The sequence below is a fragment of the Strix aluco genome, chromosome 3 (genome assembly GCF_031877795.1).
Source record: "Strix aluco isolate bStrAlu1 chromosome 3, bStrAlu1.hap1, whole genome shotgun sequence".
In the NCBI taxonomy this organism is placed as follows: domain Eukaryota; kingdom Metazoa; phylum Chordata; class Aves; order Strigiformes; family Strigidae; genus Strix; species Strix aluco.
The window spans coordinates 105,997,868-106,211,535 of NC_133933.1; the positions used below are offsets into that span (position 1 = coordinate 105,997,868).

The following is a 213,668-nucleotide window of genomic DNA, read 5'->3' on the forward strand; positions in this document are numbered from 1 at the left end:
GAAGCCACAGAAGACCTTGTTGTGCAACAGTATGATACTAACATTTTAATAATAGCTCTTTCAGTATGATGCAACACAAATTGTGACCCAAGTTTAGTTTAAGAGACATAATCTCAGTGGCAAGGGCATCTGTTGTATAGCACCGCCATGAAAAGTTCTTGAAGGAAAAGCTATTACTCCTTTGCTGATGATGTTAGAAGTCAAGTTTTTAATTTTTTAGAAAGAATGAAGCATAGTCTATTAAAGACACTGAAGGTGTCATTTGAAATTTTTTGTTCACTGGAATTTCATGACAGCTTTTCCCCCCCACTTATTTAACATGCCAGGGTTGTTTCTTTCATAGATAATTTTATGACTGATGATTCCTGGATGCATGCCAGTAGGTTTTTTCTTCAGACAGAAGCAGCTACTGGAGCGTTAGGAGTGAAAGGGGCTCTGGGTGCCTTGTCTTCACTAATGATCCTGCTGGCCAACACTGGGAACTGTACCTGGACTACAGATATGTCAGTGGAGACAAACAACAGAATGTCTTTCCCATCTTTATGCATTGGAAACACACTTTTGGGAATGGTGGCACATGGCTGTTCCCAGTTTAAACAGTGAGTGGAAGGCAAGCAGTTCAGGAATTAGGCTAGTCTAGACTTAACTGAGGAGAAATTACATTTTCTTCTTTATTTTTCTTTAATTAAACAAACTATTAAAATTGTACATTTTCAGTTGTGATTGTGGGAACAGGAATATGCTGTTTCACTGCAAGTAATTTTTTTATTACTCTAAATGCATTGACTTTGTGGGATCTACTAGTAAAAATAAATTTCCTGGAAGAGATAATGATACATAGATTCAAATTATCTAAGTTAAGATAGAAAATAATTATTCTGCAACAGCATCAGAACTCTATTTACATATCTTTGGCATTTTTTATCCAGTATGACCATGAGCTGTCTGAGCCAATTCTCTGTGGAAAAGCACACAATATTTCTAAAGTGGTTTGTGACCAGAGTACATATTGTAAAGACATTAATACTAACAACGTCACTCCATTTATTTCAGGCACTGTTGAATTAACCATTAGTAATATAACAAAATAGTGGTGAGATGTAGTAACAGAGAAGAGAACTTCCTGCTCTGTGAGACACCAAGGTTTACAGTAGTCATAGATACAACCTATTATTAATATAAAGGAGTGTTTGTACCAGGTGAGATCTGAGACTGTGTGATGGCTGCAGTGTGTTCAAGTCAGGAAGCCCTAATGAGCCATAATAGAAAGAAAAGTAACTTACAGAGAAGAAATTTTTATTTCTCTGGAAAGACTCAATATGCAAGAATAGAAAGAATAGATACCTAAAGCAGAGTATGGTACAATACAATTAGGGTAGAAGACTATGGCTATCCCAAAGTAGCTAAAATCAGCTTCTCAATATCACACTCATTTTGTCCACGTAGAATCCTAAAATAACCATTTTCTCCCCAAGATTTTCCCCAGGAATTTGCAGCAATCTAAAAGAAAAAGAGGAAAAAAATATCTATTTCAGTTTTAAAGTATCATTTAGAAATAATGCACTTCAGCCACAACAACCCCCAGCAGCGCTACAGGCTTGGGGAGGAGTGGCTGGAGAGCTGCCAGTCAGAGAGGGACCTGGGGGTGTTGATTGACAGCTGGCTGAACATGAGCCAGCAGTGTGTCCAGGTGGCCAAGAAGGCCAATGGCATCCTGGCTTGTATCAGAAATAGCGTGGCCAGCAGGGACAGGGAAGTGATGTTACTCCTGTACTCGGCACTGGTGAGGCCGCACCTCGATTACTGTGTTCAGTTTTGGGCCCCTCACTACAAAAAGGACATTGAATTACTCGAGTGTGTCCAGAGAAGGGCAACGAAACTGGTGAAGGGCGAAGGGCCTGGAGCACATGTCGTACGAGGAGCGGCTGAGGGAACTGGGGTTGTTTAGTCTGGAGAAGAGGAGGCTGAGGGGAGACCTCATCGCCCTCTACAACTACCTGAAAGGAGGTTGCAGAGAGCTGGGGATGAGTCTCTTTAACCAAGTAATAAGTGATAGGACAAGAGGGAATGGCCTCAAGTTGCGCCAGGGAAGGTTTAGACTAGATGTCAGGAAGTATTTCTTTACAGAATGGGTTATTAGGCAGTGGAATGGATTGCCCAGGGAGGTGGTGGAGTCCCCATCCCTGGAGGTGTTTAAGAGTAGGGTCGATATAGCGCTGAGAGATATGGTGTAGATGGGAACTGGCAGTGCTAGGTTAATGGTTGGACTAGATGATCTTCAAGGTCTTTTCCAACCTAGATTATTCTGTGATTCTGTGAAATGTAAGGTGTAAAATACAAAATGAATCTTTTGTGTTAGTTTCCTTTTTAAGAAACGGTTTCTCAACTTTGGTGCCTGAGAATCAGAATGAATCTTTTGTGATTTGTAATAATCTGTTCTTCTTTTTTTGATCAAAATTTCAGTTTCAAAACCAGAGTTAAGAAAAATGGTATACTATTTCTACAAGTCAGTTTGATAAATTGAAGCCGAAATCATTAGATAATTCAACTATTGGCTGGAGAAAGTGGTCAATGAAACAACAATGGTCAAAATTCCAATTACAAATAATCTGTTAAAGAGAAACACAAAATACAAAAAAGCTGACTTTTAATAAATTAGGTATAATAATATTGATTGTCTTTACTGAATTTCATTTCCAGGCATCAAAAATAACTGAGTCTTCATGGGAAATTTGAATAACATTTGAGAATTTGAATAAGATTTGAGACAGAAAAGACAGTGTAGGAAAAAACCCAGATATAGGTGGGAGATCAGAAGAAACAGGCTTTGAAATTGAGGTAGATGATGCTATAGTTCAAGGGTCAGCATGACCATGACAAAAGTTGCCAGAAAGGGAATAGAATTATGCAGGAGACTTTAAGGTGAATTTAAAAAATAGATGCAGAGAGAGTGAATTAAATAAAAGAAGTTGGTTTTAGATATTTGTGTTGTAGATAATTTTTCTTCTGCCTCAAAACAGAGTGCTAAGAATTCACTTACCCAGAACTTCTGTTTCTGTCCATTTTTGTCAGCTAATGCTCCCCACCTGTTACAAGAGATTGTAGTAGTGAGACCTTTGATGCATATGTTCACATTTTGCAGCTTTAAACAAGCAACCAGAAAAGAAAAGCTTGTCTTAGTTGTCCTAATACCAGTATCAGAACAAAGAATGACTGATAGATGTTTCCACATTTAAATAACAGACTGCTGCTGCTGAAAATTAAGATAAGCATTCTGCTAACCACAAGCCAAATTGCCATCAGGGACTACAAAAATTTAACGCAAGCGTAGTTTTAGTTTGTCATTGCAAAAACCTATTTTCATTGACAGAATCTTTCCTCTGGAGAGCTTGCCAGCTGAACTGAATTGAACTGTGTAGGAGTATTGAAATTAATGTAAACATATTTCTTCAATTCAGCTGAAGATCCCTAGGAACATTTTTGTTAAAGATCTCATCCAACACCTTTACAAAAATAGCTGGTGATTTGGGAGTGAAAATGTTCTCAGCTTTTCTCAGGTCAAATTAAATTGATGACAACCTAATCAACACTTACTGCACAGTGTGTGGGATGACCTGTAAACTTACTTGATGTTTCTTTGACATGTTTGAGGACATGCTAAATGTTATTGCAATATCTGTGAAACCACACAAGAGGTTGTCCCCACGTGCCAGGTGATAGGACTTTCATAATAGTGTAGTTGTAGATGAACTGTACAGTGCTCTGAGTTGTTAAGCCTCACTTTGTATATATACAGGGCAGAAGAAGTTCCAAGACTGTTGTCTGGATGTAGTTCAATGAGCAAAAGCTGCACTGCACACCTTAGGTAGCTATATATATGGTATGTCTACTGATTGCTTAAAGAGCTCTGTCTTGTTTTACATTTATGCAATGAATGGTTGTCTAGTTACTGTTCGCAGGTCATGATGCTTGGGTGCCTATAAAAGGGCACAAATAGAGAACCAAAGATGTGAACTTTTATAGGTTTTTCCTCAGCATAAAGTTAATCCTAGAACACACAGAATGCCATTGACAGGGTGTTTATGGGTATATTTCCCACCAATGCCACGTGTTTGAGCTATATTTGCAGTGCTCCATTCTCTTTGAAAGGCAAGCAGCAAAAATATGATGAGAAATCTCTCACTGTGAATGGGGAAATGAGGATTTTTCTGTCATCTTTCTAAAAAATTTGAACACGGTGGCATCAGCTGTCCTTGGTTTACAGTGAACACTAATGTATATGGAATACTTGCACTTCCAGCCAATGGGAAAAAAGAAACCAGACAAATTGGTGACTAGCAGAGAGGTGAAGTCTGGATTACAGTTGCAAGCACAAATTGTAGCTATTAACCATTAAATGAAGGGAATCATAAAAACAATGCTGGTCATAATGACCACTGAATGGAAGTGGTTTTTTAAAAAGACCTTATGATGCTTTTTATTTGAATTACCACATGAAAATCCTGTAGCGATTATTAATAATCTTTGCCATTTCTTTGCCAAATGTATTTCAGATACAGTCTGTCATAATCATAAATTTAAAAAAAAAAGATATAATAAGCTACCTGACTTCATTTTAGATTCAGATTTACTTCTTTTCTCATGACCATTTTACTAAAAAAAAATATTTTATCAGCTGCAGTGTAAAAGTCCAATATTTACATCAGTCTTAAAGGCAGAGGAAAATTGCCTCAAATATCTATTTATGTATTCCTGCATTCGGTACTACACATTATCTCTCCCACTTTTTTGAGCAGGATGATGACCAGTTCCTACAGACTCACATTACTGCAATTAAATATTTTTCTAACATTTGTTATTTTTCTAACAAAAAAAAGTCAACTTCTAATTTAATACACTGATAGGAATTTATTGATTCTCAGAAATGTTCTAAATGGAAGAAGACTTAGAAACAAAATGGAAAAGGATCCTTTTTTATCCTTGACTATAACATATCCATGAATTTAATTTCCTATGTTTTGTTCCATCACAGATACAAACAGAGGTACTTGACATATGCATTTTATCTTACTGTTTAGAAAGAAGAGCTCCTTACTCAGTAATCCATGCCCATGGGCATTCATTAAAATACTTTAAATTAAAATACATTAAATTAAAGTATACAAGAATGCAGTCAGGGGGTCAAAAAAAAGTGACTAATCCTCTTTATTCAGGAATTTCTATTCTGTGTCTGGAGCACTGTGCCCAGTTTTGGGCTTCCCTACACAGCAAAGACATTAACAGGCTGGAACCAGCAGAAATCCACTGAGATATTTGGGATCTGAAGCACATGATGTACAAGGAGAGGCTGAGGGTGCTGGCTTTGTTCAGCCCTCAGGAGAGGTGGTTCAGGGGAAATCTGTTGTCTTCTGTTTTACAAAGGGTGATTATAGAGAAGATAGAGCAGACTCCCGTGATATATGCACAGCCAATGGTCAGAAGATGACAGTCACAGTTTCAGCAAGGGAAATTGCAATTGCATGTAAGGAAAAGAAATATTTTACAACAAGAGTGTTTAGGCACTACTGAAGTGCTAGGTTGTGGAATATCTGTCCTCAGAGACATACAAAACTCAGACCTGAGAAGTCTCATGACCCTTAACTATGAAGGTGGCTCTGCTTTGAGCTGTGGGGTAGATGACCTTCAGAGATCCCTTCTAATCTATTCAGTGATCTAAGCACCTTGATCTAAGATGGCCCTGCCAGTTTAGGGTGCAGAGAGTTGGACCAAACAACTTCCAGCCTCAGTCTACAGTTCTGTGAATTATTAAATTCTGTATTCAATGTATAGTTTTTGTGTAATAGTTAAATAACTATGTATATTAATAGATTGTGATGGGACAAGTGATTTTGCCTTTTTTTTTTAATGACTGCAGTCTAAAGAGCAGATAATAAGGTTTACTGATCAAAACCAGTCTTGGGGTTAGTGCATGACTCTGGAGCAGGACTTAGCAGGAAAGGTGGAAGGGAGTGTCACCTCCACAGGTGCTGACCTCTACTGACAGCAACTGTGGCATGAGGTCCTAGGCCTGTTTACCAAGCCTTTCTTAAAATTTGGCACAGTTTGTTCAGACTTGTTCCAAAGACTGGCTGAGATTCGCTGATTTTCCTTTCTCCCAGGCTAACGTCCTTCTCACAGTCTGAAAAATCACTCAGCTGTGATGGAAACAGCTGTTGTTGTGAAGCATGCTCTATATGTATTGTTCAATGATGATGCAGTGTTTGTAGCCACATGCCAGTTTGATTTGCCATCTTGCCCCTGGGAATGAATGCCAGGCCCATCAAGAGCATTTCTGGGGATTTCTTGGCTGTCATACTAATATACCTTCTAAACAGGAAACAATTATTTAAAAAAACTTGTAAGTGGAAAGGGTTTCTGCAGTAGTAGCTTTAGTAAAGGAAGACATATTTTCTAAAATAGATTTCTTGGTTTTCTAAAATAGATTTCTCAGTACAAGTATTGCATTTGATGTTTGCAATTTCTGGTTTTCCCTTTTCCTGCCTATAAAGTTATACTTCAGTAGTTTGCATGATTTCAGTCTTACTGATGACAAAAATTCATTCTGCATTGTATCCCTCAGTTGTACCTATCAAACATGTTATGGCATCCAAGCACAGCTTCCACTTTAGGTTTAATTTAAGTTTAGATTCCTCAGAGAAAATAGATCTCCAAATGTCCTTTCTGTTGCTAAGCCAGGCATCTGACAGTGATTTTTTTTTTTGAGTTGTAAAGAAAGATATGATATAAATGAATAATATTAAACTCAGTTTGAATTTTAACTGCTGTTTTACTTGCTGCTGTAAGTATTAGTCCTCGAAATATGAACAAAGACTGACTGAGAGGAATTTGTTAAAATGATCAGGTAGTATTTAGTAATCTGAAAATAAATTCAGAAGAATGTTAACCTTCTAAAACTCTTAGCCATCCATTAGGCTGAATGGAAACTGGATGTCATCTTATTTCAACAATTCAGAAAATGGTCTTGTTTCAATAAAGTTCATGTCCTGTATGTCTTCCTACAAAGATGAGACTCTGTACAAATATCTTTTCCTGAATCTGAGTAATCTTTGAGATTTGACTTCTTAATTTATTTCATATTTTAAAATAGACATTTGTTGCAAAAGTTTATTCATTAATAAATTAAAAAGGAGCCCTCATGGAAGACACTATGGGAGTAAAAAGTAGCCTGCTATATTACTGATAGCAACTGTGGAAAGTGATAGCATTCCAGATCATTTTCCCTGGAGCATAGCATCTCAGAGAAAGTGTTGATTGGTCTGTCAAAACCTTCAAAACCAAAATTAAAAAAATTTAGTAACTAGAAGTATAATCCTGAAGGAACAAAATAAGCCATTGGGGTTTAAAAGCAAACCCCATACCACCCACTTCTGTCCCAGAAAAGTGAAAGATCTGTACAGATTATGAAAGTCACCAGTAGTGCAAGGATATTATTAATCAATGCAAATTTTTGTTTTGGGTATACTGTGGAAAAATAGAATACATAATAGTTCTGTTGTAATATTTTCCAAAATGTAGTTAATAGTGTACTAATGTTTTACTGGTCTCTTCTGAGATTAACTAGTACATTGGCATTATTATCCTTAATGTAGATGTTAACATCAGAACTGAAATCAGAATTTGTCTTTTTCCTGACAGTAAAAGACTGTGGTATTTAGTTCAAGATTAAGATATCTAAATGTGTCCCACAGTAGAAAACAGAGCATATTGGGATCCATTCACGTGCTTAATTGCAGGTGTCAAGGGCTATTTGAGATGCCTTAGAGTACCTGAGACATCCACACGTTTCTGGCAGGCATGACAGAGGACCTATGAGACATCCCCATCCTTTTGGAGACACAGCCAGCTGGGAAGCTCTTCCCACTTCTGATAGCACCAAATATTTGTGTGAGGGCAACTAATGAGCACTTGTAGCTGAGTTGCCCTCCAGTCTCCACTGACATTGTTGACTATATCATCATCTCTGTGATGAGAGTTTGGATATCTAGCACATCATACCTGCCTGAATCTCAGATTGAATCCTGACATAATTAATTGTCTACTGAAGCATGAGATCAGCAAAGGAGAAGAATGGAAATTATTAGGAAATATACAGTGAATAAAGTGTTGGAATGGGAATCAGCAGACAGTAGAATGTATCAACTTCCAGAACTACACAACTGTAACACAGGATTTCAGAATAAATAATGATGAAAATTAAGACATTGCAGACTGAAGGACTTGGATTCTGTCCATCTTAAATTATCAGGCATAAAATCAAAGAATTGAAAGAAGAGGGTAAAGTATCACAATAAACAACATGGAAATTGCAGTTCTGATATATATCAGTTTTTCACAATATAGCACAAAATCATAGATGCTACAGTTCGGTTGAAAAAAATTAAAGCAGGAATCTATTGTCTTAAAAAGGTTGTTAAACTGATCTGGGATGCATTTTATCTTCCTCTGTGGCTTGGAGCAAGAGCTGGTTTAGGGACCAACAGATTGGAAGGGAAAATGACACCCCGGTTAATTTTTCCTGTAAACCAGCTGTGCTTGGAGTCTTAATTGTGGAACAGAACCCCTTTGTGCTGGGCATTGTAAGTGAAAATTATTTAGTAGAAGACCAAATCCTGCTGCCATTATTGGCTTTCAGAAAGTAATCTTTAAAGAAAAGAAATGGGAATCTATTCATGAATCTGAGAAGTATCAATATTTTGACTGTAACTTAAAATCAATGGAAATTAATAAATGATTGTCACTACATAAAAAAATATGACACTTTCAGAGTTGTTAGCTGATATAATTTCTTTAATACAGTCATTACTGTATCTCCTCCTACAGTTCTTTTTCTTTCTCTGACGGTTCTTGTTCCTGAGATCCTGTAGTTCATGTAGCCAATGTTGTCATTAACCAGTTTTCCTAAAGTAGATCTATCAAAACTACATGTTCCTAACTAATGACATCCTGACCTTGTTGAAGGTAATCAGAGATTTTCCGTGTCTCCAGGGAAGTCAAGGCCTTGGAAGCTAATACATGTGATATAAACATAGAGTCTGCTTTAGGTATGTTAACAATATTGGAAAGAAAACCTAAGAAGCTGGGATTAAAAGTAGGCAAGATCATGCATGTTTTGAGTAAAGAATTATACAGTGTATGACTGGAGTGCTACACTAAATCTGATAAGTCACTGCTGGGAATAAAAAGAGCAACAGTAACAGGTATTTGTGTGAAAAATTTAGAAAATAGTAAGTAAAAATATATAGACATTACCAACCTGGATGTGTGTAGGGCTCAAATGTCAAGCAGAAAGATAAAATTAAGTGTCATATATTAGTCTATAGATAGAATAGGGATAAGAAGTCCAAGAAAGAAAACATCAAGAAAAAATATCCCAGCAATGAAGTAATTTAACTCCCAGTGGAATTAGTTCCTATGTGGAAATGACAGGGACTTAAAAGTGAGTTGACACATACTTGGACAACATCTGTTAGAGAACAATATAACATTTTCTGGAAGATGACCAAAATAATCTAATAACACTTTCCTGTCTCTCGCTTTTGTGATTATTCCAGCTTGATATTTACTTCAAATGAATGACATTTCAAAAGCAAACAGATGCTGGACCTCATTACTCATAGAAACAAGGAATCTATTAAGGTTATTTTTACAAAGCTTTAGACCACTAATGTCGCCACCTTTGGTATTTTTTAGGAAAAGCTTTCAACCTTACCCCCTCCAAAATTTCCATTTTTATTACAAAGAAGAAGAAGATATTTTAAGGAACCATTAAGGAGAAGGTCTGCCTATCAGTTACCAAAAATTACTTTAAAAAGGGAGTTTCCTTCTGTTTGACAGAAATATTCTGTAAGAAACACACCACTTAGCTTTTCCAGAAGCAGCCACCATGATCTTCAATCAAAAATAACCTTGAATAAAAAGATGCAATTTCACCAAACTGCATTCAGTCTCCTCCAGGAGAAAAAGTAAACAAGGTATTTCAAGGGAAACCAGTTCCAACTGACTCTGTAAAGAGATCTCTGGTGCTCTTCAGATAAAAGAAGGAGTATTTGTGTGCTTCCATAAAGGATTTTCATAAATTTGTGTCTAATTTTATATAGTAGAGGCACCTTAGTTGTTCTTTTCAGTAATAACCTTCCCTTGATGTTAACTCTGTAGGAGTAGGCCCTTGAATGCACAACACTGCCTGGCAGTTAAAAAACTAGAATATGGAGGCTGTTTCAGTATTCTTTCACAGAATGGAAATTTATTTTGTTTGAACATTTCCTAGTTTCTTTTTCAAGAAACTGTATCACTACAATGAAGGTGGACTTCACAAAAGAAGTATAAAGAAAATTTTCAGAAAAAAATATAGTAGTTGATAATTAAATATCATTGAATAAAACAGTAAAAAAAGCTAGAAATACAACCTAACACAACAAAAAGGGTTATTAGCAGTGGCTTCAAAACGGAGACATTTTGTAGGAGAAGAGAAACTGGATTGTAGCGTGTTTACATTCAGCTTTGTAGGTAAAAGTAGGTTAACAACAAATACAGCAAAGACATCTGAACAGTTCGTTAAATAATATTATACAAACTGACTTTTTAAGACTGAAGATGTCAACTAAAAAGAAATAAGGCGTTAAGAGTAAAGAAAGACACGTCTCAGATCTCAAGATATTAATCCCTGCAGATCTGTTGATGTTAGTGAAAGTCAGTGCTTTGTGTTAACCGAGGAGTTAAACTGTTTACTGAACACCAGTGCTCTAGGAATCAGCATTCCAGATCATCTTTCTAACTACTGCCATTCAAAAATTTATATGTAGAACAGACTATTCTCACATGCTGACAGTCCCCATCTATCAATCAAAAATACACAAACAGCAAAATACAATTTTAAATAATTTGTGCAGTTCTTTTTTTTCAACCACTTCAACTCACAGTTGCAGTTTTCAAGTTATACAGTTTGTAGGTTGAATGTTGGATTCACTGACATCCCTGGCAAAACTCTCAGATTTACAGTAATAAAGCTAGCATTTGTCTCTGGTTTGTTTGTTTGTTTGCTTGCAATGGCACCTCCCTGCCTTTCTATAGTGGGGATGCATTGAAGATAGGATGTGTCACATCCTGTCTTCACAGACAGAAGCAATGAATTTGTTAAAAACCAGCATACATTGAGGATGTCTAAAGGAAACCTGTATTCTGTTTTTAAAGTTATGGTCTTTACTCTTCATCAGTTTTTTCCTAATTTTCTTGTTTTTTGAATTTTCATTTCTGTTAATTTCTGCATTCACAATGACCTTTGGGTCAAATAAAACAACTAGAAAATCTTATATAATGCAGTTTATATGACTCAGCTTTGAACCATTCCCACACATCCTATCACTGGATAACAGGCAGAAGAGCACTGCACCTCCTCAGGAAGCTGTAGAGCAAGGAGGTTGCCCCTCAGGCTCCTTTTCTCCAAACCAGACAAGCCCAAAGTTCCTAGCTGCTCCTCACAGGACATGCCTTCCAGCACTTTCACCAGCTTTGTTGCCCCCCTGTGGATGCATTTAAGGACCTTCTCATCCTTCTTAAATTGTGGGGCCCAGCACTGCACACAGCAGTCAGGGTGAAGCTGCACCCGTGTTGAATACAGTGGGATAATCACCTCTTTTGACCATCTGGTTATACCGTGATGCACCCCAGGTTTGCCCTCTTACCTGCCAGGGCACATAAACCATGGCGTTTCCACGGTTATATATTTAATGAGATATTTGTGACCCTTTCCATCTCTGAAAAAAAAAAATGCTTGTGATCAAAAAAGACTTGGTAAAGTCCAGATCAACCAATTCAACTTTCGGAAGCTGTAACATTTGGATTAGGAAAAGAACAACTCTCTAGTATCAAGAGAGAGGGATACCTCCTGAAGATAATACATCCCACCTGAGTGCTGACCACAGTCAGTGCTAACAAACAGAACTCATTTGTCTCTCTAATACTGTGTTTTCTACGTAGGCATCGCGAATTTACTATCACCACACTGGCTAAACAAACAATTAAATCTCTTGGGCAAAAATACTGTCTTTCCATATATACACACAGCAACAGGATACCAAGATTACTCGGTTTCTCTCACCTTGACCTGGTTTATTTTAATACCAAATTCTGCTTTTGTAAAAGGCTCACAGTACCTCTTCTCCAGACAAAAAGGAAGTGGGACAGAAATATATGTGGTCTGAAACTTTTCATCTCACTTTCTTCCCTGCACTTGGTCGTATAACTGTCATAATGCTACCAGACAAAAAAGGTGTAATTGTTGCAGGTTATGTCCTATTCTTAGTGCTGTAACACAAAATCCTAGTACCTTTCAAAGTCTAGGAGTTTCATCTACTCAATTAGGCAAAAGTTTAGTTCTTAATTTTTTATTAATAATAAAGCTTAAGGTCACTGACTAGTGTTCTCCAAGATACAAAACATCTTAGAAAAGGGTTGCTGGAATTTGAAACTATGGTTTTGTCTGGTCTTTCCAACATGAGAGATGAGTCAAATTATCAGTGAGTCAATAGTTAAATCATTCCCACAAATCTACCATAATGAATTATATGGGAGAAAATCTTATGGATTTAACAGCATGAGTCATCAGACACTGTGTAACTTTTCACCATGATCTTCTAATGTATTTCTTTTTGCTGTAAAATATTTTGGGGCACTGCTGTTTGATTTTAAACTATAATATCTGATGTTGATTGTCTGACAATAAAGAAATAGATTTTTTTTCCCCATGAAAGAAAAAGGGAACTCAACCCAAGATTTCTTCAGTCAGGAAGAAAATAGCTTGGGTCATGACTTTTGGTGGTTTAAGATGTTACTTGTTTATTGTTATTCTGAGTCTAAGCTCACGTGAGGACAAGTGAAGAGGAAAATTAAAAGAAAACAGTGTCTTCAAAGCCAAAACCTGAGATATCACTAACAGTAGTCACTGGTATCATTATTAAGCCTTTGGACTTTGCACAAGTGAGTCATTTAATTGTGTATTAAATCTTAGAGTGCTGTTGCTCTGTCTGGTTATCCCCTCAACACTAAAACACAAGTTTTTGCCTCCCATCTCAATTTTACCTGCATTAGTATGGCTTTTTGTGTTAAGAAGCATTCAACCAAAGTTTTTCAGAACATAGATATTTCAATGTCATTTAATTGCACTATTGAATTTAAAGCTGCCAGTGAGTCATTGATAAAAATAGAAGGGAAATGTGTTTCCAGTTAATGTACATGTCTCAACATTCTCTTATGAATGCCCTTTGTCATTCTGAGCACCTTCCAAAACTCTGAAAATCCATCTTGTTCATTAATTTAATAAAATTATTCTTGTCCCTTTCAAGACTTAACGTGACAGTCCACAGATTTGATTGTAGAGAAAGACCTGGGCTTTTGGAGCCTTTCTGAATTTTTCAGTGTCAGTGGATCAGCAGATACAGCTTTTTGAGTGAAGGTACAGATCAGATATTGTAGCTTGTCACTGATACTGAAGTGATGCAGAGGAAAGAGTCTGAGAGATTTGTCTGAACAGGTTGCAAACATTAATGAGGGATACTTTACTTCACTATGCCTAACTTTGAAAGGGATATATTTGAACTAGAACCATAGATATTTAAGCCAATGTACTTCCTCTGTGATGAAGAGACTTTGGCATCTTTATACCATCAACAAATCTGCCTCATATTTTCTTTCCCTATGGACACTATATTTCTCTTCTGTCATATTTTCCTAGGTGGAACTAAGAAAGCCAGAGTAGAAGAAAAGATGAACTGATTTTACAGAGAATCTGCTATAGAATATAGTTGACAGGTTTGTTCAGCATCTCTAGCTTAAATGTATAGATCTGAGAGATAAATCTGCTACCAAGTTCATCTTTGATGTGAATTCAGTCTACTTTCATTATTAAGAGATTTTAAGATAAATATGACAGTTTCACGTGTCATTTTACAGTCATTGGTCTTCTTAACAGAGTGCAGCTGAAAAAGTGACAAAGTGAAAATTACCAAACTTTGACCAAACCTTAGTCTCACTTACCATTTGCAGTTTCATTGTGCCTCTTATCTTGTTTTTATTCTGATGTCATTATGAGTTTTAACTGTATGTGTACATACACATAGATCCATGTGTGTGTGTGCATACATATACACAAACATATATATAGAATCATAGAAACATTTAGGTTGGAAAAGACCTTTAAGATCATCAAGTCCAGCCATTAGCCTAGCACTGCCACGTCCACCACTTGTAACCATGTCCCTAAGCACCACATCTACACATCTTTTAAATACCTCCAGGGATGGTGACTCAACCACTTCCCTGGGCAGCCTGTTTCAATGTTTGACAACCGTTTTGGTGAAGAGATTTTTCCTAATATCCAATCTAAACTTCTCCTGGAGCCATTACCTCTTGTCCTAGCACTTGTTACTTGGGAGAAGAGACCAACACTCACCTCGCTACAATCTCCTTTCAGGTGGTTGTAGAGAGCAATAAAGTCTCCCTTCAGGCTCTTTTTCTCCAGGCTAAACAACCCAGACACTCCTCATAAGACTTGTGCTCTAGACCCTTCATCAGCTTCGTTGTCCTTCTCTGGACATGCTCTAGCACCTCAATATCTTTCTTGTAGTGAGGGGCCCAAAACTGAACACAGTATTCGACGTGTGGCCTCACTAGTGCTGAGAACAGGGTGACAATCACTTCCCTAGTCCTGCTGGCCACAATATTTCTGATACAAGCCAGGATGCTATTGGTCTTGGCCACCTGGGCACACTGATGGCTTGTATTCAGGTGGCTATCAACCAACACCCCCAGGTCTTTTTCCACTGCACAGCTTTCCAGCCACTCTTCCCCAAGCCTGCAGCGTTGAATAGGGTTGTTGTAACCCAAGTGCAGGACCCAGCATTGAGCCTAGTTGAACCTCATAAAATTGTCCTTGGGCCAATGATCCAGCCTGTCCAGATCCCTCTGTAGAGCCTTCCTACCCTCAAGCAGATCAACACTCCCACCCAACTTGGTGTCATCTGCAAACTTACTGAGGGTGGACTCAATCCCCTCGTACAGATCATTGATAAAGATATTAAACAGAACTGACCCCAATACTGAGCCCTGGGGAACACCACTTCTCACTGGCTGCGAACTGGATTTAACTCCATTCACCATAACACTTTGGGCTCTGCCATCCAGCCAGTTTTTAACCCAGTGAAGAGTACACCTGTCTAAGCTGTGAGCAGCCAGTTCCTCCAGAAGGATTCTGTGGGTAACAGTGTCAAAGGCTTTACTAAAGTTGAGGTAGACAACATTCACAGCCTTTCCTTCATCCACTAAACAGGTCACCTTGTCATAGAAGGAGATCAGGTTTGTCAAGCAGGATCGGCCTTTCATAAACCCATGATGACTGGGCCTGATCACCTGGTTGTCCTGTACATGCCATGTGATGGCACTCAAGATGATCTGCTCCATAACCTTCCCTGGCACCAAGGTCAGACTGACAGTCCTGTAGTTCCCTGGATCCTCCTTCCAGTCCTTCCTGTAGATGGGCATCACATTTGCTAACTTCCAATCAACTGGGATCTCCCCAGTTAGCCAGAACTGCTGATAAATGAATAAAATTGTCTTGGTGAGCACTTTTGCCAGCTCCCTTGGTACCCTTGGGTGGACCCCATCCGACCCATAGACATGTGTGGGTCTAATTTTTGTAGCAGGTCATTAACCATTTCCCCTTGGATTACGGGGGCTTCATTCTGCTCCCCATCCCTGTTTTCCAGATCAGGGGGCTGGGTACCCAGAGAACAACTGATCTTACTATTAAAGACTGAGGCAAAGAGGCATTAAGTACCTCAACATTTTCCTCAGCCTTTGTCGCTATGTTTCCCCCTGCATCCAATAAAGGATGGAGATTCTCCTTAGCCCTCTTTTTGTGGTTAATGTATTTATGAAAACATTTTTACAGCAGTAGCCAGATTAAGTTCTAGTTGGGCTTTGACTCTTCTAATTATCTCCCTGCATAAACTCACAACATTCTTGTAGTCCACCTGAGTTGCCTTCCCCTTCTTCCAAAGGTCAGAAACTTTCATTTTTTTCCCTGAGTTCCAGCCAAAGCTCTCTGTTCAGCCAGGCTGGTCTTCCCCACTGGTTTGTCCATCAGCACAAGGCGATGGTCTACTCCTGTGCCTTTAAGATTTCCTTCTTGAAAAATGTCCAGCCTTCCTGGACTCCTTTGCCCTTCAGAACTGCCTCCCAAGTGACTCTGTCGGCCAGTCTCCTAAATGATCGAAAGTCTGCCCTCCGGAAGACCAAGGTAACAGTTCTGCTAAACCCCCTCCTTACTTCTCTGAGAATCAAAAACTCTATCTATGCCCAAGATGGCCTCCAAGCATCACATCACCCACAAGTACTTCTCTGTTCACAACAAACAGGTCCAGCAGGGCGCCTTCCCTAGTTGGCTCACTCACCAGCTGTGCTAGGAAGTTATCTTCTACATACTCCAGGAACCTCATAGACTGTTTCTTCTCTGGTGTATTTTATTTCCAGCAGACATCTGGTAAGTTGAAGTCCCCCATGAGACAAGGGGTAGCTATTGTGAGACTTCTCCCAGATGATTATAGAATATTTCATCTGCCTCTTCATCCTTGTTGGGCAGTCTGTAACAGACTCCCACCATGATATCTGCCATGATATCTGCCTTGTTGGCCTTCCCCCTGATTCTTACTCATTCAACCCTATCATCACCATCATTAAGCTCTAGACAACTAAAACACTCCCTAACATACAGGACCACCCCACCACCTCTCCTTTGTTGCCTATCTCTTCTGAAGAGTTTATAGCCATCCACTGCAGCACTCCAGTTGCACAAGTCATCCCACCATATTTCCACGATGGCAACTACATCATAGTTTTCCTGTTGCACAATGGCTTCCAGCTCCTTCTGTTTGTTGCCCATGCTGTGTGCACTGGTGTAGAGGCACTTCAGTCAGGCTACCGATCCTGCCACCTTTCTGGGGGGAGAAGCACTAATTACTATGTGACCATTCCCAGGTGTTTCTGTGTTTTCTAATGCATCAATGACCCCTATGTCTTTGCTGCTGCATGGATCCCCATCCCCTACCTCCACTGAGACAGCAGACCAAAGGACCTTGCTAGCACACCATCCCTCAAACACTGGTGTGCTGCCACTAGGCTTTTCTCTGATTTTATCCCTTTCCCCCTTCAAATCTAGTTTAAAGCTCTTTCAGTGAGCCCTGCTAACTCCTGCTCAAACATCCTTTTTCCTCTTTGAGTCAGGTGTACCTCATCTTTTGCCAGCAGGCCTGGTGTTGTGTAAACCGACCCATGATCTAAAAACCCAAAATTCTGCCAGTGACACCAGGCTCAGAGCCAGGTATTGATCTGATCGGTCTTCCTGTTTCTTCTCTCATCATTACCTGCAACTGGAAGGATAGAGGAGAATACTATTTGTGCTCCTGATCCCTCAACCAGTTATCCCAAGACCCTGAAGTGTCTCTTGATTGCCCTTGGACTTGTTGCAACTTCATTGCTGCTTACTTGAAAAATCAGTAAAGGGTAATAATCTGAGGGCAGTACCAGGGTAGAAAGCTTTCTCTTCATATCTTTAACCTGGGCCCCAGGGAGGCAGCAGACTTCCCTAAGAAGTGGGTCTGGTCTGCATATTGGGCCTTTTATTCCCTTCAGAAAGGCGACTCCTATGACAATGACCTGTCTTTTTTTCTTTATGGAAGCAGTTTTGATGCAGGATGTAAGCCGACTTAACCTCGGTGACACCTCCAAGCTAGAGGAATCATCATTCCCATTATTGTTTGGTTCCACTTGCAGAGCCTCACACCTATTATGCAAGGGCACCTGGGAAGGTGGGGTACTCACAGAGGAGATGCGCTTGCTGTGCTGGGCAGGAACTTGTCACCATTGCCCCCTGTCCCTTAACGCACTGTGTTCAGCCAGATGGGGAGAGGATAGGGAATGCATTGTATCATGTGTCCCATCTGCCTGTTGGGCCTTTCCCAGGGAATAAGGTAGGGTGTGATTCCAGCAGTCTCCCTATCTCTTGCACTCCCTGATAATCCTCAACCTACACCTCCACCCGGAGCTCTGCCACCAAGTGGAGGAGTTCCTCTACATGGGTGCAGCTCCCACAGCTGTGCTCACTGCTGCCATCCTGTACTGGCATAAGAATAGGGCCCACGCCATAGCATGTTCCCACCGGACCTGCGTCCACTGTAGTGGGTACAGAGCTTAGAGAGGCCATGGCTGTCTGCCAGGTGGATACCATTGCTCCCTGGTCAAGCTGGCAGGGCTTCAGCGCCCTTCCAGCACACCCTTCCTGTGTGAACTGACAAGCAAACCACTGCACCATGCCCCTGCTGACGTGCCACGCCCTGTTTGCCTGCCATGCTGGCAGTGCTCCTGGTCACTGGCGGTCCCTAAAGACTTCTGTTATACATGGAGGGGGCTTGGCCGCTGTTGTTCCTGGCCCTGTTCAGGTCCCGTCAGCCACTGTGGCTGAGCTGCAGGCTCTTGGCAGCTCTCTTGGCTCCCCCTGGGGCTCCCCCATTCAGGAAACTCCCCTGTGCACTGCGCTGGAGTGCTCCACTGTGGGCTGTGCTGGCACCAGAGCTGCACACCTCAGCGACTGAGTCAAAACATTCTGAAGATACTACCTTACTATAAAGACCAGTCAGACAGTCATTTTGTGTTTAAGCTACTTCATGATGCCATTACAAGTGGATTCCTCTAGTCTAACCTAGACCTTTTAATGTTAGCTATGTAAGTCTGATGTTACTCCACAGGTTCTTTTATAGTCCACGAAGAGAAATAACATCCAACAAAGCAATTCAACTCACCTTAAGATAGATACCTAGGATAGAGCAGATGGAAGATAAAGGGAACCATGGCTGCCTAACAGAGACATAGGAATCTAACTTTTACATATCAAAACTCAGCTGTTATCAATCCCAGTCTTTTTCTGCTTACCTCCCCATCTCTGGAATACAGACACAGAAGCTGCTTGAGAGATCCTATTCTCTCTAAATGTCAGTGGGGTCAGTCCATCCTGCCTTCAGATTGATGAAAGCCCTATTTTACTGTCCATTGTGATCAAACCCAAATGGTCTGCTACCCACAACACCCTCTGCCTGACTGTTCCACATTTTCCTCTCCTGCTTCCATGCAGTTCTGTGTTTTCCCATTCTCTCCCTGAGCCTGAGGTCACACAGTACCTCACTGGAGATAGACTTATAGTCCTATCAGAGCTGATTTTATAAATAATAAGACTTCATATGATAGAAAATAACTAGTAATTTCAAGGGAAGCCAGTCAATACACTTACAATCCTTATGATCCAATGATCAATTAGGCAGTTTATATGTGCATTTCTGGTTTTGTACAAATAGCTCTTGCAAGCTTCACAAAAATTTATTTCCATTTTATGACGCCACCACCTTATATGCTGTACAATTCATGGGCAGTTTAAGACTTTCTCAAAAATGTTTCTGAGAGATTACAAATATCAATTCAATATGGTCATTCATTATTATGGCTGTCTTTTACAAATATTGAATCTCTTTTACAGAAGGGGTTATAAATAAAAAATCAGATTACAATAAACATCAACCCACACAAAACTACATTTTTTTACCCTGTGTGTCAGCATATGTCTGCTCCTTTTTCTCTCTCCAGTAACCATCTCAGCTAAGCAGAATGCAAATAATCATCAATATTTTTATTTCAAATTTAATGAGATCCTCATGAGTTTTTTATTTAGGTCAAGAAGTTTGCGTTATCCTTTGCTCAGAAAAAACCCACCCAAGCTATATGGGCCACATATTTTTAATTCAAATTAATTCAAGCTAATGAATGATATGAAAAAAGTGATAGCTTAATCCTGAAGACATTAAAATACAAAAGAGTGTTTTAGACTTTATGGTGCAGAATCCCATTTTATGACTGCATTTATCATTGCTAGAAACTCAAGTACACCTAGCCTTGGGCTCAAACAGCCTCCAAGTTGTCAAACTTGAATTCTATTTTTACAGTTAAATACCTCTGAAAATATTTTTTTTTTGCATAATCTCGGAGGTCAGAACACTTATGCATTAGACAATGAAAGGATGAGTAATTCTTATATTATTGGATCCATTGATATTTCAGCAATGTTCAATGAAAGTAAGTTAGAAAATGCATTTCCCACATATTAAACACTGAATCAGGCTGAGGTTTCTTAAATACCATTGCCTTCAGTTTTCTTTTTTGTCCTTCACTTCTCATGTCCTTCTTCAGTATATCAGACCACTTAGCATTCCTCCTACTCAGTGTTTAGCTCTGATCATTCAACGCAATCCTCTGCAGAGACCTGCCGTCTCAGTCAAGACGCTCAGTTTTTTGTTCACAAGTGGCCTAAGGGCTACTATCTTTTCCTTGAACAGCCTATCAGTTCCCATTTAAATCAGCATCCACTTCAGCACATTAATAGCCCTCCTTCACACTCTCTCCTCAGCCATCACTTTGTCCCCCTGTGCCATTCTGGTTTAATCACTCACCTTAGTAGGTTATTCAGCATATATCTGGGGCAGCATGTCTGAGGGAATATCTGTCATCACCCTACACTTGCACCAAGCATGTTTCATAGTCCTCCCAACCCCTGCACTCACAGCCTCACAGCATCTCATCCCTAAACTGAGGTATTCAAATTGCATTGCAAATTTTGCTGTCTAATTTTATTGGTTTCTCATGGCCCTTCAGATATATACCTTAAATACATATACATAAACCAATACATACCACCTGTCCTTCATAAACATCTTTTCCTAATTCAGTCCCCCATTTTCCATGACAAATTCCAGTTTTTCTCTTTCATTGCTTCACAACGTTCACTGTAAGCATACCTCAGGAGCTTTCCCGCTACTAGTCTGAGACAATACTTTTTGCAGCAGTACAGGGTCAAGGATGATCTTGCATAAGCCTGCTGCTTCTCTTTGCTGCTGTGTCACTATCAGGCACACTCTTGTAATTCATAGCCAGCAGTTTCCACAACCATAGGCATTTTCATGTTCTTTACAAGAATATCTTCACTAAGATCATAAACACAAAATGTACTTTATTTCATGACTTTATTTTCTTGTACTACATGTTAAAGATACTCTCAGTAATCTTCCTAGCACAGGCTTGAATCATTATTTATTTGATATTCTAGATCATCTATAAAATATCTGTTTGAGAGTCTCCAGTCATTTCTCTGTGTAACTACTCACTTGGGTGATTTAATAAATTCATCTTTGCATATTCCCTCCATGTCAAAGAGTAAAGCCCCATGGTGTGTTCTGTAATTTGACTGTATGCAGTATTAGATACTTGTTATCTTAATATAGTGGCACTGGTTTATATCTGAGGGGAAATCCACTAATGTATCATACACATTCTTCTGCAGTAGTTTCAGTACTGACTGTCTGTTCCTTGTGCATCCCAAATAAAATCAGATGCATCCCAGCAACAGCTGATTTCTGTTTGGGGTGTAGAGAGCCCAGACTGCTGTGCCAGTAAGCTGTGCTTGTTAATTAGGAGGTCACTGGCAATTTTTATGTTTCCATTTGCATTCTGCTTAATGGCATGTTTGGAGGAAATTGTGTCAGTTTTGTTCACAACTTGATGTGTTAGAGCAAATGTTAGAGTAGATTAAAAGACAATAGGTCTATACCTCTTTCCAATGTTCTTTAAAATTCTCAGATACATGAAAATGAAACAGCAACAATCTTATGTTGGGAGCTAACAGTGCTCCACCTCTGACAGTGAAATCTTTGGGTTCCAAGCCAGTCATTGACATTTTACTACATTCATGACTGGCAGAGGAAAAGGGTAAAAGAATACACTTTACTCACCCAAGGAGTTTGACTGAATGTGTTTTCCATTTAGATCCTGCTTTCTGAGAGTGTCTGTAGATTCCCTCTTTGTAAAGGAAAAAATCTTCATACACTTTCATTATAGCTAAAAAACAATAGGAAAAATCAACACAGTCAGCAAATGTTGCTTCTATTCTTGTTTGCTTCTTGCATTTTACCTGTGAGATTTTTGTTGTGTGTTGGACTGCATAAGTGTACTTTGTAATTACACTAAATTCACTAATCGCTCAAAAGTTCTTTGCTGTGAGTGAACCGAGAGGAATATTTCAACAGAGTTCTCTCAAAGGTCTCTTGTTGAGTTAATTGGGTTTCCCTGTCATGGAAACTCTCTGGACTTCTTCCTATCATGGACTTCTTCCAATACATTAATAGGAAATATTGCCTCGTGTAGGCTTACGTAAGTTTTCTCAGTTCTGGTGAAATCCAATTCAATAAAACAAATCTCCTCAGGGTTCATGTACCCTCAGGTCTGACAAGCATCTGCATATTCAAGAAAAGTATTTAACAGACGATATAGATCCTGTGAAATAGGGTGGAGTGATAGGTATTCTTTTTTCTGAAACACAGATAGATTTCATTAAGTACACAACAATCTCCTTATGGAAAAGTAGATTGTCTGTATATATGTTAATCCTGACTTTCAGTTAAAAGTGTAGAAAAAAACTCAACCTTTGTGTACATAAAAATGTAAGGCCAAAGAGCTGATGAACTGGAAATTTTGTGCAACAGAATGAAGATTACGATTTGCATTTTATTTCTATTCATTATTTCCTAGGAATAAAGTTTTTGGCTTCTTTTCCTCATTTGTTCTGCCACCTTAGTACCATTTGCTTTTCTATATAGTGGACTACTAGATCCAGAGAAATGCCAATATTTTCCAGGTCTACATTACCTTTACGTTCCAGTGAATCAAAAGCATTAAATACAAGCTTAACTTCAAATTATTTTTAGCTTAAGATTTTAACATTCTTAGACTGCCACACAGCTTGGAACATGAGAATTAGTGAAAACCCGTTTCCTAAAGTCTTGCACCTTGGGAGTCCAATAAAGTACAAGCTTCGCTGACCATTTTTATGTAGTTGGAGCATTTATAACATATGTGCCTGGTATAGTTCTGCAGTATCCAGTAAGGTGAGCTCATGCTTCAGTTTCTTCTGTCTGGCACAATTTCAGATTTCTTTTTACTACCCGAATATTTTCATAAACTTGAAAGAAATTAATTATCTTTACAACCTCTTGACCTCTGCATACTTGGCTGAAAACAGAAAACTTTCACAAATTTTAGGGGATGAAAGAGAACATCTCAAAACATGGTCAAATGAGCTCATTTGCCCAGGAAACCTGGCTAAAAATATACTTGGCTAATGAGCTCACTCACATAAAAAATGTATGCTGATAGCAACACACAGGGAATAAGCAGCCATGATGCTACCTAGGTGGCAAGTCTGGGGGACAGCTATGTCAGTCAAATCAGAAAAAAAGTTAAATGCTTTTAATGAATAATGTTAAAGCTTCTGCTGAGCTGCCTGTAGAACACATATTGACAGCAACAGGTCAAGTGGAAAATAGCACAAACTTTATTCTTGGTTTCTAGCTGCAGGCTCAGGACTCCATCAGAGCTCTCTGCAAAGGTTTCCCCCTTCCCTCTGTCCCCAGGCTCACTAGTGCATAGAGCTAGGAGTTTAACTCCTTCGGATGTCCCTGTACCACTATGTAAAATACCAACTGCTGAGGTTTCTGAGCTGCAGAGGAAGCTGTGGAGGGAGAGCTTTAAAGCTGTACAAAGGAACAGAAAGGGGGAAGAAGACTCCCACTGGCCTTAGTCCAGGTGAAGGTGTCAGAGGGGAAGTGAAAGGGATGAGTCATTCAAAAAATTACTGTAGAGGCTTCCCTGGATCTTGTTTTGATACCTTGGCCAAAGGGAGGAAAAGAAACAGGGTTGAGTGCAAGGACTGCAAAATTCACTTTTCCCACAGGAGGTCTGAGGTTAGAAGATCTCATCTATCACCAGGCTGAGACAGGAGAAGGTAGTTTCATTTCTAAATCACATTGTTCTTTGAAATCAAGGTCCATATGTTCAGTTTCAGAAAACAATTTATTCTTTATCAGCAACTCTAAATCAAACACATGTTCTTGTCTCTGTGAAGAAACATCATACCTAAATGATTTCCACTGAAATGAAATAGAAAATTTTGAAGTGTGGTTCCACAATAATTTTAGCCTATATGACAGGATTTTATTCATGATTACATATTATATCTACATTTAGTATGTGTATGTATATATGTATGTATATATTTGTGTATATATGTAAATATATATACTTATGTATATGCATATCTATATGTATGTACCCTGCAATCAGGAACTAAATAATGGTACAGACTTTGGAGTTAAGTGGGCTGGGTACACGAAGTGTTGGGTGGACAGAGATGATAATTCAAAATCAAACGCTGAGATATTTTTATTTATTCAGTGATTTTTGTCCTGATACAGACTGTGACTTGGACAGGATGAGATGATCACTGTCTACCGGCCAACTCTGTTCCCTCCCACATAGAAGAAAGAGACTTTGCATTTTCCAAAATGAATGAATTAATTATTAATGAATCAGAAGACGTAGCAATTCTCATAAGGTTGCCTGTAGCTCATGCATGAGCTACCTCAGTCATGCTGAGCTGTCAGATCTATGCATATAAATGCAGCTGATTATAAGATTCATTCCACTGTGGACTCTTCTGCATAAAGTTCTTAAATAAGAATTTGTATCTCTAAGACATACAAAGATGCAAAAACCTAAAAGCAGTTCCTACAAAAGGAACTAAAGTACATTAATGTAACCTAGTGCTTTCTCCAGATCTTTTTCTTGTCAGAAAATCAAATACTACCTTTTTTCCCAAGATCATGATAGCTGAAATTACAAGTTTTGTAGGGTCAAAATTTTAATGTATTACCAGCATATTAGCTTTTCTTTTGATTGAGACTGGCTAATGTGACAGAAAGGATTATTTTCCTACATTAGCACTATAACTATTAGATTATTTCCTAAAGTCCATTAAAAAAAGATGAATGAGCAGGATTAGATTGTCCATTTGAGTGTTTTCAAAGCATTAATGAAACTTCACTATGTTTATTTGAAAATGGATTGTTCTGGTTTCAGTTGGGATAGAGCTATTTTTTTCTTCCTAGTAGCTAAAAACTAGTGTTTTATTATTTGCATCTGAAAGTACTAATTGCTTAGTTCCTGTACCATATAAAACAATGACGCAAGTCAGAGAGAAATTGTCATTCAAACTTAAAAGCTGTATAACAGAAAGTTTTCAATTACATTCCTACACCTACTGTTTCACCATTGTTAAAAAATATATATTTTTCTTAACTTTGAATATGGCCAGAAATCCAAGTACATTCATCATCAAACAAGATAACTTTCTACATCATGATCTTGAAAGGATCTTGAGTGTTTTCCAGCTATTAAGCATTACTTAGTACATTAGATAAGACTGTCCATGAGCACTTTGTAAGTTCTTGAGGAATGACAAGTGAATGAATAATGGAAAAATCTCTTTCATTAGCTGAAGATCATTTGCAGGACATTTTGGAAAAAAAATTATGATATGGTTTTATAATTAGAATTATGTATTTGTAGTACAGGAAGACAGAGGAGAGAATCAGTGACAAATTATTGGGTCATAACTGTGACTCATTTAAAAATCTCAATATAACAAAAAGAAAAAATGGGAAGTGTTTTCACTCAGTGATATACATTATTGGTTATATACTCTTCTTTAGATCTTGATTTTTCCACATACAGCATTACCTTAACCTGATAGACATTTTCTCTGAAAAAGCATGGACATTTCAAAAAATTGTATGAATTATTGAGTGGTTAAAACCTAACAAATGGCTGAATATAGATTATTTTATATGGAAGTTTTAGTAATGACAGATTAATCCAGCAAACTGTGTATACATGGACCACAACTCCAACATTAGAGAGAGGTCTGAAATTTTATGTTGAAGATCCTAATTTTTTCATTTTCTTAAAACCAGTGGAATTACTGAGTTCACTTCTAGATCAAATGCAGGGAAAGAGTATTTTCCCTTGAGCAAACAAACTTGAGCAGAACAAAGAAGACTGATAATGTTGATCTTATTAAGTCTGAGCTTCAGAATAATTTCAGCTGCCCACATAAAGAGCTTTAAGAAGTAATTTCAACTCCATGATGCACTGACATGAATTAAATCTAATAAACAAGACCATTCCAATAATAAATTGGAGTTTATGATAGTTCATTATATAATTGAGGGTAGTAGAAATCAGAAGTCCCCTGAAGTAGAATATTTTGGTTTTGTCTCAGCCATCCATCCAGAGGGTGGACATCCCACACTATAATCTTTCTCCATCACCCCAAACTCCACATGCCTCAACCTCTCCAGTTACACTGGCTTGGAGTGTGAGCAGGAACCTGCATTTTCAGGTGTTGCCAGCACCATTCATGACTGCAAACAGACAGTATTCAGGCTAAACAACTCTTCTGCAGTCCCTCACTTCCTGGTGAAGTCTCTTTATTACTCTAAGAGGTCAGGGATCTTCGTTGCAGAGTTCAGCAGAAAAATTAAAAACTGATAGCCCTCTGCAAGAGCAGCAAGAGCATTTGGACTCTGAAAGGGGAAATTCTGGGAGTATTCCAGCACTGAATGATTTGCTGGGGGGCCCATATGCTGCAGCACTGCCCCCAGAGGATAGCAGGCTTGGGGGGTTGGCTTCATCTGGTGGGGGAATCAATCCTAACCCTAGAGAGTGGAACTTTGCTAATATTTAACTCTTCCTGCACAGCCCCAAATTGCTATTTCATTAATGAGCAAAGAACTGTCATGGGGAAAAGACACATTTCCAGCACACAAATTTTACACATATTTTCAACAAATCTAGCTCAAAGTCATTTTACTCATTACGGACTCTGATGCAGTATAGTAGCCTTTAGGAGCACTACTTGCTCACTAAACATTCCTGGATGAACTACAGTCCATTTATCTGTTTTATTCACTGTGGAATGTCATTTATGTTTTCTAATATTTTTATACAAGGACATTACACACGTTAATTATTTTAATAGTAATATTATCATCTTCTAAATTTACCATACCTTGCACTGGTCCTTTGTCCATGATTTCTTTCATTATATCAGTTTCCTGAGGGAGAGTGAGAGCAGCAGCAGAGAAGGCAAGAGGAGATAATACATTATATTAAATAAAATTAAAACGCATACTAATTTGTCATTGTGTACATACATATAAATGTACCATTATACATGTATTTCTGCTAGAGAATATTTGGTTTACCAAGTGAACAAAACCTTCAGAAACATTTTTAAGAAGCACTAATGCACAGTTATGACTGCATACTTTCTTTTCTATCCCTGATTTCTGATAGTACCACAAAGGAACAGCTTTAAAGAGATGATATAAAACTGAGAAACCGTAAATAATTTAAGCTCTTCTGAAAATACAAGGGCAATATAAAGGAAAATTCACAGCTTTAGTCTTCAAGCAAAGTGAACATATTTCCATCTACCAAGTAATTTTCAAGCCCCAAAGGAGAAAAATGGGTGAGACAATGGGTCAACAGCATGAACTTACTTTTGAGGAGACCCTGTAGTGAGAGGCACACCGGTATAACCGATTGGATTCTTCTAAAGCATTGGGACATGGCCCATTTGTATAGTTTTTTCCATAGTCACTTGACACATAACAGTGATTTTCACCTGATGGCTTCAGGTGATCATTCCAAAATGATGGATAACAAGCATAGGATACAACCCTGTTCAGATATTAGAAAAAAAAAAAGCTGATAAGAAGCTTGCTTAAACATTTTTACAGTTTATTTCAAGCTTTTATCTATTGTACAACTGTCATATTTCAAGTAAATTAACTGAGTCCCTCATTCTTCAAAAGTGTGAATGTCTCATCTTCAACTGTTTGCTTCAATTCATATGCATGATGTTTATGATTAAGTTTCAGTTGCAGTAGTCATCTCCCCACCCTTCTCCAAAGAGAGATAGGGTAGAAAATGTGTTGCAGCACTTGTCACCTAGTACATTCATCTCTTTAATGATGCATGAAAGTTCACATTGAATAAGATCAATAAATTACCAATGCTGTGAACAGGATCCATTTAACAAAAATGGCTTGTGAAATGGGCATATTTGCAGCAGAAAATTTTTAAGGGAAATGAAGCATTTTCTAGTTTTATCTACATTTTCTACAGGAATTCTGGTGAAAAGCTACAGGTCTTTTTATTTCTTTTAGCTAAAAAGTCCACCTAAGGTTGTTAGGTTGTTAAGCTGTTATTGCTTAGGTCTTCAAATGACTCACTGGCAACCCCTTTTAATCCCTTCTGAATGTCTGAAGGTATTCTGGACTCTGGGGAATGGTAAGTATTTAGGCCAAATATACACGGGTTGTCGTTATTATTCATTTTTAAAAATATAGTGCTTTGTTTCTATTGCTGGGTAGAAGGAAACCCTTGGTTTATATGTGTATACATATATATGTTTATAAAATTTATCTATCTCTATATGCATAATCATTCTAGTCACCACTGATCACAGATTTCCAAAAGAAACAAGGGATTGCTGTGGACTGCAATCGGGCATGCAAGGCAGGTAAGGTGAGCAAATACAGTCCTTGGAACACAATCTAGCATAAGCAGGGCAGGAGCAGGTGGTTGCAACACAGTGTAAGGAATGGTATGACACCTATTCCTCAGGTGTACTTAGAAACACCTCAGAGGGAGACAACAGAGGAGAAATTAATTCCTGGGATAGGGATTTTTTTTCCCCCTCCTTTCAGGTTCTGCACAGACGAGTCTTGCTTCTGTGGCAAAAGAAGTGAAGCACCAAATGACACACTGGCACAGTGGAGTTTTGTGGTAATCCAGACATGATGACTCATTCTGAACTAACAGTCACTTTTGAATCTTTTCACTAACCACAGTTTCTGCAGTCATGATTAACATAATTTAACACCTCTTTTCTGAAACGTGAGTTTGTACATGCTGAAGCATCAGCACAACAGTAAATATTAAAAACATTTCAAGGAGAAGGCCTTGCCAGAAGGGTCATAGAAGAAAAACAGAAATTAAATGTGAATGTGTTTATGTGCACATGTATATACACATATACAAAATTACCACTAGGAGCGAGCAGCATCTGGGGAGAAGCAGCAAACTCCACGGTGTGTTCATACATTCTTGACAGAATTCATCTGAAGTCATGTTTATGTGTTCAATCTAATGAAAATATTTGTGGTTTTATTGTATTTATATGTTTGAATTGTGAGATGAGAACATAATCTAAAACTTATGTTATTAGCAAGTTGGCCAAAACTAATAACAATAGTATCCTTATCATATCCTGCAAAAGCTAAGAGCCCAAGGTACAAATCAGATCAAGTCCTAATTAGAAGCAGTATTTGCATTCAAATGTGTAACCTTTTTACTACCTGAAAAAGACATATTTCTTCCTCAGTCTTAAAGGCTATAAGCTTTTACTTTCCCTTAGCAGATAAAATAGATGTTTTGAAAGCACAGTAATTCCTCCCAAATTATAGCTTGTAACTGAAATGCCCAAATTTAATAATATTTAGAAATGGAATACAGATTTATTATTTAATTAATGGAGGAAGACAGAGAGAGAGAGTTAAACAGCTTTTCAGCAGATTTCACTGTTAATTGGGTGCTCAGTGATTCTGAAAAGTCAGGTCTCAGCACTGACCTAACCTCATTGAGCTTTATGGAAGTCTTCCTTTGACTTCACTGGGGATGGTTTAGGCCAGAACTCAATTTTCCTGAAAATCTATCAAAAATGTGAGATAAGCACACTTCAGAAATCAGAAAACCAGAAGGTTTAAAACAGCATTGAACACCTGCTGTGAAAATTTACAACCCCCCGCAGAAAATCAATGTGCTTTCTCCCTATCATAGTGCATTGGAACTAACAAAAAAAAAATGATAGCAATATACTGGCTCATAAAACAAGAGTCATCTGAAAGTATGAGAACACAAGCACTGTTTAACAGGGCTCATTCAAAAGACACTTCAGACTTTTATGTTATAAATTTTCATTTTTTTCCATTGTCAAAGGTAAAGAGCTGAGGATTATAGGGTTTCAGCCGCAAATATTATTCAGTTATCAGTCCAGTGAATCAAAAAGGTTTGGGGTTTTTTTTGATACTCTTTGCTCTTGGTCATTGTCAGAAAAAAAATATTGGGCTAGATGGACTCTTGCTCAGATCCAGCATAGCTGTTCTGGTGTGCTTCCAGTATCTGTCCTCACAGATATCGGGATATTTTCCTTAAGGTGTTTATTTGTGTCTGGAACAGTTGGAAGAGGATTTGAAATATCATTTGAACTTCAGGAAAGAAAATCAGGATTTAGAAATGTTGTTTAGAAAAATAGGTAAGTAGAGATATTTTTGTGTGTGTGGTACTTTGATGGTGAACTAATGGGTAACAGACAAAGGTCGGTAAGAGCACAGTGCTGTTGTACATATTGGAGCTGGCTCCATGGGGACAAGAAGCTAAATGAATGACTGAGAAAATGGGCTGCAGAGATTTATTGATGATCTAGATAGTCTCCAAAAATTTGTGATGATTCTCACAACTGCCCTGAAGATTCTTTATTCAGACCATCAGCTGCAAGAGGCTGGTGAATACCATGAGGCATCTCAGGTGACTGAGCAATAATAATAGAATGGTTTGTGTTGGAAGGGACCTTAAACATCATTTAGTTCCAACCCCCCTGCCATGAAGAGACTTAGGATGCAAAAAGACAGTTCACAGGTGTGCTCTGGTAAGCTGAGGTGCGCTCTCTGTATGCTTGCAGGCTTATATCAGTCAGAAAGCCTGCTCTGCATACCGCTTTCACACTGGTACTCACTCTGTGGTCAGTCAGGGAGCAGTCTTCTCACTACCGCATTTACACCAGCATGAGCTCCTGTCTGGGTACAGCTAAGTTGATAATGAAATGCCTCATACAGCTTCAGCATGCTTTGCTTTCCTTACAGAAATAAGCTAACTGTTGTATACTTAAACTACCTCTGCAGAACAGACTGCATCACTAACCACACTGCTTCAGGTAAAAAGAAATGCAGCTTTCTGGTATAGGAAGAATCTTATTATTATGGGCTCACGGTGCTTATGTCCATACAGGGATAACAGTCAGAGGGAACAAAAGACTAGGAGGTTGTCCTATTGCTGCATGCTTTAGGGATTTTCCACTAAAAATATCTTGCTCCAACAGTTCTGGAGATAATACTCATTAAAATGGATCTCTTATCTACACTGGCAATTCTTGTGTTCCTGTCCTTAACATGGTAGGCAAGAAAACAGTCCAGTGAGAAAGAGTTGTATTTACTCACTTAAGAGCATGAACTACTGATCAAAAGAGCCTGTTCTTTTAGTTACAGAAAAGTATTGCTTAAAATGCTAAGCTATAACTTTAATTTCTTCATGAAAGAAGCCTTTTTCTTTCCCCCATGAGGTGCTGAGGGGCCTTTGTTAGATGGAATCCATTACTGCCCACTGCAATCACTCACCTAAAGGGTCTTGCACTCAAAACCTAGGTCAAAACTAGTTTAGTGTTTAAACCCTGAGACAGAAAGACAGAGGAACACTTGATGTAATTTCTCCCCATACAATACAAAATCCTTGTCAGATCAGAAATAGTTTGGTACACTTGAAGAAAGCAGAATGGTCACTTTGTATTCTGTGCCCATGTGAATGACAGCTCTTTGGTTTTCACCTGGATCCCCAGGCTGCCATGTCAACTATGATATCTGATGCACCGCGTCTGACATGTTTTTGCTCTTTCTATGGTTTGGTTGGTTGGTTGGTTGGTTTTTAACTGAAATTAAAAGTTGGTAGCACACCTAAGAACTCTCTGTCTGCCAGTATCAGGTATATCAAAGACAGAGTAAAGGATGAAAGTGTATGAAAATGAGAGAGGAAATAGATTTTGTTACGGAACAGGAAGTACAAAACATTTTCTGATAATGTGAGAAACAGCAGAATGTAATTATACAGTATATAAAATCTGGTTATTGCAAATTCTCCTGGAAGCCATTTCCAGGCACATGAAGTTCAGGAAGTTCACTGGAAATGGGCAACAGAGATTTACCATGGCACATTATGCCTCACCATGATGAGATAAGATGAGATGATCTGTCCATGATGAAGTGACTGGCTCCATTGAGAATTAGAAAAGCAGTGGATATCATTTACCTTGACTATAGCAACGTTTTCAGCATGGTCTCCTGTGGTGTTCTCCTAATTGATTAGACTAGATAAGTTGCTTACAAGGTCAGTAACTGAACTGGACTGGCATGACCAAAGGTTGACAAATCAAAGTGACTGGTGTATGTTTACTAGCAGCATTCCTCAGGAGTCAACACAGTGGCAACACAGTTTTGCATCTCTATTAACAATCTGGACAGTGGCATCCTCAGTAATTTTGTGGAGGATGCCAAATTGGTGGGGAGTGGTTAAGTATGCAGGGCTGCCATTCAGAGCAAGATTAACAGGCTAGAAAAATGAGCTGACAGAAACCTCAAGAAGTTCAATCAAAGGCAGAAGCCAAATGCTGTCTCAGAGCCAGAACTGCCCATGCAGCAGTACTGGCAGGGCACTGCCTGTGTGGAAGGAAGTTTCACAAGGAAGGACCTGGCATCCTGATGAGCAGAAAGTTGAACATGGATCAGCAGTGAATAAATCCACTCTTAGCAAATGTGCACAATCAATTCTGGTTTGTGTTAGTGAGAACATAGCCAAGACATTGTGAAAAGTGATTATTCCCTCAAATTGCCACTTAGGTTATGTCTGGAGTACTGTGTTCAGTTGTGGGATCCTCAGTAAAGACACTGATAAACTGAGCAAGTCCAGTGGAAGGCACTTAGGGGGCTGAAGCATATGATATGCAAGGAGGGGCTGAGGCAGCTGAATTTATTCAACCCAGAGAAGAGAAGGCTAAAAGGGGATCTAATTGTTGCCTTCAACTACATAAGGAGAGGTCATAGAGGAGAAGGAACAAGACTCTTCTTGGAGATGAACAGTGAAAAGCTGAAAGGTACCAGTCACAAGATGTACCAAGGAAAATGCTGATTAGATGTAAGAAAAAAATGTTTGACCACAAGAGTGGTCAAAGTGACCTGTTGCAAGAAAGGTTGTGGAACCTCCATCCTTGGAGATACCCAAAATGTGACCGGGGACAAGGCCTGAGCAGCTTGATCTAAATTCAGATTTAATCAATGCTTTGAGCAGAACACTGGACTAGATGACCTCCAGAAGTTCATTCCAACCTAAATCATTCTGTGATTCTATAAATTATTATGTATCATTTTAAAAAGCTTCTAGCTCTTCATATGGAGTTTGAGAACTGTTAACTTTGGTTAGTCTGACCTGAAGGAAGAAGGGTCTAGGTATAATCCTTGCTACAGTGTTGCATTCTGACACAAGCTTGGGATGGGATGATTACAGTTTGCTTTATAGAAAATGTTTTATCCTTTTGAATATTCAAAATGTTGCCTCATGAACCTGGCTGCTTATTCAAGGTTGTTTGACATGAAAAGCCTGTATCCCAAGAACCACAGAAGTTTTGTGTCCACTTACAGTATTGTCTTTGACATAAAAAACCCTGTTTTGTTTGTCTTTCTGTTAGAGAGGTTATTATTTTTCCCAGTTGTATTACAGCTAATGACAACATCTAGTTGTAATGAGGCTTAAATGGGAGTTAGGTAGTTGCAGAGTTTTCTCACTGAGAGCCCTTGTACAAAATAGTCTTCACTTATTTCTTTGGGAATGCTTCATATTTCCTGGGCTTCATGAAGGTGATTTAAAGAAGGAGTAAATGAGAGAGTGGTAGTCTTGATGAAGTAATACACTTAATCTGTCCTAGGGCAGAACTAAATGCTTCTTTTTTGAAAGGTCAGAAAGCATCATTGTAACAAAAGCAACACTGTAACTTAAGCAACTGGTTTGAGTTAAAATAATTTAAGCAGATAGATAAAATATTTACCCATCTGTTTTCAGATATCTCCAAGCACCATCAATACTTCCACCATTACACCCATGTTGATTCCTGGTATCACAAGAGATCAAATTCTGAGCAGAAAGATTGTCTGTGATCTGACCCTCGGAATGAATTGCTATTCTATCTGCCGCAACACCTGTTTTGAAATAAATTTTCTGTTATCAAAACCAAATAATTAGTCACAACTTCACACTGGTTATTGTGAAAGAGGGAATGAAATACAACTTCAGTATTTTCTGTCTGTGGAGGTACCTTTACATAACAATACAGATATAATCTGTACAGAATTTCGAGAGAGAGGATTGTGAAACCGCAAAGCATTATAAGCAACTTTGCTTTCATATTATAAATCCATTGATTTATGAGTTATCATAAATTCTCACATATCTAAGTATCAGAATAGGAATTTATATAATTGTTTCTGATAGACTCTACCATGTTTGTAAATGCATATTTATCTCTGGTTGACTTCAGCAGAAGATGCAAATTGCTCTTTTCATTCTTTTCTACCTTTCCTTCCTTTATTTGAGAAAAAAGAAAAACAAAAATTAACAGTTCTATGAAGAAAAAAGTTCAAGACTGAAAGTTTTACTGGAAAGAATATTTGGAAACGGTTATATTAATGTGTAAATGTGGGATTCATTAGACCTTCTTCCTTTATCACACAAAATTTTTCTTCTGAGATAGACACCTTAGATGTCTGAACTCAAGCAGATAGTCATAATTCTAAGTACTAATATATTTACGGACTGATTTAAAGGCAGACTAGGTTAACCAAATTGTAGGTAAAATTAAGCCACTTCTTTCTTTAACAAGTGACAATGAAACAATTATTAAGCCCTGTGCTTAAATTGTATTTTTATCATTGTTAGCCCTTCATTTTTGAACATGAAAATAATTTTTTTAAATCCCTTAAAATCTAAAGCCCCATCAAAATCAACACTAACTTCAGTGAACTTTGGATGAGACTTCAGAAGAGTGGATCTGCCGATGGCAGCTGACAAGGACTGTCTTTCATGCTTTTGTGAGGTGACACATGATAATGAATTTATTTTCATAGATGTAAAAACTTTACTGAAGAGTTTTAGAATACTTATAGGAATTACTCATGAGAAAAAATGATACAGCAGTGCTTGTTTATTCATTGAGCAATGAATAATCTTACAAAAAAGGATTGAAAATTCAGACTGAAAATGTTAGATGGAACTAAACAACATGGGTAGGCATCTCATAATATTTAACATTGAAAATAATTACGTGAATTAAAATCAAAAGATTCATTTATGAAAGGAAAACTTTAGATTGAATATGTGGAAAGCTTTCCCTCAGTGAGCTCTGTTCATCTCTGTAGTAGTCTGTCAGGAGAGCTGTCAGAAACTCTCTTGGTTTTCTCTTTTAAAACTACACTAGACAAGACATATTAGTAATAGAGAGTGTTCAGTCTGGCTTTGGCAGGGAGCTGGGATTAACTGACCTAAATGCTGCTTTCCTGCTCTTACTGCTGTGATTTAAAGAAGCAGTTGCAGAAAACTGCACCTGTGAAAACCCACTGGCCGGATCAAATCATAAAGATTGATTGCATATTTTTTTCTCTATCTTTATATATCCCAATATGAACTGAGATTTATTACATCATAAGAAAAATGAACATAACTGATCACTGTAGCTTCTCTGGAGAAAGTGACATGAACAGTTCTGTCCATTTTTCATAAAACCAGAGATTGTAGCACATGAGGTTGAATTGCATTACTGGTATTTCTTTGCTTAGAGAATTTGAAAATAGTTTATTCCACAAATATCTGACCAGTTTCTGGGTTTTCTTCTCAGAAAATTATTGAAAAGATTATACTTGATTTACTTGAATAACAAGGGTTGGACAATAGCAAATGCATAAATATATAAATACATATAAAAAGAATAAAACCACTTGTTTTAAGCTTTCAAGTATATAGTTGTACAAGCAGAGGATGCAGGTTTTTTAAAAGTTACTCTACAAGTTATGATAAAGTGAATTAGTCAACTCATTTTCTACTTTCTGTCACCAAAAACCTCCCTATGCTTCACAAACTTATGAAAAGCAAACAAAGCTCTACAGCTTAGATTGACTTTTTAAGACTTTGGGAGAAATTAGAGGGAAAGTTGTAGCCATTTTACATGTTCCTATTTGTTGATAAAAAGTGAAAAGCAAGCTGAAATTACTTCATTACTAATCACTACAGATTTTCATCACACATTAACATCAATAATATTTTTAAAATGAAGAAAAAATAATAATAATAATATTACTTGCAGTTGAAAAAGCCCAGGACGCTCCACAGTTTCGTTGATCCAGAGGATCATGAATCCACTCAGGCCATGCATAAGTGGCTGCAAAAAATGCAGGAAATTTTTCTTCTGGAAGTGAGTTTCCCTAAAACAAAATGTAGGAGATCTGTATATGCTTCAGTTCCTAATTTTGTCTTAAATTTTACCCTAATTTAGTTTTTAAAATTCTTTGTCTTTAAATTGAGGAAACCTAAAACATTGGCACCTGTGTCTTCTCAAGATCCCTGTGATGGTTACCCTGTGGCTGGGTGCTGTGGACCCCCTGAGAGCAGGGGGGTTCTGGCACTCCACTAGCTGAGCTGGAAAGCTGAGCTCGGCAACTGCCAACTGGAATAACCTGTCCAGTTTCTCTCTGCTTATTATCTCAAACAACAATTCCCTATGAAACATGTTAATTATGACCCAGCTGGCATTTTTTGAAAGAAAAGCCTTCTGCTACAAATAGCAGTGAAGTTAGATATCTGTTACCCTATTCTCTTTGACACGTGGCTGTAGGTAGGAAATTTTAGATACCATGGGGGACGCATCAGTAGAGTGTATCATTGATTTGTTTTTTACACAGAGGTTTTTCCATCTCCAGCACTTACTCTCATTCCAGAACAAAAATCAGTGATTTTCATTCTGCTTTACAATCTGATGTTGAGTTGATGAAAATTCATGGTCTGCTTGCTAAAGCCATTTGGACAGCCTTTTTTGGCACCTTTATGTCTCAGCCTTAATTTATGTCCTCCAAGCTTTGCACAAATATCCGCATATGCAAGAACCATCTGGTCCAATTGCTAATAATCTGTTCTGTGTTCAACATATCAAAATCATCGACCCTTTTTTTTTTTTTTACTGTTGAACTTTATGGAATGATTGCTTATGTTGAACAGGGAAATATGAATGGCCATACAGAATTGCAGTATTAGTCCATCCAGGCTATCAGTTTGTCTCAAATAACTGTTGATAACATCTATTCCAGAGGAAAATACAGTGTACAAAATATGATAATCTGTTCCTAACGTTCCCTGATGCTTCTTTCTTATAAGCAAGCTCATACCCTCAAGCCCAATGGCTTCTATGCTGTCCAAAGTCCTTTATTTTACTTTGATTTACTTAGTCTTCTAATTCTGGGTGTCTTTGCTGTACCATTTTTCTAAATTGCTTATGTGACATGAGACTACATACCTCTTCCTAAGATGATTTAAATATTTGAGGCCAGTTCTTTCAAACTATTTCAGGACTCTTGGGGAACCAAACTTTACCACTTTGGCTGTATCCAGATCACTTTGTTGCATACACTGGGAAACAGCAGTGCCTCCATCCAGCTTGTACTCCTGGATTTCCCACAGAAAACCCATGGTTGAGAGGAAGTGGGTAAGGAAAAAAGAAGCTTGTACCTCAGGTCTGTATCTGACATTGGATTAGGATACAGCCCCAACAGACAGATTGTTGCAGTCTGTGCATATGCCCAGACTCAGTAACTCTCAAGTGATTCTAGGTTCATTATGTTAGATGCAGGCTGTGAGTCCTAACTGACATTAAAGTATACTGCAAGCTGTTAAGTCACTTAAGTGCTTTTGAAAGTCTTACCTCCACCCATAGCAAGCCAGTAATCTTTTAAATCTTGCTAAAATATTAATCTCAGTATTTTTATTAATCACTTTCAAAAGTCTGCTTTTTCAAAAGCTTGTTACAACCTTGTTAGGACTTGCAACCTCAAATGACACACAGAGAGCAACAGCTAAATTAAAGAATATCTTGTGAAATTATCATGATGTTCATTATTAATGAGCAAGAACATGTGCAAGATTTACTTTGAAGATGAATCATATAGGCAAAATCCCAGACAAATAGTGTTTCTTTTACATGATAAGACTGCTCATTATCAACAATGAAACAAGCAAACTTTGGCAAAGGTTATTTACCACACTTATGAGGGTAATGACCATTTACAATGCTACAAATGAGGCAGTTGAGAAAAGCAAAATTCTAAAGACATCTTTGGTCTGAGACAATGTGTTACTTTACGTATTCCTAAATTACTGCCAATGTATTTAATAGCCTCATACTGTAAATCCCAGAGCAAATACCTCATTAACACTCAGCCTTGTCATTTAGAAATGCAGGATTGACTTGCAGCCAGAAACATTAGCTTTTTGTCTCAGAAATTGCTACCCTGATATTAAGAAACACTGCTGTTCTGTGTCAAATAGTAAGTCTAGAAAATTGTTTCTCAACATATGTCCCATGGACCAGCATCAGACAGCACAATGTAATCAGCAAAATGACTGGCAAATTATTTTTAAACCTTCATATGTATTCTCTGCAGTGAAGCTAGCAGTCTGGCCAAAGCAGGAAGGTAAGTGGATACAAACACTTGTATTTCAGCTATGACTTCTTCAGAAAAACTAGATGGCCCATCAGAGAAAAAAGGCTGAAGATTACTGAATTTGCAAATGTGGAAATAGTTTTTCTGAGGGAAAGCAATATTTTTTTTAATGTAGGGAAAAGGTTCTGGACACCACTTGCTTCGTGAAGACAAAATGGACATGCATGACCTTCAGTCTGCGAAAGGGAGATCTAAAACTCCTGAGCATTTTTACTATGAAAAATCATACATCAGTGGAACACCTGGTGTATTTTGTATACCTTCACATTGTCTTTATGAGTTCTTTGATACTTAATACAAAATGATGCCTTGTTAGTATCCCCGTTTAATTTGAAGCAATGTTATGAAGCTATATTTGTAGTTGGATATGTCAGTCAAAGAAACAACTAAAAAGCCTCTCCTCCACAACCAAACTTTTCAGCACTGCTGAGAACTAAGAATCTGCCACAGAAGTAAAGTGGTTAACAGAAGGGCTTTACATTCTTGAATTTTTTTTTCCATGCAATTAAGTAAGGACCCCCTTCTACACTAAAACGTTTTGTCAAGCATCCCCAAAAGACAGTAGAAAATAATCAGAACAGTAGGCTCTTAGGTACCAGAAACTGTCATTTATTCCCTAAACAGTAGACCAGTAGCATGCCGAATAAGTATTTGTTTAAAGTAAACAAGAAGTTGTATTTAATGAATGAGTAGCTATGGTTTTCTTTCTACATTAACAAAGATACCAAGTTTTGATCAGGTAAGCACAAGATACAGCCAAAAACTCCTGAACACTTGTTGTAGCATTTTTATCAACTAAATATATGACTTTGGGAAAATGACTTGCAGTTTTCTTACTTGCAAAATGGGAAAGGCAGTAATAATCTGAGAGAATGCATGAATATTTAATTAGTGACAATTTATCCACAGTAAGTAACTGCAGGTGAATTGGTACTCAACAAGGCCACATAAAGGTCAAGCCATTAAGGTTTGGAGAATGCCTCTGAAAAATACTAAACAGTCATTATTTCTGAATTTTATCATTCATATCCTTTTACTGTCTTGTGAACTGTCACCTAGTTACAGGTAAAGCTTAATGGAAACACTGTCATGAAAACTCACTTGTTTTTATCACTTAGGACTTTGTAAATGTGTTAGTATGCTTCACAAAATATCAGCGACAGAAAATTATTCATGGAAGGCAAAGCAGGGGCAAATGTCTCGGAAAATCTGGGAAAATACTTATCTTTAAAAGTGCCTGGAATTTAACTCCATGGCTACTATTTGCTTGCCAAATAGAAGAATATGTCTATGTACCCCTGGTGAGCTCAATCCATGCTATGAAATTGCTGGATCATGCAGGGTTGGTAGATATGGAACTGGCTATGAGTGAAGAAGACCATTTTTTTTGTATGTTTTTGTGAAGTATTAAAATGTGCAAGATAGGAAATTTCCCAAGGCAGAACAAGGACAATAAAGACATGATATTCTTGTAGAAAACTATAGAAGGGGACAGAATCAGGGAGATTTTCAGCTTCACAGGAAGCTTCAGAGAAAAATATTTTTACATCAAGACTAGCTAAGACAGAAACCACTGGGGTAAGAGCAAGAAAGGTCTAATAATTCTGAAGAGAAGCCATAGGTAGGAAACACGCTTATGTACAATTCAGAGCAATTTTCTGCAAGTTCAAAGAATTCTCCAGAAGCTAAGTCATACAGACATTATTATTTTATATTTTTAGCTTTTTTAAGTAGAGAGAAAGGTTTCTTAAAATCCTGTGCAAAGCTTGTGCTTCCAGCAACATGTAGGACTTCCTGAGGGCTAAATGCATGAATGTGCAAAGCTGGATTTCTGAAGAAGAAAGAATTGAAGATCCTTGGGTGTCTGTCAGGGCCAAAGGTAGTTGGGTTTCAGCTCAGATTTCATAAAAACATAGCAGATAGGGAACATATGCCTGAGAAATGCATTGGTGGAAAAAAGGCTGTAAGTAGTGCAGCAGTAAAAGCAGCTACAGGAAGCTTAATAACAGTGATTCAATAGGCTGGACCAGCTACCCCAAACTGAATGGAAAAAAAGGAAATATCGTAAAGAATTTCTTGTAAACTTCCCTTTCTCGTTTTCCTAGGTGGGATTTGTCTCACCTAGTGAGATATCTGGTAATATAGATGTCAGTCTCTGAGCTAGGTACATAATTACTTTTTGCTTCTGCTATATAAGCATCACAATGTATTCCTCAAGGAAAAAGCCAACGACAACTCTCTTCAGCCTCAATGCAGTTCACTGGTGATTTGTGGCAAATACGTACTAACTATTGCACTAAACGCTTTTATGTCATTGTCTTATTTTGACTTGCCATCTTCAACTGAAATGGATCCTTCTTTGGCTCTGAAGAGTACTCTAGCAAACCATATGCAGCAAAACTCCAAAGCTTAATTTCTGTCAACTTCTTGCTCTGACAACATTCCACAGTGTAATTTTGAGCAAGCTGGCCAATCTGGGCCACAACTCAATATCTCACCACACTGGTGCAGGAAGCTGACTTTGTGTGGGACGAAGAACCAGTCTGCATCAAGGAAGAGGGTTAGGATTATTAAAATTCTTGCAGAGGCACATGGCCCTCCCCCTCTTTCCAAAATCCGCTGTTAAGTGGTAGCTCTGCACAGCTGTCCCCACAAGGCCTTCTGTGATGTGGAAACCCTTCTGCCATACACATTTACAAGAAACATCAACAATTGACTTCAGATCGATAATAGTGTCATTTGCCTGAACTATATAGAAGATTAAAACCTGCTATATTTAATGTCATTTGCAAACCTTGGATATATCTACTTATTTTCGCAATTTTTCTAATTTCACTGTGGTGAGGAAGGTAGTGTTTTCAGTCTATGATTTCCATAATCCTGGATCTTCTAAGAAAGAAACTAAGTAACTGATCCAATGCATTGGAAAATCTACTTTGGATTCAATAACTACGTATTTCCTCTTTAATTCCTTAACCTACCTACATAATTTAAAGTATATTTGCTTTGCTGCAGAACTAATTTGAGCATAAATATATGACAGGAAATTTAATTTAGCTATCATGAAAATGGCCATGGCCAAGAGGTTTAAAAAGCTGTTAGTAGAGAATCATCTCATTTTGCCATGTTCCCCATCATTTTTCTTTCCATTTGGTCAGAACTCCTACTGCATCTTTACATTATTTTATCCTATAGGATTTCAGAGCTTCTTTCAAAGACTGCTGTTTAGTCTCAATTGTTAGCCTTAATGCACTATGCTCAGATTTATTTTTTTATGCTTACGGCTATGTGTGCAATGACTAACAAATGGAGAGGATAGTATGTAACCATCCTAAAGAAGCAAAGATCTACTGTGATAAGTTAATATTGGTGCACAGCTTCCCAATGGTTAGCATTTGCTTTTGCTCCTCCTTGTTTGATTTCCATCAATAGGACCATATACTCTATGGTTTGGAGAACTATGTGAGAGCTTCATCTTCAACATGGAAGCGCTTAGTGTTAAATCCCTGAATCATCATCTTATAATTGTCCACATTCATTTTTTCATTTGGTAAAGTTATTTAAAAAATTAACGACTGTACATGACACTTACTGGAGCTTCTTTCATATTCAGCAAGGTATGAGATGGAGGGAAGGTGCCCAGACGATTTTTGAAACCTTCTTCCACTGTCATTCCCCAGAACTGACTATAGTTGTCAGCTTTCCATCTTCCTCACAGACAGAAAACAAACAAAACCTGGGTTAGAGATGCTACTCACATTAACACCTTGTTCCTTTGTAAGAGCACCACTAACAGCAATATCCAGAAATAAATCTTTCAAATTACATTTCAAAACCTATATTTAATATGCATGAGAAAATATTCAGTATGGGCTCTTCCACTGCAAATAAATGTAGGATGGAGCAACACAACAGTATATGAAAAGTAGTGATTTGAGGCCAGCATCGTGTCAGCCTAGAGGACATGAGCAAAAACAAGATGTTCAGTCATAACAATTACTGTTGTCTTGCAGTTATGCTCAAATTATGCTTTAGACCAGATGCCCACAGAGAACTAATAGCTTCATGTAGTGAGTTATAATGCTTCCAGGCTTTGGTGCACCAGCAGTGAAACACTGTTGAACCCAGCAGAGATTCCAGCTGACACCTTCTGCCTGAGTTTTACACCAATAGCCAAGTTGAGAGAAAGGACTCCCTATGGCTCTTTAATTATTCCTTCCCTACTCTCAGGTAGACTAGACTCAGATTGTACCATTAACCCTGCAAACTGTATGCACAACAGAAAAAAAAATACCTTGCAGCCATACACATTTGGAACACATGGAAATTTATTACTACTGTAAAAGAGCTGAACCACAGGGAAGAGCATTCATTCTCTCTACCTGATTCTTTCTTACTTGTGTATGAAGAACAAGGAGGTGAGATTCATGCTGCCCAAATGAGAAGCCTCATTGCTCTTGGTCTGCCTGTAGTCAGTGAAGAGTACAAATACCTGCAGAAGTTGAGTCATATCTCAGGTGGGCTTAATCACCATGTGGGAAACCTTACCACTTACCACTGACAAGAGAGAGGTGAAGGGCTCCAGGTGCCTAACTTAATTGTCTATCCTAACTCCATTGGTTTGAATGTCTCTCATGAAGTATAAAATGTTTCAGCACTCAGTCACAGCTTGAAATCTGAGCAGGCTTCATTAGTGGATTTAGCACCTCATCTTCTAGAGAGGCAACACTTGTATCTCTGCCTGTAAATGGCCAGCAGGTTCCCAAAGCACAGCTCTGGAACTGGGGTGTCCCTAATCCCTCTGCACTACCTAGGAGGAATGAGAACTAGTAGCAAAAAATATACCAAGCCTCACAAAGTTCTGATATCTTTGTCTCCATTTGGTCCAGTGTCTCCTTTTCCAATGCTATATAGAGGCCTGTTATGTGGAACAATGCTCTTGAGGGAGCAGAAAAAATTACTTTAAATATCTATCTAAAGAAATAAAGTGAAGAATAAGGGAAGATGATCTAAATAGCGTTTTGTGAGGGAAAAAAAAATGTACTACATTTGGAGAATGTTTTAGATAGATGTTTACAATGTCAACTCTTACCAGCATGAGACTTTCAGTATCTTTTAATTTAAAACTCTATAATCTTCTAGAGATTTAGGGAAGTTTCACAGATGTATGTTTACTGTCAAACTGATGTAATGTAATTGGGAAGGAAGGGGTGGGGAGGACTGCATAACTTGTAATTTGCACATACATACAATGAGCAATAAAGTGGTCTGCAACGAAACCTTAAAATAAAAGTGTTCTCACCCATAATCTCCAGAATTGATGTGCTGAATTAAGTCTTGGCGAACAAGGCATGCTTCTTTTGAACACTTCCAGAGACTTTGGATGCATTTGCTAAAAGGGCAAGAATACCACTAAGCAGAAAATGAATTGTCAAAGGAAAAATATGCACTTTAACAGCAGAAGGAAGATGAAGAAAAAAAGTGCAAACAATATAAATGTCGCATAGTATTTATGAAAACATAATGCTACTTCTTGCCACTTCACCACCTAATGAATCTTAATTGGAACAAGGTGCGAAGGTTTACAGCCTGTAGGAAAGGTCATACTTGGAAAATTTTGCTTCTATCTTTGTGAGATGAAACCATGGAAAAAGACAATATCCTGTAAATGAGATGTTGTGAAAAACTTTCACTCTGGAAACCCAGAAAGGAGCCATGTGGCCATAGACACCTTGCTTCAAGGGCCCTGGGCTAAAGTCAAGGCTGTGGGGGCCCCAGCCCTGTTTGGGTGCTGCTGGAGCCCCCTGGGCTGCCCTGGGGTTGGAGGGGAAGGGATGGTTTTTGGAGAGGCAAAGCAGGGAGGTGGCTCAGGCAGCTGACTGTCAGGGCCGGCAGCAGAAGTCCCCTGCCTGCACTGTCTGCTCTTGTCCCAGGGCAGAGAAAAAGGTGCTCAAACAGTTCATTCCTTTTCTACATAAATATACATATATATATATATTCTTCCCTTATGAAGTAATGTAAAGTCTCATCACTCATGCCAATGAAACAGAGGAAAACGTTCTAAAATAATTCCCTAAACTTTAATGATATTTGATTTGTCTGTGTTCTGGTCAATGCCCACATCTAGGCTGAAACCATTTTGACTTGGGTCAGAGCCAGCAGACTGACTGAGCAGGAACAGAGTTAGGCCAGTGAGGAGGAGATTTTAATACCATAATTTTCATATCTCAATTAGAAAGCCCATTGACCTCCTACCATTCTTCTAAATTGACTGTAATCTAGTTCTAGAATACCTTAATACAGTACTACTCTTCCAGTCCTTTTGATTTGATTACATGTTTAATATGAATTTAAGGATGCTCACTACCTTAATTCCTGCTTCATGACATATGCTAAATAAAATTCAATTTGATGTTCTCTGAAACGTTACCAGGAATTGCAGTTGTCTTTAATTATTGTTCCTTCTCCATAATATTGGCCATCTTTATAACAACCTGCCAACATAACATAGAGATGTGTGAAAAAAATAATCATTTTTGAAATGTATTAAGTCAAAACTCTTGTTATTATTGAATTAATTGGTTGTATGCAGTATGCAGAAATTATTTAGTTGACAGTTGGCAAAATCTATTTCCAGTTTCTTCCAAGAAATGAAGGCAGTTTGATGTATTTTATTTTTTTACCATGTACATTATCATTCATAATAAACAAAATCAGCAACAGATTCAAAACACCCGCTGAAAAATTATTCTTACATGTAAATAATTCTTCAGATAAAGATATTTTCCAGTAATAAACTTAAAAAGAATACATTTCTAATAAAAGTCATTTTCTAATTGGCAATCAAAATAGAAATGTTTTTCCAGTTATAGAATTTAAAAAACTAATAACTACTCCAAACCTATTGTAATATGTTCTTTTTTCTCACCAGTCTAATTCCTCTTTGAAAAACAGACAGATCAATTACATTTCAAGGCAAATGTATGTTTCATATACTCCCCAAAACCCAGTATAAAACCTAAATTGAGTGATGATCTTTCCAAACTAATACACCCCTCCTAATTTATTTTTTTATAACACTTCACTGAGAAAAGACTTTATGTGTGCTTTAAGTTCTTCCACATAAACTGTTTCTTTGGTGCGCTCGATCGTCAAAGCTTCAATAAAAGAAAGATGCAGAATGCCTGCGCAGGCCTTTGGATCAAGTCTATAATTAACATTGTACATTTATCACATGGGTCTTTTTTTTCCAGCCTGTTCTCACAGTTCCTCCACTGGTGAGCCTACAGGTAGAGTTCATATTCCTTCCCCCACTCAAAGGGTTTGGAGCCAGAACCCCCAAGCTCTCCTTTCTCCTCCACTTTCAAGAAGCTTAAACCATATTTCATATTAATATATTGTTGACTTGCATTTGTATTATATCATGCTTTTTTTCCAACCACAAGTGTGAGGAAGATCATCCCCCTCTCATGGGAAGGACTGAAGTTTGGGTCCCCAGTCGTACAAATGTATGCCTTAGCTGCCTAGATCTCCTGTATTGGCAGAAGAGCAATATGCACTTCTAAGTCATAGCTAATTTCATAACAAAATACAGAAGTAGACTAGAGCTGATGAATTAATTATAAGTGCCTATCCTTCCCTGTTAGTTAAACAGCAGGCTGTGTTAGCTAGCATAGGTGTAGGTGAGTTATATCCTACCTAAACAGTCTAAAGCCCAAGGTGTCTGCTCTAATTCTGCCTCTGCTAAGATCTAAGACATTTTTCAGAGAATACCCAAAGCAAATTTTTTAAGTGTCACAGTTTCTCACAGTCTGCCACAAAGTCAGCATCAGACAGTAGCTGGAAGGAGGCATCAAGCAAGATATTTCAAATATATCAGGGGAAGGAAGTATTGATGCAGCATCTGAGTGACAGGTCTCACTGCCCATGCCCAAGATAAAATGCAAACCTGGACAAGTACAGAAGAAGCTTTCTATTAATGTATGCTTAGGGAATTGAAGATTAAGACTACACAGTTTCTTTAGTCTAGCCAAACTAAGATTTAGGAGGCCTGGAGTGTTGCCTGAGGCGTCAGTGGCAGAGATCAGAGATAGCTAAAAGACACTGTTTGCATGAGAATACAGTGAGATTGTCTGGCTGTAAATATATTAGCTTGGAATATTAATATATTAAGTGGGAAATTACTTAATTTGAACATGCAGCCTGATGACTTTATGAATGGGATTATATGATGTGAAAATCATGATGGCAAGGAAGAGTATTTGATAAATGAGGACTTCCCTCCCAGTCCAGCAACCCTATACCTTTACAGCTCTTACTCCTTTTGCCTCCAGTACTGATGTAAGTACTTCTGTCAGCAAAATGTCTTCAGGTTTACTCACTTGTAGGCCAGATCTTGGCTGTGTAGTATAAAAGCAATTAGCAAACTCTCTGTCTGTCACTTTTATACCACCACCAGGGTGAGATCCAGTGTGTTGACTGAGGGCTTTTTGTACCATCAGAGTAATTGAAACAAAAAGATAAAATAAATAATAAATATAGTCAATAAATAAAATTCTAACAGTTCTTCTAATCACAAAAATTAAAATAATAATAAAAATCCAGAACTTCTATTAGGTATCTAAGGCAGGAATGTGCACAGTTTCTTCTGAAACTACACAGAAAAGCCACCAAAATGTATTGAATGCCGGGCTCATAAAGACAAAATCGAAGCAGTTCCACATAGTTAAATCAAGACTGGCCCTCAGCATGGTGCACACCCATCAAAGAAGTCACAGCGTAGCTTATTGCTGCTGTGCACCAAGTCAGTGAATAGACAGGGATCCAAAAATAAAGCGCTGAGCAGTTTTATTGCTGCTCATTCTGGTCTATGTAAAGCACTTCAGTTTATTGGTTTATTTAAAGAAATATGACTCAGGAAGCACTGACAGCAAAACCACAGGCAACCAAAGGATCAAAATCTTCCAGGTGAAAAGTACTTGGGTGTATGTGATCTTCTAGTCTTTAAATAATTCTTAGCCAAAGGCAGGAGTGTAGTCTAAGTTACTAAAAGTCAGCTAATATACTTATGTAATTTCTAAAAATGATTCATAATTTGCTTAATCTTCAGGCATTCAGTCCTTTTTGTTTCTCCATTTTTTCCTTCCAATTATATTTTGTCTTCCCTGTTCCTCAGACATTCTAGTTCTAGAAAGTTCTTTTAGAGGTTTCTTTTTTTTTCCCCTGCTGTATTTTGGCTGCTTTATTATTCTCCTTTTACTCTCTAAATTACTTGCATAACAAATACGCAATACAGATTTTAAAAAGCTGCAGACTTTCCATCAGGGAAGCACTTTAAGAATCAGAAAAGCAGGATCTTGCTTTGAGATGAGATATTAAAAAAAATATAAGCTCACCTATAGGACAAATAAAGGTGCTTGAATAGGATAAATATGATTGCTACCTCTGGCAGGTATGTACAGTCCAGAAGGTACAAAACAGTGAACACGCATGCAAAAAATTTGATTAAGACAGTAAAAATATTACCCCTCACCTATTCCCTTATATAAACCTTCTGTTACACTTTTACCTTTTAGAGGTAGACCTACAGCAGGGCCCACATGACAAACTGCTACAGGTTTTGTAGTGATTTGTTTCCATGAAGGAGTTTGTCAAACTAGACCCACAGGCTGACAGCTCTGGAGCAGAGATGCTGCTAAACGTTTATTTAGAGCTTACAACAACACTGCCCTGATCTGTTAGAAATAATATACACCACTGCACCAAATAAATATGAAACAAATGTCTTTATTTGCATAAATCATAGAACATCCTTTTCGATTATTAGAAACACTTTGGAAAACTAAATTTGTTTCACAGAATTTCTGTCACTCCCACTTATCAGATTTTGGCTGCGTGCCTAGCTTAAGAGCACAGCATCCTGAAGAGCTTGAATGTAAGCATCAGGGTTATTGCAAAGAAATGGGTAATTTTAAAAGGTCACAGTAGTATTTTTGTTGATTTTAGGCTTTTCAAAGTTTGGAACAGTCTCCACATTTTCAGCCGTATTTAGTCTACCAATAGCAAGAAGCAACATAGTGATAAAATCCACAATTTAAACTTTTCTCACAGCAGAGATTTGGCCTATGCAGAAGCCAAGAGATGACCAGCTGTTTGTAGATCATTATTTTGCAATCTCTAGTTCTAAAAAAAATAGACTGAGTTTAGAGTAGTCCTGGAGGAAATTCCACTACAAACTAATAAGTAAAAAATAACATATGTCAGAAATCCTTGTTCTAACCACACCCCTTCACCTATTCCTGCACCTGAGCTGTTGCAGGAAAAATAGTGTCCCAGGGGAAAGCTATGCTGGATCAAAACCATTGCAGAGTAACTCAGAGCAATATAATTCAGGATAACCCTTGGTTTTCTTGACGATTTATTTCTGCTGATGGATACAAAAATTTAGAGCTTGCTGTTCATCTCATGTTAATATGTGAGGTTTTATTGAAACTGTTGAGATTACACTAATTTTGATGCAATGAAGCTATCTCTGAGAAGTTTCAGGTTGGACAGAGGTTCTGTCTAACAGAATATGATCTAACCTATGCTAAAAATATGTCCCTAGAGACAAAGAAATAACAGCCAACATAATTCTTACTCCATTTTCATAATCAGTGTCTTTGTCTATTATCTCTTTAGTCACATTTTTAGGATGTATAAACTCCACAGAGTAATCAGTAATTTTACTTCCAAGTATATTTTTATCGTGATGCACTAATGCCAACTGAGCATTTTCTCTGTACTTACCTGATGTTGGAGGTGGCCAAGGCTCATCGGACCTGGTGGGCTCAACGGGGTGGTCACAGACATCCCAGTAGTCAGCACAACAGTCTACAGGGCCAGGAGAACCTGAGGCACAGAACTGGTCACAATAACATATAGCTGCTTTGGAGACAATGTTAAAGCTGCAGTCATCATCTCTTCCTGTGCAACAGCCTCGTACCCTGCAGGACCTTCCCTGATACAGACTCCTTTTCAGCCTGTTCCACTTTGCAGAACCATCATCTTCAACAGAGTAAAGTCCTCGGGAGAAATTTCTTCTAGAGTCAAGCTGCTTTGCCATCCAAACTTCACTTGCAATGCAATATAAGATCAATATCTGACTTTTCAGCCACATTCTTCTGCCTCTAGCAGCCTTGACGGTTGCTGTGCTTCACTTTATCATTAAATGTTCATTTACTGTAGATGTAATACCGTCAGTTAGTATTCAGAAAGAAATCTGAACAGAAAGCTGCAGACTATGGTTTTCTAGGAAGACTTTGTATGTGTTAATTATTAGTCAGACATGTTGTAAACTCATTTATTTGCCCAAGATACAAAGATACTGGAAACAGAGCCGCAACTATGTATTCAACATTATGAAATGCTGAGTGCATTCTTTTGCAAGTGAGAAAATTTAGAGTAAAGTTTTCAGAATATATAGAATATACATGGTCCAATGTATTAGTTCTATACTTTTCTAAAATCAAAACAATGTGAGGAATGAGTACGTGGTGTCAAAGAAAGTTCTCTTTTGAGCTTCAGTTACCTGTGACTAATAAGTTCTTCATATGATTGGAAACTATGCAACACTTGGATTGCATTTCATCTACTTTTTCCTTTCTGATATGCAGGGCTATATCACTGCACTAAATTTATCCTGCTCCCCCATTTCAATCTTGTTTCCAGTGATCTAGCTTAACTTTATATGTTTTCTTTTGCACTGTATTACTGTGGGCAAATTCAGAAAAAATCAGGTGTGATTCAGTATAAACTATTACCCAAAGATATTCTTTAAGATTTGCATTTCTTTAGTCAAAATGAACCTGGCAATCATTGTAAATAGCAAAATAAATACCCACTGATGAATACTCATTCCTATCTAAAAAGGAAATGGCTGCATTAATAAAACCACAAAGAAAACCAAAGCAGATCTCAAAAGGTAAGTCTAAAAGCCTTCACTACTTGATCTATGATCTCCAAGTTTTTGAACTGCAGACCTAAAGAAATATGAACAGTACTGTTGCCAAAACTAAAAAGATTCAGAAAAAAGCAGCAAAGAACTTTGAAGTTTCTAACAGAGGTAGCACATAAGGCTAAATTGCAAAAAATATTATAGTTTCAAATCTGAACAGTTACAAGAAAATTTAAGTCTCCAAAGCTGAACAAGCAGAGGTAAAAAACGGTCATCCTTCTGTCTCCATTTTGTAGTAAATGAGAGAAACCTGGAGAAGTTGATGGCAGACTGTTTTCTAGGGAATGAAGGGAATCTTTCCCTTTGTGACTTCAGCTGGGCTGTTCAGTGCTGCAGGAAGTCATAGCATCAAAGGCCAGCTACTTTTGAAAGCACAGCTGGGAGCACAGCTGGTTTAAATGCATTGCCATGAATAGCAGAGACTTTAAGAATGTGTGTGTATGTTTATATATATGTGGGCTTGTAATCCAAATGTTCAAGTCCTTACTACAGTTTCTTGCCAGCAGTGCTTTTATTGGACCTGCCTCCCACTCTGTCCCCACCACAGCTAAAGAACTGCAGATGAGGGGAAATTGCATCAGACCACACAATTTTTATTTTGCTCTGTTGCAAGCGGTCTTCTGTGAGGAAGTTAATAGAAAGGCCAAGGTCAGCAACATGCAATCACTGTACATCACATAATAGGACATAAATCTTAGTCTTCAAATTTGCTCTGTGTGTTTTTTATTAAATGTTGTTTATGAGACAAAAGTCTGGACAACATTAAGTCTGTCGCTGACTGCTATAATGCATCAAATATAAAGTGAGGAAAATGAGAAAAGACATGTTCATGGAAGCTCAAGTGAAGTGCTCAATAGAAATGATAACCCATTTCTTTTCCTTACGTCTATGCAGCTCCATCAGTTCTAAGAGAATGACTCCTAATTTGCACTGACATTAGCAAAACATAAATTTATTTGTTATTACAGACCTGTGGACATATTTTTACAACATTATCCCCTTGCTTTGGAAGCATAAGAAAGAAAAAAAGCTACCATATGTGATAAATGTTATCAGCCAGTCAGATAAAGTGAACAGGCACATCTGTGTTTTAAGTTACAGACCTCTGGTTTCATTTGGCTTTGTTTGGGGTTTTTTTTGAATTTTCAACTTTAAAGACTTGCTGATGATAAACCCAGAGGCAAGGAATTTGCTTGGAAATGACGTGAGCTAGGTTACACAAAAATGAGATTTCTTTCAAAGGAAAGTGAAAATGTAACTCGTGCTTCTAAACAGCTTTGTTTTGTGACACAAGAAACTGTGCTGAAAGTTGACAAAATCTATTTTTCCCAACTGTTGTCATGTGTTCAAACCTTAAAAAAACCCACGAATATATTCTATTGTGGTTCAGCAAATATTTTTATTTCACTAGTTTCCTTTGTAAGCGAAAATAGCTCTCTGTTCACTGTATGAAAGCACGCATTGACTTACCTGTAACTATTTAGAAACAGTTAAACATGATCCTTTTTCTCTATTGAAGATTAACCTATTCCAAGCATAAGAGCTCTGCTAAGCTTCTGAGTTAGGGTCCTAGTCCTAGTTCTAGTCTGCACAGTTAAGTACAAAAATATTCAACTTGTACCTGTTTCAGCACTACCTGATATCTACACATTTGGCAGGAATTCAAATACTAATGTCACGGAACACTTGGTGGAATAACAATTAACAAACAGTTTAAAATGTCCAAGAATCTCTTGAAAGCTGGAGCAAGATTATTCCACAGCCTTTCTATCAAAAGTCTCCCTGATTTGTCTGAATGAGCCTATTGGGCACCATAAAAATCACATTTCTAATCACCTTCAGAATACAGGCAATAGCAGTGGCCAGCAAGGCTCTGAGCACTGAAGGTCACTCCCAGGACGGATGGCAGAGCTCACCCCATCAGAAGACTGTGGCACCTTCCCTTCCTCTGGCTGCTGCAAGCGGACCAGGGTCAAGCCTTGCGCACAGACCGAGGGACAATTGCTGTACTGCTACCTTGTGCCAGGAAAATGAAGTGAAGCTCTGTTAGTTTAGGAAGAAACCAGTATGCCAGACACCAGCTCAGTCATTTGCCAGTAGACACAAGTCAGTGCATCAGAGAACCCGTGTAATTGTTTATCTCCAGTTTAAACTCTGGAGTGGTATGGGCAATCCCTTTCTTTGAACTCAAACAGAAATTTAACTGGTGACTCCTTGCACAAAATGCATCATTGATTTGTAATGGCTGCAATAGCTTATACTTACTACTCTTTATTATTAATGGCTGCAATGCAGTAAAAGTTTTTAAAGCAAAACTGCTTCACCAAAAGTGTTGTCCCACAATATCTTCTCTTTCCCATGTACTAATGGCAGAATAGGATTCATCCTCCCAAACTGTGAGTGACTCGCTCCTAGATGTGTTTACACAGAGAAAAGCTGTGTGTTAAAGTTATTTTCTCACTGTCACTTTCATCTCCATATGTTTGGAGCAGGTGCAGGAATGGGAGCGCTTTCGCCCTGGCAGATCACTGCTGTGGGTTTTTGGCATGGTATGGAGCAGAGCCACTTTTAATTCGCACCTCGATTACTGTGTTCAGTTTTGGCCCCCTCACTACAAAAAAGACATTGAATTACTCGAGCGTGTCCAGAGAAGGGCAACGAAGCTGGTGAAGGGTCTGGAGCACATGTCGTACGAGGAGCGGCTGAGGGAACTGGGGTTGTTTAGTCTGGAGAAGAGGAGGCTGAGGGGAGACCTCATCGCCCTCTACAGCTACCTGAAAGGAGGTTGCAGAGAGCTGGGGATGAGTCTCTTTAACCAAGTAACAAGTGATAGGACAAGAGGGAATGGCCTCAAGTTGTGCCAGGGAAGGTTTAGACTAGATGTCAGGAAGTATTTCTTTACAGAACAGGTTATTAGGCAGTGGAATGGATTGCCCAGGGAGGTGGTGGAGTCCCCATCCCTGGAGGTGTTTAAGGGTAGGGTCGATATAGCGCTGAGAGATATGGTGTAGATGGGAACTGGCAGTGCTGGGTTAATGGTTGGACTAGATGATCTTCAAGGTCCTTTCCAACCTAGATGATTCTGTGATTCTGTGATTCTGTAATTCAAACATTTCACGGCTGCCTATCTCAATTCTTATGGTGCTAATCCAGGTTACGTGTAACTGGGAATAATGACAAATTTCATCGCATGTCTATGTAGATCCTGCCACAGTGTGACTTGCTATCCACAGCCTCTGGGACCAATGAGCCCAGTTCCTCAGATATTTAAATCAATAGATTTAGAGGTAGAGGTAGAGAAACTGACCGCAACTGCCCATGCCAAAGAAATCCCATTCCTCACACACAGAAATTCACACACACACAAGTGCTCAAGCACTCAGAGTCAACAACCACAGGTAAAAGAAGATGACTTCATAGGTATTACATTGTACTAAGTGGTTACTATAGCCTCATACCTTTTCACTCTTCCCACCACAGTAATCCACCATATACACTTCCCACCCCAGCTGCATCACTTGGTCAAGCTCAAGGCAGCAGGTGCCATCTCATTCTTTTTTTTCTTGTCAGCCATACTCCAGCACTTCCCTGAGGTCAGCCCACTCTGGGCTCAGTCAAGTAAATACATGTAAAGAATGGCAGAACCTGTGCATAGTATGCATGCAGCCACACAGCTGCAAGTGCTCTCCTAAACAGTGTTTCACCAGGGCTTGCAGAACAGGTAACAGCAGTCATTGTGGCTTGTATCTGGATAGGAACCTCTCAGGAGACACAGCCAGGCATGGAAATCTTGGCAGTGGTCCCAACATATCATGGACAACATGCCACCTCCGTCATGCTGTCAATGCAGGTTATTGGGGAGAGATTAGCTTGTGCATGGCTGCACATATCTTCAGAGCGGTGATGCATGCAGTGAGTTTGCCAATCCCAAACCTCACCAACCAGTTAGAGGTGAAGGAGAAGGGGAACATACTGTATTTCACTGTCAGTATGAGCTCTCAGAAGGTGGTGTGCTGGTGTTGCATGGCAGATTTGTACCTACTGGTGTTCATCTCAAATGTGTGGCCCTATCTGATCCTACCAGTGAATGTTGGCACTCCAAGTTTAAACTATTCTCTTGACCATGAGTAGACTGACAAGGGCAGAGGCAGAAGTAGTGTCCCAAACTAATACTAGAAATCTGAACAGGTTGTCCATGTGCCTACCATTAGTCTTACCACCAAGCAGGCTTAGAGGCGCTTTGGATTCATATCAAGTTTAGCGTTATTGTTATGTGAATGTCACCAGTCCACTTCCAGAGAAGTCAGCTTGTAGAAGGCTCTTCCCTTAACTTCTAAGTTGCTCCATGCCATTTGCTTTGCAGTGTGTGACTTGGCTAGTGTAAAAATAGCCTAGGATTGCCCTGCATATGGCTAGATACTACTCCTTGCATAAGTGAGAGCAGTCTTACATAGAAATCATCAGTTCATTTCTGTTTAGACATCTTTTTCAATGCACAAAAAGACACTGCAGGAATGATATATACAACTTATTCATATGAAAAATAATTATGCCTTGGCTGATGCACATACTAGATAGCCACTATCAACGTGCTCAGTTAGGCAACCCCAGTAAGACAGCCAGTGAGCCTGTGCAGGGTAGGCAAGCATCAGTCAGGTAGGGAAGGACTGGGCTTCTTAATCCTCATAACAGGCTGATCCTCAGTGTTGCTGAGTTGCCACTTTCTGATTCTCTGCTTCTAAGGATTTTTTATACCTTAAGGTACAGATTTTTTTCGTTTGTATCCTTGAGCTGCTACTGTTACACTTTCAACAAAATGCTTCGCTCTGTGCTTTCACTTTTCTCATTTGGCATAGCTTTAGCTTGTGAGCCTCCTGATATTTAAGCAATTTTCTCATTAAAACTGAGTCAAGAGAGCCGTGCCACACCAAACCAGGCTTTGGATACCAGGCAGCTGAACCCTTGGGCCAAGGGCTGCCCTCAAACTGATGCAGCAACCAAATTTTCTCAAGTAATGAATTCTGACCCTCCTTCCCATGGCCCATTCTATGTCACTACCCAGATACATGTCTTGTGCTAGGCAAATGTCACTTTTGACCATTTGGGCCAATTTTAATAAGTCTTTTTTTTTTTCCCAGCTTGAGTTGTAGCATATAGCAACAAGAGAAACACCACAATCATTCACAGGATGAGTGAACACTGTGTATCAGACTGTGAGAGAGGATGAGGGAAAAATGGAACCATAAGCCCTCACTAAAAATAGGCAGTTATTGTGGTCCTGATGGGAACGTGTATTTCACCAGAAAAATAATGAATAAAACCTGGATAAAGGCATCAGAACTTGGCTTAATAAATTACACTATTGAATAAGCAGCATCCACAAATTTTATAATACGACTGAAAAAGCAATCAATTTTTGAGCTAGATTTACAGGAGTAAAAATAAGAATCACAACGAATGTTCTGCAACAAAAATACAGCTTTATTTAATTTCACTGTTTATATTATTTCTAAAGAAAATATGCTGTGTTATATTGGGAATCTTAAATCAGCAAGCACTTCAAGAAATGATATTTCAATATGGCATTTTCATGTGTGTATCTCGGGTTAATTATGCTAGTACATAAGATTATGCCTTGAAAGAATATTTGATTGTTATTACTGCTTTGCAATTAGCATACTGGAAGCGATTTCTTTTTTTTTCTTTAAATGGTGCTTTAAATAACATTTGTGCCTTGGATTCCTTCTTGGTATAGAAACACATCTCAAAATACTCTATGGTTTTAGCTCTTGATCTTCATTCAGGGCTGCAAAAGAAGAGTTTTTGCATGAACTCAAGTTAGCAAAAATACAGATTAGTAAACTATATAACATGCACTGAGGTCACTTAATTTTTCTCATTTATATAACCTGATGATCTGACTAACAAATGTAACTCAGTTTCACAGAAAAAAAAAGCCATAAAGATATATTCAGACACCTTGTGTGTGCTATAGCTGTAGGAGATGACAGCCAGAAGACCAAACCTACCTTGTGAGATGCTTGCCTATTTTTGCAGCAGCCTGAGGTAAACTGGTTTAGCACTTAAATTTCCACATAGCTACAACTGTCCAAATTCCAAACTAAATCACTCTCCCTGAAATTTAGGCCCATTTCTTTTTCTCCTGCTCTCAGGAAGTGTGAAGAAGTGACTAATATCCCTCTTTAACAGTCCATTATGAAGAGATATAAACCACTGTGGCTCTACTCTGTCCTTATTTCTTTTCTTCTATGTGAAGACACCAAAATCTTTATATCTTTCTAAATCTCACATTTGTTTCTCACATAGAATCATAGAATGGTTTGGATTGGAATAAACCTTAAAGATCATCTAGTTCCAACCCCCCTGCCATGGGCAGGGACACCTTCCACTAGACCAGGTTGCTCAAAGCCCCGTCCAACCTGGCTTTGAACACTTCCAGGGAGGGGGCACCCACAGCTTCTCTGGGCAACCTGTTCCGGTGTCTCACCAACCTTCACAGTAAACAATTTCTTCCTTATATCTAATCTCAATCTACCCTCTTTCAGTTCAAAATCATTACTCCTCATCCTATCACTACACTCCCTGATAAAGAGTCCCTCCCCAACTTTCCTGTAGGTCCCCTTTAAGTAATGGAAGGCTTCTATAAGGTCTCCCTGAAGCCTTCTCTTCTCCAGGCTGAACAACCTCAACTCTCTCAACCTGTCCTCATAGGGGAGGTGCTGCAGCCCCCTGATCATCTTTGTAGCCTCCTCTGGACCCACTCAAGCAGATCCATGTCCTTCTTATGTTGGGAACCCCAGAACTGGACACAGTACTCCAGGTGGGGTCTCACAAGAGTGGAGTAGAGGGGGAGAATCACCTCCCTCGACCTGCTGGCCACACTTCTCTTGATGCAGCCCAGGATACGTTTGGCTTTCTGGGCTGAGTGCACATTGCTGGCTCATAGTCAGTTTTACCATCCACCAATAGCCCCACAGCGCTGCTCTCAAACCACTTTTCGCCCAGCCTGTCTTTGTGTGTGTACATCCCATATAACTGATTCTTCACTAATACTGAAGAGAGATGAGTAATTACCTCCATCATATTACAAGCACTCCCTTCAACATCTCCCTGGAATGCCATTTTTCATAAGTGCATCACCTCTTCAACTCAGATTCAGTTTGTGGTCTCCTGTAATCCTCAGGTTCTCTCCTGCAGTATTATTATCATTCCTTTTCTGTCTGTGCTCTTCATATTTCTTTGTATTTGTCTTCAATTATTTTTATCATATTGATTTCAAGGCATTCCTCTAACATAAGTAAGTGACCTTTTTTGAATTCTAATCCTGCCTTCCAATCTGCTTGCAAGTCCTCCCAAATGGGCATTATCTGTAAATTGGGTAAGCTTACTGTCCATGTGCTGGAGCTAGAAGACAGCATTGTAGAAACCTGTGTGAGATGTTCTCCCACTTCAGCAGCAAATGATTGTTCTCAGACTCCAGCTTTCCAATCAGTAGCACATCTACCTTATGTGAATTTAATTTAGTCCATATCTGCTTTGCTTGCTTATGAATGTCATGTGGAATGGTGTTGAAGATATGCTGTATCAAACACATCCCCTATATCTGGTTTACTGTCAAAGAAGGAAATGAGATCAACTTGATAGAATTTGTTTCTGATGTGTCCCTGTGCAAGTCCTCTTATCTCCTTACTATTCTCTAGATGCCTACAAATGGGTTGTTTAATACTTTGTTCCAGTGTCTTGGAAATGCTATTAGGGCTGACTTTTCTGTAATTCTTTAGATTTTCCTTTCCTCCTTTGTTAGCTATGACATTGAGTTTGCCTTTCTCCAGTTTTCTGGGAACTTACTCATCCTGCTAATCAATAGTGTTTGAGAAATTGCTTTGGTTAAGTACTTTAACGGTAAGTTTCATTAGGCTGTACCATTCTGACGACTCCAGTTTACCTCAGTATTCCTTCAGGTGTTCTTTTTCATTTCTCTCCATGATCCTAGTCTCAAATTCTTAATAATAACTGAAATAAACTTTTAGTCATAATTAACTTTTTTTTGTGAAGACTGAAACAAAAGAAAAAAACTGAACACTTCAGCCTTTTCTATATCGCCTATTTGCTGACCTCCCTTGTTAAGTATTACATTATATCTGCTCTCAAGCATAGCTCATTATTTGCAATATAGCATTGTTTAACTCTAACAAATCATTCATTTTAATGGTACTTTGCAGTTATGCACTCAAATATAAAATAATATTCATCTGATTTCAATTACATTACTTCACAATCTAATTTCAGACCATACCTCAATTTCTTCCAAATGTTTGATTGCATCCTGCTTAAAATAATTCAGTTGTGACTTTATTCTGTGATGTTGAGATTCTGTGGTACTAAGATGGTAATTATTAATAGAAAATCATTCACCAAACATAGCCAGCTTATCCAAACACTCAATTTTATAGCTAAAGCATCCTATCATCTTTTTAAACAAAACCATAAAAATTTGTTAAAGTGACACTAAAGAAGTAGTTACATATTAAAACTGTGACTCTAATCAAGTCAGTAAAATAGTAATACTCACCATCATAGTTAAACAGAACCTCTTTCATTGGCAACCTGGAGAAATAAGGGAAATAAAATGTGAAAACAAAGTGGAAAGGAGAATAAAAACTACAGTATGATAAGCAGGCACAGTTCTACAAACTGGTGGACAACTTCATATAGCACCCTGTCTTTTAAAAACATTTGTTTCCTGCACTCTTAATTTATAACTATAGTTACTGAACTGGAGATGATTTTTCATGCATTGACATGTTTGAGGAAGTATAGTGCACATAGCAAATTTCAACAGACAAGCATCACCTTGGCTAAATGCATGTTAGAGGACATTTTAGACTCATGTTGAGTTTCCACTTCTTTTTTGGACCACATCCTGGGAGGACAGAGCATGTGGCCAACCTTGCATTCACATGGCATGGATGTTGTTTTCCTCCTTAGCAAGACTTTTGACAGACTCCTACACTGACCTGGTACCCAAATTGAGGAGTAGGGTGGACCACAAAGTGGATGAATAGCTGACTGGACCACTGGTCTAAAAAGACAGTAGTCAACAGTTCAAAGTCTCTGTTCCAGGTGGAATTTCAGAGGATGCTAGCGTGACATTTCCGCTGGGGACCTAGGTGGTAGGAAATCCTACATGTCCAGGGAAGTCTGTGGATGTTACTAACTTGGAGGGGAGGGAGAGACTGATATGCTAAGAGTACAGCTCCCATTCTGGAGGACTTTGCCAGACTGGCAGAATGGGCTAGGAGGCGCTTTGTGAGCAAAGGCAAATACAAAATCCTTCATCTGGTGTGGGACAAGGGGGGTGGAGGAAGTCAACAACCCCATGCAACGGTACAGGCCAGTGACTGACTGGCTGGGTAGCTGCTCTGCAGAGAAGGACCTGAGGTCTGGTTGACACCAAACTGAACATGAGTCTGTCCACCCTTGTTGTGATGAAAGATAACCTCATATACAGTTTCATTAATTTGAGTATAGCCAGCAGGTTGAGGGAAGTTATTATTTCCCTCTGCTGGGCACTAGTGAGGCTGCATCTGGAACACAGTTTCCATTTTTGAGCCCTCCCAATAGAAAAGAGTTGTCAAGCAAACAGAAGAAACCCAATGGAGGACCATCAGGATGGTTGTGAGCATTCCTTGATTTCTGGGAAAGGCATATGACATATGAGGGGAGGTTGCAGCGTTTGTTTAACCTGAAGAGTAGGCTAAGGGGTATCTATTTTCCCTCTTCAGCTATTTAAGCAGGGTTTATAGACAGCTCAGGTTTGCATGGTGAAAGGAAAGGAGGCAATGAGTGGGGAAATTTTAACTAGCCATAAGGAAAATCATTGTTTATCATAAGAGTGGACAAACACTATAACTAATTTTTGTCTGATTCTATGATTCTAATTACTTAAAAACAGCCTTCTTCAAACTATAACTGTGTTCTGATTATCTATTCAGGGCAACCTCTTTTCCTCTAAAAATATTACACAGTACTCCTGCTATTATTTAAAGGGAACCAAATACAACAGCTGTTTCTTAAAGCAAAATAGAATTAGATTAAAATGGCAGTATAAATGACATACTGACATTTCATACTTTCTCTGTATCACATTTATATTACTACCCTTTTAGACTCTTTAATGTAAATTTATCGTATAAGTAATTCATTTACAGTAATTCTTTTTATAGTGATCACATTAGAAATAAAATCCTATAAATGCATAAAATGCTTTTTCCTTGCTAATATATGGTGCTCTAATATGCCCTTTCATGTCAGTAGGCTATAACTGAAACTTTTTACTTAAAACAAGATCTCATTGAAGCTGGTCAAAAGTATTGCTCAAATACCTGTTGCAAGTATAAATTTCTTGTTGTATATATAAAGTATTAAAAATTAAAAAGCTTAAAGCATGGTAAAGTATGAAGTAAGTAGAAAGTATGTCTGCTGATATTTAAAGTTTTATTTGAGAATTTACAAACGTACGTTGTTTGGATGTACTTTTCTATTTATAAATATTGGAAGACTGCAGTTTACTGTTCCCTTTTAGTGGTTCATCCATTTAGGAGGTTGAAGAATTTGTCACAGCTAACACGTGAAATTTTTATTCCTTTAGTAAAAGCAGTAGTTACTCCTATTTTTAATGCTTATTTGCAGGGTCATTAAATTTTCAGTTAAATGAACAGTTATGATGATATGGAGAGAGCCTAGGGCTGCAGTCCTTGGGTTGGTCTAAATAAACTAAGGGTGGTGAGTCTGTTGTTCATTTTGTTCCAAAATATTTTGTTCCAAAAATCACAGGTCGAGTCAGAACAGAACACTTGGAGGCAAGTGACATCAAAGGATTTTCTAATTTGCATCATCCGAGACCTTTTTTTATATGTATTGCTGTTCCTCTTTGCCTTATTATTTGCTGCCTTAATCTCTATGCTTAGTATCAGTCTGTGCAACATTCTTTAAGAATTGCCTAATGTCCTCTAGTTCATTAGATAATTCATAAACTCTGTAAATTAGCAATGCTGCAAACACCACTCTGACCCTGCATCCCAGATGTGGAACAGAAGAGATGCTGACTGTGTCACAGTGTAACACACGCGTGCTCTGTGGCCTGGCTAGCCACAGAGCTGGCAGCAATGCTCTGCCACACTCGTGTATACTAGCTCTCCACTGTCTGGAGGATGGAGCCATAATTTTATGCAAGACTGAAAATAAAAACTGAATAGAATATCCATGATGTGACAGGTGGAGAGCCCACATTTGTGTCTCCAAAGAAAACACAAGGAGCAACGTAGTATTTTGCCCCAATATGTCTGCGTGCAGGGAAGGACTTGTCCCAGCACCAAATGGAAGAAGGTGCTTGAACAAAGGAGTTGACATTTGAGTAGGAGCAGCTTTCGTTCCCTCTAGTTTCACTAGTTATCTACCATATCCCTGTTCTTGCTTTGACAGGGATCTTCCTCACATGTTGAAAAGGTATTGAACAGTATGTGAGTGCTGGATCATTACAGAATACCCAACCACCACCAGCAGCGTCCCCCAGGCTGTTGGAATAACCTGGAAGAGAAGGCAGACTGTACCCTGCCCTCGTACCTTCCCACCAGAGATGGGGAAGGGCAGGCCGCTGCTATGGGCACAGCCCATGCTCATCCATCCCTGCTTCATAGTGATCATGATGTCAAGCAACTGTAGGGGGATTTTGTAAACTCTGGGATTTTCTTTGTAAATCCAGGGTACAATTAAAGTTTTTTAACTGGAAGAACATCACTCTGCCCTGGTAAAGCCATTTTGGTTGGAGCTTTGGTTTAATGTGAAATCCCTTACATAAATTCTTTAGTACAAGGACTCTTTCATAAAATGGGTGTATTCTCTTCTTATATGTAGAATCTATCAATGATTAATACTAATGTTGTCCTCTGACCAGAAACACTCCTTAAGTAAATAAAGATTAAGAGCAATGTATAACAGAACTTTGGACCTTATTGACATTTTCATAGAACTTCAGATTTCAAGAACTTTTGCTATTAAAGTTGTTTAAAGTGGAGCAGGGCAGATTAATTGTTTCCCCTTGTTAAAAAAAAAAAAAAAAAAAAAAAAAAAAAAAAAAAAAAAAAAAAAAGGAGCTTCTTGTACTAAAACTCTCACAAATTCACACAAAAGACAGTCAGTGAAATCCTGTCACCACTGGAGTCAATGGAATGAGCTTTTTCTCATGGAGTCTTTTTATGAATGTTGACCTTACGGATGCTATTATTATCTCAAATAATTATTGCAGATCTTTCAGGAATAACAGATAAGACAGAATAACAGCTACAGCAAAAGATTATATGAACCTAAAGTAACTGTATAATAGACTTGGGATTTTGCAAGTCATATATTAATAAGGGTAACGAGTATATACTTTTAGCACCTGCATGCAATGTCTTTTTGTGACTATACAGGAAAACATACCCCATGTTCTCTCTAAAGATTCTGACTCAATACAATTCTGAGAATGATTATAACATCTTTTACACATTATAACCTGGGAAAACACGAGGTTTACTTGAAAGAAAGACAGTAGGTATTGGAAATTAATTGTGTATCTCTTGGTTCTCTTCAGATCTCCTCCAACTAAAAAGCACTGGTTGTAGAGAAGGATTTCACAAGGAAGAGAATGTCCCTTATTTGTTCTCCTGCTTTCACAGGCAAGTGACAGATCTGATTTGCTTCATGCTGCTACAGAATGAAGTTAAAGTTCCATGAAGAATAGAATGTTCTTCTGAACACAAAGGTAACTCCTTTCCTTTTTTTTTTTTTTTTCCCCAGTGAATACTTTGCTTTGGGGAAAACAATACAAATTACTACATAGTAACTAGCAGCACCCCTTCCCTTCCCCTCTCTCATTCCTTCCTAAAAGTCAGGGAGGTGTTTACATTTCACGGAGCATCTGCCCATCCACTCTTTTTCGGAATTGCATAAATCACACTGACTGTCTCTCTCTGTATTTTTAGCTCTTATGGAGGAACATTGTGGGAGAAGAAGTTGAGTATGAGCTTATACATAATTTTAGATAAAGAAGAGCATTTAGTGAGGGCAGAGACTATAGGACAGAGATCTAAGGTTCTTATTACAGCAGCAAGAGTAATGTTGGGCTTATAACTTGACAGAACTTTTCCTAATCAGTTCAGCATCCAAACAGGACTTCACTGATAAAAAGGACATTTTAAATTAGGTGGAGACTTGTGGGTTATGTAAACTCATACAGGATAAATTCAGTATAAACAGTTCCTAGACTCAAGAGAGGTTCCTAAATAAGAAGGAACAATACAGGTGCCTGAAAGATGTTGTGATTTTAAAAATCAGCAACCAAGGCCTACCTTGTTTTTTCAAACTGCACTGAAAAGGGAAAGCAGCATAATTTTGAAGAACCAACCACATAAAAGAGAAAATGGTGAAAATTTGGTGGTTCTTCAGAGGCAGCTCAACAACATGTCTCAAAGAAGCCACCACCTTCAGGGCAGCTAAGAAGAGTGCCTCACATGTTTTTGCTGATCCTGGTTCTGTGTTGCTCTCCTGTCTGTCTTCAAGATAGAAGAAATGTTGATCTCCTTTTGCGTATCAGTGCTGTACATTTCCATCTCCAGCAATAGATCTCAAGGGAAATGGGTGCCTTTGTTTAGTCCTTCTTGACTGAGAATGAGCAAAGGGAGTCATCTCTAGATATATTTGTGTCTTCTCTGACACCCCCTAAACATGGAAAGACATTGCTCAGTCTCAACATGGCCAGCATGGTGTTCCCTGGTCACCTCCTTCTACCAAAAATGAGATTAAAAATTGGGGAAAAAAATTAGATAAAATGGCCTGTACAAATACGTTGAAAAGTTCATTGGAGAAGACCTTCTTTGATTTGTAACAGAGAAAACAGAAAATGTGTCATCTCTTGATGTTATTTCCTGAGCAGCTTGTGGTGAGCCTGACACAATTATTTCTGCTGTATCTACGCGTGGACTGGAGTCCACTTGTATAGTCATAGTCAGTTACAAAATACACATTAGTGACAGGCCCCAGGGAAGCAGCACAAACATTCAGCTTGCTCAGCTGTACCATATGGTATCTGACACTTTTTTGAACTTTAAAGCTAACTATTTGACTCCAGCTAACACTATTTTAAGTGGTGAATAACCATCACCCAATAAGGTGTTAATCAAGAGAAATACAAAGAGCACTGATAACAGCCCAGATAAATCCTCTTCCTTCCAACTGATTGTCTTCAGTCTTTATACATGCAACCACAATTTCATCAGAGATCTTTATTCTACAGGTCATGGTACAAATGTTCCAACTGCTGGAGTACATTTAAGATTTTTAATAAATTGGTTGATAGAAATTATGTTCAAAGTGTTTGTTTAAAATACAAGGAAACTTTTAGAAGACAGTGTTATATATTTTATCTGCCTTGGAACAGACCAAGTTGGCCTCCAACCAAAGGAATTTTGCACTTCTGTTGTCATTGTCAATTCGGAAAATGCTACAACTTCATGTTTTCAAGAATATCTCAGTCACAGCAGTCTAACTTTACTATATCAGTACGAGATGCTTCACTTTCTGAACTGATCTTAATAATGCATCGGTTAAATTATGTGTCTTGTTTCTTAAAAGAGTTCTCTTTGAGAAGAGCTGTCTTTCCATTAGATCTGCAAAGGTCTCCCTCAATGTGTAAATTGTAAAGAAAGATGATAGATGGGGATCTAGCTGTTTGCTTTCCTCTATTTTATTTTCAAATACAGGAAAATCAGCTGCATCGTCAGAGGCTGCATATATATACACATATTCATACATATATATACACACACTTATACAAATACACATATGAACATATATGTGTGTATATACACATACATAGTTTAGAGTGCCTGATGTAGTGAAAATCTGTTTCATCTCAACACCAAATTAATCCTCAGAACTGTTCTCTCCACCCTCTAATGAAATATTTCCACTTCAGTAATATTTCAGAAACTTTACAAGTGAGATGGAAAAACAACCTATCTGAGAAAGTCAGCAAGGTATTTGTTGTCTAACTTCATTCTGTGAAGGCATCTTGGGGCTTCCTTTGGATAGATCCACAGCAGAAACCATAACAACTGTTTTTGAGAGAACCAAGAAGTAGCTCCTGGGAGGCAGAGAAAAGGGGATTGATGGTGTAGAAACAAGCAGAAAGGTCAAAGGCAAGGAAAAAGGGAGGAGGCTGGAAGACTGTGATGAAGATTGAAACAAAAAGAGATATGAAGTAGCTCTAAGTCCCTGGCCCCCTTCACAGAGAGGCCAGGGATGCACATAAGAGTCTACATTCATGTCTCATATATTCCTGGTGTAGAACAGCAGTCCGTTGATCCACCCAAGAAGTGAGATATCTACCTTTTATTGTTTTTCTTTCTTTTACTTTTTTTAACCTTTTTTTTTCCACTAGAAACTGAGATAAACTTTGAGGATATATTGACAGGCTGTCAAGAAATTCAGAATTCAGGCAAACTGCTTCAAACATGTGAAGGCCTTGACCTCAAAACTTCTTCAATATTTTTCAAAGCAACGTTACTCATTTAGTAACAATTATTGGCAAACATCCATTTCATCTATTTAAATGCTCATTTTGCTGATTTTAGCAAGACTAGAATCTAATTTTAAAATAATAAATTAAAAACAAACTGTATTATGAAAATGTAATTATCGTTCTTATCTATACTGTTAAACATCAAAAAACTTGTGAAATAATTATGAGCATGCGCCTGGTAACCAAAAGAGGTCTCGGTAGTAAAAAAATCACTCCTGTGTCATAAATGTACTCATACTGTTATTATTGGTAATAAATTAGACCTTCTTGTGTGAATTTCTAAAATAATATTGAAAATGTCCTTTAAGTAAAGATGTTCTACTACATTCCAAAGTCTACAGTAAAGAATATATAGCTAATTAAATTGCATATGTTTATTTCAACAGTGAGGGTATAATTCAGCTTCATGTTCATGACCTTGCTGGAAAATGGCTTGCCTATGCCAGCAGAACCTTTTTAATTTTTATACGCTCTGTCTCAAGAGAAAATTGATAGTGTGTAGCAGATTGCTTCAGCTCTTACTGAATAAATTATCCAGGGTGGTAACTATTAAGGTCCTAGAGTTTAGATATGTAAAAGTAGTGGTGAATTGGTCACTGAATTTAGACTTCAAGTTGATTTGTGTCCTTCTTCAAAGTCAAATAAAACTGACACTGAATTTTGATACTGGGCAAACTTGCACTATATGTTGTTTTATGTTTTCTTGGCAGTCCTTTATGAAATTCTCAATAACTAATTATCCTAAGTGCTTCTGGTGGTTGTTGTGTCTGTATTTAAAACAGAAACAATAGCAGTGAGTGCAAATTGTGGGGTGTGTGATTTAAATGGGGCTAACTGCATAATTTAACAAATCCTGCTTTTTAACATCCCAACAACACATATCAGGAACCTGAAGTGTAGATGTTAGTGTTACTCCAAATTCACATAAGCAACACAGTCTGCAAAACAGCTCTGGTTTTTTAATTCATTAATCATTAAGAATAATTAATGCTTACCTAGTCCGTGCACTGGACAAAAGCAGATTTGAGAGGTCAGCACATTTTTGCTCATCAACTCTACACAAGCTACATAAATAAAAGATAAAGCTAGCATGCAAATGCTTAAACCCATTAAATGTCAACTGATTACCTCCTTAGAGCTGAGTGTTTCATTTTCTGGAATAGGCACTATAGGATGACTGGGCTGCCAAGCCAGGATGTCACAGGTTGGAGAGAGCATGAGATTAAAAATAGGAAAAAGATATACATTATCAGTTCAATTTCTATATAAAATATCACTAAAGTTTAATAATGAGAGCCAGTACCCTCAGTGATACAAAGGACAGCAAGACAATGAGATCTCATTTGTGTTCAACAGACTCCCTGTTGAACAGGCTCTCTCTTACCATTCCTTGTCTGTATGAAAATCTATTTCAAGGTATGGCCTGTTTCCTGTAATATCATATTCCCATAATTAAAAGGGTGGGGAAGGGGTAAATGACTTTCCAATTTGAAAGAGGCATCTCAAGTGAAAATCACAGCAAGGGCACCTGCCTTATAATAAATACATTTAGTATGAGATAATGCACATAAAGTTATTTAAAACTGCAACCGTATTTCTGTCACTTTAAATATCTGTCTTCTTAAATCTCATCCAAAAGAGTTCTCCTTAATCTTAAATTTCATAGACATAAATCATGCAAACATTTAACTAAAAAAGCTGTATAACAGTAATTAGTATGTGCAGAAAGGAGTTTTAGATCCAGTAATTTTCCATTGGTTCGAGTATTATATGACTTGCTTCTGAGTAATGAAGTTTGATGGATGTGACTCAAGTGAAGAACCATACAAATTTCAATAAGATTTTAATTAGAATACAGGTAAGTAGATGAGCTGGAGCTTATAAAGGCAATGTTAAGATCATAAGCTTGTGAGGTTTTCCTATACAGTGACACAGAGACATATTCTTTAAGGCAAAGGTTGTTGAAAGTGTTGAGGTTTGGGTATTTTAGAATTGTACAAAAACAAAGTTGGAAGGAACCCACTATATTCAATGTATCAAAGGCATTACTCTGTTTTGCTATTTAGATCAAATAGTAAATAAACAAATGATGTGTTGTTTAGAAAATATTTCTCTTGCCCTGAGAAAATTAGTTTTGAAACTGCTTTTTGAGAAGCAAAACTGATCTGCTAAACTGGCCCTATATGCAAAGAAGGATACTGAAGTGGAATATACACTAATTTTCTGCACTTACATTATGGATCTGCTATGTATTGCTCTCTGCCTTTGTAAATTTGCCTTGATTCATTGTCAGGAAAGCAGGAATCAACTCTAGCAACAACAGCAGCAATGACAAAACAACAGCAGCAGTTACAGAAACTTTGAACCATTTATCTTTTTTTCTTGAAATGAAAAGGCAAGTGAATAACTTTAGTCATAAGATTATTTACTTATTCAATAAATCTAGATAAGGGAATAATTTTAGGCAAAGGAAGGGTAAGGAAGGGGCAAGGAGCCTAGATCGTCTCAGCAACAACATCCCTCCCACCCTCTGCTGCACACCTGGCTCCTCGTTTCAGCTGGCAGAGCCACTGAGGTGGCCCCCAGATCTTACGCTACCACACTGGTACAACCTGCTCTTCACAACAGACGCAGGCAGCGTTTACAGCCTACATGGGAGCTAGAAGTCCCATTTCCAAACCCAGCATCCTGCAGCTACCTAGGGCGGGCAATCCTTGGTGATACACAGGTGCAAAGTTCTAGCAACACCTGTGGTATTTTGGCAAGCTTATTTCATTGAAATAAACCCTAGAGTTGAGTTACCTACTGCCTCATCAGAATATGGCATCTCTGTAATCCAGGCAAAGTAAGAAGGGTCAACCACAAAGAGAAGAGGGAAAGTATCGATCATTTTCTGTTTACTTTCTGATGTGCAGCGAAGCTCTTGAGAAGAATTGTCCACTGCTTGCAAGAAAGAAAAGCTCCCTAGTCAGATAGTGAGGTAGTGATCTGAGAATGCAGCAGCTCTTTTTCTCAAATTGTCCAGAGAGCCAATCAATGAAAAATGCACTTTCATTGTGTTATCTTCTCCTGGCCTTTCTTGCTGGTATCCATTGCCTACCGTGTTAACCTGAAATGCCTCTCTGAGTCATGATTCTGCTTTATCTTGTTCTTGAGTATGAGGTCTCAAGTCCCTCCTTAGACCTGACAAACGTAATGTTCTTTTTTTGTCCAAGAAATATATTTGCCTCCTTTATTTTGATAGCATCCTCTTTTCAAACTAAAGAGCCAACATGTATAACAGTCTCCATAGAGAGGGAAAATTATCTTTATTTTCTGAAGAGACACTGTTAACATTGATTATGTAGGAGAGGCTTAACTGAAAGAAGTGAGAGGCAAACAAGGACTTCACTGATTAATAATGGGGCAAAAGTTAATGCAAGCTTAAGACTTGGAGAAAAACTAAAAAATGTACAGCTCTCTCTCTTTTCACTTAGCTTCTGTGGCATAAAACCTCTGAAGTTATTGTAGAAGATTCTATGCATTCTACTAGTCAGGCATCTGGAGACCTGATTTTGCCATGACACAAGGTCTAGTCTTAAGGAAGTTATGTATGGCTACATTTACAAAGAACTTTAAGTAGTCCTTCAGTGACTATAGAGCACATAAGCCAAGTGCTGCATCCTTTCTGCTGAAACAATATTTAGTCTTGCAGGTCCCTGAAAGAAGGGTGTTGAGATCTTCCCTGGAATCATGGATCTGCTTCTGCCAGCTGCAAAGGAGCTGAGTGCCTTGGCCTCAGTGACTTCATCCTAACAAGCTAGAGGCCTGTTCTCTGTGTTACTTCCATCAAGTGTGAATGTAATCTGAAATGTGTCAGTCTTGCTATGGAAAATGTCCTGTGACTGTCCTCCCAGAGTTTAACCAGGAGACTAGAGGGTCTTATTCTGCCCTCTTTTATTTTTCCATATGATTTTGGTGTTCTTTAATGCACATCACGACAGTGCCACAAGCAGGATGGAACTTGCTGTCCCAGTACACTTGCTTTCTGCAGCTACGTGAGTAATGGCCAGACTCTTTTGGAAAAGAGAGAAGTTTGAATCTCTGCAGGGTGAGATAAGCACTGTAATCAGGTCTCTCTGGGCAAGTACTAAAGGAGGGCATTAGCATCTTCATGTTGTCTTCTCTGCATGGTGGTCAGCCCATGGTGTTTAGAGGACACTTACAGGACAGATAGCCTACCTGATTAAACTCAGCCTCATACCTGAATCATTGTACAACTTAAGGCCCTAAGCACAGGGCAAAGATCCTCACAGAATATGGTCATCTCTCTGCAAAGATGAGATGTCAACATTAGAGTACCAGGCAGTCCACTTACTTAAAAGTACCAGAGTGCAAAGTAGACAGAATGAGGTGTGATTAACCCTTCCTTACTAGACATTGTGTGGCTATCATCCCTCAGAGCCATATAGGAATGTGCTCATGTCCACAAGATCTGAAGTGTGAATGTAACTTGGACTATGTAACTTTTATGGGTGTGTTGTCTTAGTGAGACCTCATCAAGCTCTGTCACTGGCAGACTTTCATCTCCAGGTCAAAGCAGCTGGCAAGAAGCCCTATTTTCTTCTACAAATGTAAAAGGATTGTGTCTGTTGATGGTGGAACATGACAATATTGCTTTTGTAATTTCTATTCTTGTTTCCTTTGCCGGTTACAAAATTCTTACAAGGTTAATTAATAATTCTTAACTTTTCCAGACGTCACTCAGTTTTCTGGTAAAGTGACATTTTCTTTATTACTTCTAAGAACAGTGAAAAAGCAAACTAGACAAACCTGCATTTGTGGTTGCAAAAATTGTACTGGGGACAGCGCAATATCCTGACACTATATGAGTATTTGCAGCATGTAAATTCAAAGGGAAATTACATACCTGGCCAAAATAACCTCTTACAGACTCAGTCAAGGCTTAGAAAAGAGGTGGTTATATAACATCTCAGACCTTTGTTCATTTAGCTCTGTAGAGTAATCAGCAAGATATATTTGCTTTTAAAAGGTCAGTTTATCTTTGTTGTGCTATGAATCACAGCTGCTTCTGCACTAATTTAAAGCTTTGTGAGGTGTTCTCAATGTAAGACCTTTTTCATAAATCTAAGTCACTCTCTAGAAGTTGTGCCTTTTGCTAATTGAGACACAGGTTTAAAACTCTTTGGAACCAGCAAGATAATGTACATAAGAATGTTTCAACTATAGTTACCAGAGAACATTCACGTATGCACTATTCTTTCAAACTACTCCGTTGAGTCTTTAATCCACTTTGAAAAAAAATTAGGTACTCTAGACTCTTATGAAACAGAGAGTCATTCCTTCACAACAGGAAAAATTACTAGTTTCTCAAAGACTAAAAAAATGTATTTATAAATGCATAACAAGCAAACTTTTTTTATAAAACAATTTCATAGATAACCACTTTTTCCAAGTACAAGAACATGAAATCTAGGGTACCAGTAAATGGTAAAAAATCCACAGCAGCAGAGCAAGGGCTACCTTCAGCTAATGGGAGAGAAACTACGTAATGTAAAGGGACAACTTAAAATTATGATGTCTGTAGTGTCTCTGAAATTACACAGTATAAAATCTATATCAAAGATTCAGACAGTTAAGCACCCAAATCTTTTGCACCTTTCACCTCTCTATAAAGGGAATTGTAAAGTAGAAATGGTGATCACAACACTTATAATGTGCCTTCAGCCATGTATGCAATAGAACATCATGACCGACTTGCAAATTATTACACACTACTGTACCTGTGCATTTTTAACTTGATTTCAAAACTCTCTCCAGATGTGGATAAGTACCTGCACAAGAGGGACAGCTCATACTCAGACATGGTTCCCTCAACAGGTTCTCAAAGGACACAGTCTTGGAGGGCACCAGAGTGGGGTGAGACTGAAAGATCTGTATCTGAATACCAGAGCCTGGAGGAGTTACAGGGCTTTGCAGTAGGGATTCCTTATCTCTAAGTGGAGTGGGAGGAAGGGACATGCACACAAGCCCAGAAGTGCATTGATTTTTCTTGGGCTGCCTTTTGCCCAGGCCAAGCTCAACTTCTCATGCTGGGCTAGTCTACAATGTAATTGGCTGGGGATTTTCTAGCAAAATGATTTTTCAATGAGAAATACTAGCAACAGAAAAATGAAGCTTTCTGCAAAACATTTTGAATCCTCTTGCAAACTCTCACTAGTCATTTTGAAAATTAAAAAAAAGTGTTTAATCATAAGAAATCCCATCTGTAAGTGGAATATTGTGTTTTCTGACCTGGATGTTTCATTTTGGATCACTTCCATAAAACATTAAAATATATTTCACTCTCAGTGCACTTCATGGGAATCATAAGAGCCTCTATTTTCTGCTGTGGGCTAATCAAGTTCTGCAGTTCCTCACAGGGTGAATTTCACTATAGGTGATTGTGGAAGCTGGTGGCCAGCAAGAGTACCAGGCCCGTAATGAAGACTTGAGGCCTGAGAACAACAACCTACATACCCATAGAGTAAGGCAGCAGAGGAGACAAACATCTTCTAATCACACGGATTAGAACTATATCCTTTGAGTTAGTTCATATAACCCAAATGATGCATATTGATTTCTGGAGTATTAAAATGTTTTCAAATTTTCATCTGTATTGGAAAGGAAATTTCAGAATTTCCAACAACACAAGTGTTTGAAATTTCCTCCAGCATATTTACTGCAAACTATTTATGGACTCACTGAAATCGAGTTATTGCTTAGAAGAGACATTGCTTCCCTGCTCCAGGAAGGGTCTCATAGCTCATTGACTGATAACAGCCAAAGAACTTTAACTGCTTTCCAGGTGAGTGTGAAATGAAATGGATTTAATTTTCAGAGCTGACCTTCTCCCCACATACTTTCTTCCCAGATTAGCTGCAAAACTGAATAACCTCTGTTTTCTGAGTAAGCTTCTCATGCAACAGAGATCTCTGACCTCAGCTACTTTAAATCCAAACCACAAACTTGGACTGAATTTCCAAGAGTATACATGTGTGACTGTCACTTACTATATTAAAATTTGCATTAAGATCATATTCTGCCTATCATATAACTACTGAAATGATAGCCACTGTTTAATTAAGAAAAAGAGAAAGCTAGTACTATAATTTACAGTTTATCATATATGACCTCTCCATCAAAGTTCAGAACATTTTGCCAAAAAGAAAAAAACCTACTAATGCCTTGAAGTTCATAACATAGGTAAACACTGACTTCTTTAATTCAAGCTCTAAGTACATACTTGGAATTTCACCAGAACTAATTATATTTTTTACATTTTTCTAACATAACTGGAAGTGGAGTTAATTAAGGCCATATTTCAGAGTACACATTATATCAATACCTGCAATAAAAGTTAAGTGAATCTAATTGTGCCAATTTGTCCTTTAAAATGTAGAGTTTCCAAAGGTTCATCATCTCACTGTTTACTTTTCTTTGATATCTCGGAAGAGTTTTTTACAATCTAAAAAAGCAGCAGGAAATTGTCTAGAAACCTTTGTGTTCAGTGATGTCTACAGATACAAATTTCTCTATAGCTCTGGGTGTTTTGGGATAGTTTCCATTAATTATGAATTATTTTCCTTCAGACTTTGTTTTCTCACTGTCTTCCATAAAAGGCATACAAGTATCATTTTTATTTCTCATACAAGTTACATGTCCACCAAATCTTGTTTGATATTTTTCACCCAATAGTATATTTCTGCTTTTGCTATTAATAACAACCTTTACCTCTGAGCGGCTTCTGTTCTTTGTAATGTTGTCTTTTGTTTTTATTACTATATTGCAAGCAAAGACATGTCTGTAGGTTGCAGTTACTATTTGCCAAACCATTAATAAAGATTATTTTTTAACATTCCCATTTTCTATGGTTTCAAATTCCCCTAGAAGTGGAGTTGTACCCAGTCCCAATTCAGTTATAGATCAGAATCCTAGCATCAGAAGCAGCCTCCAAGCTATGGCAAACTTGCCCCCATCACCATGGGGTATGTCATAGAATCCCCTTCACAAACCAAAAGAGACATTAGAAGCAGATATTAGGAATGTTACTGTAATTGGTCTGTTGTGTTTCCTTTGGTTGTTCTCCTAAAATGTGTGTTCACATATTAATCTGAAGATACAGCAGGCTAAGATAAAGACATCTCAGAAATTAGTGGTTAGCTAGGGCCAGAATTTCTATTATATTTGGTATTGGTTTATGTATTAAAAATGTATGCCTGATATCCACTATGCAGAAGACTGGGAGACTAGATTTTAAACAGCCAGGCATAAGACTGAACTCAAGTTTTATATTATATAGTAACTTCTAAGAATGAAGACAAAGGATTTTAAAGTTCTTTTTGGTGCTTGAGACTGGTTTAAGTTACCCCAGCAGACACAGCCTGTATAAATGAGAAAGCAGAAAGCAACAGAAGTGGTTGTAAGTATGTTCCAAGAAGAAACCTGGACACTTCTGGGCACAGCATTCACTGGGAAGCACATTTCAATTTCTAAGTATGGAAAGTGCCTGCTGGGGGTTGATCCTACCACGTTCAAGAAAACAACTTTCTGTGTGCATGTTTTCTAAATGAACAGAAGCACACCAAAGAAATACCAGGGTCCTACCATCAGCAGCTTCTCCTAGAGGAAAAAAGACAGCAAGGCTCTCAAAATTGCATAACTACCCAGGCCAAAAGGAGCGACACAGTAATCAATTCCTTTTTTTCATTTGGAAGAGCTGTCTCTGCAGGAGTGAGTGGCAGAGTTCTTTCCAGGCAGTGCCAGACTTAAGCCATCTCCACATTAAGTGCATGCTGCCATTTCTCCTGTTGAGCCTAAACTACCTTCGTATTCTGTTGCTAATTTGATGGCTTTGAAGAAAGCAATTGACTACCAAGTTATGATTCTTCTAAAGTGTTTTAAGAGAGATGCCTTTCTTTAAATATGAGCTGAGCAAGAACTGTAGAGGTATTTTCTGTAGGCATTATCAAACCAAGTCCAAAGTGATAAAAACGTCATCTAAATAAGATATGAATAAAATAGCTCACTAAGCCCAAGCAATGTCATAAAAGAATATACAAAGGAGACACAACAATATTATGCATTAATATTTTCCCAACAAGGAGGCCCAATTTGTAGCACAGCACTAATGAACCGGCTTGTTTGCCGCCAATTTCTTTTTCTACTCTAAAACAATTGTTCTGGATCACAGATAGTAGAAGGTTGATCAACCACAATACACCTACACAAGTACAGCATTTAAATATCAAAGTTCAAAACAGAGAAAGAAACTCTCTTCTAGAAATAAAAGCAGCTGGGATGATGTCTGGGAGAAAAGTGCTTTTCCATGGCAACCTCGAAAGGCTGCCGCATTCACAGAATGTCAATTCCCACTATACTACTATTAATCAAATAAAACATCCAATGAGTTGGAGATGGGATGGTGAGGTAAACACCACTGATTTAATTTAAAAAAAAAAATAAAGATTCCCTTTAAATATTCTGCTTACCTCTGAGCCTGCAGACCTGCAAGTGATTATGAAAGGCTGACACTTCCAACACAACAACATTTAGTGATTTCAAGAAAACTCCATTTAGGTCCAGGAAAAAAATTAAATTGGCTTGAACCCAAAGTTGGATATTAAAGAAAACTTGTCCTGTGCAAGCTTAGACCTTTACTCTTGTAAGTAATGTCTGATCAGGTACAGAAATGGTAATTTTTTAACATTTCTCATACCTCTTGCAAAAAGCCAGTTCCATCCAATAGATTTTCAAGGGTGTGTTGCTAAATATTTAACCGACAGGGAGATTTTCACAGGGATATAATGAATCGTGTGCTCAGCCCTTGCTGACAGAAAGAAAAGGCAGTTTGAAAGTCAGTAGGAACTGAGACGTGGTCCTCGACTGAGGGAGCTACACCCACTAATCCACTATCTCTTCACTTGGGCAGCTCATTCCTTTCTCCTTCAAAATGACAGCTGGTTTCCCAAAATCTAATGCTTTCTGCCCTGACAGATATTTACATCAATTGTGTCCCCATGTGAATCACAGAATCATAGAAGAGCTGAGGTTGGAAGGGCCCAATGTTTTGTGGGAAAGGGAGCCCAGATGAGATTATCTAGCACTCTGTCCAAACACAGCTTGAAAACCTCCAGTAAGGGACTTCACCCCATCCCTGGAGAGGTTGTTCCAGTCATTGGCTGTTCTCACTGTAAAAAAATTCTTTCATACAACAAGATGAAACCTCTCCCAGTGCAAGTTGTACCCATTGTCCTTTGTCTTCTCCATGTGGCTCCCTATGAAGAGAGCCTCCATCATCTTTGTAGCCACTCATTAAGTACTGGAATATTGTGATGAGGTCCCCCCTGAGCCTTCTCTTCTCCAGGGAGAAGAGACCGAACTCCTTCAGTCTTTCCTCATAGGGCAGGTTCTCTAGCCTTTTGATCATCTTCACGGCCTTCCTTTGGACTCTCTCCAGTCTGTCCTCATCTTTTTTGAATTACAGGGACCAGAACTGGACACAGTACTCCAGGTGCAGAGTTCTGCTCTTCCACCCCACACAGTCCTCTGTTAAAGGCTGGAGGGATTCCCAGCAGAAGCACGCTTTGGAGTTAACCACAGAGATAAATGTTACTTCAGGCTCTCCATCACTGCAATAGTTGCTTTGAAGTTCATGTTCCTGATCTGTTTTATTCCAATCAAAAGGAAAAGGAACTTTTTTTGTAATAAAAAGTTCAACTCATATAATTATTCAAAACCAAGGAGTGGAAATAAAAATCAGCAGTGCCTGGTGCCTGGGGGCAGAGTGGTGAAGGCAAGGACGAGGGAGATGACAAGGCCGATGAAAACAGAATCAGATCACTTGAATGGGCAAACCTTTTATTTCAGAAGCAGCCTGTGCACAGATGAGAGAAGAGAGCCTTTTCTGCTCTTCTCCAAGCAGAAGGACAAACATAATACCTTGGTTCCTGCTGCCTCTTCCCATCAAAGCTAAAACCACATTGTGAAATGATTTGGGGCACAACTTATGGATTGCATCACTCTGAACAGTCACAATCTACAAAACCCACCAGGTCTATCTTTCAGCTTAATCTGTGTTAATTCCATCAGCCACCAAGATTCAGGTACTTGTTGGAGTTTCAAATAAAACCAACCTGGCACTAGCTCCAGTCTGCCTAAACACCACAGTGTCTTTTCAGTACAGCATTTCAGATAGAGACAGCTGTTATTTTCTTGTGCCTTGAGCCAACAAATGAAATGATACTGGTTTTAGGAGCTCACCATATCTAGCCTCCCTAATACAAGATACAGGTGATCATTCTGGTTTTTTCCCATATCCTATTTCCTATTTCTGAGGGAACACTTGTTTAAGGTAATTTTTTAATGAAAGTGTGGGTGAATAGTAGCAACTCCATTTACTGGCACATCCTGTCCATTCTCAATAGTGTATTTACAACATATTTAAAATGACTGCAAGAATTTATGACAGCGGGTTTTGCCCTCTAGTGGTACATGAGGCAAAATACAGCACATAATTAGAAATGTATCTATAGGTTGACCACGTGGACACAGACCATGTGTTTACTGGGTGGCTGGAGAGACAGCAAGTAAGTCACAGTGCATATTATCCCTTATCTCGAGGGATGAGGAATGAAGAGAAACAACTCCAGGGAATTTAGAGAGATGACAGTCCAGGATTAATAGAGAACGGAAAGAAATTCCCATGATGTCAGGATGTTGTTTATGGAATGGCTCTAACAGTTTGATATTTCAACACCTGATACTGTGTCTACTGTACTGTGTTTTCTGTTACTTCGAGTATTTATTACAATAAATTAAATAATTTCCTTTTAAAAACATGAATAGCTCAGACTGTAGTTGGGTGGCACAGAAGACAGGGTTATTGCAAGAAATAATAGGCAAATATTGTCAGGGGTTTTATCAACATATATTAACTCAAATGTTAAATATTGATCATGTGAATAAGATTGAAATTAATCTTCATTTGGTTATCAAAGAATGTTAATACTATACACCAAAACAGAAAAATAAAAAAAATATTTTAAGTGGTGAATATTTACTCCTTGTGTAAACAAACCTCTGTTTGTATTAAACTAGCCCAGTACTGACATCTGATTATTCTGTTTCCCAAAGTACTGGGCCACACGTACCTAGAGAGTGACCTCAGTTCACAAACACAGTACATTTTACTAAAGGTATTTACTAGTACTACCAGTAATGCTTAAAAATCTTACCTACCTCCGACACTTGAGTTGTCTCATATTATATCTGTTAACTTTATCTTCATTGGCTAAGACTTCAAAATTATTGCAAATAATTAAATAATTAAAATTTTTTTAATCACAGGGAATAATCAACAGTAAATTGAGTTATACTAAAAATTCTCCAAAGAAGTCTCGAAAAAGATATTCATCTTAAAAATCTTTGTCATTCTCATCAGTACTGCTTCAGAAGATCTAATTATTGATTTTTTTTTGTACTAATCATGGTTAACATCATAGATTCCCATAGATTTTCACTAAATTTTATGGGATGGAAGAGACAATTTGCTACATTAACTAAATTAAGAGATGCATTTGGAGAAACACAAGCATTATCATTGCATGTGGTCTTGACCAAAGTCAAGAGCCTATTTCACTTACACAACAAGAGGGACAGCAGTGGGAAGTCAACCAGAAGCCCAAATGTGTGAACCTTTTTGCTTAAATTGTCACAGCAGGTCAGTACTAGGGCTTCATCTAAAACATAGCCCTCCCAATTAGCTCCCTGATGACATAACCGTTGAAAATCACAGAATCACAGAATTGTCTAGGTTGGAAAAGACCTAGAAGATCATCCAGTCCAACCATTGGCCTAACAATGACAGTTCCCAACTACATCATATCTCTAAGCACTAAGTCAACTTTATTCTTAAGCACCTCCAGGGATGGGGACTCCGCCACCTCCCTGGGCAGCCCATTCCAACACCTAACGACCCGTTCTGTAAAGAAATGCTTCCTAATACCCAGTCTAAACCTTCCCTGGCGCAATTTGAGGCCATTACTTCTTGTCCTATCGCTTATTACTTGGTTAAAGAGACTCATCCCCAGCTGTCTGCAACCTCCTTTCAGGTAGTTGTAGAGGGCGATGAGGTCTCCCCTCAGCCTCCTCTTCTCCAGACTAAACAACCCCAGTTCCCTCAGCCGCTCCTCGTACGACATGTGCTCCAGACCCTTCACCAGCTTCGTTGCCCTTCTCTGGACACACTCGAGTAATTCAATGTCCTTTTTGTAGTGAGGGGCCCAAAACTGAACACAGTAATCGAGGTGCGGCCTCACCAGTGCCGAGTACAGGGGTAAGATCACTTCCCTGTCCCTGCTGGCCACGCTATTTCTGATACAAGCCAGGATGCCATTGGCCTTCTTGGCCACCTGGGCACACTGCTGGTTCATGTTCAGCCGGCTGTCAATCAACACCCCCAGGTCCCTCTCTGACTGGCAGCTCTCCAGCCATTCCTCCCCAAGCCTGTAGCGCTGCTGGGGGTTGTTGTGGCTGAAGTGCAGTACTCGGCAATTGGCCTTATTAAAACTCCTACAGTTGGCCTTAGTCCATTGCTCCAGCCTGTCCAAATCCCTCTGCAGAGCCTCCCTACCCTCGAGCAGATCAACACTTCCACCCAACTTGGCGTCATCTGCAAACTTACTGAGGGTGCACTCGATCCCCTCGTCTAGATCATCCCTAAAGATATTAAAGAGGAGTGGCCCCAAAACCGACCCCTGGGGGACACCACTCGTGACCGGCCGCCAACTGGATTTAACTCCATTCACCACAACTCTTTGGGCCCGGCCATCCAGCCAGTTTTTTACCCAGCGAAGCGTGTGCCCATCCAAGCCGCAAGTAGTCAGTTTTGCCAGGAGAATGCTGCTGCAGAAATATTTGAAGTAAAATTAAATGATCCCCTGAGATTTTCTTTGATTGATACAGCACTTTTCAGTGACTTCTGGCCTATGGATAATGCTGCTCAACCTTGGAAAGTTGCAGACTTAAACAGAGTGTCAGAGTTCAATATGGAAATAAGAATATTGAAATATACATAATATATTAAAAAAATATATTTTTAAAAATAAAAGCTGTTTACAGATATGTGAAGTTTATAGGAAAACCATGTAAAACACCTTTGTTAAACAGTGGACAGAAAATAATTACCCAAGTAAGAGAGCAAATTTATGTTATACAGGGAAATGGAAGAAATCAAAAAGATGATGTAGTGCTCATATTTACATTGTACAGGAAGAACCTGCTAACATCAGAGAGGTGTGGCTGCATTTGTCAGTTTGAAAAGCTCACAAAGGTTGCTTGGAACCACAAAAGTTCCTTGAGATAAAAAATTGTGAATAAAGAGGCATCATAATCATCACCATATAGGTGGAATGCAAATACACAGGCTGGGCTGTCCTATGACCTCTGCATTCAAGAGTTTTGGGTGCACAGTGCTATAGGAAATTAGAGCAGGAGCAAAATTTCCTTATTTCAGCAATTATTCAGCAAGAATATCCCTGTTTGAGGAAACATCTAACATGATATACCAAAAAATTACACTGTCTTATCTTCAGAAAACTTTCTTTGTCTTCCTGTACAAATTTCTGAGCTTCTAACAGTATTTTCATTAGCAACAGCAAATACCCAGTTTCATTATAGAAACTGTCTTCAGCAGTCATATGAACTGTTTGTTTGTTCATGTGAATGCCCTGCCAGAAACCAGGAAACTTGTTGAAAAATACTTGATCGTAATCATTGCTGCCTAAATAAACATGTCAGCCCATAGTAAAAATTGAAACAACAAAACCCAGTCTAGCAGATGTGAAAAGGTGCTTTTGTTCAGGATGCCGCAGACAGCATGGAAGGTTGGTTTTAGTTTAGTTTTAGTTTTAGTCCATCCTAACAAGTGGGTAAAATAGTAAATTCTATAAATCCCACAGGACAGACGGGCCAAATTCAGACACTGTTGATATTACCTATTAACCTTAATTATGTTTCTAGTCAATGGGGAGAGAAGGAATTTTCAAACATTTCTTCAGAGTCTGACAGCTGACCAACATACATTCTCTGCAGAGGTGATACTTCTCTCCAAAGCAGTCTTGGGTGCCAATGTACCTGAAACTTATAACACGTATTTCGTCCTGGTGCTTCCTCTGATGAGAAAATCATGATGATAGCCTAAAGAAACAGTACCTAATGCCTGTGTTTTAACCTCTTGCATCCCAGATAAAGCACATTGTACATCTCGGTGTGAAATTATCTCTCCAGGCATTGTTTGAGCATTTGCAGACAGATTCTGTGTTAGAAAAAGAGGACATGGGAGTGATGCATCTGAGGGGTCCAAACAGCATCTTCCACAGACTTCCACAAATGATGCATTTCTAACACCAAACAGGGGGTCTCTTCAGGTATTGTAAATACCTCATGCCAGCTGCTCTTCGAAAAGATGTCAGTTAAGACATAGGGCCTGGTTTTCACCTTACAAAGCTTATTAGCCAGCCCTGTCACCCACACACCTTGGACTTCAGAGATTTTGTCTCACTTCTTCACTGCTGTTTCAAAAAAGACACAAATTTCAGCAAGGGTGTGATTACCTTTGCATTGGCAAGAGACAACTGCTTGTCAGGATGACAGATAAAGCAACTGGAAAAGCCTGTATTTCTTTCAGGTAGCTTCCCTTCCCTCAGTCCCCAAGAAAAAGAAATAGCCCGTTTTTTTAGTATGGGTAAATATTAAATGTACTCTGAGTATGAGGGATGAAATAGATTATTCCTCCTTTAGAGAACAAATAGCTTGAATGAAGAGTAGTGGGAGCCCTGTACTAGCTGGTCTGGACGAAGCAAGCCCAACAAAAGCTGTACTGAGGGGAGGAAAAACAGTAATACCTCCAGGGACACTGGAGACACAAGTTCCTCTGAGATGCATCTCCCAGAGCACCTGCCAGCACTGAATCATAATAACTCAGCTGAATTCTGCCTAGAATTAAAAGGATAAAAGCTGACAAAGCTCTTGAGTCACACCACACTTCATGCTCACCTTATTGTACAAAGAGTTGTGACTGTAAGGGCTATAAGGATTCTCATGAACATCACATGTGATGGAAGACAAGTGGCTGAAAGGTCCAGGGTTTAGACAGTCAGCGAGGGAGACAGATGAAGGACGCAAAGGGGACTTAGTTGGAGGGATCAGTTTAGTTGGATACAGAGGGTGTAGGAGAGCAGTCTCCTATAAAGAAAAGAACAGTAAACAGAAACAGATTAATGGATGCAAAAAGGAAGCTTTGGACAGAAAGCAAAGTGCTTGTCTTGCATGGTTTTTACATTTCATAAGGCTTGATGATTAAAGATACTCTACCTTCATGCCAAGACAATTGCTTTACACTAAGCACTTTCATCAGCATGAAAGTACACATACAAAAACCTCCTGTAAATGTCCCATTAAACCAGTTATGCTTCATCTGGGTTCCAGTGCATCTCCCTCTTGCAGCTCAACTGATGCTCAAGTGACAGAGAAGGAAAGCCCAGAATGATCATATGCTAAGATAAATGGCAACATTTTGGGACATTTTCTGAGAGGGTGGATTGGAAGCAAAATCAATCTGGAAACAGTGTCTGAGAGGTACAAAAGAAAGTCTGCCTTACCTACGTACTGGCAGGAGCACTTCAGGCTTTTTAACAAGCCTTTTCAGCCATTTAAATGTTAAACCAGTGAAGGTGCACACAATATATTTCACAACTGCAAGTTGTCAGCAGCTAATAGTGTTTCTGGTTAAAAAAAACAATATGTTTTTCACCTAACGGATAAAATCCTCTAAAAAAAAATTTTTTTTAAAAGATTTGGGATAGAGTCAAGGAGGCATACCCAGGTTTTGGCACAAATCTTGTGCTTGAGTTTTGTCTAGGCCATTGACAAAATACATCCCAAATTCTCACCCACTCAGCTGACTGAGTCTAGACCAGAAACTCCCCTGTGCGCTGTGCCTTTGAGCTCAAGACCCAGAAAATTTGTGACAAGAGCTGTGATTAGTTCCAGCAGAAGCTAATGTATCACCCGCCAAAAGAGTGAGTGTGAGCAAACGAGCAGATCAGAGCTCAGCAGCGACGAGAGTGGCTGGAAGGGAACCAGGCAGCACTTGCTCCACACCAACATTGCCTCCTGCCACTCCTCCTTAGAGGCACCAGCCCTACTTCTACTAATGATAAACCTTGGCAAACTGGCTGCACAGCTTCGTAACAAGTGTAACTAATATCTCTTTAGTTCATCCTTATCTTTCTCTTCCAATGCCCAATGTGGGGTTTTTTTTAATGACAAAGAAGTCTACGTACATTCTTTTAAATAAATATTTGCAAGCACATGAATTATCTAACATTCATTATGATTTGATTTCATATTATTATGTAACAAAATGCCCTATTTTTTTCCAAAAAAAAAGATTCTGTTTCCACAGTTTCAAGCCAAAGTTTTCATGAAGCTGTCACATCAGCGCTTCTCATGAGTTACATATACTCATATATAGCATATTTTATGGTGTTTTTTTGAACAAATTGGAGCATAACAGCAAAATTCCTAAACATTACTGAAATGTTCTAAGCAAGAAGAAAAAAATTCTTTCTCATGATAACAATATTACCATCTTCAGTAAGGGCATCTAAAAATGTTGGAAGATTAACACTGTCAGATTGGAACCTCAGAAACACTACTCTCTGTCTCTAACAAGTGTTTCATGGGGGGATATCCATTGAATACCCAGTGCTACAAGTTGTATATGTGCCCGGGGGAAAAAAAAAAAAAAAAAAAAAAAAAAAGGCAGCATAAACTGAGAAAAAGCCAAAATAAAATGAGATTTTTCCCTGGTTTATAAATTTTATTGGCACACCAGTGTCAATCTATATACAGCATACCCAGAACACAGATAAAAAGAGCTATCTGTGAGCTGAGCTACATCCTTTCCAGACAATCTTTACTAATTTAGAAATCTCTTTTTGTCTCCTTCCATTACTTTGGATTATCTGCATGAGAACAGCTCCCTGTTAAAGCAAAAATTACTGTTTTTTTACAAGGGAAATGGCCTTTTCCACATGGGGATGTTTCTTAATGAAGTGAAAAGCAAACAAGCTACTCTGTTGTGCAAAAAAGCATGTGTTTAACACAGGGACGTAAAGATGAAGGTCAGCAGTTATGGCTGGCTGCATCATTATGTCTCAAACTGAATGTCATCCACATAGTTACCAGTGCTCAGTGTCACACTGAGAGGTTTGACAAGGAGGGGAGGTACTGATGAGGCCTAAGAAAAAACAAAAGAGAGAAGCTAATAAACTTGATGCTATCTGGAACCTCGTCTAGTCTGTACCATCCTCAAAGATGCAGCCTGAAAGGGTCTGTCCTTTCAAGATGGGCTGGGTGAAGGAGGGGCAGCAACATCACCTCAGAAGGGTGTTGTTGGCAATGGTATTAGAAAAAAAGGAAAAGAAGATGCAGAGAGAGGGAGAGAACAGAAATGTAAGAGCTCAACCTCCCAGCAGCACTGGGGAAATCTCCAAAGAAAACCAGGGAAAATCAGTAACAGTATGAGCAATTTTGCCCTTAGCCACAGTAAATGTCTGCTATGTTCTTATTTGAGGACAAGTGAACTATCACCATCACCGACTCTTCCACAGAAAGCAGAAAGCTTAGCTGCTAGTCTCCTAGTTTTAATCCCCAGCTCCCATATCCCATGAAAGCAGTCAATTTACCTGATTTTGGGGTAATATTGGTGTGCACCCCTCCCACTCTTTGGAAGCCAGACACTCTGCAGCCAAAAATGCTAATTACTGAGAGCAGGTGAAGAGGGAGAATGTGTCCTTATAGGCTAACAACGCCATGGTTAGAGACAACCACCTCAATTTTCAAGCTGTTGTCTGGGCACCGAGCCCAGTTCCACAGGCAGCGCTGCAGTGCTATTACAGGCACTAAAACCCCTCAGGAGAGTTTCACAGATGCTGTAAGATTGTGAACATACTCATGTGGACACCCAAGTCTTCATTCACAAGGGACTTATATCAGCACCATAGACCTACTCTGAGAGGCAAGAGCTGAAATCATAAGCATATCCTGTCATGTTCAGCACTTTAGTGTTTCCCCCAGATCTGGCTATTATTGTACTATTAATCGTTGTATTAGATGACCACTAGAATCATATAGCCATTTCTCACACAAACAAAACAGTTTCTGTTAAGTCAGTGAATCCATCTAGATACAGGCCTAAATACTTGTTTTTCAGAACAAAGATGTCTTAATAGAGATATCCCAAAATAACAAGATTTTTACAACAACCTGTGGTATTTCTTAGGTTAGGAAGCAATTTATCAGTACTTTAAAACATATGACATTGTTCTTTTAAATAAAGGAAGCAAAACTGAAAATATTCATTGTGAAATTAACTTTTCCATCTATCAGTGTCATCTATCAAAGTAATGTGTTTAGTTCATTTTAATACATAGCTTTTATATAAACTAATCTGGGCATTTGCTATAACAACCACATTTATTGGTGGACTTATTGTGTCCTCAGTACTTCAGTAATATGTATCATAAGTAATTTATAAGGTGTAAGTTGACTGGTTTTCACAGTTTCAAATGTCATAAAGCTTCAGACTATGGCAATAACCCCAGGTTGTATTTGCCTGAAAATACAAAGTTTGGTGATGATAGTATCGTTCTTTCATCAGCAAAATGATAGCCAGCAGAATCTGTGCCCAGCCCTGATAAAAGGGAGGTATGAGCTGCCCCTGCCTTTGCAGAAAAGCCCTGATGAGGTGGCCTAGACCAGAAGTTCTCTAGCAGCAGCTCTAGGTCAGCTCTCCTCCTCTTTCATCCCAGGTGGAAGGGTGAATTCCCTTCCTTGGCATCAAAGAGTTTCAGTAAGTTAAAGGATGAAAAACTCATTATGAGCTCACCTGTAGTCTCTGAAGTCAAATATTCACTGTCAACCTCAAAAGTGCAGAGACAAGTTGTAAATCATTATTTTTATTCAGTTTTTCTTATATTTTACAGAAACTCTAAATTCTATGGAAACTTATAGAATTAGAAACCTTCTGATGCCACCCACACGTGTTGCTGGAACCCCCTAATACTACAAATAAATCTTTCTCTGTAATGCTGCAGTACTCTTGAGAAACATTGTGATTTTCCTACAGCAAGTCAGAACTAGGGGGAGGTATGGAAAGAACTGAAATGGAAATCTTAAAAAAATTCAGTTCTAACAGGAAGAAGAGAGGACTGCTGTTGCTAAAGTCTCTCTCTAATGTGACTAGAGAGGCATAGAAGTAAGACAAAATCAATTAGCAAGGTATTTCATTCACATCATGTCTGACAAGAGGACTATTGGCTTCATTTTACTATCCTCCAGATGGAGGATTCCGAACATACTGGATAGGTTAATAATAAGCTCCCACAGGGACATTCAGATTATGTATCGCAGTTAAGGTTTAATTCACAATAATTCACACAAACACAAATGCATGAGAAAAAGCTGACAGAACCATTTATCCAGGGTTTCTCTGAGATCATGCCTCATACAGGTCAGGAAAGTTCAAGATGTGTTTTTGCAAAGTGATCCTATGGCTTTATGAAGAGGTCTGTGGGAGAAGACACTTTTGCTGCCCTGTGGCTGTCCATTAATGCCCCTTGCATATGATAGAAGAGATGTCCCCTCAAACAGTGGAGGAACATGAATACAGACCTGGGGGAGCTATTCACTGGGGAGTGAGATGGAAGCTCACTGGGGCTCCTCTGCAATCTCCCTTGAAGAGGGAAGAGTGAACTTTGCCCAGTCCTTGCTGTCCTCATTTCTCTTTAGAGAAGATTCAGGTCTGGACCCCAAATGGAGGAAGTGCTTTCTAGTAGATCTGATCCAGACACTTGCTTGACAGGGGAGCACAGGATTTCCACTTTCTTTTGTACAGTGTTTTCTACAGACATCATACAAAGGTCCTCTCCTCAACATACAGGTTTTTAGATCACCAAAAAAAAAAATGTTCCTGTATAAACCCCAGCTGCCCATCTCCAGCCTGGAGACACTCCTTCAGGAGCCTTGGGGAATCATCTAACTTTGCAAAAAAAGAAGAGACCAGAACAAAATAAGGATCTAAGATTATTCCATCATCTTTAAGGAAACTAGCTGAGGCTACAAAATCATTCAGAGTGAGAGTTACTTACCTGCTCAATATCTTGATCAGTGATTTCTTCAAGGTACTTTTTAAAAGGATTGGGTTGATAGGGCTCCTCCTTTTGCTGTGCACTCTTGCCTTTCACCAGCACGGGACGAATGACACCAGGTTTTGTCTTGACCTATAGCATACCCAGGAGAAAAGAGGTAGAAGAAAAACAAAATAAAATACTTTACAATTTACAGAATATCTGTTAGACAAGTCAATTCCAGCAGGGCTTTGCTGACTAGATTTTTTAAAATTTTATTAATAACATGGTTCACCACCAAAATTATTCAGGTGTCATGCTGCCTGGCCTACTTTTAATACAGACTGTGGACAAAAATGGCAAGAGCTGTTTTTATGCACAGATCCTCGCCACTGACATCTGTTTATTACCCACACAAAAATAGATGCTGGGCTGTCAGACTATGGTTTGTGGGCTTTGCTGGCTGTTTTTGCTAGCTGTTCAGCTGCATCTTGATAAGTTCATCAAGTCACACTTTATGCACAGCCACACATCTGCTTTCACACTTCAAATTCCTTTCTGGGCTCCTCAAAAGAGTAACTGTGAAACAAGGAAAGGCAACATGTGATGCTGTTAACTTACACCCAGGCAGCAACATATTAGGGGAAAGTATTTCTGGGGAATAATACCAGTGATTGCATGCTGTATTTTGACAAAATCTTGGAAAAGTACAATTTTAGAGAATTTAATCACCATGGATGTGTGATACACCTCATTTCAGATAAATCGGATTATTTCATCAAGAAAAAGTTTCTTCGTTAGCTACCAGCCAACCAAACAAATTACTACTAACTTGTTATTTTAGTACATCTGTGATTTTCAGAATTCTAACAGTAAAGTCTGACATGATGGATTGAGGCATAAACTCTAAATGGAGGCTAGGGGTTAATTTTAAAACAGACAACTTGTTCAGTAAGCAAAGAAAAGGAAGGAAAAAGTGTACATTCTCACTAGAATTTGGTAAGTACTGAAGTCCTGGAGGGCACTGTGATTGAATTTAAACTTTAAAAAAAGTCAGTTATATTCTCCTCTGTTATGGCTACCCCATAGAAAATGGGCGGTCTTTGTCATAACTGATACAGATAACAACAGGATTGCTGCTGAGCTCCTTCTATGGTTGCAGTCCAGAGAGGCAGTTTGCCCATCTGGGACTGAGAAATAGGCTCTTTCACAGCTCCCCATCCTCAGTACCCAGCAGGGTATAAAAATGAAGAGAAGAAATGTGATTTGCCATTAGATTTATTTGTAAGGTTTAGACTATGTACATTTAATAACACCATGCTGTCTGTTTATAAGAGCAATACACTTAAGCAGTCTGTCTGGAAAAAAGAGAAGCTTACTGTGAATGTAAGCTTAAAATGATACAGCTGAGATTGCTGGATGTATCATGTAAACTGAGTTATGGATCACCTTAAAATAAGATCTGCAGGCATTCAGCAAGGACCAGGCAAGAGGAGCACCCATCGGAGGGGAGGGTGCAGGAGGCAGGAGATGTCCCCATGTCTTACACTTCTGACTCTGCCCTGGGAAAGGACAGAGCAGTGCTCAGGGGCTGAGGAAGGCAGCAGAGCCAGAAGGAGCACAACACACTTGGGAAGACCAAAGCCCAGGCAGCAAAATATCTTCCCTTAGCTTTGTGTTTTCTCCCCTCCCTCCTTTCCAACAGGTTGGGGCCCTTTCATCTGCCCGTCAAGTAAGAAGAAACACTTTCAACTGAAAGCAAAAAATAAGCCATGAGGTGAAATTAACTTTTTTAAAAGAGTAATGACTGCCAAGTTGCATTAAAAACTTAAACTTTTTCATTAAAAAGGTAAATTTAGTGAAAGATAGAGTGGTCATTTAATGAACTTACAGTCGTTCATGACTATTTCTTTGTAAGATTCACCATAAAATAATCATTTTCCTCTCCAAGATTTCTGAGAAGAGTTTGTAAAAGTGAAAGACTCCTGGCTTTCAACACAAAGGTAAATATAAAAATATAAAGAAAGCTACAGTTGTTATCAAGTCATCATTACGCAGACAAAGGACCCATGGCCTTCTAGCACTCCTCCACACCATGTAACCATGCAATTAAAAGCCCATTGAGGTACCTGAAATCACCAAGGATAAGCTACTCTCCTTACGTAGGAAACCTCTTCCAAAAGCACACTGTAGAAATGCTTTTAAGGAAGCTTTTTCTAAACAACATTGCACACTCAAGTGCTGACTGAGTCATATGTTTATGTCTGACTCTGCTAGCAGAATGACAAATATCAGCCAGCAACCAGAATTTGAAATGCTTTATTAGCGCCCTGACAAGTTGTATAAAATCTTTGATCCAAAACTAAAAGCTTGAACTTTTTCTTTGATAGTAGGTGGCACAGCTAACACTGCTGAGAAACAAGCTAAGACTTAGTTTTGCTAAGGAAAGTGTTGGTCTTCCTGCAACAGCACTGAAAAATGGTAAAGGCTGTTATGGTAGCAATGGGCTGCCATCTGTTTTGTTGATTAAGGATACCAATTAAACTCGGACACCAGAGTGAAAAGAGTAGGCATATTTTACTGGGGATAACTAAATAATGTAGCAGAGTAATACAGAAAACATACAGTAAGAAAAGACAGAATAGTGCACTTAAAGTAAACAAATAGGAAAATACAGGGTAATGCATCAAATCATTATCACCAGAGAGAGAGAATAGTGATTAAGAATGATACATCACCACTTGCATACGTTACCATCATCCAGATCCGCAGACACTGGGGAGCCCCAGTTACAGTGAGGATTTGGAGAGCCTGTCCCGGCAAGTGGGAAATCCTATGCGGTGCGTCCACCCATAGGTGAGGCATCCAAAGTCGCTGCAAGCGGGTCCAGCCTTATATACCCCAAACCAGCAAGCCAGAATAAGTGGCACCTTTGTTTTGAGTGGAAAATATCTGGTGTCATTCCGCCAGAGCCTGACCAGGGCTCAAGGGAGAAGCTAAGGGAGTTTCCCTGCTTATCTAATTTATGTTCTTTTTAGATCAAGGCCACACATCTGGTCCCAAGGCCAGACAGCTGGCTTCATAGCCTTATTAACTTAACCCTACACAAAGAAGAAGAAAGATACATTCAGGATAGACATGCTTTCATAACATTCATCGTCAGTAATGAGTATTTGATATATAAGCTACATCTTTCATTAATGACCATACATATTTCGCTAATGACTACATACTAAGTTAGCAGCTTGGCTCGGGGCCTGTTGTTCAGGCTTCAATACTTCAACACTTTAGCATTTTTTATATCAGAATAGATGGTTTGTTATAACTTAGTATAATACCTATTAGCACAATGGTTATCAATTATAAAATATACAGGATTCATCTACAGGTCAACTCTGGCTTGGGCCGGTTGTCCAAGCCTTATCACTTCACCATCATATTGCTACAGCCCTATTAGCAAATTACACAAGGGCCAAGACACAATATCCAGAGCTGACCCATAACCATTTGTACTGAATCAGTGCCAGGGTGCTCCCTGGCACAGTTTTGGCCCAGGTCAGCAAGTTCACAGTCAGAAACAGGAGGATAGGCTGGGCCAGGGTGCATCTCAATAGGCAGCATGGAAATGGCCACACTTATTCAAAGACAGAAGATATTTTGGCTGTATGAAAATGAGCCTAGCATGATAGTTGCCTCAAAAGTCAGAAGACTGAACTTCTCATTGGCAGGTGTATGGGCATGTTCACCTCTAATTTTTTCCTCTATTATTATGACACTGGTTGTCCCTAAGACCTTGCTGAAACTGGTGAGTAAGGTCCTAGTTGCAACCCCATTCCTCTCAGTAGAGGCTTAAAATATTCTGAGTCCCATGTTTCTCCTGTCTGAGTCACTGTCACTTCCTCTTATCCAGAGTATTTAGAGATCTCCAGACCACATAGGGCCAGGCCCTTCTTTGCTGGCTAGCAATGACTGCAGTCACTCTGCAGTGCTCTGTGTAACTACAGAGACATTAAGTCATTCTGGATACCTGAACAGCTTTCCCATAAACAAAAAAGTTGCCTCTTAGTGTTTAACAAGAAATTGGCTTTTTAATATGTTTTCAATGCAGTGCTGTTTTGAAGCAGCGTGCCCCTGAGAAAACCAGACAAATGATTAACAAAAATATGACATGATCAGATAAAAATATATAACAAAACAGGAGAGCTAGCCTTGGGATAAAAGAGTTAGCTACCTTCTTTCTTTCCATTCTGCTCTGAGTTCATCAGACCTTGTTTGACAAATAGCAAGCACCAAGCCTATCTGTTTGCCTACATAGCCTTTATATCTAGTTTTTCTGTACAAATAGTCTTTTGTAGTCTTTGAAGCCTTTTGCTTCAAATGGGATAACCAAAGAATTCCTTCATGGAGAGGAACTTTCCAGTTCCATTTTTTTCCAGCAAACTGTTTCAGGGAAAGAGACCCTGAGGCAGATGGGGCAAGTATGCAAGACACCATGCCCCAGCCAATGCATTCACATTCTATCAGCACTGAGAAGCCAGAGTCACCTGAGGAGCCTCTAAATTTTTGAGAGCACCTGCCTTCAGATGGTGAGGGACTGGCTCTCTTGTCATGAAGGAGTACTGCAGTTTCCACTGCCAGCAAAAAGATGCTTTTTCCCCTAAAAATACAAACATAGATGCTTTGTCTAGTTGAAGTGTGAAACACCTTAAAATATTTGCCTTCTATTTCTTTCCTGCCACAAATTAGTCTTCACAGAGATAAATTTGTTATTGAACTTATTAGTTTATTTTTATTTTCCTGTAGAGGCCTTACACTTGCAAAAATGCAATAAAACATTCTAGGGAGTGTATCAGTCTACAGTGAAGTTCTCCTTTACTAGATTTTAAGGTGTGTAGGCATATAACTGTGGTTAAAAGGATTTCCTCTTCCTCCAGCTAAATAATAAATCATTCACATCACTGAGAAGCCTAGGAAAGAAGGATAATTATTTTCTCCACCTCCATGCTGAAACGGCGGCAGGTCTTGCACCAGAGCACAGAGAACAAGGACAGTCACCTGTTTGAAATTCAAGTTGCCTTTATTTTTGTTCATACTGAAATACTTGCATTTCAAGAAACAGCTGAATTTTCAACAAGATGGCTGATACTGTACTGTATTATGATTTCCACCAACTCTGTGCTAAATTAAGCCCAAACTAAAATCAACAGATTTAGTCCTTTTCCATTCTACTCAGTACAGGGATGAGTCTTTTTTTCAACAGCTGGAGAAAGGGGACAGACCCACAGTAAGAGTAGTGTAAAGGAGGCACTCATCTCTGCTGCTGTTCTGGGACCAGCAGAGGAGCAAGTATGTAAGTCTGGGACCAGAAAAGGGAGCAGGTTTGCCCAGGTGCTGCTCACTTGCCCAGGCTGGCGGCAGGGAGAGGGATAAGACCTTAGCACTAACACTGCTCTTTGTTTCCCTCTCTGCTTCCCTCCCTTTCTTTAGGAGACTCTAGCACATTTAAGTTCTCTTCACTCACATTTTCTTTTGGTATATCATGTATTGATATGGTAGCGTGATGGCTCTGTATGGACCACTCCTCAGTATAACTGACACATTTCACTTTAGCAGTGCCTACAATTTGGTGTTTGAGAAAGTATGGATATAGACCCATGGCAGGTTCTGCCTTCCAGAAGATATTCATCAGTGTTCAAAGACCATGAAATATTTCAAGCTGCCAAGTCATGCTAAAATACTCCAGAATAAAATAATCCACAAAAATATGTCTAGATATTAACTGAAACACTCCAGATTTAACTCCTGGACCAGACCATGAGCATTTTTATCTATTTTTCTCTAATAATTTTCTTCCTTCAGATGCTTGAACTCATCTTCTGTCCAGACATGAGTCCCTACAACTCATATCCACAATCTTTTTCATGCACTAATTTGCACTGAGTTGTTTCTGTTACTATCATTTAAACCTGCTCACAAAATATAAAAATACCATTCTGCATTTGCTCTAAATATATATGACTCCTCTGCTACTATTTTTGTATATAAATACATTCTGATAAATCATAGAATCATAGAATGGTTTGGGTTGGAATAGACCTTAAACATCTTAGTTCCAACCCCCCTGCCATGGGCATGGACACCTTCCACTAGACCAGGTTGCTCAAAGCCCCGTCCAACCTGGCCTTCAACACTTCCAGGGAGGGGGCACCCACAGCTTCTCTGGGCAACCTGTTTCAGTGTCTCACCAACCCTCACAATAAACAATTTCTTCCTTATATCTAATCTCAATCTACCCTCTTTCAGTTTAAAACCCTTGCCCCTCTCGTCCTATCACTACACTCCCTGATAAAGAGTCCCTCCCCAACTTTCCTGTAGCCCCCTTTAAGTACTGGAAGGCATCTATAAGGCTTCCCTGGAGCCTTCTCTTCTCCAGGCTGAACAACCCCAGTTCTCTCAGCCTGTCCTCATAAGGGAAGTGCTCCAGTGCTCTGGTTGTCTTCATGGCCTTCCTCTAGACTCACTCTAACAGGTCCATGTCCTTCTTATGTTGGGGACCCCAGAGCTGGACACAGTACTCCAGGTGGGGTCTCACAAGAGTGGAGTAGAGGGGGAGAATCACCTCCGTCAACCTGCTGGCCACACTTCTCTTGATGCAGCCCAGGATACGTTTGGCTTTCTGGACTGCGAATGCACGTTGCTGGCTCATAGTCCGATTTCCATCCACCAACACCCCCAAGTCCTTCTCTGCAGGGCTGCTCTCAATCCACTCATCCCCCAGCCTGTATTTGTGCTTGGGATTGCCCTGATGGCATCCCTTCCCTCCAGCGTGTCAACTGCACCACACAGCTTAGTGTCATTGGTGAACTTGCTGAGGGTGCACTCAATCCCAGTCTCCAAGTCACCAACAAAGATGTTAAACAGCACTCTTCCCAATACCGATCCCTGAGAAACGCCACTGGTCACTGGTCTCCATGTGGACATCGAGCCGTTTACCACAACTCAAGTGCTACCATCCAGCCAATTCCTTATTCACCTAGCAGTCCATCTGTCAAATCTATGTCTCTCCAATTTAAAGACAAGGATGTTGTGCAGGACAGTGTCAAATGCTTTGCACAAGTCCAGGTAGATGACATCAGTTGCTCTTCCTTTATCCACCAGCGCTGTAACCCTGTCATAGAAGACCACCAAATTTGTCATGCACGATTTTCCCTTAGTGAAGCCACGTTGACTGTCACCAATCACCTCCTTATTTTCCATGTGCCCTAGCATAGTTTCCAGGATGATCCACTCCATGATCTTGCCAGGCACAGAGGTGAGAATGACCCGTATACTTCCCTGGGTCTTCCTTTTTTGCCTTTTTAAAAATGGTGGTTACATTTCCCCTTTTCCAGTCAGCGGGAACTTCATCGGACTGCCATGACTTCTCAAATATGACAGATAGTGTCTTAGCCACTTCCTCCGCCAGTTCCCTCAGGACCTGCAGATGCATCTCATCAGGTTGCACAGAGTTGTGCAACTTCAGGTTCCTTAGGTGGTCTTGAACCTGATCATCTCCTACAGTGGGTGGTTCTTCTTTCTCCCAGTCCCCACCTTTGCTTTCTGCAACTTGGGTGGCATGGCTGGAGCCCTTGCCCATGAAGAATGAGGCAACAAATTTGTTGAGTACCTGAGCCTTCTCCATGACCCACGTAACAAGGTCTCCTATTTCTTCTGGAGAGGGCCCATAATTTCCCTAGTCTTCCTTTTAACAGACGTTCCTATAGAAGCTTTTCTTGTTGCCCTTGACATCCATGGCCAGATTTAATTCTATCAGGGCTTTGGCCTTCCTAACCTGATCTCTGCCTGCTCAAACAGTTTCTCTGTATTCCTCCCAGGCTACCTGTCCTTGGTTCCAACTCTGTAGGCTTCCTTTTAGTGTTTGAGTTTGTCCAGGATCTCCTTGTGTGTCCATGCAGGCCTCCTGGCATTTTTGCCTGGATTCCTCTTTGTTGGGATGCATTTCTCCTGAGCTTGGAGGAGGTGATCCTTGAATATTACCCACCTTTCTTGGGACCCTCTTCCCTCCAGGGCTTTATCCCATGCTACTCTGCCAAGCAGACCCCTGAAGAGGCCAAAGTCTGCTCTCCTGAAGTCCACAGTAGCAAGCTTGCTGTGCACCCTCCTTGCTGCCCTAAGGATCTTTAACTCCACCATTTCATGATCACTGCATCCAAGGCTGCCCTTGATCTTCACACTCCCCACCAGCCCCTCCTTGTTGGTGAGAACAAGGTCCTGCATAGCACCTCTCCTTGTTGTCTCCTCTATCACTTGGAGAAGGAAGCTATCATCAACGCATTCCAGGAACCTTCTGGATTGCTTGTGCCCTGCTGTGTTGTCCCTCCAGCAGATATCAGAGTGGTTGAAGTCCCATGAGGACCAGGGCTTGTGAATGTGAGGCTGCTCCTATCTGCCTATAGAGAGTCTCATCTGCTCAGTCTTCCTGATCAGATGGCCTGTAGCAGACTGACATTATAATGTAACCTGTCCTGGCCTTCCCTTTAATCCTGACTCATTAGCTCTCAGTCAGCTCTTCATCCATCCCCAGGCAGCTGGTCCAGCTGGTCACTGACACAGAGGGCAATACTCCCTCCTCATCTCCCCTGCCTGTGCTTCCTAAAGAGCCTGTATCCTTCCATTCCAACACTCCAGTCATAGGAGCCATCTCACCACGTCTCTGTGATGCCAATAAGATCATAGCCTTGCAGGCATGAGGCTGACAGATGGACCCCATCAGCCACCAGTAGCCGAGGTTTCTCAAAGCGACTCCCATGGTCTAAGTAGCTGTGCCCCAGTCCCATAACCAACTGTTGATTTGCCAGATTTGACTGGCCCTTTCAAACCTCTTCCCTTTGGAAGGATTGATGAAAAACCTGCTTGTGTTCCAGAGTCCCTTACCACTGCTCTCAGGGCTCTGTAATCCCTCTTGATACTCCTCAGACTGCTCCTGGCTGTATCACTGGTGTCAATGTAAAACAACAGCAGCAGATAATAGTCAGTGAACTGTACAAGGCTTGGTAGTGTCTTGGTGACATCCCTGATACAAGCCCCCAGTAAGCAGCACACTTCTCTCTCGAGTGTGTCAGGTCAGCAGATGGGTGCCTCTGTACCTCTCAGAAGAGAGTCACCTACTACCACCACTCGTTGTCTTTTCTCAGTTGTGCTGGTTGTTATACGGGGATCAGATTGGGCTGCCTTACTCAGCTCCAGCATCTCTCCTGATGTGACAGGTCTTTCCTCTTCAGCCTGCAGAGCGGTGAAGTGGTTCTGCAAGGGCACCTCAGGCTTCAGGGGAAGTCTCTTCCTCCTACAGGTCCTTGCCTGTGCAAGTTTCCATTCTCCTGCATTATTGGCTCCCCTCCCTTCTGTGCGTGCCTGTGGGGGAGTTTTTGGCTGTTTGGCCATGGGCTGTGGGTCCACAGCAGACAGTGCTTAGAACCAGCTACCTAACTCCTTCTCAGCCTCAATGCTATGCAGCCTTCTCACCACCTCCTACAGCTCAGCCAGATGTCCTCCGCCTGGGCACATCTTTTGCAGGCAGGTCTGCTGCCTGTCACTGTCCCAGGAGAAAGGTCCGGGCACTTCCTACACTCTGAGGACTGCACTGCAGCTTCTCCCTTCAGCAACTCTGTCTGGGTGGAGGCATTGGCCACCACTGGTGTAGATGGTGCAGAACCCCCAGCCTTTGCTCTCAGACAAGTGCCCGCCATCCTGCCCTGAGGGCCAGGTAGGGTGAGTGTCCTTGGCCTGTGCAGCTGGTCACAGAATGGTGCCCAGTTGCTGGGTTGTGTGTACTTCAAGGGTCTCCTCTCAGCCAGTGGAATGTCCCTCCTTCGAAGAGGCGCCCTCCCTGCACACCCTCCCGCACGAACTGCCACACCAACTGCTGTGCCATGCCCTGGCTGAGGCTCCACACACTGTTTTCCCACTCTGATTTCCATGCTCCTGGTTGCTGGCGCTCCCCAGGGCTATCCTTTCATTGCACACTCAAAAACCATGAATGACTGTTGTAGCATTAAAATGTCTGAACCAAAAAAATCTAGGAAAATGGTACCAAGATATGCAAGACTGGTCCCACATGAATTTTGTCCTATTTGCTTAATATATAAAGAAAAAAAAGTTATAGTTAATGATAACCACAATATTGTGTGTAGTGTTGGCGCGCTGGGTATGGTTTTGCACTTTGTTATCATGAGTCACTCATAGTCATCTTTTAAAAGAGTAGAAAGTCTGTTAATGAGAGTCACAGTGGCATGCTCAACACTTTGCCTGTCCATTGGATGAAAGTCACATAATTAAGAGGTATAGGTACAATATTTCTGGTCACCATAAATAATCAGTCCCTGGTATATAGCTAGTCAGAGAATCCACAAGAGGAGAAGTAATTAGCTGAATCATAAATCCTGCGAAATTTCTAAGTCAAAATGTTACTACTGAAGAATCATTCATGAAGAGATCACAATGTGCTCAGAGACAGCACTGATGTCTGAACAAAAAGCAGGCACAAGAATTCCACTGTAGTGATAGCAATTTAAAATAAGTGAAATAAAATATATAGTTAAATAATTAAAATAGTTATTAAAAAAAAAGAAAAAAAATCAAAGGAGCTGCCAAAAGGATGAAGTGCTTATAAATGACCAGGATATTGCCTAAGACAGTAATGTTTCAGAGAAGCTGTGTGTCACTTTATAAGAAAACTTTAAGAGATCAATAAATACTAGATGTTCAAAAAGCAGTGCAAAGAGTGAAAAAAGGAATAAGGAGTAAGAGGCTCCAAAGTTGTATTCAAATACAGTCCAGAGGGGGAAAAAAAAAAAAAAAGAAAGAAAAAAATTCTAGCCCATAATATAACAATGTCATATATTAGGCCAAGAAAGTCTTTGAGAAAAAGACTTGCTGAATTGCCTTACAACTAAAAGTCTATGGGGCCAGTAGATACAATCAAGACATAAAAAAGATCCATGAAGAAGCGGAGACCAAGGCTGAAAATTAATTCCTCACTTCAGCTTTCATCACAGGAAGACTTAGGGAGGTTCTCACACTGGCAAAAAAACAATTTGGAGGAACTGCCTCAAGTGCAGTGTCAATAAGACAGATTTGAGAATAAAATGAGCAAATAAAATGGAAGGAATAAATAAAGTTGTAAAGCAATTCCAGTGTGAAATTGCCACACTATGAATTGTGGTATTTAACTTACTCCTTCAGGCATAATCAGCACCAGAAGAATGAGAAGTGGCAACTATGGGGCAGGTTTTACTACAGGATCCTGAAGGGGACAGGGAATCACAGCTCACTGTGTGTGACATTTCAAGCGGTGCAAAGTAGTTGGAACAAATTACATGAAAGAACAGAATTAGTATACATTTGGACAAATAATAGGGAATCCCTTCTGAAAGGGCACTCATGGCTGATAAATCTTTTACAGTTATTTTAAAGAGTCAGTGATTCGAGAAAGTTGGCTGATATGGCAGATGTAGGTTATATTTAAATTAGTGATATGAGAATCTTTCGGCACCTAGGAACACACATTAGATGAAACCAAGTGAGAATCAACAGGTCATCTTATGTGAGGCTCAGTGTTTCATTTTTTTTCCCAGCATGTCCCTAAAAGCATGACCAAGGATAATAAAATGAGTTTGCATCACAGAGCATAAAGTCCAGTGGAGGTTTAGTGATGCTGCACGTGGATTTCTGAAGTCTTTAATGAAGGTCTTTCAGCAGGGTCTGCTAAGGCAATGAAACTGCTACTGAGTAAAAGAGAATATTTCCTATGGAACAGTTAAGACATAGGAAGCAAAGACTAGAATAAATGTTTAAATTTCACAGTGGAGAGAAGTCACAAATAGAGTTCCTCAGAGATGTGCTCTGAAGTCTGGGCTTTAAATTATGGATGAACATCAGCTAGAAAAGAGCGGCTAGTAAGGTGACAAAGTTTGCTGGTAATACTGAATCGTTCAAGGGAGCAAAAACAAAATATCAGTGCAAAGAATCACAGAGAGATCTTATAATACTGAGTGAGTGAATGAATGATAGAAAGGCAGGTGAAACTTAACTGAATTCAACATTGATACATTTCCCAGGGAAAAACTAAACTACATCCTAAATTTATTAGGAAATATATCTTGGACTTACTGTATACAGTTTTATGCAAACATTGTCTTACTGCTCAATACAAGTAAGAAGAACTAAAAAAATCACTAGGAATTAAGAAAGGAATAGAAATAACAATAAAGAACCTTATCATGTCATCATGTAAATAGGAAGCTCTGTGTTCAGAGCTAGACACGAGCAGTTTATGGTTTTAGTCTCCCAATCTCAAAAACAAAAACCTGAAAATGGTACCAAAAGGGCAACAAGTATCATCAAGCCAAAATATGGCACAGTATCCATAGTTCTCAAAGAATGACTAAGCAATTTTGACTTTTATGTATGAAAAAGAGGTGGCTGATAGGGTATTATGGTCAATACCTAGAAAAACACTAATAGTATTTAGAAAGTGAAGAAAGAACAATTATTTGCTGTTTCAGTACAAGAACTGAGGTCAAGTAGTATGTTTAAAACAAAGAAATAAAGTACTTCACACAATGCATAATTTAAAAGTAATCCGTATTTCTACAGAATGTTTCAGAGACCAAAGTATAACAAGATTCAAAATGTAACTCGAAAAAAACATGAGAGAAGTGGTCAAAAAGTACTAAACAGAAGAAATTGATTCAGGAAGTTCCTAAAATTCCATTAGCTGAAATGCAGTGAGGAAAATTTCTTATCCACCTCTCATTTTTTTTCCTAGGCATTCATTAGTGGTCACTGTCACTTGGACAGGCTCCATGACCTCTCTTCTGACTCTTCTTCAGGAAGTTTGGCTCCAACAGGACTAAATTGTGATCAGAGCTAAAATGAAAATCTGATTAATAATCTCCCCTTTTTTATTTGATTTTACCCTTGCTTTTCACTAGTTAAGCCAGCTTTGATTTAAACCAGCGTGTAATAAGAAAATAGATGCCAGAACATCGTTGCATATAAACAAAGTTGTAGAAGCGGAATATTACAAGAATCCAAGAACCGGCAGTAGACTCTATAGTTGTCATATACCTCAAGATTCAGCAAGACTCTCTAGTTCGTCATTTAGTCCATGGGTTTATAAGTAGTGTCAGGATTTACAGTTTCTTAAAACAGGTGTGTATTCAGTACAGAAGAAAGTAAAGCAGCTCTGCAGAAGCAATGCAGCTTTGTAAGATATTGACTGCAGCTTCTTTCAAAGGACTAAGAAAGTAAATAATATTTACTTTAGATTTTGTGCTTGTGTAAATTATGAAAAACAGTGTATCACAGCTGTGAAATACATACCAGCTGACTCTCTGTTACCATAGGTGCTGATTTGTAAAGGCTGGCCTGCAAAAAAGGTAAATATATACCATATTACATACAATATCATAGTGATTACAGTGATGACAGAAGAAAAATCCATGGACAGCAGTATGCTTAGGTACAGAAGCTTTTACCGCTGATGCAGTGACATACAATTGGTAAGAGAATTTAAAATATTGTAATTTCCAGTTTATTTCTGGGTATAATCAAATATGAATGCCTGTTGTTAAAATTTTAGGGATACTTTTTTCCAAGTACAACAAAATTTCACTTTTTCCTCTTGATCTAATCTTGAAACATAAATCCTGATATTTCTGAGCCTGCCATTATCTGTTAATTTGCAGCATCCATGTTATTAACACTATCAATTGTATTGGGAGCTCCATCTAACCTTCTCATCCTTCTGACTTTACACTATGAAAACCAGAACAATCCTACTCAAGCATTACTTTTTTTTTTCTGAGTATACATTGAACAGCAGAAGCCCTATTTTCCAGATCAAGGGTAAATGTGGTGAATGCAAAGTGTGTGTGTGTGTATGTGAAATAGCCATGTGCCACATGCTTATTTGCCTGTGTAGTGGTGAGATTCAGACCTTCTGGTGCACTGATCCTTCCAATCAACTTCTTCAAGCTCTGTAGGAGTTCCACTGGATAATACAGTGTTTCTGTACAAATAACATGCCCTTCCTTGATGTAGGTGTGACTTGGAGGCCTTGAGACTCTAAAATGTGAATATTCTTCAGTATGTGGTAAAAAAAGTACTAGATACAATGGTTAGATGTTATAACTGTAGTAGAAGACAAGTCAGTAACATTACAGACTGCACCCTCTGCAGAAGTACCACTACAGTTGGATTTTTATCAATTTAACTGTATGTTCCTCTCACCGTTTCAAGAAGAAAAACAATCCCAGCATGTTTGGAGAGGGAAGAACATGCTCTTCCTTTGCTGACCTGTGAGAAAAACCTTGCAGAGATTTGACCACAGAACTCTGGACATGGTCTCCCAAGTGCTAAATAGAGATGTTTAATCACTCCCTGGTCCTGTTGGTTCTATTCCTACATTGATGGTGATAACAGCATCACCATGAGTCATGGTAGAGACTGTGCTCCTCACTGAGAGCACTCACATCTCTAAACACAGCCACTGGTGGAGGAAACCTTCCCACCCACACAGGGACAGCTGTGATTTAGCACTAAATCTACAAGAAGTACATCTTCTGCCCTTGACAGAGTAAACTAGAGTTTTTACTAGTGGTTACTTATGTACTAGGGACTTTCTTTCATACCATTAACCAACTGTGATGACCAGTCTCATTGTGAGCTTAAAAACATCAAAGCACTTGAAAGTGATCTACAGATACAATCAGGCTGGAATTAAATTCTCTCATTTCAGGGGTGCAAATTAAGAGTAAATCTCATTTCAGAGGGGTTACCTGAAATGTATATAAGCACAGCAGACCACAGATAAAGAAAAGCGCTATTTATTTCTTCATGCCTGTGTGCATTTTTAGCTGCTTCATGTTCTCTCATTTTTTTACTTGTGTCATGTCTATAACACTTTAAAAAAATGTTTTTAGACTAGAACTGTCAAAAAGAGCAAAAATGTCAATAATATACAAAGTAATTATTCCAATTAATCATGAGAAATTGTTTCTAAAATAATTTAAGTGGGAATTAGCTAGAACTTGAAATTAAAGTTAAGAAAGCTTTTGTTGGTGACAGTAATTATATGGAAATACAGTGACTAAGTATACATGTTAGGGCACTCAATAGCCATAAAAGTAATTTATTTAGAGAATGATTATATTATTATTACAAGTCAGCAGTATCATCCCTGAAGCCAACAGAGATGCACTATTATAAAATGGTGAATAGGATCATATCAAAGACCATACAGTGTAAAAAGATATTAAATGACAACTGTAGTACTTATTTGTCAACTGGTACAAACTGCTGTAATTTCATTGAAGTTAGACATTTTTCCACACTTTTTATACACTCCCTTGCTATTTGTACAATCATTTACATCCTTAAAAGGTTCTGAAGTGCATGAGAAGACAAAAAATAATTGAGGTGAAGGCAAATCTATGCCATTTTAATTGCTAAATGGCAGGATAATTCAACTATTTGTATATTTAGTCTACTATTCCATATAACCTATTGAAGTTATTAGTAATACTACCATGTGTGCATACATATACATTTCTATGTGTGTGTGTTTATAAATAATACCTTAGCATGATGACAAAAACACCCTCAAAGCAACATTTTGACAAGTGGCTCAATATCAGACATCACGAACACAAAAAATATTAAGAAAATTATATTGCTCAATTACCATTTTAATTCTTTCTAGTAAAATTAATTGTTGCATAAACTGAAAGACTTCTTCTAAAAGAAAAAAAAGATTTGCAAAAAAAGAATGGCTGAAAATCATTGCTCCAAGACAGCTCACATGAGACACCCCAGGCCTCCTGAGGGAACTCACAATTTGATATTATGATAACAAGTGTCCCTATAATACTCAGTTCCTGATTTCTACTAGGGACACTGTTAAATTGGCTCAAAGTATGCATCTTGTTTCAAAACAGACATCTTGTACCTACTATGAAGAAATGTTGGCCCCTGGATTATATCTCCTCTAGTGAACAAAAGTCAGCACACAGAGAGGATCAGGAACAGGTCCTTTCCAGTTAATGGTTAGCACACTCCCTTGCACGCTTTGGGCCACACCACCTACCACTCTTCCAGACAGTTCTCCATCATGGTCTGCATGGTAGCTGAAGGAATGAGGCCACCCTGGGTCTTGTGCTGGGCTGAGGGGCTCACTTTGAAGGGAAGGAAGTGGAAGGGTAAGAGGAGAAGACAACTCTATGGCAAACCACCTCAGTGTGCCCTTGCCCTAAGGGCCAGAGGATAACCCACTACTTGATTTATTAGCAGGGACAGAAATAGCCTTTGTATGTCCTACCAAGGAAGCAGAACAAGAGAGGGGGAAGGATCTGTGACATATGGGGGCTGCTAGGAACACCTGGCTCATCCCTCAGGAGACTGCTGCAGAGTGCAGCGATGTCAGAGTCCAGGAGAGCCTGGACCCACCAAGTTCAGCCACTACAGCCTGAAGATCACAGTCCATTTTCTGACACAAAAAAATTCAGCATGCTTGTACATTTTATAGGAAAGGTTAGCCTACCAATAATCCTCTGCGTTATTCCCAAGTGTATTTTTAAATAGTGATTTGTCATTTATTGAGAAAGTTCCAGGGAGACTGGGAAGGAAGAATTTGTAAGATTGATTTTCTATGCCAGCAAAGAAAATCTAACCGTATCCCTAGGCATATAAGTTGAATGCCTGAATTTATGGTATATGTCAGCCACAGTTTTGGGATCTGAAGATCTGCACTGGAGTGGTATTAAATATACTCTGTTCTCACAGGCTACCTCTGAAACACACTCTTTTATTTTATTAAGAAGCTCTCTTCCAATATCTTTTCTAATTAGTATGAGCAGGCACAATCTGTCAAGCAAAAATCACAGTATGTAATAAAATATGCATACTGTCACATTCAAGAAGGAAAATGGAATTGATCAGTCAAGCATTGTGCTGGCATAAAACTGGGAAGCCTCTATTGCTTTGCCAGCACTGCTTTGATGTGAGCTTCAATAGAAATGCTGAATGATGAATAGTAAGCAGAGATTTCTCACCACGTGACTAGATGAGTTGTAAGTAAAATATGGAACCGGCAGTAACTGTGTGTGCTAGTGAGAATTAAAATGTTAATTGGGTTTAATGTTTCAATAATTGAACTGATGACTCAATACAGATATTTTCTTTATATGTTGGAATGTGTGTGTATGTGACAAAACAGCTACTATTCATCTAAGGCTAAACTGTGAGTTTTCAGCCAGCTTGGAAGGAAAAGTTTGGGTCAGCCTCAAATTCTGATGGATGGGCAAGAACCAGAGAACTTCTGCCAGAGCAAATCCCCTACTACGCAGGCTGAGTCCAAACAAATAAACCCTTTAGCACCCGTAACAGTCTGTTTGCCAAACAGCTGAGCTCTTGTCCAACTCTCAAAGCAAACAACAACAAAGAAGTATGTGAATAAATTAGTTTTAACATCATATTCACACAGGTAAAATTATCAGTAGACACTGCACTGAGGAGATTCCAGCCATGATGGATTTACAACAGAGGATGACATCTCAAGTCTCATTTGCCAGTGCTCTAACATACTCACTTCTCTACTAGATACAACACCTCATGTCATGAATAGATGAGTGTGTCTGCTACATGCAGACTCACCTATAGTACAGTAGCAAGATTAGACAAATTAGACATTTCTGCATGAAAAATATAGAGTAATTATAAAAGTACTTACATATCTTGTTTCACGCCCAGCTGCTCTCTGCAACGTTGTTGACACCTTATACAAAATAGTTATATTAAGAGCAACGAGTTATTTTGAGGAGTAACTGAGAGAGATTTTCATCATTGTGACAAGTTATTAATTGCTCAGATTCAAGAAAACTTCGTTTTTCCATAAAAATTCATGAGATACATGAGAATAAGGTATATTAAAGTTTTGCTTGAGATGATTATGTAGAAAATGTTATATTTAGTTTTTAGTGCTCAAAAAATATTGATCCCATCCTATTCAAGCTGGCCTTTAAATTGTCTGTGAGATGTGCCATAACAAAATGCTTATTAGTAGACAGCCACAGGTGTGGTTGCCCCATGAAATATGTTACATATGCTCACAAAATAACCTGAAATGCCATCTTTCCATGTTCTCATCTCCAAGAACTTGCTTTCCTCTGACTAATCCATTCTATATCTAAGGCATTTACTTATATACTCTTTTTCCCTTCCTGTCTGTGATTCTCTTTTACCATCAGTTTAAGGATTTTGCTCTCTCATTCTGAGGTCCTCACAATCTTTAGGTTGGTCCCTATGCTACATCCTGTTAAACTCACCTTTTGACCCCTTTACTTGGTTTCATTACTGCTAACGGATGCCTTCCATTTGGCTCAAAGAAGTAGTTTTTGGATGCTACAGCTCAAAAGAACAACTTAGTGGTAGAATTTTAACCACTTTGGATTCAGTGAAGGCATTGGAAAACAATTCCTCAATAGCAGTCTCTGCTTACTTTTTCGGCTACCATCTTTCCATCTGTTTCCATCTTTCAGCTGCCTGAAGACTGATTCAGCACTGAGTGGTGGTTGACAGAAGTAATTTGAAAAATGAAAATGAAATTTGAAGTGTATATTGAATATACTCACTCAGGAATGCTGGTTCTGTGCCCTATTTTTGCATGGTAGACTGGACATTGTGCAGGATATTTTGAATGCATTAACTTTTTGATATGTTTCTCTGCCAAAAATCCCTTTTCTCCTGTTTACAGTTGGATTTCCTCCATTTTCACTTTCTTATAGCTAGTAATACCAACTTAAAGTTACCTGGAGCAAACAGAATACAGGACCCTCATGCCCTGGTTATTCATCCTTCTGAACCCAGAAGGCACACCAATATAACATAGTGAAACCAGAAGATTAACACCAGTATAGAAAGTTTTTCCTGCCTCTCACTACCTGTTTCTGAGTTATCCAGGGTAAATGGATGTAGTAGACAACTCCCTCCTGTGACGGGCCAGAGTTGAAAGGAAATCAGCACTTATGAGCAAGTCTACATATTCATTTAATTATCCCATTATTTTAAAACCAATAATGAATATGAAAAAAATTCTGGAAGATGTTCCAAATCACTGAAGCTAGAAACATTGAATCCTCTGTAGTGGGGACCCACAGATGGAATGAAATCTGCGAGACAGCCAGAGACCCTGTAATATGAAAGGTAAGGTATGAAGGATTTCTTTGTTGTGGATCCTAGCCTCCGAAACCTTAATAAACAAGTTCTCTTTCATAATATAACTCCTGACTTCAGGAAAGTATCCTGCAACAAAGACTGTACTGACTTTAGGGCTACAATTCTGTCCTTCCATGTCTTCCAAACCACCAAACAAGCCTACTGATGTTGCATCTCTTAACTGGAGCTCTCTGTTGTCATAAGCTTTACTGTTGTGACTTGGAAAGAGCATTTGGGCTTATTCACCTACCTTGCCAACGTCTGACTCAGGGCTCATCTGCAGAAAACTTGGAGAAGATTCGCATCGGCGCTGGAAAATTATTTTCAACAGAGAACAGACTTATTAATGACAAGAGACAAAAGGAAAGGAAGATTAAAAGTCAGTCCCACATACTGATGGGTTACCATAGTCAACGGGTCCTGCAGGACTTGATCAATGACAGCACACAGCTCTTCTGTTTGTTGTCTGAGCTGGGCAGGGGAGCACATCTGAAAAAGGAGGACACATCACTCAGTTAACCTTTGCTTTTTATTCTCAAATAGAGATTTGAAAGTGATATAACAGCACTACCTCGGAATGGGTGTCCAAAGTAGTGCCTTCAGTCACACTAGCAGTCTTGGATGGCTCTTCTAATGCCTGCAATTCAAAATATTTCAGTGTGATACTGAGTTCAAAACTTTGAAAACCAAGCAAACATACACTTTTTTCAATACTGTGTTTCCAGATGTGGCACTTTTCATTTCACCACAGAAAGATGGAAAATGAAGAAATAGTAATGTTCTAGTAATGGCTTAGTAATGTTCTTCCAGTTACCAACTTCTGATTCTGAGTTAGAGGGGAGTGGTTTGCAGAGCAGGAGAGAGCTAGGTGAATTGTCTCTAATTTTAGATACAAGAAACTACCAGCTTAAACTGTCCTCTCCTTCAACAACTCCCAGCTCCCTCGCAGTGAATGTCATGCAGTGAACGTGGGCCGTGTGCCACCCAGGCGTTGAGGGACTGGCTGCCGCACACCATTGGAGGAAAGCCACCAGCTGTAAGCAGGTGAACAAGGCAGGGGTCTAAGCACACAGCATGCCCTTTCTTTTCCTCCAGTAGACATTTTCTTTAAAAAGTGCCTCCTGTTTAAAGAGAATGGTGATTCCACATTGCAGCAAAAACAGTACTCAATGTTTTTGGATTTTAGATTGAAATCAGAATTGTATAGAGAGAAATATGTGTTATACATATATGATACCACACTAAAACATGGCTGGTCTAAGCAGGTATGCAGTGTGTCCAAAACAAAGCACAAGCTTCTTGTGCTTGGATATACCTCCTGCTTTCCAATACCCGTACTTGGAGCAGGTTTGAAAACAATGGGAATCAGTTCGCTGATCCCTCCACTTTATCAGAAAACTAACAAAATGTCCTCAAAAGCCAAACTCCAGTGCTCAGTTCCCTTTTCATCTTTGTCCAGAGTCTGCAAGGCACACTCTCACTGCCATCACCCATTTTTGCTTTGAAGTGATTTTCAAATAGACTCCATGCAGAGACCAAAAATTACTCTGAAAACCCGCTGATGCATGAAGCTGGGCTACAGGGGAGGGACCTGCAGGATTCATGGATTTTTTTTAACACGTTACATTTTTCTGAAGATTCATTCTGCTAGTTATTTGCAAAAAATAAATTAAGAGAAAAAAAGAGAATTCTGCTAAAACACTTTTTCATGCATGTGGGACTCTGTGGGAATGGATGGATCCCAGTAAGGTGGGTATCAGAGCTGCCAGTCAGAGAAGACATACATGGACCTGGGAGGAAGATGGCAGAATCTTTTTAAAAAAGAAAATAAGTACTTAAGTAATTATTTCTGAGTTTAATTTTTTGAGTGCAATCTTTTTTTCTCTCCTTACCCAGCTGCTGGAAGCATACATCTATGTATGCAGAACTGAAAAGTTAATGACAATTTACTTTTAATATTATTTTAATACCATCCACGAATGATCCTGCACAGAAGCATTATTATGGAACACTGTATCTTCTAACAGAGAGTACAGTAAGAAAAAATGAATAGTATTTTCTTTCCAAACACATTTCTTCCCTCCCCACCAGCTCTAGTCAAACCTGTTGGCCTTAGAGTAGTTGTAGTTCAAAAGGAAAAAAGTAAAATAATGATTTTTTTTGACATACAGCAATTAGTGTAATCTTATCCCAAGACAGAATATGACAAGATAAATAGTCTTTCTCATCTCCGCTATTTCCTCACTGTTATCCAGCTAAATTCTCAGATCAACAAATAGTCCTGTAGAAGATGAGGGCTCAGCTAAAGAGGGCTCAGCACTACACTCCAGTACTGTTTCCCTGGTTCAGCTTCATCTGAGATTATATCCTCCTGGTAAACACATAATTAAGCGATAAGATGAAGTAGAAGAGTCATTCCAGTACCCGCTGGGGCCAGGATTGCCAAAGCAGACTGTTCTAGAGAGATGATGTGTCCGAATGTGAGTTAGGAGAAACAACAAACTTTAATCAGTCATGGGTTTGGAATGGAGAAATTGTTAAGCTTCTCAAAACTTCCAAGAAATTAGTAGGGTAATGAACATAATAAAGTAACTGTTGAGAAAAAAATGCATGTTTCTGTTTCATATTCACTTCACCAGAGCAGTGAGAGAGGGTTAACACAATCAAGGGTAAGAAACAATTACCCAGAAGATACTGTGGAATCTTTCTAGAGGAACTACAGCCACATCCACAAGGCTTTATTCAGGACCAAGACCATCCATGAGTTTCAGTAGAAATTGGGTACTCAAATATCTTTGCATTTTGGAGCCTTCATTGACTAAAGAAGTCAGGTGAGCCCAGCACCAAGGCCTATGTGCTCCACAGCCCCCCCTGAGATATGGACATTATGCAGGAGCCACGATAGAGAAAGCTGCAGTGAACCTTGGGGGAAGGAAAATTTTAATCTTCGAAGTGATTCATCTAATTTCTTTCACTGTTGTTTTATGTCTTTTTTTTTCCTTTTTTTTTCTATGTGAACAGCCCAAGTCCTCCAAAGAGCAGAAACAAAGAGAACTAGATTTTAGGTATCCCTATCACCTCTGCAAAGAAAAAAGGCTCTGTTTAATCTGTTGTTAGCTTTTCAAAATATAACTCAATTCTGGTTTTTTTTAACATTTCCACATAGAGAAAAATATGAAATTAAAAAAGCATGACTAGCATTTCTGAACTCATTACTGGAGTTATCATGCAATAATGTTATGATTAGTTTAAAGCATTCATGCTATCTACAGTACTATTGACTAGCACTATCAACAGTATTCAAACTTCACTTCCTATGCTGATGGTCTAACAATATCAAAAGTGGAACATTCCTATTTAAGCATTCAAATTTTTATTATCTACGGAAAACAATAGCAGGATCACAATTTAAAAGAAGAGTGCAATTTAGAGAATGAAAATATATTTGTGACAGAATTTAAATGTTCAGATGAGATAACCAGTTGCTGAACCACTAATTTTTTCCTTGCAAAGGGCAACTTTGAGGTTGTGATGCATATATGCCATTGATGTCAGTGATGACTACAAACCTTCCCTCCTCTTTCCCCCAAGCTATTTGATTGCTAAAGCTGTATCAGAACAGAGAGGATACTGGTAAATGATCTGAACAGGATCTCCAGTATTTTGTTAGATGAATGAAAGCTCTTGGCAACATATAGGAAATATAAAACATTGTTTCATCCACAAATGAACCCCATAAATACTAGGAGAAAGAAATTAATATCATACCCTGGATCTGACACAGCTTCCTTCTTACTGTATTGTGAAAACTCTGGGCTGAGCAAAAGCCAAGAGGACCGCTGTTCTTTTATTTCTTTTCAATATTTTTCCCATCGTTATCTTTTCTTAAACCCTCAGCACATGCAAAAAAATCCCTCCTTATAATGAAACCTTACATACCATGAGTTCCTTTAACTTATTCCTTGAAGATCCTGGGAGATGATATTGAGAAGACCTGACTACTTTTCTTCGTATAAAATAATTAATACTAAAAGCTCCGAGGCCTTTGAAAGAAAGAGGTAGATCATAGCCTGTTCCTACATTGGCACGCTTGGTTATTATTAAAGATGAGCTAGGTCCTTTATCACTCTACAACTGCACAAATTATTTCCTTTCTTTCTTACCACCAGGTATTTATCTCTGGCCTTGAGAAGCATTTTGACATGAATAAATAATCTGGATGAAAGGAATTCACCTAGTAAGTGCACACCAGAACTACTTGTGGAAAACTAAAATATTTGTTACCAAAATATTCTCAACAAAGTGTTGTCAGAAATGCTTTCCAAGTCCAGAAAAGGCATGCCACTTGTCGAGCAGTTAGATCTACCATCTGAGAGTGGGAAAAAATGTCTTTCAAGTTCCTGCTGTATCATTTCAAGGAGCAACCTGAATCTACATTTGCTTTGATCGGTCCCTATACCAATGGACAGTTGATAATACAACAGGTAAGAGTTCCCTCAAGTTAAAAACTTAAAGGTTGGTCTCCAATGTAGCAGATCACTGTCATATTTCCTCAGTTGCATTTCTTTCTCTTCATGAAAAAAAACCAAACCAGACCCTATTTTTCCTTCTGCATGAGGAGGGAAATGTTTTATTTTTCTTTTTTCTTTTTTTCCTCCACAAGGAGAATATACTGCACTGCTGTCAGTCTGCTGTGTAGGTGATGGGATGCAATTGCTAGGTCTTTGGAATTTTGCTAGAAATGTAACATCATACAGAAAGACTGTTTTAGACTCTCTTGAGGTTAGCCAAATTGCATTGTGACAAGCGAAAACATGAAAAACAGCCATAAACAGACAAAATCAGTAATGTAACATATTTATTCTTTAAGGCAGAAGATTTTTTCTACATTTATTTAAATTGAAATTATAGTTCTCTACTTGTAATTAGTTGATAAATACAACCCAGATAAGTCAACAGTGCTTTCATTTGCACCTCTTCCATCCATAGCCAATTATACCTAGTGCTTTTCAGAAAACTTGGTAGGTGTGGGACAAGTCTCGACTGTGAAGCAGGTGTGGTTCATGTCACACCCCATCACTCTGGTTTCATCACAGTTCATACTGGGGGAAGTCTGAGCAGAACATCTGTAGTGCCTCTCCCCCTCAAGTCTGTATGCCCACGTTTCCCTCCCATCAAAATGATGCCCAGATAAGGGAAGTCCAGCCCTTGCATGCAGAGGGGGGGTGTATCTGGACAAACACAGCAAATCCAAATTCCCCTGCATAGACGTTGCTGTAAACCAAAGACCACGGAATTGTTAAGAGAAGACTCTTTTGGTTTGCAATTCTAAGGCATCCAACAGTTTTGAGGTTACATCTCAAATTTGACATAATTCTGAAGGTGAAATAGGATCTGGTTTAAAAGACTGTCTACTTAGTAAAGTTAAGAATTTTTCTGTAGCTCCCTGAAATAAACTATTCATCAATATCTGACTTAAAAATATTTTTATAGATATTTGATAAATACAATATAAATAATAGATGCATTACTTTTTTAATACTATCTGGTTAGAAAAGGAATTTTGAATTAGACTGTGATCACATCTGTATAACTGTAGTAGCTATACAAGAGTGAGTGTCAGTAGAGGGGTGACTCACTAACTCAACATTAATAAGGCCAGAAGGAACCACAGTCATCACCTAGTCTAAACCTTTCTTTAAACAACAGAACTGCTGGGAATTACTGTATGAAGTGCCAGAAAAGTGTCTTGTCTTTATTTTTTGATTTCTGTGGTAAAGAGACCATTTCAGTCTCCAGAAATTTTTTCTAATGGTTAATTAATTATTTCTGTTAAACTTTTGCCTTATGCCTACATTAACCTTGTCCAGCTTTCTCTTCTAGGCAGTGGAGCCTATGATCTGCTGGGCTGAAGAGTTCGTTATCACAGTCTGTGTATCTGCCTCATCACTATCTGTGTGGCTATGATGGCACTGCTGACTGACCATGGATACCACTCTGCTTTCCTTGCTTAGGCACTGTGAAACTGTGCCCTTGCTGGTGAGGATGCTATCCTGGCAGCCTTGCTGTCACCCCGGCTCCCAGTTCACCTTCCCTGTGGAGCAGTCCACTCTTGCCTGTCCCTGACAGAGCCTGACCGTGATGAGGATACATCCATCAAAAACAAGTTTTTGCTCTTCTGGCTGTGAAGGAAGGTACAGCCCAATCTTCCAAGAGATATCCTCGACTGGTTCCCACACAAGTGATGTGTGGAACATTAGGTTCATACAAATTCAAACAGCTGGAAAGCATGCCAGTTATGAGATTTGATGCAATTAAGCCACTTTTGGGGTTACCAAAGTATACACATATATAGTAAATAAGGCTTTTCTTCTCTGCTAATTAGCACAGATTTGAACAACTTGCTTTGAGTAAGAGTACTGGAGGATAAGAACATGTTCTAGAAAAACCATTAAGATGATGATAGCCTAATGGCTTCATAAGAAGTTGAAAAATGCTGTCGGAAATTAAAGCATCTACACAAACATAAAAGAAAACAATGACTTGAGAAAGAAAGTTAGACACAAGGAGACAATTTAGAGGCAGACAAAGCATTGTACCTTACATGACATATCAGTGACAGTTTTCTATCATGGGATCTAATTAATACTGCACATGAATTGTCATTACGATCACCCACATCACAGTTCTGACTAATCTTATTTTTCATGACCACTCAAATTAAGTAATAAAATTACTCACACCATGGAAAAAGTTGACTTCTGAGAATGTGTATTTCCAGTTCAATCACATAGCAAAACACTTCTCTAGCACTTTATACAGATGATGTTTTCCTAATCATGCATTCAGCTCAGTAATATCTGTTCCTTGCAGATGTTACGTGCCTTCATTCATTACTAAAAAAAAGCCACCCAAAAACTTTTCCACATAACCATTATCTTAATCTTAATAAAACATCACTTATATAGTTATAAATCTTATTGTCTTGAATCTCTCTCTTTTTAATCCAGTGCATAAAATGCATTCTATAAAATGGGGGCAACATAATTACTGTCATCGAGCTACAGTGTGGCAGGAGTTCCTTCCCGGTTCCCACCTCAATATTTTTGAGGAGAATACTTGGGTATTAGAGCTCGGTACAATGGGGTCTGTGTGTGCCATGTGACTCATTCATGCTTCTTTAAGAGCCATACTCCAAATGCATTTCAGATAACACAACAGGACTAGTTTAGAAGCACTATAATTAGCTGCTGGTATGGATTAATAGGAGATCACTGTCTGTAATTCCCAAGATGAGAGAAAGCATGTAGTCAGGCCATGCTGAAACATACAGTTTGCAAAGTAAATTAATCAAAAACCTCTCCTGAAGGCAAATCCTCTATCAGAAAATTGATTTCTTATTAGTTTTACATGACTGTGCTTTCACTACTGAAGTATACACCAAAGCTAGCATTTTCAGTAAAACAGTCTATAACCAAAAGTCTCTATCTACTCCTAGATATCTTTTGAATCATTACTTTTTCTACAGATACTTGCATTACATTGTACAATTCAATTTTATGTATTGTGGATAAGTAGCACACAGCTTGTGAGTCGATGCCCCAGAGAGCATCAGTGAAACCATCACAAGGAATTCCCTTTCTTCTGAAAAAGTGCAGTTAGATAGCTGACATTAACCCACTAGTTCACATCAGGAGTATGCTCTCAAAGTGAATACCCTGCTCAAAGTCACCTACCTGGCTTGGTTTGCAGAGTAGTGCAGTCTTAGAGTGCACAAACTGGATGTCTTTTACATTGTCAACCATGAAATAGCATTTCAGGAATCCACCAAATGCTTCCAGCCACTAACAGGCACTCTGCCCAAACAAAACCCTCCCAAAATACCTTCCATAGGGGTGTAGAATTCCCTGTCTCAGCTATTTTCCTCTATTTCTATTCATTTCTTTTGGACCACATTGCATGCTAATGCAGACATAGCTTCATTAGTGCGTTCAGGATTTAAGGAAAGGAAAGATCAGATTTTATGCAAATAATTAAAGAACATTGGAAAAGAAAGGAATGTCCCTTTTTTGAAAAAAAAAATCTTGTTTATAGCAGTTAAGTGATAACTACTAGATCACAATCAGTAATATTTCAAGGACAAAATTATCATCTTCAAAATTTTTACAGTTAAACTCACCCTCTCTAATGTCTCTAGGCTCTGCAAACTCCTAGTGAAATCAGCTGAGCTGTGTACATGAATACATATTTAAATGTGTAGTTAGGAAAGCTTAATCTTACAGAAATTAATCAGAGGCTAAATTCCTGAACTAGGTCCACAGAAAGATTTTTCTGTTAGAGTTATAAACTGGATGTCAGAGTGATTAGGCAATGCCTTTAAACATATAAGACACTTAGCTCATTGTTCATCATAGGAAATTTTTGTAAAACTTGGTGGGTTATTCTTTTGTGCAAAGCTAACTTGGGAAAAATTTTTTTAAAATAGACATTGGTGGGTACTTTGAACCCTTCACACAAAATTTAAATTTGCATTTGACTTCCAAAGATGCAGTATCTAAATAAGTACTATACAACCCAGCCTTTGTTGGCTGTCTTTGGTAGTAAATAAATGCACTAAAGACTGTTCTTTGGATCTATCATCCTATCCTACAGAAAAGGATTGTTACCCCAAACTATGTACTGGCCTAATCTAACTGCTGAAGTGCTCAGGGAAGTTGCTTGGGAGAATAGTAGTTAACAGAGTCCAGTGCAATGACCAGGACCATTCTCACAGTTTAACAATTCAGCTGGTCAAATTTGCGTATCTTGGGATGTTAAATTTACTAGTATAAGCATAGCCATTGAATAATCATTAACTGGCCGAGGCATACTGATTGGTAGGTCCCAGAATAGCAGTGCTCCAGACACTTTCCAATAACAAAACAGACTTTGAGATGTTGCCATAAATGGCAATTCCTTTAGTACACTCTTTTATGACAAATTTATTTGCAGAAATTCAGATTAGTGCAGGCTTTGATCTTCTGTGGAAAGTGGTTGACCCTGAAAAATAGTTATAATTATTATCCTGAGCAGTTAGTTCCCAGAGCTTACATTCTGCGATATCCCCCACAAAACGTCTGATGATGTACATAAAGTTGGATGGTCTCAAATATATAATGCAATTCCCATGTCTTTGAGCAAACACTAACCTTCTGTTCCATAAGTACTGTGTTTGTAGGGATTGCTGCAAATGCCTTGTAGCTTGTCTTGATCTTGTACTGCTAAAAGGGTAAACCAGAAAGCAGGAAGAGAAGTAAAACAGGGTAGAAGAGGGAGAGGGAGAGAGAGAGAAGAGAGGGGAAAGGTACGACAGAATGAAAGACTATTCCAATTGTCTTGCAGACACGTTGCAACAATACAATGCTTACGTATTACCTAGGAAAGCTATTGCTTAAAGAAAAACTAGTGCTTCTGTCAAGATTTTAAAGGACTGTAATGTACACCTTTTGCTTTTAGGAATGAAGTGGGACAAAGTGAATTCCCTGTAACAGCTTATAACTTCCAAAGTGATTTTGACCACTTTCTGCTGACTACTATCCTTATATGAATATCAGGAGAGGCTGTGAGATTTTTCCAAGTTTGCTTGTGTTTTGTTATGATAATGCACAGCTACTTCTGCCAGTACATGCACCTCAACAACTGCTCTCCATGGTGTGATCTTGGACCACTAAGTCAGAGGGGTTTCTGTGACTGGCTTTAATGAGACTGATTAGGAGCCTTAAATGGTGAATTACTTGTGTGAGTGGACAGATCATTTAAGTCATATCACAACTTTTCATCTCCTGAATGAGTAACCCTATCACACAAAAAAATATTTCAAAACAAGTACAGGAATTTTCACACTCTAATGAAGGATACAGAATTGATAATCTAAATGATACAAAATGCATGGGTTTCAGTACAAAAATACTAAGATCAGCCTTTAAAATTTTTCTTTTTAAACAATTTATATTCTAGACTATATTAGCTTGCTCAGTTATTTTTAACTCTTTAGAAACCATATGTTCTACGTTTTCTTTACAATTATGGAGGTTGAATTCTGTAATTTTTAAATGATGGATGAGATTCTTCTATACCTACATGAGTTCAAAAGCTAGGATTCTTAATCACATGACTGCTGGAATTTTTTTCTTTTTAACAATTAAATAGGGATTCACTACATTGTTCCCTTTTCAGCAACATTCTAATAGAAAACCATAAATTCACACAATTATAGAGTTTTAAGATAGTTTATTTCTGTGATAGTCACCCAGAAATAAAGTTACTTGTTGATCAGCTCGGGTTTTTTAATGTCCTGTTGGCTGCAACAGTGAGTACTGGTGATTATGAGATAATGGGCTGAGCAGCATGCTGCACTTTGGGTCATTCTTTTGTCACTTTTTTCTTTTCATTATATCTAATAAAAGTCTCGATGACAGCAGAGGGGCCAAAATTTTAATTCAGATAAGAGAAACTTATATCATCCTTGCACTTCTCTTGAAATATTGTAGGACACCACCTTTTAATTCCTCCGATACATAATATTATATTTGCTTTTGCCTTTACTTATATTTCTTAGTCAGAAGTTGAACACTGACAGACACTCAAGAAGTCAATAATCACAACAATCATTTTGAATGAACAGTCTGACAAAGAAGATGAATGCAAATGCTGGAACTGCACTTTTTTTCTCTTTTTTGGAGGGGGAGCTAGTAATTTATATGAGATTTAGTGATTCTAACTTGGATGTCTATCATTTAGGTCCTTCAGTCAAAACTAATATCTTTCATAGGCATAGGTATTTCTACAGCATAAATCATCTCATCCCAAAATAGATACCTAGAAAGGTAAAATAAAATCACTCTGTAAATACACCATATTTTCTCCATTAACTATAACAGAATCGCCCAAGTTGTGCTCAGATATCTAACTTTCAAATGCCAAAAGTCACGTGAGTTGAATCCTGTCCGTTGAACATTTAGACAGCAACACTGCTATAAATGTGTGTAGGTTCATATGTATATTCATGTATATATAACATCTATAGGCAGATAAGACATAAAATGTTGCTCACTGAAGATGGAAGACCAAAATTCCAAATATAAAAACTGGAATATCCATAAAATGTATCCTTGTTTTCTTATAATTGATATTCAATCAATAAAATTATATAATTGAACATGTAAATGAAATGCAATATCTTCACTATCCTTTTACATATGATATGGGCATCATATATCAGAATACTGTGACCACTTTGAAGCTAGTTGTAGTGTTATATGAACTAAACAAAGACATATCAGACTGTTAAAATGTATATTTCTGTACTGCTTTAATGTGCTTTATCACTTCCAGATACTGAAGAACCTACATAAGCAACATGCTATTGTCACAGTGTCTGAGAGGAGTGGAAAGTCTTTAATTCAGTTTCTCATATATATGAATATGATTCTTGACACATTAGTTCACATCACTTAAAATTATTCTTCAATGCCTAAATACATTTAATAATCTGGTTCATAGGAGTCTAGTAGAATTTTCAAACAGCCATGGACAGTTAGGTCTGCTGGCCTGCACCATGGTACAGTGAGAAGCAAACCAACTCCAATAACAAAGCTCAGGCAAATATCAGACTAGGGAGTTTTGGGGAAAGTGTCCTACTTTTCTTGCTCAAATTATCATCTAGGGAACCCCCACAGGGCATTTCAAAGTGTGCTAGACACATACCTATAAAGGCTTAAAATCAGTGACTAACCATGGTAGTGTAGAGCTCCTCATGAGTAATCTTTCCTGCTTTGTGGTAGGTTTTGCAGCTGTGCTGAATTCCGTATTGCTAGCGTTAGTTTGCTCCCCAGCTGTTTTGGGTAGATCTACATGCATTCCTGTGCTACATTCAAGTAGCAAAAAATCAAAGAATATGTAGGAATGATACCCCATGAAACCACTGCAAAGAGTTTTCAGGCCAGAAAGTTTTTATTCTAATCTGTTCCTGCATAATTGGCAATTTTATCTGCCTTCACTCCATCCTACCATTCATTTGCTATATTAGGTCCACGAGGACACTATTAAAGTGTCTGCAAAGTCCAGGGAGAGGGTTTTTATTTCTTGTGGTCATCCACAGTTCACACTTCACACTGATCTGCGGATTTATGTTTATATTCACTTTGCAACATAGTCATATTTTTAAATTATTGGCAAACATAAAAATAAATATATATAGCATGGGAAAGCACATGTGTTTATATATACAAACACAAACTGTTAAATAAATTCATAGATTATTTGATTTGCATGAATTGGTGTATGCACTGGCATAGACATATAAAAGCTCTCCATTAAAGAATCCTTTTTTGCATAATTGTTCTGATATCATGCTAATGAAACAGTTTGATGTGAATACTGAAAAGTACATCTAATGTCAAAATTCTGGTTTAATAAGCGTGGCTTAGTACATGTCTTAACATTGCTTCAACCCCTGTTGAAGCAACATTATGGTTGCAAAATTACACATGTCAAAGTCAAGCACTTGTAGATGCTGTGCTTTTCCCTTGATATTCACTTAGCACATTCATACATGCAAAAATTTTGTCATGCATCAACAGTCATCAGATGGAACAACCTGCTTTTTGTCTAGTTCTAAAGTTGAGCTGATCAGCACTAAAGAGACCTAAATGCTGCTTAGGATGTTAATGTCTCTCGTCAGTCTTTTCCTTTTTTCTCTGGAAATATACTGAGATTTGAGCTGGAGTGTTATCAGAGAGACTGGTACCATTAACACATCAGCAAAGTTCATTGAGCTATGCCGTAAGCTAGGTATGGAAATAAATGAGAGCAGGAGGAAAGGGGGGGTGTTGAATGCACACTATTATTAACTGTAAATGAACTCTCTGCCTCATATTTTAAAGCCACAAGAGATGTTTCCTGCACTGAACACCCAGCTGCATTTGATGTAGAGATTTCAGATCTTCCACATCCCCAGTGGAGACAGATTTGCCTGCATGATTAAAAATTGCAGCAGACTAATGGTCCAAGTCTCTTAAACTGGTGGACATTCTCCCTGTCTCCATGGGATGGTGGGGCAATTTTAGAAGTGCCACCATATCACACAATAAAGCAGGATTAGCAGGAAAAGGGCCAGTAGGGAAGACAGAAATGGTGTAATAATCTCTGCAAGTATAAACCCAGGCAATAGCTCTGTGTCACAAACAGAGAATTTCCTTACCACCAGAGACTCAGTTCTCATTGCACTGACTAGCAGAAACTGCAATGGCTTTGCAACCTGCAGGCTCAATCATGCCTTCCAGTTTTGTCTCAGTGGTTTTTTTCTTGGAATTTCTACAATTTCATTTCTCTTTTCATTTCATTAAGTAATACTGACAGGGTGTAGCAACACTGTACAGCTGTTCTTGGCACAATGGTGCCTCTTGGGTTGTTTGGTTTTTAAAAGAACTATTCATGACAACTGCTTCTTTGTGCTCATTTAAACCTCTCATTTTCAATTAACATTTTCCAAGCAGTATAAATCACCCCTGCCATGGCCAAGCTGTTAGGAACACATCTGACACAACTTGATCTGGCAGACCAAGCTGTAATTTTGTGCTGTGAACAAATAAATCAATAAACTTTGATAGTCTTTTGGTGATGGGCAGAGCTCAGATATCAGCAAGAGGAGGCACAAAGGAAGCACTGACTGCAGAGATAATATAGAAGAGGTTGGAAAGCCTTCTGCATCTCTGATGTCTTCTGTCACCAGCTCTTCCTTTTTGCATAGCAGTTCCCTTTGTTTTAACCTACCTGATGGATGTTTTTTGATCAGCATTCCTTTCCTTCCCCTTCCCATTCTTGAGCTTTATCTTTAAGTTTAAAGTGTGACTGGTTCCCAAGACCTCCTGCAGCAATCGCCATCATTGCTTATTCTCACTCTGCTTGGGGCTCCCCCGCTTTTGGGTGGATGACAAACACCAGGAGAGTGGCTGATCTGTCATGTGTGAGACTTTCATATTTGCAGTAGCTCATATTGTAGGAAGCTTGGGGTTTTTTCCTCCTTATCCTCTGTCTAGCACAATAAGATCAGAGAAGTACCAAAGGGAAGAAGCAGGAGACTGTCCTTGTCTTCCTTCTCTGGCTCTTAGCCCCAAAGACCCTGCTCAGGCTGAGCTCGGCCATGCCTCTGGGCTGGTCCCAGAGCAGCTGGGATGAGTACAGCCTCCTGGGGACTGGGGAGGACAGGGGAGAAGGTGCTTGGGAATCAGTTGTCACTGGAACAGCCAGTTCACATCAATCAGATCAAGCTTCTTCTAGCTCAGCCCTGCACCTATGATCACCATACTTCCATTACTTTCAGTGGGAATACATGTGGTTTTTACATTAGCATGGGGTGGATAGAACATGTTTTATCATTTATTTTTGACACACTAGTGTTTTAGGTGAGCTTCAAAAATAAGTGCACCAAAGGTACATCAAAGACACTAGACAGAAATCCATCTTCAGTAGTATCTCCTCCCAGTCATGAATAAAGTATTTTATTTTATGCTAAAGGATTCCTACAGCATCTTCCCCATAGTACAGAACACATTGTTAGCAATTTGATACGGTAGGATTTAGTCTTCTCTATCTTCACTATCAATACAAAACCTGTTCCTTTTTAAACATTTTTTCCACAGCTTATTTATTTTACTAGCATTGTGCAACACAGATGTTTTTCCTATAGGGACAAAGAACTATTAGAAAATAAGCATGCACCAAGAGTACCTTGGGTTTGATGTTTTCATGGTCAGGAGGCAGGGAAAAAGACTGTGGTGAAGTCAGCTCTCTGGGTCTTGATGGCAGTGTGCCTGGTGACTTGTCTGAGACGGGAGATCTGCATGTTAACACTGGTGGGGTGGCATATTGCTCAGGTCTTGGAGAGGAGGAATTAGACCTATAATTTGTGTGCACCAATGAAGAATTAAGCTGCAGTGGATAGGAATTAATATTACCAGTTTGTGGAACTGGTGGAGTAGAATGAGGCCGTGAGAGAGACCACTGCTTTGAAACACTTGAAGGGGTAGGAAAGGAGGCACTCATCTCCTGAACAGATGTTTGGGACGAATCTGATTTAGATCTAGAAGCTGAACGCAAAAGACTTGGGGAAGGAGTTGAGTGTTTTTCTAGGGTGGAGGAGAATACACCACTAAGACTGGTAGAAGAAAGCAAAGGATATGACTGGCAAGTAAAGATGGGTGAGTAAGTGTGTACTCTCTGAGACTGCTGAGGTGCCCGGGACCTGGAGGCAGCATACTGCAGCCCTTGTGGAGAAGTAGAGGTAGGGTGTGCAAGGGAAGAGGGTGCTGGGGCACAAGGAGGAGGCAGCATAGACTGCAAACCTGGAGAGGCAACTGATTTTCTATGGGAGGAAACAGGGGATGACAGAGGACTTCGGGACTCTGGAGAAAGACTTCTGACTGGAAGGTGCTTTTTAGGAGAAAGGGACCTCCCCTGAGGGGTGGGATGATGCTTGGAGAGTAAAGGCAGATGCTGAGCCAATCCTGAAAGCCAATGTTCCTCTCTGCTGGGAGAATCTGGTCTTATAGAAGGGCTTGAAACAGATTTCTTGGGGGTTGGGGGAGTTGTTTTGGACTTTTGATCTATTGCAAGTATTGAGGAACCAAGGGAACTAGGAGAAAACGTAGGACAAGAAGCAGGAGAAAGCGGTCTCTGCTGAGAAGAGCCTGATCTCAAAATAGCAGTTAAGAGGGTCAGTCTGGTTGGCAGAGGGGATCTGACTCCTGACTTTGATAAATTTCCTCTAGATGACATTTGTGTGCAAGGCTCATTTATACTACATATGGTCGAAGAGGAGCCATAATGAGAGGGTGGAGACAAAGGTTTAGGGCTAGGAGATAATGAATGTGTTATTATATGTACAGGGACAGGAGATAAAGTGTTCAATCTTTTGAAAGAACTGGGGGATAAAGACTGAGCTGAAGATCCCTGAATTTCAGCTGAATGTGGAGGATTGGATGAAAGACTCGCGCTCTTTGCCGGAACAGAGGATGTGGCGAGGTCTCCCATTTTGCAAACACAGCCAGTGGTACAGAGACTTGGTGTTTGTAGGTTATCATACAATCGAGGAGTGGAGTAACAACTGTTTGATGCAGAAGAGGATATTTTAGACGTGGAGGAAGGTGAACTATGGGAAGTAGACTGAAAGGAGAGAGATGAATCTTGCTTAGAAAACCTGGTTGCTGACTGCCAGTTGTTACAGGAGTCTTCCAGCGAAGAGGCTTGATTCAGGTTAACCATGGCACCACACGCTATTTTCTGATTAGTTGGAGAAATTAAGTGGACAGCAGGTGGTTTAGAGGAAAGATGATCAGAGATGGAAAGAGTAGAAATTAACTGGAGAAAAAAGGAAAAACAGAAATGTTAATATAGGTGGAACCTGTGGAACTGTTAAGCACCCCACATATCAGTCCTGTGGTCATGCATATAGTGTTTCCATTAGTACTGCTCTGCGTGTTAAAAACACAGGGTTGTCTTAAACTTGGGGATACAGCCTAATGGATAAGGCTATCAGGGAAGGTGACTGAGTGCAGACAGGCTATGTGTTACTTTACGAGACCTCAGTTTTGTTGACATAAACAAGGTTCAAGGCTACTGTATTTTTCATTTTGTCACAAGACAGTTGTGCCATGAGTGTCCAGGATCATGTGATGCCATTCACATTGTATAAACACAACGGAAGGTGAGAAAATTGCACTATTGTTCTATCTCACTTTACCAGTTCAGTGGAAAGTAGCCTTTCTGCAAATAAGATTCAAGCCAAGTACTCATTTTCTCATTCAGTAAACAACACCTTCTGCAGCACTGTGATATCAGAACAAGAAATTTTTTCAGAACTACTTAAATCAGACATCCAGTTTGTCTGTCACTTTTCTTGTCATTCACATGAATTTGACAGTTTGGGCATGTAAGAGTCCTTATCCCCTTCTCCACAGTCTTACAATACACTGATAAAACAGTAACGATCTCTTTCATGAGTACCTTTTTTCTTAGGTCTATTCTAATCAGGATTTGTCAAAACTAATTAGAGCATACAAGCATATTATCAACCTTTTATACATTTTTTTGCTTCTAAAGAAAGAAATTATCTCAAAATCTTCCAAGTTACTACAATGCTGAAATTAAAAACAGGGGTATGCACAATATGAATAAAACACAGTATGAAAGAGTGAGTAAGTCAACTGTAAAACCAAAAGGCTACAAACCATCACCTAACTTTTGACTGAGCAATTTGAAAGCAGGAAAATTGACTCTAATCCCTACAAACTTCATATAAATATAGGAACACCTATTTATCTACTGTTTGATACCCTGAAAAGATTATGCAGTTTTACAAAAGACAATCATACCATTCAGTTCCTACATACATGACTTGCACATGGCTGTGGATCAGCTTATGAATTATGTTTTTTTAATACAAATATCTTCCCCATAGGAGAGAGAAATTACGATGATGTTTGTTACTATCTCATATAGTATTGATTCATCGCAAAACAAAAATAAGAACAAATCAAATAATTTTCAAGTGAGAGCACATGCTGGAAGAAGCTGCAACAGAAGAGCAAGATTTAGAGGCTTTTAAGGGCTAAACTATACCTAAAAGGCTAAATATGGGCTAAACATGCACATCAGAACCCTATCCGCCCTTATAACTTAAAATAAGTGAGCTCTTCCTGCTAAATCATAGAATCATAGAATCATTCAGGTTGGAAAAGACCCTTGGGATCATCGAGTCCAACCATCAGCCCTACTCTACAAAGTTCTCCCCTACACCATATCCCCCAGCATCTCATCTAAACAACTCTTAAACACATCCAGAGATGATGACTCCACCACCTCCCTGGGCAGCCTATTCCACTGTCTGACCACTCTTTCTGTGAAAATTTTTTTCCTAATGTCCAGTCTAAACCTCCCCTGTTGGAGTTTAAAGCCGTTCCCCCTTGTTCTGTCACTAATCACCTGTAAGAAGAGACCAGCACCAACCTCTTTACAATGTCCTTTCAGGTAGGTGTAGAGAGTGATGAGGTCTCCCCTCAGCCTTCTCTTCCTCAAACTGAACAGTCCCAGCTCCTTCAATCGCTCCTCATAGGATTTATTCTCCAGGCCTTTCACCAGCTTCGTTGCCCTCCTCTGCAGTCGCTCCAGCACCTCAATATCCCTCTCGTATTGAGGTGCCCAAAACTGGACACAATACTCAAGGTGTGGCCTCACCAGTGCAGAGTACAGGGGGACTATCACCTCCCTACTTCTGCTGGTCACACTATTTCTAATACAAGCCAGGATGCCGTTGGCCTTCTTGGCCACCTGGACACACTGCCGGCTCATGTTCAGCTGCTTGTCAATTAGAACCCCCAGATCCTTCTCTTCCACACAGCTCTCCAGCCACACCTCCCCAAGCCTGTAGCGATGCATGGGGTGGTTGTGGCCCAAGTGCAGGACCTGGCACTTGGCCTCGTTGAAGCTCATCCCGTTAACGTTGGCCCACCGATCCAATCTATCCAAGTCTCTCTGTAGTGCCTCCCTATCTTCATGCAAATCGACACTCCCACTTAACTTGGTGTCATCTGCAAATATACTGATAATACACTCTATGTCCTTATCAAGATCATCAATAAAGATGTTAAACAGAAATGGTCCCAACACCGAGCCCTGAGGAACACCACTTGTGACCGGCTGCCAGCTGGATTTAGCTCCATTGACCACCACTCTCTGGGACCGTCCATCCGGCCAGTGCTTGACCCAGCAGACCGTTCGCTCATCCAGGCCATGAGCAGCCAGTTTTTCTATGAGAATTCTATGGGGAACTGTGTCGAATGCTTTTCGAAAATCCAGGTAGATAACATCGACAGCTTTTCCCTCGTCCAATAGTCGGGTCATCTTGTCATAGAAGGAGATGAGGTTTGTCAGGCAGGACCTGCCTTTCATAAACCCATGCTGACTGGGCCTGATCCCCTGGTTGTCCATTATATGACTTTTAATGGCACTCGAGATGACCTGCTCCATGACCTTCCCTGGCACCGAGGTCAGACTGACAGGTCTATAGTTTTCTTGATTGCCCTTTCTGCCTTTCTTGTAGATGGGTGTCACATTTGCCACCCTCCAGTCCAATGGGACCTCCCCAGTTAGCCATGATTTCAGGTAAATCGTGGAAAGCGGCTTGGTGAGCACATCTGCCAACTCTTTCAGCACCTTTGGGTGTAACCCATCCAGTCCCACAGATTTGTGTGCATCCAAGTGGTATAGCAGGTCTCTGACCACCTCTTCTTCAACTGTGCTGACATTCTGCTTCCCCTACCCATCTCCCAGCTCATGAGGCTGGGTAATGATATCATATAAATAGTAAGCTTTGTAAACTGAAGACACTTTCTGTATAAAATACCCTATGAAAAGCTAAATCAATGACTTGATTTCTAGCAATAAACACCAACCATCAGAATGCCTTTAAACCACACTAACTCCCCCTTTTTGTATGCATGTGTTAAGGTGTCCCATTTGAAGTGGAAAGCCAATGGATGTATACAGGGCAAATACTAAAAAATAAAAATTAATATCCATGGTATCATTGTACCATATATTCTATTGGATTAAGAAATTATGACTTTTGTTGAAAAAGCTGCTAATTAAGAATAAGAAAAAATACTGGAAATTGAGAATAGTTTACCAATATTTAAGCATTACAAAAAATTATTATTAAGTATGTCATAAAACATAAAATTATTTAACAAGTTAAAAAAGCAGCATGGTAATACACCTGATAATTTGGAGCAGCCTCCTGAATTTAATAATGAATTCTGGAAGTTGATCAACTACCAAAGCAAAACTGGGGAATGAAATCTCTGTATTTCAAAATAGAATAGATAAATTTCCCTCACAAAGACAACAGATTAAAAGAAAATGAGAAACAAATACGAAACTCCATAGTGAAAAAGCAGGATGTGCAATGACTTCTGATTAGTTAAAAGTTAATAAAGATTTATAAGCAACTAGGAAAATGTTCATGGTAGCAGATGATAAATATGCTCCTGCAAGTATGATGTTTTGCAGTAGTCTTCTTTGAACATCACCATACATTTACGTGCTGAGCTAATTGAGCCGTTATTTAAGTCTTCTGAAAAGATTTTGCTACTGTATTACAGTGTTAACTACATCTATAGATAACCACTCTTATTTACAGGATTAGAGAATCATAATCAAAGTTGGATGGAAGTGTCTTCTCGAGGTCATCTAGTCCAGCCTCCTACTCAAAGCAGGGCTCTCACCACCACCACCAGGTCAGGTCAGCTGTGGCCGTGTCTCACCAAGTCTCTAAAGCCTCAATGGAGGTGGGTCCAGCACCCCCTGGGCAGCCTGTGCTGCACCACCTCCCAGTGACAAAGCTTCTTCATATGCCCAGCTGGGACCTCCTATGCTTCAGTTTGCAGCCATTGCTCTCTCACCTGCCACCACAGAGAAGAGTTTGGTTCTGTCGTCTCTGTAACTGCCCTTCATGTAGTTGTGGGTGTTCCTAGATACCTCCTTGGTTGTCTCATGGTAGGAGTCAACAAAGCCAGTTCCCTCAGTCTCAGCTCAAATGTGCCCCAGCCACCTTTATAGCTTTGTGCTGGGCCCCCATTCCCTTCTTCACATCTCTCTTGAATTTGGGAGTGAATGGCCACCAAACTGAGCACGGTTTTACAGGTGCAGCTCAACAGTGCCAGGAGGTGAGATATAATAACTTTCCTCAGTCAGTGGAATCTGTTTTGCCTTTGTTTCTGTTCAGTTTCTCTACTGGTTTAAAACACTTCTGTAATTGTACCGGGTTAGCATAGAGAAAGCGAGTGCCTGAAGTAGACTTGTGTTCCTTTGGTCTGTAATTCAACTGCAAGCCTTCTTCTCTTCTCAGGAGCACCTCAGATGTATATTTCCAAAAAATGTATACAGAAAGTTGAAATAGGTGGCAAGGTTACCTTAGCACAAAGGGATCAAGGACCTTGAAAAAGATCTTGATGCCTCATAGATGATGATCCCAGAAATATTACAGAGGTCATAGTCTTAGTACTGAGCCTTGCCCTGGAGACCTTCAGCACATTTGAAATGGCAGAGCTGAGTTAGACACAAGGTAAGTGGTTTGTCTGGTGAGATCACACTGGTTTGGAAGGGCACAAAAAAACGTAGTTACTTATACCAACAATGCCCTGAGAGATGTGCAGGAAAAGGGAAGGAGTGTGACAAACTGAGAGCCCAAAAGGCAAAAATCATGTCTGAGAGAAGATATGGCTCGATGTAAAGCCAGTCCTGGGGCCAGTTAACCATGCTTTGATCTCAGTAGAATTTGATTATAGATAGGAAAAACTAAATTCCTTACCAAACCTGCAACCTGAGAAACAGAGAGTCAGAAAGAAGCACTGGAGACAGTGGAAAACTTGACAAAATCTCTGGAGACAGCACAGTAAGTCAGACTGTGAGCTGAGACCCAATTAATATAGATACGACTCAGAACAGCCTAGTTTCTCCCAACAAGGAAGGTGCATTCTTCCTGGCAGTGGCAGGAGTAGGGACTCTTGACTGATTTGTCTTGAAAAGCCAAACCAGATGACATGTACTGGACAGAGGAATGTCAAGAGACTTTGACTAGCTACAAAAGCCTTCTGGCTATTGATCCTCCAAAGTGTGTCAAGAAGTTTCTCCAAGCTCAGTTCATGTCAGGGAAACTGACATCCCCCTCATCCCAAATGATAAGCTCGCAAGGGCAGGAGTCAGTCTGCCTCTCTCTTGCATGGCTAGACTCAATTTAACATTAAAAAAGAAAAGAAAAAGCACAATATATAAACAGTAAACTATCACCAAAAAGTTCCAAATATGACCAGAATAGCTGATTTTTTTTAATTGATTATTTTTTTCAGACTTTGAATATAGCATGGCATTTTCCAACATCAGTCAGGAACTTTGCCTCTCAAAGGACAACAGAAGGTTTCATTTCTTCAGTGCTTTTCTTTTTTTGTTTCATTTAAACAAAGTCAGAAATGAATGAAGCTGTAGAAGCCCTCTGGTTTAGTTAGAGTGATCCCCTGTACAACACAACAGTCCCCAATGCTGGTCCTTGTTTTTCTCACCTCTGACAGGAAACCTATAGTCTAAATATGCTTTTAAATGAACATAATGTTATAGGCAATAACTCTTAAGTGGGACATGATACTGCCCTTATAATCCAATAACCAACAAGGTAGCCCCTATATGGAATCCTTTGTACCAAGGAAATCTACCAACCGATAAAGAATTAATCTATTTAATCTTTTCGTAATTTTCCTTCATTTCTGAACTGATGATACTTCATTAGATAGTAAGCCAAAAAAAGTGATGCCTCAGGAAACACTGAAGAAGAATCAGAACGTCAGGGGACGTAGCTTAGTAAAACATCCTCTTCTTATGAAGAGATAGAGACAGACAGAGCTCTATAGGTAATGAAGACAGGAAACTATTTACAGTCTTGAAAACTTGTGATTTAAGAATAATGATGAGATATGCATTACCCATATTACATCCTACCTCTCTTCACATTCAAGTGAATAGTTAGTAAAGTTAGAATTTAATTCCTTGTTCTGTGCAATCTGTATTTTCTGTTACTTTACCAGGCAAATCCCTGTTTACTCGTCAAGTAATCAAAAGCTTAACAAAGCTACAGCATATGAATTTTCCTGTATAGTCTTACAAAAAATCCACCCAATTTCTGTAATAACTTTTAAAGAAACCATCCAACTAAGTGTGGCAGAATCTTCATACTGAACATTGCTGAAGTAAATTTGTATTTCCCTAGGCTACTTCCTCTACATAGATTTATCTATACCTTTACACCTTCCTCAAGTAAAATCCTCACTGACTTCACTGGGAATTTCTCAGAAGAAATGAATATTTCATAATGCTGTGAATCCCAAACCAAAGTGGATTACTTATTCACAATTACCTCAACCAAAAATTGACACTGAATTTGATGAAAAATTGAGTAGCACATGTATTTCAACACATGATAGGAAGTCCTATCCATTTTCAGAGACAAAGTAGCCATGCTTAACTTTTTTTTTTATTAAAGTATCAATGAAGAATTGTATTTTCAACTCATGGAAACCCTGTCGAGGTCAAAGGAAATGTCAGAATTTGTTCCATGTGAGAAGAGTGTTGTTATTTTGCTAAAGGTAGAGTTTTCTACTGTATATACACCCTTGGAAACTATCAGTGCTCTTTCCAAGATGGGAGACACTAACTTCATGCAATAAATTGGTTTGATGCATTTTGAAAATGAAACATTTCAAAGACTCTTTTCTGAATTGTCCCAGTGACAACTTAACATTTTAATAAATCAATAAATGTGTCCTATAAAGAGCAACATAAAATGGACCTTTCATCTTCATTCATTCTTTACACCTGTGCAAAGGCAGTGCTAATTAACAATCAGAACAATAGGATTTTTTACAGCCTCTTTCTCTAGCATAAAGGACAGCAGCGGGTGCTGAGAAAAAAAAAAAAAAACTAGGCCTGTGAAGTCTAAGGCTAATAATTCAAATGATCTACAGGCTCCATCGATTTCAATGACTTTTGCCAATTTAGACTGGATAGGAATCTAACACCTTCCGATTAACTTGCTGTCATAATGAGCTGCTCTTAAAGGAAAGAACAATAGATCTGCATTACTTGCTCCATGTATACACCAGAGCCACAGGGAGAGGCAGCAAGGTTGGGACAACTCCTTAGAGTTCAATGTTACAGGAACGGACAACATAAATGCTAATTAAAGAATAAATTGGCCAAGCTGCTTTACAGACTGACTCAGTGTCCGTGTCCTGAAAGCTTTAGAAAGCAAAGGTTAGCTCTAGAGTTTAAAGAGCAGGTTACCTGATGTTTTTGTGGATCAGCAGTGTTGTGGGAAAGTGCAGCACCTGGGATGTGCCCATCGCCAAGAGGTTTCCCTGCCCCAGTGCCAGGGGAAACGTGGGATGTGGCCAGCAGCTGAGCACTGATGGGACCATAGCCATTGGAAGGCCGATGAACATTGTTCGAGGCAGCGGCTACTTCATCTTCATCACCAGAGTCCGTAATCAGGATAAACTCAGCCTTAAAAAGGTCATTCTCCTGCATTTCTCCTTTGCTTGAGATACACCCCAGAGACTGGAAAGCCGTTTGGGTGCCGTCTGTATGGATGGCGGACACACAGTCTTCTTTGACCCCACTCTTTAAGGCCAGCTCATCAGAAACTGCGTTAGACTGTAAAAGATACAAGGAAAAAGATCCCAATTAGCTGCATTTTATTTGTGTCCCCCAAAATGCAAAGTAATTTTGGCTTTCAGCAGTGGCTGGCACTGCACTACCTAAAGTGCAGAGCAAAGAATTTGGGCATGAGCACACAGCAGAAACCAGCTTCCCAGGGACCCACCCGGCTTCCAGCCCCCCAGCTGATGCTGTGGGGGCTTGCCTTCCTGGCGACTCACAGAGCAACAGGGGACTCTGAGCACAACGATGGCCTGAGCCTGGGGCTGGCGCGGGAACTGAAAAGGAGGGTGCAGTCAAGCCAAATGAGCTGTCAGACCAGACTATGCCAGACACGATGGGAAGGCACCCTGACCGTGGGATCCACAAGAGCGGACAATGCTCCTCAGAGGAGTCTGACAGACAAATCTGGGACAAAACCTATACATATTAATGAAGAAACAAAGGCCTTTAAGCCAGGGCATTCTCTGAAGAGAGCAGACAAAGAATCCGAGGTCAGAGATCTTTACTATATGTTCAAGCTTCTCAGCACAGACCACAGTTGTTCTTCATATTTTCTGCTATTTCCATTTCCAGTATGGAACTTCTCAAGCACGCTTTGGATGAGAACAGTAGTGCAAGCTGGGCATATGACACTCACATCACCAAATCTTTCAATATTGAAACTGCTATAGTAATCATATTTCTCTTGAAGGAGGAATCAGGTAAAATAGAAATACTGTGTACTGCAAGAGAAAGTCTGTAGATGGGGCTCATATCTGAATTCTACTTGAGAAAGACAGTAATGAAAAATTTCCGCTGGCAGCTCCACGAGTCCCTGGAGCTCAGTTCTTTAAAAACATATTGGATCATAAAGGGGTTATCACCAGTATTTCTTTGGAGGTGTTATTTTCATTATCTAATGTTGGTTGGCTTTTTAAAATATTATTCAGGTACTAGACATTTTAGAAAAGGAAGTAATCAGTGCTATGAAGGCCCCAGTACTGCAGCACTTGCCAGGATAGTTTTCTCTGCCTGCAGAGAAACACAGGGAGACAGAGGTCAGGAATACCTAATTCTGCCTTACCCAGGGCACTATTTGCAGCAAAACCAATACTGAGTGGCTGGAAATGTAACTCAAGAGTTAAACATCCTGAGGATAATATTTTAGTGCATATCTCTTCAAACATGTCCATTCTCTGCCGAGACCAACTCCTTTTTTAGTCAGATAGGCCACTGAAAATGCTGGAGTATATTCAGGTCAGAGGACTGTGAACTCCTGTGAAAAGTCTAAGCACTGAGAACTGCAGACCCAGCAGTGTCCCAGGGAAGGAGTTGTTACACAAGAGCAGAACCACGATAAGAATTAATATTAAACTGAGGATTCCAGTTTCCTCTCAAGCAGCATGGAATAAAATAAGAGGCTGTTAAGCATTGTGAGGCAAGAAAGAATAAAAAATGCTATGGGTTGACTAAAGGCAGGAGAACCAGGAATGTTGTGCTGCTGGCTTCACTGTCATGGGAAATTGTGGGGCCAAGCTTCCGAAAACAAAAAGTAAGCTTTCACTTTGATGCATTACTAAGCAGCTATGAAAGGGATTGGAACCTTTGCTGGAAGCCACAGCACTGACATTTGCTGAAACCAGGATCCAGTGACCAACTCTTGGTCAATTCCCATGTGATAACACTCCTCACACACCACCCTTTCTCCCATGAAGATCAAGAAGGGATCCCCCCTCATCTGCCAAGAATATAGCCCTTGCATGACTGATAGAGGACAGTATGGAGATGGGCAAGGGTTTCCTTCCAATATAAACTCTGCCAAAGTTGAAACAGGCTGTTGAGCAGATATTAGGCTTCTCTTACACAACGATTCTGCATCTCTGGTAGGCTTGGTAATTAAAACAAAGCACAAGCCAAGAAACAGTTCAAGGGAAAGAGCTTCAGTTCAGCAATGTTCAGGACAAAATTTTCTGTATCTTTTGAAAGAGTGGAAAAATTAGAGCAAACAAAAGTCTACCTTGTTTATAATTTCTCGATTGCTCAGATCCTTTGGCTCATCTGGAATTGTCACAAGGAACTTAGAGACATCTACAACCTCAAAATGAGTTGGAAGTCTTCCAATGGATGGTACGAATGTGAAGGTCAATGGTTTGGTTCCAGATTCTTGAGAAGTGATCTACAAAACAGACAATTAGTTTAACCGTTTTGTCCAAATTAAAATTATTTTTCTCAGAGTTGAAATAACATTAATTACTTCATCTACATAACTTACAAGTATATTATTATCTATACTGGTCATTGGTTTTTTTAACAGGTCATTGTATATTAAGGTCTTCTTTAACAGACAGAATACTGCCTTAATTATACCCATCATCATCCTATACATTCTAATGTCATGGCACAGCAGACAGGAGAAAATCTGTTATTCTTCCCATTTTCCATACCAGAAACAGAAAATCATATTCCACTCATTTCAAGGCTGCTTTTATCTTTGTTTAACTCCACTTTAGTAGAATAACAATGTGATTATAGAGCTCTATCTGGACATAATATAGTCCCTAGAGTATTTGCTTAACAACTTATAACAAATTGGAAGAACCTTTGCTCCACAAAAAGAGAGCAAAACATGTTTACATTTGCTAATGAAAATGCATCTAATTCTGAACAATATCTGAGATGAATTCTGATTCAAGGAAAGGATTTTCTCCCATTTTATTTGGACCATGCAGACACATACACCAACTAATTCTGTTCTGTCTTCTCATTTCTCCCTCCCCAACTTTCATCCTCACTAGGACCGTGTACGTAGGGCCTGAATGCACTGAAGATAAGAGAAACTAAGAGAATGCAATTTCACCTAAACATTCAATTTTGTGACAGTGCTCTCCCATCATTTCCATCTCCTTCATAGGAGATACTGGACGGGAAAAAGAAGTCCACTCCATGGTAAAACTCTCAGTTGCTTTGCCAGATATCAGGGAGAGAAATTCCAAAGGCCTTGGCAAGGTAGGTAAAGAGAATCACAACCCAAACCACTGAATCCGATATGCTGACTTTCCCACTACTTGTTGGTGTAGAAAATCCTTCTTTCTGATTCAAAACTATGGAATGTATAGATTTTCCTTAGTTTTATCATCTGATTTAAAGCTTATAGCAGTTAATTATGTTTTCAGTGAATTCTGATATGCAGAACCTTGAACTGTATTGAAACATAGAGAAAAACAGGACCATTGCTTTGACTCTTATTTTTGGCTTACTTGTTTAATGTGAAATAAATTGGAGAGCTATGGCTCTCATTATGCTTCTTTGTAATTTGCATCCATAAGTAAACAGCAGTTATGGAACAGAGTGGGATTATGGAATACATTCACATGACTCGGTCTTCTCATGGCTAGACCATTAAAAAGCATACACACAGATTTCCAGTTTTTAAAAACTCTAAGCAAATATTAGTTACTTTCACTGACAGCTGTCTCCTGGAGGTCTTGAGCAAAACAGAGGCATGTTATTTTTACAAACACTGTCAACTACCATTTTCTTTACAATTTAGGAGAAGAACTCTGCTCTCTCAGACACACACAGAATATATTTCCACATGTCCACCTCTAATTCTGAAAGAATAAGGTGTTTCGATGTTTGAAAGTGAAAAATCTGAATAAATGGCAGACATCTCAGTTCTGAAATGGGACTTTTATATTCACAAACTCGCAGGAATAGGTTACATTACACTACAGGCTTGCTACCCAGTTACAGGTGTGCACTGCGAGGGTGTAGGGACAAGGTGGTCTCCTACCTTCCCCCCTCCACTTCACAGAAGTGGCCAAGCACCGGAGCACATGATACATGGCCTGAATCAGTAGTAAAAAGGTGGATGCTAACTGCTCCACTATGCCAGGGACTCTGGATATTATTTTATGTGAGGCAGAAACAACATAGCTCTGTCTTTCTCTCAGCAACCAAGGTACCTGAGTCTGATCATTGCTTTTCATAAAGCAGCAACACAATTTTAAAATATTAATAGCTGGCACATTAAACACTTAGTCCTTGCTCCTGATACAAGTCAGCAGAGTAACATCAGTACTCAAGGACATACTCATTAGCGAGCAGCCATTGGTCCCTACAATGCAGCCAGGGATGCAGCCTCCAACCGAGCTCCTGCAGTACTCAAAGATGCTCTTCAAGAAGCAGGATTACCTGCACACAGGCAATAGCACCCATCATATTAGCATTAGTGAATTCTGTACAGCTGACACTGTTCATTACAGTCTTACCCAGCACGTGGGTCTGCACTGAAATCAGCTAGAGATGGCCTTTTCTTTCCTGCAGATCTCTAGCTGTGCTTTCATCTTCCCTCTCTAAGTAGGAAATGCAGTTAGTGACTCTGGCTAGCTTGGTCATCTTTACTAACATTTTCTCCCTCTACCTCACCCTCTTGTCATGTTCTTGTTAGACACTTGACATCAGTTGTATTGTATCAGTAAGTATTCTTGTGTCAAAGCACAAAACATTCCTTATAAAAGAAAAAGGAAGAGAGAAAGAAAAAATGTGCAAATAGCAAGCCCCAACAATGTGCTAGCATTGATAAACTCCCAGTACTTTATCTGCATATTTGCAACAAGGAAATACAAACAAAAAGCCAAGTTATGAGGCTCCAGACCATTGCATAGTAATGGAGAGATCTTGCCAGCACCTACTTCTGTACTGTGTCTTACCCTGCACTTCCAATTTTATTGCTTTGGTGGAAATGCTTGAAGGAAACCTTGCTGTATTTGGCCTAAACACATTGTGGAAATAGCCACCAAAATTGCTTGTAAGCTAAAACTAAGATTGGAAAACACATATAAAGATGTACAAGCTAGAATATTTTTTCAGGTGGAAGACGTTATTAAAGCATGGTATTATTTACATTTCCCTAGTGTATTTTATTTTTCCTGGAGTTTAGAAAGTATAAACCAGCAAATCAAATAACTGCTTTTCAGAAAGTTTTAAGCTGTCGGAAACTGTGTGAGGCAGTGTGGAGAAATGTGCTCCACTTAGGTTCATTCACAGTGAGTGGGAAACAGGAACTTCTAGCAGGTAAAACTGGTCATGCAATCTAGGTTGCATCACAGAAACACAGACAATGAGCAAATACTACAGGAGTCTTAAAACACAAATGTTTCCACTGGGGAAAACAAAAGAGAAAAAAACTCTTTTTTAAAAGTATCTTTTAAGTGGTTGTTTTCATTTTGTAGATTTCAAAACATAAGTAGAAATACTTTGACATTTTAAAATTTAAATTTTAATTGGACAATGTGAAGCAGAAGGAACCATAACATTCTTTTTTTTTTTCATTTTTTAAGGTAGAGAAAGGATTTTTGCACCTTTTTTCATATACTCATCTCATTTACTATATCTCTCTGACTGATGTTTCTATCCTTGAAGAACTGAAAGAAATGAACAGGTTGGACTTTCAGAATTTAATTACATCTATTATTAGGCACTTGGACATGTAGAGGTAAATAATAGAGAAATAACCTTAAAATTCAAATATATATATGAAAATTTCTTGCAGATTATTATTTTTTCTCCATAACCAGTAGTAACAGCAGAAGGAATTCAATGCCATACATTCCCTGCTGCTGTAATTCACTTGAATAAATACAGTTATGGTGGCAGAAAAATACCATATGCAATGTCTGTTCAAGTTAATACTAATGAATTCTGTTTCATATTATATAAAATTTATGCACAATGAGTTAATTGATTGTTTTTAATTGTATCCTTTCATGTTACTTAGTTCTTTGAAGAATATAAATTATAGAGTTTAATATAAATAACCTTTGAGGTTATTTAACCCCCATTGGGGGTTATAGGCTGCTGCATAATACATTTCCGAATAGCTTCAAAAGGGTAAACTTATTCTAGATGACTTCCATGACTTCCGATGTCATCAATTTACAAACAGGTTTGTTGCATAATTAATACCATCAATTTACAACTGCCCTGGGGATAGTAACCTAAATCATATTAATTATTGTTTTCATTACCACAGCTTCTACAGTCCTTACTTGTAGAGCACATTTTTATTGTCTTGGTTACCTTATGAAGACAAATGAACACTTCCATTTAATCTCTTGCATGCTCTATATGCATTCAGCATACTGCCTATTTTGTAATTTAAATTGAGGTCCCATTGTCGTGATTGCTTCCAAGGATTTCCTTCTGGAATACAGATTGCTAAAGTGAAATTGAATATGCTGGTGCACATTACCATTTCTTCCACTGATTTGCTAATGTAAGTCATTTCGCTAATAAATCAACGCCCTGAGAAAATCTCACTCTTGAAATATCAAATACTTCCTTTTGAGGCTGTTTATTTATTTGTTTAAAGGGCAGAAAATGAAATACATGCATAAATAATAGCAAAATAACAAGCATGTGCATCATGACATAGAAACATGTTGACTGCAGCGCTGTTTTGGTCAGAGCACAAATTCACATGCCCACAATTCCTGCATGATAAATATAGCTCTAACACACAGAGAGAGCACAGCTAACACCGCTCACCCAGGCAGGGAGAGGGGCCATCCGAAAACAAGGCCCGGGTTGTGTAACCTCTCCTTAATCTCCTTTTCTGTGTTCAGACTAAAGTCAAACCACAAAGAGACTTTGTCTCCTCCCTGAGACAGAGAAAAAGGCTAGTCTACTACAGATGAAATTACCAGTTAATGAGATGTAAGAATCTTCAGCATATCTTCATATCCTGAATTATTATAGCTATCACAGTAACCTAATATGGATTAGCTGATTATTGCGTAATATGAGCTGTGGCTTATCTAAAACCTTTTACAAACAGCAGCAGATGATATCTGAACACCAACTTTATATCTGTGAAACTTCAAGGGAAAAAGCTAAATCCACTCCAAAAGTCCAGGATGAAATTACAGCCCAGCTGAAATTTGTGCCAAAATTCCCACCAACAGCTGTGGTCCAGGAACTTCTCCAAGCCCTGTGATGTGCCCATTGTATCACCTTCAGCAAATCACTTTTCCTTCTTTCTGTACAGCAGCACACATCAAAACACACACACAGACAACTATCATTTGAAAATTAGTGTGTGTAAAGCTCTAGAAAAAGCAAATGAATAATAGTATAAAATTGTAATCTATTATTCAAAATGCAAGAGCTCATTCAGCTGAAGTGTTTCTTTCCAACAATAATTTTAATTAGCTCTTCAGCCCAGCAGACTTTATACAACTGTAATTGCTCTTTCATACTGGTCAACACAGATGCAGCTAAGCATGGTGAAAAGTAACTAAAGCTAACCTTTAATTTCCTCCTTTGCAAAGGGAGAGCAAAATACCTTGCCTGTTATGTTTAACTGATTTAATTAAATGCAGTTTGACTAAATGGTCATAAAACATCAGACCCTAAGGCAACCTGGGTCTCTAAATCATATTTTAGTGTCACTGACCCCCTTAAAGCCCTTCTTTGCTCCTGTCTTCTAAACCTCCTAGAAAGCAACATCTTCCAAGCTAAAAACACCTACGTTGTAACGTCCCAAGTTGCTCTAGGCCATCACCCATGCACAAACCTCCAGGCAGGCAGTCCCACACCCAGACTTCCAGCTACTCCCTCAGCAGGTAATCACCATTTCCTTTACTGTGCGGATTAATCAGAAAGGACCCAGAAATATTGCTGTTGATTTTGCACAGCTTTTTTTGTAGTACGAATCACAGAATCATTTAGGTTGGAAAAGACCTTAAAGATCATCCAGTCCAACCATTAACCTAATATTGACAGTTCTCAACTACACCATATCCCTCAGTGCTATGTCAACCCGACTCTTAAACACCTCCAGGGATGGGGACTCCATCACCTCCCTGGGCAGCCCATTCCAACGTCTAACAACCTGTTCTGTAAAGAAATGCTTTCTAATATCTAGTCTAAACCTTCCCTGGTGCAACTTGAGGCCATTACCTCTTGTCTTATCGCTCATTACTTGGTTAAAGAGACTCATCCCCAGCTCTCTGCAACCTCCTTTCAGGTAGTTGTAGAGGGCGATGAGGTCTCCCCTCAGCCTCCTCTTCTCCAGACTAAACAACCCCAGTTCCCTCAGCCCCTCCTCGTATGACATGTGCTCCAGACCCTTCACCACCTTCGTTGCCCTTCTCTGGACACGCTCGAGTAATTCAATGTCCTTTTTGTAGTGAGGGGCCCAAAACTGAACACAGTAATCGAGGTGCGGCCTCACCAGTGCCAAGTACAGGGGTAAGATCACTTCCCTGTCCCTGCTGGCCACGCTATTTCTGACACAAGCCAGGATACCATTGGCCTTCCTGGCCACCTGGGCACACTGCTGGCTTGTGTTCAGTCAGCTGTCAATCAACACCCCCAGGTCCCTCTCTGACTGGCAGCTCTCCAGCCACTCCTCCCCAAGCCTGTAGCGCTGCTGGGGGTTGTTGTGGCTGAAGTGCAGCACCTGGCATTTGGCCTTATTGAAGCTCACACAGTTGGCCTTAGCCCATCGCTCCAGCCTGTCCAGATCTCTCTGCAGAGCCTCCCTACCCTCGAGCAGATCAACACTCCCACCCAACTTGGTGTCATCTGCAAACTTACTGAGGGTGCACTTGATCCCCTCGTCTAGATCATCCCTAAAGATGTTAAACAGGAGTGGCCCCAAAACTGAGCCCTGGGGGACACCACTCATGACCGGCCGCCAACTGGATTTAACTCCGTTCACCACCACTCTTTGGGCCCGGCCATCCAGACAGGTTTTTACCCAGCAAATCGTGTGCCCATCCAAGCCACGAGCAGCCAGTTTTGCCAGGACAATGCTGTGGGAAACAGTGTCAAAGGCCTTACTAAAGTCAAGGTAAACTACATCCACAGCCTTTCCCTCATCCAATAAGCAGGTCGCCCTTTCGTAGAAGGAGATCAGGTTTGTCAAGCAGGACCTGCCTTTCATAAACCCATGCTGACTGGGCCTGATCATCTGGTTGTCCCTCATGTGTTGTGTGATGGTACTCAGGATAAGCTGCTCCATCAGCTTCCCGGGCACCAATGTCAAGCTGACAGGCCTGTAATTTCCTGGATCATCCTTCCGACCCTTCTTATATATGGGCGTGACATTGGCCAATTTCCAATCTGTCGGGACCTCCCCGATCAGCCAGGACTGCTGGTAAATGATGGAAAGCGGCTGGCGAGCACCCCAGCCAGCTCCTTCAGCACCCTCGGGTGTATCCCATCTGGTCCCATAGACGTGTGTGTCTATGTGATGCAGCACGTCACTTCCTATCTCCTCCTGGATTGTGGGGGAGTCGTTCTCCCAGTCTCTGTCCTCTGGCTGAGGAGGCTGGATTCCCTCAGTACAACCAGTCTTGTTATTAAAGACTGAGGCAAAGAAGGCATTAAGCACCTCAGCCTTTTCCTCATCACTTGTTACCATGTTTCCTCCTGCATCTAGCAGGGGATGGAGGCTCCCTGGTCTTTCTTTTGCAGTTGACATACTTATAGAAACATTTCTTGTTGTCCTTGATTGCTGAAGCCAGATTAATTTCTAACGGGGCTTTAGACCTCCTGATTTCCACCCTGCATACCTCACAGCATCTTTGTAATCACTGTGAGTGGCTAGTCCCTTCTTCCAAAGGCTGTAAACTCTCCTTTTCTCCCTGAGTTGCAGCCAAAGCTCCCTGTTTATCCAGGGTGGTCTTCTCTGTCACCAGCTTCTCTTACAGCACCTGGGGACTGCCTGCTCCTGAGCCATTAAGACTTCCTTCTTAAAGAGTGTCCAGCCTTCCTGGACCCCTATACGCTTCAGGATCGTCTCCCAAGGGATCCTGTCAAGCAGGTGCCTAAACAAATCAAAGTCAGCCCTTTGGAAGTCCAGGATGTCAGTTCTGCTTAGCCCTCTCCTGGCTTCTCTAAGAATAGAGAACTCTATTATTTCATGATCGCTGTGCCCTAGTCGGCCTCCAACTGCCACATCATCCACCAGTCCTTCCCTGTTCACAAAGAGTAGGTCCAGCAAGGCACCTTCTCTGGTCAGTTCAATCACCAGCTGCATCAGGAAGTTCTCCCACACATTCCAGGAATAATATCGTCAGGCTTGTCATCTGGTCTTGCATAGAAGGCAGTCAAGGACTGGCAAAATTAGACTGAAAAACTTTAAGGCTGATTGCAAATGAAAATTAAAAAAAAAAAAAAAACCAACGTCTGGTGTTGTATAGCATGCGCTTGGGCCACTTATCAAATACTTTGGCTGTCAGAAGATACCCTGGAAAATGGGAGACTTCAGACCAAGTCAAGCACCTGTAGATACAGAAAAATATCTGCACCTGAACTTAAGTCCTTACAAGGTCATAGGACCTATGAATTCGTATGTAGAGTATCCATACTAATGTATACACAGAGATATTCATGAATGCTGATGTACATAATATATGCTTATACAATGTCGTGATATTTCTGCCCAAGAAAAAGACTGCACATTGCTTAGTCACATTAGTTTAACAGCAGTGAGGCACAACAGATACCAGTTTTCCAGTCCTTTTTTGAACAAGTCCATCTCAATTATTCAGTGAGAAATTGAAAGTTAACCTGAATTTATTCTTTTTCCTGTAAAAGATTCTTGCAATTTCAGCCCTGCAAAAGAGTCCCAGAATGCTGCTGTCATCCTCACAGCAGTCTTGGAGCATAGTCTCATTAATGTGGATGACATAATTCCCCTCATTTTCTTTTCCCAGAAGCTGCACCTATCAGTAAGCAGGTGTAATTTTCAAATCAAGCACTGAGAATAGAAATAAATCACTATTTGCATCTGTCAGAGCTGAGAGATCAGCCTTGTGGGATGATGCTAGCAAGGAACTTCAGTTTTACAGTAGTATACACCAGTCATTTGCCCTTTGGTTTCTTGAGATATCTGAGTGGTTGAGGGCTAGAGGGATTTCAGCCAGACCAGCTCCCTCCCCACAGAGCTCAGCTCACATGTGGTGAAGTTTCGCTGCCACACCACTGAGCACTGTCAATCCTGCCCTCAACACCACAGGAGGATCGAGCCCGTGTGGTGTTGTCGCCACAGATGGGCACCTCAGCAGTTCTCCTTTCAAAGATGCATTGCAAAGCAAGTTTGGTAACACACCAGTGATACTGTTGCAAGCAATATATTTTGGGAGCAGGTAGTGCCCAGCATCACATCTGTGTCTATACATATCCCTGCAGGTGTCTTCTAATGGGCCATTATTTTTGTACAGTGAACTATTGAGTGACTCCAGGAAAATATATGTGTCAATAAAACATATGTCGTAATATCAGGAAATCATAGGCTGTTGAAGGCTGTTGAAGAAAACCAGGGGATGTTAATAGATGTGTCCAAAAATAAAGCACAAAATAATAACCTAAGCCTTAAAAGTGCAAGTATAGGATAGGGGCCATAGGGCTACAAGCACAAATCATTAATAACCAGTTATTACTCACTACAGGAACGCAACCTTGTGCACCAGTATTGAGGACAACAGAGGAAGCAAAGGACTAGTATCCAGCATATGTAAAATGTATCAAACATGGTAGAATTTGGATATAGAATTTGCTGGCAATGAAGTAAGAACAAGTAAGTGAACTGTTAGCAAACACATAAAAATAACTCCAAGTGGGCTAAAAATGCAGGGGAAGTAAGCCCCACCATCAACATCATACATCCTCCTGCAAACACCGCAGATGCTGGCAGCTTCCATAAAAATGCATAGGAAAAAAAGAAGAGGTAGAAATGAGAAAGTTTGTCTAGGTCAGTTTTAATTGTATAGTTATTGGGAATGAGCTGTAATAATTGGACCATCTGGACTTTTAAGTGTGACTATCACTGTAGCTGGACTAATAAGCATCATATAAGCCCTGTGTACATGTGAATTTGTGTGCATTTGTGTGAACAGTACAATGAGGTGGTGCTAAGAGAAAACAGTAGATTGAAAAGAGGGTAAGTATGAGAGGTAGTGCATGAAAGTCCCTCCCAAACTAATAAGATAGGAGATTAGTGGTCCTGTTGAATACACAAGAAATAATAACTTCAGAATACCAAGAGTCAGCCCAATCTGCCCAAGGCCACCAGGACACAATGGCATCAGCAATGAACAAGTTGGATGCCATCCAAGAAGGCTGTAGGTGCTATATATGGACAAAGACTGCAGGACACAAGAAACAAGAGGCCCCCAACATAACTTTTGGACCACTAACCTAGAAGCCAAAGGCATAGGAGTACAACCTTCTGCTTCTGCACAAAGGGTTTCCCTCCCAGCTGTGGCTCCAGCTGGGTAGCTATGAGTTAGTGCATGAGCGTATGAGAGACCTGCATGAGTCACTAAATGCATCGTGTGAGTAATTATCTGCTGTTAATAAGAACAGCCTCATTCTCTTAATGATAATAGCTTGGCTAATAAAAAGTGTTCTGATAAATATTGGCTGTGATGAGTGCCTCCTCCAACTTGACCCCCTGTCAGGGAAAAGGGAATTGACAACATTGTAACGCTGTGATTAGACTGTTAATACTTCAATTATATTAACTACAAATTTTTGCATCTCTATGTGTGTTTCTCTAGCTCACGTAAGTTGCATAAGGCATCTGGTCTTGCACCCCATCCTTGAGGCTTGGTGGTGATTTGGATGCAGCAGATGAGATCGAGCATTTCCCACTTGTGCAACTTTTCTGCTCATTTTTGAAGAACTGCCTTCCTGCTTTGTTTACACACAACTGAAGGAGGACTGGTACAGTCTCACTTTAGCAGTTGAGTTATGCTTTAAATAGCTCCAAGTTAACAGTTGCGTGTGAAATCCCTCATGGACTATGATGAGGATGAGCTGGATACTGGGATTCTCAGTGCTTCACTGTGAACCTGCTGTTAGCAAGAGTGCTTTAGCAGTATTTCGGCATATGTAACAGCACTGGAGGTCTCTCTAAGTTTCCCCAGGTATAACTCTATACAAAAAATTTCAACACAGAGTGTGAACACCCCTATCATCCAAGTCTAACAGCAAGAAATGAATGACTGTGACTTTTTATACCACAGTCACCTGGTATTGTAGCACTCACTCTAAAAATATTCTCCTCAAACCTGAAGGACTACAGGTTCAGGCTCAAATTCATTGTCACTGTCAGCACTATCAGTAAAGAAAACTGTCTCTTTCCAGGAGAGGATAAAAGACAGTTTCAAACACTGGGAGGTCTCTCCCCCCCTAGAGACTTCAGCTACCTCTGGGTGACTTGAACGTGTCCATTTTCTCTGCCCCAGGTTAATAGATCCTCTCATTACCTGCTGCCCACAGATACAACCAACCAGCTCCACCTGCCCTTACCAAAACATCAAAAAGCAGAGAGATGCTGTTACTCACGCATTTCCGGTAGGTACCATAGGCATATGTTCTCCACTGACAGCTGTCTCATGCATTTTGACTGTTTCTGGTTCCCTAAAAGTTTCCTTCTCCTCTCATTTCCCTCTTCTATTACTTCTCTCTGTTCTCAGCTAAAGAATGTTAAAAATATGTTTAATTTTTTGATATCTTTTTCAGGTTAGTTTTAAAAAATATTTTAATTTTTGAAAACTGTAAAAAGTAAGGGGGTTTGAGTGTTAAAACATTTTGACTGAGTTTGGTTTAATTGGAAAGTAACTTTTCATTTAAAAATAATTGATCTGACAGGGGAAAAGAAAAGGTTGATGTGATTTCCTCTTGGCAGCACAGATTCTATCAAGTTGTCTCCTGTGTTGGTTTCTTCCATTATTATTATAAAACTTTCATGTTTATTTCTTTTAAATCTCTGAAGCATGACATTTTCAATAGATGCCTCTTTTCCCAAACTGCTACATCTTGTGTCCAGGCATTTGTCTTGCTAAGGAGCTATATTTTTGGAGCAGGAATCCAAAGGATATAAAGAAACACATAGGGCTGTACAACTTAAATTTTCAAAGGCTATGCACCTGGCACCCACATATCAATGATAGATAATAGCAATCTTTCACGTTTCAGAGTTATCTCACTAATTGATCATGACATACTCTCAAATATGATTTTCAAGATCCGAAAAACCATCTGGCATCTGGATTTATCAGTCTTTTGATCAATCAGAAAAAAAAAGAGGTTGTTTTTTTTTTAAAAAAAAAAAAGAGATGCTTTCATAGATTTCATGAAGTGAAAATTAAAACCTTAGTCTTTATCCACTCTTATATGACCAGACCAAAAACTTCTAGTTTATCTGCTGTTATTTTTTTCTGCTGCCATTCCAGCAGACATTTTACAGCAGTGAAAGTCTTATAATACCAGCTATTTCCATAAGGAAGAGAACAGAGTTCTCATTAATGATACATTAGCGATACACAGAGTATTTTGGAAATATCAGACACTAAATTCTCAGCTTTTTAACCAACCATAGGAGGAGGCATTTGGTATTTTAATCATTAAGAAATGGATTATTTCATCCTGTATAATCAGCAATAGGCTTCCCATCAGAAGCCGCAACACCCTTTACAGTCCTCTGTGCAAGAGACTTAATGAAAAATCAATACGAGCCCACCTACCACCATTCTTACCTGTCCTCTGCTAATAAAACTCAGTGGGATGATAATTCAGATGCCTTTTTCCCCAGGCTGCTGTCTGTAGTACGTAGAGCACAGTTGGGAGATAAATTAAAGAAGAACATAAAAAAGCAGTGAAGAAATGTGTGTGATAAAACTGAAGAAGAGGTCAAATTTTCCCCTTCTCAGCAAGGACTTTCAGAGATCCTTTTAATGAGCTGTTTTCTGAGTAGGTCTGTGTGGGCCCAGAAGAATGCTGGCTACAAAGGGTGATTATTCTGGCACTCAGCTACTAACAAACAAGGTAAAGCTAAATGGCTGTTGGCTTCTTCTGCATGTTCAGAGGAGGGCAGAATGATAAACTTAGGATGTCATTTTCTTCTCTGTGCTAATCATTAAAAAGCAGCTGTCTTTAAACATTTATCTTGAGCTTTCCCAGATGTCAGTAATGCTGCATCTTTAAGACAATCAGTCATTTCCATACAACTTTATCTATGGAAGAATAGCTACACTTGTTCCAATTAAGTAATTTTATTTTTCCAACAAAAGCTTTTGTGTGAAGAATTGTCATTTTACAAACTTGACTTTGTCTCATCAAACAAAAAACATTTTGAGTTTTGCACTCTGGCATAATCATTCAGCTAAATACAGTCATGTACCATTCCTCAGATATTTTAGAGTGTAGGAGAAAGAATAGGAGTAAATTTTCCACAGCAGACTGTACATTTTGTACCAAGAACGAGCATAATTTCTTTAGCAAACAAATCTGGGCAGCCTGCAAACTGAAATCTATACTTTGCTTCAGGCTTCCTTTGCAGCCCTGAGTAAGTGCCTATAACCTTGTTATACTAAAACATTCTGACAGTCCATGGGTAACTGCAACTTCTTCATCATATATTCCCAGATATCCTACATCCACATTACATTATTTGGCTAGTTTTAGTGAAGGTAACATGTATAATTAGCACGTGGCAGCCTTAACTTAGGACAACTCTCACCTCTCCCGTTTCTGTACCTAGGGATGACAATGACATCTATCAAAGCTCCCATATGAGTCCAGCCAAGCAGCTCTTCATAACTAGGACTATCCCATTCAGATGGCCGTCTTTACCTAAGTCAAGTTCTGGTTTTGCCCTGCAAGTCATATTCCTGCCAGAACAGAGATATAAATGATGTTGTTTACTTCCAAATCAGGTTTTCCTTCTTTCTAGTCTTATATTTCAATGTCAATTAACAGATCTACTGACCAGTGATTCTTTCCTTCCTCTTTTTATGTTGTCCTTACTAATCTCTTATCACCTAGGTTTCTCTCGGTCACTCTCCATTTCAGTTTGCAATCTACTTTTAAGTTATGGGAAACAGAGTTTACAAGATCTGACGCAGACTTCTAGAAAAGTGAGAAAACACAGTGTATTTAGGTTCAGTTTCATGACCAATTATGCTACTTAGGTCAGGCTTCTAAGAAGACTCTTCCAAATTTAAGCAAAACCCTGTCAATATTATAAAGAATACTTTAGACTTTCTGCTGAAAATTTGTAAACAACACTATGTGGATACTATGAACTAACCAAAAGGATCACAGTATTATAAAAAGGGCAGGTGACTTAATTTTAACAAATAAGAATCTGCACATTATCTACTTCCTACCAAGATTTTCTCCAGAAGTTTCCAGTATAAGAATACAGGTGACAATGTAATGGAAAACACTTTTGCATGTAGCGACGAAGAATGTAGATTCAGTACTTGATTCCTACATATTTGTACTTTCATGTCGCATCTTCATTTTAAGCAATTGGATGAAGGCATAGATGTAATAATTGAAACTTCATATTAAAGAAGCACTTGAGTTAGTTTATTGCCAGAACTACAATTTCAGAGATTTTATAAACATTGTTATCACCTTAAAATATTTGAAAGCCGTATTCCCTATAATACCCCCTAATAAACTCAGTACAATCAAGGCTGACCCTGACAGTAATTCCAGTATATTCCATATAGATACTTAAATTACTTTCATCACCAGGGAAAACTAGTTACCCTCAAGATGTGCATTAAGTGCATAACATAAACCACATGGGAAGTATCCTTTCTCTCCTCCTGTCCCGCGTTTTAGCATTTTGATAATGTTAGCAGTGTTCTTAAGTCAAAGTTATCTTGTGCTATGTTTTTGTATTAGCTAAAGACATATACCTTCTGCTTCAAATTGTAAGTTTTATATTCTGTAGCATTTCAAAGGGACCTTTGCTCCTTTTGCCTTAGCAGTAGATGACTCCACAGTCCCCTAAGAGCAGAGCTGCCAGATTCAGGGAGAATGTTGCTTGCTTTCTGCAATATTCTAAAATGTCTGGATTGAGGAGAGTCCTGCAAGACTTCAGAAGAAATGCTGACTTCTTTATACTTTAGACTGTTCTTTGCTGAGAGTTACTTGCAATAAGTCAAGTTTTGAAAACTGAGTGAAAATTAATGTGATTTCTAAACTTGGTCTTAGCTTTGCAAAGGGAAGAAATATATCTTGGATGTCAATTAAACATTATTTCTGTCATTACTACTAATAGAGCAGTACCATTTATCAGCATGTTCCCAATTATAACAATGTACATTATTTCAAAGAGAGACTCAACTTTAAGTTAGACTCAACTTCAAAACTCTGAAAAATAGTTTTATATTTGCACAGTTTGCTACCAACAGAGATTGCTTTCTATTTTTCATCCATCTCCTGAAAAACATGTTTCAGGTGGAAATTAAGATTGCAATTCAAATTATATAAATTAGGAGGTTAATATAAAAGTTAAAAAACATAAAGTGTTTCAGTTATCAGTTTGTTGTTTTGAGATATTAGACAAAGTTTTAATTTACACTAGTATGGATCATTAAACCAGACATCAAATATATATCCTTCATTTAAATTCAACATGAAAGACCCTATGTATTACTTTTTCAGCCCATGTTTTGACAAGTTAGAAGATTTGCAGATAATAAACAGATTTGGACTTAACAAAACTCCTTCCTATGTTTCAGCAAATAACTCTTGTTAGGATTCTTTATCCCCAAAATTATATAAATCCTGTGAATAATATTAAGAAATCACAAGCATTTTTAATAAAGCTCTCACATCTGTATGCACAAAGGCATCATGCAATCTGAAAGCTTCCTAATCAATGTCTTCTGAACAGCTTCATGGGTTTACATAACACAGAAGTATATCTAGTCTCAAACTAAAAAAAAAAAAAATAAAATTTAATAACCCTAAAACTGTAAATCATGCATTAAGAAAATCTTAACAGCAATTTATTGGCAATCCAATGTAATTGTTTTTATGCACACTTTGTACTAAAGCTTCAGGTTATTTTGAAGTTGTCTTAAGTTAGTTTTTAAGAAAAGGGCATTTCTGTATTATTTCTGTCAAATTTTGTCTTTTTCATGGTGTTAGATTTTATGTTCCTACTGACTATGGCTGTTTCCTCAGGAAATAATGTGATTAGGAGCTCAGTCTTGCCAACATTATCCAGCTGAGGTTTTGATTACAGCAGAGACTACAGGTCAATGGGAGAGCTCAGGCACTCAACAAGAGCACAAGGCAGATGTGCCTGCAGGATCAGTCCTCTTCTCTGAAGTGCTTGTTCTCTGACTTTTAAAGAAAGTGTAAGAAATGACATGTATTTTACCAAAAAGCAGTTACCTCATGCAGTACATGTCTTCCAGCTCCAGTCTCTGATTTTGTATCTGCCCTACCCATTAGGTCTTGTTTGTTAACTAGACAGAAATTGGCATGGAGAAAAAAGTTTGAAAGTTAAGGAAATGAAACAAGTTATTTTTGGAAGTGACTCAAAAGCCCTCTTGTACCAAGTACTTGTTTTTCCTCTGCTTCTGAGAGAAGATCCTTGTAGGAAATTACCAAATATATAGTAGCTGGTAAAATTTCATTCATTTAAAAGTTTGCCTTTAATTTCAGCAGAAGTCGTCAAATGCTGTGTTTGTTGCATGTAGTATTGCCTCAGCTGACTCTATATTGCCATTATACATAGGAAATCTCATCTCCTTTGCCATTCTGAAGTGGACCAGGAATTTTTCATTTAAATATTTTCTTCCACATAAAAAAGTCAGTTTGCTTGAACAAAATCTTTCAACAGAACACATTTGCTTTCACTCACTTTTCATCTGGAACGTTCCTTGAATCCAGGATGGACTGACTAGTGGAAACACAGGGGTGGAGAGACAGAACTGCTTTTGAATATGCCTCTCTTTGAAGGACAAGATGGAAACTTACCCCAAGTTTCCTACAGTGCTCATGAATGCTCCAGCTACCAGGCTATTTTCAGATGTACCTTTCTCAGATGTATTTTTCAGCATAAGCTTTGAAAGATGTCTTCCTCCATTAGCATCAGAAAACAAATTGTCAAAGATTGAAACTTTCCTTCAGATGAAGTTTTCTCCCAGCCAGAAATATCAAATCCAGTCATTGAAAGTTATAATGGTGATATGACTTCTCAGGGTCAGGGAAGAAACCAGCACAAAAATCCTGAAGCTAAGGCATTGGGTGAAGGATTTGAGGAGTAACGAGGAGTTTTAGGCAACTTTGAGGACACCATTTGTTCTGCAGCACTTGCTGGCACCTGCCTTTCTCCAGCGAGCAGCTGAGACCCACTGCAGTACCTGAAGTTCACAAACAAGCCAGATGAAGAGTCTGGACTGACTTGTTGTCATCAGCCTTTATTCTTCTTCCAAAATAATGCATTTGAGGAACGCACATGGTCACAGATAGATCTGAAGTAATTTGGCAGGCATTTTTGTCTGGCTTCTTACTAACAATAAGTAAACACACAGTTTAAGGCTGCACTAGCCCATAACTGTTCTTGGAAGAATTCAACAGCAAAAAAGGCTTATACAGAGGATTTCTGCTACAAAAATGAAATCGGGTCTGCTTCAGGGCTCCTTGTCTGCTACAAACTATTTCTTATTCACTACAGTTTCCCTCTGGTTTACTAGAACCTCAAACTTTCATTAGAGCATTTAGGATTAAGAGGCTTTTGGCATGCTTTCTGTAGAAAGTGTGTGTCTGTATGTGCATGTGTTTGTAAAATGGAAGACAGGAGAATGCTACATGGGTGGAGAAGTGTCAAGAATTTAGGATTTGCTTTTGCAAATATCTATGTCAGCAGACTATATACTTGTCCCTAAAATAAATTAGGCCTTGCTCACATGAAACTCTAGAGTTTATAATGATTATCTGGGAAAAATTTAGATTTTGAGCCAGTTTTTTATGAAGTTTTTGAGATCACATAAAAACAAAAATAAAATGTGCTGTGATATGTTTGCACCTGCCTACTTAAAAATACACTTCATTCCATGAAGACTAATTAAAGGCATGATCCCACAAGAATTATGCCTTATCACATCAAAAGATCAAATTCTAAATGATCAGCTTGTTTCAGCCATCATAATTACCAAAGTGGCACGTTTCTGAAGTTGCTTTTCTCATCCAAACTCAGCTTAGCTTTCTTGGAGTGTGTGCACATGACTGAGTCTATTTTAAGAGGTTATTATCTGTCAGTGGAGGTACAGATAATGAACCAACTATCTATGGGCTGTTGGACATCCGCAACTGCAAAATAAAAAAATGACTATGAAGAAAAAGGGTTTATTTAAAAAGCCTACCATTACTTCTACCCTGGGCAGCGTGAGAATGTGTCTCCACGCTAACAAGGAATAACTCGTTTGAATGTGTTAATACAGCATTTGCAATCATGTGACCTCTCACACCTGGTAAAACAAGCCTGAAACATCACAAAAAACTCTTTTTCAGGATTTCTTACTCAGCAGCATTGAATTCCACATCACTTCTATTATATTTAGCTTTCTTTTTGCTGTTTGTCACCATTTAAAAACAACTAATATACAAATACACACTTAGAAAGAATATTCTGGGTAAGAATTTTTATACACTGTATCCCTCATAGCAACTGATTGGTAAGATAAACCCTCTGGTAAGGCTTCACGTTTCTTCTCTATTCAGATTGTGTTCCACGCTTTTGCAGCACCCACACAATGTCCACTAACCAAGTTATCAAACACACACTTTTTGGGAGCCTAATGAGTGCTGGTTCAATGCACAGACTTTTTTTTTTTCCATTACAAAATAATAATATGATTATTGTAAAATAAAAAATAAAAATAAAAAATAAAATACAATTAAAATAAAATAAAATAATCAGAGAATTTTTGAGGAGTATGCAAAGAATGCAATTTACTCACGTCGCAGCAAAAGAGTGCACAAATGTTAGTTTGCTGTTAGATCTTGCCATCACATGTAAAAGATTTTCTAACACTTGACAAAATTCAGTTCAGAATTAAGAATATTTTAAGAACCATTAAAAGGTTCTTAAAATTTTCTGAGGAAAACTGAATCATTCAAGAAAAGTAAAAGCCCATAATAAGAATATTTAGAAAAGAAAATGTTAAAATACCAAGAAAAACTAGTTTGGTATGAAGTAGCACAGATGGATTCATTTAAAAATACACAGAAATTCTACAGAAACATCCATGTAAATAATTAATATTTAGGGCAATGCAGAAGCAGCTAAGGACTAGCTGATCATTAGGTCATGAGAATGAAAAGGACAATTTAGGTCCCTCACTCTGGCCCAGTGAATATTCAGTTAGTTAAACATGAAAGACTTCCATTAGTATAAACTCACACACATACTCTGTGCCTAATGATGAGGTATTGTAATTCTCCTACAAGTGAAGAGATCTGAGCTCAATTCATAATGCTTGCCCCTTTCTCACACTTTTCTCTAGGTGTCAGCTATCAGTCACAGCCTGAGACAGGACACTGGACAAGACGGGACTCTGGTTGATCCAGCATGGCAGTTTCTATAGTCTCATTCTCATAAGAAACTGATATCTAGTTTAGAGGCCTAAATTTGGAAAGAGTCACAGCTGAGAATGCTGAACAAGGCGAGCTGCTTCCCTGTGGCCCAACGTCAAATGCTTACTGCTATTAAGGGCCCAGGGTTTAGGCCCTTTTGTACAGCTGACTTTTCCTGATAGTTCCCCGAGGCAGCTCCCTATCATGACTTTGGGGTGATAACTTCCTTGGGTCATTACTGCAGATAGATCTGAGCAGCCCCTTCTTAAGCTCCTGAGCTCAGGAGGCCTGAGCCAGACTAGGTCAGCAGCCATGCAAAGCTCAAGCTAATTGTGTAACACATCACTTAATAAGTAGAGCACAGATCTGTGCTAACCAAATGACTCATCTTCCACACCAAAGTGGCTCCCATCCAGACAGTGGGAAGCATGGTGGGAGGTGCTTGCATCCTTTCCTTTAAACATGGTCCCACAAGCTGTAGAGGGAGCATGCACACAGCACTGCCCAGTGATTTCAAGAGACCCCACAGCACTTGAAGATTAATGCTGTAAAAGCAATGCTGGACTAAGAGTAACTGCAGTTCCACCCCAAATGACTCACAGGTCCCAGCAAGCAACTCTCAGTTCTTACAAAATATCTTTTCTGTTCAAATTTCTTGCACTCCTGGACTGTTGATGCTCTAGAGAAAGCCCTTTGCTTACTTTATCCTTTCATAGTACCTACATGGTGAAAATAAAATAAAAATCTATGGCCAAATGAATTCCAATGATATCTGGAGTGGTAAATCATCATGGACTCATGCAAATTAAACCCTCACAGCTCAGATTCTCACCATCCATTCAGAGTTTGTGCCCGTTATATTCCCCTCAAATTCCTGTACTTTGAAGGGTCATGCAGTTTGCAGTGCATATTTTCCAGAACATCCCTGTTAAATCAGCCTACAATTCTGATACCAGTCAGTCACGTTCAGAAGTTAGCATCCTCTAATTCATTCTAAATTGCAATCAAATGATTAGCACATTTTAAAGATACATCAGTCATTACATAAGTAGTACCACAATTCCATTTTAAACATAAAATGCATGTTTTCCCAGACATTTAATTTTGATGGAAATATCCAAAATTAATTTGTAGTCTTTGCAAGAGGAAAAAGCCTTGAATGACGTGGAATCTGTTCACAACATCTTGAATTGCTGGCAATGAAATTAATTGTATGATAGTCTCTCATAAAAAAATGTTACCTATAAGTATTTCATATCCAAACCAATAAATGATATCTCTATCAATAAAAATAAAATCAGATTATTGCTTTCTGAAGGAGATGTTAAGGGCAATGCTAACAAGTGAACTGAAGCAATACACAATAATCGTACTCCTGTCAAGGAATGAAGAAGTCGAAATGATATGTATGTTAATACATGTCAAATTTATTATAACATCAAATCAGAGTCCTAGGTCAATGTTTTATGTAAAAGTGACACTGGTAATAGCAATATCACTTATCAAGATGCGCTAATGTCAGCTTGCTTCTGTCACTGTCTGCAGCTAAAGTGTATAGTGATAATGCACTACATATGCTACCCTCCTCTCTCTGCCAACATCAACTTAACATATGTCAAATCTTTCTAGAAAGCACTGATCAACATGCTCTACTACAGAAAGCTGAGATACCAAGGCTATCTAACTTAAGAACCTGATGAATAAATAATAAACCTTCAAGCATTACAAGCAAACTAAGATTCCTCCAAATGTAGGATGTCAGTCAGAGGGACCCTGACAGGCTTGAGAGGTGGCCTGTGCAAACCTCATGAAGTTCAACAAGGCCAAGTGCAAGGTCCTGCACATGGGTTGGGGCAATCCCAAGTACAAATACAGGCTGGGCGATGAGTAGACTGAGAGCAGCCCTGTGGAGAAGGACTTGGGAGTAGTAGTGGATGGAAAACTGACTATGAGCCAGCAATGTGCACTCACAACCCAGGAACCCAACCATATCCTGGGCTGCATCAAAAGAAGCATGATCAGCAGGCCAAGTTAGGTGATTCTCCCCCTCTACTCCCCTCTTGTGAGACCCCACCTGCAGTACTGTGTCCAGCTCTGGGGGCCCCAACATAAGAAGGACATGGACCTGCTCAAGAAGGTCCAGGAGGGCCACAAAGATGATCAGGGGGCTGGAACACCTTCCCTATGAGGACAGACTGAGTTGGGGTTTTTCAGCCTGGAGAAGAGAAGGGTCTGGGAAGACCTTATAGAAGCCTTCCAGTACTTAAAGGGGGCCTACAGGAAAGATGGGGAGGGACTTCATCAGGGAGTGTAGTGATAGGATGAGGGGTAATGATTTTGAACTGAAAGAGGGTAGATTTAGATTAGATATAAGCAAAAAATTCTTTACTGTGAGGGTGGTGAGACACTGGAACAGGTTGCGCAGAGAAGCTGTGGATGCCCCCTCCCTGGAAGTGTTGAAGGCCAGGTTGGACGGGGCTTTGAGCAAACTGATCTAGTGGAAGGTGTCCCTGCCCATGGCAGGGGGGTTGGAACTAGGTGGTCTTTAAGGTCTCTTCCAACCCAAATCATTCTGTGATTCTATGATTACAGAAGACTGGTAATGATTGCAGTTGGATATTCAAATCGGTTTTATATTACAAAAATACCCCAGCTTTGTAGTACTACATATAGCACCTATTAAAAATAATGGCAGTATAATAGAAATATTTGAGTATGGGTACAAGTTACTCCAGGGGACATTCCAATGGACACAAGAGGAAAATTTTTCACAATGAGAACAATCAGCCACTGGAATAATCTCCCCAGGGAAGTGGTGGATTCCCCAACATTGGACACTTCTAAGATTCAGCTGGACAGGGTGCTGGGCCATCTTGTCTAGTCCGTGCTTTTTCCAAGAAATGTTGGACCATATAATCCTTAAGGTTCCTTCCAACCTGGTATTCTATAATTCTATGATTATCTACACATGGTCTTGAAATCATATAACAGATTTATTCCCAGTGAAGGTTTTATAAGTTAAAGAACCATAGCAGAAGTATGCAAGAGACATGTACGTTTTTCATTGTCAATGAAGGAGACAAAAAAAGCCTTTTGTACCATCATTCTAGCCTAACCACTGTTTTCCAACTGTGACCACCTTCATAAAATAAAAATACCACTTAAAAAAATTCATATGAACGATAGCAGCTTTTCTGTGTCCAAGTATCAGCTTCAGGAAAGACTAGTCCCTAAATCTCTAACAACTTGGAAATAGTCTTTTGTATCTCATCTCTACTTAAATGAGCTCCAGTGAACATTGCCTACAGCAGTGGTAGTAGATGCTCACATCACAGTCACTAACCAGCATGTTCGTGTATCACTCAAACAGAAGGGTGCCAACATAGTGATGTATCTGCCCAAATCAGTGAATGAGTTCTGAGGTGGGGAGAGGTGGAGTGGAAATGCTGGGACTAGAGGTGCCTCTGAGATTTTCACTATTAATTTCAGTGAAGAAAGAACATGTGCCCAAATTTCATACACAGTACTTCAATGAAAATGTTTATGCAAGGTCAAATGGAGATCTGTTGTTCTTGCCTTCTCTAATGAGAAAAGAAAGCACAGGGTGGACTTGGATTGTGTTTTGTCATATGATTTTTCTCTACTTAGATACTAATTTTCCTTTAACTATGACATTATTGTAGGGGGATCTTCTAATGGAAACCTAGTCAAATCCTGGGCAAGGTCCTCCCAGATCATGAGACAGAAGACTACACTGTAAACAAGACTAGACATTATTACTGTGCAACATTCAGGACGAGATGTAAAATATATGTTATAGCTTAATCTTTATATGATCCTCCACAATAACTACCTTTTTATTATTTTTTTTGGCATGAATATCCATCTCCTTAATTAAGACATATGACAGGTACTGAAAGATTTGAAGACTCACTGATAAAGTTGTTAACAATACTATTACTTCAAGAAGTTGATATTTTAAAGAGTTTTAATGCAGTCAACTTGCAAGATACTTTCTCTACACTGTCCAAAATTAGGAACAACATGTTTTGTGACGACTGGAAGTACATCATAATTAGTATAGAAGGTCAAAATTAATGTATTAACTTGTCATATTCTAAAATGGCTGCTTGACCACTAAAAAACTAACTTACTAAGTTCGTATGAATAAATTACATCAGTAGTCTTTGTGCATCTAAGACCAGGTTTTACATTTACAGTGATTAGCATAAGGTTAATCTCCATCAGTCAACTGCAACTGTAATAAAATACACTGAAAGCCCTTGAGTTTACCATGTGCAATACTGCAAAAGCAATTATATTTCTCTGTTATGGAAGTAAAGTTTTTTGATGACAGCCAGCCAAGTTCATTCCTAGTGATACAGAATACCAACGGTATAAAGGCAATAGCCTCAGTGATCTGTCTATCCGTTATCTCCAAACAGAATCCATTTCATGTTTATATACATGTAAATATGTATAAATATTACTGCACCCTGTTGAACCTTAATTCTCTAAAAGCATTTCCAGAAAACATACTTGATCCATGCAATAAGTACCATAACGAAACAAAACTTTAAATTAAACCAAATAACCTCAAACCTGACAAATGACATGACACGGAGAAAAGGAAATGTTAATGATACTGTATTTTTGAATCAGTCCCCATGATTTGTAGGCAAATCCTAAACTGTACATCAAACATGATATAGAAAGAAAGTAGCAAATTACTTTCTAACCACAAAATCACCATATTAACTCATTTGGGATGGATAATCACAAAAGAAAACCAAAACTTTGTTCATTAGCACAAATCACTGAGAGTATCTGATGAGGCCTGGGTTAAGCTAGTGATCGCCTTTAAGCTAGTGATCTCCTAGTGGTACACTTCAGCCTTTGTATCATCTATGCTATGTGTTCATATATAGTCCCATATAAAACAGTATATACCATTTGCACCATTCCTGTAGAATACTCTGCTGCAGACCAACAATTTAGGATCCTGTAAAACATTGCAAGACCCTTCTTTTTCTTTAAAGCTGTCTGGATCTATTGGCAGAAGTAAGGAAAAAAAATAAATCTGACACCATTTTTCCTAGAAGAAAGCATTAAAATAATGATGGGGGAAAATTTATAAAGAGCTAAAATTCTGCAGTTGGACAGAATGATTCTTATGGCTTCAGGAAGGCAATGTTTTCCTTTAGCATATACCCCATTTCTAAATATCTTCCTATATCGTATTTAGCATCCAATTAATATCCTCCATGATATCTATAACTTGTTTGATTCAACAAGTATTTGCAATGCTCAAGTATTTTTTCTATTACACCAGGGACGAGGCTGGCAATATATAGATGGTTACAGTACTAACCATTAAGGCAGGTGTGTAATAAAGGCAACTGGTTTTCCTTTTAAAACAAGCTTTCTGAATAAAGTCTGCCTGAAGAAACTTAAACCCATGTATTCCCCAACTACCAGGCAAGAGGCTGTTCTTGCAAGAGGTAATGTTCATTCCCTCTTCTGTTATGGCTACTTTATACTCAGAAAATATTCAGCATTTATGATTGCTTTCTGTCTGCTGACAGTTTGGACACATTCTTAATACAGGATGAGATTTGGGCTTTGGGATCCATCTTAAGATTGGTTTAAACAAATAATTCAGTGACTGGGTCTCCAGGACACTGGAGGGAACCCCCCAGCCCCACCCCAGTAGGATGTCTTATAAAAAGGCTTTTTCTTTGCCCTTGTATTAAAGAGAAATGGCCACCCCATGCATCTCCGTTCTGTGAGATGCGCTTAGATCAAACCCATAGGATCAGAGGACTTGTCAAAATAACTCCTGCTTTCCGCATTCATGATGGAGCTACGGTTTCAGACAGGCACCAAAATACTCAGAGCATACTGTAAAACAGTCACTGAAGCTGAAATTGATGTGTTTGGGAAATTTTAATATGAAAAAGCCTTGAATGCCCTCATGTTGATAGTTGCCCATGACCTGAAGGGAACTAAAAATGAGCTTTTCCAGAATTTTGACTGAGACATTTAAATTCTGTCTGAATCTTACTCTGGATATGAAAGGCTTTTCAGCTCAGGTCCCAGAGTAGGAGACTGTTCCTTGTCTTGCACTGCAGTAAGCTAGCTTGCAACCATGGTCAGCAAAAGATGTTTATTTTTTTTGTCTTTTGCCATCTCTAAGAACTGTGGTATAAATCTGGGAAATAAATAGGAAGATACCAGATTTGTTTTAGAGTAAACAGACTAAAAATAATCTACAAGCCATAATATTACAAGGACTGCTTTGATACAGTGCTGATACATTATCCTAAGGTTTATAGGATCTTCAGAAGAGGGTTTTCAGGGAGGGGGATAAGAGCAACCCAACCCTGACAGCAAGCCAGTCAATGAACGTATGATGCTCTGATATGACAGTACCAAGCACCTCTGCCCGCTGGTGTACAATGGGCCCTGAAGATGCTCAGTACCTCTTGTCAGTTAGAAAACTTGAGATAAATGCTTGTACGTCCCTACCCTAATCCAGATATTCTTTACGCACTTTGCAGAGGAAAGGCTGTGGTACCGAGTAGCAGAAAGGCTGGTCAGCCAGCCTAGGATATTCAATAGCACTTGGTGTCATTTCCATCTCATCTGTCTCTGAAAGCATTGTCAGTAGATTTTGCATGCCTACAAATCTCCTCTCAAAAAACGATGCCCAAGTTCATTAGTCTGTATGTCTGTCTAAAGAAGTAATTCTCAAACACAGCCACCAAGAACCGTATGGGCAGCTGCCGTGTGAATGCTTATTCACTTACAGCTTGGCTTTAACTGTCAAAACTGATATGGCTGTGGATTTGCTGTTATGGTTTGTGCCCTCTCCTTTCTTAAATATTTTTTTCTCCCTACATGGCTATTGACTTCACTCCTGTAATGTTGAATTGAATTTTATCACCAAAGGCAAAGATTTGAATGAGCAGGCTCTGCTTGGGAAAGAACATGCTGGGAAGTCCTTCAGCACTCTGGGAAGTCAGGTACCCCATCAAAGCCTCCACCAGCCCTGCAGGGCATGTGACTGCTTTCTGCTGGCATTAGCAAAGTTTTGGGACTTTTGTCCCAACTGTCCTTACTGTTTGCCAGTAGCATGCATCATGCTAAGACATTGTGTTTGTAAAGATCAGGTTGGGAAGGCAGACAAAAATGAAGATGTCCTTCCAAGACATCCTTTTGGGTCTGTGAATTAAATAAATGGGGATATCTTTTTACAAAGGCAGGGTGGCAGTGTGCAGGGAGGAGGAGGCAGCCAGCCTCATGGTCTCATGCACATTTGGGATCAAGCAGAGGTACAGAATTTTCTAGAGAGCCTGGAAGAGCTCCACATCAGCTTCCAGTAAAACTGATTGATTTTTTTTTATATAAGTTCTGTCCAAAGCAAACTGATGCTAACAGTTTTTCATATAGCTATTTCCACTTCATACTACTTAACTTCACACAACTGATCAGTTGAGCCAGCTTGATTTGCAGAGCCTGTAATCCAGCAAGCAATATGAGAGAAGCAGCAGCTCCCTTTCCAAACCCCACCCTGCCATTCTCACTGCACCTGCAGGCACAGCTCTCCTCCAGCCTGACTCCTTGTGTGCAGGTGGTGTGCTGTCTCCTCAGTGCAACTGTCCAGCTTTTTGCCTTTCCTTACATAACGTAGATTTTTCCCCTGAAGAATTAAGTTTTCTCTGCGTGAAACAGTCTACCAATAAGTATAAACCAGGAAGGAAATCAGATGAATCCTAGGCCAGGTGCAATGAGGCAGATTATCTGGTTAAATTATACAGCTACTAAATGGGTTCATCTGCTATGGGTACCATGGTAGATATCTTTGACATGATTTCATTCCTGTTTCTGTCACTATGTGGCCTTAACCAAGTCACACTTCAGCTTACCCTTGCATATAACGTGTTTGATTTTTTTCTTGTTGAGGAGGCTTCAGTTTTGTACAGTACATCACTCTTGGTGATGCAGCACGGTGTGACTATGTGCATTAATAAGGTCTACCAGGAGAAATGTAACTCAGTCCCTCTCCCTTCCTACAAAGGAATGTCCTTCCTTCTGTATTTTTAGACAGCGTCCTTTGCGAAGTTATTCTTGTTTAAATGAGAAAAGCTACTCTTTCTGTAAAGATTTTATGTTGCAAGGCACTTTTTTCTAAACTGAATTGTTCTGCATTATGATTAGCTAACAGAAATGGAAAACTAAATGAGAACAATCAACTTGCTCCTCTATTGCTGTAATTCCAGTAAATTCTTGCAAGAAATTATGCAGAGTTCCTGCATAATTTTACTGCTTCAATTCAAACTCAATGGAGTATATACACTATGGAGTTAAGCATAATTCAAGCAATGGGAGTAAGACATTTCCACATATTTCTGTCCCTCAGTTTCAGGAAAAAGAAGTAGAAAAGTTCTCTGCAGCCCAAGTGAAACTTTCATTGATTCTTTGAAGGAAGACGAACTGACTGGTCCAATTTGTGAATACATACTAGTTAAGTACTTTTAATCTCCTTCTGACATATTACTACTGAGAGAAAAGCATTTATTAAGTATATGTAATTTATCCCATTAGTAGAAAGACCTTTTCTTCATATTTCTTAATTCTGTTTTCCCAAAACAGAATAAAGTTTCCATGGAGAAAACAGATAGTTCCTTTTATCACACAGCCAATTTTTTTCTGAATATGAGATTGCCCTTTCTCAGGACGTCATGTCCCTTCACATTTTCTTCTTTCCTGACTAGTTACTACTGAATCATAGATACCACCCTGAATTCACAAATAGAGCAAAGAGAGTAACCTTTCAGGACTATTCACTTTGATAAAACAATAAAGGAATTTACAAACTGTGTGGGTTAATTCCACCTCAGTAGTGATGTCTAAATGGCAACATTCCTTACCAGGAAGGGGTTATGGTTATTACAACTCAGAAACTGCAGTACTTAAATTCACATAATTAACAGTATACATTGAATGCTTTCCTAATCATTTTATCCTTTATTGTTCAAGTGAGAAACATGAGCAGAGCCTTGTTAGCTTGCCAAATGTACCGGAAAGAATATTCAGAATGTAATAGAATATTTAACCAGGTTGTGTGAAAGAATGACTTCAGAAAACATGAAAGAAAGACAACAGTGTGCAAGATAATAAATGCTACTGACATACTTAACATGCTGAAAGCCTCTTTCAGACTGAAACCCCCTGTGCTATCAATCAAAAAGAGTGGCTCTTAAAATAGTCTAACACTTTTCACAGGAGTAGGAATGTCACTGGCTATTTCTTGGGTCTTTGCCCAGATTTCAGTCTACATTTCGCAGTATTTTCACTTGTATATATCCTGAACTTCCCATTTAAAATTTTGGTGTGTCAGCTGATACCTCTGTTCCACACCAAAGAAAACTCTGAGCAATGAATGAAATAATTTGAAACACAATAAAATAACATTACAATAATCTGAAAAGCCAAAGTTTCTGCAGACTCAAATTGCAGTTTCCTGTACAGAGAGTTAAGGAAACGTAAGTACTTACCACATCTACATTTGAGCTTGTTCAAGGCTCCATTATGGTCAAAGAAGAGAGAATAGGCACTTCTTACAAAATGATTCATTTCACCTAAGATAGGCATCTAAACTACATCAGAGAATAATGCCCGAGAAGTCCCTATTTCCATCCACTGACTACAGCAGGAGTCTAAACAACTTGCTCTGATGTAAATGCAGCTGTCTAAACTCAGGAGAGATGAATCACAACCTATTGACTAGCCATGTTAACTAAAATAAGAATTTCTAAATTTCCAATTTTAGGGAATGAATATCAGAAAATTAAAGCAAGATCAGACTCTAAATTAGTAGGAAAAAAGTGATTGTAACTCAGAGCCTACCCACTCTTATCTCTTTGATTATTCCTGAAGACTAGCAAGTAGAATATTGAAGTCTTCTGTAGGTCTCAGACACCTAGTTCTTGACTCCTACATCCAAAGTTCATAGCTTAGGTCTTAAATAAACTTAAAATTGTACTCTGACAGTTTCTTTACAATTTCTGTATTGAAATCTCATGCTGGCATCTGAAATTTCTGTGGAAAGGAATGCTGAAATACCAGAACATCCAAGAAATAGGCAATAATGTCTTTTTTGTTTGTTTTGAAGGAAGCATAGCACAAGAATGTCAGAAAACACTACTAGAAACTAAATGTCATTTGATGTTAGTTACAGAAACTGCAAAATTGACGCAAGTCAAATGATAGAGGTTCTTGAATGCTTACCTGTTGGCTCAGTCTAGGATGGCTTATGTCCTCGAATCAATTTTCCTCTCCTATCTTTTCACTGGAAAATAGTTAAAATCAAAATATCATGTCCAGTTACCTAGTGGTATCAAACACTATGGATTTGGCATCAGGATCAGGAAAGACCTGACATCAAAAGGGCAACATCAATCGCAAGGCAGTATGTTTGTGCCAACATGTGGTTTGACAGCAACAGATTCCTCAGCTGTCAGGGAGATCAAATTTTTGGAATGGATTTGAGATGGCAAGCTCTCAGCTAAAGGCGCACTGCCAAGGCATTTGCAAACTGAGGCTCACTATCTCCTGGGTGCAGGGACAAACTCTTCTCTTCCCCTGGCCCTGGGATCATCTCCTGTTCTCCAACCCACTGCACACCACATGCTTGTGAGGATAACATTTACCTGCTACCTTGCTTTAGTTAAAGGAGCAAAGTATTTTTTTCACTTTGCCTTGCTTTTTTGTGTTATCTTTTCTTCTTTTTTGCTAGCTGCCAAACATAAACAAGATAGCATTAATCAAAATGTTCTGAGCAACCTTTTAAGAGACGTTGTGCTGGGAACCCTCTTTACAGTCCAAATGAAACACTTACATCATCCCAGGAATGGATTCTCTTGAGATTTTAGACAATTTCACCAAAAAATGTGTGGGCACACCATGATGTCAGGCATTAAGAAAAAAAAACTATTTCTAAGAGTATTTAATTTGATAAAATTTCCTTGCCATTTCTTTTTCTACTGCAGAAGCACCTTAGCCAGTGCCCAAAGGGTCTAGCTACCACCTGCCCAAAGGGTGTTCAAGGAAGGACTGCAAGTAAAATACACTTTACCAGCCTATTACCCGGTGAATGATTTCCCAGAGCACAGTTGTTTCCCAGGATCATGTATATTCCTTCTTCTCTAGCAAAAGACTTCACCAAGAGTGATATTTATCTGCCCAAATGCAAAGGTGTCCAGAATAGAAATTTACATCTGAGTCGTGCTCTCTTTATATGCAACAGAGAGAAATCAGCACTTCTGAGACACAGTTCATCCTACTCAAAAGTAAATGTCTAATATGGATCAGATTAATCACACTCTACAATTCCTGCACTTGTTTTTTTTAATTGATTGTAAAAGAAACTCAGATGAGTTTCTCACTCAGATGTACATTATAGACATCTAAAAGAGGGGATATGAATATCATCTAAGCAACATCAATGGGATCATTCATGCACGAGGTTCCCTGTAAACATGAGTCAGTGGTACCTAGGGCAAGACTATGCCCACCGCACTATTGTGTAGAAAAGCACGTATGTATAAAGGTCAGTTTTCACTACAGTGTCATGGATTCTTGGTATAAGACCAAAATTGCCGTGAAGCACCACACGAATATACCATACAATCAAAACTGGTAGGGTTTCATAGAACACGTAGTTACATTATGAAACTCATTGCCACAGGAAGTTCCAGATGCCACAAAGAAAAACAGTTCGAAAACCAAGAAAATACATCCACGGTGAATAGATCCACTCATTTACACTAAGGCCAGGAGGAATAAGGAGGTGCAGGAATATCTATCCTTTTCCCCATGCCTTCTTTCCTTATGCATGAACTGCAGGCAACTGCAGAACAACAGGGATAGGATACTGGGCTGGGCGGACCTCCAATTAAGTCAGTATGTCCATTCTTATTTTCTGACCTAATATTGCCAACACTTCTTAGGGCAGTGAGCCAAGCAAAGAATATTATAACCCTGCCTCACACATACCATTTTTCCTAGGATTACCAAATGCAGGTTAAGCCTCAGTTTTACACCAGGAAACACACCCAAAGCACAAACACAAAATGAAAGCCATCACACCACCTGCCTTAAAATCCTACTTTGAAACATTTGTACTTGGCCCAATTCTCTATTCCTAATACATTATTTCAGTACAGATATTTACTGGTGAGGACAGTTAGCGTAGGAGCCAAACACCTACTTGACATTATCCATTCTGTTTGTCATCAATATGACTCATCAACAGTAGTCTCATCTTCCATCCTTTTAGGCAAGGTTGAGAAATTGCTAAGAATAGCAGCAGAACTTGACTGCAGAGTGTCTTTCCGGGGAACTCAAATCTTAGACTGTGACTAATACTGCTACTTGAATTTTTACCTCCATCTTATTAGGGGAGAACACAAAGAGTAAGAGATAAGACTGTATTTTATAATTCTTCTTTCTAATGCATTGTCCCTGTCTCTTCATTTCAAGGCAGTGAAATACCAAATTATTACACAAAAACCTCTCCTAAAACCCCTGTAACTATTTTTCCAAAGAATCAGATACATGGGGATTTCCCAGTAATAATCTGGACCTCAGTGGTGAGCTATCACTGCAACACAAAATAGCACATAAGCTCTGACCTGTTTGTGATAAAAAATATTTAATGTATGGCATATTCTTTTTTCTTCCTCCTCCTCCCAATCCCACACTCCTCCTTTCCTTTTAAATTAGCCATCAGGTTAACTACTGTATTATGCTATGCATAAACAAATCTGAACTCTAATAACAAACTGAAGTGGACACATGCTGTTCACATTAAATACTTCTCCTAAATGACTGAGAGAAGCATGTTAGGAAAGAAAATTTGTCATACGAAGCTGAGACAATCTCTTTTGAGCCCTTTTATATTAGCTCTACAGGAAAAAAAAAAAAAATCCGAATAAGCACAAGAATCCTAAAAATATTTTGCACTAAGTAACTACCATTCCATTAGTCCCATACTAATTCAGAGAGCAATGAATTACTGTTATCTTCTAGTACAATCAGTGTAAATTAATTATTTCAAAACTGGGTAGAAATAGACCCTCCCAAACAGGAATGTTCAAATGCTGCTAAAACCAGGAAATAGTTACAGCAGTTTACAAGAAAATCCTTAAAAAAAAAAAACCCAAAGTTCCCTGTTTGGTTTGGGTTGGGCTTTTTTTCCCAGATTTTCCCTGTGTTTACTGCAGCTAAGCCTTTATGGAGACCCCATAAGAGCAGACAGCATCGGGAGCAGGGACTATTTCAATATGCAAACAGGCTGGCTAGGGTAAACCTCTGTTCAGTAGTGGTAAGCTTTAGAAAAATATTTGAAGTTTCAGTGTTTTGTGTTTTGTTGTATTTTTTCAGCAAAACAGGACACTATATAATCAAAACTGGCTGCATTTGTAGAAAAGAAGCCACATGAAGCTGAGCACTAGCAAATAATAGTGTGAGTGCTTTTTCTAACGGCAAATACAGTCAGCGCTTACATTCATCTCTGTATTAGCAGCCAATCACACAGTGCTTACAACAATCATTGCCATGGAGTTATCAAATTTTTCAACTGCAAACTCTGATCCCTATGGAGATTAAATCACAGAAGCAATTCAAACAAAATCAGCGGAGTGCTTCTAATGAAGTGTGTGCATAGATCTGCACAAAGTCATAGCCCAGGTATTTATCAGACAGGAATTAGGCTAGCAACCAGCTGCCAAAAAAATAAATAATATGTCAGAAATGAAAGACTGTTGCTGTAAGTGACAGAAGACAACTGAAAGGAAAATAAAGGAACCAAAACATAACCTTGTGAGTTCCCACAAACAACCAGGGCAACCGCACAATCTAATTTATATTATCTGATATCACTTCAGGCTTCTTAATGCTGAAAAAAAGGGAGGTTATCTCTACACTCCAACAAAGAACCAACCACAGGACTGAAGAGCACTGCAAAGCTGTGAAAGGACAATTCTTGTTATTATGACCAAAGCTCCCGTCAGGCTGGAGCACAGCAGCTGCGTCACATGCCTGGCATGCAGCAAGCCAGAGTGACACAAGTCCTGTAAACACTTCAGAAGATACAGGAGGACAAGAGGTCAACCAAAAATGTGACATATTGCCTAGTGCTGATGAGTGAGAAGGCAACCTTGGCACTGAAAGAACTGCAGCAAAGAGGATTGCCTGTGGATGCTGGAGAGATATTAACCATGGAAACAATAACAGCAAAATAAATCAAGCAAAGAGCTGAAGCGTTCTCACTTGAAGATATGATGGAAAGTATCACTCCTGCCTTCCTAAGTAGAAAAATATCTTCTAGTTGTATGCCCATCCTGGGATAAAAAAAGTCTTCTTTATATCTATCTATATCTAATTACATAGATGAACATAAAATCATTTGGGTAAGACTGAGTAACAAGTGCAGTCAAGTGCTTTAAATAAAAATGCCGGAGGGAAAGGAGGGAAAACTTGTTTACAGTTCAGCTAGGCTCAGGTATGGAACTCAATGGCAAAAATTGTTTGTATGGAAAGAAAAGATTTGTCCCTGGTATCAATACCAACCCACATGCAAAGCTGTGCTAATGAAGCCAGAAAGAAAATGCAACAGCAGGAAGGTTTTGGTCTCCTTACTGAAATTCGTTATCCCGCAATATGTGAAAAAGCGCAACTAAACTTTTGCTTGGAAGAGGCTTATAAGTGTCTAGTGGGGAATTAACAGATGTTAGAAGAATCACTTCATCAGTGTGAAAGGTTGTTATAAACACATTAGCAGGAGTTTCTCCTGTTAAGCCATGCTTACAAGCTACTTACAGGTGTTCTAGCAAGTAATTTGTGAATTCTACACAATTATTTACCAAAAGTGTGAGAAACCTATTATTAGGTGCAAATGATGAAGTATTAGATCGATCAATAAAATGCAGCTTATTCACTTCACGGGTGAGTTATTAAAAGGATAAGGCTGCAGAATGTTCAGCCCATCACATCCCCTATTTTTTGTTCTCTATTCCCATGTTTCTTGAACATTTTTTATTCATACTTCTCTATTTACTTCTCACTCCCACCATCATTTAGTACTTTTATTTCATTTGTCAATAATAATTATCTTTTTTTCCTTTTCTTTCATTTCTCCTGTTTCTGACTCCTATTACTTTTTCTCCACCTTCTCATAACGATTTTTAGGACTCCCTACCTCTCCTGTCTTACTACCAGCTTTCTTCCCAAGCCTTGTCTAATGTGTGCATTACAACTAAATCTGTAACCTGGAACAGTTTCTGGTGTACACCACATTGCTCGGGACTTCAGCCAGATTAATTCAGCTACTAACACTGCAGTTTTCACATTTTGCTGCAGCACTTCTCAGTGCAAGGACCCACCCCCCACCCTCCCCCAGACCCACCCCACTTTTTACTTCACCAGTACTTTTCCCAACAGCACTGATTTCACTGGCCTACACAGGGAAGGAGTGAAATGATTTAGCTAAGTCCCATTCCTTCAGGTAACAAACTAAGCGCTGAAGCTCCCACCAAAACCAATTTAGCAATTCAAAACAGCACTTATGCCTCAAAAGTGCTCCTAGGTTGAACTTGTCAACTCCTATTCTTCCTCCTTTCAATGTCCAGCCCTTTTCAGCATCTGCAAACCCACATGTGCCTAAATTTGGGGACTAAAACATCCTTAGGTAACTATGCTACCACTATTGCTTGTCCAAAGGTGCAACTGCCATAGCTCAGCTCAACATTGAGGTGCTCATCTCACGCCCAAAGCCAGCCCATGATTTATTAATCAGATATCATCACAGACCCAAGTCTCCTGATAGGCAACACACAATGCTCAGGAAAAGCAGAGGTTATAAAACCAGGCACTGCGGAGCACACCCAGGCACCAGAGGCATTTCCAAGGTGCAACATCGTGGTTCAGCTGGAGGAGGGCAGAGCAGGATGAAACATCACACCAATGGACCAAAAATGTAAACTTAGCAGGTGCAAATATAATGAAATAAATTTGAAAAGTAACAGGATGTTGCATATAACCTTCACTGAGAAGTAAATGCTGTGTGTCTGGTTTTTAAATGTTAAAAAATAGCTTTCAGTTTCTTTGTGGGTTAATAGTTTCAAATACCTTAAGTACTCACCATGACATATAATTCCTAGCTAGTCATTTAGGTAATTTTCTAAATAACTGATTTCCACACACAGCTAACAAACATCAATGTACTTTATGATGATTTTTCTCTAAGTCAGATAAGTTCATTTCTTGAACTGAAAACAACAGCAAAGAAAACAAATTTAGAATTACTGTTTTAAAACTTCATTAAAACTGCTTTAAAACATACCTAATTTTCCAGTACAAAACCACACAAATTGTAATTTATAGCAATAACTTTCTGTTTATGAAATCTATATATTTAAAACTACACACATTTAATTAGAGAATTATTTATTGAATTTAAGAATGTAACAAATGTTGGGATGTTTAGTCATGAACTACAGGGAGGAAAATGAGTTGTTTACAGTCTTCTGAAGATTGTTTCAAGATCACATGAAATAGTGCTTTTTCCATATACTCGATAGCAGCTTAAAATAAGCATCTGAACTGGACTTGAAAGACATTTACAAGGAACTCATATGAAGAATTTAGTGTACAATAGCATATGCAGTATGTTCTGAAGAGCAGTCATTGGTTACGTATTTGCTCCTAACCTTGATCTAAGAGGCACCGATGTCACAGAATCACAGAATCATCTAGGTTGGAAAAGACCTTGAAGATCATCCAGTCCAACCATTAACCTAACATTGACAGCTCCCAACTACACCATATCCCTCAGCGCTATGTCGATCCTACTCTTAAACACCTCCAGGGATGGGGACTCCACCACTGCCCTGGGCAGCCCATTCCAACGCCTAACAACCGCTTCTGTAAAGAAATGCTTCCTAATATCCAGCCTAAACCTTCCCTGGCGCAATTTGAGGCCATTACCTCTTGTCCTATTGCTTGTTACTTGGTTAAAGAGACCCATCCCCAGCTCTCTGCAACCTCCTTTCAGGTAGTTGTAGAGGGCGATGAGGTCTCCCCTCAGCCTCCTCTTCTCCAGACTAAACAACCCCAGTTCCCTCAGCCGCTCCTTGTACAACATGTGCTCCAGACCCTTCACCACCTTCGTTGCCCTTCTCTGGACACGCTCGAGTAATTCAATGTCCTTTTTGTAGTGAGGGGCCCAAAACCGAACACAGTAATCGAGGTGCGGCCTCACCAGTGCCGAGTACAGGGGTAACATCACTTCCCTGTCCCTGCTGGCCACGCTATTTCTGATACAAGCCAGGATGCCATTGGCCTTCTTGGCCACCTGGGCACACTGATGGCTCATGTTCAGCCGGCTGTCAATCAACACCCCCAGGTCCCTCTCTGACTGGCAGCTCTCCAGCCACTCCTCCCCAAGCCTGTAGCGCTGCTGGGGGTTGTTGTGGCCCAAGTGCAGCACCCGGCATTTGGCCTTATTGAAACTCCTACAGTTGGCCTTAGCCCATCGCTCCAGCCTGTCCAGGTCTCTCTGCAGAGCCTCCCTACCCTCGAGCAGATCAACACTCCCACCCAACTTGGTGTCATCGGCAAACTTACTGAGGGTGCACTCGATCCCCTCGTCTAGATCATCCCTAAAGATGTTAAACAGGAGTGGCCCCAAAACCGACCCCTGGGGGACACCACTCGTGACCGGCCGCCAACTGGATTTAACTCCGTTCACCACCACTCTTTGGGCCCAGCCATCCAGACAGTTTTTTACCCAGCAAACTGTGTGCCCGTCCAAGCCACGAGCAGCCAGTTTTGCCAGGACAATGCTGTGGGAAACAGTGTCAAAGGCCTTACTAAAGTCAAGGTAAACTACATCCACAGCCTTTCCCTCATCCTATAAGCAGGTCACCCTGTCGTAGAAGGAGATCAGGTTTGTCAAGCAGGACCTGCCTTTCATAAACCCATGCTGACTGGGCCTGATCCCCTGGTTGTCCATTATGTGACTTTTAATGGCACTTGAATTGTAGATGATTCATGGGTGATGATGTAGATGATTCATGGGAGAAATTGCAACATAATCATATAAAATTACAATATTAGTAATGCTAATGATGATGAAAAGACTATTAATACTTATGCAATGATTTAGAGTCTCCATTGGTTTCCAAAGCAACCATTTTGAATCCTGAATATTATCTGACTCATTTTACTCTACATTTAATAAGCTGAAGCACTAAAATCTCTCTCCCAATTTCCACTACCCCCCCAGATTGAAAAAAAAATGTGTCTAGGACACATCCCAAAATGTCCAGATTCTTTCAGAAGAAGGCAGAGCCACACTCTGAACAAGTCTTTGTCTCTTCTTTTGAGAGCAAAAGCTGCTGCACTGAACTCAGAAACACCTAGTTATGGTTCAAAATATCTTTGGGTTCTGCTTCAAAAGTGAAAACTGGTTTACAAAACAGCTTATCAGCTCCCTTAATATTTTCTGCCACAAATGCTGTCTTGTACCTGCATAGCCAAATACAAAACCACTGTTCTTCATGGCTTGGCATCTGTTCTGCTGTAGGGCAGTATTCCAGACATGCCACACAGATCATCACTTTACCTAACATAGTCTGTATGCGAAAAGACATATACAGGTAAGTAACAACAGATTTACTGGAAATTAATGATCTGCTCACTCAGTCATTGTTTGAAATGGGTTATCTGCTTTTGAAGGGACTTAAATATTTTGGGGATCATTGACTAACCCTCTAAATCACTTACATGCAATGAATATTTGACAAATTCTTGGAATACACATGTAAGCTGCTGGATATCTATTTAGAAATTGTACCCTCTCACAGACATTAAAAATAAGGTAGCTACAATATAAGACTATGATACATCTCTGCACTTACAAAGGAAGACAAACAGCTGTGGAACTGAATTACTGCTACCCTGAGACAGCTCAGTGAGATAACTATTGGTAACTATTTACATTTAACATAAAAGCCGTTATTTCAAAGCTAATTCCACTATTGGAACAAATTGTTCTTGTTTAAGAAGTCTGAAAAAAGACAATTGAAATATTTAAACCTTCTTCTGCATCATTAATGAAGGAACATCTAAATTGGTATGATTTTTTATGAGAAATAGTAATAAAAACAGAACTCAGGAACATTAATTGCAACACTATAGTATACAATTTCATAGACAAATAATGTTTTAAGAGATATACAATATGCAATAAAAATAAGACTATATAAGTAATTCTGTTCTTAAAAGCATTTCCCATCAAGAAAGTTATGCATAAAAACAGAAAAGAGATTCTTTCAGAATACTAGGGTCAAAATTTCAAATGAGAGTAAGTTCTGAATTCTAAGAGTATGTAATATTAATTGTTACACCACAGTATATTCTGAAAATCAACATCAGCATGTGTCAAAGCACATCCTGATATTGCAATGCCTGGTCTCACACCGCTCCCAAGCCTTACACTGTGGAAAGCATCATGAAATTTATTTCCAGACTTTTTCATGACACTCACATCTGCAGTATTTGAGCACTTCACGGAGACAATAACACAGTGTTCCCAGGAAGTCAAGTGGTCTGGTCATTTCTACTTCTAAAAAATTATTAATATCGACAAATTTTGGTGTTTTTAAGAAACAACTTTAACTTGTCCCTATTAATTTTGAGAATGCCACCCACACCCCTTCCTGCCAGTGGGTGATTTCTGAGAGCACTTTGCAGTGTGCAGAACTGTTTTCTGAACTCATCCCTTTGACTGCCATTGTGTGGGCAGGTGAAAATGCCAAGTTTCCTTTTCTTTGGACATCTCAAACATTTGACTTACATTTTCTGCATATGCCAGGAAGCACATGTTCTGAAAAATGCAAAAATATTCAATTGGCAACAGAAGGATGAAATGTTGGGTTTTATTTTACCATATTTTACGTATAAGATCACTGAGAGTAACTTCTTTTTTGTTCTGATCATATCATATCCTGATGTAGCTGGTGGTAGTGATTCCACAATAACCATTTGAGAAGAAAGAAATAGCCCATAATCCTGTTATTGACATTTATGTCATAACACGTATAAAACAAAGGCAAAATTAAATTTGCGCAGATGATCTTACTTTCCAAACTTTAAAGTGCATTTTTTTCAGATGGACATTCTTACAAGCCATAAATACTAGAGCCCCTGAAAACCCCAGAAAACCCCTCACATGATGCAGCACTGCAAGTCACTGACAAGGATGGCAACCTTAGAGCCCTTCAGCCCTGATCTCTGCTCCTTTGAAACCAGGGAGGAACTGAAGGTTGACTTCATTACACGAATAATCTATCATTGTAATCCTTCAGTGCATACATTTTCACAGGAAAAGACACTATAAACTAGGATACCTTGCTATAAAAAAAACCAAAGAAACAAAAAAATCCTTCTTGCTAGATTTAGCTACTCCTCTCCTGACAAATAAACCACTGACAATTTCTTGGGACTTTTTTTTTTTATATTCAAATATCAGTGTCAGTTCACCTAATAGATTGTATATAACATTACTATAAGGAAAGCTGCTGCATTTTCAGCTGAGATCAGTTTCATGTGAAAACATTATCCACTAAAGAAAAACAGAGAGAGAAACAAACCATGTCCTTTTCTCTGCTGGCATTTCAAATACAAATACTTTGCATTTTGCTATTGTTGCCTCAGACTGAACGAGAGAGCACAGTTTTGGCTCAGGAGCTTTGCTAGGAATTACCATCTCTTTGTTTGATTATCACTTAGTTCAGTTAATGTCTGGCTTTTGATCTGGATGTATTTCAAGGTGCATTTACTAAAGGAGGATATTAAATTACTTAGTTCTTGCTTGAGGCTGAAAAATCTAATGATTTTTTCTAGCATGTTTGTTACATAAAATCATCACCAACAGCTACATTTGTAAGCAGTAAAATGGTGATAAATGTGCTGTCAGTAACTTTTTATGAGATGTATGGAACCACTACGAAAACAATTTTAAATCTATTCAACAGGAGAAAAAAAATTTGATGACTCTTTCCACAATCTTCAATTTTAAGTGGTTCAAGTGAATCCAATTGATTTATTTCACATAATTTAAAACCATAGCATTTAAAAATCCCTATACTTTTTCCAAATTTTCTTCACAATCCAGATAAGAGACATGAAACAGCAAAGACAGAATGGTAATGACTCAATTTCAGAGATAAATGTGAAACTGTCTTTTAGATTTCTGTAAATATGTCAGTTCTGGAGTGTGAATACACTCATTTGTGAACAATTCAAGATATGAAAAGCTTCGGCTTGATGCTTTTCACTTTTTAGGATCCTGAAGAAACTAAAAACTGTTGAACAAAATTAATTTTTCACCTAAACTCAGCAGATATGCTTTTGTCCCTTTTCCTCAAGAATGGACCTTCATTAGTTCAATTTATATTTAATAACCCTTTTAAGCTTACCAGGTAGGGATGAATATAGTAAAAACACCATCAGAAAGTGTTTTGCAGTAGGTACTACATGTCACCTTCAGTCATTTGGAAAAATATTTCTCAACAATGAACAATTTAATGCAGAAAGATTTCCTGTATGACCATCACATTCAATTAAGATTAATCTTGTCTTAAAACAACATCATCAAAGAGATTTGATGACGGGATGACCGCTGCCAAAACATAAGATGCAGTTTTCGCTAATAGACAAGACATCCAATAGTTCAGCTATTTATTTCATGATAAACATTAAAAAATTAGATGTGAACAAATATTTCTTGTGAAAACGCAGCACCATTGTGGAAAGCCTACTTCTGAACAGATGTTGGCTCGCAGATTCGGTTGTGCAGTATTGTGTATGCTGCAATGGCATTTGCAGGGCTGCATTACAGTAAGTCCCCTGCCATGGCACACCAGAATGTGCTCCCTGGTCGCTCTCCACTTGGACTGGCACAGCATTACACTCTTAGAAAGGCAGGGAAGGCTGCAGAGTGCCTACTACAGCATTTAGCATACAGTGTGGTGGGTTGATAAGGTAGTACACTTCTTTTTTCCTGCCACAGGCAGTCTTCTGTCTATGGCAAGAAAATAAAGAGTATTAGCTCTGCTCCCTTGATACAACAGGACTTAGGCAATTAGGGTAGTGCTCACCTCTAAAGGAGAAACAATGGAAATCAAAGGTTTTGGATGGTCCTAGAAACTAAGGACCACCAGGCATTGCTCCATTTTCCATCCTGTTAGGAAGTGGTAGGTACTCACCAGCGCCTCATCATTTGCCTGCAGCACAAACTCATTCCACACACAGGTTGTGTTTCTTCAACCTGCCTTTGTTAACATCACTGCAGCAGACTATATATTTAAAATGTGAAATATAAGCCACCCTACTCCCACTTTTCCTCATCCAGTGGAATCTTCTCCTCAAGGAGAGATGAAAAAAACCAAACATCACTTGACAGAGACTTGATGCATTAGACTTCCATGAATAGTCAACAGTGTATTGTATGACCATATCTTTTATAAAAAGACCATATTTTTATAAAAAGAGAAGAAGTAACCACTGCCTTCCTTGGGAGAGATTTTTGATAAAATGACCTGATAAAATTAATACATCCGCTTTTTGGAGAAATATCAATGAAGTTATTGCATCATTGCTGCCACAACACCAGCCTTATTTCAGACAAGCAGAAAAACAGATGCCCCGTTATTTCAATCATTTTCCTTTGAAAGACTTTGCTTTCTCTGGATAAGCTGGCACCTAAGGTGTTTAGACTCAATGTGCAAAATGCATTTAGGAAACTTATTTTGAAAAGCAATCATTAATTACCAGCCTTTAAATAGAATCTAATGGTGTATCCAGGGAGGACAATATGGGCAAAACATACTGGAATGTTATGCATTTCATAGTTGATACAAAACAAACATGGAAGCATGCTATTGCTTGTCTGCCTGTTGCCCTCAAAATCTAGCTCGTTTAACATCCATCTTCTTTCTCCCTTTCATTAATCACTTCTTTCCTTTTATTCTGTTCATTGTCAAGTAGTTCTATTTCCAAGAATTCATATCAGAGTAACAGATTTAATGCCATTGCTGTATTATTGAGTGCTTTCAGAATCCAAAGGACAGTGAATTGAAAGCAGTAGGCTTATGATGCAAGAATGAGGAGGTCTTAATGATAATCACAGTCTCATTGTGTATCCATTTTAAATGTACTAAATGTGTTAAAGGTGTTTTACAGATGGAAAAAACTTTTAGCATGCAGTAGTGCAGCTTCAAAATCAAAGAATGAAAGAAATGTTGTTTGGAAGGGACCTCCAGAAGTCATCCACTCCAGCATCCAGCTCAAGGTAAGACTACTGCCAAAGCAAGGTCAAGTTAGCCATGGTTTCATATAGTTGAGTCCTGAAAACTTCCCAGAGTGCAGAGTCCTCAAATTACCTGGTTGTTCCAGTGCTGCCCTACACTTCTAAAGAAGGAGCTTTTCCTAGTGTCTGCCCTGAATTTCAGTGTTAGCAGCAGCAATAGACAGTGAACATCTTCCCAAGTATCACCCATAACTCACTCTCACATTCCTGAGGAATATCTTTTGAAAACACATGATTTTTCTCAATAATGGTCTCTATATCTAAAATTATTTCTGGAAGTGGTTTCTCACCATTCTCTCAAGCTACACATGGGTACCATTCAGGAAAGTACCAAACCATTACCATACCACAGACCAGTCTTTTGATTTAACTCAATTCAAGAGAGTTCCAGTGTCTAGAAACATTTCCCAGAATCGTTTTAATTCATCAGCAGAGGCTGTCTCTCCATGCTAATACTCCTTTCTTTGCTGCCTCCCCCAAAATGCAATCATTTGAATTGCCCTGCAGGACTTTGTTGCAGCAGTTGATCCAGCTGTTACAGGGGATTTTATCTTTCCTCACCCCAAAAAATTAAAATATACAACTGCTACTTGTTCCTTAAAAGACTCTTTTACCATCACATTCAAGTCCCTGCAGAAATATGCTGCCCTTGTCTTCTGAATCCCTGTGTGAGATTGCATGATAATGTTTCATGTAACCTCCAGCCAAAAATGCGCTGATGACATCCCTCCAAGATAGCTCTTTTCCCACTGACGCAACCAAAGCCTACCTCAAGAATTCCAGCAGGGCCTCTGTATAACTGGCATTAGGTTAAAGAAAAGGTAGCATAAGCTCAATAAGGTGAGAGTTAAGTGACAGGATTAGAAAGGGGGGCAGACCAGGATTCAGTGCTTCCTGCTTACTTTGGTCCTGTGTAATGTCACACCAACAGTGGTAAAAATATGCTGCTATTTCAGCCTCCAAGTTTATTCCTTCCTCCTTGGTGATCACTTGCCAGAGTAATCCATACCGTCACACAGCTAGGCAGGAATGCCTCAACTCTAGGTATACAAGAGGAAATACTGATCCTCTAGCTGGGGTGCTGTCTCAGCCACCTTCTTATACCTGCACAGCAAGGTGTGATTGCCTCCATGCTAGGATCTTAGCTGTTTCTTGCTGTAACCACTACAAAGCATCAGTCCTGATCGTCAAAGCTCAGGGATATTTGAAAGTGTCTCCCATGACCAACCTTTTTAGCCAAGGATGCTGTTAATTTGGGACAAGGTTGCACAAAATGCCTTAAGTGTGACAACTCACCCAGCTGAACTCAGCTGCATGACAGAAGCTCCCAGAGGAGCTCACAAACAACCTCCAGAGCAAGAAATAAAGCTTTCCTCTCAGAAAAACAGGAATCATTTAAATGTATACACACATAAGACCTTCTCTGACTCTATAGTAAGTATGTGTGCTTATTTAGTTTCATACACTATGCTCGAGATGAGCATGATGTTCATACTTCAGTACTGAATTATCAAACTGAAGTATGGATTCAGGTAGGCAATATATTTTTAGGAGTTTCTTTTCTGGGTAGGCGTGTTCTTACAGAAGTAGAAAAGACAAGGTGTAAAGTAAACCAGTTAAGAAAGAGGATTTAAACAAAAAAAAATCTCATTTTACCTCTCACCTTTACCCTCTCATCTGAACCACATAAACTGTCAGCCTAGCAGCCACCAGCCTGTCCTCTGTTAGGGGAGAGAACAGGCAAAGAGGATGAGGGGTTTGTATCTGGCAGTCCTCTGTATATATGCCATTGGCTTTCTCACAGAGCACAACCTGCTGAAGCAACTATACATTCTGTACTCCAGGATGTATCACTGTATTTCACCTCTTCTGAATCTCTGCCATCCTCACCCACAGTGATTATCACCCCCTCTCTCCAAAGAAAAAGATGCCTGGCTGAGCTCAGTGGTGGTGGTCTGTGATCTTACACCACTGTCCTGGCTAGATGCACACAAGCATGCAGACCCTGAGCCATGCACGGACACGAGATACCTGATGCATGAGGAACCTATGGACGTGCCCATCTCACAGACTCCAATGCAAGTTGTTTCCCTTGAGCAGCAAGTGTGTCCCTCCCATCCCAACTTTTCCAGGCTCACTTCCCCCACCCACTGCAGTGAATCTAGAAGGGCACTTGCTTGTGGACACCAGCAGAGGTTCATGGACTGGTATGTCACATTGGCATATGCACAGTTCCTCTCCAATTCCATGGGCAGAGGCAGCTATTCTGTTGTTACTCAACCATAGATACTTGTGCTGTTGCTAAAGATGATGCTGTTGTCCAGGCATTGGACTCCCTGTATCTGCACAAAGAAACACTTGCTCTTCCCTCAGCTACTCCTAGTTCCCTGCTGCTTTGCACTAAGAGCTTTTGCTGCACCTCTTCGACCAGTACTGCAGCCACCCCTGCTCACTCAGCTGCCCACTCCGAGCACCACAGCCGCTATCGGGCAGCCGGCAGTACCTGCTCTGAGAGCCTGGTGCATACCCGGAGGTAGTGTGACAGAGCACTGGCCGTGGGATTCTGCTCCTGGAAAAGAAGGGACAGACTGAGCCCCGAGGCTGTGCTACCGTCTTTGCTCCTCCGCCAGCAGCCCTCAGCAGCACAAGCCTGAGGGTGACCTGGTAGAAGATGTTCCCATGGTGGGAGCATGATAGTACCCACTGCCTCCCGACATGCCCACTCCCACTAGCCTCCACCCATCTCTCCTCCTCTTTTCTCCTGCTCTTCAAATAACCCTTTCTATCCCAAACTCATTTCTCGCCTGGTTTACACATAGCTAAATCAACAACTAACCTGCAAGCAGGACCAATCATCACCATGTTAGTTACCATCTTCATTCTGTTTGGGCTCCCTCAGGTGGCAAAATTCAGAAAATGGGCTGTCTTCTCTGAGGAGTCTTTACTTTCCACACTTCCCACAGAGAGGACCTGATCTTGACAGGACTCTGTCTGTTGCTACCAGTGTACAAAGATTAATCCTTATTTCACTTGGGTGGGCTTGATCGAAACTGCCTCCCTCTGTATGAGCTGTATCCACCTATTGTTTGTGAAAAGCAAATGGTAATTCTCTGAATGAAGTCCTGCAGCCCTTTCTTATAGAGTAAATCTCCTCATCCAAAAACTAAGCTTAATGCCATTTCAAGCAGAGCATGGCTTTTTTTCTGATCCATATATTCATTTGGTTTAATTTATTTTCTCTATATGAGTGTCCTTTATTGCTACTTAATGCAACAAGAAAATAAAAAAAAACCTTATAATGCAAACTAAAGTACAAAGATTGAATGTTCCCTCTTAAACATACCAATGTAAACATTATTTTAAATGCCATACTTCATGTGCTGCATTTTCATGGGGAGAGAAGAGATCAAATAGGAAACAGGCAAGTGTGAAATAAAATAATTTAAAATAACAGAAGCAATATGCATTAGCGGAGGAGGACTTCAGAATGTACACAGACTATTTTGAGCTGAGCCATCATTTCAATAGGGAAGCTCTAGAACTACCCTGTCCTTCTGAGCTACGTGAAAATCAAACATGTTAAAAGGAAAATTGAGTCCATCTGCTTAGTCCAATCTATTTTATAGTGAGTCATTCTGTTTTCCCAACACAAAATGGGCCCTCCATTCTCTTCCATTTCCACAGCCAGCTGCACACAAAGACTCTCTTCAGGATTCTGGCTGCTGAGGAGCAGGGCTGCCATTCAAAGAGACCATGGCAGGCTGAAGGAATGTGCCGACAGGAGCATTATGGACCTGGGAAGGGAGGGCCCCTGTCAGTGATCCAGGCTGGGGCCTGACTGCCTGGAGAACAGTTCTGCTGAGGAGACCCTGAGGGTCCTGATGTGCAGCAAGCTGAGTCTGAGTCAGCAGTGGGCCCTGGCAGTCGGGATGGCCAACAGCATCCTGGGCTGTGCTAACAGGAGCAGAACCAGTAGAGTAAGGAAAGGAATTATCCTCCTCTACTCAGCACTCACTAGATTACATCTAGAATAGGACATCCAGTTTTGGGCCCTCCAATAGAAGACAGAAAGATTGGAGCAAGTTTGGTGGAGACCACCAAGATGGTCAGGGCTGGAGCACTTGCTCTGTGAGGAGAGGCTGAGGGAGCTGGGCTTGTTCAGCCTGGAGAAGAGATGGCTCCTGGTGTACCTTACAGCAGGCCCAGTCCCTGTGGGAAGTTATTGAGGAGTTGGAGCCAGGGTTTTTTACAGCAATGCGTGGCAGGAGGAAAGAGAAATGGAAAAAAATTGAAATGAGAGATTTTGACTTGATAAGAAGAGAAACCTTTTTCCCCATGAGGACAGCCCAGCAGTGAAAGAAGTTGCCCAGAGGTTGTGCAGTCTCCATCCTTGGAGGTTTTCAAGACCCGATTGGATAAAGCCCTGAGAAGCCTGGTCTGACCTCCTGAGCTCCCTTTGCATCTGAGTTATCCTATGCTCCTATGAAATACACATAAAAAAAATGAAGCCTCATCCAGTTATACATATATAAAGTATCATCCAGTTTATAGGATATAATATTGAGAATGGATGCCTCATGGCACCTATAATATGAAATAGTTTACATATTTACTATACTGAAGTTAAATATGTGAACAGACATCAACAATAACATGTACAAATAGTATTTGTATCACAGATTGACACTGTTCCCATGCAGGGTTTGCACACTGACCTGACCTGCATGTAACAAAGAGAAAAGGGCAGAATCAATAAAAGCCCAGGAGGTACAAAACCAGGGAAAAAATGTGGGAGCAAAGTGAAATCCATCTAGCAATCAGAAACAAAGACATTAAGACTAAACAGGCAAAGAGAGAGAGAGGTGGGATGGAGAGGAGGCTGGGGCTCGGCTGTAAGGGTCAGGGAAAGGGGTGGGAGAACTGGCATGGAGCCAGGGCATTCCTCCGCTGTCAGCAGAGTGAAGTGAAACCCACTGAGCCAGGGCCTCCTCCATCCCCCTCTCTGAGCACCCACAGGGATGTGACCTGACACTGCTAACCGGAATGCTCTCAGCTCGACGTGTTAGGAGGATTCAGTTTTGCAACTACTGAACAGTGGGTGACCTGGCACAGGCGTTAATGTGGTTCCCATCAGTGGCGTCCTTGTTTGCTCCAGTTTGCCATTCTTAAAATTAGTAAATGATGCACACAGAGAAAGTCATCAGAAGATCATTAGGGTTCCAAATGAAGTGCTCTGCATTTTGGAAAAGCCTCACTTAAGGTTGCCTGCTCAATTCTTTGTGCATCAGGAAGCAGTCTGCAATTAAATAATCATACTGTCTGATTACATTGCTATATATTTTCTCCACACATGACCTAGAACAAAATTTCAAAGGTTTCTTTTGAAAAGTTTCCTGAAGCTTTTGTGGATTTTACAATTGTTTTTAATTTTGAAGAATTTTCCTTATATTTTATATATCAACCACAAATTCAAAATGAGGACACTGTCTGAAGTATCAATTCATTAATGAGAAAATGAACAAGTAAATATTCATATATAACTTATATATAACATATAAATATTCATATTATAACTTCATGCTGAAGCTTTAGCAATGTTCTTTCAGATACTACTCTTTAGATAAATACTTCTTTTCATAAAAAAAGAAACAGTATTTTAAGACTAGGTCATTACTTTCAGTTTCAGCACTTCCCCTATTTCCTACCAATGCACCTTGCCTTGGTGAAGTTGTATTTAAAACTATTAACTAACACACAAGCTTGCCAAGTCTCACTTAACTGAAGCTAATAGTGGCAAACATTGTGATTAAACAAGAGTAAATGCTGGCCCACCATGAAACCACATCAACACACCACCAGCACTATTTAAGATAAGTGCTAAACAATTCAGGGCTAATTCGTTTCTTACGAAAAGGGATGACCACCTTTCTTCACAGCTTTGCAAAGCCAAGAATAAACTGCCCTTTTTGTGATATCAATAAAATAACCTTGTTAATGCAAGGAAAATTATAAATTTAATTTCAAGCATACACTAATTATGAATAAGCTGTGTTTTGACTGTTTTCACTTTCTCTTAATAATTTGTTTTGGTCACACCTCTCTTCAGTAAGCTCCAGACATGCTCCAGACACAGGCAAACAATTTCTTCTGCCCTCTACTGATCTAAAGTTATGAAAAATAATGTGCAAAGACATTAAATAGTCCCTCAAGAAAAATCCAAGAAAACCACAGACTAGCAGCTATCAGTCTTGGTTACGATAACAAATTGACATTGAACTAGATTTCAGGTTTTGCACTTCACATGCACACAAAACGTATTCACAAATTTCTATAATTTCCACATAAATTTACCATAATTAATTTAACATACATGAATGAAGTTTTAATCTTCAAGGTCAGTGGTTAAAGGAAGCCGGGAAATACTCTTATAAAGTACAACAGATTGTTTGCCTTTCCTTCTTATCATTAAATTAAAAAAAAAAAAAAAATCAACATTTCTCAACATATCTTACCGTTTGCTTTTCCTCTAAAGCTTCTCTTCCTGAGACTTTTCTTTCATGTTTTCCTAACTCCATTTCCCAGGGGAAAAAAAACCCACCCTAATATCCTGAGCAGAAGTGATTTAACCTACTACATGTTAGATATCCCTGTACTTTTGGAGTCAGGAGAGAGAAGTATCAGGCTGCACTGTGGTGATTTCTGGTCAGTGTGTGTTTCCATTTATAGCTGTTGAAAATCCACAAATAGAAGCGTGGAGAGAGGGCAGGCAGCTGCCTCTGATAACAATAAACGGTTTGGCATCACAGCAAATTGTTCAGAAGGGATTTTGGTTACCGGCCTCATTCACTCCCCCCTCGCCCACTCTACCCCAAAAGCTCATACTGAAAAAGCCCATGAAAACAAATAGTTATGTCTCAGCAGCACTAACTTGTGTCCACGGAGATTATTAAGCAATTAAAATGACAAATGTGATTAGCTGGTACCACATGTTGTTATGTAGAGACAGAAAGCGTACAGAACAATAATTTTAAATAGTGCTTCAGCACGACTATGGATCTTTCCCTGTTGTGTGTTCGGGACTGAGCTATCCTAATATACACTCATGCAGAGTGTACTCACCTTTTCTAATACCAGAACATGACATCTTCTTGGATTTTTGAAATGCAGAAAGAGTTGCAAAACTTTCAGCAGGCACTATGAGCACCCCTAAGCACAAGAAATGACCCATGAGTATCTAAGGTGGAACTAACACCTATACAGATGGTGGTTGTGGAGTCTGTTAGTTGACTATAGAAGAATAACCTGGCTCTGGTTCACAATGAAAGTCAGGAGACCAATATTAGAAACTGCAGCACTGGGGGAACCTCTTGGCAGCTCTGCTGTAGATGCCAAGGTTTATAACACACCCTCCGGTTGCCACATCAACTGGGCTCATGTTGTCTCAGGGGTGATTCACATGCAAGGCTGGTTCTGCATGTACCAGCAAGGGAGAGGGAAGTACGACTACACAGAATCAGACAGAAAATGTTTGCTACTGTTAAACAAGAATGTGCTCTCTGGTCAATCTGTGGTTCATTAAGAAAGACATAATCCTTTGTAAAGGTGGGAGTTTAAGCATCTCACTAAATCCGCGGTAAAGAAAACACATATGCTTTCCCTCTTTTCCTCTCAACACATTGGTAAAAGAAGACTCTTCTGAAATAAATAAATAAATGGATAAATGAATAAATAACTATAAAAACCTTTTCCACCTATCATTTTTCAACTGTCTGTGAAAATGACAGCCAACACTAGGCACATTCATTTTTATTCAGCTTGTTTCTTGATAGATTCTATACTCACATGATCTTTAGAGCCTTGGGTAGGAAGAAAAGGCAAAGAAGTCATCACACAACAGTCTATACAGTTTACATATGAAAAGTTGACCAAAAAAACCCAAACCATAGTGTTCCTGTTCTGAAACATTCTTCATAACAAAGAAAAAGTTACTCCAGTGACAGTTATTTTTCTTTAGTCTCTCTTTTACCTTTGTTTTCAGAAGCATAAGGGAGCCAGCAGAAGAGTAAACGTGGCAAGGCACACACAAAGAACCAGTCAAATCTACAAGGGCTGCCATAGTAGAGGGAATAAATATGAGCTTGATGTCATAAGAGTAAAAATACACCCCACTGCATCTCCTGGAAATGCTGGGATAAAAGGAACAAGAGTAAGCAACATAATACCCAGAGGAAAGCTGTAGTTCCCGCTCTTCAGCAGGAAGGCAAACACTGTTAAGACGTTCGTATCTCCAAAATCTTTTCTGTGAGGCTGAAACTTATCCCTGTGGCGAGAGATTTGCATAATGCCTTTGCACCACTTAATGTCATCAAAGGAAGTCTTCAGTGGGATGCAAACAGCAGCTTACATCACACTGCTGCTTACATTACCAACCATTCCTGCAGCGCAGGTGAAAAACCTGAAGCACCTCCAGTCCCATTAACCTGTCCATTTGCAATGGCTTTAAATCATAGACAAGGACCAGAGCATCTGGGGTGGGCATATTTAGCTGCGCGTGCTTGGTGTGTTTCCCAGCCCTCTCCCACCGGTGGCTGGGGATACCCTGGTTGTCAGCAGGCTCCCAAACAGCAGCTCCCAGGGGAGTCACTTCCTTCTCATGCTGGGGAACAGATACCCGTGCCAGTAAAAGAGCAGACTGTCAGTGGTGCCATGAACCAGCAATGTAGGACTTGAGACGTATCTGGAGTTTATGCCGTGTGTAATTTCACACTCACACTAACTAACCTAAAACTTAATCTTCAATCATGTTTATACTCTCTGCATCCAGGATCTTATACTGCTTTTATTTGTCAGCTCACTCACAGGAATGTCAAAGGTGATCACTATAGAAAGATCCAAGGAAGTGACTATGAAGTCACTTTACTCATAGTAATTCCAACACAAGATGCTGATGAGAGTATGTAGTTTTACAAGTGGGTTTTCCATTAACATTCTTGTAAAGGTGTCTAATAGCATTCACAAGAAAAAAATTAATTCCTGCCACTTCACTGTGTGGCTACTACAGCCTGAACAGGAGAATCCATTAAAAAAAAAAAAAAAAAAAAAAAAAAAAGAGGTGAAATTTAAAATACTAGGGATAAGGAAAGGTCTAATTGCTCCATTTCTCGTGAATTGAAATTTGTATTATGGATGCATCATGCTGCTGACTGTGCAAGTGCTAGGGCGTTTGAGCAGACTGCATTGGAGGTGGTAACAGAAGCAAAAAGCTAAGAACGCAACAGAATATGACAGCAAACTTCAGGCCATCATGTTGAAACCAGGAAGCACAAGAAACACCAGATGCAGGGTTCTTCCATAGACTAGATGCTAATATATCAGGACCCTGGAGATAGCGTAGCAAGGCTGAAATCACCTTACTATCTACCACACCTCCCTCAGCATCACAGTTCAACACTAAACCTGAGGAAAGACCATGATCCTAACCATATGAGAATTTGGTTTTATAGAATTATGGGAGTACATTTCTTATTCCTACTTAGAAATAATGGTTATTCTATGTCAAGGACTTTCTAAAACAGTAACTGTGTATTTCCTGTTTTACTTTGCAAGGGAAAACATAGTAAACAGGTGCTAAGCAAAAAGCATGTTCTAGACATTGCCTAAATTACTGTGCTATTTTCAATTACTTCTTTGTATTATAGTCTCTTGACACCTGTTTTTCTTCTCAGAGCAGGACCTAAAAAGAAGCCAAGAGATGAAGTTGATGGGGAGGGAGGATTGTATTTTTTTTGGTAAGAGGAAAGTGCTGAATGTCCAAAATAGTAGTATTGGGTAAATAAAACCATTTAAGCGGATGTATTTTCTGTGCTCACCTGATCTGCTGTTTTTGGAGAAGGAAGCAAGTGACCATCATGATGTTTGCGTGTTACTCTCAGCTGTATTTTCACTGATGCGGCTACTGTAATTCTTTTACTTTGCACATTTTTACTTTCAGCCTGACTCGGCTGTAGCCTGGGGCTGCCAGCCAATGACTGTATCACACGTCATACATCTGCACCACTTCTTTCTTAAGCCGGTAGCTTTTATTTGCCCAGCATCAGACACACCATAAGCATTCAACAGTCAGAAGTATTAATTCTGACCCTGATGTGCTCAATCGCATTATACTGGTTGAAAAACACCTATTTAAGTCACATATGCCAGTTAAAAAACCTCAGACTAATACAGAAATCACATCCGCAGTGATTTTTAGAAGTCTGATGTGGAGAGAGTTTGTGTCTCACACTTAAAATAAGTCAAAAAGTTAAAAGAAAAAACAAGCACAAAACTCAGTAGGCTCCCTCACTACTTGTAACCACCAGTCCAGCAGAAGCCACAAGTTAAGTTTTCCAGGTTATTTCTGGCAGCCATCCTTCTCCCAGCCCCAGCATGCCATGCCAGCAAGCATCCCCTGCGTTACTCCAGCACACCCACCCAAGGTCACACGCACATGCCTGGAAGCGTCAGGACCTTGGCAGCGTTTTTAGCTGGTACTTCATGGCATGTTCCTTGCAGAAACGAAGAGCACGACCAGCCGCCCGGAGTGTATAGAGAGCAGGCTTACCTTCCAGGCAGCCAGGAGCAGAGGGCGGGAAGCTGATCCTTAGGTGAGGTGGGTGCACATTCCTGCCGCAGCACCCAGCGGCTGCTGCTGTCGCTCCCTGGTCCACCCCGCCAGCTCTGCCAACGCTCACTGAGAGGGAGGCGGCAGGCGTGGACAGAGGGAAACATCACAGGCACCGCAAGCCTCTGCTTCGCATGTGAGGAAGCTGAGCCCTACATGTCAGGTACAAGGAGCAGGAGGCTGCTTGACAAATTTTCTCCAAAGGGGCAAGTTTGGATATGTTTGAGGTTAAAAACAAGAATTCTGAGAGCTCCGAGCCTTCTCTGAACATGACAGTCCATGGAAGCTGTAAGCACTTTCTTTTCTTCGTGGGTCTTTTAAGGCAACTGTGTTAAAGGGGACTATCGTTGTGCTGGCAAGGTCATACATCTGCTGTCTTCCAGGAGTACAAACAGCAGTGGAACAACTGAGCTCTTTTCTCTTGGATATCCATCCATTGCTTCAGCTATATACACATGTTCCTGAATATTACTGCTATATCCCAGCAATTATTCCAGGCTGTAAAATGTATTTCAATAGCTGCATTACAAAAAATATCTTCCTTTCCATATTTAGTGGTACTGTTAGCTTTGCCCTCCTCCACAATGATGGACATGGCAATGACGAGACATGGCTAACAAAATGCATTAGGAAAGCATTAAATACCTTCTTAGCTATCTTTTAACTGATGCGGCAGCTGGGAACAAGGAGAAGCCAGTTCCCCATGGGAACGAGTGACCGTTCCATAGTCTGGCAGAGGGCTTTTTCAAGGCATCTCCCAGGTCAGCAGGAAGGGAGAGCACAGGATATGAGCTGTCGTTAACAGACCCTCCCATCACGCCTTTTCCACCTTCTGACTCTGCCCATTCTTATCAAATACCAAACCTCAAAAGACATTACTCAGTGCTGATAAGGACACCAGCAGCTGACCTCCACCTCTGTCCCTTTTGCAGAACAAAAGTGAAACATAATCACCTTCCTCAGCATTCTTTTGCTTAAGCGAAGCTCGAATAAATGTGTAGCAGAGGCTTTAACTGATATATTTTGTAGGGTTGCATGTCCATTTACAAAACTATTTGTGTTGATTTGTCAACAGGTGTTTAATTTTTGCCATAGAGAGTGTTACCACCAGAAGTTTATACCCACACCAAAATTCTCTACACTGCAATATGAAATCTGCCTTGAAAACAAATTCAGTTGAAAAGGACAGATAAAGATCCAAGTGTTTAAAAGTTATCTGAATGCTGACAGCATGTGGTTAAGAGCACGTAATTTTGATAGCAAACATTTTGACCTCCAAGTCCTAAAGAAGAATCTAAAACACACACCTGTGCACGTGGAGGAAAAAGAATGAAAAGACAGAGTTCTCAACGGAACTACTTTATTTCACTAACTCTCAACTACAACTTATTCTGCAGCCCAGGGCTGGTTTGCAACAGGAGAATGAGTTTACTTTTTCTGCAGTCTAGTGAGATGCAATAAAGCAATAATAAACCATACATTACTGGCTGGATTGCCAAAGCGTTTATGGGTTCTGAGCTTGGTATTTTTGCAGCATGCATTGATCAAACATTAAGTCATGGTAGAAGAACCCTGTTTATTTTGAAGGAAGAAAAGGGATGGGAAGCAAATGTTAAATATGATTTCTTTTATCAACATCATTTAAGCTAATTCAAATTGGAATGTTTATACACATAATGCAGTCTTTACTATTAAAGCCATAGCAGATTCTAAAGCAATGTTCATTTTGCAAATGAAAATTAGTTTAATATTCCTATAGTTAATAAATTATCTTCAATTAAAATGCTGATGTACAAGATAATGAAAAAGTCACAGTGAATGCAGTTGAGAGTCAAGAAATATATTGATACTGCAGTGTTATTGCAAACCTATTTTTTCAAAATAAAATACCCCTTTTATGGGTAGGAGATATTCGTCTAACTCTGCGACAGCCATACGCTCCTGGGAACTTTCTAATTCCTGAAAAGTCAGCTACCAGCATTCATTCAAGTGAATGATCACCTGAGAAATCTTTCAGAATGTGAACAAAAGATGAGGATTTATCAGGTCACTGAGTTGTGCTAGATTATATTTACAGGAGAAAAACCTGTACACACATTTCAAAAACCATCATGTGCTAGATGTTACGCACATGAAAAAAAAAGTCATGACACCCCAGTCTAGCAGGGCCAGACCCCACCTCTGAGTTAAGGCAGCACTGTGGAATCCCAAATAAAGATCAATCCCAAAAGGTTATTCTTAAACACCTCAAAATGCATTAGAAACCTGAATAGCAGTGAAGAGGATTAAAGGATTGAACACTGTTGCACAATAACATTTGGTCTTAAATGCTTACCTCGTATATGTGCATATATATATATAGACACACATATATATATCTATATGAAACACTGGCATATCGCAGTAAGGCATATTTAAGGTGTTCTGTTTATATGCAAGTCAGTAGAAGAAATAAAAGAGTCTCAGACAGTTCCTCAAGCATAAGAAATCGCTTCTCAGTTCACTCTCAGGTGGATAGTTGCATAAGATGCCTCCTGCATTTAGGTCTAATAAAACGTAACTTACAGGTCCTGTTCAAATCTGATATATGTTTGCATTACTGATAAGCCTGAAGAAACTATTCTTTCTTACGCTAGAATGAGATACAGAATTCCAATGGAAATAACATTTGGAAAAAAACCAACACTATTTAAAAGACAGAAAGGATTTTTTATTCTCATAGAAAACAACATTAAAAGGTACAATTCAAAGGAACCTGGGGGTAGACAGAAGGGTGAGCTATATAGACAAAACATGGACTCAAGATTTTAAAAAAAACCCTAACTATACAATTGTTTTCAGTGTGTTTCCAAATGGGTAAAGTTCTGAATAAAAATCAGCTGCTCTTTTCAGCATTGCATTTAGGTGCTATAGGACACCCTGACAAGTGGCTATTGAAGCACACAGTGACATTCACATAACCTCACCCAGCACATTTTGTTACAAGTGCACAAGTTCTGGCCAAAGGAAAGTTCAAGGCAAAGCAATACAAACACAGGTTCTTCTCCCCCAGCTCAAATCCATCCTCCGTGTAATGGTTTTTCCTACAAATAAGGCATAGCGGTTCAAGTACTATACATTAAAAGTAATCGAACAATGGGAAAGAAAACCACCCATGAACTCTTTCCAGAAAAGTACTTTATTAGGGAGGATAAAAAGCACTGTTCAGACAGTCCGAATAGACATGGCCTTCTGCGCTGTCAGGCTCCTCAGGTTCAAAGTCATCTGGGTCGGGGGGCAACTGATCAGTATCTTCATCGGAAGTGGAAGGGCGTGTGAGGATTATCCGAGGTATCTTCAGCAAAATGTGAAAGATTTCAGAGAAAAGAGTCAGATCAAGAGCAGGGAAGTGTTTAAAGGGAATATTTTATAGGGACAGGGGAAGCAGATGATGAGAAAAACATGCGAGAGATGTAATGCCGCAGGGCTTCCTGACAGGTGAGCTGTTCTATGCCAAAGATTGCATTGATAATTAAAGCAAAATTGAAATAAATTGCCTTTTCCTCTCATTAGCTTTTTTTTTTAAAAAAAAATCCATAGGAAAAAAGAAAAAAAAAGATTAAAATATCTTTAAAAAAACAAAGACAAGTTGAAGAATATACATCTACTTTTATTTAACTCCATTACTCATTAAATTCATGCACCTGAAAGCAATAAAGGATTAATTAAGGACCATACAGCATATAAATTACTGATCTTGAAAATTTGTATATTTTGGCTTTTTTGCTGACAAAATATATTTAAGGGAAACATTAAGACAAAATATCAGTGTGTAACTTTGTTAGTTAATAAATATGCATACATGGACTTGATTCATACCAATTTTTTGGCCAAGAATTTTGTGTTCTTTGAGAACTATATTGTAACATTTCAAAATTAATTTAAATGCTGTAACTGAGAAAAGAGAAGGATGTCAGGTTCTTTATGTATAGCCAAATAATGTGTCAGTAATGGTTGTATCAATGAATGCATTATTACAAATTTAACTCTGATGCACAAAGTCATCCTACTTTTTACTAATTTTCAAAAAAAGTTTAACGTAATGAAAACAGATATAACAGTAAGACGATATATCTAATGAGCAGGTAATATAACAATGTGTAATAAATAAAATGTCCATCTTACCAGTAGTCTGAAAATTTTCAAGAAAGGTAGTATTTCTTATTTATCAGCTACTTTGTTGCATTTCTTCACACCTTATAAGAATGTTTAATGTTGACACAATTCAATTGTTTAGATATTATTTCATTGCTGTACATTATTTGACTTAAGAAATGACACAAGCCCATAGGTGCTTCGTGGCTGTTCAGCTAGCCAGCCAGTAGGTTTCTTCATTTAAGTAAAATGAGTTATTCCCCAGGCTCCATCAACTGCATTAGCTCTGACTCCACTGACTCTTGCGGGTCTGGCACCCCCCCAGCTTGCAGGCAGGCACAGCACACTTAGATACCAAAATGTAGGTGTCAGTCTGGAGTTGAATCTCACCCATGATAACTGTAAACTAATTTTAAAACCACACATAAATTTAGTTATAGTCACTGGTGTATTAAATGCCCAATTCTATCTCCTTCCCCCCCCCCCCCCTTTTGTTTAGACTAAGGATACATTTCTGGAAGCTTTAAAGACCTGTATAGAGGTCATCATCCAGGACTTACTGGCCAAGCTAACAACTTCTGGGAATATTTGCTTCTGTCATTCATACCTGACAGCATTTATAAGCTTTCTATGCACTGGATGTTTCTCTTGGCTCTATCCATTGCTGAAAGATGTTTCTTTCTTAACAATAGCCAGCAGCCAGCTGCTTTGTGATACAGCAAATGCACATCCTATACGTACAGGTGGTATACTGGGTCATACATTGAAATCCCACCACCTCAAAAACTAGTGCAGAGGTCTATGCCTCTGCAGAAATCTCCAGGACCAGGCTTTGCATTTCATTGATCTGTCTGTTCAAAGCCTGGGGAAGACCCTTCTTTGCATATGGTGCCAGTCAAAAAAGAGACATGCACTTTTCCCCAAGACCAGTCCTTCATTTTTAAACTTTTTAATTAATTATCTACATCTGAAAGAACATAAATCTGAAATTGTAACAATATTGCTAGAGGAACAAATCCCATAGGATGCTCAGTTCTGACACAAATACTCTTTCACATTTCTCCCAATGTTCAATACATTGCAAGCTGTAGTTAGGCTCTCACAACTTTCTGAAAAACTCATCTCATTTCCTTAATGACACACTCTCTCCTACGCCCATGGTCTGAAAGCCTGCACACCTCTCGCACTTGAGATGCAGCAGAGCCTCTGGAGGACATCCCCTCGCCGCCGGCAGCACGACTCTCCTACCAATGCCCCTGGTTAGATTCCCCATTAGATGCCCACCTGCCCACCAGTTCATGCTTGTCCAACATTTGTACAGTAACTGTATCAACCACTTCTGGGAAATAAATGTTGTTGAGGGAAGTCTTTCATCCAGTCTTTCATGCTGCTGCAGATAAAGAGGAACCGGCACCAAATGACTGACCAACTTCCTACAGTGGAGGCTGAACAGCATCTCATCCCAGAAGTGCTGCAAAGCTGGAAACCTGCGCTCCCAAGAGGAGAGCGGGCTCAGCTCTGATCTACAGCAGTCCCTCCGTATCCTCTCCAGGCAGATGAAAGCTTGCATGTACACCCACTCATGCTGATTCAGAGACATACTGCTGAGTTTCTCTAACAAACCAAATATTCTGGTCCAACTGCAGCCGTGTCCTGTCCCTCTGCTGTCTGCACACGGCCCTGACTGCTCTCCCTCTCAAACCCCATGCAAATCCATACCACTGCTGTCCCCAAACCCACCACTGCGGCCAGTTGTCCTGCTCTGCTCCCAATGGGATGTGGAGGACCCCCAATGGGATGTGGAGGACCCCCAATTTCCTCACAGATGAATCACAGGTATCAATGGCAAAACAACTCTTGGTTGTGGATTCTGTCACCTACACAACTGCAAATTGAGAGCAAATCCAATTAAGTAATAGAATATGCATTTGTACACGATCTAATTCAGTGAAAAGAGACTCATGCCTCTAGTTTCTCTCTCCTATCATTAAAAGTTACCAGTTAATCTCCAGAAAAAAAAAAAACAACAACAACAAAACAAAACAAAACACAGCACAAAATGGATGCAAGAAACACTCATCATAGCTCTAACCACAGTGGCATTTCCATCTTCACTGAACTATCCCCTAGGAACCCAGCACTCTTTCTGTCACTGCCTTCACATTCACCCTGCCTCCAGGAAAATCACAATCTAAGCTTTATCAGCTTCCTTTCCTCTTTCAGTTTTGTTTTTTAAAAAGTAACAAAACTCAACAACTCTAAACTTGCATTATCTTGTGTTCAATCCTTTTCTTAAACCCAGTGCTTCTCTTCCCAGAATCCCAGGGGGATTTTACCCTTGCTTTCAGATTTTCATGCTTATCTTCATTGACTGCAGTTTCACCCTACTAAATAGGCAAGCTTTGCTTTTGGAGCTTTTCTTTAATATTCATATTTGGATGTACATTTCCTGGTGCATCACGACTGAGGGAAGACAGAACGTGCAAAAAAAAGTCACAGCAAAGAGGAAGCAAACTATTTCCACTGCCCATGACAGACAGGGCAAGACAGAGACATTTAGGATGGAAACAAGGAAAATCCTTCCAGCATAGGCAGCTGAGGCTTAAAAGAGTCACTTGCCTAAGGCATGCAGAAAGGTGTAGAATTTCCATCTTCTACTAGTAACTCTTCAGAATAAATTGATCCTGGTGTAGGAGGACAGATTATCCAGGATCCTGTGTTGTTCCATTGTTTTACTCCACTAATTTTTACTGAATAGTGCCTGAACTTGTTTTAAAGATTTCTGTTGAAATCGCAAAGTCCTCCTACTCACTTTCCATCATCATGCACTCATTATTAAAATAATACCTGAAGTACCAGTTAATCTCAAACCATCAAAATATGTAGAATGCTTTTTCAGAAAAATGTATGATTAATCATTTGAAACAGGTTACTATTTTTGTTTATTCCCCTGAAATTATATTTTCAGTGCATAAAAGTAAAATTCACAAAGGACATGTCCTGTACCAAAACCAATGTGTTCACATAGTGAATTTCTTTCACTACCTTGTTTGCATCTTTCTTACACTTTTTCAGCATAAACACTAAGACTTTGGACACTATAAAGATTCACTAAAAATTTTCATTTTGTTTAAATCAGGCATAGCTAGAAATCAAATTATTTCAGACACTCTCATTTAATGGAATTACCACCCTCCACTGAAAGTTGGAGTCCAACTACACTGCAAGAAACAGTAAAACAAACCCATCTAAATAACCTGGGGCAATTCAGCTGTGGTGTTGGCTGCAAACATTCTGTCGTATTGAAACAGGATAGGAAAAAACCCACAACTAGGTATGATGCTTCAGGTGAAAGTATCTTCTTAAAGCATGATAAACGTCTTGCCAACCAGTTAACATCCAATAATTTTTAATTTCCTGTTGTGCACATATGCTTTCCTTTTCAACTTCTAATAAAAATGTTTGTCCAAAAGTTTGCAGAACAGTCCATAAAGGACAGTTCATTATGTCTTTTTATAACCTTTTAAAAACCAAAACCAAACAGAACAAACCCCATCACCTTTTTTCTCTTTTAAAAGCCTTCCCCTTCCCCTGATCACCCCCCCACAGGCCCATACTCAAATCTTAACGGAAGAAGAAAGCTCTCACGGCAATAGTCACAGTTAAAGCCCAAGCTTCACATGAAAGGCGTAACCATCAGCAACAGGGCAAAGCATGGCTGAGAGCAAGGCCAGCTGCCGGGGAGAGAGGCTACAAATCAGAAAGTGATATGACACATGAAAAGCCCAATTTTGAAAGAATGGGGGCAGGGGAAAAGGATTTTGACTGGCTTTTTGGAAGAAAACCAGTCATACTTTTAACCCTAATTCAAACAGAACACTTTCTAAAGAAAATATTCCCCAGCTAGAAAATACCTCTAATAGGGAAGCCTTCCTAGTTCAACTCCATATATCTAAATAGTACATATTTTTGAAATTTGACTTAACAGGTGATCTTCACTGACACCAGTGCTAAGGCTGGTGCCCTTCAGCTGGTGGAAATAGGGGAAAATAAAACAATCTACCCAGCTGAGAGCATTTACAGGGTTTTGTGTAAACCTCATGAATGTTATGATTTCATACTTAATTTTACCTTTTTTTGTCATCACTGGTGATGGTAGTAGAATTTTAGACTTGAACAACAGGAAATTCAGACTTCTCTCTAAGCAATGAAAACATGCCTTTGCTAGATACAAAAGGCTGCATTTGATCATGACTGTATTCATAGAAGAAACTCTCTAAATCAAATTCAAAGTGAAGGAGGGCATTTAGTCATGCCTAAAAAATGTTACACAGCTGGATTTTTTAAGTAATAGTTTTAAAAAGAAGATGCCAAAATGGATCCAACAAGAACAGCAGAGCATGGGCTGATCAACTGCTGTACAGTTCAGACCAAACTGGCATCTGGTGGCTTTTTTAATGGAAGAGATGTGATGTTTCACTCCCAAAGACAGAGACAACAGATAAAAGCAACCTTCTTCCCAAGAGAAAACATACAGGAAATGGAAGGTAAAGAAGGAGAAAGAGATTTAATTAATTCCTTGTGAATTTATTACCCACAAGCAATCTCTCTGCCAGGCAGAAGGGGGCAGGGCAGCCAGCATGCAGCAGGGAAGGCAGATGGGGCAGGAGGCAAGGGAGGCACAACAAAAACCACCTATGCACAGCCACATGTATGAAACCATATGAATTTGCAAACCCTGTCTAGGCATTCAACACAGCTTCTCTTTTATAGCATGTTATTAGGAACATTTTAACCAGCATGTGTTTTATGGTCCACCATCAACACTCCTGGTCTCGGAAATCCCTGGCTGCATCCCTTTCCCCAGCACATTACAGTGCTATTTCACTGCTTTTGAGGCCTGTGGCCAAGCTGCAGAAATTGTGAAGTCAGGTGGAGAGAGAGGTATAATCCTCTCCCGCACCTTGAGGAAGATAAGTTATGGTCAGACACCAGAAGACCTCTGCAAAAGGAAAGCAGGGTGGCCTGCGCTGCTGTGCTCTGGGAGCGGCTGGCTCATGACAGCACCTATTGCTGCTCAGGGTTGGGAGAGGGCAGCACATAATTCAGTTTATCCTTACACTTGGAACAGCCACATGGCTCTCAAGCACTGCCAAAGACTTGCGCCTGAGCTTTGGCACTGTGTTTTTGAACGTGCTGCCTCGATTTTGCATGCAGCAGCCCAGTGAGGGCCCTGAGCAGGGGCCACCCCACCAGCCCATCCCTATTCCCTGAGCTCATTGCTCTTCCCACACTGTGACTGGTGATGCGCTCCAAAACCTAATTCAGCTCAGCATGATTTCCTGGAGGTTTGATGCACCAGACAAGTGCCGCTGCAGGTGCTTCTCCCTAAAATTTCCTCTGGGGGAATTTTCTAGAAATTGATATATTTCAGAGGCCAGGTTTAAAACTGGTTATTTTCTCCAGTTCTTGTTGGAACAGCAAGAGAATACCTTGAATGTTTTATCTGTTTCCCAGTGTGTAGTAGATACAACATTTCAACATGACACATTTAGAGTGAAGCTCCTTTCTGTTCTTCCTGTCCAGCAGTTCAATGCCTCCCATGGGCAATGCACAAGGGCAAGGAAGAAGGAGTTCAGTCAAACTCACCATCACATTTTGTAGCAGACAAAAATGAAAAATCAGTGTCTATTCTGTCATATCTGCAATGCCATCAGACACAAAAGGCTTTTACATGAGTCAAACTGCTTATGAAAATTGTCCTTGCTCCATTTCTTTAATCTTCGAATGCACCACTGGGTAGTGACTTCCCTGACACTGGAACATGATACACAGATTTTCATTTAAGTGCTTTCTGTGTCATCATTTATGGCCTCATGCTATAAAAACAATGAAGAAAATGCATTGCTTTGATCACATTTGGACACTTAAAAGGTACGGCCCGCATAAGCTGTGCTACCCACAGCCCAAGTTACCAACCCTCTGATTCTGAAGAAAGCTCATCACCCCCATGAAAGCCAATGGTCATATCTGAATGCCTGCAGGAATTCAGTACAGCCTCCTTCCCTAATGAATTCCCAGAGTCCATGAGGACACCCTTCACAAGGGAAGATGTTGCTGATCATTTGTGTGGTTGTTCAAACATTCATCCTCTTTTATTCTCAAATATGTCCTGCTGCATGGTTCCAGGTGCCTTGCTTGAGTCTACTTGTGTCTTGGATGTATTTTTGCTTATATTGACTGCAGTGCTTATATTGTCAACCATATGATGAGTCTACTTTGTAGATTTTTCTGCTTTAACTTTGAGGTATTTGAATATGGTATCTTGAAAAAATCAGTTAATGACTTTTTTTTTTTTTAAGGTTTTTCCTATCTAGCATTTTTAATTACAAGCTCTGCAAAATCCAAGAATTTAAAGTTTTAAGTGAGACAATTCTGACCGAGTCCTGTGAGAAAACTACTTAAAAGAAAGAGAGAAAAAAAGATACACTGTGCAAGCAGAAGAATTTGTTTGAGCAGGAACTTAATCCCAAACTCAAAAAATAAATTTCCTAACCACTACACTATGGAGGTAAATATAGTGCCTATACCACACACCTTTCATCTTTCATCCTAACTCAGAAATACTGAGTTACTTAGATAAAAGTGGCATCAAACTAGCAGATGAAATGGAGAAGATCACATGGCAGATGGGTGCTTACACTCCGCTGAAGCTCACATGATCAGCATAGGGTTAGCTAAGCCAGCAAGGTTGCGCATGAGCTTCTTCACAAGTGTGTATAAACCTGCACAAGATGCAAGGCAGTGAGAAGTCAGACTCCTGACATCTAAAACTATCATACCTTGTCAGAATAAAAAAATAATAATACAAAAATACCAACACCCTTACCTGACAAGACTAAGAGTCCTTCACAAAAAAAACTTGAAGACTGAAATATTAGGTCATATGGTGTTATGGGAACAGGTCAAGCAAACACTGTCTGTGAGCAAGGTCTTTACTGTTTGAAACGAGTTTCAGAAGAAATCTGTCTTTGATGATGACAGTGACATTTTGAATCCCACTTTAGTTATCTTCTTTTATAGTGCTTCTCTGACCTGAGTGTTCTACTGGTTTTGCTTTTAAAATTGAAAGAAGTAAGACCATGACTAAAGAAACAAGAAAGTTTTACTATGCTTAAGTCGTATGATTACAATTTTCTGACATGGCTAGAACTAACCTGCTCAGATGAATAAATAAAGCGTTTGATAAGATTTTTCACTGGTATAAAGTACATCAAGAGTTTTTCCTGAAAAGTCTGTATCAGCTGGAAATTAAGATAGGTCTCCTGTGATTCTCATCCATGTAAGGTTTCTCATGACTTGCATCTAAACAATATAGGAGAAAGGCAGAAAACCAGCAACCTATGTATTGTGGGAGCACAGTATATATGTTTATTCACTTTCTGCGGGCACAGGAGCATTTCACTTCCATGTACATCACAGGTTCTAGTACACTGAAGCTGTCTGCTTTCTCACCATATTTAGGAACATCTGATATCTTTGCATTTTTAACAGAGCAACCAAAACATTCGATCAGCTTGAAGAAGTTATTCAGGTTTTTCCAGTACTGTAAGTTTCTTTTACACAATCACTTTTAATTGATAACTCTTACTTTAAACTTCCTTGAAAATCTTCAATATAAGTACACTTGTACACCTGGTGAAAAAATTGAATTGAGGAAATTCCCAGGGCAAAGGCATACAATTAAAGAAAATAAAATGGTAAGAATTAAAGTGAAGAACTAGATTAAAATTTTTAAGAGATTTTATTTTAATTACAAAGTATTTAATATCCTTATGATGTTGATAGCTCCAAAAATGGATCAAAGAAGATCACGTAGTGATGCACATAATGAGGTGATAGAAGATGCTGAAACCTGTCAACACTCTCCATTCAGTCAGACAAAATTCACTGGGAGTTTCAGTCTGAGCTTGAATGAAAATATTTTTGATGGAGAAAGATTGTGCAGAGTTGGTTCTATGTCTGAGAGGATGAGTAGAAAATAAGGAGCAGAGGGCAGAAGACAGAAATATAGAGAACTGGAAATAAAGACTCCAGATTCTAAGTTAAAGTTCCTTCTGTTAAAGTCAGCATGGGGCACTATTGGCAATGTTTGTATCCCTGGTTTTTTTTTTTCTCCCTGTAGTTAGACATGCAATATTTTACACACAGTCTGCATGTACATAGCTGTATCAGTTGTGGTTCTAATCTGTTATATTTTGATGCACATCTTTACACAGACTTCTTTAAGATTACCATTTTAAAATCCAAAGACTTGGTTTCAGTTCAATTAAAATATTTTTGATATATACGTATTAAACAAAGTCAAATAAACAGATTCCATATTTTTGAGGTGTGAATAACATAACTGAGACAAGTCTATAAAATATAGTATGTAAAAAAGTATCTCATAATTAAAGTTCTGGGGCCTCTACATTTCAATAAAATAATCATAATCAAAACCACAGGCAATTCTCATTTTCCCTTCGCAAAACACTGACTCAGAGTGAAAGAACTTTTCTTCATTTGTCCAATTAATTACTGGTCATTCACACTGTCATGAAATCTTAAAGCTGGCACAAAGGGCTTGAAATTGAGTTTGGCTGGATGAGTTAACAATTCAAATGAACCTTTTAGAAGAAGTTAGAGCAACCAGGCCCATGAAGAACAGAAAGCAAACCTGAATCTGGCAGCAGCATCGCCCTTTGTAATGTCAGAGCACCAGGCTCGGAGACAGGATGGGTGATGGCAAGAGATGGCTAGAGGGCTATGGTTAGCAAGTAAGAGACAAATATTGTCACTAATAGCATATATGAAGAGTAAGTTTATTAAAATTCAGTAAAAATAAGTAAAAATGAAAAGCGAGTCTCTGCTGGAGGGCAGGAAGCAGCGATGACATGGAAGAGAAGCAGAAGGAAGATGGGCATCATCTAGCATATAATTCAGCCTTTGCAGGAAGAATAATAGGAGTCTTTGGATTCTTTGCCACCATGCTTCTCTCCTTCCCTCCCTTGATACAGAAGCACCCATCTTCTCTTGAAACCTAGTCAGAAATATGAAGGAACAAACCTTCCTAGATTCCTAGCAAAGAAGATTCTACATTAAGGTCCTACTGCCATCTGCTTATCTGAACATGCAAAGCATGTCCTCTATAAGAAGCCAGGGTGTAAACATTTTTCAGGTAAGACAGTTACTGAGGAATAAGAGGAACTTCACCAGAGTAAGCCCTGAGCAAGAGCAGATGAGATACTGACCGGTTCCTGAGTCAGCAGAATACTCCTCAAAAGCCCATAAACCCTAAGACTGACGAATGCTGCTCTAAGTTAAAGGCAATAACATACACAGTTTGCTACAGCACAAAGATTTTGATTTAAAAAAGAAACAAAACCAGAAATACAAATGTTCCTCCATGAAAGAACTTGCACACTGACTACTTTTGACACTTGGAACATATTCAGCCAGTTGACTCCCTCTGTGCATCGTGCTCTAAGGTAAGTAGCCTGGTCTAATGTGCCTCCTCCTCCCCTTGCAGCTTAAGAACTTTAAAGGGAGGCATTATTTTCCAAGAGGCATATAATATAAAAAACGGTCATTTCCTCTTTTTGGCTGAAAACACTAGAAGTCAGATACTACTGCAACAGATCCAGGCCACTAGCAATGTGTGAATCAACCCTTTCAACAGTGGTTCCTCTAACAGGAAGCCTCGTGCTTCCTGCAATGTGGGTTAAGACTGTAAGAAACAGCTACCAAGTAGAGCTGGAAAAAAAAAAATTATGAAAGTGTTTTCAACTGGAAAATAAAACTGGTCTACATGTTTCACAAGATGATGTTGGAGACGAGAGGCCTCAAAATAAATTTATTTAAGCAACTGAACATAAGAGAAAACCTTTGTTAGTCCATCTCATAGACAAAAGCTGCAGCTCAGGCCTTCATAAATAGTAATCCACATAGGAAACCAGAGGAAACCAGATTTGCATGGTCTATTTGCTTATTTTTCAGTCAACTAACAAGTCACATTATTTTTAAAAATGTGAATGGTTAATAAAAACTGAATGTGGTCTTTGATTACAGTCTTTTATGTAATAGATGAACTTTCATTTTTTGCCATTAGCTGGGTTGTGAATAGTATTCTTGAAAGAGGATAGGCTGGAAAAGGCTGGAAGAAGAGGAATCAAACAAAGCATTCCTTTGGCATTTGCTGTAGGAGAAACAGTTGTTGTTTCCTGGTATTTCAGGCTTAATATGAGTAAGATGCTTTTTAACCTTAATCATTCAGATACCTTGATCTTATTGTATCTTCCTAGTAAAGTCATAACCTCAAGTGTGCAGGCAGATGGCCATGATTGGGGGAGGTCTTCAGAGGGTTGAATTTTTTAGAAAAGTTCACAGAAGTGGATCAGATTTCTAAAAGCCACCCTGCAGGCTTGGCCATTTCCTTTTGTGATGTGTGTCGTCTGACATCAGCCACCTAAAATATGGGCGTGCAGTCTTAGCCTGTCACTCAAGTTCCCCTTTGAATCAAAAGACAAAAATGGTCACTTCTAGGTAGCAGCTCAACCTCTTCCTCCTAAAAGAGGCACGCTGGAGATGCTGCTCCTTCCATTAGCTAGGGAAAGAGTCTAGACAACAGAGTAAACACTTAAGCTGGAGGGAATGGACACCACTCTTACAGCCCCCAAACCACAGTGCTTCAAAAGCTCTGGTCTGCTGCACTGGTGCTTATCCAGGAGCCACGTCCCAGCTGCAGCGACAGTCAAGTAAACGCATGGTGGGGTCACTGATCTTTGGTACATGTTCTCCTCTTGTGCAGCCACTCACAAATTCTGTGCCAGTCTTTACCATCTTTACTAGCATTAATGACAGACAACATGTTAGCTAAGAATGATTTGTGACTCACTGGGGCCATCTTTCTTACTTTTATTATGTGGTTTACTGTCGGGAAGGGGCTGTCCTTGGATGAAACTTCAGCAGGACCAGCATCAAGGGCACCGGGTTCTGAAACGAGGGATACCTTTAAAAACAAAGCAGCAGAAACACATATTTTTATTCTGAACGCTGTTTAAGAAGATCAATTCCCTCCCTCTCAAGTTAGTATACAAATGCCTGGCCCTATCATTATATATGGTTGCAAAAGCAAATAAAATTGCAATTCTTCCTGTTCCCCATTTTTGATGAACATACTGTGTATTTGAACTGCTGAAACAGTCAGTTCAAGAATAAGAAGTTGTAATACACAGTATTAAGAGAAAAATGCTGGTTATTTGTACACAGGTTAGTACTGTGGTCAAAACATTAGGACTCCTATAGCACAGATGAATGCATTAATTCCTTCTCATCTCCCACACATACAAAAAGCAAGAGATTTTTTTTTCCACATTCTTTAAACAGATGAATGATTCTGCCATCTTGTGGGAGACAGAGAAATCATAACTATTTGTAGGATAACAACACCAGGACAGAACAGTATGGAACACAAATTTCTTCTCTTTTTTACTGGTTTCACTATTCATTAAATGAACAGACATTAGTAGCTAGTATATTTCAAATAGCCCCAAAAATAAGAATGAATTATAGCCTCACGGAGGAAACTGAGCTAAGTGGTTGATTTTTAAGATACTGACTTTACCAGAAACTCTGCTCAAAAATCCTGGTTTCTTTTCCCTGATGATCTAATAATGTGAAATACGTAAAGAATTATTTAAAATTCTCTCACACATGTTAAAATACAAAAATTAGATAAGGATAATCCTTTCATAAAATAAAAAAGATAAAATAATACAGAATTTTATCCATAATTAACCTTTTAAAAAGATGTTAAACTAACATCCATATGTGTATTGTGGAACACAATCCTCTATTAATAAGTCTATAGCATAGTTTTACAGAATCGGTAGATCAATTAATCATTAATTTGTCTTTGTCCGATACAGGTTGTATCCTTATTCCTAGCAATTTAATAGACATACAATATTGCTTGCTCTATCCTACCTTAATTCAACAAGGAGTATGCTAGAGTAAAAACTATTAATTTAAGCAAGTATAAATGACAGTTTAAAAAAACAAGAGTTGAAAAAAACTATGGACCAGTTTCATCTCAAAGTAATTTTGTAGAGGCTCTCCTCCCACTCTACCTTTTTCAGCAGGTGGAAACTAAACAGTAGGTCAAAAATATATATCACAAAACCGTACGTGATCATCACTGCTCTTGGGAACCTCTTGAAGATCAAGAGAGTGGCTTCTGCTAGGAAAAATGAGGATTGAGATGGAGCAGCCCTAGACACACATTTATGCCTTGGCACTCTAAGCCTCCATCAGGGGAGTTACTTTGAGCTGTTCTCTCCCAACTAAAAATTACCTTGGAGAAACAAGCTCATCTAGTTTATATTTACTTGTAACAACTGCAATAAACTCATCTAGTAAATCTAATACAATGTCATAAGAAAGCTTCTTGAACCAAGTACAACTGCAGTTGTGCTATCATAACTACTTACCAAGACCATTATTCTCCTTTATGAATCAACCATTTAAGTGAGTAATATTTTGTTAAGCACTTTGAACAGAAAGATCTGAAAACAAGAATATAACAGAAGGAATGCTACAATTTAATGTTATTATCATTTCTTTATAATGTAGTCTGGGAAGTAACTAAAAAGCTAAGGCAAGCTTAGATCTAGATCTCAAATTTCCCAACTCTTGAGTGATTAAAGATAACAACAAAAGAACACAACCCATCTACCTCTGCCACTCTGTCTCCTGCTTGTATCCCAGCCAGGTCTGCTGGACCATATTTCGGCAGCCGTGCAGTCATGATCCCCTGGTAATACAAAAGACAGGTTTCAGACCTGACAAGGTTTCTTTCATTGTTCTTAGATGAAAAAAGCAAATGGGAAGTAATTAATTTTCAAGACTTGTTGTTCTGCCGCCTCTATTAAAATAAAAACTAAATGTCTTAGCACATTAGCAAGAAAAAATAAAAAAGCCTCCATGGCTGACACATACAACAATGAACAGAAGTCATTAATTGTTTAAACTGTGCCATGGGGGACAGACTGGGAAACAAAGATTTATTTAAATGATAATTAAGTGAGAAGATGTGAGAAACACTTCTCTCAAATCAAGTTAGCTCCTGGGAATGAGCAAATGGGATGGGAGAGGCATGTGGATTGCCAAGGGAGTGACCCCAAAGTAAGGTAGAACTTGGAAACTAGCCAAAGGTGTTTCAGCTATCAGGTTGCCTTTGGAAAATCATTGGTTTACATCAGGTTTTCTCTCCAAAATTATCCCTCCAGAAGCTTCCCCATCTACTGTCAGCTTCTACTTTGGGAAATAAGTTACCATGTTTATCCTTGTTAGTTTTATTATGAAGACAGTGATGTTACATTGAGGACAACCTCAGAAAGAAAACAACAAAACACAACAGCTTCAAAGAACTGCTCATCAGTTTCTTTCTAATGATTACTAGATAAATTTTGAGTAATGAAATGCACCTCATCATTGTCTTTACATGGAGATGAGCCCTTTCCACCAGCAATGCTAATACCAAGACTCCCCATTTGACTGCACACAGTAATGGTTATCTGGAAAAGAATTATAATGGATAAGTGGCCTGATTAATCAAAAACATTGCCTATTAATTACATGACCAATGAAAATCTACCTCCCACTCTGAACACCAGCAGCTTTGCCCCTCTTGAGCTCAGCCCAGACTAAAATAGTGCTATGCTTAAACACTGGCACATGCAAGACCAGTCTCTACTCTTCAATAACACCAAGAATGCATTACTTCTCCAGGTTTTAGAGTCATGCCAAAACCATATAAGGCTGTTTATAAGGCTGCTGACCAAATCAGTTGTTTCATAAAACCCATCAATTTACTGAGCATTCACGATGGCAACAATGCCAGTACACAGGAGGAGTGAAAAGTAAATATTTTTGGTAAGTTCATGGAAAACCTTTGCTTTGGAACCTCAGCTACAGTCTGATTTGCTTACTCTCTTTTGAGAACAGATAACTGAATTTGAGCACTATTACAGTAATTTTCTTTAAACAGGCTTTCTGTATGTATGTGTTAACTCCATCAAAAGATTTGACAGTACTCTAAGCATTGACTTAAAAGTAAAAATATCAGGAAGCTTTTAAAAAAGCAGCATGAATTGTAATCTATCCAGTCTATTCTCCTCCTGCTGGTATCAGTAAAAATTCAGTACAAAATCTCAGATAACATTTTGAATTTACAGAATTCACAACAAAGGCCAAATAAAATTAGTTTCAAGTTCCAAAGACAGCTTACATTTAAGAACTACTCCCCCCTGTTGTTGGTTTTTGTTTTTTGGGGTTTTTTTCTTTAGTATGTAATATGCTTGGTAGTAAGTAATAATTTGCTAATTGCTAAAAAAACAATCACATTGAATTTACAGAACACCTTGCTATACTGTAGTGGAATCTGAATGCAAATTGCATTTCACCTTATCACATTAGCAAAATGCTCTTATTTTCACTGATTTGCTTCATATCACTAAGACAAATCAGAATTGAGTAACTTGTTATATTTTATAATTAAGAATATTTCAACTCAGCTGTGTTTCAGAATTTAACAATTGTATGCAGCTACTCTTGCACGTATAACATACTCATCTGAAATTCCTAATTCCTAAAAAGGTATGAAAATACCCTATCTGTCAAATGAAAACCACCCTGCCAAATGTTGCATTAGCCACACGCTCAAGACTTCACAAGCCCATCATCACCAGCAGTGCTTTGGTGACAGGTCCCAGCACGGTGTCACACCAGGTGAGCTGCCTTTCCTGGCGCTGCATCCCATGACCCTGGGGATGCAGCGCAATTCTGCATTTCCCGCCCCACGGGTGGTCAGCAGAGGTGTGATCTGTACTGGGCCACCCCTGGGAGCCAACCCATAAAGCATGTTTCCTCCTCATGTGCTCCAGAGCACGCCAAGACCGGATATATCCACCGAGTTCAGAGTAGAGCTTTCTCCATAAACTTCAGCCCAAATCTTGCAGTCCTTGCTGATAAGTTTTCACTTTTCAAGGGACGGAGGCTGTCCCATGCCCTGAGGGTAAGGCCATGCCACTGCTCCTAAACCATGGATTAAGTGAAGACTCAGCTGAGTGCCCACCTGCACACACCCTTGGCTTGAATTTACAATGCCAAAGCTGGATATATAAAATGAGATGGTATCGAATGGCTACAAAGAAAGTGTTAGGTTTCTTTTTTTTTTTTTATAAACTGCCTTGCACAAGAAGCAGACTTCCCCATGGACACATGGACCTCCTCATGGACAAGCGAAGGCCACCCATCAGCAAGCCCAGCCCATGCAGCAGTCCAATACCTTCAGCGGGGGCTGCAGCACATCCATCATCCTTGATTCCTCCAGGATCCGGCTGCTCTCGCCAGGGAAGCTGCCCGCCGCCAAGATAGGTGGCTGCACCTTAGTGTTAGTCCCTGGAAGAGTCTTCCCCTTCATTGCCGACTTGTGCTTTACTTGAAGAGCTGTTCTGGTATTTCTTTGATCTCTCATGCTATCATCGGTATCAAAAAGGCTGCCAGAAAACTTGGAAATAGGTTCCTGGGGGTTAAAGATAATAAAGGTAAACATAATGACAGCAAGGAGAATACCTATCTGATATCCAGACCCTACCTGTGGTAAAGTGGATTTGTTCCTCTCTATCACATTAGGATTTGTTTCACCGAAGGCAAAACTGCAACTTTAAAGCTAATGTCCAAGTATCTTTATTTTACCACTATTTCTCTGGGCATGGTTTTCTCTCACATGGGGGTGGAAATTGTGGGAACAGGGAGAGGACTGGGACTCATACAGCCTCTCTCCAGATCCCCTGGCACACACAAGCACATATAACACACACATACACAACTAAACCCTGCAGGGCCCTATAAAAAGGATGGAGCATGAGAATGAGACTATTCTGGGCAGCCTCCGGCAGCTCAGTAGCACTGAATCTGTTGTCCCAGGGAAAGGAAGCACACATGAGGCAAAGGAAAGGGCTTTCCATACAGAAAATAAAACATTTCTCATAGTTCCTCAAGGTCTACGTTCTATTTTCGGGAGCACAGGTGTGAGAGGGAAGGCAGGTCCCTACCTTGCATTTACATCTCTAAGAGAAAATTTTGTTTAAGTAATTGGATTGACTATATTTAGCTGCAAATGGCAGTGAGTGGAGACATGCGAACTTAATGATTTAGGGGCCCACAATAAGTAGAACCTTAAATGTGAGGCATTCCAAAGCCTGCTTTGAAGCCTGGCTCTAAGCTTTACCTACTCCGAGATGCAGTGAGGAAGTGACAATGTCACCCTATGCTTAGCTAAACCACAAGGGCTTGAAAAAAGAAATACGTAATTAAAGCACATCCACCAAACAATTAAAGCTTCAGAAAAGTTTGACTGCAAAACACAATGACATTTTCCAGTTATCAGTTACGCGTGGCAAACTGGTTAAATTAAATTCAGCCATGATGTACAAATTCTGTTCACATTTTATGGATGCTTTATTTCTATTTAGCTGATTTTTTGCTCCTTAATTTGATGGGTAAGGTTGAATCAGATCTTCATATTACCATAATCTTTATATCTTCTGTTGGCAGTAGAATGATACAGCAAAGAAAGGTCAACACCTTTGAAAATAAACCCCCTAAATGCCTTCCTAAGATTAGAAGTTTTATACCAGAAAAAAAAAGCAGTGACATTACCATTTCTGTACAGAAACCCCACTGGGTTTTCCCACAATCTCTTTTTGGTTGGGATGGAAAGAATCATCGCCAACCCTGGCGAGAACAAACAAGGCATGATTGCTTCCTGGTTTTGCTTAAAATTAAAAGGGAATTTGTTTAGCTTTAACTCACATAAAACACTCATTATCTTTGTTCTCTTGAGATTCCTCTTTAACAGCACCGGGCTGACTAACCTGGACCCATCAGCAGTGCTGGGGTGCCATGGGTGTCAGGGAGAAAGGCTGGGAGCAAGAGCTGGGAGTGGGGGGTGGTGGAGGGGCCATACCAGCAGCAGTTGGGGGCTAGGAAGGGAGTGGAGGTCCTGGCAGAGGACCAGGAGCCCCAATTCCTCCAACTCCCAGCAAACATCTGGTGAGCAATGCCCTGAAAGGGAAAGGCTGAACGAGAGCAATCACAACCTCCTTTTCCCAGGCTATGACCACGAAGACAGTCAAGCTGCTGCCCAGGTGACAGACGCCTGGTGGACACAGGCTATAGAAACCACAGCATCCAGGGTTTCCCAGGTGTCAGCATCCTGGAAAAGCACTACCCAAAACCAAACATGTAATGGAGGAACACTGCAACCTCATTTTTTCTACCATGCAGTTCCTGGGAGACATCAAGCTTCAAGCACTGCTAACAACCTGCTTACTTGAAAGAGATGAAGGGGTCTGGGTAACTGGGGATATAAGTTGGAGTAAAATAAAAAACATATTTCATCGTCACTCAGGTTACTCATCTTAACCTCCAAGTTGCACTGTACTCTTGGGGGGTTGGATGGACTGTTCAATTGCAAGCAAAGTAAAGGAATGAAACATTGAACATGATTCTGTACCCTCTGCACAAGCAAGGACGTGAAACTACAGGCAGTGCAGCCTCCCATTAACCCAAAGTGCTCAGTAGCACAGCACTGCAAGCAGATTGTAGTTTCTTGACTTGTCCCTCCTGACTTCAAGGAGACTACCTACATCATCAGGATCCTCCAGTTCCTCTGCTTCTTGCTCAGGACTGATCCTTCCTTCCCTCCATTTTCCATTAGCAGAGCTGAATTTGTACAGGTTACCACCATGAATACTTTCCTTTCCTTTCAACGAGGCCCAGCGAGAGCCCTGGGAGCTCCAGTTATGGCCACTGTACAGTTTAGGAGACTTGGGAAGCCACTTAATAGAGTCCTGAGAGGAAGATGACAAAAAAAACAAAAGGCAACGAATAGATTTTAAGAAAGTGATTGAAGTATGTATGTGCAGAAATTGTCTGGCAAGTTCTGCAAGGTAAGTTAGTATCTTGAAAATACTGGGTTTCCCCTTTTTACCTTGAGAGGTACCTTCAGTCCCAGAGACACTTTGCCAGTTAATGGGCAATACTGGTGATACAAAGAGCAAGCGAAGGCTGCTGAAATTAGTGGAAGCCTTCAAGGACTTACATGAGCGTGGAACCAAGCCCACCTTCAGCATCGTAAAGAAGAATTAATGATCAACAAGTCTTCAATAATGTTAAACTCTGTACTATTAAGAAAACAAACAAGAGTACTTAGACCTTTAGTGACCATCTCATTTCGACCTGAGTTTAAAAAACCTACCAAGTCACCCCCCTCTTTTCATTATTCATTGACTAAAATGTTCCATTTGTTGAATGGTCCCAATAAAAAGTACAATACTAAATTGATCTTTTCAGGTTTGCCGATTTTCAAAGTAATTATAGTCCAGTTTTCCCAAAATGTCCATTACTTATTTACATCCAAAAAACTCCACTTTTCTTCATACACAGAAGTTCATACATGACAAGCTGTGTCAGGGTTGCCTATATACCTTAATTTCACTGAACTTCAGAAGTAATTTTTCAAAGTAACCTTTAAGTTTTATTTTAATCTTGCCTTTAAATTTTCTTATGGTGATACAAATCCAATGGCAGAAAGCAGCCTGATGCCATATAAACAGATACATTAATGCTCATGTTCCAACAAGGCAAAGAGATGGAGAACAGAAACTAATGAAAAAATAATCAGCAAGCTTACGGTGGGCAATCAGCAGCACACAGTGACTTACACATTGTTTAAACACAGATATTTGATCCAGATTTAACAATTCTTAAAGCTTCCATTTTCCCTTTTAATGCAGAATGGTTATGTTCACACACATATTTCTTGCTGTTATCAGCACCCAGATGGCACTATCTCTATTAGATATAAGGTTGAGAAAGAAAAGGACATAGGACAAGACTGTCTATAGTGGACATATTGATTTGTCTTCAGCTCAAAGGAGCTCCCCTTGGGATTCTTCATTTGCTTTTGGTTTTAGGATGGCTGAAAAGACTAGCAAATAGACAAGAACAATATGTCAGTGTCTTGTTGGAAAAGAGTATAGACCTTTCTGTGAGTCCTGAAAAGGTCATAGCCCCAACAAAGGATCATTTGCATTGTACATAGAAGGCATGATTGGCCTCTATAGGAAATTTGCTGTTAAACTACATTTTGAACTGCACGGACACTCAGTAAAACCACTGTTTGCTGATAAATAGCCCATATTTCTGGTTATTCTAAACCAAATCACTCAGGACACTCAAGACGATTGTCGATTTAGTTCATCAGTGAATTGAATGCGAAAGCAGCACAATCAGTCATGACACCATAGTGGCTCCCGTTCCTCCTGACAATTCAAAATGCAAGGCAGCATATCTCCTGGTATTTCTTTACATGTGCCTTGAATAAGGAAACATTGGGCACCTGTAGCGGCCAAAATCACGAGTCAAAGTGTTCTTTTTCCTTTCTGCAGGGCAGGGGCCGTTTATTTATTTTTTTTTCTCTTCTTCTTACAATAGTACATACCTATCCTCTTGTTCAAGCTTTTACTTCACAACAAGCAAATCAGCAACCAGACAGCCATCAACCCTCTCTCCCATCAGACAGTTCAGTACATTTCCACAGCTCAGCCTTGCAGCTGTCCATTGTTCTTCCTGCCACCTTAGCACAGACTGGCAGTTTCTTATCTTTCTTCCAAGGCCTGTTTCTCATCAAAGCCTTGCTGCTTCTCCGGGCCTGTGCAGAGCTGACAGGCCGATGTTGACTTGCCTCTTAACATATTGAATCTCCCACAGCTGTGCAGGGCTGACACTCCCACAGGCACCCTTAACTAGAAGCTTTGTTTCCTATGAATATTAACTAGGTGGATAGAAATTCTAATCAGAGAGGTAAATAGCACACTAACTGAAATTGTTTGCTATTGTTTGGGTCTGTTTTATTTCAGAATAGCTAATGTGACACCTCCCAGTGTTCAGGGTATTTCCAGACACAGTTTAAATCCTTGTCAACTTTTAAGCTCATTAGGAAGTCATAAAGCAATTTCACACTAAAAATAAACACAGGTACAGAGAAGCATTTAACTTCTTCCAAGGGAATGTCTCATCCTTGTTTGACCCTGATCCCTAGTACTAAAAAACAGCTTTTCAAACCCAGCCTGGCAAATTCTGTAAGACCAGTAAAAGGCTATTCTCTCAAGGTAACAGACACAGATTTAAAATTAAGCTTATCCTGACAATCACTTCATCATCTTAGGCACACATTCAGCTGCTGTGGTAGACTCCAGTATGCACAAGGAGTAAGCTGATGTCCATCAGTAGATTTTACATCCCTATGCCACTCACAGCCAAGCTGGGAAGGCAGAGCTGCAAGGCACTCCAGCTCCCTGCCTTGTCTTTTCCTACAGCAGCATGCTTTTCCTCATGCTGACATACAGATACAAGGGAAATTCAGTATGTTTCGCACCTCACACCTTCTGTAACCTAAGAGATTTTAGTTTTCAATATTCTTGATCTACAGTACTTTAAAGTAAAATAGAAACAAAATGACAATTCTGGGTAACGGCTGTTCACGTTTTCACTAGGTCTACACAATACTGTGGATAGCATTATCTTTATGAAAGCAGTTTCAGTTTGGTTATATCAATGGCAAAAGATTGACTGGAACAACCAGAAGTGCCTTTTAGCTTACACTTGCACATACCTGTTGTAAGCAAAACAACCCATGGATTATGCTTTCATGAAATAAAATGGAGAAACAAAGCCAATGAATGCTGCTGCTGTGAGTGCAGGCTAACATTACTTTGAAAACAAATCTTAACCATTTTTTACAACTTGCATCCTTTTTAATGAAAGAAAAGGGGGTGGAAATAAGAAGATAGTGGACTTCTAATCCAGCGTCCAGTAGCAATATAAGGTGAGGAACAGAGAATGCCAGGGATGCTGTTGCTGGAGCCACTGACTGCCAGGGTGTTACCATGCCCAGCTCTTGGCATCCTTTTGGACAAAGCCAAGGGTGGCCAAGGTGCTACACAACCCTGCGAGTTCTTAGTGAGGCCAGTCACATGCAGAGTTTGCTACAAGGAAGAGATGGAAGGTATAGCTCTGTTTGCTGTGCTCTAATGCAAAGTGACCACTCAATGTGATTTTTTTACTGGATTTTGTTTCCCCTCCCAAAAATAAAAGTTTAATGTATTAATGAAAATTGCATTAGATGGGTAATAAGCTTTCATTACCGCTCATGGTGGAAATCACTACAGTTCAGCTAACATAGTAGGTTTGTACTTCAAAAACAAAGCTATCTTAAAAAACATCCCATGATTTATTAGCTCATTCTCATTATATTAAATACTGTAGGGCCATGCTTTGAGACAAAAGAGGCTACTGGCAAATATCCTAATATTAAGAGAGAAAAATCCATTCTCCTGACAGAATTCTAGAGATGATAATTGGTCTTTTTACTACCTAAGTAAGGTAGGAAGTTTCTTCTTGTGTTTTATACATGGGGAAGCTGAGACCCAAAAAGGTTATAAAGGTCAATGTTTTAAATCATTAGGAGCAAACACAGAGTGAGGCACATAGATTTACACTCTCTTAAAAATATCTGGAATAAAACAAAGGTAGAAAGTGAATTCAGTATTTATGACTTCAAGCTTCATGGGTATTTGGAGTGTGTGTAACACTGATGTTTTGTAAATGCAGAAATGGTGTTTGGAGGGAAAAACTATCAGCCTCAGCAGCTATGTTTCATGGAAATACATTTTTCACCTCCCTTCATTAGTAATGATCCTAACTGACTGGTAAAAGATCATTTTCCTTCAATATTTCACTATCAAGGCAGGTGAGCTCCCTTTTTAACTCTTTTCAACATGTTTTTCATGTTTTCAAAGGTAGTCTTCTTCAGAACATATATACTCCTCTGTATCGTACCCCTGTATGTTAAGAGGACAAATTGTTCTCAAAGTTCAAGGTGTCTACTCTGATAAGATCTCACTAATAAATCCTCTAGAGAATTAATTTTCTCCAGGCAACAAAGGTGTGCAAACGCTATGTACCACTCTAAATCATTCTGGCAAATGAAAAAGAATACAAAACACCCTAACATTAAAAGCCAAGACATGAAAACCACCTATCATTTCTGAAGTACCATACCAAAACCATACAGTGACAATGAAAGACCCTGCCTTACAGCAACAGCCTGGTTACCACCATCAGCAGCCAATGCTTTCAGTTACCTAGAATATTTCAATGGTAATACACCTGCTACTAATATTCAACTCAAAACCCCAAACACACATTCTTCCCTATTTTTGTATTAAAAAAAAAAAATTTGTTTAAATAGCTTGACTAATTAGTAAATATGGGAAAGAAAATGTCTTTAAAGATGTATTTCCTAGAATATAAACATTCTCTTCCTTTTAAGTACAACTATACATAACATTCTCTAGTAATTGAAAACTGTTTCAGACTATTTTAAAGTACAAAAGGCTGTCTCAAGAAGAGCTTTGTGTGATTCGCATGAAATAAGAATGAAAGCTAAACAAAATGCTGCCGAAACAAAGGCATCCTTGAACATGCTTTCACTGTAGAAGAGGCAACATAAAAGCTGCCTGAACAGATTATTGAAGCAAGCTTTCCATTGGGAAACTTTGCTAGCAGTAAATACATGACTTAATTTTAAGCTTAGATGTTCAAGTGTTACCTAGCCAGGTAAGATTTTTGAATTTCCTGAAGACACCATTTAAAAAAAATAAAATTGCTGTAGGTTATCCTGAA

General features: G+C 39.3%; 3 protein-coding genes across 14 annotated transcripts; all 3 read right to left on the reverse strand.

The window, feature by feature from the left end:
* Nucleotides 1-1,024: 1,024 nt before the first annotated feature.
* Nucleotides 1,025-49,905, reverse strand: TINAG (tubulointerstitial nephritis antigen). The gene is made up of 11 exons (XM_074820792.1): nucleotides 49,536-49,905; nucleotides 45,178-45,241; nucleotides 44,050-44,139; nucleotides 42,340-42,454; nucleotides 36,335-36,458; nucleotides 34,034-34,184; nucleotides 27,603-27,783; nucleotides 27,110-27,155; nucleotides 21,939-22,044; nucleotides 3,041-3,086; nucleotides 1,025-1,500 (listed from the first exon to the last, which is right to left on the reverse strand). The coding sequence occupies exons 1-11, from the start codon at nucleotides 49,903-49,905 to the stop codon at nucleotides 1,390-1,392; spliced, it is 1,404 nt and encodes a 467-aa protein (XP_074676893.1). The 3' UTR covers nucleotides 1,025-1,389.
* Nucleotides 49,906-56,202: 6,297 nt separating this feature from the next.
* On the reverse strand, nucleotides 56,203-186,886 carry MLIP (muscular LMNA interacting protein). Of its 12 annotated transcripts, none has more exons than XR_012622661.1 (17): nucleotides 182,533-182,720; nucleotides 172,505-172,534; nucleotides 133,190-133,348; nucleotides 130,819-131,187; nucleotides 121,660-123,288; nucleotides 116,079-116,150; nucleotides 107,462-107,527; nucleotides 107,296-107,379; nucleotides 107,141-107,200; nucleotides 105,407-105,451; nucleotides 101,002-101,046; nucleotides 87,640-87,771; nucleotides 82,481-82,669; nucleotides 67,514-67,567; nucleotides 65,820-65,947; nucleotides 59,336-59,370; nucleotides 56,203-56,548 (listed from the first exon to the last, which is right to left on the reverse strand). XR_012622661.1 is itself a non-coding variant. In XM_074819880.1 (16 exons), the coding sequence occupies exons 1-15, from the start codon at nucleotides 182,593-182,595 to the stop codon at nucleotides 59,344-59,346; spliced, it is 3,024 nt and encodes a 1,007-aa protein (XP_074675981.1). In that variant the 5' UTR covers nucleotides 182,596-182,719; the 3' UTR covers nucleotides 56,203-56,548; nucleotides 59,336-59,343. The 12 variants fall into 12 exon arrangements, 4 of the variants coding, with proteins under 4 accessions (XP_074675981.1, XP_074675983.1, XP_074675982.1 ...); XR_012622664.1 differs by lacking the exon at nucleotides 172,505-172,534 and adding an exon at nucleotides 162,874-162,934 and having other exon boundaries at nucleotides 182,533-182,670; XR_012622665.1 differs by lacking the exon at nucleotides 172,505-172,534 and adding an exon at nucleotides 144,535-144,665 and having other exon boundaries at nucleotides 182,533-182,658.
* A 2,483-nt stretch (nucleotides 186,887-189,369) lies between these two features.
* On the reverse strand, nucleotides 189,370-209,377 carry LOC141921861 (uncharacterized). The gene is made up of 6 exons (XM_074820793.1): nucleotides 208,568-209,377; nucleotides 206,203-206,439; nucleotides 204,341-204,430; nucleotides 203,590-203,667; nucleotides 201,769-201,864; nucleotides 189,370-190,014 (listed from the first exon to the last, which is right to left on the reverse strand). The coding sequence occupies exons 1-6, from the start codon at nucleotides 209,051-209,053 to the stop codon at nucleotides 189,862-189,864; spliced, it is 1,140 nt and encodes a 379-aa protein (XP_074676894.1). The 5' UTR covers nucleotides 209,054-209,377; the 3' UTR covers nucleotides 189,370-189,861.
* Nucleotides 209,378-213,668: the final 4,291 nt, after the last annotated feature.

Bases quoted from the DNA above. Each gene is read 5' to 3' on its own strand.
- TINAG (XM_074820792.1), bottom strand. From the start codon at position 49,905: ATGTGGCTGAAAAGTCAGATATTGATCTTATATTGCATTGCAAGTGAA. The intron at 34,185-36,334 runs GTAATATTATTA...ATTTCAAAACAG, and splicing joins CTGGGCTTTTTCAACTGCAA to GTGTTGCGGCAGATAGAATA. The intron at 1,501-3,040 runs GTAAGTGAATTC...TTTTTCTTTTAG, and splicing joins GACAGAAACAGAAGTTCTGG to ATTGCTGCAAATTCCTGGGG.
- MLIP (XM_074819880.1), bottom strand. From the start codon at position 182,595: ATGGAGTTAGGAAAACATGAAAGAAAAGTCTCAGGAAGAGAAGCTTTA. The intron at 82,670-87,639 runs GTAAGTAACTCT...TTTTCTTTATAG, and splicing joins CTGATCAAGATATTGAGCAG to GAGACTGCTCTCCTACACCC. The intron at 67,568-82,480 runs GTGAGCATGAAG...CTGGCTTGGCAG, and splicing joins ACAACTCTTTGTACAATAAG to CCCAGTCATCCTATAGTGCC.
- LOC141921861 (XM_074820793.1), bottom strand. From the start codon at position 209,053: ATGCTGAAGGTGGGCTTGGTTCCACGCTCATGTAAGTCCTTGAAGGCT. The intron at 204,431-206,202 runs GTATTGGACTGC...ATTCTTTTCCAG, and splicing joins TGCTGCAGCCCCCGCTGAAG to ATAACCATTACTGTGTGCAG. The intron at 203,668-204,340 runs GTGCATTTCATT...TTGTATTACCAG, and splicing joins CATGTAAAGACAATGATGAG to GGGATCATGACTGCACGGCT.